The sequence below is a fragment of the Hyla sarda genome, chromosome 7 (assembly GCF_029499605.1).
Source record: "Hyla sarda isolate aHylSar1 chromosome 7, aHylSar1.hap1, whole genome shotgun sequence".
NCBI classification, from domain to species: Eukaryota; Metazoa; Chordata; class Amphibia; order Anura; family Hylidae; genus Hyla; species Hyla sarda.
The window spans coordinates 27,491,383-27,779,740 of NC_079195.1; the positions used below are offsets into that span (position 1 = coordinate 27,491,383).

At 43.3% G+C, this 288,358-nt stretch overlaps 1 protein-coding gene, 1 long non-coding RNA gene and 1 pseudogene across 11 annotated transcripts; 1 reads left to right on the top strand and 2 right to left on the bottom strand.

Annotated features, from left to right (window-relative positions):
- Window positions 1–39,339: 39,339 nt before the first annotated feature.
- LOC130282073 (alpha-2-macroglobulin-like protein 1) lies at window positions 39,340–176,548 on the bottom strand. 10 transcript variants are annotated; one of them, XM_056529944.1, is made up of 35 exons: window positions 176,358–176,548; window positions 158,070–158,247; window positions 149,134–149,293; window positions 149,005–149,057; window positions 147,709–147,729; window positions 147,382–147,541; window positions 145,216–145,300; window positions 144,727–144,826; window positions 143,470–143,584; window positions 138,817–138,926; window positions 133,183–133,347; window positions 129,506–129,724; window positions 109,345–109,408; window positions 102,603–102,748; window positions 100,087–100,236; window positions 97,896–98,030; window positions 97,006–97,102; window positions 95,264–95,351; window positions 93,614–93,839; window positions 91,547–91,673; window positions 89,978–90,099; window positions 89,772–89,823; window positions 87,268–87,357; window positions 85,386–85,562; window positions 84,737–84,818; window positions 73,784–73,940; window positions 69,839–69,913; window positions 57,494–57,656; window positions 51,602–51,798; window positions 51,315–51,530; window positions 50,989–51,104; window positions 49,896–49,986; window positions 48,526–48,594; window positions 43,569–43,671; window positions 39,340–39,552 (listed from the first exon to the last, which is right to left on the bottom strand). In XM_056529944.1, exons 4-35 carry the CDS (start codon window positions 149,020–149,022, stop codon window positions 39,515–39,517), a joined length of 3,774 nt encoding a protein of 1,257 aa, XP_056385919.1. In that variant the 5' UTR covers window positions 149,023–149,057; window positions 149,134–149,293; window positions 158,070–158,247; window positions 176,358–176,548; the 3' UTR covers window positions 39,340–39,514. The 10 variants fall into 10 exon arrangements, 7 of the variants coding, with proteins under 7 accessions (XP_056385919.1, XP_056385920.1, XP_056385921.1 ...); XM_056529945.1 differs by lacking the exon at window positions 176,358–176,548 and adding an exon at window positions 172,387–172,455; XM_056529946.1 differs by lacking the exon at window positions 176,358–176,548 and adding an exon at window positions 171,501–171,823 and having other exon boundaries at window positions 149,204–149,293.
- On the top strand, window positions 85,182–143,576 carry LOC130282075 (uncharacterized). The gene is made up of 4 exons (XR_008846237.1): window positions 85,182–85,395; window positions 100,074–100,268; window positions 141,841–142,036; window positions 143,454–143,576. It is a non-coding gene; the product is annotated as an uncharacterized LOC130282075 (long non-coding RNA).
- LOC130283577 (U2 spliceosomal RNA) lies at window positions 164,169–164,302 on the bottom strand (annotated as a pseudogene).
- Window positions 176,549–288,358: the final 111,810 nt, after the last annotated feature.

A 288,358-nucleotide genomic window follows, 5' to 3' on the forward strand; every position in this document is an offset into this window, starting at 1 on the left:
CTGAGCTGACCTGTTGACGAATTAGTGTAGTTTCTTGTATGGTAGAAGTGTGAGTAATTCTTTGCATGTTAGAAGGAGATGAAAACTGACCGTGCGGTTTACAGGTAGCAACACAGTTGGGTAGCGTAGTTGTGTAATGAGGAAGCCATGTCAACAGTTACTAAATATGCACAGGACATTTCTAACATGACAGTGTTCTTGTAAAACCAAAGTTCTGCAGCAGCTTTAGTACTAACGTGATGTGTGAGGTTCACACTAACGCTGCCCTGTTGTGCAGGGTTGGATTGGCCATCTCTACACATGGCTGATAAAGTGTAAACGCTCTTGCATGATGATAGATAATCTCTCTTGCAGCCAAGGTGTGTGGAGATTAGTTAATCACTCTCTCCTTGACAAAGGCCACATTGTGTACTCTCCCTAAGGCAGCATTCACCAAACATATTGCATGGGCATAACATTTCCACAATCATGTGCTCCCCAGCACACCATATGGCTACCCTCCAAAGGTCACCCAAAGACAAACAAACACAAAGCTCCATCGGCACACAGAATTGTAGGGAGTCAGACCAGATGATGCTGCTGGGGATGAGGTAGTGCGGGGACACCCACCCTATACTTACCTTGTCCATGTAGACCTGGATCCGAGCTATGAATATGGCTGCGGCGGATATGCATGAGTTCCTCTCCAGCCTTGGTTGGTCCCTTTCCTGCAATGCTTGCTGCCGTAATACAAAATGCATTGCTGCATTAGGACTCTGTATCTCCCAGAATTCCCAGACAGTCCTTGGCGTCTGGCCATGCCTGAGAGTAGCAGTTTTGCTACATCTGGAAGACCCGAATTTTTTAACCTGTGTGACCTTACAGATTATTAAAAGCTGCACCTCCAAACATGGCGAGAATGGACAGGCATGCTGTGATTTGTAATGTGTTAAAAACTTGCCCTTCAGATGTGGCCGAACAACTACTCACAGACTGCAAGGAGACCGTGTCGAAATGCTTTGAGTGTTAGGTTAGAAACATCTTCAAGTGCATATCGTTCTATCCACTAATGCAGTTTATGAAAAACTACAGTCCTCCAGATGTTGCTGACATCCATCTTCAAGCATGCTCAGACATTCTGGTAGTTTAAGGTTGTGAAACATCTTGCTCGAAAGATGTTGTCAAACTCCTACTTATAGCATGCTTGTAGTTGTACATTATAAACATCTGGCGGGCTTCTTTGTGGACAAAACTACACGGTGTGTTGCAAACTGCTCGTGTCCAGCGTGTGGCAAACTCATACTCCCATTCAGCCCTTCAGCTGTCTAGACATGCTGGGATTAGTTTTTTGTCCCAAACTAGAGTCACACTGGTTGGGGATCAATCTCATTTTCATTAATTAGTTTGTACGCATGTGACTCCAGCAATTGCTAAACTAGAACTCCCAGCATGCACTGTTAACTACCAGCAGGCATGGTCTAAAATGCTGTGAGTTTTAGTTTGTCAACTGCTTTAGGCTCTCTGGTAGAAAATCATTGAGTTAAGTTTATAACACTCATTTATTTGGCAAAAAGGGTTGCACTAGCATTTGCATCACTATAAGCCCCGGCATGCACGGACAACAAGAGGGAATACTTGTAAATGTTGATTTCCTACTGCTGGAGCTTTGCCCCCCCTCTCGTGAGTGTACATTCACATGGGGACGGGTTACGCCTGCCCGTGTGACTGGACCCTAAAAACTCAACCCTACACTTTACAAAAAATAAAAGCAAATAAAAAAAAAATACACATACCACGATGCTTCCTACCCACTACCCCCACTCCAATTAAAATGTTAAATGACTGTAATACCACTGTTTTTCAAAATTGAGCCTCCAGCTGATGCAAATCACCCAATACCAATATTGCAAGACAACCATTGACTGTCCAGGCATGCTTTGATATTTGTAATAGCTGGAAGCACCCTGTTTGGGATTGGTTTGTCGTAAAAAAAAAATTCAAAAATGTAATCATTGTTTTGTCTCCCTCTTAATTTGCACAAGAGATAATGGCTATGGACTCACTAGATGGCTGTTAACCCCGTATCTATTTCCTAGAAATGAAGCTCATCAAAAATTTTATTTGGCCCATAGGAGAACACGTAGTCTTATCGAAAGGGTATTCGGTCAATGGAAATCCCAATTTCGTTGTCTAGATGTTACCGGAGGAGCTATGCTATATAAGCCTTTACTGGTGGGAAAAATTATCCTTGCATGCGCGGTTCTGCATAATCTCGCCTTGCTCCACAAAATCCCTGTGGAGATTGCCTCAGATCTTCGCGAGCCGCTGGACTGTGCCAACGTTTGGGATTCTGAAACAAACCAACCAGGAAATACAAAATGTGATGAGATTGCACAGAATTTTTTTGGACATTAGTTAGTGTACCGTAGACTTTGCCATGTTCCCATTGCATCCTTTGACTAATCCTCTAGCCAAACTAACTTCATTCCTTTAATCTTCCTGCTTCATCTTTTTAATTAGTGGCCAAACTCAAAAATGTTCAAAAGGCTAGTTGCTTCCATGAAGATCCTCTCTGTTGTGATTGTGTATGTTGTGATATGGTTCCGGAACCATTTTCATTCAACTAATAAAAAAAAAGATGTTCAAACTGTTTTGTGTATTGTTTTTAATCACTAACCAAACATTACATGCAAGCATGGATAAACTGAAACATTTCATTTCATGCTTAATCAATGCATGGAATTTACTATTGTAAACCATCCAAATTATTTGATCACTAAAAAAATGTCCACAGCATTTCCCGCACTAAACCTGTTAGCCTGGCTTGTATTGCGGGTGCTGCTGTTTACAACGCTTCTTCTGACCAGACAAACGGTGCAGCATTTCCCAAAAAATCTTTATATTTATTTATCTGTTATTCTAAGGCTTTTGGCTCAGCTGCAGAGGCGAACATCCCACTGTGCCCCAAGTCTGCATTTTAATTAAATTTAAAGAAATAATCTTCGAAATTATGCACCATTTTCCAATAATTAAGAAGCACTTGTATCATCATCACCCACACTCCAAGCCTGAGTAACATGTTTAGTCCAGTTGATGTTGAGGACCGATTTTCTATAAGGGGAGATCACAAAAACCTATAAGCAGACATTGTAGTTCATGGCACATGAAATCCTTGTGCTTCACTATTAACCGTCAACTTTAACCAACTACATGAAATTAGTCCCATTTCAAGCCCCTGAAACCAGAAAACCAACAGGAATGAGAAACATTGAGAGATCCTTTCAATTTTCAAATCACCGGGAAAAGATTCGTAATTTTATTTCTTCAAATAAACTGGGGCCCGTAAGAATAATTTAATTTGGAATTTCTTCGATTGTAAAGGCTTTTTCATTCAAGTTATAGGCAGTGGCTAAATTATTCAAATTAAAATAAGTTAAATATTAATGTTAATTTATGGTTTGTGATAATGTTTCTTTGAAAGTTTAGGACTATATTGGGGAGAATTTGCAAAAGAAGAACATTTCACTGTAAGTGCCCATTTTTAAAAGGGATTAAGTTAGCTGGTTTGGACCTAAAAATATCCCATTCAAAAAAATATAAGTAACCAAACAAACTTGCATCAACAACTGTGTCATAGTTGTTGTCAAAGATTAGACCCAGAGTGCTTTGGAGAAGGAGTTGTTCCCAACTTGGTTTAGGAGAATAGCGATAATATTGGAGGCCAAAGGATATTACTTTTTTGTAAGGGTTTTGTTTTTGGAGAAAAGAATGTCCCCTCCTTTCTTGTTGGACTTTTTCACATTTGCACAGGGTGTGGAGGTTGTGGAACATTTAGTTGTCAAAGCAAGTTCCTGTGAGCGGCTGATTGTGGTTGGTCAGTAGTTTCCACTCTTATTTGTGGGTCTACTAATGTTTAGGGATTATGGTCCATTTTGGTGACTGTTAAATCTAGTGGACTGTGGGAAATTTGAATATCTTCATCATCATATGATGGTGATGAGGGAAAACTAGCACCTAAATGTGTAGGAGAGATTGTTCCAATACTACCCCTCAAAGGTGTTGTTGTCGTACTTGAACTGCTTTCTGTCGGCACTGTCTCCATATACTCTGTTGTTATGTTGGGTGGGATTTGAGGGTTCATTTGGGTGTTAGTTGTTAGGTTTCCACTCTGGGTCTCTATTATTTTTTCTAACAGAGTGGAAATTTTAGATAGCCCTTTTGACACAGTATTTGAGCCCTCAATAAATTTTTCCCCTTGTCTAAGCATCGCATTTTCAAGACCTAACAATCTTTGATCCACTTGAGCCATTCATTTTAGGTGTTCTTTGGTATGTTCGGTCAAAAAATTAGTTTGTGGAACGGTCAGTCGTAAATCTGATGGTAGAGTAAGTTCCCGGCTAGGCACTGTGTCTGTCAAACTTTCATTCCGAGTCACTTGGACTAACTCTGAAACATCATAGTCCGGGTGATCCAGGTTCTCTGGCTCATTATCCTTATTACTGTCTGGGCAGAGGTTGTCTTCCTCTGTGTTTTCTCTTTGACCTAAAGAAGATGATAGGCTCAGATTGGTAATAGTACTGATGATACGCAAGGTAAAGGTCACACTTTGTTGTTGGTCCCAAAGGTAACTTACTGATACAAGTTTGGCCTCATGTTCCACACACATACTTATAATATCTGTTGGCCAATTAGCATGCACATTATGGCTGGGACTCCAGCGCTCCTGCGCTGCGCATCTCAGCACTGAACTCGGCCCCAACACTTATTAATTCCTATTTCCACTGGCTGTGATTGGCTGAATGGTTTCATCCAATCCCAAGCCACACTCAGTGCGTGAAACATTAATTAATTGTCAAATCATCCATCTAAAGCAGTTCTGAGCCTCCAGCTGTTGCGAAACTACAACTGCAAGCATGCCCAAACAGTCTAAGGCTGTCTATGCATGCTGGGGTTGTAGCTTTGCAACAGCCCTGCCACTCCTCTTAGCTCTTCAACCTAGCCGCTCCTCAAAGCTTCTCACCCCTGCTTAACCCCTGCCGCTCCTCACTGCTCCTCACCCCCGCCGCTCATCACTGCCACTCCCCCCCTGTCTCTCCTCACTGCCACTCACCCACGCCGCTCCTCCCTGCTCCTCACTGCGGTCCGCTGTCTCGCCCCAGCACCTTCCGAGCCCCCCCAGCCTCCTTACCAGCAGCCCCCGGTGTTGTAAGAGCATTAATGGCTGGCCGGTTACTGGAGGGGGGTGGCTAGGCAGCGGCCCACAGTGAGGAACAGTGTGGAGCGGCGGTTGTGTTTTAAAACTACAAACCCCATCATGCTTTGGATAACTCATCATCCATCCTGTAAAGCAGTGCTGCGCCTCCTGCTGTTGCAAAACTCCCACTCACATCATGGCAGGACAACCTTCGGCTGTCAGGGCATGCTGGGTGTTGTAGTTTTACAACAGCTTTAAGCAAAGCAATGGTTGGGATGGATGATGTTACACTTACTTTTTTTGCACACAGTGAATGGGGCTTGGTTTTGTCTTAAACCATTCAGCCAATTCCAGTTTGCTTCAGGCAATGTGATTTATTACGTGACAGGCCAGAGTACAGTGCAGAGCTGTTGAGTGCTGGAGCACTCCGCATCTCATGGAAAAAGAATGATCGCAGCGGGTTTCACTCCTGACACCCGCTGGGATATGTCCCTAGCTACAGCCTACTACTACCCTCAACATGGCGCACACTCTGCTCCCTGATGGGAGCTGCAGCACCTGCATTAATAGATCGCAACAAGTGTCATATCTTACACCTGTTGTGATCTGTAAAAGTACTACCTCTCCCATCATGGAGCACAGTGTGCTCCATATTGGGAGTGGTTGTATCAATAATCACAGCTGATGTCACTCTAGACATCAGCTCCGATAATCCTATATAAAGTATACATGCAGCCGGCTGACCACTTTTCTAATATCCCTGCCGTATCTATCCTAATAATCTGATTTCCCATACAGTTGTGATTTTCTTGAACCCTCTTGGCAATCACATATTAGTGGGAAATATGAACATTACTAAATATATGGCAGTACAGGGGTACAGAGGATAGCGGCCAGCCTAGGGAGTATACTGGAGGATCGGCGTAGCAGACAAATGTGACAGCCGGGGCGATCTGACAGTGAGTGAAAGTGCTACTGCTCCTATCATAGAACAGCGTGTTCTATGATGGGAGTAGTAGGATTACCTTCCAAATATAATTCAAAATGTTAAAAAGTCCTAAATATACATATACCCTTTATTTAGCACATTATTACAAACATACATTTTTGGAACAACCTTTTTTTATGTACAATTTTTTAATGTTCCCCATTAAAGTGTATCTTAATAAACGCTACAGTTGACTTAAAATAAAATAAACAACAGTAAGCCAACAAGGCAATAAAAAACTCCATAAAAACGCCAAAACACAGTGAAAAAGTATTGCACTTTTTCTGGAGTTTTTTATGGTGTCTTAAGGCCACAAAAAAGGCTGGGCACAAACCTCCAGGGAGTTCTAGCCTTAGAAGATTGTCACTTCATCAATTTCATGAACTTACATGGATTACTTGCACTGAAGCATACGTCAACTGTCCCAAAACCTTCGATTTGTTCTTTGCTGCATGTTGCACCAACTTTTTCCTCTATTTCAGTGAGTTCCTCCTGACAGCTGGGGCCGCCGCCGGTTTGTCTTGCATATCGTGCTATGTTAACCATTTTGGCTTTAACTTTTTTTTTCAAGTCACTCAAGTCAATTTTTTTTTGAGCTCAGGAATGGTTCGCATCGAAACCCAGAGGAAATTTACTTTTTGCATAATGCAGGTCCAAGCAGCATTCCGGGTTATCATGGGTATTTTATCATTTTTCCTGGGAAATAGAATGCTATAATTTCCTATAACCTATAAAAGCAAATACCAAAAAAAGAAAACATAAAGGATTATTGGTTCTGATCAAATTTCATCACACTTTAACCCCTTAAGGACAATGGACGTACTCCTACGCCCCCGTTTCCGAGTCCTTAAGGACCGAGGACGTAGGAGTACGTCCTGTCCTTTCCCGGCCCCCTGCCGCTAGCCGGAGGGGAGCCGGTGCCCGATGCCTGCTGAAATCGTTCAGCAGGCATCGCGGCATATCGCCCAGGGGGGTCATTATGCCCCCCCATGTCGGCGATGGCCGCAGATCGCTGGACAATTCAGTCCAGCGATCTGCGGCGATTCCGGGTCAATCGGGTCTCCAGTGACCCGGTGACCCGGAATTACTGGCTGATCGGGGCCGTCAGAGACGGCCCCGAACAGCCAGAGCCTGCAGGGGTGAGGTGGCACTGGTGCCACCTCACGATCGCCCTGATTCGTCGGCCGGATTACCGGCCGACCAATCAGGGCGCCTGCTGCGGGTGTCACTCCCGCACCCGCTCCGCCCCTCTTCCGGAGAACGTGAGCGGGTGCGGGACGTGCACCCCTGGTGCTGGGGACCCCGATCCCCGGCGTTAATGTTGGGATCGGGGCCCCAGGAGCGACGACGGCGGCGGCAGCGGGACTGACCTGTGCGGCGATCAAGCAGCAGCAGGAGGTGAGTGACAGCCTCCTGCTGTTGCTTAGCAACAGCTCCCAGCATGCAAAAAGGGCATGCTGGGAGCTGTAGTTATGCAACAGGAGGAGGCAGACCACCACAACTCCCAGCATGCACTTATGGGCATGCTGGGACTTATGGTTTTGCAACAGCTGGAGGCACATTCTTTCTATGGAAAAATGTACCTTCAGCTGTTGTGTAACTACAACTCCCAGCTTGCACAAACAGCTTAAGTGCATGCTGGGAGTTGTAGTGGTGCATCTGGTGGTTGCATAACTACAACTCCCAGCATGCCCGTTGGCTGTCGGTGACTGCTGAGAGTTGTAGTTTTGCAACAGCTGAAGGCACACTGAGTTAAGTAGCAAACCAGTGTGTCTCCAGCTGTTGCATAACTACAATCCCCAGCATCCCCAGCCAAAGTAGTATGCCTCCCGCTGTTGCATAACTACAACACCCAGCATGCCCTTCCGCTGTCCGTACATGCTGGGGGTTGTAGCTTTTGCAACAGCTGAAGGCACACTGGTTGCAAAAGACTGAGTTTGTTGCCAAACTCGGTGTTTCACAACCTGTGTGTCTCCAGCTGTTGCAAAACTACAACTCCCAGCATGCACTGATAGACCGTACATGCTGGGAGTTGTAGTTTTGCAACAGCTGGATGTTCCCCCCCCCCCCCCCCCCCCCCAATGTGAATGTACAGGGTACACTCACATGGGCGGAGGATTACAGTAAGTATCCGGCTGCAAGTTTGAGCTGCAGCAAATTTTCTGCTGCAGCTCAAGCTGCCAGCGAGAAACTACTGTGAACCCCCCGCCCGTGCGACTGTACCCTAAAAACACTACACTAACACACAATAAAATAAAAAGTAAAAAAACACTACATATACACATACTCCTACAATAAAAATGAAAAACGTCTGGTACGCCACCGTTTCCAAAACGGAGCCTCCAGCTGTTGCAAAACTACAACTCCCAACATGCACTGATAGACCGTACATGCTGGGAGTTGTAGTTTTGCAACAGCTGGATGTTCCCCCCCCCCCCAATGTGAATGTACAGGGTACACTCACATGGGCGGAGGATTACAGTAAGTATCCGGCTGCAAGTTTGAGCTGAGGCAAATTTTCTGCCGCTGCTCAAACTGCCAGCGAGAAACTACTGTGAACCCCCCGCCCGTGCGACTGTACCCTAAAAACACTACACTACCACAAAAAATAAAATAAAAAGTAAAAAACACTACATATACACATACCCCTACACAGCCCCCCTCCCCTCCCCAATAAAAATGAAAAACGTCTGGTACGCCACTGTTTCCAAAACGGAGCCTCCAGCTGTTGCAAAACAACTACTCCCAGTATTGCCAGATAGCCACTGACTGTCCAGGCATGCTGGGACTTTTACAACAGCTGGAGGCACCCTATTTGGGAATCACTGGCGTAGAATACCCCTATGTCCACCCCTATGCAATCCCTAATTTAGGCCTCAAATGCGCATGGCGCTCTCACTTTGGAGCCCTGTCGTATTTCAAGGCAACAGTTTAGGGTCACATATGGGGTATCGCCGTACTCGGGAGAAATTGTGTTACAAATTATGGGGGGTATTTTCTGCTATTACCCTTTTTAAAAATCTAAAATTTTTGGGAAACCAACATTTTAGGTAAAAATTTTTTTTTTTTTTTTTACATATGCAAAAGTTGTGAATCACCTGTGGGGTATTAAGGTTCACATTACCCCTTGTTACGTTCCCCGAAGGGTCTAGTTTCCAAAATGGTATGCCATGTGTTTTTTTTTTTGCTGTCCTGGCACCATAGGGGCTTCCTAAATGCGGCATGCCCCCAGAGCAAAATTTGCTTTCAAAAAGCCAAATGTGACTCCTTCTCTTCTGAGACCTGTAGTGCGCCAGCAGAGCACTTCTCACCCCCATATGGGGTGTTTTCTGAAGCGGGAGAAATTGGGCTTCAAATTTTGGGGGGTATTTTCTGCTATTACCCTTTTTAAAAATGTAAAAATTTTGGGAAACCAAGCATTTTAGGTAAGAATTTTTTTTTTTTTTAACAGATGCAAAAGTCGTGAAACACCTGTAGGGTATTAAGGTTCACATTACCCCTTGTTACGTTCCCCGAGGGGTCTGGTTTCCAAAATGGTATGCCATGTGGGTTTTTTTTGCGGTTCTGGCACCATAGGGGCTTCCTAAATGCGGCATGCCCCCAGAGCAAAATTTGCTTTCAAAAAGCCAAATGTGACTCCTTCTCTTCTGAGACCTGTAGTGCGCCAGCAGAGCACTTTTCACCCCCATATGGGGTGTTTTCTGAATCGGGAGAAATTGGGCTTCAAATTTTGGGGGCTATTTTCTGCTATTATCCTTTTTAAAAATGTAACATTTTTGGGAAACCAAGCATTTTAGGTAAAACATTTTTTTTTATTTTTTACATATGCAAAAGTCGTGAATCACCTGTGGGGTATTAAGGTTCACTTTACCCCTTGTTATGTTCCCCGAGGGGTCTAGTTTCCAAAATGGTATGCCATGTGTTTTTTTTTTTGCTGTCCTGGCACCATAGGGGCTTCCTAAAGGTGACATGCCCCCCAAAAACCATTTGTCGCTCCTTCCCTTCTGAGCCCTCTACTGCGCCCGCTGAACAATTAACATAGACATATGAGGTATGTGCTTACTCGAGAGAAATTGGGCTACAAATACAAGTAAAAATTTTCTCCTTTTTACCCCTTGCAAAAATTCAAAAATTGGGTTTACAAGAACATGCGAGTGTAAAAAATGAAGATTGTGAATTTTCTCCTTCACTTTTCTGCTATTCCTGTGAAACACCTAAAGGGTTAATACACTTATTGAATGTCATTTTGAATACTTTGGGGGGTGTAGTTTTTATAATGGGGTAATTTATGGGGTATTTCTAATATGAAGACCCTTCAAATCCACTTCAAACCTGAACTGGTCCATGAAAAATAGGGAGTTTGAAAATTTTGTGAAAAATTTCCAAATTGCTGCTGAACTTTGAAGCCCTCTGGTGTCTTCCAAAAGTAAATACTCATAAATTTTATGATGCAAACATAAAGTAGACATATTGTATATGTGAACCCAAAAATGTTTTATTTTGAATATCCATTTTCTTTACAATCAGAGAGCTTCAAAGTTAGAAAAATGCAAAATTTTCATTTTTTTCATCAAATTTTGGGATTTTTCACCAAGAAAGGATGCAAGTTACCATAAAATTTTACCACTAAGTTAAAGTAGAATATGTCACGAAAAAACAATCTCGGAATCAGAATGATAACTAAAAGCATTCCAGAGTTATTAATGTTTAAAGTGACAGTGGTCAGAATTGCAAAAAACGCTCTGGTCCTTAAGGTGTAAAATGGCCTGGTCCTTAAGGGGTTAAACATTTCCTCTAAGGCTAACTAATTGGATGTGATGGTACCTTTGACTAAGGCTTTGATTTAAATTAATTATAATCTCCCCCGCCGCTCCTCACTGCCACTCACCCCCGCCGTTACTCATTGTCACTCTTCCCGCCGCTCCTCACTGATACTCACCCCCGCTGCTCATCACTGCCACTCACCCCCGCCATTACTCATTGCCACACTCCCCCGCCGCTCCTCACTGCCACTCACCCCCGCCGATCCTCACTGCCACTCACCCCCGCCATTACTCATTGCCACACTCCCCCGCTGCTCCTCACTGCCACTCAACCCCGCCGATCCTCACTGCCACTCACCCCTGCTGCTCCTCACTGCCACTCGCCCACGCTGCTCCTCAATGCTCCTCACTGTAGTCCGCTGACTCGCCCCAGCACACTCCAAGACCCCCCAGCCTCCTTACTGGCAGCCCCCGGCGGGGTGCGAGCAGTAACGGCTATCCGGCTACTGGAGGGTGCAGTGACTAGGGGGAGGGCCTCAGTGATTAGGAGGGCAGAGGGATGGGGGGGGGTTGGCAAACTTCAAGCCCCATCATGCTTTGAAGGTGACATCATCCATGAAAAGCAGTGCTGCGCCTCCAGCTGTTGCAAAACGACAACTCCCATACAACACCCCCCCCCCCCCCACCACACAAGACAAAAGAATGGCTTGAATCTACGGAGGAAGCCTGCAAGTGTGACCGAACAGGTAAGCTCCAGAAAGTTAGAATAGTGTGTGCTTGAGGGCTCTAGAATGCTAGGTGTGCGTGAATGTGTTCTACATTGTTGCCACTTCAAAGTGCCACCAGTTGGTAGGGAAAGTGCAACTCCCAGCATGGCGGGACTGCATTCTGCTATCCTGCCATGCTGTGATTTGTAGTTGTGCAAGAGCTGAAGACAACCTGGGTCGGTGAAAGTGCTCGAGCCTTTTTTCTCCATCAAGGTGCCTCCAGCTGTTGCTAAACTCAAAATCCCAGCATGGCCGCCAATCCTTTGGCAACCCGGGCATGCTTGTAATGCAAGTTTGCCAACAGCTAAAGAGCCCCTGGTTAGGGGAAGTTTCTTAAGAATTTTTTGACTGAAATGTGCCTACAGCTGTTTCCAAACTACTGAGCAACCAGAATGATGTCATGGTCTTTGGCTAGCTTGGGAAGCTGGCATCTTCAGTTTTGCACCAGCTTAGGAGCCCCAATGGTTGGGGAAAGTGCTCTCGAGATTTATATTAACAATCAAAGTGCCTACTGCTGTTGCATTACTTCTTCTCCCAGCATGCCCGGACAGCCTTGGCCTATCCTTTCCAGCATGGAGTTCTAGAATTGCCCCAGCTTAAGAGCCAAAGGGTAGAGGAAGGTGCTCTTGAGCATGCCATCCTAGACATAGTGCCACTAGCTGTTGCTAAACTCCAAAGCTCAACATGCCCGCGTTGCCTTTGGTTATTCAGGCCTGCTGGGATTTGTATTTTGAGTCCAGATGAATAGTCCCTTGGTTGGGATAAGTGCTCAAGTCCTAATTTCAACACCCATCACGCCAGGACAGCCTTGGTCTTTCCAGGCAAGCGTGGAGGTCTTTTTTTACACCATCAGAACAGCCGCATGGTAGGGTATGGTGATATATATTCTTGGGCAAGCAGGGAGGCTAGAGCTATTGCAAGCTTAAATTTCCCAGGGCGCTTGGTGTTCATTTGCCTATGCGGCCCTGCTGGGAGTTGTAATGTTGCAACAACTTAAGAACACAAGGTCATGGGGTATTGCTCTCGAGCATGGTTTCCCAATCCGCGTTCCTATAGCTGTTGCCAAACTCCAACTCCCAGCATGCCCGTCCAGCCTTTGATTCAATGGGCATGCTGGGAGATGAAGTTTGGCAACCAATGAAGAGCACCAGGGTAGGTTGTAGGGCTCTAGAGAATTGTTCCACAATCTGAGGGCCTCCATTGGTTGGCAAACTTAATGTACTAGCATGCTTGACCAGCCCTTGGATATGCATGCATGTTTGGAGGTGATTTTTTGCTCTAGCTTAATAGCAGCAGTGTAGGGGAAAGTGCTCTACAGTGTTTAGCAACCTGGGTGCCTCCAGCTGTGGCCAAACTACAACTCACAGCATGCTTTGTAAGGCTTTGTCGTTTTTGACATGCTAGGAGTCGTAGTTTAGCTACAGGTGTAGAGCCCCTGGGTTGGGGAAGGTGTGTTTTTTTTTTTTTGGCAAATTAAGGGTGCCTGCAGCTGTTTCAAATTGACAGCTCGCACCATGACCAGAGTGCCTTTGGCTATCCGGGCTTGCTTAAGTTTGTAGCTTGGCCCCACCTGATGAGCCCCAGGGTCATGTGAAGTGCTCTCGAGCATTGTTAACCAATCAGAGTGCCTCCTGCTGTTGCCAAACTACTACTCCCAGCATGCCATGACTGCCTGAGGCTATTCAGGCATGCTTGGAGGTGTACTTTAGCAATAGCTGAAGAGCCACAGGGTTGATTAAGTTGCTCTACAGCCAGTGGTCTCCTATCCCCTGGTCAGCACCCTAGGGGTATGCCGCAGAGTTAGAGGGGGTATGCCAGGGTGCTGACAAATACTGCCATGCATTGGGCAGTCTTTGTTAGAACACGGCCGCAGCAACAAACATGTGTAGAGTACCGCCGTGGTAGTGGCGCACCCTTGCTATACTATTGAGGACTTCCCTGTGTCACGAAATATGTTTTCGGGGCACAAGGATGTCCCATTACCTTACTGCGGCCCCGCATTTATTTATTTTTTTAAAAGCCGGGGCCGGCGGGAGCTTACGCTCGCGTAGGGACGTCACTGACGTTACGTGCGTGCGACAATCGCAAACAGGAGTGTCTCATCCAAGCAGGAAGACAGGAGGATGCGCGCTGCCTGCCAGGTAAGTGACCAGCGGCGCATCATCTTACCTGCTCCATTCCTCCGGGCACGGGACTGCTGCTGTGGTCCATGGGCAATAGCAGCAGATTGTGACCCCGGGCCGGATGATCAGTGCTTGGAAAATTGTGTGGGGGAGAACAGACATACAGCCTCCAGCCATACACTGTGTGTCTGTAGGGGCCACTGTCAGACTAATTGGGGGGGGGGGGGGGGGGGGGGGGGGGGCGCGTTTGTCTACTAGTGTGGGTGAACTAGACAGGCAGCTATTACGGGAGAACTATATTGCCAACTAAGGGGGCTGAACTATACTGCCTATTATTTTGTGGGAACTATACTGCCAACTATTGTGGGGGAAGTGTCCTGGCAAATATTGTATGTGAACCATAATGCGTAATATTTGCGTGGAACTATACTGCCAACTCTTTTGGGTGAACTATTTTGCAAACTATTGTGGGGGATCTTTTCTGCCAAGTAATGTGGGTGAACTATACTATAAAATATTGTGTGGGAAGTAGACTGTCTACTATTAAGTGTGAAATATACTGCCTACTATTGTGGGTGAAATATACTACCAACTGTTGTGGGTGAGCTTGACTGCCTACTATTTTTGGAGAGCTGTACTGACTACTATTGTGAGTGAAGCATACTGGCAACTATTGTGGGGTAACTATACTGGCAAGCATTGTGGGGGAATATACTGTCAATTATTGTGGGGGTAAATTCAGCCAAATATTGTGTGGTATTATACTGTCAAGTCTGGTTGGGGAATATACTGCCAACTATTGTGGGGGAGCCAGACTAATAACTATTGCAGGGGGATATACAGCAAACTATTGTAGGTGAAGAATCCTGCCAAATATTGTGTGGCAACTATACTGTCAACTATTTTTGGGTAAACTATACTACCCACTCTTGGTGGATGAACAAGAATAGCAACTATTGTGGGGGATCTAGACTAGCAACTATTGTATGTGAAAAAATACTACCAACTATTGAGGGGGAGCTATACTACCAACTATTGTGGGTAATTTTGGGGCCCAAATATTGTGGGTGAAAATGCTGCCAAATATTGGGGGTATAGTATACTATTAAGTAATGTAGGGCATCAAGACTACTAACTATTGTGGGGGAATATTCTGCAAACTATTGTGGGGGAACTATCCTGCCAACTATTGTGGGGGAACTATACTGCCAAGTATTGTAGGGGATCTACACTACCAACTATTGTGTGCGAAAATACTGCAAACTATTGTTGGGTAAGTATACTGCCAACTATTGTGGGTGTAGTATACAGGCATTTTTTTTTTTTTTTAATGAAGTTTACTTCCAACTCTTGTGGAGGAACTATACTGCTAACTATTGTGTGTGAACTATACTGCAAACTATGTTGGTGGAAAATACTGCCTAATATTGGGGGGGAACTATGCTGCCTAGTATTATGGGGGTCACTAGACTGCAAACTATTATGTGAGAACTATACTGATAACTCTTGTTGGGGAACTATCCTGGCAACTATAGTTGTTGAACTATACTGCCTACTAATGTGGGTGAACCTAATGCCAACTCTTGTTGGGGGAATTTCTCTAATAGGTAAGCACACATCATCATGAAATTCGTTATTTAGAGGGATTATTTGGTCCGCTGGTACTCTTTGCGTGCCAAAATTCACTCAAGGTGTACCTGCAGACATGCTCTCAACCTCAGGGACTACAGTTCTTCCAAATTTTGATAACCACTGCTGGAGAGCATTGTGTGCTAAACTGAGTGCCTCGAGCTGTTGGCAAACTGCAACGGCCAGCATGCCAGTCTAGCCTTTGGCTATCCATGCATGCTGGGAGTTGTAGTTGGGCAACAGTTCAAGAGTCCCAGGGTAGGGGGAAGGGCTCTTGAGCATAGATTTGCAATCAGAGTGCCTCCAGCTGTTGTTTACCTTCAACTCCCAGCCTGTCCGGACAGCCTTGGTCTATGCACGGCTAATGGGCGGTGTAGTTTTGCACCATCTGAAGAGCCGCAGGTTGAGGAAAGGTGCACTACATTTTTTCACAATCATGGTGCCTCTAGCTGTTGCAAAACTACAACGCCCAGCATGCCTTGTCCGTCATTGTCTATCCGGTCATGCTGGGAGTTGTAGTTTGCCATCAGCTGAAGAACACCCTGAGTAGGTGAATGTGGTCTACCTGATCTAAAAAATTTGGGTTCCTCCAGCTGTGGCAAAAATAAAGCTAGAAGCATGTCCGGAGTGCCTTTGGCTATCTGGGCATGCAAGAGTTTGTAGTTTGGTACCAGCTGAGGAGCAACAGGATAGAGTAAAGTGCTCAAGAGTATAGTTTCCCATTCCAAGTGCCTCTGGCTGTTGCAAAACGACTACTCCCAGCCTGCCCGAGCAGCATGAGGCTATCTAGGCATGCTTGGCGTTGTACTGTAGCAATAGCTGAAGAGCCACAGGGTAGAGAAAGGTGCTCAAGAGCATTGTTGGCCAATTAGAGTGCCTCCAGCTACTACAGTACTATAACTCCCAGCATGCCCTTACAGCGTTTGGCTATCCGGACAGGCTAGGAGTTGTAGTTTTGCAACAGCTGAAGAGCCTCTGGGTTGGAGAAAGTGCTCTACATTGTCTCCCAATCAGAGTGCCTCCTGCTGATGCCAAACTACTACTCCCAAAAAAATCACAAAAAAAAAAACTATGTAAGCAAACATTGATAAATGTCCATCAATATTTACAAATATTAAGTTACTAAGGGGTGACTAGGGGTTAATTAGGGAAGCGAACCCGACAGACCTAGGGACTTTGGGGACTAATAAACAAGGCACAGTATGAAATACGGTGTATGGACACCACACTAACGTCCCTAACTTAAACGAATTTCATGAAAAATTTGATTTGCAACGAATACGAATATCGCCGCGATTCTATCGCACGAATCGCTTCATTAAACTCCATTTTACAGCGTTCCAGGCTATTGGAGACCTAAGATGGCAGATCCACATGTGAGTACATGGGGCAGGGGATTATGGGAGGGGGAAAACAGCGGCGGGAATAAAGGTAGGCGGGCTGACCCTGAACCACATGTGAGATGCAGCCTATCAGTGTTCACTGACCCCTGTGATGTCACAGCCCCTATATAATCGGCGGCCATCTTGCCTCTCCATTTCATCTATGCAGTCAGATGGAGAGGACGGGACTGTGTGTGTGTGAATAGCTCATACCACAGCGTTACACTGCAACTGCTAGTCACATCAGCATTAGGGAAAGGCAGGAGTGCAGAGTGCTGTGCTGTTACACTGAGAAGGATCATTGATTGCTAAACCTCCTATTCACGTTATTGAGCATTGCAGCAGAGAGGGGCAGATAGCTGTCAGCTGCCTCATACAGATCTCCAAGCTGCCTGAACTTTCTGAAGCATCTTATCTCCTCATTTTTCAGCCCAATTGAGTTTATTTTTATTTTCTTCACAAATCTTCTGCTGCTCAGAATTGTGTGACAGAGTGCAATTTAGGGTTTAATCCCTGGATTTTTTTTTGTGTGGTGCTGCACTGTTGGGTCCTGCTGCTGTTCAGAAATAAGTCATATTAGTGTGGACTTTAGTGCCTTTTTACCATTTTTCACCTGTTACTCTGTCTCTGTGCTAAATTCAGTGTTATACCACACGTTATACATCTGCCGGTGTATTAAAGAAAAAAAAGCTTTTCCTGAGTACAAATACGCTTAACAGTGGCCTTATCATTGCAAAGGGCCTACATACAAGCAAATAGTGTACCATATACTACCTTTTTTTCTGTCTCTGTGCTAAATTCAGTGTTATACCACACAATAAACACCTGCTGGTGTATTAAAGAAAAAAAAGCTTTTCCTGAGTACAAATACGCTTAACAGTGGCCTTATCATTGCAAAGGGCCTAAATACAAGCAAATAGCGTACCATATACCACCTTTTTTTCTGTCTCTGTGCTAAATTCAGTGTTATACCACATGTTATACACCTGCCGGTGTATTAAAGAAAAAAAAAGTTTTTCCTGCGTACAAATTCGCTTAACAGTGCGCTCATCATTGCAAATTCCACACATTAGTATACACCGGCTGGTGTATACAACAAAAAAAAGTTTTTTTCTGCGTATTAATACGCTTAACAGTGCGCTCATCATTGCAAAGGGCATACATAAAACCAAGTAGTGTACTATTTACTACCTGTTATTCTGTCTCTGTGCTAAATTCAGTGCTATTCCACACATTAGTATACACCTGCTGGTGTATTTAAAAAAAAATGTGTTTTTTCTGCGTAGAAATACGCATACCAGTGCGCTCATCATTGCAAGGGGCATACATACAACAAAGGAGTGTACTATTTAGTAACTGTTATTCTGTCTAGGGCCTATAAACTTTGAAAGGACAGCCGTAAGTAATCACCTGCTGCTGTTCTATACCCTCATAAACGCACTAAGTATGTTAGGCAGGGAAGTGCCAGTACGTGCACAGAGAAGGGGCAGAGGCCTACATACGTCAGGCAGAGTTGGCAGCAGACTTGGGGCGAGTGGCAGCAGGAGTCGCAGCAATAGGCCTGTGCTCCCGTTAACACCCAGCGGTTGTGTCGTCGACCCATCTCTCCTCGTCAATTGGTTTGCACACTCATCCCCATCATCACAAGCGACATCTGACAACCCCAGTCAAGAGTCGGTGGGTTCCTCAGACACAACCCTCAGTTGGCATGGCCCGGGAGCAGTCCCCGTAATCCCATTGCCTTTGTCCTATGTTGTTCCCTCTCCCAAAGAAGTATCTCATGCTTTGGGTTCAGCTCCACTATTTAGTGAGGACGATGTAATAGAGGACAGTCAGCAGCTAATGGGCAGCCAAGAATGTGAGGAGACATGCGTCGCTTGCTCCGCAAGGCGGGCAAGTAGTGATGCGGAGAGTGACGTGGGAGGCGGTGTTTCAATTGTTCAGGGTCCTGAGGCAGACACTGTTGTGGAACACGAGGAGGACATCAGTGACGTGCACACATTTTTTGATGATGATGAAGCCGATCGCAATTGGGAGCTGGGTGCAGAAGCCGGGACGCCAATAGCAGTGAAATAGTGCGGACTGCGGTTGGGAAAATCAGCTACTCTGCGGTGTGGTTGTTCTTCATAAAGAATCCGGAGGACCTTAGCGTAGTCACATGCAAAATCTGTCGGCAGAAAGTGAAGCGTGGCCAGGCTCCCAATCTCGGCACCAGGGCCCTGCGTCAACACATGATTCGCTACCATAAAGCGGCCTGGGATAACCGTGGCTCCGATGTAGTGGTCCAGCCTGCCGCATCACCCAGTGGCCGTCCGCTCCCTCCGTCATCAAGCCAAGGCTCCACCACCTCAGCCGAAGGGAGCATTGTGTCAAACCCTCCTCCTTGCGCTCCTGCTTCTTCCGCTCGTAGTCAGCCATTCCGCCAACAATCGATCGGCGAAGCCATGTCCAAGAGACAACAGTATGCGCCCACTCATCCAACGGCGCAGAAGTTGAATGTGCTCCTGTCCAAGTTGCTGGTGTTGCAATCCCTCCCTTTCCAACTGGTGGACTCTGCAGCTTTCAGGGAATTGATGGCTTGTGCCGAGCCGAGGCGGAGAGTCCCAAGCCATCATTTCTTTGCGAAGAAGGCACTACCAGCCCTGCATAAGTTTGTACAAGAGAAGGTGGGCCAGTCCTGGAGCCTGTCGGTGTGTTCAAAAGTGCACGACAGCGCCGACGTGTGGAGCTGTAACTACGGGCAGGGACAATACATGTCTTTTACGGCCCACTGGGTAAATGTTGTTCCTGCACAGCCACAACAGCAACTTGGACAGGTCACACCGCTTCCTCCTCCACGCTCTCGCTCCCAGGCAGTTGGTCCTTTTACAGTGTTCGCCTCCTCCTCCTCCTCCCCCATGTCCTCGGCCTCCACTTCACATCCAAATCTCAGTGGCCCTTCATCGTACCACGTGTGTAGGGCACAGCGGTGTAAAGCCGTCCTTCACATGGTTTGCCTTGGCAAACAGAGTCACACAGGGGAGGAACTGCTGAAGTTCATTAGGGAAGAAATCCGAGTATGGCTTACTCCACGAAATCTGGAAATGGGAACCATGGTGAGCGACAATGGGAAGAACATTGTGGCCACACTGCGACAAGGAAGTGTGAACCATTCGCCCTGCATGGCACACGTGTTGAATCTGGTTGTCAAGAAGTTCATCAAGTCTTCACCCCATTTGCAAGACGTCATGACAATGGCAAGGAAACTGTACATGCACTTCAGCCACTCGTACACCGCCAAGCACACTTTGCTTGAGCTGCAGAGTCAGAATGGTATCCCACAACATAGTCTCATTTGTGACGTTGCCACACGTTGGAATTCCACCCTGCATATGTTGGACACACAATACGAACAAAGAAAAGCCATCACGGATTTTTTGATGATACAAGCAGATAGGAGTACTCCCCTGTGTAACTTCAATGTGAACGAGTGGCAGCTCATACGTGACACCTGCCGTTTGCTGAGGCCCTTTGAGGAAGCCACATTTTTTGTTCGTCGCTCGAATTACGCCATGAACGACGTAATTCCACTCCTACATTTACTCCAAAAAATGATTGAAAACATGGCTGGTCACGGCAATGGAGACGTTGCGCCTACATCAGAAGGCTACATGAGTCCTGTGGGGGATGAACTGGAGGAGGATGATGAGGGGCAGAGCGGAGCATAGTTTACGGTGGATGAGATGGTCGGTGTTTCTGGTCATTGGACAGGAGAGGAGGAGCAGGAGCAGCCAGAGGAGCTGGAGGGTTATTACGAGGGAGGCGAGACAGAGGACCCAGACACACCGTGGCAGTATGCAGTGGAGATGGAGGCAGGTAGTCCCAGCGAGTCACTGTCACAAATGGCACGATGCATGCTGAGTTACTTGCGTAGTGACCCCCAAATTGTCAAAATTCGTCAGTGCCATGACTTCTGGATCTCCACCTTATTAGACCCTCGCTACCTGCCCAGAATGGGGGCCTTTTTTACACCCACTGAGAGGGAAGACAAACTGACCTACTTCAGGGAGCTACTACGTATTCGGTTGGCCGATGCCTATCGGCCACATGGTCCATCCACTCACAGGTCTGACTCGGTGGCCCTCTGCGCTCACCTTCCACTGCCACGGCTGCTGGGGAGGGGAGGGGTGGCAGGAGCAGTACCGGCTCAATCAGCAGCAGCCTGAGTCTACAGTCGCTGATGAGTAGCTTCCTTCAGCCGCATAGTGAAGCTACTCATCAGCAGCAGGTGGACATGGAGCAGGACCTGAACCAGCAGGTGGTGGCTTACCTCGACATGACCCTGGCAACAACCGTTGAAGATCCGCTGGACTTCTGGGCAGCCAAACTCGATTTATGGCTGCAACTAGCGGAGTTTGCCCTGGAAAAGCTGTCCTGCCCGACCAGTAGTGAGCCATCAGAGCGGGTGTTTAGTGCGGCCGGGGCCATAGTCACCCCAAGGCGAACTCATCTGTCCACTAAAAATGTGGAGAGACTGACGTTTGTCAAGATGAATCAGGGATGGATCAGCCAGGATTTCCAGCCACCAATGACAGATGGGTCTGAGTAGATTGACCATGCTCCTACAACAAAATTTTCTCTATTGTGGTTGGTTATGAAACCCTCTGGGGCAGACCTGGGCATTTTATGGCCCGCTTGCCACATACGGCCCTTTGATTGGCTCTGACCGGCCCGTGCTGATTGGGGGACAACTATGCTCCTAATCTGGGGGACATCTATGCTGCCTAATCTGGGGGACAACTATGCTCCTTATCTGGGGGACAACTATGCTCCTAATCTGGGGGACAACTAAACTCCTAATCTGATGGACATCTATGCTGCCTAATCTGGGGGACAAGTTTGCTCCTAATCTGGTGGACATCTATGCTGCCTACTCTGGGGGACAAGTATGCTCCTAATGTGGAGGACATCTATGCTGCCTAATCTGGGTGACATCTATGCTGCCTAATCTGGGGGACATCTATGCTGCCTAATCTGGGGGACATCTATGCTGCCTAATCTGGGGGACATCTATGCTGCCTACTCTGGGGGACAAGTATGCTCCTAATCTGGGGGACATCTATGCTGCCTAATCCAGGGGACATCTATGCTGCCTAATCCGGGGGACATCTATGCTGTCTACTCTGGGGGACAACTATGCTCCTAATCTGGGGGACATCTATGCTGCTTGATCTGGGGGACAACTATGCTCCTAATCTGGGGGACAGCTATGCTCCTAATCTGGGGGACATCTATGCTGCCTACTCTGGGGGACAACTATGCTCCTAATCTGGGGGACATCTATGCTGCCTAATCTGGGGGCAACTATGCTCCTAATCTGGGGGACATCTATGCTGCCTAATCTGGGGGTCAACTATGCTCCTAATCTGCGGGACATCTATGCTGCCTAATCTGGGGGACAACTATGCTCCTAATCTGGGGGACATCTATGCTGCCTACTCTGGGGGACAACTATGCTCCTAATCTGGGGGACATCTATGCTGCCTAATCTGGGGGACAACTATGCTCTTAATCTGACTGACATCTATGCTGCCTAATCTGGGGGACATCTATGCTGCCTAATCTGGGGGACAACTATGCTCTTAATATGGTGAAAACTGATGGTTCTGGCCTTGAGCCTATAATCTTTTGAAGTTTAGCAGTAGCTAAATACATGCTTAATGCAAATGTCAACAATGATCATTAAATTCTCGGCGCTCTGCCAGGGCCTTCTCCTACCCCGCCTGGGCCGATCCGAGGACCTCACTAACCAACTCACTAACTAATCCAATCGCTTATAGCGATGGGCGGTCTGTACAAATGGCAGGGACTTAATCAACGCCAGTTTATGACCCTCACTTACTGGTAATTCCTCGTTTGAAGGTTAAATAATAGCAATCCCAGATCCCTATCACGAACTGGTTTCAGCATGCAACACGCACCTGTCCTTGAAAGATAGAGACACGCTAATTCATTCAGTGGAGCGCTAGTGCAGCCCAGGACATCTGAGGCCATAACACACCTGTTATTGCTCGATCTCGCAATTGATCGGGCAAGGTAAGGGGTTATTAAAGCCTCTTGGGTACTGCTGAGGCCTAGTCCTGACTGCTCCTGGTTCAATGTATGGGGTAATTAAACACTCTTGGGTAGTGTTATTGTTAAATTTACTGATAATTTTATCAGTAATAAAATAGAAATTTGCAGAATGTTAACCGTTACACAACGGAATGCTTGTTGCGTGTGATTTTTTAATGAAAAAAAAATATATGGAGAGGGATTAACTCTGCTTAATCATTTTTGGCGAATAGAATCCTTTTGGGATCTGATCTTTTGGAGACAGATGCGCTTACACACATGTAATAATTTTGTTAACCAAGTTTCAAACATCGTGTGGTTTATTATTTTTGCGAAGAATGTCTTTTGGTGGTCCACCGTCCTGCATTATAGAGTCTTCTGAACTGCTGTATATGTGCTTGTTTTTAAAAAAAAACAGGTATTTTGTCAGGCAATTTCAATAACATTTTGCATTTTTTTGCGGTGGATTGTGAAGCCCGGGTGTGTACTCGTGCATCAGCCAACTCCAGGTTGTGTCTTTCAGGCAATCTATGGGTTCCTGATGCCGCAGAGGTGGGGCCTGGGTCTGGGAATTTAAAATTTTTGGATTGCGGGTGCTACCAAAAAAGATTAACACACCCTAATCCTTTCCGTGGAGCGCGCCTGCGGCCCCGGACATCTGAGGGCATAACACACCTGTTATTGCTCGATCTCAGGAGAAGGGGGGTTCATCATCGGGAGAAGAGAGTTGCAGGTTGCCCTTGAGTCAGCAAGGCGGTAGCACAGTTGGCAGTCAGCGTGGTGTGGCAGTAGTGGAAATTTTGGAGCCAAACGTGCCCGGGGGAGACCACCTGCTTCGCGGCAGCTTACCTTTCCGGGAGTTAGCAGGTTACCAGCACCGGTCGATGAAAGATAGAAACACACTAATCCGTTCAGTGGAGCGCGCCTGCGGCCCCGGAAATCTGAGGGCATAACACACCCCGTATTGCTCGATCTCGCAATTGATCGTGCAAAGGTAGGGGGTTATTAAAGCCTCTTGGGTACTGCTGAGGCCTACTCCTGACTGCTCCTGGTGTAATGTATGGGGTAATTAAACACACTTGGGTAGTGTTTTTTATTTTTTTATTTACTGATAATTTTATCGTTAATAAAATTGAATTTTCCAGAATGCTAATCATTACACAACGGAACGCTTGTTGCGTGTGATTTTTTTATGATCTTTTGGAGACAGATGCGCTTACACACATATTGACTTAGTTTTTGTAAAAAAAATTCAAACATGGTGTGGTTTATTATTTTTTAGAAGAATGTCTTTGGGTGGTCCACCGTCCTGCATTATAGAGTCTTGTGAACTGTTGGATATGCGTTTGTTCTTACACAAAGGTATTTCTTTAAAACATTTCTAAAATGTTGTTGTTTTTTGGAGGGGATTGTGAAGCCCGGGTGTGTACTGGTGCATCAGCCAACTCCAGGCTGTGTCCTTCAGGCAATATTTGGGTTCCTGATGCCGCAGAGGTGGGGCCTGGGTCTGGAAATGTCTAATTTTTGGATAGCGGGTGCTACCTATGAGAAATCTTTGTGAAAAATTTCATATATTGTGTTGTTGTTGTTTTTTTTTTTGGGGGGGGGGGGGGGGGATTGTGAAGCCCTGGTGTGTAGTGTACTAGTGCATCAGCCAACTCCACGCTGCGCCATTCAGCCACTAAATGGTCTCCTCTTGCTGCCAACATGTCCACGCTGTGTCATTCAGCCACTTTATGGTGTCCTCATGCTGCCAACACCTCCACGCTGTGTCATTCAGCCACTATATGGTGTCCTCATGCTGCCAACACCTCCACGCTGTGCCATTCAGCCACTATATGGTGTCCGCATGCTGCCAACACCTCCACGCTGTGCCATTCAGCCACTATACGGTGTCCTCATGCTTCAGCCTCATCCAAGCTGTGTCATTCAGCCACTATTTGGTGTCCTCATGCTGCCAACACCTCCACGCTGTGCCATTCAGCCACTATATGGTGTCCTCATGCTGCCAACACCTCCACGCTATGTCATTCAGTCACTATATGGTCTCCTGACACTGATGCCACCACCAGGCTCTGTCATTGTGCTGCTGTGCGGCAGTGATTCTAAGAGCGATGCCGGTAATCTGCATGCTATTCTGAATAACAGTATTATTTCACTACCCCAGCACACTCCATATGCGTTTTAGGACACAGCAAAGTGTTCTATACTCCTATAGAGGCTGTATGTAGGCTAGAAATAGCCTTTTTTTAATATTGAATCGCCGCAAACAAATTTGGATCGAAACAAACTTTTCGGGAAAATTCAGCGAATCAGCCGAATAAAATTTTTGAAAAGTTCGCTCATCTCTAGCTCTGATGTGCTCTGTTTCCTCCAGGTCTCGCCAGGAGTTTGGGGGGTTTAGAGCTGAGGTATATTTGTGCCTCGGGAAGTGGTGACCCTGAGGTGCCTAAACTCACTGGATGGATTCCCCACTGAGTCAAAGCACTGCACCATTAACTCTTCACCTTTGGCACTCAGGTTGAAGCCATTTTTATAGAGCCAGCCGGATGACCGGGCAGTATATCTGCACTCATCCACTTATTTATTTTGTTTTGTTTGTCACTGTGCCACTTTTACGTGTTTGTTTGTACACCGAATTTGTCATGATGTGGTAGGCCTTCTGGGTGTCCCTCTTTGCGGTCTAGGGGAGGTGTGTGGGACCATTTGGTTCCTCACATCCCTGCAACCCCTGGGCATCTTGGTTTCGGTCGAGATGCCATCCATCAATATTTAGCTCCTTAACTGATGCCCTGGTTAACGCCTAGGTTGAAGCCAGGTGCATTTGTGGCCCCTTAGTAGCTTCAGCGAAAAAGGGGCATTGAACCTGGATCCCGGAGGTGAAGGGTAGGTTTGTTGGGGGGCCTTTCTCCTTTTGGAGAAGATCTTAGCGATAGACCACATCCTTTGTGCACATTTTTTAGTGTAACACCTTTGCACTTTTTCTTGCACTTTGGGTGGTAGAGAGCACTTGCCACGGCTCTTAAAAAACTGCTTGACCTAGCCCTCGCTTCTCGGCCTTTTGGCTAAGATTAAGTAGTCCCCTGGTAGGAATTAATGGCTACATGGAGGAGCAGGTGTACTGGGGCATTCCGGGGCAGGTGCCATGAAACCAGCTCAATGGCTGCCCTGATGTGACCTGTTCTCTCCGGGGCTCGACATGAGGCTGGGAGGGTCTAGAGCCGAGGTACTTTTGTGCCTCGGGGAGTGGTGACCCTGAGGTGCTGATACTCACTGAGTGAACGCACTGCACCACACACTCTTCACCTTTGGCACTCACCCATGGTATCCCGGCCTTCTGGCTAGGATCAGGGAATTTTTTATAGACCCGGCCAGATGACTGGGCATTATATCTGCACTCATCCACTTATTTATTTATTTTGTTTGTCACTGTGCCACTTTTACATGTTGTTTTTGTACACAGGATTCGTCAGGGTGTGGTAGCCCTTCTGGGTGTTCCTCCTGGTGGTCTAGGGGAGGTGTGTGTGGCCATCAGGTTCCTCACCTCCCTGCACCCCCCCAGGCATTTTGGCTTCAATCGAGATTCCACCGGTATACGGCTCCTTGGCCTATACCTTGGTTAAGGCCTAGGTTGAAGCCAGGGGCATTTGTGGCCCTTTAGTAGCTTTGGCGAAAAAGGACATCAAACCTGGATACTTGCAGGTGCCTTTTGGCTCGGAGTTGAAGGTTAGGTTTGTTGGGGGCCTCACTCTTGTTGGAGAAGGGTTTAGCGATATACCGCATCCTTTGTGCACCTTTTTTTTTATTGTAACACGTTTGCACTTTTTCTTGCACTTTGGGTGATAGAGAGCATTTGCCTCGGCTAAGAAAAAAAAAAAAAAAAAAGATTGCTCGACCTAGCCCCTGACTTTGGTACCATGGCAACAATGACCGCTGCACAGTACCACATCAATGTGAACAGATAGTAGAGTTCACCATGTGCTCCCAGTCTTAGGACTAGAAGACTGTCAGGAACAGACCCTTCTGCAGTCTCCTGGTGATAAATAGGCGTGGGCAGAATGGGTGGAGCAGAGTGTGTATCATATAAAACAAAATAAGTGATGGGGATGGAGAACACAATATGACATATGTAGAAAACAAATATGGACGATAGGGACCTGCTCTACCCAGGTGGCTGTGACGTGGCAAGCAGGCTTGTACATCAAAACGTACACTAGTTAGTTTTATAAATATGCTGAGAAGCAATGGATATGGGGTCTTGTTGTCTCTTTTTCTACATTTTGGTCAAAGTTTTGATTAGTATAACAAGCATCACCACAAGCGTTCTCTGTATAGGATATCTTGAAATCATGACCTGTTGGGGGGGGGGGGGGGGGGATCTGCACCATTAGCTAATATAAAACAATTAGGAATATTGTGCATCCTCCCTGACTGTATGTGTTGTGGAACCACAGAGGGGTATCCAGTTTACCCTGGTAGGAGGACACCTTCAGTTCTAAGGCAGGTGAAGAACCTATCGTCCTGGTAGGCGCCTACTTACATGTTTGGTTTGATATCACCCATCACCCTTGCAGACACATGGTTGGTTTGGTATCACCCATCACCCTTGCAGGCACCTAACTAATGTTGGGGGTTATGCTGCGGCCAGACATGCGAGCCGTGAGGGCACCCCTGTTCTGTCCCTCAGTGCTGGCCGTGTCGCTGTCCGCATGTTGGGATGCGGTCGCAGGTGTCCGTCGGGCCTTAACTTACCTCTCCATGCTCCTGCTCCCTTTGTCTGCTGGCGCGCGTGGCTGCTTCCTAGGGCGCGTGCGCCGGCTCTCTGGAATTTAAAGGGCCAAAGTGCCCTTAATTGGTTTATGCTGCTCAATGACCCTATAAGGGTCAGCACTTCCTCTTTTACCTTGCCATATCTTTGTGCTCCTTAGCCTGAGAGAAAGCGCTCCCTAGTGTTTAGTCTTGCAGTGTACCCTGACCTCTTGCTCTGTGACCTGACCTTGTTTCTGTGCTGCCTGCCCTCTGACCTGCTTGTTACGTTCTAGATCACGCTCCTGTGCCACCAGCCCTGACGTCTGCCTGTCCTGACAAGTTGTCTCATTCTTCCTGCGCCACATTACATCTCGGCAGCCTGTGTGGACGAGTCGTATCAGGGGCGCTTTTCAGCAGGCTCTGTTGAATACCAGCGACACCTTAGACTCTGCTCCCTGGAACAGCCCATGCCATCATCCACACAGGTCCAGCAGATCCACTTCTCCACCTGCAGTTGTTACACTTACATGGCTGGCTTGGTATCAACCATCACCCTTGCAGGCACCTACTTACATGGCTGGCTTGGTATCCTCAAGCCCATGAAAAAGTGTAAGGAAGGTGAGACCCAGAAGAAATCCGATGAGGCCGGGAGACTTTATGCTTTGGAACATCTTCATCTTCAGGATTTCTTTATTTCTCATGGTTCTTCTTTCTCTCACTCCTGTCCTCTCAGAAATCTGCTGGATCACAGTCAGTTTTTATGTAATTCTACAACGTGACCCAGAGCCAACATGTCATCTTCATATATAATTTGCATGTGATTATTAGATTCAAAAGGCCAAATGACTATCTCTTCCGGCTTTATTTCCATTGTTTTTTTTTTTTTTTTTTTTCATTTACTCATTTATTGTATTCATGATTATGTTGAATTCAGACTGTAACCTGTAGATCATATCCACAGACTTCTAGATGCCAAACTATTCCCTACTGATGTAACATATGCAAAATAGGATATACTTTAACACCTGAGCATACGTCACAAAATAGGTTACAAAAGTTAGAAAAAGAGGAAAAGGAAAAATGAATACAAATAAATAAGATGAAAAAGAAAATAAAAAAAATATAGGGAATGGGGAAAAAATGGCAAAAATATAAAAAAAGGTTAATGGGGATAAAAATAAGAAAACAAAAATAATATTGAGCCAGACTACAGAAAGAGTACGGCATATAAATGAATTAAAAACCAAAAGGAAGAAAGCAGAAAAAATGTCCTGATACAAAAATGGAAAAATCTTCTTTACAAAAAAACGCTGAGGTCTTGCCGGTCATTCAGACCTAGTCCTTCCAGAGCTCTTGTACGCATAGTCCATTTTTCTTCGGCTTAAAGAGTACCTATCATCAAAAAATGTTTTTGATATGTTAGAGCTGATTGTATATAGAACAACTTTGTAATTAGATTTAATTTAAAAAAATGCCTCCTTTTATGTGTTTTTTTAGTTTTGAAAATGTGGCAACTAGGGGTCTCCCTAGCCGCAAGCTTTTCATTGATTTTCGGCCTGGCAGTGAGTCCGAAATCGCAGTGCTGGCTGAGCACGTGACCAGCTCAGCGCAGCTCCCCGCCTGTCAATCAGACAGGCGGGAGCGCTGTGCTCACATGCAGGGCACTGAACACCGAGGATAAGCGGCGCTCTGAACACTAGGGACAAGCAGGCATCTGGGCAGTTAGGACAAGCGGCGCCCCGTACACTGAGGACAAGCGGCGCCCCGTACACTGAGGACAAGCAGCGCCCCGTACACTGAGGACAAGCGGCGCCCCGCACACTGAGGGCAAGCGGCGCCCCGTACACTGAGGACAAGCGGCGCTCCGTACACTGAGGACAAGCAGACATCTGGGCAGTGAGGAAAATCGGCGCTCCATTCACTTAGGACAAGCAGCGCTCCATTCACTGAGGACAAGCAGCGCTCCATTCACTGAGGACAAGCAGGCATCTGGGCAGTGAGGACAAGCAGCGCACCGTACACTGAGGACAAGCAGGTACTATTCCCATGCCCCCCCCAAGTAAGGGCAGAAGCAGTCCCCCCCCCCCCCAGCAGGCTTCAGTGATGCGGAGCCTGCTGGGGCACGCCCACATCCTCCTGCCGGGTGCTCACACTAAGTGAGCAAGAAGATAGGTAAGTTACAGAGCTTTTTAAAGCTCTTTAAAAAGTTTTTAAGGGCAGGGAAGGTGTTAGATGTAGTTAGGGAACATGGCTTAAGTTAGTGTAGAAAAGTTTATTTAGTGATAGGTACTCTTTAAAGTAGCGTCCTGTGTTTGTCGATGCGTGGTGAGTTTTCTTTAACTCTTTGTATTCCAAGGAATTGTAGGGTTTCTGCAATCCCACCATTTACTGATCTTATGTGTTCAGTTAAACACATACAGCCATGACCTGTATGAACTGAGCGGAGATGTTCCTGAAATCTTATCGAATAGTAGACCTGATGTAAAAGCGTTTACATGGGCAAATTACTGCGTAAACCACATATTCTGTTTGTCAGCTGATTAATTCTTTTACCCAGATTGCAGTAACTCCAAATGAGAAGGTTTTTGCCTGTAGAAAAAATCTACAATGGGAACAATGACCACATTTGAAGTTGCCAATCGGTGTGGAGGACGAAAGCCAGTCTTTATCTTTTTTATCCATAGGGAGAGTACTACGAACTAAAAAATTGCTTAATTTTTACTGCGTCTGAAAGATACAAGAGGTTTAGAAATTGCATTATCACGGAAAATGGGATCTTCTTCGATTATTAACCAGTTATTTTTGATGACTTGCCGGATAGTGTCGGCCATTATATTATAGTGAAAGGAAAATACAAATCGGAACATCTTTTTTTCTTTTTCTTTGATTTTTATATTTTTTTGTAACCAAATCAGACCTGGGGATTTTTTTTTAGCTTTTGCAAGAGCCTCGTTTAGTTAACTTTCTAGATTGCCACAAGAAAGGAAGTGATGGTATAATTCCTGAGCTTGAGTCTTGAAATCTATTTCTTTTTTTATAAATTTTTCTTAATCTTAAAAACTGACTATATGGGAACGCCAATTTTGTATGATGAGGATGAAAGCTATTGTGATTATTGGATGCTGTGGGTTTTCTGTAACCTTTGGTGAATAATTGATTATTTTCAATGACAAGCAGGAATTCTAGTTGGGTTGTGCTCACTTTGCTAGTGAATTTCATATTCATATTGTTATTGCTAATGTAATTGATGAATTGCTGAAAGTGTTCAGGGGTATTGTTCCAAATAATAAAATGTCGTGGACATAACAGAAATATTTTTTTATATAGGATGAAAATTGATTCTCCTCCCAGTGAATGTATCATTTTTTGAAAACGGCAAAAAAAAAATTATGGCGAATGAACAAGCTACTGGGGTCCCCATCGCCGTTCCGGTACACTGGGCAAACCATTTATTCTGAAAGGTGAAGCAATTGTTTTGCAAGATCAGTTGGAGAGCCTCACAAATAAAAGACACAAATATATCTTCTTTATCTATATCCTCTAGGAATTTGCGCACAGCCTGAACCCCCCATATCTTGTGGGATTCTGGTGTATAATCCTTCAGCATCGATTGATTCTGGTGTATAATCCTTCAGCATCGATTGATGTTAGTAAGTAGGAATTCTGCCATTGCAGAGATTCCAATGACAGGAGAAGATCGTCTGTGTCTTTGACATAAGACAGTATTGTGGGTAATAGAGGGTGTAGTAACCATTCTATGTATTGTGACAATGCTTCTGTGACAGCCCCGATACCCTCTAAGATGAGTTGGCCGGGGGGGCGCCTTGATGTTTTTATGGGTTTTAGGTAAGAAGTACCAGCGGGGATTGATAAGGTGTGGTATGAGTAGTTTTTCTGAATCTTTTTTCTTTAGAAATCCGTTTTCAGTATATTTTCTTAAGAAGGTTTTTATTTTGTTCGCAGTTTTTTAGAGTAGGATCAGCAGATAATGGAATGTATGTGGTGGTGTCTTGTAACTGCCTGTTTGCTTCTTTAATGTAATAATCCTTTGTCATGATTACTACATTTTGGCCTTTATCAGCCTTTTTTTTATTACCCAATCTTTTCGTTCTTGCAGGTTTTTCAGGGCTCTTTCTACATATTTTGTTAAGTTAGAGGTGGCTTTAGGGTAGATTAGGGCTTTTATTTGTTTTAAAACCTGTTTGGAAGAAATGTCTAGGCAGCTGCCATGTTGCAGGGGGGGGGGGGGGGGGGGGTTAAAGGTTGATCTAACCCGTCCACTAAAAAAGGAGGTATTTGATTTTTTTGTTCAAGTTTTTTTTTTTTTTACAAATTTGTCATCTTCATCCATTCATCTGTTAGGCTCATAAGGAGAGCAATTGTTTCCCAATCCATGTCTGGGGGATTTTTTTGCGCAATAGGTTTTCTATCTTCGTTTGGTTAAGATCTTTCTTCTTACTTGGTTTTATGTCCAAAGGTTAATTTTCCTTTTTTTTTTTTTTTTTTTTTTTTTAAATGAAAAAGATTCATTTTTCTTGTGATTTTATATAGGTCAATTTCAAAACCAATGGGGTCGAATTCTGTTGGAACACAAAAATTGAGGCCTTTACTTAGGACTTGTGTGGTTGCTGCATCGAGTAGTTCATCTGTAAGATTGATAACTGTAAATTCTTCTACTCTTGAGGATACCATTTGACTTGTTTTTGTTTCCTGCGATTTTTGATGTTTATTGGCTCTCCTTCCTCTCCCTCTTCTAAAGCGTCTTCTAAAGGGTCTTGTGTATTAGAAATAATGTTTGTTGTGGTTTCTCCAGTTTTTTCTTGTTGTTGATGTTTTGTATGAGTTGAAGTTTTTTTAGGATTTTTATTGCTTAGGTTGGTATGTTCGTCTGAATTAGTTGAGTCGGAATCGGTAGTCCAGTAGTCACGGTTTTTACAGTAGTCGGTAGTCAGTGCGTTTTTTACAGCTCTTTTTTTTTTTTTTATGTTTTTGTTCCAGGTGAAGATTTTCTTGTTTTCGTAATCTTGCTTGTCACTAATGAATTTATCTTTTTTCCATTCTTTTAATTCTGCTTGTATTGGTATCAGACTTTTTTTTAACTTTTTCATAAACATGGAAAACTGATTTTCTGTGAGCCTTGTTCTTATAGTAACTCTGTTTTAGCACGGCAAAGATCCATAGTAACTTGTTCATACTCCACTTCTTTTCTTTGTAAGGTGAGGGTTAATAGCAACAAAGAATGATCAAGGTTTGCTTGTTCCCACTCTCTAAGGAAGTTTGCATTGTGCTGTTTATGAAAAAGCTAGAAAAACGTTTTTCACATTCTATGGATTTATATTTGTTGTATGCTTGTACATAGGGGCAGTATTATAATAGTTAAATTCTTATACTTAGGAGCAGTATTATTGTAGTTATATTCTTGTATATAGGAGCAGTATTATAGTAGTTATATTCTTGTATATAGGAGGCAGTATTATAGTAGTTATATTCTTGTATATAGGAGCAGTATTATAGTAGTTATATTCTTGTATATAGGAGCAGTATTATAGTAGTTATATTCTTGTATATAGGAGCAGTATTATAGTAGTTATATTCTTGTACATAGGAGCAGTATTGTAGTAGTTATAGTCTTGTATATAGGAGTAGTATTATAGTAGTTATATTCTTGTATATAGGAGCAGTATTATAGTAGTTATATTCTTGTATATAGGAGCAGTATTATAGTAGTTATATTCTTGTATATAGGAGCAGTATTATAGTAGTTATATTCTTGTATATAGGAGCAGTATTATAGTAGTTATATTCTTGTACATAGGAGCAGTATTGTAGTAGTTATATTCTTGTATATAGGGGACAGTATTATAGTAGTTATATTCTTGTACATAGGAGACCTAATAACTATGTATAAATATATCAGGGGACAGTGCAGAGATCTTTCCCATGAACTATTTTTACCCAGGACTGTATCTATAACAAGGGGGCATCCTCTAAGTCTGGAGGAAAGAAGGTTTCTACACCAGCAGAGACGGGGGTTCTTTACTGTAAGAGCAGTGAGACTATGGAACTCTCTGTCTGAGAAGTTGGTCATGGTGAACTCTGTAAAAGAATTTAAAAGGAGTCTGGATGCATTTTTGGAGATTAATAATATTACAGGTTATAGATTCTAGATCGATATCAACTCAGTAGAGACTCAGAGTTATAGATTGAACTTGATTTTTTCAACCTTATGAACTATGTTACTATCATTACCTACCTTGCTACCTGTTTACCTATCTACCTACCTAGCTATATGGATACCTACCTAGCTACCTACCTACTTGCACACCTAGCTATTTGGCTTCCTACCAAGCAAGCTACCAACCTATATAATTAGCTACCTACCTACTTACTTATTGGGGGGGGTTACCTACCTGAGGGTGTACCTGCCTATGGGGAGACCACATAATAAGATCAATAACTTTTATTTTACATACCTACCTACTAGGGGAACTATCTGCATACTGGGGGGGGGGTTACTTATTGGGGGACCTACTAACCTGCCTACTTTTTACTGTGAGGGACACTAAGGTGGGACATGATTATGTTTTGTTGGGCCTAAAGATGGGACGATTGTGTAGAGGTAAGGAGAGCACTGGCAAAAAATGGCCAGTCTAACTTTTTTGTCCTGCAGATGCTAAAGAAATGACGTCTTCCAGCCAAAGCCTCATCATAGCAGTGTAAGACACATGGAGAAGAAAAAGAAAGAGGACGACGCAGATCAGAAAAAAATGTGACCTGTGAGTAATTTCATTTAAGGGTTCGTACGTTACTGTGTGCAAAATATACCAAACTTTCCCATGCGTGACCGATCTACGCCAGAACTGAATCATATACAACGAAAAAGGCATATAGATCAGATAAAAATTGCTTTATTGAAACATAAGTTCTCAAAAAGATATATATTTAAAAACATATAAAATTACATATAAAGATAGAGAGTACAGCTGGTGAAAAACTGAACTGAAATGGAGGCTAGCAATGGGATGTGACCACAATGTAAATAGCTATATCAAGGGTATATTGTTTTCCCAACAATCATCATCATTCTCAAGAAACTAAATAGCAGCAATAAGTGCAAAGTGCATGATACAATAATAACATAACAATGCTACAAAGCAAAGGGAACAGAAATTATCCAAGTAATAACATCAAAAGTGAGAACAATCATTACCAAGTGGACTACAGGGATAGACCAGCTTCCACCACCCGACGTTTCATTCCAAGGCTTCTTCCGCCCCATCGGGACACCCCAGCGGACATGGGGAGCAGCGGAGCAGGAGAGGTAAGGTAAAGAGAGGTTCTCTTTAATGTTGCACCTCTAGCAACCCCTCCAACATTGTGAGGAGGAGCCAGAGGGATCACTCACCTAAACACTGGAGGGTTTGCTGAAGAGCGCCTAGTTTATATGTGAACAGATCCTTACTTCTGTTACAAACTAGCAATAAAGTTTGGAATACAGATTTGTCCTTGGAGTCTTTTTATTAACAAGATATATTTTATTTGCATTTATATTTTTATATCTGTATGTGTAGTTTTTTGGGGGGGGGGGGGGGCAGGCCCATTCTTTGCACAGGGGCCCTCTACTGTCTGTGTCCGCCCCTGGGACTACTGTATACTGCACCTAATGTGGGGAAACTACTGTATACTGCACCTAATGTGGGGGACTACTGTATACTGCACCTAATGTGGGGGAACTACTGTATACTGCACCTAATGTGGGGGACTACTGTATACTGCACCTAATGCAGGGGAAAATTGTATACTGCCCCTAATGTGGGGAACTATACTGCGCCTTATTGGGGAGCTATACTGCACCTACTGTGGGGGACTACTGTATACTGCCCCTAATGTGGGGAACTATACTGCACCTAATGTGGGGAACTATACTGCACCTAATGTGGGGAACTATACTGCACCTAATGTGGGGGACTACTGTATACTGCACCTATTGGGGGGGGGCTATTCTATACTGCACCTAATGGGGGGGGGGACTACTGTATACTGCACCTAATGGGGGGGGGAACTACTGTATACTACACCTAATGTGGGGGAACTATACTGCACCAAATCTGGGGAACTATACTGCCAACCTAATGTGGGGAAACAATACTGCCAACCTAATGTGGGGGAACTACAACCTAATGTGGGGGACCTATACTGCCAACCTAATGTGGGGAGCTATACTACCAACCAAATGTGGGGGAGCTATACTGCCAACCTAATGTGGGGGAACTATACAAAAATAAAAAATTGTACTATTCTGATCCCTATAATTATTTTATTTTTTTGTATATGGGGATGTATGAGGTATCATTTTTTGCGCTGTGATCTGTAGTTTATATCGGTACTATTTTTGTTTTGATGGGACTTTTCAATTGCTTTTTAGATTTTTTTTTAATGGTATTTGAACTTTTCATTTTGCCTAGGGCCACACTAAGCCTAAAACCGGCCCTGGGTATAATATCCATGACAGTTGCGCTTTAAACTGTGCTCCACCACTTCACTAAGTTGATGTCTCTGTTTTGGTGCAAGATGTACTTGCTACACGTTTACAAAGGCACTGTGGCTGCAGTCCACATTCTACCCATTCTTATTCAGTGATGGTGGAGTTTATTAAAAACACTGACGCAATCACCCGTCCGACGTTTCACCACATCAGTGGCTTTGTCAAGGACTAGGGGAAAATGGCAGGCAGAGAAGTGCCAGGACGTGCACAGAGGAGTGGCAGAGGCCTAAATTTGATAGACGCAGGCAGAGGTCGCAGCAAACTAGGGGCGAGTGGCAGCAGGAATCGCAGTGAGAGGCCTTGGCTCCCGTTATCAGCCAGCGATCGTGTCTCGACCAACAACCCATCTGCCGTCATAGATTGGTTAACTCAGTCATCCACTTCATCACAAGTGACATCTGACACCCCCAGTCAACAGTTGGTGGGTTCCTCAGACACAACTCTCAGTTGGCATGGCCCGGAAGCAGTCTCTGTCCTCCCATTGCCTCGGTCCTATGCTGTTCCCTCCCCCAAAGAAGTATCATATACTGTGGGTTCAGCTCCACTATTTAGTGAGGACGATCTAGTAGAGGACAGTCAGTAGCTACTGCCCAGCCAAGAAGTGGAGGAGACATCTGCCGCTTCATCCTCATGAGGAGAGTGGCATGGGAGGTGGTGTTGCGAGCGTTCAGGCTCGTGAAGCAGACACTTTTGAGGAACCTGGGGAGGACATCAGTGACATGCAAACACAACTCGATGATGATGAAGCCGAACGCACTTGGGAGCCGGGTGCAGAAGGAGAAGAAGATTGCAGGTTGCCCGTGAGGCAGCAGCTGAGCCAGCAAGGTGGCTTGTCTGTCCACGAAAAATGCGGAGAGACTGACCTTTGTGAAGATGAATCAGGCATGGATCAGCCAGGATTTCCACCCACCAATACCTGATGCATCAGAGTAGATTGACCATGGTGCCACACCAACACTTCACAAATATGGATAGTGCAAAACATGTTTAAGGGGCTGCTCCCCAGTTACCGAAATTCCTCCGCATCAGACCACAAGTAAGTATTGAGGATATGCTTTAGCTAAAACTTAACTTTTCTTAGGATAAAATATATGTACCCCAATTTTTTATACCTAAGAAAAGGAAAGGTGTTCAAAAATCACCAGGTGCCACCTACACCACGAAGTATTGATGTGATGCAAAGACCTCTAAAAGGTGGAAAGGAACAACATATGAACAATTGTAACCAGTGGGGGTAAAAACTTTCCCTCTAAGGCCCTACCCTCGCACTATTAATTCACTTCTTGGCAAGTGTTAATCGCCCTAGAAAGGGCGGCCCCACACAGGAACCTCCCTATTTCCACCTAAAATCCCTGAGAAATGGCAGTGTTTGTAGGTGGAAATAGGGAGTTTCCTGTGTGGGGCCACCCTTTTAGGGCAATTAGCACTTGCCAAGAAGGGAATTAATAGTACGAGAGTAGGGCCTTACAGGGGAAGTTTTTACCCCCACCGGTTACATCGGACCATACGTTGTTCCCTTCCACCTTTTAGAGGTCTTTGCATCACATCAATACTTGGCGGTGTAGGTAGCACATGGTGTTTTTTGCACATCTTTCTTTTTGTTAAATAAAAAAATTGGGGGGTCCATATATTTTATCCTAAGAATATTATTAAAAGTTAAGTTTTACGTAATGCATATCCTCAATACTTATTTGTGCACAATAACACTTTTACAAAAGAGACCATTTTCTTCTGCCTACCTGCCTCAGCTTTTATTCTGATCCTGCCACCCGCCTGATGCCACACATCTGATGCCAAGTACTCCTTTTTCACCCACCTTCGTCACCGGGTACTGGTATTGCCACCCACCGCCGCACTCTGTCACCGGTCCCTTTCAGGACTTCTGATGCTGCTGATGGCAGATCTCATTCTGCCACCATATTTACTCCTCATGCTGATGCCACCTCCAGGCTGTCTCATTCTGCCACCATATGTTCTCTTCACGCTGATGCCACCCCCAGGCTTTCTCATACTGCCACCATATTTTCTCCTCATGCTGATGCCACCTCCAGGCTGTCTCATTCTGCAACCATATGTTCTCCTTATGCTGAGCCACCTCTAGGATGTCTCATTCTGCTAATGTATGTTCTCATGCTGATGCCAGCTCCAGGCTGTGTCATTCAGCCAATTTATGGTCTAGTCATGCTTCCACCACCTCCAGGCTGTGTCATTCAGCCACTATATGATCTTCTCATGCTGCCACTATATGGTCTCCTTTTGCTGCTGTCAACTCTGGGCAGTGCCATTCAGTCACTATGGTCTACTCTTGCTTCCGCCACCTCCAGGCTGTGTCATTCGGCCACTATATGGTCTCCTCTTTCTGCCGCCAACTCCAGGCTGTACCATTCTGCCTGATTATGGTCTCCTCATGCTGCTGCTACTGCCAGACTGTGTCACTGTGCCGCCATGTGGTCCCCTCATGCTGCAGGCACATTAAATAAAACTTTTTAGGTCCATCTATTTGAAATCTTCAATTGAAATGTTAAATATATATTTAATCTTTTAAATTGAGAATCCCTATGGCCTCATCAGGCTGTTGCCACCTCCAGGCTGGGTCATTCAGCCACTATATGGTCTCCTCATGCTGCTGCCACCCCCACGCTGTGTCATTCAGTCACTATATGGTCTTTTCATACTAATGCCACCTCTGGGCTCTGTCATTGTGCTGCTCTGCGGCAGTGATTGTAATAGCGACGCCTCTAATCTGCATGTCATACTGAATAACGGTATTATTTCACTAACCTAGCACACTCCATACAGTATGCATGTTATGGCAAGGCAAAGTGTTCTACACCCCTATTGAGGCTCTCTGTAGGCCAGAAATAGCCATTTTTAATATCGATTTGCCGCAAATAAATTCGGACAGAACCAATTTTTTTCGAAAAATTCTGCGAATTGGCCGATTCAAATTTTTCAAAAATTTTCCCATCTCTAGTAATAACTTAGCCCCCAGTAGGAAATTGCCCCCTATGTAGGCAAAAGTCTTATGTATATACTGGGAATACTCTTATAATAGCAACTGTGTCTGCTAAAGTTACCCATAGAGCTGTACAGAACAATTATTTAAAAAACAACACAAACATTTGCAGTTAAAATTCAGTTTTAATGTAATATTGTACCACAGTGACATCTATTCCACCCCTAATGTATGGTTAGTTACGGTGCAAATATTAATTCCATAGACCGGGGCTTGAATCACCACCACAGACCCAGTTTTTGTAATATGGTCCTGTACTGTCCATGGAGGGAAGAGCTGTAGATTGTCACTGGCAGCCACTGTACGTAGTTACTGTGTTCTCCTCTGTGGTAAAAAAAAAAAAAAAAAAAAAAAAGGAGAAAAAAAATTACCAATGCACAAATACTCAGAAATATAATTGCATTGGGATATAATTTATTGTATACATTATAATAGAGTTTAGAAAACAAATTTATATCTACCCAATTAAAAAATTCTGAGTTAATAGCTTAGTTACCAAACACTTTAACCTCTTAAGGACCCAGGATGTACGGGTATGTCCTGGGTACCGGTCCTGCGATAAAACGCGGGGTCACACGGTGACCCCGCATCATATCGCGGCGGGCCCGGCGTCATAGTGAAGCCGGGACCCGTCTCTAATAGTGCGCGGCACTGATCGCGGTGCCGCGCGCTATTAACCCTTTAGCCGTGTGCTCAAAGCAGAGCCGTGCGGCTAAAAACGAAAGTGAAAGTTGCCGGTTAGCTCAGGGATCGCCGCAGTATAATCGCGGCAACCCGAACAGCTGTACTACAGGAGGAGGTCTTCTTACCTTCTCCTGCGCCGTCCGATCGCCGAATGAATGCTTCAAGCCTGAGATCCAGGCTTGAGCATTGAATCGCCGAAAACACTGATTGATCCATCTCCATAGGAATGGATCAATCAGTGTAAAAGATCAGTTAATGCAATGTTATAGCCCCCCCTATAGGAGCTATAATATTGCATAAGAAAAGTGTAAAAAAAATCATTAACCCTTTCAATTATCCCTTCATCTAATAAAAGTTTTAATCACCCGGTATTTCCAAGAATAAAAAAAAACACAGTGTAAATAAAAATAAACATATGGGGTATCGCCGCGTGCGGAAATGTCTAAATTATAAAAATATACTGCTTTTTAACCCGCACGTTCAATGGCGTACGCGCAAAAAAATTCCATAGTTCAAAATAGTGCATTTTTGATCACTTTTTATACCACAAAAAAGGGAATAAAAAGTGATCAAAAAGTCTGATCAGAACAAACATGGTACAGCTAAAAACTTCAAATCACGCTGCAAAAAATGAGCCCTCATAGCACCCTAAACACAGAAAAATAAAAAAGTTATAGGGGTCAGAAGATGAATTTTCCTGCATGTATTCATGATTTTTTTCTGAAGTGATACAAAATCAAACCTATACCAGTAGGGTATCATTTTAACCGTATGGACCTACAGAATAAAGATAAGGTATCATTTTTCCGAAAAATGTACTGCGTAAAAACGGAAGCCCCCAAAACTTACAAAATAGTGTTTTTTCATCAATTTTGTCGCACATTGATTTTTTTTCCCCGTTTCACCATAGATTTTTGGGTAAAATGACTAATTTCATTATAAAGCAGAATTAGTGATGCAAAAAATAAGCCATTATATAGAATTTTAGGTGAAAATTTTAAAGAGTTATGATTTTTTAAAGTTAAGGAGGAAAAATTGAAAATGAAAAAACGGAAAAAGCCTGCGTCCTTAAGGGGTTAAATGCCAAAAATGGGAATCCATCCTCAGGAATACTTTTTTTTTAAAAAACACGTCCAATTTGTTTTTTTTTTCGGGTGGGGGTTACATAGCAGAGAGCATCTCTCTCTTTCTCTGAAGGGCTTGTATGGGCGTAGCTATATGGAGTGCGGAGGTAACAGTCGCACCGGGGAGGCACATCTGCCCCATAAGAGACCAGTTTTAAAATTTGGGGGCCCTGTTGCAGATTTAGTTTTTTTAGCAGGTTAGGCCCAACAAGAGAAAAAACACAGACACAGATGAGTGTGGTGCCCCAGTACAGCAGTTCCAACTGCTACCCATTGGAGAGTTGTCAAGTGGCTGAGATGCTAAAGGTGTAAGAACTCGAAGGATTAACCCTCCCTGAGGTTTGGCTTGGCCTGGTTGCTTGGCTGCATCTTAGCCAATCTTGGCTGTGAGCAGCTAACCAGGCTAAGCCTGCACCTGTGGAGTGAGCATTTAAGTCCAGCTCACTCTGTTTTTAGTTGCCAGTGATAGAACTTGTCTGTGAGTAACTAGCATTGTTTGTCTCTGTAATCTTGATATTGATCTCGGCTAGGCTTTGACCTTACCTCTGCTTTTGTGTATGGGTACCTCACTATCTCCAGTTGCTGATTTGACTAGTTTGACTCTGATTTGACTGTGTGTGTGTGTTTAGTTTTACTTTTGGTAGTTTTGTGTGCCTCCAGATGTTTACCGGCTCCATCTGTATTGTATTTTATTGTTTTGACGCTGTCTGACCCTGCACGTATAATAGGATAATCCTCATGTGTTGTGGACCCATTGTTTAGGACAGGTATGCAAGTAGGCAGGGTCAGAGGATGTGGGCAAGATTAGGGCTTCACTCTATCCCTGCCCAAAGTGACAAAAGGCTTGCTGGATCTGTATTATGAATTACATGTACTGGAGAATCTTGTATATGTATTTCCTGGCATTGCACCTAAAGATTATGCATACATTAAGATAAATAGACACTACAGAGAGTAACAAAAGCCGGTATGAATGGTCAAATTTACTAAAATGGAATATAAAATCCTCCAAAAAATAATACACCTGCCCAAAAATAGTATGTGCTAATATAAAGCACTCCCATGAACATACAATATTACAGAAACAAATGGAGTCATGTATAGAAAATACAATATATACTTTATTGATAACACATATAATAAATACAAATGGAGGACTTCCACCCAGATGGAGGAAAGAACAGCAAAAATAGGTGACCACTCAGGTACAATTAGGAGCTAATAAGACATAATATGCAATAGGTAGGACCCTAACAGAGTATATAGATAGAAAAATATAAGCATGTGTCCAAAAGGACTGCAAGGCAAAGCAGAGCTAATAATAAAACATACTTGTAAAAGGCTTTGATCCCGAAACGCAGCGATGGGGTGGTGTCCCCTCAGATTACCTTGGAGCATTTTTAGACTAAGTATGTTTTATTATTAGCACTGCTTTGCCTTGCAGTCCTTTTGGACACATGCTTATATTTTTCTATCTATATACTCTGTTAGGTCCTACCTATTGCATATTATGTCTTATTAGCTCCAATTTGTACCTGAGGGGTCACTTATTTTTGCTATTCTTTCCTCCATCTGGGTGGAAGTCCTTGATTTTTATGTATTACATGTGTTATCAATAAAGTATATATTGTAGTTTCTATAAATGACTCAATTTGTTTCCGTAATATTCTACTTTTAGCTAACCAGAGTGCTAAGGGTTAGTATTTCTCACATGCTTTGCCATGAATGTACAGCTGAACAGTCACTTTATTCAGATGTCAGCGTCTGACCAATAATTGGAGAAAAAAAGTCCTTGGTCCAACTTTGAAAGGACCTAAATCTGTTCTAGTTAGTCAGAGTCTGGCCCTGGGTTTAGCTAGAGCAATATGTGAGCCCACCAGCTCTGCCCTCACTGAGGAGACCAAGTTAAGTGGACCTAGGCTTGCTAAATCCAGGCATACCCTACACAAGGGTCACACGTGTCATGTCAACAGTCTAGTCTACAATCAAGGTGTTCCTGAACCTCGTTCCTGTCCACACGAGGATGCGAGGATAGGTTGTATTACATTTCAGCCACAAGAGCGAGAATTTCATCTTTCACGAGAAAACAAGCTATGCAAGGATCTATTTTTGGGTCAGAATACGCCTTACTCTGGCTGTGCCTTTCCGAACGTGAATTAAAGTAGAGTTCTATTTTGCACCTTGTACCACAGTAAACCCACTAGTAAAGATCCTTGTCCAGTAGTATTCTTGGACTGTGAACTGGAGAGATAGTAAACATTAACACCTGTAATGTGAATGTAGCCCTGCCCTGATGACACGCTTCAGTACATCAAAAGAGCCAGGAAAGTGCATAATCAGGGTAAGTAAATAGAGACAGCAGGACGAATCTGAGGTATGGCACTGGAGCAGGTGCGGTAAGTATACGGCAGCTTGCTATCTCTTGAGCCCAATAGGCTACAGTATGGTTGTAATATAAATCATTATAACACTTTAAGAGACTCTTCTAGCAAGTAGGGAATCTCATAATGGGAAGTAAGATGTCTTTCTTACCTGTCTGATAATAGTCGTACACCCTTATGTTTGCTGGTTTCAAGTCCTGGACCTGGTTGACTTGCAGTATTACAATGTCATATTCTTGTGGTGTATGATCAAGCTTAAGAAGGATAAAGATCCAAATGTAATAATCCATTCATAAAGAATGCAATTTTATATAAAGTAATTGACTAATAAATCAAAAAATTAAGTCACTATAAGAAGACATAGAGCCCTTAAAGGGGCATTCTAGTTTGGGAAAAAATGTATATAGTATTGGGGCTGTAGTAAAAAAAAAATATAAAAAAAAAGAGCTATACTTGCTTACCCCCAAACTTCCCACAGGTCCATTGTCTCTTTTGCCTGCTGACGAGACAAGAGCTCAGAGTAGGGCTTTCCTGTTTGGCCAATCACTAGCTATAGCAGTGTCTCATCTCTGCAAGTGGTAAAGTGAGCAGGTTCTGCTCCAAGACAGCGGAGGGGGACCAGAAGCAACTCAATTGGAACTGCAGCAGGACCTGCAGGGGACCAGGGGTAGGCAAGTATAGATTTTTTTTTCTTATTACTACTGTTCCAGCACTATTTATATTGATTTTATGCACACACTAGATTAAACCTACAAAATGAACCTGTATACTGTTTTTATATTTGGGCCCTTGGTGATTAATATCCACCCCTGAGGATCAGCATGTACTAGGTAATTATACAGATATAGGCCCAGATTAATCAAACTGTGTGAGAGAGAAAGTGGAGAGATCACTGCTCAGCTAACGAGCTCTGATAAAGTGAAAGCTGAGCTGTGATTGGTTGTTATGGGAAAATCTCTCCACTTTTTCTCTCACACAGTGTGATAAATCTGGGCCATAATTATTTAATAGAAATTATGGACATTTAAAGTTAGTACTGTGAGTGTAAGGAGCAAACCTAGGAAGAGGAAAAAGTCAGACAGTGTTAGATGTTGTAAGAAGAGCACCTCAAAATTTTGTTTTATTAAAGGGGTATTCCCGTCTCCTTACTCATGTGTCTATGTAGAGCATAGCAGCATAAACAAGTTTGCAATTGGTTTCATTTAGCAAACTTGCCTGTAGATACCGTATCTCTACTTATCTCTTTCTTTTGTTGACAACTGGTTGCCTTGGATCCCATCCACCAGCTCTGCTTTAGAAGCAGTGGTGATGTTACTCCCTAAGTGAAGTGGCCAGAGCTCCTGAGCGCACATCAGGCTCCCTGCTCAGGCTCATATCAGCCCATTTATCATGTCTGACATCTGCAGTCATAGTAATTTAGCTTGAGAGCTGTCAGACACGGAAGCAGATGACCTATCTCTAACCACAGTAATCCTGGAAGTGCAAACAGACAGCAGCAGCAGAGAGAGGTAATCAGCTAGATGGGAATACTGCTTTAAGTATGAGTAGAAAAACATTTTAAAGACATTGAAATCTTAATATGTGGCCTATCAGTCTGTGCCTAAAGGTTCCAGAGATGAAAATCAAGTACTGTAGGAATACCACAAAAGGGTAGCCCCCAACCATCTACTATGTTTGGTAGGTCAGTCTAGGTTTGGTCAGGACAGACAAGTAAACTACAATATAAAAACATAGGAAGAGAAGAAAAAAACATAATGCCAGCTTCTTCTATTGCTCCATGGTCTGATCCTCACATGCCCATTGTAGGCACTTTTGGAAGTAAACAGGGGTCAGCATGGACATTTTGACCAGACAATGGCTACACAGCCCTAGACAGGCTAACTTTTACTCCCCTAATACATCAAGGAGTCTTGGGCCCCTATGACCCTCATAGAAACTAACCACTACATACCAGAAACACCCCACTAGACTTGCTGTTGTGGAGATGCTCTGACATTTATCCAAAGGATAGAGGATAAGGAGCCTTGTGAGAGGGGGGGGGGGGGCGCAGGCACCCCCAGCAATCTCCAGCCCTGCACCTCAGCATTCTGTTCAGAATTCCGGCTGTGCTTGGCTTTGGGCAGCCGTGGTCACGTTCCCCCTCCATTAATGTCTATGGAAGGGAGCAAGATGGCCGTGGTCACCCATAATCCTGCACAAAGCTGAGTCCATTCCGTGCAGGTAATTACTTGGGTGCCAGGCCAGAGATTGCGGGGGTCCCAGCGACTGGACCCCCTGCAATCAGATATCTTATCCCCTGTCCTTTGGATAGGGGATACAATGCCTAGGGTTGGAGTACCAGTACCAGGTTTTTGGTGCCTTAAATAGCCAGTATTGACAGAATTAAGAGTAGAAACAAAAGTATAGAAAACAAGCAGGGGTTGGAAATGGAAACCAGAGTAGTAAGCACGAGTAAGACCCAGTATACAAGAGGTCATATATATAGAACTAGGAGTTACAGCAAGTCAGGGATTAGGGGGGGTCACCGAAGAAAACACTAATACATAACTTTTAATTAATAACTCTAACATTGGGGACAAAAAATACCACAAGACCATCAAAAATAAACAACAAAACACACACTATATAAAAAAAATATGAAGTGACAGATAGGGACTCGATACAGGCCCAAGTCAGTTCATACAAAGAATCTGATTAGAAAATGTAATTTGTTATAATCCCTATCAACAACCACAATCGGTCAGATGATGTAATGAATATACACAACTCCTAAATAAAAGAGGGGGTATAGGTGGGGGTAGAATGGGGGAGGACCTAGGGAGGTAATAGGCTGAAGATGGTGGTAGGCCGCTACCTTTCACTTGCCCTAATACCCCCTATTCTATACCTAACCCTAGGCGGAGTTGATGCCCTGATAAGGGCGGCCCCGCTTCGGAACCTAGTCTATTCTGTCACCTAATTGCCCTGATATAAGACAATTAGGGACATCCCCATTCAACTCCCTCTTCGGATAAGTACAAATTTATCTATATCCAGATCTATGAGTGACTCCTTATATGTTTGCATCTCTATCTAATATGTATTTTCGTTACATGTTCTACTCTGTGAATTGGTTGTAGTGAATAATTGTGACTTCACATTTACCCTCCAGAGGAATTGTTAGGATTCGGCAGGCTGGAGGTGGATCCTCTGTGTCAGAGAGGGATTGGCGTGGACCGTACCAGTGGACCGGTTCTAAGTCGCTACTGGTATTCAAGGGATGGTCTTGCTGCGGCGGTAGCAACCAGGTCTTATCCACCGGTAACAGCTCAACCTCTCTGACTGCTGAGACAGGCACGGTACAGAAGGACAAGGCAAGAGCAAGGTCGGACGTAGCAGAAGGTCAGGGCAGGCAGCAAGGGTCGTAGTCAGGGGCAACAGCAGAAGGTCTGGAAAACAGGCTTGGGACATACACAAAACGCTTTCTCTGGCACAAGGCAACAAGATCCGGCAAAGCAGTGAAGGGGAAGTAAGGTTATATGAGCAGGGAGCAGGTGGAGGCTAATTAGACTGATTGGGCCAGGCACCAATCATTGGTGCACTGGCCCTTTAAATCTTAGAGAGCTGGTGCGCGCGCGCCCTAGAGAGCGGAGCCGTGCACGCCAGAACGTGACAGCCGGGGACAGGGACAGTTAAGTGGCTTGGGATGCCATTCGCGAGCGGGCGCGTCCCGCTATGCGAATCGCATCCCCGTCGTGAGTGTCAGTGCAGCGCTCCCGGTCAGCGGGTCTGACCGGGGCGCTGCAGAGAGGAGAACGCCGCGAGCAATCCGGGGAGGAGCAGGGACCCGGAGCGCTCGGCGTAACAGGAATTACAACTGGTCTAATTGTGTTGCTATCTATCAGGCCCTGTGGGCCATTGTATATATAGTCCAATAAGTATATTGGTTACATATTTTGCTTTGACTTCATTTTGAATGACACTCTATATATGTGTGTGGCTACATGGACTGTGTAGGTCACATCAAAGCATAGAAATACAGCTGTATATATAAGAGACATAGACGAATGATGTTTCGGAGAGCAGTATTATTAATACAGCACTGAGTCAAACAGCGATCTGATAGAACCAGTCTATTTTTTCTTTTCACCCGAGGGTGAAGTCTCACACACATCATATCTGTATTATCTAAAGATAGTGGTATCCATCCCTGTCCATTTAGCTATACAGGGCTCCCCAGTGAGACAGTCAGTGTTTTTCCTAATTGTCTTATATCAGGGCAACTAGGTGACAGAATGGACTAGGTTCCGGAGCGGCGCCGCCCTTATCAGGGCGTCAACTCCCCCTAGGGTTAGGTATAGAATAGGGGGTATTAGGGCAAGTGAAAGGTAGCGGCCTACCACCATCTTCGGCCTATTACCTCCCTAGGTCCTCCCCCATTCTACCCCCACCTATACCCCCTCCTTTATTTAGGAGTTGTGTATATTGATTACATCATCTGACCGATTGTGGTTGTTGATAGGGATTATAACAAATTACATTTTCTAATCAGATTCTTTGTATGAACTGACCTGGGCCTCTATCGAGTCCCTATCTGTCACTTCATATTTTTTTGATATAGTGTGTGTTTTGTTGTTTATTTTTGATGGTCTTGGGGTATTTTTTGTCCCCAATTTTAGAGTTATTAATTAAAAGTTATGTATTAGTGTTTTCTTCGGTGACGCCCCTCTTTTGTACACTAATAAAAATTGGTATGCGGTGAGATTCAAGTCAGGGATTAAGCAGAACAGTCAAAGACAGTCTAAAGATCAGAAGTAAAAATCTAACAGAAATTGCAAAGGCAAAATAATATCTAACCAAGAAAAGTTTTCTAGTACATTTTTAAAGGCAGCTGCATATGACATGACTTTTTGTGTTGCAGCTGTATTAGCAACCCTGCAGCGCAAAGCTTAAGAGCCGGAGCCGAGTCTGGAGTATACAGACACATTCTGGGTGTTTTCTTAATATAGTCAATATAATTTACATAATTACCTATCGGTGCATTTAATGTAACGACTGATCGGTGTATTCTATTCTGGAACGCAATAAATGTTCAATACATTCTCAGAGAACATGAGATATTCACTGACCTCCTCCAGGTAAATGGTAATAAGATTCTGCTGGACATTAACTTTCTTGACCAGAGGTAACGTCTGGAGCTGCAACAATGAAGATTGAAAATAAATTAAAAGAGAAGGCCCATGTAGGACAATTTATTGTCTGATCGCAGGGGGTCCAACAGCTGGGACCTCGCCATCTCTTGTATGGTGCTTCAGCTGTCCTTCGTGCACAGGGCAGGGGTCGGCATGCACCATCCATTCATCTCTATGGGAAAGCCGGATATACCAACGCTCTACTGTGATCAGACACTTATCCGCTATCCTTGTGATAAGGGATACATTTTACTACACTGGACTTCTCCTTAGATTTTTTTTTTCATGGATTTTGGTTACATTTTCAAGACCGGGTGTCTCCAACCTATGGGTCTGTAGCTGCGATAAGGGCTTTCTGGAGGTTGTAGTTTGCAACAACTGTAGAGCCACAAGTTGGATATCACTGCCAGGAAATCCAAAAATCTTTGTTGGACAGATGAACAAATATAGAACAAATTCTAAAATTTACAAAATATAGTAAAAAAATCCTATTCAACATTGGATGGTCATTACTGGGGGATTTATATGGTGTGGGAGTGTAGCTCGATAGAGATGGGCAAATGTCAGTAAACGTCAGTCACAGACAGCGGCACAGGTCAAATACAGGGCTTTTCCTTCTTTTTATTGGCAAAACAAAATATACAGCCGTATTCACCTTGGCACAAAAGCAAAACAAAACCTGCTTGTCTGAGCACTAGCTGCACATGTTAACTTGCCCACTATACAAGTGGCTTACTTCCACCCACCCGACAAGACAGGCTTCAAATGTGTTACCTCACACAAATTATAATTGTCCTAGGAGAGGCTAGCAGACCTCATGACTTCAACTGACATTCCTTACAGCCTTTCAGTGCAGACATAGTTACACCATTTGTAAGCCCAGCATTAATTCGACCTCAGCACCTGTGCTGACTTGGGGGCCAATCTAAAAATCTGGACAGGAAGGTTATGAAAGAACCGCACTACCAAACCTGCCTTTCATCCCATAAATTCCAGGCCTGATGATAGGACTTACTAAATTCCCTAGGAAGCTTAGTTTTATCAGGGATTTTAACAATTTCATGGATTCCTAATACCCCTAAATGAGAAATGTACTTTCTAAAACCTGGTAACCATTTACGACAGGTACATTGGGAAAATATAGCAATCCCCGACCACCATTCCTAATACTGTCTCACAAGGATATAAGACAGTAACCAAAAATGATGATAAACTTGTCACCTGGAGAATCTCCAAAGAATGTGGCATCAAAGTTTACCAAGGGAGCGGGACTCTGCACAACCAATCCTACAATGCTACTGTCTAACCTGGTATTTTACTTCATCGACCAGCTGATATCCTGAGACCATTTCCACTTCAATAAGGACCATATTAGTAATACTTCTCTTTCCAGTGTATCTGTGACAAAAGAGATGGACCAGGGGTAAAAAAAAAAAAAAACTCAAAGCACAGACAGAAGTAATTTAGAAACCTAAAAGGTTAAAGGGGTGGGGAAAAAAATCTTTTCAAATCAACTGATGCCAGAAAGTTAAAGGGGTACTCTGCCCCTAGACATCTTATCCCCTACCCGCCGCTGGGGACCCCTACAATATAGCATGCAGCATCCACCTGAAACTGCGTCCAGAAACGCTGGAGGCTGTCACACCCCCTCCCATAGACTTATATTGAGGGTGCGGGGCATGACATCACATGGGGACGGAGTTGTGACGTCACGATCTTCCGTCCCCGTGGTCGGGAGCCAGAGCCTCCAGCATTTCCGGACGCAGTTTCAGGTGGGTGCTGCATGCTATATTGTGGGGGTCCCCAGCACCGGGACCCCCACGATCTGACATCTTATCCCCTATCCTTTGGATAGGGGAAAAGATGTCAAGGGGCGGAGTACCCCTTTAAACAGATTTGTAAATTACTTCTATATAAAATATTAATCCTTCCAGTACTTATCAGCTGCTGTATGTCCAGATGAAGTTGTGTAGTTCTTTCCCATCTGACCACAGTGCTCTCTGCTGACCACAGTGCTTTTTGCTGACACCTCTGTCCATGTCAGGAGCTGTCCAGAGCAGAAGAGGTTTGTTTTGGGGATTTGTTCCTACTCTGGACAGTTCTTGACATGGACAGAGTTGGCAGCATAGAGCACTGTGGTCGGACTGGAAAGAACTACACAACTTTCTCTGGAGCATACAGTAGCTGATGAGTACTGGAAGGATTAAGATTTTTAAATAGAAGTAATTTACAAATCCATTTACATTTTTGGCACCAGTTGTTTTGAAAACATTTGTTTTCCACCGGAGTACCCCTTTAATGTAAGAATAATCATTGTACAGATCATATATTCGAGAGGGGGAGAAGGGAGGAAGGATTGATTTAACAGTATAAATTGAAATGAATTTGTTCTTTTATTACGTGACTGTTATCCGAAGACGTAATATTGCCTTGCCATAGTCACAACCCTCCAAATTGACATTAATACTAAAGGCAGATGGTCCTGATACCGGCACAACATTGTATTTTAGGACGCTCTGTTAAACAAAAAAAGGGTTTGAGGTAAAACAATGAATCACAAACTGAAATAAAGAAGGAAAGACAACTAAATATAATAATCTTCCAAACACTCTGGATGTGACACGTACCATGAACTGTGATTGTCAGTATGGAGGGACACAAAGCTTGTTCTGCTCAACCATTCAAAGTTATATTAATATATCTATATAAACCCAATAGTAAGTCACCTGAATGAACACACAGCCAATCCCTTTAACAAGCAGGTTGTATTCCCCAGGAATGTCTGGTAGGGGCGCCGTCTGGAGGAGGAGACGATTGGTTTCATCCACCTTGAATTCCTTCAAAGTCTTGCTGTTCTTAGAAACCGTGATTGACAAGGTGCCTTTAGAATTGAACGTTAGCCTCGTGTACTTGGCAAGAGCTTGAATTGCCACCACTGTATCCTGTAATAGGCAGAGGTGTGTAAAGGAGTCCAACAAGATGCTACAGACATGAACAATGCCAGATGCTTTACCTGTGTAGAAGAAAAACCCCCGTAGGGATTCTGCTGTTTAGCCAACCAGGTGACAATCTGGGAGGCTTTTAGGATATCATTTTGTGATACTATTGGGGCAGTAGTCAACGCCAGGAGGACATATGAGGATAACTCTACGCTGGCCGATACTGATCCATCAGAAGACTGAAGAGTGTACGCCCAGTATAGGTCAGCACCTAAAAGAAAGAAATTCAACATAGATGTCAGGACCCCAGTGCACAAGGTCCTGCACCTAACATGTGCCATTGACATTACCAGTGTCTTATGTGGTAAAGGAGTCTTTGGGCTTCCTCACCCAGCAAAGACCAGGTACAACTGCCATCTTTGCATCATTTATATAATACTTGACAATATATAAATGGAAAAATCTGGACACCAAGTCTTATCCCTTGCATAGCTCCAAAAGACCTATCTTTGTATGGAGTTTACATAAACACTATACTTTTGGTGGTCCCACGAGACTGGCTAAACAAAATCAAGACTGTAAAGAATATTACAGATATGCTTCTAAAGGAAACTGGTGGGAAAAATCACAGCTAAATTCTGTAGAGACAGACAAATTTTTCTGTGTGCTTGTGCAGTAAAGGTATGACAATCAGCCACAGCATTACCACTATGTGGAAATATAGCTTGTGCCCTGCTTTTTTTTTTCTTCTAACACTTCTCTATCTTTAGAAAAAAGAAGAACCATCTTTGGGGTGGAATTTGCACAGTCATCGGGTTGGTGACCCTACAGTGCAATTCATGCTGCTCCTGCCATTGTACTCAGCTTGTCTTTATTTGATTGTAGCAGAGGGCCCACTGTTGACTGGTCTTTCTACTTAAATCTTATGGGAGAGGAAAAGAAACAATGATGCTCTTATCCTGACTTCATATCCAGTCCTCATATTCTGTCCTTATATCCCGCCCTCATATCCAACCCACATATCCCACCCACATATCTTGCCCTCATATCTCACCCTCATATTCTGTCCTCATATCCCACCCACATATCCCGCCCACATATCTTGCCCTCATATTTCACCATCATATCCTGTCTTCATATCCCATCCTCATATCCCACCCACATCTCCCGCCCACATATCCTGTCCTCAGATCCCAACCTCATATACAGGTGAAATTAAAAAAATTTGAATATCGTGCAAAGTTCATTTATTTCAGTAATGCAACTTAAAAGGTGAAATGAATATGAGACCCAATACATGCAAAGCAAGATAGTTCAAGCAATGATTTGTTATAATTGTGATGATTATGGCTTACAGCTCATGAAACCCCAAATCCCCCCAATTACTATGATTTGGGCAGCCATGTCATCTGCTGGTGTTTGTTCCCTGTGCTTCATTAAGTCCAGGGTCAACAAATCCGTCTACCATGAGATTTTGGAGCACTTCATGCTTCCTTTCCTTTTAAACTGCATTACTGAAATACAATGGACTTTTGCATGATATTCAAATGTTTTGAGTTTCACCTGTACGTCATATCCTACCCTCATATACTGTCCTAATATACTTTCCTCATAACCCGTCCTCATATCCCATCCTCATATCCCATCCTCTTATCTTGTCCTCATATCCCATCCTCTTATCTTGCCTTCATATCCCAACCTCATATCCCATCCTCTTATCTTGTTCTCAGCTTAGAAGATTGGGGGAGGTGTCTTACCTTCCTCTCTACCATCCGATCAGTGCTCCAGCCTTGCGTTTAGCTATGCTAGGCTGAAGCAATGGTGCACCGATAACATTGATCAATGCTCTCCTATGGAGAAGCATTGATAAGTGTATGCAATCTAATGATTGCATGTTATAGTCCCCTATAGGGTCTAAAAAAAAAGTGTAAAAAAATAAATAAAAAAAGTAAATAAATATGCATTAACCCCTGCCCTAATAAAAGTTTAAATCACCCTTCTTTTCCCATTTTTCAAATTAAAATGTTTAAAATATAAAACCTAAACATGTGTGGTATTCCCGCATGCGTAAATGTCTGAATTATTAAAATATAATGTTAATTAAACTGCACGGTCAAATCTGCAAACGTAAAAAAAAAATCCAGAAATGTGTATATTTGGTCACTTCATATACTAGAACAAAATATAAAACATGATCAAAAAGATGCCAGCAAAATCAAAATGGTCACAATAAAAACTACAGACCTTGGTGCAAAAAATTAGCCCTCATCCATCCCTATATACGGAAAAATTAAAAAGTTATAGGGATCAGAAATTGATCATTTTAAATATACTAATTTTGGTGCATGTAGTTATAATATTTTTTAAGTAGTAAAATAAAAATAAAACCTATATAAATTAGCTATCCTTGTAATCATATGGACCTACAGAACAATAATAAGGTGTCATTTGTACTGAAAAGTGCACAAAGAATCGGAAACCCCCAAAATTTTCAAAATGACATTTTTTGATTCAATTTTGCCCCACAAATACTTTTCTTCTGGTTTTGCTTTAGATTTTGTGGTGAAATTATTGATTTAATTACAAAGTAAAATTGGTGGTGCACAAAACAAGCCCTCATATGGGTCTGTAGGTGGAAAATTAAGTGTTACGATTTTTAGAAGGTTAGGAGGAAAAAACAAAAGTCCAAAAAGGAAAAATGGCCTGATAGAGAAGGGGTTAATTAAAATAATTTGTGGATGAAATGATGTCACTTTGACTGGTGAACAGATCTTTTCAAGTCTCCAGGGTGAGATTGTTTAGTTCTAGAATATGGATCACTCCTCCTTCTTTTGCAAAATATGGGGTGTGTTCTATGCATGTCAGTGCATTTATATGATGTATATACAGTAGCATAGTTGATGATCCTTCACAAGTTACTTGATATATGAAAAATATATCCACAAGGAAACTTAAGTATTCCTCCAAATTTAGTACTAAAGATCAAATATCTTGTATTATACCTAAACATTTATCTACTAGAGATGTGTGGTTAGTTAGAAGTGGGCAAGGTGTTTATTTAATACATCTATAGATTATGAGAAAGAGAAATGGAGGGGGTCCAGCTCCTGGGTTGAGGTATCCAATAAAACTTAACCTTTAATGGCAACTAATTAAAACATGGAAAATCGCCACAAGGTGGCGAGTGACATGTCACTAAAAACAAAGGGGGGGTGAAACGCCGACGCGTTTCGAGCAGTTGCTCTTAGTCATGGCGTTGGTACCTAGTCACACGGGGGTTTAAATACCCACTGGCATATGGTCGGGTCCCACCGTGGAAAAAACTCCCCGCCTCCATCAAACAGGATGTGACGTGGCATAAGGAAGGTAGTCAGAGAGAAAGGAAGGTGCGGCCAGGTAAGAACTAAGTGGAAAAAGATGGCTGATTAACCCATGAGTGACCTGTATGTCATATCAGTCTAGGCATGGTAACATCCAATGTATGCAAACAATGCAGTGTAATAGTACAGCGGCCGCTCGTGGGGTATACCCGGGTGGTTAGACTGTCATAACATAGTCAGCATTCGAAAAAACCCCGGGCACACTAAAAACAAAATATGATAATAAATAAATAAATAAATTAAAGTGCATATTGTGAATTCCAACCTATATGTCCAAACTCGCATATAAATATAATAATATACATGGGAGTTTAACCCATAGCAAAATATGATATTGTAATAAACATGTTTAACGATTGGGCGAGTTAGATGTTTAAATACGATGCGCACAAGATCACTAATAGAAAAAATATATATATAAATAAACCTATGTTGAGACTGTCTCGGAGACATGATAAATTCATAAATATTTTAGTATTCAGACACATGGGAACCTGTGGGTAAGCACATATTGCAATAGGGGACAGGAATCGCAACTTAAAATAAAACTCAAAGGGTAAGTAGGTTCTACCATAGCCACGGTTAAATGATATACAGAAAACACCATATAAGGCTGAATGAAAAAAATACTAATTTAGTAAAAATACATGAGGTCATTTCTATAGTTAAGACCCATAGGAGCACGTGTTTCCATCCTTAGGATCCAAAAAGCTTCTCTTGTGTGAAGGGCATGTAACCAATCACCCCCCCCCCCCCCCCCCCCCGTTTGGGGGGGGGGGGGGTACTTTTTCAATTCCCTGGATGGAAATGGTGTTACTTTTCCCTTCATGGTACTCCACTAAATGCCTGGTCAAACCAGACATTGATCGGGAGGAAAAATTAGGGCGAATGGCAAGTTGTTCATAAATCCTTCTTTTTAGTTTCCGCCCCGTGCACCCTATGTATTGCATTCTGCATGCAACACATGTTGCACAGTATACAACATATTCGCTGTCACAATTAATAAAGCTTTTTATAGTGTAGCTAATGCCTGTTGCTACTGACACAACCTGGTGGGAGGAGGGCATTAGAGTGCACATGTTACACCGGGACCTTCCACATTTGTGGCTCGCATTAGTGTGGAGCCATGTATTAGCGGGTTTGTCGACCGGTAGATCACTGGGTGACAAAATGGACCCCAGAGATCTAGCTTTCTTAGCTACACATCTAACCCCTCCAGACAGCAGTTTCGCCATGTCGTCGTTTTGTAACAGTACCGGGATATGCTTGGTGATTATATTTTTGATTTGATCAAAATTTTGGCTGAAAGGAGTGGTGAAAGTAGGAGTGAAACACCATTCCTTATTTTCTTCATGTGACGGAAGCAAATACTCATCCCCTACGTTTCAGGCGTCCAGTGATGCCAGCACTTGCTGACTGATAGAATGTGTCATTCGAGGATGCCCTTTTTGCCCTTATGTATTCTCCTATGGGGAGATTCTTCGTGGTATGTGCAGGATGTCCACTTTGGGCATGCAGAATGCTATTGCCCGCTGTGGTTTTGCGGAACATACTTGTATCAATTTTTAGAGTATGTTTGTTGCCCATCAGGGTGACATCAAGAAAATTGATCTCTTCTTTCTCTCTGACCATAGTGAAGCGTAGATTCAAATCATTGTCATTGAGGCCAGACAAAAAACCATCAAACTCATATTCCCCCAAACCTTGGCATATTAGGAGGAGATCGTCTATATACCTGCCGTACCAGTAGATGTTACTTTTCCACGGTGGGACCCGACCATATGCCAGTGGGTATTTAAACCCCCGTGTGACTAGGTACCAACGCCATGACTAAGAGCAACTGCTCGAAACGCGTCGGCGTTTCACCCCCCCTTTGTTTTTAGTGACATGTCACTCGCCACCTTGTGGCGATTTTCCATGTTTTAATTAGTTGCCATTAAAGGTTAAGTTTTATTGGATACCTCAACCCAGGAGCTGGACCCCCTCCATTTCTCTTTCTCAGTTCCACGGGGAGTGGCGGCTCCCTGTCTCCGTGCTCCGGGACTATTGCCTGATGCTTAACACATATGGACTTTGGTGAGCTGATCAACTCCTTTTGTTTTTCTACTACATTGCCATCTATAGATTATGCTTTCATCTATTGTGTATATATTTTGTTGTGATGTTCTTTTTCAGAGTAATACTATGTATATGATATTGAATTAGCCTTTGTAACTGATGTTTTGCTGTATGTCGTTACTTACATAAGCTTATAATGCCTCACTAATATTCTATATCAGTTTACATCTGATTCATTTATACTTATATATAATGTATTACTATTATTAATAAAAACAAATAAATCTATATTATTTTATGATATTGCAAAAAGTACCACCTAGCGCTTATCAATGAGTGTAATAATTCTGGGTTTATAGTCAGGCCCAAAAATAGGAACTGCATTGTTTATATTTTTTTGTTATTCATAAGGTCACATAAGGTGATAATGTTGTCATGACCTCCCACCACAGCTTGGGATACCACCTATAAATGCAATTAGGAGATGTATCAGAAGTCCCATAGAGAGAGAAACTCTTATTATATTACCTGAGGACACAGCAAGTGGTAGCAGTTTGTCCAGAAGTATCTTCTTGGTTGCAATGTCATTGGCAAGGGCAAAGGTATACCCCAATAGTGCCATAGTGTATGTGTTTGAAGATGTCGTCATTTTGTTTTTCAAACAGGAGAGAGCACGAACCAGCATAGGGTCCTGAAATATTTTATAAATATCATATTCTTACTGTTTATATCCTTCCCCATACTTTATACTGCAGCTTTGTAAATTCATAATAACCTAATAACACTCTTCCCTAGAAAAATAGTAACTGACAGGTCCCACCACCAAATCAATTATATATCCTACATGTGCTACGGTCACACGACTGTGACAGCTTCCGCCAATACTTCGTCACTTAGTCATCCGACTTCCGCCCGGGCACTTGGTGCTTGCACACTGGAACTTTTCCCATATATCTAAGCTCTATTGTAGTTCCCCATACGGCCACACGATGTCACCAAAGCTTCTCAATTCCATTCTTATAATTACATTGCATTAAAACAGGAATATCTTATTTTTTTTGCATAGTACTGGTGTTTAATTATGTAAGAAATTTTAAGAATGAATTGTGCACACTTATGTTGTTCATTTATGAATTACTATACTTACCCTTAAGATATACCTGTTTTAATGCAATGTAATTATAAGAATGGAATTGAGAAGCTTTGGTGACATCGTGTGTCCGTATGGAGAACTACAATAGATACTTGAAAAGAGGATATGTGCAGCTCACAGCAGTATTGTGCAAGGTTAACTGGGATATTCTCACACCCAGAGAGAAAAAAGAAGAAACAACATGGAAACAGAATTCTCAGTCCTCAGCACACCAACCACTAAAATGAATGTATGATGGCTTATTGGCTCACTCCAGGAAAAAAAAAATCCATATTTTCCAGACCAATTAACAATTTATTCTAAAATAAATCAAGCTAAAAATATATACAGTTGAGCAACAGCCGCAGGGCCCCACGGCTGTGCATGTGATGGATAAACACTGGTCCCTAATAGGGAGTGTATTAAAAATGAATACTAAAATAGCCATAATCCTACAGAAAAGAAATAAGTGGCCATAAAGGCTCTCATAAGAAGAGATATTCGTACAACATGAATTGCCATAATTTAGTAGAATTGTTCATACAACATCTATTACCACAATTTAGCAGAATTATGACATCTGTCCAGAACATAGACATAAATGTATGCACAATCTCATATGGTATGTAAGTTCCACCAAAACCTGTAAATAAGAGGGGGAGGAGAATTGTAGCAATATGATGAAAAAGAGATATGGCAAAATCCTGCTGCAATAATCAATAACAGCCCAAGTCCTGCAACATATAGATCTTGCAAGAGTGCAGCACAGTCTGGCTAGATATAAGAGCGTATCACCGGTATTTTCAGCAAATGTTCCCTGCGAACAGAAGATGCCGGCACAGCGTGCCATTCAGCCCTCCACGTTAGTCCGGTTGCCGATAGTTTCCTGCTCTAGCTGAAGGCAGTATGAGCGCACTTTGTGCGACCGCTCACTTTAGCGAGTTCCCGGTGGCGTATAATGTGGATAGTCAGCTGACTTCTGGTCAGCTGATCGGGTCGGCTTGAGCACGTGCTCAGCTGTGTCTTTTAAAGTTGATATTCCTTTAGTATGAATGGTTTTTAAAGTTCGCAGGTTTAACAATCTCTTTGGGTGGTTACTTCTGGCGATCACTTGCCAATAAAATATATCAACCAAACGCATTTCGGGGTGTGTAGATGAACATAAACCGTTCATTACCCCTTCCTCAGTGGCATATGTTATAGTAGAGCTAAACACATTCGTTATTTATATGATCTGGAAAAATCTGACACCTGTGATTTCATCACTACTCAAAATGTGGGATGGATCAATCTAAGATCCATCCTAAAACCCCGTTGATACCTATAGGGTTTTTGATGCTTGATACAAGGTATCTCTCAAACGTTCGGGGAACGGCAGATATATTGTACGTTGTAAATCATGTTACAAAACTATTTTATCGATGTGAACTTGTTTGTAAGATCCACTCAAATTTGCAATATGTATTTGCAGAAAAATGATTAAAATAAATAAAAAGTATAATAAAAATAGAATAATAAAAATAATAATTAAAAAAATTATAATAGTAAAAATAAAAGTAAAATGTATAAATATATAGGAGTCTACACGATACAGTAGAACATGTTATGGGATGGAGACTGTCCTGGGGGTCACCCCGAGCTCTCAGAAACAGGGCGAGCCCCAGAACAGAGTCCATCCCCTACAGGAATCCAAAGAGTTCCAGATTTGAATTCAGGGCTCTTGGTTCCAGACTATCAAATTCAAAGATTTTCTGACTTTCAGCCTTTGACATTCTTAATATAAAACTGCCTCTGTGCAAATCTTTCTTAATAGCTTGAATACCTGCAAAGAATAATCCAGAAGGGTCCTTATTGTGAAACTGAGAAAAAATTGTTAGATAAGGGATGTTTTGGACAACCTTTTTATATTATAAACTAGCTGAGTACCCGGCGTTGCCCGGTTTTTCCTTCCTCATCCTTGTTGGGGAGGAAAATCAACAAAGGAGGAAGCTTTTGACTTCATATCCAATCCCCATATATTGTTATCATATCCCAACCTCATATCCCGACCTCCTATGCCGTCCTCCTATCCCGTCCTCCTATCTAGACCTCCTATCCCATCCTCCTATCTCGACCTCCTATCCCGTCCTCCTATCCCGTCCTCCTATCTCGACCTCCTATCCCGTCCTCCTATCTCAACCCCCTATCCCGTCCTCCTATCTCCACCTCCTATGCCGACCTCCTATCCCGACCTCCCATCTGGACCTCCTATCTCCACCTCCTATCCTGTCCTCATATCCCGTCCTCATATCCCGACCTCCTATCCCGACCATCCTGTCCTCCTATCTTGACCTCCTATGTCGACCTCCTAACCCATCCTCCTATCTCGACCTCCTATCCCGTTCTTCTATCCCGTCCTCCTATCTCGACCTCCTATCCCGTCCTCCTATCCTGTCCTCCTATCTCAACCTCCTATCCCATCCTCCTATCTCAACCCCCTATGCCGTCCTCCTATCTCAATCCCCTATCCCGTCCTCCTATCTCCACCTCCTATCTCCACCTCCTATCCCATCCTCCTGTCCCGACCTCCTATCCCGTCCTCCTATCTCGACCTCCTATCTCGACCTCCTATCTCGACCTACTATCCCAACCTCCTATCCCGACCTCCTATCCTGTCCTCCTATCTCGACCTCCTATCCCGTCCTTCTATCTCGTCCTCCTATCTCAACCTCCTATCCTGTCCTCCTATCCTGACCTCCTATCTCCACCTCCTATGCCGACCTCCTATCCTGACCTCCTATCTCAACCTCCTATCCCATCCTCCTATCTCGACCTCTAATCCCAGCCTCCAATCCCGACCTCCTATCTCCACCTCCTATCCCGACCTCCTATCTCCACCTCCTATCCCGTCCTCATATCCCGTCCTCCTATCCCGTCCTCCTATCCCGACCATCCCGTCCTCCTATCTTGACCTCCTATCTCGACCTCATATCCCGACCTATAATATGTGTACCAGGTATTGAAATATCTCCAGCCGTACAAAAGTTATGTTAGAACATACATTACCCATTGATTTGCATGGGACTTTAAACAAAAACCCTGACCCTCACAAATGTGGGTAGTTAAGGGTTAAATTAACTATCCTATATTTTAAGTGGACATATGAGTAACATGTAACCAAGTATTATCGAAATATCTCCAGCCGTTTGGAAGTTATGCTGTAACATATATTTTCCATAGACTTGTATGGGACTTTAAACATAAACCCCGCCCCTGGCAAATGGGGGTGAGTAAGGGTTAAATCACCTATCCTATGTTTGTTGCTGACATATAAGTAACATGTGTGCCAAGTTTCATTTTAATATCTTTAGCCGTTTGGAAGTTTTTGTGGAACATACACACATACATACACACACACACACACACATACATACATACATACATACACATACACACAAACATACACACAAACATACACACATACATACACACATACACACACACACACACACACATTGGGGGACATGTATCATTATTTGTGTATGGTAGAAGCAGTTTACCCCTTTTCCCAAATTCTAAATTATGTGCAGAAGCACTAAATTTATCAATCAAGCGCAATGAGCTTCATAAATTGCGGGTAAATATAGTGATCTCCTCAATCCACTCTTTGGAAAATAAAATCGATGATTTAGAGAATCTTGCTATGTTAAGTCCAAGATGGCTTATATTTGGGAAAAAAAAACAGCTCTTGCGGCAAAATTTTTGGTGTAAAGGAAAAGTACGCAGTTAATAAATCCATGTGTACTATAGATGTCACTCCAAGGTACCCCATATCACCACATCTGGAGGACATGCTCTACCAAAATATGCGCAAAAAATGCGCAAAAAAAGGGCTTGCACAAAATTTTGCGCAAAAAAATACACACAAAGCAGGGGTAAATCTGTGATACATGTCCCCCATTGAGTTTTATATATATATATGTTTCCGGAAATTCTGACTTTTAGGGGCCGTTTTGTTCTTCCAATGTAATACTTGTTGCAGTCACACTGCAGAACATAAACGACACCTTTTGGGTTGCATGTTATAAGATGCGGAATTTTCCATTTGAATGTATTTACCGGTTGTACTTCTACAACCTTTCTATGTCCATTTGTTGTATTACAGTTGGAGCATGCCCCACAACGAAAAAAAGAAAAGCTTAGTTGTTAACCATGTTTGTGATGTGTTCTGTATGGCTGGTTGTTTTATTGAAGGGGCTAAGGTCATCCATAAATTGGGAGCCTTTTTGTACACAATCTGGGGTTTTGATGGCAGTATATTCAATACGTTTTGTCTTTCTGTGCTAGGTGCCAGTATTTATAAATTATTTGCACAACTTTTTTATATTCTTTGTTGAATGGGAGGATGATTTTCAGTTGCTGATCTGCTGTTCCTGACCCTTTATCTCGCTCCTCAAAATAGGTAACTTGATCCAATTTATTTACCTGGTCCAGTGACTTTTCTAAAACATAGAAACATAGAATGTGCCGGCAGATAAGAACCATTTGGCCCATCTAGTCTGCCCAATCTGAATCCTATCAATAGTCCCTGGCCCTATCTTATATGAAGGATAGCCTTATGCTTATCCCATGCATGTTTAAAATCCTTCACTGTATTTGCAGCGACCACTTCTGCAGGAAGGCTATTCCATGTATCGTCTACTCTCTGTGTAAAGGATACTGTTTGCCTAAAAATTGGGTCGTTTTTGGCCTATTCCTGAAAATATGTATCTGTTGTACAATTGCGTTTCAACCTTCTATACTGAGGCTTAGGAACATTAATCAACCACCCGGTAGGTGGCAACTGTTGAATGTTATAAAACTATTTTTAGCAGTAGGTTTTGTATAGGTTTTACAGTGAAGTTAAGTGGAAATTGGGAAAATCTCTAGATCTAAAAATTCTATTTTTATTTACAGATAGTGGAAGTGAATTTGAGGTTTTGAGTATTGGTGTTTAGATCATGGATGAATTTTTCAAGTTCACACTGGGCACCCCGCCAAATAAAAATAATATCAACAATGTAGAATCTCCAGATCACCAGGTTCGCACCAAGTATGGGGGTGTTGGTGTCTTCTTCCCATGATGCCATGAACAAATTGGCATAGCTCGGCGCGAACCTGGTGCCCATTGCTGTTCCAGTTTGCTGTAAATAATAATGCCCTTCAAAGTAAAAATAATAAGTAAGTATATATTCTATTGCTGCTGTGATATAGTTGACTTGCTCAGGTTTGATATTGCCCTTTTTCAAAAATCTGGTAACTGCTGAAATGCCCAATTTATGGTCCATAATGGTGTATAAAGAACTAACGTCTATCGTAGCCAAAATGTATTCCGGTGACCAAGTGAATTGTTCCAACAAACTTATGATATGTGTTGTATATTTTAAATAATAATCTGTTTGTTGTACAAATGGCTAAAGGAAACAATCGACATATTGTGATAAATTTGAGGATATAGAACCGATTCCGGAAATGATAGGTCTACCAGGAGGGTGAAAATAATTTTTATGAGTTTTTGGCAAACAATAAAAAACACGTAAACGTTCTGGGGTGCTCAGTATGAACCTGGACTCATTCTCATTAAAGGGGTATTCCAGGCAAAACCTTTTTATATATATATATATATATATATATATATATCAACTGGCTCTGGAAAGTTAAATAGATTTGTAAATTACTTCTATAAAAAAATCTTAATCCTTCCAATAGTTATTAGCTTCTGCAGTTTTCTGTCTAACTACTCAATGATGATGTCACGTCCCGGGAGCTGTGCATGATGGGAGAACATCCCCATAGGAGCTGCACAGCTCCCGGGACGTGAGTCATCAGAAAGCAGTTAGACAGAAAACAACAACTCAACTTCAGAAGCTAATAACTATTGGAAGGATTAAGATTTTTTTAATAGAAGTAATTTACAAATCTGTTTAACTTTCCGGAGCCAGTTGATATATAAAAAAAAGTTTTGGCCTGGAATACCCCTTTAATAATACCATCTTCCAAAGCATCTTTACCTAAATTGTGTAGTTCAGTGCTAAAACTGGTAGTGGGGTCTGTTTCTAATTTCTTATAAATCAGGGGGTCCTACAACTGTTGTAAACACATTGTAATCTTTAGTGTTCAGTGGCACAACTGCCCCTCCTTTGTTGGAGGGGGTATTGTGATATTGGCCAATGATTGTAATTCTTGTATCACCCTTCTTTCTTTCAGACTGGTGTTGTGGTTTTTAGTTTTCAGATATCCAAGTGATCTTAGATCACTTACAACTGATTTTTTGAAGAATGTCAAATCTGGACCCATTTCTGTTTTCGGATAGACCCATGATTTAAGTTTACATTCTGTATGTGTGTATTTTGATGCGGGCTTAAAGGGGTATTCCATGATTTTATTTTATTTGACTATGCTACAGGGGCTGTAAAGTTAGTGTAGTTCATAATATAGTGTCTGTACCTGTGTGTGATGTTTTTCCCACAATTCTTCTGTGATTTTCACCCCAATATTTATTTTTACCAGCATACAAAATGACTGTTTGCTCAGATTTTTCCCAGGTTGCAATGCGGCCGAGACCTGACATCACTAGTCAGCTGATGACAGGGAGCCTATCTGCTTCAATGGGTGGAGGGATCGCTTGGTGGGAGAGAGATCAATCTGCAACTAATGCAACAGCTGTAGGCACCCTGATTGAAAACTACAGGTCTTTTGAATGGATGTAGCTCATTTATGTTTCAATGCGTGGGGTGGCTGAAAACGGAATTATGGGATTTGTAGGCAAAAAAGAAAACTCAAACAGAAAATACCAGTTCACAAAAAGCTAGCCACAGTATTGTGGTGGACTCACGCCATTTAGCACCAAGACAAGCGCAGATCCTTCCTAAGCATGCCCATTACTGTCTGCCAGGTACGTACTAAAATGAATAATCTGGCGCAAATTTCAAGCCCTTATTTAGGAGATTCTTGCTCTACAGTGAGTTTATGATCACTTAAATTTATAATAGTATTTTTGGTGTACCCTAGTGTATCGTCCCTATTTTCTGTGGCAGTTTTATTCTGTTCTCTCTTTTGTCCTGTTTTCCTACGAATCCTCTTTTTTGGGGGGCTATGGGATATGAAGATTCCAAGTGCTGTGAATCCATATAACCTCTCGACTGTGTCAGCATCAGATGTGAAGTTTGGTTGTGGATCTGACTTTGGTGGGTGGAAACCTGTTGTTACGCCTAGCGCTCCGGGTCCCCGCTCCTCCCCGGAGCGCGTACGGCGTCTCTCTCTCCGCAGCGCCCCGGTCGGTCCCGCTGACCGGGAGCGCTGCACTGTCATGGCCGTCGGGGATGCGATTCGCACAGCGGGACTCGCCCGCTCGCGAATCGCATCCCAGGTCACTTACCCGTTCCCGTCCCCTGCTGTCATGTGCTGGCGCGCGCGGCTCCGCTCTCTAGGGCGCGCGCGCGCCAGCTCCCTGAGACTTAAAGGGCCAGTGCACCAATGATTGGTGCCTGGCCCAATTAGCTTAATTGGCTTCCACCTGGTCCCTGACTATATCTGACCTCCTCCCATGCACTCACTTGCCGGATCTTGTTGCCCTTGTGCCTAGTGAAAGCGTTTTGTGTGTCCAAAGCCTGTGTACCAGAACTTCTGCTATCCACCCTGACTACGAACCTTGCTGCCTGCCCCGACCTTCTGCTACGTCCGACCTTGCTTCTGTCTACTCCCTTGTACCGCGCCTATCTTCAGCAGCCAGAGAGGTTGAGCCGTTGCTAGTGGATACGACCTGGTCACTACCGCCGCAGCAAGACCATCCCGCTTTGCGGCGGGCTCTGGTGAAAACCAGTAGTGACTTAGAACCGGTCCACTAGCACGGTCCACGCCAATCCCTCTCTGGCACAGAGGATCCACCTCCTGCCAGCCGGCATCGTGACAGTAGATCCGGCCATGGATTCCGCTGAAGTTCCTCTGCCAGTTGTCGCCGACCTTCCCACACTGGTCGCCCAGCAAGCCCGACAGATCGCCCAGCAAGCCCGACAGATCGCCCAGCAAGCCCAACAGATTGCCCAACAAGACCACCAGCTGTCGTACTTGACCACCATGACTCAGCAACTCCAGTCGCAGCTACAGCAGATTCAGTCTCAGCTACAGCAGCAGCAACCATCTCCTCCGCCAGCTCCTGCACCTCTTCCGCAGCGAGTGGCCACTCCTAGCCTCCGCCTGTCCTTGCCGGACAAATTTAATGGGGACTCTAAGTTTTGCCGTGGCTTTCTTTCGCAATGTTCCCTGCACTTGGAGATGATGTCGGATCAGTTTCCTACTGAAAGGTCTAAGGTGGCTTTCGTAGTCAGCCTTCTGTCTGGAAAAGCCCTGTCATGGGCCACACCGCTCTGGGACCGCGATGACCCCGTCACTGCCTCTGTACACTCCTTCTTCTCGGAAATTCGAAGTGTCTTTGAGGAACCTGCCCGAGCCTCTTCTGCTGAGACTGCCCTGCTGAACCTGGTCCAGGGTAATTCTTCTGTTGGCGAGTACGCCATACAATTCCGTACTCTTGCTTCTGAACTTTCCTGGAATAATGAGGCCCTCTGCGCGACCTTTAAAAAAGGCCTATCCAGCAACATTAAAGATGTTCTGGCCGCACGAGATACTCCTGCTAACCTGCATGAACTCATTCATCTAGCCACTCGCATTGACATGCGTTTTTCTGAGAGGCATCAAGAGCTCCGCCAGGAAAAAGACTTAGATCTCTGGACACCTCTCCCACAGTCTCCATTGCAATCTGCGCCTAGGCCTCCCGCCGAGGAGGCCATGCAAGTGGACCGGTCTCGCCTGACCCTGGAAGAGAGGAATCGCCGTAAGGAAGAGAATCTTTGTCTGTACTGTGCCAGTACCGAACATTTTTTGGTGGATTGCCCCATCCGTCCTCCACGTCTGGGAAACGCACGCTCGCACCCAGCTCTCGTGGGTGTGGCGTCTCTTGATGCTAAGTCGGCTTCTCCACGTCTCACGGTGCCTGTACGGATTTCGCCTTCAGCCAGCTCTTCCCTCTCAGCCGTGGCCTGCCTGGACTCTGGTGCCTCTGGGAATTTTATTCGGGAGTCCTTGGTGAATAAATTCCGCATCCCGGTGACCCGTCTTGTCAAGCCACTCCACATTTCCGCGGTCAACGGAGCCAGGTTGGATTGCACCGTGCGTTTCCGCACGAAGCCCCTCCTAATGTGCATCGGACCTCATCATGAGAAAATTGAGTTTTTGGTCCTCTCCAATTGCACCTCTGAAATTCTCCTTGGACTACCCTGGCTTCAACACCATTCCCCAACCCTGGATTGGTCCACAGGGGAGATCAAGAGCTGGGGTGCCTCTTGCTTCAAGGACTGCCTTAAACCGGTTCCCAGTACTCCCTGCCGTGACCCTGTGGTTCCTCCTGTATCCGGTCTCCCTAAGGTCGTTATGGACTCTGCCCGCCTTAAGAAGTGCCTCTCCCCCCCTCCCAGTCCACTCAGGCAAGCCTCGGTGCCTCCTCATGGCCCTCGTCCTGGTGTCACACTGCCCCGTGCCAGGCCTCGCCCTCTGCCCTCCCTCCCCATTCCCACTCCTGCTGTACTGCCTGCCGTTGAGGAATCCCTCCATCCTTTCCCGGTGTCCTCATCCCAGGGGGGGCAGTTACCGGACAAAGAGAAGGGGAGACCTAAGGGGGGGGGTACTGTTACGCCTAGCGCTCCGGGTCCCCGCTCCTCCCCGGAGCGCGTACGGCGTCTCTCTCTCCGCAGCGCCCCGGTCGGTCCCGCTGACCGGGAGCGCTGCACTGTCATGGCCGTCGGGGATGCGATTCGCACAGCGGGACGCGCCCGCTCGCGAATCGCATCCCAGGTCACTTACCCGTTCCCGTCCCCTGCTGTCATGTGCTGGCGCGCGCAGCTCCGCTCTCTAGGGCGCGCGCGCGCCAGCTCCCTGAGACTTAAAGGGCCAGTGCACCAATGATTGGTGCCTGGCCCAATTAGCTTAATTGGCTTCCACCTGGTCCCTGACTATATCTGACCTCCTCCCATGCACTCACTTGCCGGATCTTGTTGCCCTTGTGCCTAGTGAAAGCGTTTTGTGTGTCCAAAGCCTGTGTACCAGAACTTCTGCTATCCACCCTGACTACGAACCTTGCTGCCTGCCCCGACCTTCTGCTACGTCCGACCTTGCTTCTGTCTACTCCCTTGTACCGCGCCTATCTTCAGCAGCCAGAGAGGTTGAGCCGTTGCTAGTGGATACGACCTGGTCACTACCGCCGCAGCAAGACCATCCCGCTTTGCGGCGGGCTCTGGTGAAAACCAGTAGTGACTTAGAACCGGTCCACTAGCACGGTCCACGCCAATCCCTCTCTGGCACAGAGGATCCACCTCCTGCCAGCCGGCATCGTGACACCTGTTCTCTTGGTAGGGTAGCCTGTGGAAGATTGTGACATTGGTATTGTGGGTGTGGTATTGGATTTTGGTTCTGATAATGTGTGCGAGGTGAAGACTGCTGTGTTAGGTGATAATATGGATTTCAATAATACATGTGATTCTGGTGATAATTTTGGTAATATCTGTGATTCTGCTGTGGTCTTCTCTTTATGTAATAGGGTGGTTCCCTTTTTTCCTTCGTGTTGATTGTGGTAATGGTTTGTATGTGGTGGGGTTCTGTGTTTTTGACCATCCCCAAAAAAATCCTCAGCTAAAGGAGTAAACCTTTTCTGGAGGGGAATTACACCATGGTTTTTGATTCTAGTTCATCTAATTTTGTACATATAATTTCCTGTTGCTTCTAAAACTCGTTATCTTTATCAAATGTATCAAGGTCTTTCTTGATTTCCCCTATTTCTATATCTAGCTCTTGGATGAGCTCCTGTCTCCTTTTCACCTTTTTTTTTTCCTGTAGTGAGCCAATAAGACATCATACATCAGTTTTAGTGGTCGGTGTGCTGAGGACTGAGAACTCTATTTCCATAGAACTACAATAGAGTTTAGATATATGGGAAATGTTTCGGTGCGCACGCATGGAGTGCCCGGGTGGAAGTCAGATGCCTAAGTGATGAAGTATGGGCGGAAGCGGTCACAGTCATGTGACCACCGAGGCCCAATGATGTGGCAGCGTCGAGACTTCTGTATCCGGTACGTGCGCAAATCGGATGAACTTGCATTGAAATACAGGGGCTCATGAGGGTAACAGCCCCTCCTGATGAAGTAGTTCTTACTACGAAATGGCGTTGAGGAGACGTGAGGGTCCCCATACGGTACACCACTATGTCCAACCCAGATATAAATATGGTTACTTTTTTATTTTTGCACTGTGAGCTTTATTGTATTAAACTGGTATTTGGACGTGGTCTACATTCACTATTATATTATTTGTGACCGTATGGCAGTTATCCTGGGCCATTGTTCTGGGGTATATGTTTTTTAAGGGTTAGGGATTTTGTTCATGTCTCTTATGTTTGATTTTGATATCTAATAAAGCTTTACGAATTTTTTGAATAAGATGGTTACTTTTGTTCAGGTAGCACATGTAGTATATATATATAGCTTTGTAAATTCAGGTTGGAAGCTGTATATAACACAAGACCATCAGAGTGTTGTCCATAACAGCCAAACATATACTATGTGTTCATGTACAGGAACAATATACTAAGTAATTCAATAAAATGTATCAAAATTAATTCAATCTACGTTCTCCAATCTTCACCAACCACAAGACATTGTCGGCTCTTTACTCACATTCCCTGGGGTGCCACTTTCCAGAAGGGCCGCTGTGATGTAAGCGCTGAGGGAGACGTCATCATTTACTCCACCCTGATAGACATAACTTGTTTATATTAATAAAGTCACAGATTATCTGATGCTCCCTCTGAGACAGCACTTTTTTATTGTTACTTATACTTCTATACATATTACATTCTTTTACATAGGGTGCAGTATTATAGTAGTTATATTCTTGTATATAGGAGCAGTATTATAGTAGTTATATTCTTGTATATAGGAGCAGTATTATAGTAGTTATATTCTTGTATATAGGAGCAGTATTATAGTAGTTATATTCTTGTATATAGGAGCAGTATTATAGTAGTTATATTCTTGTATATAGGAGCAGTATTATAGTAGTTATATTCTTGTATATAGGAGCAGTATTATAGTAGTTATATTCTTGTATATAGGAGCAGTATTATAGTAGTTATATTCCTGTATATAGGAGCAGTATTATAGTAGTTATATTCTTGTGTATAGGAGGCAGTATTATAGTAGGTATATTCTTGTATATAGGAGCAGTATTATAATGGTTATATTCTTGTACATGGGAGCATTATTATAGTAGTTATATTCTTGTATATAGGAGCAGTATTATAGTAGTTATATTCTTGTATATAGGAGCAGTATTATAGTAGAAATATTCTTGTACATAGGAGCATTATTATAGTAGTTATATTCTTGTATATAAGAGCAGTATTATAGTAGTTATATACTTGTATATAGGAGAGAGTATTTTAGTAGTTATATTCTTGTATATGGGAGCAGTATTATAGTAGTTATATTATTGTACATAGGAGCATTATTATAGTAGTTATATTCTTGTATATAAGAGCAGTATTATAGTAGTTATATTCTTGTATATAGGAGCATTATTATAGTAGCTATATTCTTGTATATAGGAGGCAGTATTATAGTTGTTATATTCTTGTATATAGGGGCAGTATTATAGTAGTTGTATTCTTGTACATAGAAGTAGTAATATAGTAGTTATATTCTTGTACATAGGAACAGTATTATAGTAGTTATATTCTTATACGTAGGGGGCAGTATTATAGTAGTTATATTCTTGTATATAGGAGCAGTATTATAGTAGTTATAATCTTGTACATAGGAGGCAGTATTATAGTGGTTATATTCTTGTGTATAGGGGGCAGTGTTATAGCAGTTATATTCTTGTATATAGGAGGAAGTATTATTGTAGTTATTTTCTTTTGTATAGGGGGCAGTATTATAGTAGTTATATTCTTGTAAATAGGAGCATTATTATAGTAGTTATATTCTTGTATATAAGAGCAGTATTATAGTGGTTATATTCTTGTGTATAGGAGGCAGTATTATAGTAGTTACATTCTTGTATATAGGAGGAAGTATTATTGTAGTTATTTTCTTTCGTATAGGGGGCAGTATTATAGTAGTTATATTCTTATACATAGGGTGCAGTATTATAGTAGTTATATTCTTGTACTTAGGAGCAGTATTATAGTAGTTATATTCTTGTATATAAGGAGCAGTATTATAGTAGTTATATTCTTGTATATAGGGAGCAGTATTATAGTAGTTATATTCTTGTATATAGGAGCAGTATTATAGTAGTTATATTCCTGTATATAGGAGGCAGTATTATAGTAGTTATATTCTTTTATATAGGAGCAGTATTATAGTAGTTATATTCTTGTATATAGGAGCAGTATTATAGTAGTTATATTCTTGTATATAGGAGCAGTATTATAGTAGTTGTATTCTTGTATATAGGAGCAGTATTATGGTTGTTATATTCTTGTATATAGGGGCAGTATTATAGTAGTTATATTCTTGTACATAGAAGTAGTAATATAGTAGTTATATTCTTGTACATAGGAGCAGTATTATAGTAGTTATATTCTTATACGTAGGGGGCAGTATTATAGTAGTTATATTCTTGTATATAGGAGCAGTATTATAGTAGTTATATTCCTGTATATAGGAGGCAGTATTATAGTAGGTATATTCTTTTATATAGGAGCAGTATTATAGTTGTTATATTCTTGTATATAGGAGGCAGTATTATAGTAGTTATATTCTTGTATATAGGAGCAGTATTATAGTAGTTATATTCTTGTATATAGGAGCAGTATTACAGTAGTTATATTCTTGTATATAGGAGCAGTATTATAGTAGTTATATTCTTGTATATAGGAGCAGTATTATAGTAGTTATATTCTTGTATATAGGAGCAGTATTATAGTAGTTATATTCTTGTATATAGGGGCAGTATTATAGTAGTTATATTCTTGTATATAGGAGCAGTATTATAGTAGTTATATTCCTGTATATAGGAGGCAGTATTATAGTAGGTATATTCTTTTATATAGGAGCAGTATTATAGTTGTTATATTCTTGTATATAGGAGGCAGTATTATAGTAGTTATATTCTTGTATATAGGAGCAGTATTATAGTAGTTATATTCTTGTATATAGGAGCAGTATTACAGTAGTTATATTCTTGTATATAGGAGCAGTATTATAGTAGTTATATTCTTGTATATAGGAGCAGTATTATAGTAGTTATATTCCTGTATATAGGGAGCAGTATTTTAGTAGCTATATTCTTGATCAGTATCATAGTAGTTATATTCTTGTACATAGAAAGCAGTATTATCAGTGCTCAAGTCTTTCAGGAACGCATGGAAATGGAGATCCTGCACTTTTTCCACAGCAGGAACACTGTTCCCATTAGGGCTAGGACTAGCTCTTGATTGGAAATCTTGGGTGAGGTCCCATATTTTTTCCAGCACTTCACCCCTAAGTTTTATAGCAGCTATATTATAATTGTTATATGTGTCAATAGAAGAAAAGTTAATTTTTATTTTAATTACAGCTATTATGAACTACTATTAAGATATTGTGGGAATTGAACATTAAGTTTTGTCTTGCTATACAGTACAGACCAAAAGTTTGGACACACCTTCTCATTCAGAGTTTTCTTTATTTTCATGACTATGAAAATTGTAGATTCACATTGAAGGCATCAAAACTATGAATTAACACATGTGGAATTATAGACATAAAAAAAAGGGTGAAACAACTGAAAATATATCATATTCTAGGTTCTTCAAAGTAGCCACCTTTTGCTTTGATTACTGCTTTGCACACTCTTCGCATTCTCTTGTTGAGATTCAAGAGGTAGTCACCTGAAATGGTTTTCACTTCACAGGTGTGCTGGTGTGGAGGAGGAGGTGTGCTGGTGTGGAGGAGGAGGTGTGATGGTGTGGGGGGCTTTGCTGGTGACACTGTTAGGGATTTATTCAAAATTGAAGGCATACTGAACCAGCATGTCTACCACAGCATCTTGCAGCGGCTGCTATTCCACCCGGTTTGCGTTTAGTTGGACAATCATTTATTTTTCAACAGGACAATGACCCCAAACACCTCCAGGCTGTGTAAGGGCTATTAGACCAAGAAGGAGAGTGATGGGGTGCTGCGCCAGATGACCTGGCCTCCACAGTCACCGGACCTGAACCCAATTGGGGTGAGCTGGACCGCAGAGTGAAGGCAAAAAGGGACAACAAATGCTGAGCATCTCTGGGAACTCCTTCAAGACTGTTGGAAGACCATTTCAGGTGACTACCTCTTGAAGCTCAACAAGAGAATGCCAAGAGGATGGAAAGCAGTAATCAAAGCAAAAGGTGTCTAGAACCTAGAATATGACAGATTTTCACACTTGTTTGTTATGTATATAATTCCACATTTGTTAATTCATATTTTTGATGCCTTCAATGTGAATCTACAATATTCATAGTCATGAAAATAAAGAAAACTCTGAATGAGAAGGTGTGTCCAAACTTTTGGTCTGTACTATACGTGTCTTGCTTTAAGAAGTTGGCAGGTTCTGTGCTACATGATGAGTAGCTCCTATCCTTATTATTCCAGCATTACCTTCATGGCTGATTGAAATAGTTTCCCTCGACTGATGAAGCAGCCATCAACTCCCTGCTGTAGACCAAGCCAAGTCACAGCCTGGCTCAGGACGTCATCATCAATAAATATGTAGTTTTTAGCCTGGGAGAAACACTTTATCACAAAAGCAGTGAGCCTGGGGACATAGAGATTATTATTAGTGACCAGTAGGATGTAAAGGATAAGGATGTCACAGGACAATGCAAAAATGAAATATAGGAAAATATGGAGGGTAACAGACATTCTTCAATATAGAAATGAATTACTACATTAAAAATAAAAGAAGGAAGGTATGTAGAAGAGAACAAAGAACTAGATGACTTCTGTTCAGTGTTTACAAAAGAAAATGAAGGGAAATGACCTCAGTTAGGAAGGAAGACTAATACATCTTTTGTTGCATGTGTCTTTAGAGAGAAAGAGGTTCTAAGTCAGCTGTTTAACCCCTTAAGGACACATGACGTACTGGAACGTCATGTGTCCACTCCCGATCTATAACGCGTGGCCACGGCGTGGCCCCGCGTTATAGCGGGTCGGGCCCGGCCTCTAACAATGGCCGGGACCCGTGGCTAATAGCGCGCGGCATTGATCGCTGTGCCGCGTGCTATTAACTCTTTAGACGTAAAGTGAAACCGAAAGCATGCCGGCTAGCTCAGTGGGCTGTTCGGGATAGCCGCGGCGAAATCGCGGCATCCCGAACAGCTTACAGGACAGCGGGAGGGCCCCTACCTGCTTCCTCGCTGTCCGATCGCCGAATGACTGCTCAGTGCCTGAGATCCAGGCATGAGCAGTCAAGCGGCAGAATCATCGATCACTGGTTTCTTATGAGAAACCAGTGATCAATGATAAAGATCAGTGTGTGCAGTGTTATAGGTCCTTATGGGATAACAATGATCAGTGTGTGCAGTGTTATAGGTCCCTATGGGACCTATAAAAGTGCAAAAAAAAAAAAAAAAGTGAACAAACATCATTTAACCCCTTCCCTATTAAAAGTTTGAATCACCCCCCTTTTCCCATTAAAAAAAAAAAAAAAACAGTGTAAATAAAAATAAAAATAAACATATATGGTATCGCCGCATGCGGAAATGTCCGAATTATAAAAATATATCATTAATTAAACCGCACGGTCAATGGTGTACGCGCAAAAAAAATCAAAAGTCCAAAATAGTGCATTTTTGGTCACTTTTTATATCATGAAGTCCTATCAATGCAAAAATGGTACCGCTAAAAACTTCAGATCACAGCGCAAAAAATGAACCCTCATACCGCCCCATACACGGAAAAATAAAAAAGTTATAGGGGTCAGAAGATGACAATTTTAAACGTATACATTTTCCTGCATGAAGTTATGATTTTTTCCAGAAGTACGACAAAATCAAACCTATACAAGTAGGGGATCATTTTAACCGTATGGACCTACAGAATAAATATCAGGTGTCATTTTTACCAAAAAATGTACTACGTAGAAACGGAAGCCCCCAAAAGTTACAAAATGGCGTTTCTTTTTTTCAATTTTGTCTCACAATGATTTTTTTTTCTGTTTCACCGTAGATTTTTGGGCACAATGACTGACGTCATTACAAATTAGAATTGGTGGCGCAAAAAATAAGCAACAATATGGATTTTTAGGTGCAAAATTTAAAGAGTTATGATTTTTTAAAGGCAAGGAGCAAAAAACGAAAATGCAAAAACGGAAAACCTCCCGGTCCTTAAGGGGTTAAAGGTAAGACAAATAAGTCACAAGGGCCTGATGGGATACATCTGAAGATATTAAAAGAGCTTAGTGGTGAACTAGCAAAACCACTAACAGATTTATTTAACCAATCACTGGTAACAGGATGTGTTCCAGAAGAACTGAAAATAAGCAAATCTTGTGCTCATTCCTAAGAAATGTAGTAGGGAGGAATCAGGCCACTATAGGCCAGTCAGTCTGACATCAATAGTGGGGAAATTAAAGGAGTACTCTGGGATAAAAAAAAAATGATCCCCTATCCTAAGGATAGGGGATACGTTTCAGATCGCGGGGGGGCCGACCACTGGGGCCCACACGCAATCTCCCATACAGGGCCCCAGCAGTAAGTGGCAAAGGGGCATGGCCGTTGCATTCTGCAGTCTCCGCCTCTGCCATAGAAAGGTATTTTAGGGGGCCTGTCGGCTGCTGCATCTTGCGGTGATCGAAATGCTCTATTTCGGCAAATAGCCGAGGCCCCGTATGGGAGATCACGGGGGACCCCAGTGGTCGGACCCCCAATGATCTGAAATTTATCCCCTATCCTTAAGATAGGGGATAAGTTTTCATATCCTGTAGTACTCCTTTAATGGAAACCATACTGAAGGCTAGGATTGTGGGATGCCTAAAATCCCATGGATTATCTGTCAAACTAATCTTTTTGATTTTTTTTCAATTGGGTGACTAAAATAATAGATGGCGGAGGGACAGTAGACATCGCACATTTAGATTTTAGTAAGGCTTTTGACACTGTCCCACATAGAAGACTTGTCAATAAACTGCAGTCATTGAGATGGACTCCCATATTGTTGAGTGGATTAGGCAGTGGCTGAGTAATAGACAACAGAGGGTTGTAGTCAATGGAGAATATTCAGAGCAACATCTTGTTACCAGTGGGGACCTCAGGGATCTGTACTGGGACCAATTTAGTTTAATATCTTTATCAGCAATATTGCAGAAGGTCTCAATGGTAAGGTATTGGTCTTTTTGCTTAGGGCACAGAGATTTGTAATAGGGTTGATGTTCCTGGAGGGATCCGCCAAATGGAAAAGGATTAAGGTAAACTAGAAGAATGGTCAGAACTCTGGCAACTGACATTTAATGTAGATAAGTGCAAGATAATGCACCTGGGGCGTAAAAACCCAAGGGAAGAATATAGAATCAATGATACATGTGTCTCAGTTTGTCTATGCAGTACGATGGGTTTGGCTTTGCATTTGGAGTCTGGAAGAGGTCCATGAGGTTGCATGGCATCCAGTGGGAAGGGAAACATATGGTTTGGCAGTGTTGACTGCTCTTTCTACTGCTTTAAGTCAATGTTATAGTGCAGCAGGGAATTCTAGCAGAATGCTTTGGTGTATATGTGTGAGGTATTAGCAGTAAAAAGAGGGAAGTGCTCATGGGTGTAAAGGGAGAGGTATTAGCAGTAGATAGGGAAGTGCTCTTGTGTGCATTGGGAGAGGTATTAGCAGTAGAGAGAAACATGCTCATGGATGTAAAGGGAAAGGTATTAGCAGTAGAAAGGGAAGTGTTCATGGGTGTATAGGGAGAGGTATTAGTAGTAGAGAGGAAAGTGTTCATGGGTGTATAGGGAGAGGTATTAGCAGTAGAGAGGGAAGTGCTCATGGGTATAAAGGGAGAGGTATTAGCAGTAGAGAGGGAAGTACTCATGGGTATAAAGGGAGAGGTATTAGCAGTAGACAGGGAAGTGCTCACGCTACTGTACAGAGGACTGGTGAGACCTCACTTGGAGTATTGTGCACAGTCCTGGAGGCCATATCTCAAGAAGGATATAGATATTTTGGAGAAAGTTCAAAGAAGATACTAAACTAGTACATGGATTACAAGGTAAAACTTACCAGGAAGGGACCTTAACATGTATAGAAGAAAGACGAGACAGAGAGATGTGATATACATAAAGGGCATTAACTCTGTAAATCAGGAGAAGAGATTTATATAGGAGAAACCTATCACAAGAGGACATAGTGTTAAATAGAGGGAGAAGGTTTCTGCAGTAATATAAGGAAGTATTTCTAAACCGAAAGTAGTGGATGCATGGAATTGCCTTCCTGCAGAAGTGGTAGCTGTACATACAGTGAAGGAATTTTAGCATGCATTGGACAGGCCTAAGACTATCCTTCATATAAAATAGGGATAGAAATAAGGTTATCCTTCATATAAGGATAGGGATAGACATAAGGCTATTCTTCATATAAGATAGGGATAGGCACAAGGCTATCCTTCATATAAGATAGGGATAGGCAAAAGGATATTGTTACGCCGAGCGCTCCGGGTCCCCGCTCCTCCCCGGAGCGCTCGCTTCTCTCTCGCTACCGCAGCGCTCCGGGCAGCTCCACTGACCCGGTGCGCTGCGATACCGTCTCCAGCCGGGATGCGATTCGCGATGCGGGTAGCGCCCGCTCGCGATGCGCATCCCGGCTCCCGTACCTGACTCGCTCTCCGTCTGTCCTGTCCCGGCGCGCGCGGCCCCGCTCCCTAGGGCGCGCGCGCGCCGGGTCTCTGCGATTTAAAGGGCCACTGCGCCGCTGATTGGCGCAGTGGTTCCAATTAGTGTGTTCACCTGTGCACTCCCTATTTATACCTCACTTCCCCTTCACTCCCTCGCCGGATCTTGTTGCCATTGTGCCAGTGAAAGCGTTTCCTTGTGTGTTCCTAGCCTGTGTTCCAGACCTCCTGCCGTTGCCCCCGACTACGATCCTTGCTGCCTGCCCCGACCTTCTGCTACGTCCGACCTTGCTTCTGTCTACTCCCTTGTACCGCGCCTATCTTCAGCAGTCAGAGAGGTTGAGCCGTTGCTAGTGGATACGACCTGGTCACTACCGCCGCAGCAAGACCATCCCGCTTTGCGGCGGGCTCTGGTGAAAACCAGTAGTGACTTAGAACCGATCCACTAGCACGGTCCACGCCAATCCCTCTCTGGCACAGAGGATCCACTACCTGCCAGCCGGCATCGTGACAGTAGATCCGGCCATGGATCCCGCTGAAGTTCCTCTGCCAGTTGTCGCCGACCTCACCACGGTGGTCGCCCAGCAGTCACAACAGATAGCGCAACAAGGCCAACAGCTGTCTCAACTGACCGTGATGCTACAGCAGCTACTACCACAGCTTCAGCAATCATCTCCTCCGCCAGCTCCTGCACCTCCTCCGCAGCGAGTGGCCGCTTCTGGTCTACGACTATCCTTGCCGGATAAATTTGATGGGGACTCTAAATTCTGCCGTGGCTTTCTTTCCCAATGTTCCCTGCACTTGGAGATGATGTCGGACCAGTTTCCTACTGAAAGGTCTAAGGTGGCTTTCGTAGTCAGCCTTCTGTCTGGAAAAGCTCTGTCATGGGCCACACCGCTCTGGGACCGCAATGACCCCGTCACTGCCTCTATACACTCCTTCTTCTCGGAAATTCGAAGTGTCTTTGAGGAACCTGCCCGAGCCTCTTCTGCTGAGACTGCCCTGTTGAACCTGGTCCAGGGTAATTCTTCCGTTGGCGAGTACGCCGTACAATTCCGTACTCTTGCTTCAGAATTATCCTGGAATAATGAGGCCCTCTGCGCGACCTTTAAAAAAGGCCTATCCAGCAACATTAAAGATGTTCTGGCCGCACGAGAAATCCCTGCTAACCTACATGAACTCATCCATCTTGCCACTCGCATTGACATGCGTTTTTCCGAAAGGCGTCAGGAGCTCCGCCAGGATATGGACTTTGTTCGCACAAGGCGTTTTTTCTCCCCGGCTCCTCTCTCCTCTGGTCCCCTGCAATCCGTTCCTGTGCCTCCCGCCGTGGAGGCTATGCAGGTCGACCGGTCTCGCCTGACACCTCAAGAGAGGACACGACGCCGCATGGAGAATTTCTGCCTGTACTGTGCCAGTACCGAACACTTCCTGAAGGATTGTCCTATCCGTCCTCCCCGCCTGGAAAGACGTACGCTGACTCCGCACAAAGGTGAGACAGTCCTTGATGTCTACTCTGCTTCTCCACGTCTTACTGTGCCTGTGCGGATATCTGCCTCTGCCTTCTCCTTCTCTACTATGGCCTTCTTGGATTCCGGATCTGCAGGAAATTTTATTTTGGCCTCTCTCGTCAACAAGTTCAACATCCCAGTGACCAGTCTCGCCAGACCCCTCTACATCAATTGTGTAAACAATGAAAGATTGGACTGTACCATACGTTTCCGCACGGAGCCCCTTCTAATGTGCATCGGACCTCATCACGAGAAGATTGAATTTTTGGTCCTCCCCAATTGCACTTCCGAAATCCTCCTTGGACTACCCTGGCTTCAACTCCATTCCCCAACCCTGGATTGGTCCACTGGGGAGATCAAGAGTTGGGGGCCCTCTTGTTTCAAGGACTGCCTAAAACCGGTTCCCAGTACCCCTTGCCGTGACTCTGTGGTTCCCCCTGTAACCGGTCTCCCTAAGGCCTATATGGACTTTGCGGATGTTTTTTGCAAAAAACAAGCTGAGACTCTACCTCCTCACAGGCCTTATGATTGTCCTATTGACCTCCTCCCGGGCACTACTCCACCCCGGGGCAGAATCTATCCTCTGTCCGCCCCAGAGACTCTTGCTATGTCGGAGTACATCCAGGAAAATTTAAAAAAAGGCTTTATCCGTAAATCCTCCTCTCCTGCCGGAGCCGGATTTTTCTTTGTGTCCAAAAAAGATGGCTCTCTACGTCCTTGCATTGACTACCGCGGTCTTAATAAAATCACGGTAAAGAACCGCTACCCCCTACCCCTCATCTCTGAACTCTTTGATCGCCTCCAAGGTGCCCACATCTTTACCAAACTGGACTTAAGAGGTGCTTATAATCTCATCCGCATCAGAGAGGGGGATGAATGGAAAACGGCATTTAACACTAGAGATGGACACTTTGAGTATCTGGTCATGCCCTTTGGCCTGTGCAACGCCCCTGCCGTCTTCCAAGACTTTGTTAATGAAATTTTTCGTGATCTCTTATACTCCTGTGTTGTTGTATATCTGGACGATATCCTGATTTTTTCTGCCAATCTAGAAGAACACCGCCAGCATGTCCGTATGGTTCTTCAGAGACTTCGTGACAATCAACTTTATGCCAAGATAGAGAAATGTCTGTTTGAATGCCAATCTCTTCCTTTCCTAGGATACTTGGTCTCTGGCCAGGGACTACAAATGGATCCAGACAAACTCTCTGCCGTCTTAGATTGGCCACGCCCCTCCGGACTCCGTGCTATCCAACGTTTTTTGGGGTTCGCCAATTATTACAGGCAATTTATTCCACATTTTTCTACCGTTGTGGCCCCTATCGTGGCTTTAACCAAAAAAAATGCCAATCCCAAGTCTTGGCCTCCTCAAGCGGAAGACGCCTTTAAACGGCTCAAGTCTGCCTTTTCTTCGGCTCCCGTGCTCTCCAGACCTGACCCATCTAAACCCTTCCTATTGGAGGTTGATGCCTCCTCTGTAGGAGCTGGAGCGGTCCTTCTACAAAAAAATTCTTCTGGGCATGCTGTTACTTGTGGTTTTTTTTCTAGGACCTTCTCTCCGGCGGAGAGGAACTACTCCATCGGGGATCGAGAGCTTCTAGCCATTAAATTAGCACTTGAGGAATGGAGGCATCTGCTGGAGGGATCAAGATTTCCAGTTATTATTTACACCGATCACAAGAACCTCTCCTATCTCCAGTCTGCCCAACGGCTGAATCCTCGCCAGGCCAGGTGGTCTCTGTTCTTTGCCCGATTTAATTTTGAAATTCACTTTCGGCCTGCCGATAAGAACATTAGGGCCGATGCTCTCTCTCGTTCCTCGGATGCCTCGGAAGTTGAACTCTCTCCGCAACACATCATTCCTCCTGACTGCCTGATTTCCACTTCTCCAGCCTCCATCAGGCTAACTCCTCCAGGAAAGACCTTCGTCTCTCCACGCCAACGCCTCGGAATCCTCAAATGGGGTCACTCCTCCCATCTCGCAGGTCATGCAGGCATCAAGAAATCTGTGCAACTCATCTCTCGCTTCTATTGGTGGCCGACTCTGGAGACGGATGTCGTGGACTTTGTGCGAGCCTGCACTGTCTGTGCCCGGGATAAGACTCCTCGCCAGAAGCCCGCTGGTTTTCTTCATCCTCTGCCTGTCCCCGAACAGCCTTGGTCTCTGATTGGTATGGATTTTATTACAGACCTACCCCCATCCCGTGGCAACACTGTTGTTTGGGTGGTCGTTGATCGATTCTCCAAGATGGCACATTTCATCCCTCTTCCTGGTCTTCCTTCAGCGCCTCAGTTGGCTAAACAATTTTTTGTACACATTTTTCGTCTTCACGGGTTGCCCACACAGTCTCGGATAGAGGCGTCCAATTCGTGTCAAAATTCTGGAGGGCTCTCTGTAAACAACTCAAGATTAAATTAAACTTTTCTTCTGCATATCATCCTCAATCCAATGGACAAGTAGAAAGAATTAACCAGGTCTTGGGTGATTATTTACGACATTTTGTTTCCTCCCGCCAGGATGATTGGGCAGATCTTCTACCATGGGCCGAATTCTCGTATAACTTTAGAGTCTCTGAATCTTCCTCCAAATCCCCATTTTTCGTGGTGTACGGCCGTCACCCTCTTCCCCCCCTCCCTACTCCCTTGCCCTCTGGTTTGCCCGCTGTAGATGAAGTGACTCGTGATCTTTCCACCATATGGAAAGAGACCCAAGATTCTCTTTTACAGGCTTCATCTCGCATGAAAAAGTTTGCCGATAAGAAAAGAAGAGCTCCCCCCATTTTTGCTCCCGGAGACAAGGTATGGCTCTCCGCTAAATATGTCCGCTTTCGTGTCCCCAGTTACAAACTGGGTCCACGCTATCTTGGTCCTTTCAAAGTCTTGTGCCAAATTAATCCTGTCTCTTACAAACTTCTTCTTCCTCCTTCTCTCCGTATTCCTAATGCCTTTCATGTCTCTCTTCTTAAACCACTCATCATCAACCGTTTCTCTCCCAAATTAGTTTCTCCCACTCCTGTCTCCGGTTCTTCTGACGTCTTCTCAGTGAAAGAGAAAAAGGTTCTTTTTGGTGGATTGGGAGGGCTGTGGACCTGAAGAGAGATCCTGGGAACCTGAGGACAACATCCTAGACAAAAGTCTGCTCCTCAGGTTCTCAGGCTCTAAGAAGAGGGGGAGACCCAAGGGGGGGGGTACTGTTACGCCGAGCGCTCCGGGTCCCCGCTCCTCCCCGGAGTGCTCGCTTCTCTCTCGCTACCGCAGCGCTCAGGGCAGCTCCACTGACCCGGTGCGCTGCGATACCGTCTCCAGCCGGGATGCGATTCGCGATGCGGGTAGCGCCCGCTCGCGATGCGCATCCCGGCTCCCGTACCTGACTCGCTCTCCGTCTGTCCTGTCCCGGCGCGCGCGGCCCCGCTCCCTAGGACGCGCGCGCGCCGGGTCTCTGCGATTTAAAGGGCCACTGCGCCGCTGATTGGCGCAGTGGTTCCAATTAGTGTGTTCACCTGTGCACTCCCTATTTATACCTCACTTCCCCTTCACTCCCTCGCCGGATCTTGTTGCCATTGTGCCAGTGAAAGCGTTTCCTTGTGTGTTCCTAGCCTGTGTTCCAGACCTCCTGCCGTTGCCCCCGACTACGATCCTTGCTGCCTGCCCCGACCTTCTGCTACGTCCGACCTTGCTTCTGTCTACTCCCTTGTACCGCGCCTATCTTCAGCAGTCAGAGAGGTTGAGCCGTTGCTAGTGGATACGACCTGGTCACTACCGCCGCAGCAAGACCATCCCGCTTTGCGGCGGGCTCTGGTGAAAACCAGTAGTGACTTAGAACCGATCCACTAGCACGGTCCACGCCAATCCCTCTCTGGCACAGAGGATCCACTACCTGCCAGCCGGCATCGTGACAGATATTCTTCATATAAGATAGGGATAGGAATAAGGCAATCCTTCATATAAGATATGGATAGGCATAAGGCTATCCTTCATATAAGATAGGGATAGGCAAAAGGATATTCTTCATATAAGATAGGGATCGGCATAAGGCGATCCTTCATATAAGATAGGGATAGGCATAAGGCTATCCTTCATATAAGATAGGGATCGGCATAAGGCGATTCTTCATATAAGATAGGGATCGGCATAAGGCGATTCTTCATATAAGATAGGGATAGACATAAGGCTATCCTTCATATAAGATAGGGATAGGTATAAGGTTATCCTTCATATAAGATAGGGATAGACATAAGGCTATCCTTCATATAAGATAGGGATAGGTATAAGGCTATCCTTCATATAAGATGGGGATAGACATAAGGCTATCCTTCATATAAGATAGGGATAGACATAAGGCTATCCTTCATATAAGATAGGGATAGGAATAAGGCAATCCTTCATATAAGATAGGGATAGGCATAAGGTGATTCTTCATATAAGATATGGACAGGTATAAGGCTATCCTTCATATAAGATAGGGATAGACATAAGGCTATCCTTCATATAAGATAGGGATAGACATAAGGCTATTCTTTATATAAGATAGGGATAGGCATAAGGCTATCCTTCATATAAGATAGGGATAGGTATAAGGCTATCCTTCATATAAGATAGGGATAGGTATAAGGCTACCTTTCATATGAGATAGTGATAGGCATAAGACTATCCTTCATATAAGATAGGCATAGGCATAAGGTTATCCTTCATATAAGATAGGCATAGGCATGAGGCTACTGTTCATAGAAGATAAAGATAGGCATATAGGGGGAGATTTATCAAAACCTGTGCAAAGGAAAAGTTACCCAGTTGCCCATAGCAACCAATCAGATGGCTTCTTTCATTTTGCAGAGGCCTTGTTAAAAATGAAGGAAGCAAGCTGATTGGTTGCTATGGGCAACTGGGCAACTTTTCTTCTGGACAGGTTTTGATAAATCTCCTCCATATATCCTTCATATAAGATAGGGACTATTAATAGTAATCAGAATATTGGGCAGACTAGATGGGCCGAATGGTTCTTATCTGCCGACACATTCTATGTTTCTATGTTTCTATAACTGACAAACATACAAATCTGTGTGTAGTTAGTCAGCTAGAAAATAGTATAAATTCTCAGAGCAAAATCCCCAAACAATCTGTGAAAATAGGAGATGGGGGTAGGAGGGGGATGCAGCTGCTATTCGCTTGTTAGATCCACAATATTTGGCTAGAAATCAATACATTTAATAAGAAGTGACTAATATTCACCAAGTGTTTCCTTCCTCATCTTTCACTCCGAATGCGCTATATGAGCCATCGTTGTGTTTAAAGGCGAGCTCTCCCTGATATCCTGGTGACAGGAGACATAATAATAGTAAACAACAATGGTGACATCTTTGAACCTGCTTAAAGGGGTACTCCGCTGATCAGCGTTTGGAACAAACTGTTCCGAACACTAGAGCCGCCGCCGGGAGCTTGTGACATCATAGCCTGGCCCATCATGACATCACGCCCCGCCCCTCAATGCAAGTCTATGGGAGGGGACGTGACAGTCATCACGCCCCCTCCCATAGACTTGCATTGAGGGGGCAGGATGTGACATCATGAGGGGCGGGCCTATGATGTCAGAAGCTCCCGGCACTGGTTCCAGCATTCAGAACAGTTTGTTCCAAACTCTAGGCAGCAGAGTACCCCTTTAATGTTCTGGCGGAATCCTCTCCACAGATATTGGCGTCTATGGGGACGGCAATATCCGCGTGGTCCTAGCACCAACTCTAGGCTAAAGTTGGTGCTGGCCGCACTCGGAACCTCCGGACGGAAAACTTCAGAGAGTTTGAACCAGCAAGTGAGAACCCGGCCGTACAACACAGAGATCCGCTCCAACACTACCATATATGTGTGAAAAGATATAACTCACCGCTTTGCAGGTAACCTATGCCTTTATCTTTCTGAGTAGTGTCCAGCTGTCCGGTGGCTTTGAGATAATCCAGCACATATATAGTGGGTCCCATGGTCAGCATGTTTTGTTCTCCGCAGCCATACGGCATTACGATGAGTCTATCGAGGTTCTGCAGCGCTGTCCCTAGAATGTCACCTGAGACAAAATGTTCACATGTAGCAAGTTGTCTTTTTCATAGTCCTCAAGCTTATTCAACTTACTTTAAACATTGTTATAGGGTAGGGTCACACGCAGCGCATGCGCAGAATAGTTGACGCTGAAGATGCACTGTCGGCAGTCAGAGCAGAGCGACCTCCCTGTAGATCTGTGTGTCTGCTCGGAGCAGAGAATTTCCCACCAGCTAGGAGCTGACATACAGAGCTACAGCAGCAGGGAGATTGCTCTGCAGTTGCTCTGTGATTGCCGGCAGCGCATCCGCAGCATCAAATACACTGCAGGTCTGCTGTGCATAACCCTACCCTTACAGATAAATCCCATCATGTCTTCTACTCCAGTCAGAGCTGCATTTGGAATTCTTTAGGGTCTAATATTCTGTTGTATGAGATCATATTTACCATTTACATGGCTCAGTGGTAGGGAGTGAAGAATCAGATATACATTGTCAAAACTATTTGATCCCCTGCTGATTTATTTGCTGAATAACAATAAAAAGATCCAGAATACTCAGACCCCGACCGATCAAAACTTTTGACAGGTCTCTAGGACTTGTTAAGTTTTTTTAAATGACAGGTACACAATAATGTGAACTGACCTTAACCAACTTATGTGTCTAATCAGTTTACCCAGGTGAACTCCAGCTCCAGCAGCCTAATAAATGACCAGGTGCAGTGATCAAACCCCACACCCACTCTCTCTGAAAAATATAGGCAGCATTAGAGGGGTACTCTGCTGATCAGCGTTTGGAACAAACTGTTCCGAATGCTGGAGCCAGCGACGGGAGCTCGTGATGTTATAGCCCCGCCCCCTGATGATATCACACCCCACCCCCTCAATGCAAGTCTATGGGAAGGGGCGTGATGGCTATCACGCCCCTTCCAATAGACTTGCATTGAGGGGGCAGGGTGTGATGTCATGAGGGGGCGGGGCTATGACATCATGAGCTCCCAGGGCCGGCTCAAGCATTCGGAACAGTTTGTTCCACACGCTGAGCAGCGGAGTACCCTTTTAAAGGAGTACTGCAGTTTTAGACAACTTATCCCCTATATACAGGACAGGGGATAAGTGTCTAATCACCGGTGGTCCGACCGCTGGGACCCCCACAATCTCCCATACGGGGACCCGGCATTGCAGCGGCTCTGCGCGGGTAATGCGCGTGCCGTCGATCTCACTAAGGTCGACAACAGGTCCCCTCCATACAGCTCTATGGGAGAGGCGGGGATGCGCGAAAGCTGGCTCTCACCCATAGAGATGCATGGAGGGGCGTGCCGGCTGTGGCGACATGCTGCGGCTGACACGCCTCCTGCACGGGAGAGCCGCGGCAGAGCTGGGGCCCCGTACAGGAGATTGTGAGGCTCCTAGCGTTTGGACCCCCCATCAGAAACTTATCCCCTATTCCCCATGTGTCTAGACTTCCCAATAAAACAATAGAAACATTAGTTCAATACATAATTTAAGAAATTGTTTCAGTGAAATAACATGAATAGTATAGTTGCAAACCCACACCTGCCACATCAGCTAAAATAGGTAAGCACAAAAGGCATACACAAGGCATTCTCTAAGAATTGCCTAGGCTATATAAACATTTCTGGAGTGCTGCTTTAATTAATTGTTCCCCTTCTGTATAGAAAATGTTCACAGTCATTTATCCTACCGATCTCTATTGGGATTTATTTTCTCTTACCTAACACAGAGACATATGCTTCCTGGGATTTCTCCACCCATGTACTTGGTAATGTAAGGGAGATGGATTTTTGTATGTTGTTAGCTGAGGCTATAAGAGATAAGTAAGAGATATGTTTATTAGACGCCATCTTCCAAACATTCCATAACCTTAAAAAAAATAAAAAAATCCTGGGGCACAGATGTATTAGGATTATACACCAATGAACCATAACTTTAAAACTTTAAAACCAGTAAATAACTTTGATCTTAAGATAATGTCACCACCCAAGTGACCGGTCAGTTCTTGAAGTTGATGCTGGCAGCAGGACAAATGGGCATTTGTTTCTAGATGACTGGGTCAGAGTATCTCCAGAATGGCGGGTGTAGTGGGGTATTCCCAGGATATAGGGGTTAATTCCTATCAAATATTCGTTGGGCACAAATATTTGCATTTTGAATTTTTTATCGCGAATATGGCAAATTCGCGAATATTGCCAATATATTCGCTATATATTCAAAATTGCAAATATTTTTTTTTCCGCATATGCGCATATTCCTTCTTTTCACTTGTGGGCCAATTAGAATGATGTAAATACACTTGTCAGAGGTTATCAACTACATTCCTAGCAACCAATAGTAAAGTTGCCCCCCCCCCCTCACTGTTTTCTTCCTCAAATGCGCGAATATGCAAATATTCACTTATGCGAATATTCGCATATGCGAATATAACGAATTCCCAAAATTCGCGACTATAGGACGAATATTCGTCTATATATTCACGAAATATCGCAAATTCGAATATGGCCAATGGCGCTCATCCCTGCCTATGATATCATATTATCGTATCTGTAGGGACCTACTTTGTGATATACCTTATTGTGGGTTTCTGCAAACAAAAATTGTCCCACTGATTGCGGGGGGAGTTGCCGCTAGGTCCCCCTGCGATCTCCGGGCATGGCACTGCAGCATTTTGAACACAGAAGCTCCGAGATTTTTGTGTTCGTGACACCATGCCACACCCCCTCTATTGATGTCTATGGGAGGGGCCATGATGGCTAGTACATAGCTGTCATGCCTTCTCCTTTAGACATGAATGGAGGGGGGTGGGACTGCTGTGGTCGCCTGACATCCGGCACGGAGCAAGGTTCGTTGAGCCCTTGATAAAGCTGGTTACGGATGGCGAAATGTCACTGGGGGGGGGATGTTAGTGTGGTGCATTTTTAATCAGCAGCATATCTGGATCAAAATATTCATGTTGGAAAATCAGTAAATCCCATGGAGGAAATCCTCAGCATCCCTGTAGGGAGCTATTAGGTTGACCAGCAAGGATATCATAGGAGCATGCACTCCATTAACAAATGATACAGAAGTTGTGATTTTAAACTACACATTTATATTTGGATTTCTGTTACACCTTTGCATTTTTTAAGATGAAATAGTAAAGAGAAGTTTTATATAAAACAATCTATGGGGTTCCCTAGTTAGGGATAATTAGTCCTGGAGGGATGAGAACCTTGATGGGAATTTGAAAATAGTTGATGATACAGGACACCGCAACTTGTTTATGCGAAGACTGGTCAGAGCACCCACGCTGACTCCTGTCCACCAATGAACGTGTCTACAATGGGCCCTTAATAACTGGAACTGACATTATGTGGCGTTAATGTGACACGTACCATCTACCAAAACATCCTATAGACAAAGTCCTCCCTTTCATGGCCCCAAAGCCTCTTTCAGAAAAATATTGCTCCGGCCACACTGCAGACATTGTTCAGGAATGAGGAACACGACAAAGATCAAGGATTCCGGATTCCCCAGACCTCAATCTGATGGATCATCTGTGGGATGTGCTGAAGAAACATGTCCGATCGATGGAGGCTGAAGCCTCATAACTTACAGTAGTGGTCTCAAACTGTGGCCCTCCAAAGGTTGCAAAACTGGCATGCTGGGAGTTGATGTTTTGCAATGTCTGGTGGGCCACAGTATGCAATGTCTGGTGGGCCACAGTATGAGACCACTGACTTACAGGATCTGATACCACAGGACATATCATAGGTCTATGGAGTCCGGGCCTTGATGGATCAGCATGAGCGTGATCACTATAATAATAGGTTTTAAAGGGGAACTCCGGTGGAATTATTATTTTTTTTAAATCAACTGGTGCCAGAAAGTTAAACAGATTTGTAAATTATTTCTATTTAAAAATCTTAATCCATCCAGTACTTATCAGCTGCTGTATACTCCACAGGAAGTTCTTTTCTTTTTGAATTTCCTTTCTGTCTGACCACAGTGCTCTCTGCTGACACCTTTGTGTATGTCAGGAACTGTCCATCTGACCACAGTGCTCTCTACTGACACTTCCGTCCATATGAGGAACTGTCCAGAGCAGTATATGTTTGCTATGGGCATTTACTCCTGCTCTGGACAGTTCCTCATATGGACGGAAGTGTCAGTAGAGAGCACTGTGGTCAGATGTACCCCACATCCCCCCAACAACCCCAGGATAATTTTTCCATGTGTTACCATTCAGACACAAGTACATATTTTCAGCCATCTCTTTCTTGATGCCTCCAGGCTAAATGAAACAAAAAGAATAAAAGACTATGTAAATACCGAGCAAATGCAGGTAACAGCAGATATAGAATATAAGATATCATTTACTTCATAAGACAATCCCATTGTATAATGCAAATGCTGGAAAATTTTTTACTAAAGATCTCTAAACTTACTTTAACAAAGAGTTGTTTTTTCACTATGTCTAGCCTTCCACCAATGGGCACATATGGTATCGCCCCATTACAGGTAATATTGCTGGTCACTGCTTCAGCTCTCACCATGAGGGCCAACAATCCTGGAAACGGGAAGAAGACAGAAGACACAAATAATTCAGGGTATATATGACAAAACACATCAAAACCTGTGCAGAGGAAAAGTTGAGCAGCTGCCCATTGCAACCAATCAGATCGCTTCTTTCATTTCTAACAAGGTCTCTGAAAAATGAAAGAAGCAATTTGATTGGTTACTAGGGGCAACTGATGAACTTTTCCTCTGCACAAAATTTATCCCCTATCCACAGTGGCCCGGCATTGCCGTGCTGTGCGCCGGCTAATGCGTGTAGCTCATTGAGCTCGATGGGCACGCCCCCTCCATACAGCTTTATGGAAGGGGCGGGGAGGCACAAACGTGGCAAAGCAGGGGCCCCGTGCTGGAGATCACGGGGGGTCCCAGCATTCGGACCCCCTGCAATCAGACACTTATCCCCTATCCTGTGCATAGGGGATACGTTTTATTCGCTGCAGATTTCCTTTAATCCTAGGGGGTTTCAGGACTGGAGCCCTGCATAAGGGGTTGGGATCCTGCAGGTTGTCCCGCAGGATCCAATCAAAACCATGTGGGACATGAGGTTGTTGCAGGCTGGAGTTGTCGGGCACAGAACACACAACAGGTCACTCAAAATCCAGCGCAGTCCCGCAAACCTATGAAATCCATAGGGGGTTGATGAAATTGCACAAGGAGGTGATAAAATGGCAGAAGGGGGTAAAAGCTGTGACAAAATATTTGTAGGAGCGAGCAGGATTGGACACATGGGTTGCAGAAGCGGGCGGTAATGGTCGGAAATCCAGTGCGGGCAGAAGCGGGATTAAGAAAACAGTCTCAGGCAGGGCTCTATTCAAGATCACCAGAAAGGCCACACAAAATGTATGTATTATATATTTATAAATATGGTATCAATAAAGACTGAAAAATATTGGTAGTAATACTGTAAAAAAAAAAAAAATTAATTAATTGATTAACCCTCAAATATTTGAGTCCATTGGCGGCTTCCAATAGAGTCAGCCTTCTAGACTCTCTTGACATCAGGTAATTTATAGTTTCACACCTTGACTGAATAGAGGATTTTGCAGGCACCTTGTTGGGCCTACATAACCGTAAATGCACAATAGGTCACTACAAATGTGCGTTGTGGAAAACCAACTACGATGCAATTTTTAAATCATGTTAGTATATATCACAGATTCTTGTACTCTTGGATTTGTAATGGATCTTCCCTGTTGACGTCACCCTACGGAATTTCCGCCCGAAATTCTGCTTAGGAATTTTGGTTGGAAATTAAGTGGAGTAGACTTTCATAGCTGGCAATGGGATTCCGTTGCATAGTGCACACTATGGAATTTCAGTTAGCAAAACAGGCTGAAAATATGTCCAGAAAAGACATTTGGGTAAATAATAACAATTTATTCTTCAACAACACAGCCAAGAGAATGTCCTGGAAGGTGCTGGAGCCCTGTGGGAATTACCTATGGTGTCGGCCGTGATATTCCAGCTGAAGGTCACTGTTTGACCGGCGCAGACACAACTAGACCTCATACAGTCCTTGCAATCCTTCACTGAGAAATCTGTAGAGTTGTGCAGGGTCACCCGGACCTAAACAAAGCACATGAGCTGCTGAAAACGGAATGTAACTTCAGATTAAAAGAAATCTATATCTTAGCAATAAATGGATAAACAAACTAAAATATAAAAGGCATTATAAGCATATAATTTCCCATTGGGACTATTCCTTTGGACATGCAATTTGTTTGACGGTGACCCCCAAAAAATGGCCATTGCCTAATAACCAGAGAGTTAAAAAGCAATAATGTTACCCATCATTAAATATCTGAAAACATATAAGGACAGTGCTAGAACAATGACAAGAATATTTAAATTATTTGGGAAAATACAACGTCCATGGTGTTATTAGGAGATCTCCCAATCCAACAAAAATTCTACATAGTGTAACCATTAAGAGCGTGAAAATACTGCAGATGCCCAAGCGCTGTCACTTGCTTCCCTTTAGATTTTAAACAGATTGCAGTGCGCAAACTCATCAACCTTCATGTAACATAGGGATAGGCCTAAGGCTATCCTTCCTATAAGAGAGGGATAGGCATAAGGCTACCCTTTATATAAGATATGGATGGGCATAAGGCTACCCTTTATATAAGATAGGGATAGACATAAGGCTACTCTTCATATAAGATAGGGATAGGCATAAGGCTACCTTTTATATAAGATATGGATGGGCATAAGGCTATCCTTCATATTAGAAAGGGATAGGCATAAGGCTATCCTTCATATTAGAAAGGGATAGGCATAAGGCTATCCTTTACATGAGATAGAGAAAGGCATAAGGCTATCCTTAAAGGGGTATTCCAGGCCAAAACTTTTTTTTATATATCAACTGGCTCAGGAAGGTTAAACAGATTTGTATATTACTTCTATTAAAAAATCTTAATCCTTCCAATAGTTATTAGCTTCTGAAGTTGAGTTGCTGTTTTCTGTCTAACTGCTTTCTGATGACTCACGTCCCGGGAGCTGTGCAGTTCCTATAGGGATATTCTCCCATCATGCACAGCTCCCGGGACGTGACATCATCATTGAGAAGTTAGACAGAAAACTTCAGAAGCTAATAACTATTGGAAGGATTAAGATTTTTTAATAGAAGTAATTTACAAATCTGTCCAACTTTCCGGAGCCAGTTGATATATGAAAAAAAGTTTTTGCCTGGAATACCCCTTTAATATGAGATAGGGACAGACATAAGGCTATCCTTCACATAAGATAGGGGTAGGCATAAGGCTATCCTTCATATAGGATAGGGCCAGGGACCAATAGTTCTTATCTGCCGACACATTCTATGTTTCTAACCTTTCCTTTCAAACAGGGGAAGTTGGTGGGGTTTAACAGCTGTCAGACACCTACTTATCAATCCCTTATCACCTAACTAGTGAAACATGATTTTTTAACAAAATATTACAATTTCGGAACACCAGTCTTCTGTCTTCTTCCTGCATTCAAGACAAAAACTCAGTGCTGGACCTGTCAGCTCAACCAATCATTGGCTGAGACAGGACACCACCGCGGCCAGTGACTGACTGAGAGGGCAGGTCCTGCACCGAGCACCTGTCCTAGATGCAGCAAGAATACATAAAATTGGAAGCCAGATGGAGCTGAACAGGAGCTGCGGGGCACCGGAGAGAGGTAAGTATGGCTTCTTTTCTTCTACTGCCCCAGCAGCATATTATTTTTTATTATTTAGACACTGAAATACATTGTGTTCATTAGGGGTACTCCATCCCCAGTCATCTTATCCCCTATCCAAAGGATAAGGGATAAGATGTTTGATAATAGGGGGTCCGATGTCTAGAGGACAAGATGTCTAGGGGCGGAGTACCCCTTTGAGTCTCCTGGACAAAGTTGTAGAAATTCTCTCAAGAGATTCCCTTATCTCTTATCGTACCTATCAATGCCTAACCAGAAGAAAGGGCAACGCCAATGAAGCTTCCTAAAGCCCCTTTACAGGCATCTTTTCTATCACTCACCATCAAACACTGTCTGAGATAATTGAAGACAACAGCTTGAAGAGACAGCGTCTCTCCTTGAATGATGGAATATGGCAGAACAAGATCTACGAAGAACGGTTTGAAGACAGTCAAAGAAATTTGTGGGGACAGGCCAAATCCCTGGTCTCCCATACAGAAGGCTCTGGCATTGAATTGCGTGATGGAGTCTGGTACTGTGACCTGGATGCTTGATCGACCAAGTTTACTATAAAATAAGAAAAATAATTAAATAAATCAACACATCTTTCTGTTATCTGTAGTTTTTAATGGTACTATACTGGGTTATATGGGACTTTTTGCTCTTATTTTATAAATTTTCTCATATGTGATGTGACCAAAAATCAGCAATTCTGACTTTTATTTATTATTATGCAATTCAGAACACAGAATCAATATTATAAAATTTTATTTTTTTTTTTTACTTTTTAAAGAAAATCTGTCATTAGTGTCACCTGCACTAACCTATCAGTTCTGTTCTCTGGTTTTCCCGCTATCTTCTATTGTTTTCATTCCAGGGCCAACTTGGAGCATTGGCGGAGCTTCCTGATGTCACCACTGCTGTTTGCTAGCAGTGGGACCCAGCGGAGAAGCATCAGCATGACGTCAGGAAGCTCCACCCATGCTCCATACAAAAACAACAGAGAAAGATACCGGGAGAACAGGAGCACGGGTCAGGATCAGGTAAGTTTGGCTGTCATCAGTGTCACCTGCACTACCTGTCTGTACCTAGAGATTAGTGCAGGTGACACCCATGACCGATTTCCCATGAGTCCCTATAAGGAACTTTTATAAGCAATGCTTGTATTGCTTATACTGGTTAATGCTATGCTATTGAATAGCATTGATCAAAGATCTGCTCTCTACTAGTAGAGATTGTCTGTTGCAAAATCTATGATAAGATTACCATGTGGTAAGGAAATATGTTGTAAAGGAGCCACTCGGGCACCCAACATGCACAACACCTGTCATTTAAACATATAAAATAGCGCATTTGCTCTTTATGGCCGCACTTAAGGTGTTAAATGACTGACATCAGTGTGATCGCTGATGACGGTCATTGACTGTGGTTCCCACTCTTGTGCTTGCTACATAGACTATGCATGATGTCTGATGTCGCCAAAGGGTTAAAGTCTATAGAAAGGTTGCCATCAGTGCACACATTATTAAAAAATTGGCCATAATTTCAAATAGGAATTATAGTAATCAACATGTTCATTACTTGTGTCTGTTAGTGAGAAATAATGGGTAGAATACCAAAATCCAACCTTTAAATGCCAGAAAATGGTAGTAAATATGTAAAACAACTTTTTTTTTTGAAAAACAGTTCCAACTTTTACGGCTACAAATAAGACAGAAAATACCTTATGTTAGGACATTATCTAAGCAAGTTATTTGCACATTTTTCTTTAATCTTATGTTTTTTGTTCTAATATTGGGGTGACAGTTTTCAATATAGTCTTAAGTTATCATTTTTCATAGTTCCTTAAGTTACAAAAATTTAAAGTTAAAATCATTATGAACGTTCTCCTTATCCACTACTGTGACGAAAACATGGAGGATGCTATTATAAAGAATGTCAGACATTTCCCATAATGATAGTGGTGAAATTCTTATTGTTAAGGTCATTACCCGATGGGCACAAGGTCCCAGAGCCAGGTGCCAGGGAAAAAAGCTCTAACCACACCAGGTGACGGAGACGGCTGCGGTGGCACATTAGCTGTGGAAAGAGATTTAATGAAGAACTTTAGTGCCAGTTTCTAATTATGAAAATCTCAAAATGTTTCTAAATTAAAAAATAAATAAATAAATGTATTCAAGTATTTAGCTATTTTTCAGATAGACAGCAGTTTAGCTCCATTCCCTGTAAACTTATTTAGATTAAGCTTTTGTCTAATCTAAAAAAACGATATTTTCCAAGCTGCATTCCTAATTCTATTGGTTGATTTAGAAAACAGTCTTGCCCATAGCCTCAACTATAAAGGGGTACTCCGCTGCTAAGCGTTTGGAACAAACAGTTTTGAACGCTGGAGCCGGGAGCCTGTGAAGTCATAGCCCCGCCCCCTCATGATGTCACACCCCGCCCCCTCAATGGGACTATGACGTCACAAGCTCCCGGCGCCGGCTCCAGTGTTCGGAACAGTTTATTCCAGATGCTGAGCAGCGAGGTACCCCTTAACACCTTAGCAAAGGCCTTTTTTACATGGGCTGACAGAGGCACCAGAAAAAGTTCTGATCTCAATGATAATGGTAGTCACTAGATCGTTTGTGTGGCCCTTTATGAGTGATGATCATCGAGATCGTCACTTCTTCTTATTCCCTCTTTGCCCCTTCGGAAAAAAGCCTTAAAGGGTTACTCCACCCCTAGACATCTTATCCTCTATCCAGCACTGGGACCCCCATGATCTTCAGCACTATATATATATCTGTTCCTAACCACTTTCACACCCCCTCCAATAGACATGATTGGAGGGGTGTGATGTGACGTGACAAACACAGAAGCTCAATGCCGACGTTCTGAACATGTTCAGAACACCGGGGTGCTGGCCCGGAGATCACAGGGGGGTCCGAGTGGCTTTTAGATAGTGGATAAGATGTTTAGGGGTAGAATAACCCTTTAACTTCATCATTTTGGGCCTCACATTACCTATTTACAAAGGGCGATGTGCGGCTAAAAAAAAACTATTTTAATGGTCGCAAAAAAGAGACGACCAGCTGACAAATGAGCACTTTATCAGGAAAGGGCATTCCTACAAACGATCATTCGCCCAATGAATGGCCGGTGTGAACTTTAATAAATCAGAGGGTTTGTTTATTTTTCATTACATATGACTACACTTCCAAGAATGCAAATGATCACGTTAGCCTCTGTGCAGGCAATGAACAAGCAGGGAATGCCGAGCAACCTAAACTGTAAAGAATGACATTGGTGAAGGCAGCTTATATGTAATATAGTATGTTACACAGGATCAGTACAATATCATACATCCAAATTGTCCTGACTTTGGCATAAAACCCCCACAAACAAGACCACAAAAGTGCCAGACCTTATGTAATCCCCATGTACAATTGGTCATTTTGGGGTATTTCTAAGCTTCAAGTAGCTGTTCAAAGGGGTCTTAATTTTGCCTAGATAAATCTATGATTTTTTTCCTATATGATTTCATCAATGGCAACCAAATCCAATGACCGGCTTCTTAGTTATAACCTTTGGTCAAAAGTAATAAAATAACATTTAGCATTTGATGTTGTATCACATTTTATAATGGTTTCTAAACATTCTTGTAACCAACTGCAAATGGTATACGCAAAATCGTAATGAAGTGAACTTATCCGAATGTCTTATGGAAGTGCACATTCATACAGTTTCTTACCGGCATAGAGGTTTGTGTCTGAAGGCTGATCGCAGGTTACGGGGGGAACCGGTGGCTGCAGTATGTGAGTGTTTGTTAGTATCTTCATACCGATTTCCTACATACCGAGAGAGGAACAAAGGAAAAACTTTTATCAAAAAGTCTATCTCATGTGTACGTACTGTGAGGGCATGTAATCTGTTTTGTATCGGCCATTGTAGACTGGAAAAAGGATGACTGTCAGTGAGAGAAAGTCCAGAAAAATCCCTGCCCCCATAACAATTGCTTAATTTACTGTATCCGCAATCGGAATATTAACTGCACAAGCATACAAGGTAATGACATCGGTGTAATATAATGCTGCATTTTGAACTGAAAGGTGCGTTAGGATAGCAGAAGATCAACTGGTGCAAAAGTCAAGGGGGGATATTTATCAAAGTTGTCTATGTCCCGCATCAATATAGACCAATCTACAGAGTCTTTGGCTGGTCTAGTGTGCGCCTAATTTATCAAATGGTGTACGGCTCTTGATAAATTCTGTGCACAGACTTCATGATCTATGCTTCAGTCTATATTTAAACCTGCTCCAACATGATCTAACATTTTGGCGCACTTTCAGCCAATGCGACTTGTCGCTGAAAAGTCGCTTTTGATAAATTCAGCACCAATGCATTTTTCAATGCATTTCAGTCTAAAATAAACTAGAATGCATCGTGTTCTATAAATTCTCTAGAGCAAAAGTCGCAGAAAAGTCGCACATATTTAGACTGCGACTTTCTGTGCGACAAATTTAGACAGGAAAAACCAGTCTAAATCCTTTGATAAGTATCCCCCAATGAGTCAATGGAGAAGACAGAAAATAGGACAAGGTAAGCGCAAGACAGTATTTGTAGACGCTATTTAGGACATACTTTGAATAAACTGAACACGTCCACCGAATAACCATCCCATCCAAAATATGAAGGCCACCAGCAACGTAGAAATGGTCTCTCCTGTACTGTGCTCGGATATCCACCTCTTATTAAGTCATTAAACATATTAGAAACCTAGAAAGATGACATGAAAAAAAAAACACTTGTTTTCCTAGACTCAAAGGGGTACTCCGGCCCTAAGACATCTTATTTCCTATCCAAAGGATAGGGGGAAAGATGCCTGATTGCAGGGGTACTGCTGCTGGGGACCCCCGCAATCTTTCATATAGCACCCCGCTATCATCAGCCTCCGGAGCGAACATTGCTCCGGGTCTGATGAATCACGATTGACGGGGCCGGAGTATCGTGACATCACGACTCCGCCCTGTGTGACGTCACACTCCTGATGATAGTGGGGTGCTGCATGAAAGCTTGCGGGGGTCCCCAGCGGCTGACCCCCCCCCGTGATCAGGCATCTTATCCCAAATCTTTTAAATGGGTACTGTCATTGCCAAACATTTTTGACAATGTCAAAAGTGTTGATCGGTGGGGGTCTGGGTGGGAAATCGCTAGAATGAGCAGGGAGACATAGTAACATAGTTTGTTAGGTCGAAAAAAAGACAAGAGTCCATCGAGTTCAACCTAAAACCCTATTGTGTTGATCCAGAAGAAGGAAAAAAAATAAACTATGAGGATGATGCCAATTGCCCCATGACTGAGGAAAAATTCCTTCCCGACTCCAATATGGCATCAGAATAAATCCCTGGATCAACATTCTAATGTCAGGGAAGGTAGAAAAAAGATCCTTTCTCGGCGCAGTTGCAGAGTCATAAGCAGGTAGCAGTAGTCATCAGTATATCATAATAAAATTTATTCGGCACACAGTGGCAACGCGTTTCTTGCCCATATCGGGCCCTTCCTCAGGCAGATCAACATTCTATCCACATAAATCTAGTATCCATAACTTGTGATATTATATTTAAAAAATAATAGACCCCCCCTTGAACTTGTTTGTTGAGTCAGACATCACAACATCATGCGACAGAAAGTTCCATAGTCTCACTGCTCTCACAGTAAAGAATCCTCGTCTGTGATGATAGTGAAACCTTCTTTCCTCTAGACGTAGAGGATGCCCCCTTGTCATGGTTATCAGCCTATGTATAAAAAGATCACTAGAAAGATCCCTGTACTGTCCATTTATATATTAGTACATTGTGATCAGATTGTCCCTAAGACGTCTTTTCTCTAAACTAAATAACTCCAAGCTTAATAACCTGTCATGGTCCTGTAATCCTCCCATACCATTATTATCTTTGTCGCCCTCCTCTGCCCCCTCTCCAGTTCAGCCAGGTCCTTCTTATATACAGTTGCCCAAAATTGGACACAATACTTCATATGTGGTCTGACGCATGCACACGAAGCTCCTTCTTTCCCAGCTGTGAAAGAAGGACTCCTATAGAGAGTCTATGGGCCTGTCTTCTGTCTCGAGCACAGATTGGGGAAAGGCGGCACTAAGTCACATGCCTCCTCTTAATCACTGGCGATCAGTGGGGGTCTGTACACCCAGACCCCCATGGATCAAAACTTTTGACATGCCTCTATGACTGGTTCTAAACCCAGTCCTCAAGGCCCAACAACAACATTTTGTTTTTTTAGATACTCCATTGGAATTGAACCGGAAAAAAATTAAAATCTTATACAGTTGGTGGCCTTGAGCACTGTGGCCTTTCAGGCATTGCAAAACTTCAACTCTCAGCATACCCGGACAGCCGTTGGCTGTCCGGGCATGCTGGGAATTGAAGTTTTGCAACATCTAGAGGGCCACAGTTTGAGACCTCTGGCTTTGAGGACTGGGTTTGGGACTTCTGCTCTATGACATGTCCCACAGGAGAGCATAAATTACTATATAACTAGACAGCCGAAAATTTGAAAGAGACAATGCTGTAGTGTCTTGACCTGTCACTACTCATAGTGCAGCCACTGAAAAGACAAGCAGAAGTAAATATCGAAGAGGCTACAGCCCTTTGACATAGTGGATTGGAGTCGGACCCCCTAATCTAATATTGAGGCCATCAACTTTTAAAGCCCATGTGACCTCTGTAAGGTAGGCCATATAGTAGGACAGTAATTTTTTTTATAGACGTCTTCTAAACTCCTTTCTTCTTATTTCGATTTCAGATTTTGCCCTTACTGTATCCGCAGTCAACTCCTTGTCTTCATTGTTAATCTGAACGCTTTTATCCACAGCTCGGATCGAGCACCAAGATCTGGCTGAGGCTCCGATGTGGAGACTGAGCTCAGCTTTTGGGCTGGCTTCTGTCCGGGCAAACTTCAACCAGGCCTGCCAGAGAAGAAGACAACAGGCATGAAGGGGTAAGAAGAAAACTTAGTCTCTTTATGTAATAATGTGTAGGTTTATATTTTGAAGTGTAGCTGTCCTTCACAAAAACTTTTAATATAATGTAGATAATAGCAGTATATGTATATTTGTAATATGAAGAAAGAGGGAAGATGCAGGGATCTTCCAGAGAAAATGGTGCTTGCGGAGCGGCACTCACCTCCTGTCAGCCGGCAGATTAATAAACCGTCAGGATACAGGCTTGTTCATAAAACCATAGAAGATTTTATTTGCAATTATAAAACAGGAACAACGCGTTTCGAGGGGCGGAGACCCCCTCTTCATCAGGTCCTCTTGAGAACCTGACGAAGAGGGGGTCTCCGCCCCTCGAAACGCGTTGTTCCTGTTTTACAATTGCAAATAAAATCTTCTATGGTTTTATGAACAAGCCTGTATCCTGACGGTTTATTAAGCTGCCGGCTGACAGGAGGTGAGTGCCGCTCCCTAAGCACAATTTTCTCTGGAAGATCCCTGCATCTTCCCTCTTTCTTCATTGTCCGGACCTGGCAGCACTCCTCCACACATCTTCCCCGAAAGAGTGGGAAACAAGCGACAATGGGTGTTGTGCTCTCAGCGCAACACAGCAAGGTGAGCAAAACCTTCTCCTGAGTTTTTCTCATCTTTTTCTTATATAAAAAAGATAATCGTGCTTAGATGCGCACAGGTCCTTTTCTGTTTTTGTCTCTACATTTATTATATTTGTAATATACATTAATTAAAAAATGTGTATATTTTTGGGTGAAAAAATGCTGTACCTGCAGCTGTTGCCTGTGTGTCTCTCTGAGGAGACCAAATACAGGAAGTGAGGGCAGGACAAGCAGGGCTCTGTGCAAATTCCTGGCTTGTCAATCACCCTGATGTGTGAGTCGGGAGAGTGTCACAGAGTCTCACTGCACAGAACCCCGCTTGCAGTGCACAGAGCCTTGCTTGTCCTCAGTGCACAGAGCCCTGCTTGTCCTCAGTCCGTGTACAGAGCCCTGCATGTCCTCAGTGTACATAGCCCTGCTTGTCCTCAGTGTACAGAGCCCTGCTTGTCCTCAGTGTACAGAACCCTGTTTGTCCTCAGTATACAGAGTCCTGCTTGTCCTCAGTGTACAGAGCCCTGCTTGTCCTCGGTGTACAGAGCCCTGCTTGTCCTCGGTGTACAGAGCCCTGCTTGTCCTCAGTGTACAGAGCCCTGCTTGTCCTCAGTGTACAGAGCCCTGCTTGTCCTTAGTGTACAGAGCCCTGCTTGTCTTCAGTGCACAGAGCCCTGCTTGTCCTCAGTGCACATAGCTCTGCTTGTCCTCAGTGTACAGAGCCCTGCTTGTCCTCATTGCACAGAGCCCTGCTTGTCCTCAGTGTACAGAGCCCTGCTTGTCCTCAGTGTACAGAGCCCTGTTTTTCCTCAGTGTACAGAGCCCTGCTTGTCTTCAGTGTACAGAGCCCTGCTTGTCTTCAGTGTACAGAGCCCTGCTTGTCCTCAGTGTACAGAGCCCTGCTTGTCTTCAGTGTACAGATCACTGCTTGTCCTTAGTGTACAGAGCCCCGCTTGTCCTCAGTGTACAGAGCCCCGCTTGTCCTCAGTGTACAGAGCCTTGCTTGTCCTCAGTGTACAGAGCCCTGCTTGTCCTCAGTGTACAGAGCCCTGCTTGTCCTCAGTGTATATTACAAAAATACATATAATGGTATAATTTACATTATATAAAAAGTTTTTGTTAACGCCAGGTATACTTTAAATAAATGGATTGAAAACTAGGTAAGCTTCAACAAAAATTGAAGAAAAATGATTCCACCTGGAATTTCAAATCCCAATAAATTAAAGGAAATCTGTCATCAGTGTCACCTGCACTAATCTGTCGGTTCAGACAGGTAGTGCAGGGGACATTGATGACCACCATACTTACCTGGCGCCGTTCTGTGCTGTCGTTCTCCAGCAATCTTCCACCGCATCTTCCATTCGGGGGCCGACTTGGAGCATGGGCCGAGCTTAGTGACACAAAGCTCTGCCCATGCTCCAATTCGGCCCTGGAACGTTAGGGAAAGTGGAAGATTGTGGGAGAACCTGAGTACGGAACGAGACCAGGTAAGTCATTGTCATCAGTGTCACCTGCACTATCGATCTGTACCGACAGGTTAGTGCAGGTGATATTGATGACAGATTTCCTTTAAATTGAATGTATTATTTAGTTTAGGTTTTTAGTATCAATTTTTAGTATCAAATTTTAGTATCTATTTTTTTTTTACATGCCTCTGTAAATCTCAAAGTACCAAAGAAAATATAAATACCCTATAGAGTAAACTAAATGCAGTTATGGCCGAGGTCTCACCTGGTTCGGAAAACACTTCTCCACATTGAAGAGCAGTCTGTCGGCAGTCACAGACCCATTTTTTAGCAACAGGAACCCCAACATTTTGGGAGCTGGTCCAAACTTTGATGTGAAAGTGATTGAAACTGATAACCATCCATGAAGTGCTAGGAAAAGGGTGAAGGAGGCAAAGTTATATATGTCATTTAATCAGGGCTCAAGTCCTGCAGGAACTCATGGAAACGGAGTTCCTGCACTTTTTCCACAGCAGGAACGCAGTTCCCATTAGCAGGAGTCCTGCAGGACCATCCCTTAAAGGGGTATTCGCCCCTAGACATCTTAAAGGGTGATGCTGCCTTAGATAAGATGTCTGATTGCGGGGTCCCGCCGCTGAGGACCCCCGCAATCTCGGCTGCAGCACCCCAGACATCCGGTGCACGGAGTGAACTTCGCTCCGTGCCGAATGACTGGTGAAGGGGGGCAGAAGATCGTGACACGGCCATGCCCCCTCAATGCAAATCTATGGGAGGGGGCGTGACGTGACGAGCCTCCGGCGCTGCACCCAACACTCTAACCAAATTCCAGGTGCAGCAGGGAGAACGCGGGGTCCCCAGCGGTGGGACCCCTGTGATCAGACATCTTATCCCCTATCCTTTGGATAGGGGATAAGATGTCTAGGTGTGGAGTACCCCTTTAAAGGATTACTCCGCTCCCCAGCGTCCGGAACATTGAGTTCCGAATGCAGTGTGCGGACTTCCGTGTTCACGCTTGCCCCCTCAATTAAAGTCTATGGAAAGGGGACGTGACAGCCATCATGCCCCGTCCCATACACTTGCATTGAGGGGCGGGACGTGATGTCACATGACGGGGCATGATTTCACGAGGGGGCGGGTGTGAACACGGATGCCCGCACATAGCGTTCGGAACACAATGTTCCGGATGCTGGGGAGCGGAGTCACCCTTTAAGTGGAAATCTTGGTTGAGTTCCTACACTTTTTTTCTCCAGAACTTGACCCCTGCATTTATTCCAATTGTTGGTCAGAATGTAACTAGCAATTTAAAGGGGATACTCCGGTGGAAAACATTTTTATTTTTAATCAACTGGTGCCAGAAAGTTAAACAGCTTTGTAAATTACTTCAATTTAAAAATCTTGATCCTTCCAGTACTTATCAGCTGCTGTATGCTCCAGAGTAAGTTGTGTAGTTCTTTTCTGTCTGACCACAGTGCTCTCTGCTGACACCTCTGTCCATTTCAGGAACTGTCCAGAGCAGGAGAGGTTTGCTATGGGGATTTGCTCCTACTGTGGACAATTCCTTACATGGACAGAGGTGTCAGCAGAGAGCACTGTGGTCAGACAGAAAATACATTCAAAACAAATGAAAACTTCCTGTGGAGCATACAGCAGCTGATAAGTACTGGAAGGGTTAATATTTTTAAATAGAAGTAATTTACAAATCTGTTTAACTTTCGGGTGCCAGTTGATTTAAAAAAAATATATAGTTTTCCACTTGAGTACCCCTTAAATTTTTGCCAATGCTAGGTATGCTGTATATCATTCAAAGGGACAGGAATTAAGGTTCTTTATCTGAATTTACATTTTTGGAGAGTCCTTTTCATTAACAAAAAACTTTGGACATGTCACAGAAAAATGCCAAAAGTTTTGATCTGTTGGGGGTCACAGTGCTGGGACCCACACGATCAGTAGAACCAGTGAGAATAAGTGCATGCTTAAAGGGGTACTCTGGTTGAAAACTATTTTTTTTTCTAATCAACTGGTGCCAGTAAGTTAAACAGATTTGTAAATTACTTCTATATAAAAATATTAATCCTTCCAGTACTTATCAGCTGCTATATGCTCCAGAGAAAGTTGTGTAGTTCTTTCCAGTCTGACCACAGTGCTCTCTGCTGACACCTCTGTCCAAGTCAGGAACTGTCCAGAGCAGGAGAGGTTTGCTATGGGGATTTGTTCCTATTCTGGACAGTTCCTGACATGGACAGAGGTGTCAGCAGAGAGCACTGTGGTCAGACTGGAAATAACTACACAACTTCCATTGAAACATACAGCAGCTGATAAGTACTGGAAGGATTTTATTTTTAAATATAAGTAATTTACAAATCTGTTTAATTTTCTAGCAACATTCTAGCAAAAAAAAATTCAATGAGTGCCCCTATTAAGCACTTCATGCTCCAGCCTGCAGTGATCTCCATCCAGCTTCACTATACAGCCCCATTTTAAAGGGTGGCCCATTTATATGGATACACCTTAATAACATTGGAATGGTTGGTGATATTAACTTCCTATTTGTGGCACATTAGTATACATGAGGGGGGAAACTTTTCAAGATGGGTGGTGACCATGGCGGCTATTTTGAAGTTGGCCATTTTTAATCCAAGTTTTGTTTTTTCAATAGGAAGAGGGTCATGTGACACATCAAACCTATTGGGAATTTCACAAGAAAAACACTGGTGTTTTATTCTTTCATGAGTTATTTACAAGTTTCTCTTTGTTTACAGCCATTGACATGTCGTCGAGGTCAACACATGAGGAGTGGATAGAAATTGTGCTGATGTCTGGTGAACGCAATAACCAGGTCATTGCAGCACATTTCAATGCAAGACACCCTACGAGACCACCCATCTCCCATGCTACAGTTAGCAAACTGCTTGCTAAGTTTCGTGAAACTGGTTCAGTGTTGGATTTGCCAAAATATGGACGCATGAAATCTGTCACTAATGAAGAAACATCAGTGTCTGTCCTAGCTTCATTCAGCAAGAGCCCACAGCGTAGCACTCGCCGCATGTCACTGGAGAGGGTCATTAGTCGAACATCCCTTTGGCGGATATTAGCTGCTCACAAATGGCACCAAACTCCAGCTACTGCAGCATCTCAACGAGGGTGACCCAGATCGGTGCACTGAATTTGCAGAATGGGCAAAACAAAAATTGGAACAGGACCCTCAGTTTACGCAGAAGATTTTGTTCAGTGATGAGGAAACTTTTATGTGAATGGTGAAGTTAACAAACAAAACCACCGCTATTGGTCTGACACTAACCCACATTGGATAGATTCCTCGAAGACTGTTGGAACACAAAAATTGATAGTATGGTGTGGTATATGGGGTACAAAGATAGTGGGGCCATTCTTCATCAATGGAAACCTCAAGGCCACTGGATATGCGAAATTGCTACATGATGATTTGTTTCCCTCTTTATGCACTGAATCTGGCACGTTCCCTGAGTTTTTCCAGCAAGATGGTGGTCAGGTCCGAACATACCTAGATGAACAGTTTCCTGGAAAGTGGATTGGTCGTCGTGGGTTAGTTGAATGGCCCCCAAGGTCTCCCGATCTGACCCCCTTAGACTTAAACTACGGATACTGGAAGCCTGTGCTAGCATTTCTCCTGCGATGTATATAGTAGTATATAGCAGTGTATACGGATACTGGAAGCCTGTGCTAGCGTTTTTCCTGCGGTGTATATAGTAGTATATAGCAGTGTATACGGATACTGGAAGCCTGTGCTAGCATTTCTCCTGCGGTGTATATAGGAGTATATAGCAGTGTATACGGATACTGGAAGCCTGTGCTAGCATTTCTCCTGCGGTGTATATAGTAGTATATAGCAGTGTATACGGATACTGGAAGCCTGTGCTAGCATTTCTCCTGCGGTGTATATAGTAGTATATAGTAGTATATAGAGAAGAGGGTTGCATTGACAATCCAACACAATAGGCAGCACATTGAACACATTTTATAAGTGGTCAGAAACTTGTAAATAACTCATGAAAGAATAAAGTTACGTTAAAACCAAGCACATTATTGTTTTTCTTGTGAAATTCCCAATAAGTTTGATGTGTCACATGACCCTCTTCCTATTGAAAAAAAAAGTGGGATTCAAAATGTCTGACTTCAAAATGGCCGCCATGGTCACCACCCCTCTTGAAAAAGTTTCCCCCCTCACGTATACTAATGTGCCACAAACAGGAAGTTAATATCACCAACCATTCCCATTTTATTAAGGTGTATCCATATAAATGGCCCACCCTGTACATCTATGAGACTACTGGACACTGGTTATCAATGCAATCAAGGTGGTGAAGTGCTTAAAGGGGTACTCCAGTGGCAAACTTTATTTTTTTAAATCAACTGGTGCCAGAAAGTTAAACAGATATGTAAATTACTTCTATTAAAAATTCTTAATCCTTCCAGTACTTATTAGCTGCTGTATACTACAGAGGAAATTTTTTTCTTTTGGGATTTCTTTTCTGTCACAACCACAAGTGCTCTCTTCTGACACCTCTGTCCATTTTAGGAACTGACCAAAGCAGCATATATTTGCTATGGGGATTTTCTCCTCCTCCGGACAGTTCCTGATATGGACAGAGGTGTCAGCAGAGAGCACTGTGCTCGTGACAGAAAAGAAATGCCAAAAGAAAATAATTTTCTCTTTAGTATACAGCTGCTAATAAGTACTAGAAGGATAAAGACTTTCTAATAGAAGTAATTTACAAATCTGCTTAAATTTCTGGCATCAGTTGATTTAAAGGGGTTCTCCCTTGTTTATACAGTTTTTTGTTATTATGTTTGTGTGTTATGTGTGTATAAGTATGTGTTTTTTTATGTGTGTTGTGATTATGTATATATGTATTTTCTTACCTTTTGTGAAGATCCGGAAGCTGGCCCCTTTTTCTTCCAGCGGCTTGCTGTGTAACCTCGGCCTCCGCCATGTTGTGTTCGGTAAGTGGGATGTCGGGGGGTGTGTTCTTGCGTCTGTCCTTCCTATCTTCTGACGTCCGAGGCAAATCTTTTCTTCCTGTTTCTTCCGTGGCTCAGCGACGAATCTGCGGCCTCTTCCGGCGCATGTGCAGGTAGTTTTTTTTTTTTACCAATAAAGTTTTTTTTGTCTAATTGACAAACTGTCTGCGCTTGCGCGAAGCTACGCTATTAGTGTAGACCTAACGTACGCTATGCTGTTAGCGTAGCACTTGCGTACTCGCGCATGCGCAGACAGTTTGTCAATTAGACCAAAAAATATTTATTGGTAAAAAAAAAAAACTACCTGCGCAGGCGCCGGAAGAGGCCGCATATTCGTCGCTGAGCCACGGAAGAAACAGGAAGAAAAGATTCGCCTCGGACTTCAGAAGATAGGAAGGACAGAAGCAAGAACATGGCGGAGGCCGAGGTTACACAGCAAGCCGCTGGAAGAAAAAGGGGCCAGCTTCCAGATCTTCACAAAAGGTAAGAAAATACATATATACATAATCACAACACACATAAAAAAACACATACTTATACACACATAACACACAAACATAATAACAAAAAACTGTATAAACAAGGGAGAACCCCTTTAAGTAGGCACTTTTCCCAGCTTGCTCTCCTGATCGGTTCAACCTCAAGCAGTCATTACTACTGTACTGACATGTCTCTGTCATGACAAGAGTTTTTTTTTAATGAGTTTTTACTACAACTCCCATTGGTTTGAACACCATTGCTTTAGATTCTATGTTTTTTTGGGGGAAAACTTCAACTGCAGTTTTTCATACAATGTTTTAAAGTAAAAGTATAAGTCCTTCCTTTATATTGTCCATTCATATTGATTTCATCAATTCATCATAGCTTTGGCTCACAAAAAAATAATGAAATAAAAAAAAAAAAAAAAAAAAAAACAACAATGTGGGAGAGATTTATGATACCTATTCCGAAATAGAGTAGTGCAGTTGCCCATAGCAACCAATCAGATCGCTTCCCTTATGTTTCACAGGCCTTTTTTTTTTTTTTTTATGAAAGAAGCGATCTGATTGGTTGCTTTGGGAAACTGCACCATTCTTCCTCTACACAGGTTTAGATGAATCCACACTTGGAGGTGTTATGGTGCAGATTATATCTACAAGTAAATATGTCCATGGAATTATGCTGTATGAGTTGTTAAAGGGGTACTCCGCTGCTCAGTGTCTGGAACAAACTGTTAAGAACGCTGGATCCGGCGCCAGGAGCTCGTGACGTGATAGCCCTGCGCCCTCATGACATCATGCTCCGCCCCCTCCATGCAAGTCTATGGTAGGGGGCATGACGGCTGTCACGCCCCCTCCCGTAGACTTGCATTGAGAGGGCGGGGCGTGACGTCACGAGCTCCCGGCGCCGGCTCCAGCGTTCGGAACAGTTTGTTCCAAACGCTGAGCAGCGGAGTACCCCTTTAACACACAGGTAACTTCAGATTTTCATGTAAAGACTGGGAGAGCATCACAGGCATCCGACTAAAAGGCCATAGAAACAGGATCATGGGTTCAAAGATAAATGTCTTATTTGTATTCGGTAGAATTGTCATAGAATGTATAAACTTAAAGGGGTTATCCAGGAAAAAATTTATTTTTATATATCAACTGTGTAATTTGTAAATTACTTCTATTAAAAAATCTGAATCCTTCTAATAATTATCAGCTGCTGAAGTTGAGTTGTTCTTTTCTGTCTGACAACAGTGCTCTCTGCTGACATCTCTGCTCGTCTCGGGAACTGCACAGAGTAGGAGAGGTTTGCTATGGGGATTTGCTTCTACTCTGGACCGTTCCCGAGACAGGTGTCATCAGAGAGCACTTAGACAGAAAAGAACAACTCAACTTCAGCAGCTCATAAGTACTGAAAGGATTAAGATTTTTAAATAGAAGTAATTAACAAATCTGTTTCATTTTCTAGAGCCAGCTGATATATAAAAAAAAATTTTCCCCTGGATAACCCCTTTAAGTTCATCTATTGTCTGCACTTACAGGCCTCTGTGTCCAATACAATAGTTTCTTGTCCATGGAGCATGATCCCATCTTTACCTATAACCTGTAAGACAAAAACATTATTAGATTAGATGCGTTTATTCTAACATAAATGACTGTAATAGCTTCCTGTTTTGTGTCTTTCCTGGGAGCAGCCTTATCAGGGGCATACATATGGCTTCCTGTATAGTCTGTATAGACAGTGCAGCAGAGTGTGTTTTCTTTATGGCAGCTGAAATTTAGTAGCAAACTGATTGGTCGCTATGGGCATCTGCACCACTCTTTCTCTACACAGGTTTGATAAATATCCCCTGATGTCCCCAGTAAAGATGAGCAGACTTTTCAAAAATTCGATTCGGCCGATTTGCCGAATTTTCCCGAAAAGTTTGTTTCGATCCGAATTTGTTTGCGGCGAATCGATATTAAAAAAGGCTATTTCTAGCCTACATACAGCCTCTATAGGGGTATAGAACACTTTGCTGTGTCCTAAAATGCATATGGAGTGTGTTGGGGTAGTGAAATAATACTGTTATTCAGAATAACATGCAGATAATCGGCATCGCTCTTACAATCACTGCCGCGCAGCAGCACAATGACAGAGCCTGGTAGTGGCATCAGTGTTAGGAGACCATATAGTGACTGAATGACACAGCGTGGAGGTGTTGGCAGCATGAGGAGACCATATAGTGGCTGAATGACACAGCTTGGAGGTGTTGGCAGCATGAGGAGACCATATAGTGGATGAATGGCACAGCGTGGAGGTGTTGGCAGCATGAGGACACCATATAGTGACTGAATGGCATAGCGTGGAGGTGTTGGCAGCATGAGGACACCATACAGTGACTGAATGACATAGCGTGGAAGTGTTGGCAGCATGAGGACACCATACAGTGACTGAATGACATAGCGTGGAGGTGTTAGCAGCATGAGGACACCATACAGTGACTGAATGGCATAGCGTGGAGGTGTTGGCAGCATGAGGACACCATATAGTGGCAGAATGGCACAGCGTGGAGGTGTTGGCAGCATGAGGAGACCATATAGTGGCGGAATGGCACAGCGTGGAGGTGTTGGCAGCATGAGGAGACCATATAGTGGCGGAATGGCACAGCGTGGAGGTGTTGGCAGCATGAGGACACCATATAGTGGCTGAATGGCATAGCGTGGAGGTGTTGGCAGCTAGTGTTGCTCACGAATATTCGCAATTCGAATATTATTAGCGAATATCGCATATTCGCGAATTTCGCGAATATAGCGCTATATATTTGTAATTACGAATATTCGTTTTTTTTTTTTTTCACAGTACACATCACAGTGATCACCCCTCTCTGCTTCCAGCTTGTGTGGTGTAAAGAAGGCTCTAATACTACTGTGCGAGACTGGCGTGCGAAAATTCGCATATGCGAAAATTAGCATATGCTAATTTTCGCACATGCGAATTTTCGCACATGCTAATTTTGTATATGCTAATATTCACATATGTTAATTTTCATATACGCGCATTTTCGCATATATGCGAAAATAAAACGAGACTATGACGAATATGCGAATATTCGCGAATATATGACGAATATTCGTCCATATATTCGCGAATATTCGCGAATTCGAATATGGCCTATGCCGCTCAACACTATTGGCAGCATGAGGACACCATATAGTGGCTGACTGACACAGCATGGACATGTTGGCAGCAAGAGGAGACCATATAGTGTCTGAATGGCACAGCGTGGAGTTGGCTGATGCAATAGTACACTACACACCAGGGCTTCACAATCCCCACCCAAAAAACAACACAATATGAGAAGTCTTTGACAAAGATTTCTCATAGGTAGCACCTGCTTTACAAAAAAATTGAAATTCACAGACCCAGGCCCCACCACAGCGGCATCAGTAACCCATTTATTGCCTGAAGGACACAGCCTGGAGTTGGCTGATGCACCAGTACACACAGGGATTCACTATCCGCCCCCAAAATCCTTTCCCTTATCCCCTTACACCTTCCCTTCAATTCCCTGGTTGGACTTGATGGACGTATGTCTTTTTTCAACCATACTAACTATGTAACTATGTAAAATCAACAAAATTGTATAATTTTTTTTTTTTTAAATGTATACCTTTGTGTAAGCACAAGCGCATATCCAACATTTAGAAAGAGTCTATAAGGCAGGATGGTGGACCACCCAAAGACTTTCTTTTCAAAAATAATGAACGACACAATTTTAGAAATTTTTTTTTTTAATTGAAATTCCTAGACCCAGGCCCCACCTCAACTGCATCAGTAACCCATATATTGCCTAATGGACACAGACTGGAGTTGACTGATGCACGAGTACACACCCGGGCTTCACAATCCACCCCAAAAAACAACACAATGGGGGGCATTTACTAAGGGGTTTAGTCATTTTTTTCTGACTATTTTTGGCGCAAAATTGTCGCAATTGCGCCTACCCTATAAATTGTGCGACTTTCCCTAGCAAGAGCTAGAAAGTAAAAAAAAAAATTCCCGCTTAATTTACGCAAGTTTTCAGTTTTGACTTGCAGTGGTCAGGAATTTATTAACTGAGACAGTCGCAGTTGCGCAATAAACTGTCGCAACGGCCATAAAAATTGACTAAATTTACTCCAGCTCCAACATGGAGCAGGAAAAGCTACTGCCGCCCGGGCTCCGACATACTTTCTCCCCGCTACCCTAACTGCGCTACCGGGACACTGCAGTGATTTACAACCCCCCCTCTCACCTGCCAGCGCCACACAACTCCCATCTGTCTGCTGTTGCAAGACTACAAGTCCCAGCATGGCCTTACAGTGAGGACACGCTGGGAGTTGTAGTCTTGTAGCAGCGGGAGCTGAGCGGCGCGGGCGGGAGACAAGGGGGGTAGCGGGGAGACCGTATGAGGAGCCCGGGCGGGAGACAAGGGGGGGGGGGGGGTAGCGGGGAGACCGTATGAGGAGCCCGGGCGGCTGCACTGTAATGTCAGCCCGGGCTCCTGCCCTGAGAGCCATAGGCTTTGGCTGTCAGGGCATGCTGGGTGTTGTAGTTTTGCAACAGCTGGAGGGCCACAGTTTGCAGACCACTGGTGTGTGGTCTGTAAACTGTAGTCCTCCAGCTGTTGCAAAACTAAACAGCTGAAGGGGACCGGCGAAGAAGTTCACTTACCCTTCCTAGGCTCCAGCGACGATCGCTGACGGAGATCGTCGCGCGGCACTGTCGCGCGGCAGTGTCGCGCGGCAGTGTCGTGCAGCGCTGGATCCTACGGAAGCCGGTAAATTGCGCAAGCTTCCCAACCAGGGTGCCTCCAAATGTTGCAAGACTACAACTCCCAGCATGCCTGGACAGCCATTGGCTGTCCGGGCATGCTGGGAGTTGTAGTTTTGCAACAGCTGGAGGCACCCTTGTTGGGAAACACTAGCCTAAAACAGTGTTTCCCAACCAGGGTGCCTCCAGATGTTGCAAGACTACAACTCCCAGCATGCCTGGACAGCCATTGGCTGTCCAGGCATGCTGGGAGTTGTAGTTTTGCAACAGCTGGAGGGCCACAGTTTGCAGACCCCTGGTTTGTGGTCTGTAAACTGTAGTCCTCCAGCTGTTGCAAAACTAAACAGCTGAAGGGGACCGGCGAAGAGGTTCACTTACCCTTCCGAGGCTCCAGCGACGATCGCTGTCGGAGATCGTCGCGCGGCAGTGTCGTGCAGCGCTGGATCCTACGGAAGCCGGTAAGTTGCGCAGGCTTCCCAACCAGGGTGCCTCCAGTTGTTGCAAGACTACAACTCCCAGCATGCCTGGACAGCCTTTGACTGTCCAGGCATGCTGGGGCTTGTAGTTTTGCAACATCTGGAGGCACCCTGGTTGGGAAACACTGTTTTAGGCCAGTGTTTCCCAGCCAGGTTGCCTCCAGATGTTGCAAAACTACAACTCCCAGCATGCCTAGACAGCCTTTGACTGTCCAGGCATGCTGGGACTTGTAGTTTTGCAACATCTGGAGGCACCCTGGTTGGGAAACACTGTTTTAGGCCAGTGTTTCCCAGCCAGGTTGCCTCCAGATGTTGCAAAACTACAACTCCCAGCATGCCTAGACAGCCTTTGACTGTCCAGGCATGCTGGGGCTTGTAGTTTTGCAACATCTGGAGGCACCCTGGTTGGGAAACACTGTTTTAGGCCAGTGTTTCCCAGCCAGGTTGCCTCCAGATGTTGCAAAACTACAACTCCCAGCATGCCTAGACAGCCTTTGACTGTCCAGGCATGCTGGGGCTTGTAGTTTTGCAACATCTGGAGGCACCCTGGTTGGGAAACACTGGCCTAAAACAGTATTTCCCAACCAGGGTGCCTCCAGATGTTGCAAAACTACAAGTCCCAGGTTGGGAAACACTGTGCCCGGCCTCCGCCCCACCTTACTGTAAGGGCATGCTGGGAGTTGTAGTCCTGCAGCTGGGGGCAGGGGACAAGCTTGTCACATTTATTATCACCTGCTCACACATCTCCTGCACCACACAACTACAACTCCCAGCATGTCCTTACTGTAAGGGCATGCTGGCAGTTGTAGTCGTGCGGGGCGGGAGATGTGTGAGCAGGTGATAATAAATGTACTAACCCATTTTTTTGTTTTCTTCTCATTTCAGATCCGTTTATCCTGTGGACTCCTTCGGATTCGGTGGACTACTTCGATGACCAGCGTTTTTCTTTGTTTGATTTTAATAAAATGGTTAACGAGGGCTTGTGGGGGAGTGTTTTTTGTAATAAAAATTTTTTAAAACCTGTTGTGTTTTTTTCTTACTTTACTAGACAGGCTTAGTAGTGGAAGCTGTCTTATAGACAGAGTCCATTACTAACCTGGGCTTAGCGCTAGCCACAAAAACAGCTAGTGCTAACCCCCTATTATTACCCCGGTACCCAACGCCACAGGGGTGCCGGGAAGAGCCGGTACCAACAGGCCTGGAGCGTCAAAAATGGCGCTCCTGGGCCTAGGCGGTAACAGGCTGGCGTTATTTAGGCTGGGGAGGGCCAGTAACAATGGTCCTCGCCCACCCTGGGAACGTCAGGCTGTTACTGTTTGGTTGGTATTTGGCTGAGAATGAAAATAGGGGGGACCCTATGCGTTTTTTTTTTTAAATAAATAATTAAATATATTAAAAAAACGCATAGGGTCCCCCTATTTTTATTCTCAACCAAATACCAACCAAACAGTAACAGCCTGACGTTACCAGGGTGGGCGAGGACCATTGTTACTGGCCCTCCCCAACCTAAATAACGCCAGCCTGTTACCGCCTAGGCCCAGGAGCGCCATTTTTGACGCTCCGGGCCTGTTGGTACCGGCTCTTCCCGGCACCCCTGTGGTGTTGGGTACCGGGGTAATAATTGGGGGTTAGCGCTAGCTGTTTTTGTGGCTAACGCTAAGCCCGGCTTAGTAATGGACTCAGTCTATAAGACAGCTTCCACTACTAAGCCTGTCTAGTAAAGTAAAATAAAAATAAAACACAACAGGTTTTAAAAAAAATTTATTACAAAAAACACTCCCCCACAAGCCCTCGTTAACCATTTTATTAACATCAAGCAAAGAAAAACGCTGGTCATCGAAGTAGTCCACCGAATCCGAAGGAGTCCACAGGATACACAGATCTGTAGAAGAAGTAACCAAAAAAAAAAAAAGTGTAAGTACATTTAGGGAGAAAAAAAACTGTGTTAAAAAAATGTAATAAACACACACACACACACACACACTAAACGCCGTTTACCACTTCTGAGCCATGACTACAATTTACAGTGATCCCTCAACTTACAATGGCCTCAACATACAATAGTTTCAACATACAATGGTCTTTTCTGGACCATCGTAAGTTGAAACCAGACTCAACATACAATGCTACAGACAGTCCAGATCTGTAAAACGTGTCAATGGCTGGAAGAACCAACCAATCAAAATGGGCATTCACTGGTAAAACCCCTGTATTACTGAAGTGTATGCACTGACTGGTATTACATGTTCTGTACACTTTACCTGTATCAGGGTTAGCTGCTCTTTTGGACACCAGGTGAGGGCAACTCCATTACTTGTTTTGGACATTGCCTGTACTGTACAGGACCCCTGAAGAAGCTCCTGTCCTCTACATAGACCAGTGTTTGCCAAGCAGGGTGGCCCCATTTTTTGCAAAACTACAACTCCCAGCATGCCCGGACAGCCTTTGGCTGTCCAGGCATGCTGGGAGTTATAGTTTTGCAACAGCTGGAGGCTCCCTGCTTGGGAAACACTGGCATAGACAGTGATTTACAGCTCCCAGCAGATCTTTATTACTTTTATATGTAAGGATTTGCTTTATCTATATCAGTTATCTACTTATTTTTCTTTGTCACTTTTTCCTATTTTTGGATGACATTTTGGTGCCTTTAGAACCAATTACCCTGTTTCCATAGAGTTATGGTCTCAACATACAATGGTTTCAACTTACAATGGTTTTCCTGGAACCAATTAATATTGTAACTTGAGGGACCACTGTAGTTATTGAATTATTTAGATGTGGTGAAAAAGCTAAAAAAAAACTCAAAAACAAAAGATCCAGAAGGAAACCAGCAGCCAAACCTATTCAGACAGCAGGAAAAAGGAACAGACTATTTTTTCTACTACATGAAGTAAATTTCCCACTTTTGCCTATGTGTGCCAAATTTATTAATGCCGTGCAGCAATTTAGTAAATTTGTCGCACATAGTCAAAAATGAAGTAGAAAAAAACAGGGTAAAAACCAGACTACATAGTAAAAGATTAGTAAATGCCCCCCAATATGAGACATTTTGAGTGTGTATATCTTTCACTGACAGGTGCGGGAAATTCAGCAGCCAAATGTGCCCGGGGGAGACCACCTGCTTCGCGGCAGCCTAGCTTTCCGGGGCTGCCTACCGCTAGGGCCCCCCGCGATCAAATACTTATCCCCTATCCTGTGGATAGGGGATAAGTGTAAAACGCATAATTTGTCCTTAAACGTAGCCACATGAATGATATGTCAGCAGAAGGTGAAGCGTGGCCAGGGTCCCAATGTGGGCACCACGGCCCTGTGTCAACACATGCTTCGCCACCATAAAGCGGCCGGGGAGAACCGTGGCTCCGATGTAGTGGTCCAGTCTGCTGCATCACCCAGTGGCCATCCGCTCGCTCCTTCATCCAGGCAAGGCTCCACCATATCAGCCAAATGGAGCTGTGTGTCAAACCCTCCTTCTGTCGCTCCTGATTCTCCTGCTTTTCTTATTTGAAATTTTGAAAAAAATTATAGTGTTTTCGAGAATTTTCGATATGCACTTGTTCTTAAACAAAGGTAACAAAACTAGAAATGGGCGGTCAGGGCTATGAAAAACATTTTGTATAGCGGGTGCTACCTTTGAGAGAATTTGAAATTACAAGACCCAGGCCCCACCTCTGCTGCATCAGTAACCCATAGATTGCCTGAAAGACACAGCCTGGAATTGGTTGATGCACGATTACACACCAGGGCTTCACAGTCCCCCCCAGAAAACAGCAATTTTATCAAAATTGTTAAAAAAGAATTTGTACCCTTGTGTAACAAGCACATATCGAAAATTTGTCAAGACTCTATAATGCAGGTCTTCCCTGCATACTCCCAAAGCCGACCTGTAATAAATTGGACTTTACTACCTCTTAACAGCGGGATCTATGTTATCATATTGTAACCTGGTCTTTTTAATATGTAATGACTCTGTGTATTATTGAATGTACTTTGATTTTTTTATTGTTACATTTATTTTTAATCTAATATATATATTTTTTTAAAGGTTTTGATAAAATACCCAGAAAAACATAATTTTCACCAAAAATGATGCTGAAGCAGTGTTACGCCCTCAGATGTCCTGGCCGCACTAGCGCTCCACTGAACGTATTGGCGTGTCTCTATCTTTCAAGGACAGCGTGTAACTCACTGAAACCAATTAGTGATAGGGATCTTGGATTGCAATTATTTGCCATCAACGATTAATTCCCAGTAAGTGCGGGTCACACCGTTCACACCGCCCGTCGCTACTACCGATTGGACGGTTTAGTGATGTCCTCAGATCGGCACCGGAGGGGTAGGAGAAGGCCCTGGCAGAGCACCGAGAATTCGACAGTCATTTTTTAAATTTGCAATAGGCATGTATTTAGCGACTGCTAAACATCCAAAAAATGAAGGCCCAAGGCCTGAGGCATCAGGGAGGCAAGTAGACCCTGAAAGACACAGAATGAGTCAGGAGTAGTCATTCGCAGTACCCAAGAGGGTTTCATAACCCCTTACATTTAAAGATCAATGTTGACATTTGCATTAAGCATGTATTTAGCTACTGCTAAACTTCAAAAAATTATAGGCCCAAGGCCAGAAGCATCAGTTTTCCCCATATTAGGAGCATAGTTGTCCCCCAGATTAGGCTGCATACATGTCACCCAGATTAGGCAGCATAGATGTCCCCCAGATTAGGAGCATAGTTGTCCCCCAGATAAGGAGCATAGTTGTCCCCCAGATTAGGCAGCATAGATGTCACCCAGATTAGGCAGCATACATGTCCCCCAGATTAGGATTTTAGTTGTCCCCCAGATTAGGCAGCATATATGTCCCCCAGATTAGGCAGCATAGATGTCACCCAGATTAGGCAGCATTGATGTCCCCCAGATTAGACAGCATAGATGTCCCCCAGATTAGGAGTTTAGTTGTCCCCCAGATTCGGCAGCATAGATGTCCCCCAGATTAGGATCTTAATTGTCCCCCAGATTAGGAGCATAGTTGTCCCCCAGATTAGGCAGCATAGATGTCCCCCAGATTAGGAGCATAGTTGTCCCCCAGATTAGGAGCATAGTAGTCCCCCAGATTAGGCAGCATAGTTGTCCCCCAATGAGCGCGGGCCGGTCAGAGGCAATCAAAAGGCCGTATGTGGCAAGCGCCCAGGTCTGCCCAGAGGGTTTCATAACCAACCATAATAGAGAAAATTTTGTTGTAGGAGCATGGTCAATCTGCTCAGACCCATCTGTCATTGGTGGCTTGAAATCCTGGCTGATCCATCCCTGATTCATCTTGACAAACGTCAGTCTCTTCACATTTTTATTGGACAGACGAGTTCGCCTTGGGGTGACTATGGCCCCGGCTGCACTAAACACCCGCTCTGATTGCACACTACTGGCTGGGCAGGACAGCTTTTCCAGGGCAAACTCCGCTAGTTGCAGCCATAAATCGAGTTTGGCTGCCCAGAAGTCCAGCGGATCTTCAACGGTTGTTGGCAGGGTCATGTCGAGGTAAGCCACCACCTGCTGGTTCAGTTCCTGCTCCATGTCCACCTGCTGCTGATGAGTAGCTTCACTATGTGGCTGAAGGAAGCTACTCATCAGCGACTGTAGACTCAGGCTGCTGCTGATTGAGCCGGTACAGCTCCTGCCTCCCCTCCCCAGCAGCCGTGGCAGTGGAAGGTGAGCGCAGAGGGCCCCCCGAGTCAGACCTGCGAGTGGATGGACCATGTGGCCGATAGGCATCGGCCAATCAACTACGTAGAAGCTCCCTGTAGTAGGTCAGTTTGTCCTCCCTCTCAGTGGGTGTAAAAAAGGCCCCCATTCTGGGCCGGTAGCGAGGGTCTAATAAAGTGGAGATCCAGAAGTCATCACGGTGACGAATTTTGACAATTCGGGGGTCACTACGCAAGCAACTCAGCATGCATCGTGCCATTTGTGACAGTGACTCGCTGGGACTACCTGCCTCCATCTCCACTGCATACTGCCACGGTGTCTGGGTCCTCTGTCTCGCCTCCCTCGTAATAACCTGCGAGCTCCTTTGGCTGCTCCTGCTCCTCCTCTCCTGTCCAATGACCAGAAACACCGGCCATCTCATCCACCGTAAACTGTGCTCCGCTCTGCCCCTCTTCATCCTCCTCCAGTTCATCCCCCACAGGACTCATGTAGCCTTCTGATGTAGGTGCAACGTCTCCATTTCCGCGACCAGCCATGTTTTCAATATTTTTTGGAGTAAATGTAGGAGTGGAATTACGTCGTTCATGGCGTAATTCGAGCGACTAACAAAAAATGTGGCTTCCTCAAAGGGCCTCAGCAAACAGCAGGTGTCACGTATGAGCTGCCACTCGTTCACATTGAAGTTACACAGGGGAGTACTCCTATCTGCTTGGATCATCAAAAAATCGGTGATGGCTTTTCTTTGTTCGTATAGTCTGTCCAACATATGGAGGCTGGAATTCCAACGTGTGGCAACGTCACAAATGAGACTTCCGTTCTGGGATACCGTTCTGACGCTGCAGCTCAAAGAAAGTGTGCTTGGCGGTGTACGAGTGGCTGAAGTGCATGCACAGTTTCCTTGCCATTGTCAGGACATCTTGCAAATGGGGTGAAGACTTGATGAACTTCTTGACAACCAGATTAAACATGTGTGCCATGCAGGGCGAATGGTTCACACTTCCTTGTCGCAGCGCGGCCACAATGTTATTCCCATTGTCGGTCACCATGGTTCCCATTTCCAGATTTCGTGGAGTAAGCCATACTCGGATTTCTTCCCTAATGAACTTTAGCAGTTCCTCCCCTGTGTGACTCCGTTCGCCAAGGCAAACCATGTGAAGGATGGCTTGACACCGCTGTGCCCTACACACGTGGTACAAAGAAGGGCCACCGAGATTTGGACGTGCAGTGGAGGCCGAGGACACGGGGGAGGAGGAGGAGGCGCACACTGTAAAAGGATTAACTGCCTGGGAGCGAGAGCGTGGAGGAGGAAGCAGTGTGACCTGTCCAAGAAGCAGGAGCGCAAGAAGGAGGGTTTGACACAATGCTCCCTTCGGCTGAGGTGGTAGAGCCTTGGCTGGATAACGGAGGGAGCGAATGGCCACGTGGTGATGCGGCAGGCTGGACCACTACATCGGAGCCACGGTTATCTCAGGCCGCTTTATGGTGGCGAATCATGTGTTGACGCAGGGCCGTGGTTCCGAGATTGGGACCCTGACCACGCTTCACTTTCTGCCCACAGGTTTTGCATGTGACTACGCTAAGGTCCTCCGGATTCTTTATGAAGAACAACCACACCGCAGAGTAGCTCATTTTCCCACCCGCAGTCCGCACTATTTGACTGCTATTGGCGCCGTCTCCAGGAACCCCTGTTCCACTGCCTCCCAGAATGGTAGCTTACCGCGAAGCAGGTGGTCTCCCCCTGGCACGTTTGGCTCCTGAATTTCCACTACTGCCACCTCCACGCTGATTGCCAACCGTGCTACCGCCTTGCTGCCTCATAGACAAAGAGCAAATCTCTTCTCCTGATGATGATGATGATGAAGCCCCGGCTTCTGCACCCGGCTCCCAATTGCAATCGGCTTCATCATCATCAAAAGATGTGTGCACGTCACTGATGTCCTCCTCGTGTTCCACAACAGTGTCTGCCTCAGGACCCTGAACAATTGAAACACCGCCTCCCAAGTCACTCTCCGCATCAATACTTGGCCGCCTTGCGGAGCAAGCGACGCATGTCTCCTCACATTCTTGGCTGCCCATTAGCTGCTGACTGTCTTCTATTACATCGTCCTCACTAAATAGTGGAGCTGAACCCAAAGCATGAGATACTTCTTTGGGAGAGGGAACAGCATAGGACAAAGGCAATGGGATTACGGGGACTGCTCCCGGGCCATGCCAACTGAGGGTTGTGTCTGAGGAACCCACCGACTCTTGACTGGGGTTGTCAGATGTCACTTGTGATGATGGGGATGAGTGTGCAAACCAATTGACGAGGAGAGATGGGTCGACGACAAGACCGCTGGGTGTTAACGGGAGCTCAGGCCTATTGCTGCGACTCCTGCTGCCACTCGCCCCAAGTCTGCTGCCAACTCTGCCTGACGTATGTAGGCCTCTGCCCCTTCTCTGTGCACGTCCTGGCACTTCTCTGCCTGACATACTTAGTGCGTTTATGTGTATTACAATGCGCCACACTACTCTTTAAACGGTATTTGTCTAGAACAGCAGCAGGCGAATACTTACGGCTGTCCTTTCACAGTATATAGGCCCTAGACAGAATAACAGTTACTAAATAGTACACTCCTTTGTTGTATGTATGCCCTTTGCAATGATGAGAGTACTGGTATGCGTATTTCTACGCAGGAAAAACTTTTTTTTTTTTCTTTAATACACCGGCAGGTGTATAACGTGTGGTAAAACACAGAATTTAGCACAGAGACAGAAAAAAAGGTAGTATATGGTACACTATTTGCTTGTATGTAGGCCCTTTGCAATGATGAGCGCACTGTTAAGCGTATTTGTACGCAGGAAAAACTTTTTTTTTCTTTCATACACCGGCAGGTGTATAACGTGTGGTATAACACTGAATTTAGCACAGAGACAGAGTACCAAGTGAAAAATGGTAAAAAGGCACTAAAGTCCACACTAATATGACTTATTTCTGAACAGCAGCAGGACCCAACTGGGCAGCACCACAGAAAAAACTCAATTGGGCTGAAAAAAGAGGAGATTAGATGCTCCATAAAGGTAAAACAGCTGTGAGATCTATGACGCAGGTGACTGCTGTGCAGCACCTCTATGCCTGCTATATTGAGTAACGAGAATACGAGGTTTTGCTAGAATCGTTCTCGGTCAGAACTGCAGCAACACTGTGCCCTGTGTCTTTCCCTAATGCTGATGTCACCGCTATTTGTAGCGGTCGGATGCTGTATAACGCCGTTGTATGCGATCAGCACACAGACGTGCAGTCACTTCCTTTCCCTATCTCGTGCATAGAAGAAATGACCAGAGGGAAGATGGCCGCCGATTATATAGGGGCTGTGACATCACAGGGGTCAGTGAACACTGATAGGCTGCATCGCACATGCGATTCAGGGTCAGCCCGCCTACCTTCATTCCTGCCGCTGTTTCCTGCCCTCCCATAATCCCCTGCCCCATGTACTCACCATCTTAGGTCTCCAATAGCCTGGAACGCTGTAAAATGGAGTTTAATGAAGCGATTCGCGCGATAGAATCACAGCGATATTCGTATTCGTTGCAAATCAAATTTTTCATGAAATTCGTAACGAATTCGGGTTCGTCAACTTCGATTCACTCATCTCTAGTCCCCAGAGACCAAGAACTTACATTACTATATCATAGCTTCTATGCACAAGAATAAAACTAAAATTATACTGCCTCCTATGAACAGGAATATAACTACTATTACACTGCTCTATGTACAAGAATGTAGCTACTATCCTACTGCCTCCTATGTACAAGAATATATCTACTATAATACTGCTCCCTGTGTACAAGAATATAACAATTATAATACTTCTCCCTATATACAAGAATATAACTACTATATTACTGCCTCCCATGTACTAGAATATAACTACTATAATACTGCTCCTATAAATAAGAATATAACTACTATAATACTGCTCCTATATACAAGAATATAACTACTATAATACTGCTCCTATGTACAAGAATATAACTACTATAATACTGCTCCTATATACAAGAATATAACTACTATAATACTGCTCCTATGTACAAGAAAATAACTACTATAATACTGCTCCTATATACAAGAATATAACTACTATAATACTGCTCCTATATACAAGAATATAAATACTATAATACTGCTCGTTTGTGCAAGAATATAACTACTATAATACTGCTCCTATGTACAAAAATATAACTACTATAATACTGCTCCTATATACATGAATGTAACAACTATAATACTGCTCCTATATACAAGAATATAACTACTATAATACTGCTCCTATATACAAGAATATAACTACTATAATACTGCTCCCTGTGTACAAGAATATAACTACTATAATACTGCTCCCTATGTACAAGAATATAACTACTATAATACTGTCCCCTATATACAAGAATATAATTACTATAATACTGCCTCCTATGTACAAAAATATATCTACTATGATACTGCTCCTATATACAAGAATATTACTACTATAATACTGCTCCTGTATACAAGAATATTACTACTCTAATAATGCTCCTGTTACGCCGAGCGCCCCGGGTCCCCGCTCCTCCCCGGAGCGCTCGCTTCACTCCCTCCGCTGCAGCGCTCCGGTCACGTCCTCTGACCCGGGGCGCTGCGATCCTGCTGCCAGCCGGGATGCGATTCGCGATGCGGGTAGCGCCCGCTCGCGATGCGCACCCCGGCTCCCCTACCTGACTCGCTCCCCGTCTGTTCTGTCCCGGCGCGCGCGGCCCCGCTCCCTAGGGCGCGCGCGCGCCGGGTCTCTGCGATTTAAAGGGCCACTGCGCCGCTGATTGGCGCAGTGGTTCCAATTAGGGTTTTCACCTGTGCACTTCCCTATATTACCTCACTTCCCTTGCACTCCCTTGCCGGATCTTGTTGCCTTAGTGCCAGTGAAAGCGTTCCTTGTGTGTTCCTTGCCTGTGTTTCCAGACCTTCTGCCGTTGCCCCTGACTACGATCCTTGCTGCCTGCCCCGACCTTCTGCTACGTCCGACCTTGCTTCTGCCTACTCCCTTGTACCGCGCCTATCTTCAGCAGCCAGAGAGGTGAGCCGTTGCTAGTGGATACGACCTGGTCACTACCGCCGCAGCAAGACCATCCCGCTTTGCGGCGGGCTCTGGTGAAAACCAGTAGTGGCTTAGAACCGGTCCACTAGCACGGTCCACGCCAATCCCTCTCTGGCACAGAGGGTCCACTACCTGCCAGCCGGCATCGTGACAGTAGATCCGGCCATGGATCCCGCTGAAGTTCCTCTGCCAGTTGTCGCTGACCTCACCACGGTGGTCGCCCAGCAGTCACAACAGATAGCGCAACAAGGCCAACAGCTGTCTCAACTGACCGTTATGCTACAACAGTTGCTACCACAGCTTCAGCAGTCATCTCCTCCGCCAGCTCCTGCACCTCCTCCGCAGCGAGTGGCCGCTCCTGGGATACGCTTATCCTTGCCAGATAAATTTGATGGGGACTCTAAGTTTTGCCGTGGCTTTCTTTCCCAATGTTCCCTGCATCTGGAGATGATGTCGGACCTGTTTCCCACTGAAAGGTCTAAGGTGGCTTTCGTAGTCAGTCTTCTGTCCGGAAAAGCCCTGTCATGGGCCACACCGCTCTGGGACCGCAATGACCCCGTCACTGCCTCTGTACACTCCTTCTTCTCGGAAATCCGAAGTGTCTTTGAGGAACCTGCCCGAGCCTCTTCTGCTGAGACTGCCCTGTTGAACCTGGTCCAGGGTAATTCTTCCGTTGGCGAGTATGCCGTACAATTCCGTACACTTGCTTCAGAATTGTCCTGGAATAATGAGGCCCTCTGCGCGACCTTCAAAAAAGGCCTATCCAGCAACATTAAAGATGTTCTGGCCGCACGAGAAATTCCTGCTAATCTACATGAACTTATTCACCTAGCCACTCGCATTGACATGCGTTTTTCTGAAAGGCGTCAGGAACTCCGCCAAGATATGGACTCTGTTCGCACGAGGCGTTTCGTCTCCTCGGCTCCTCTCTCCTCTGGTCCCCTGCAATCTGTTCCTGTGCCTCCCGCCGTGGAGGCTATGCAGGTCGACCGGTCTCGCCTGACACCTCAAGAGAGGACACAACGCCGTATGGAGAACCTCTGCCTGTACTGTGCTAGTACCGAACACTTCCTGAGGGATTGTCCTATCCGTCCTCCCCGCCTGGAAAGACGTACGCTGACTCCGCACAAAGGTGAGACAGTCCTTGATGTCTACTCTGCTTCTCCACGTCTTACTGTGCCTGTGCGGATGTCTGCCTCTGCCTTCTCCTTCTCTACAGTGGCCTTCTTGGACTCTGGATCTGCAGGAAATTTTATTTTGGCCTCTCTCGTCAACAGGTTCAACATCCCAGTGACCAGTCTCGCCAGACCCCTCTACATCAATTGTGTAAATAATGAAAGATTGGACTGTACCATACGTTTCCGCACGGAGCCCCTTCTTATGAGCATCGGATCTCATCATGAGAGGATTGAACTTTTGGTCCTCCCCAATTGCACCTCGGAGATTCTCCTTGGACTTCCCTGGCTTCAACTTCATTCCCCAACCCTGGATTGGTCCACTGGGGAGATCAAGAGTTGGGGGTCCTCTTGTTCCAAGAACTGTCTAAAACCGGTTCCCAGTAACCCTTGCCGTAACTCTGTGGTTCCTCCAGTAACCGGTCTCCCTAAGGCCTATATGGACTTCGCGGATGTTTTCTGCAAAAAACAAGCTGAGACTCTACCTCCTCACAGGCCTTATGATTGCCCTATCGACCTCCTCCCGGGTACTACTCCACCCCGGGGCAGAATTTATCCTCTCTCTGCCCCAGAGACTCTTGCCATGTCCGAATACGTCCAGGAGAATCTAAAAAAGGGCTTTATCCGTAAATCCTCCTCTCCTGCCGGAGCCGGATTTTTCTTTGTGTCCAAAAAAGATGGCTCCCTACGTCCTTGCATTGACTACCGCGGTCTTAATAAAATCACGGTTAAGAACCGCTACCCCTTACCCCTCATCTCTGAACTCTTTGATCGCCTCCAAGGTGCCCACATCTTCACTAAATTGGACTTAAGAGGCGCCTATAACCTCATCCGCATCAGAGAGGGGGACGAGTGGAAAACGGCATTTAACACCAGAGATGGACACTTTGAGTATCTGGTCATGCCCTTTGGACTGTGCAATGCCCCTGCCGTCTTCCAAGACTTTGTCAATGAAATTTTTCGTGATCTGTTATACTCCTGTGTTGTGGTATATCTGGACGATATCCTAATTTTTTCTGCCAATCTAGAAGAACACCGCCAGCATGTCCGTATGGTTCTTCAGAGACTTCGTGACAACCAACTCTATGCCAAAATTGAGAAATGTCTGTTTGAATGCCAATCTCTTCCTTTTCTAGGATATTTGGTCTCTGGCCAGGGACTACAGATGGATCCAGACAAACTCTCTGCCGTCTTAAATTGGCCACGCCCCTCCGGACTCCGTGCTATCCAACGCTTTTTGGGGTTCGCCAATTATTACAGGCAATTTATTCCACATTTTTCTACCATTGTGGCTCCTATCGTGGCTTTAACCAAGAAAAATGCTGATCCCAAGTCCTGGCCTCCTCAAGCAGAAGACTCCTTTAAACGACTCAAGTCTGCCTTTTCTTCGGCTCCCGTGCTCTCCAGACCTGACCCTTCCAAACCCTTCCTATTGGAGGTTGATGCCTCCTCAGTAGGAGCTGGAGCTGTTCTTCTACAAAAAAATCCTTCCGGGCATGCTGTCACTTGTGGTTTTTTCTCTAGGACCTTCTCTCCAGCGGAGAGGAACTACTCCATCGGGGATCGAGAGCTTCTAGCCATTAAATTAGCACTTGAGGAATGGAGGCATCTGCTGGAGGGATCAAGATTTCCTGTTATTATCTACACCGACCACAAGAACCTCTCCTACCTCCAGTCGGCCCAACGGCTGAATCCTCGCCAGGCCCGGTGGTCTCTGTTCTTTGCCCGATTTAATTTTGAGATTCACTTTCGTCCTGCCGATAAGAACATTAGGGCCGATGCTCTCTCTCGTTCCTCGGATGCCTCAGAAGTTGATCTCCCTCCGCAACACATCATTCCACCTGACTGCCTGATCTCCACTTCTCCTGCCTCCATCAGGCAGACTCCTCCAGGAAAGACCTTTGTTTCTCCACGCCAACGCCTCGGAATCCTCAAATGGGGTCACTCCTCCCATCTCGCAGGTCATGCGGGCATCAAGAAATCTGTGCAACTCATCTCCCGCTTCTATTGGTGGCCGACTCTGGAGACGGATGTTGGGGACTTTGTGCGAGCCTGCACTATCTGTGCCCGGGATAAGACTCCTCGCCAGAAGCCCGCGGGTTTTCTTCATCCTCTGCCTGTCCCCGAACAGCCTTGGTCTCTGATTGGTATGGATTTTATTACTGATTTACCCCCTTCCCGTGGCAACACCGTTATTTGGGTGGTCGTTGATCGATTCTCCAAAATGGCACATTTCATCCCTCTTCCTGGTCTTCCTTCTGCGCCTCAGTTGGCTAAACAATTTTTTGTACACATTTTTCGTCTTCACGGGTTGCCTACGCAGATTGTCTCGGATAGAGGGGTCCAATTCGTGTCTAAATTCTGGAGGGCTCTCTGTAAACAACTCAAGATTAAATTAAATTTTTCCTCTGCATATCATCCCCAGTCCAATGGACAAGTAGAAAGAATTAACCAGATCCTGGGTGATTATTTGCGACATTTTGTTTCCTCCCGCCAGGATGACTGGGCAGATCTCCTTCCATGGGCCGAATTCTCGTATAACTTCAGGGTCTCTGAATCTTCCTCCAAATCCCCATTTTTCGTGGTGTACGGCCGTCACCCTCTTCCCCCCCTCCCTACCCCCTTGCCCTCTGGTCTGCCCGCTGTGGATGAAATTTCTCGTGACCTTTCCATTATATGGAGAGAGACCCAAAATTCTCTCTTACAGGCTTCTTCACGCATGAAGAGGTTCGCGGATAAGAAAAGAAGAGCTCCCCCCGTTTTTTCCCCTGGAGACAAGGTATGGCTCTCCGCTAAATATGTCCGCTTCCGTGTCCCTAGCTACAAGTTGGGACCACGCTATCTTGGTCCTTTCAAAATTTTGTGTCAAATTAATCCTGTCTCTTATAAACTTCTTCTTCCTCCTTCTCTTCGTATCCCTAATGCCTTTCACGTCTCTCTTCTCAAACCACTCATCCTCAACCGTTTTTCTCCCAAATCTGTTCCTCCCACTCCTGTTTCCGGCTCCTCGGACGTCTTCTCGGTCAAGGAAATTTTGGCTGCCAAAAAGGTCAGAGGGAAAAATTTTTTTTTAGTAGACTGGGAGGGTTGTGGTCCTGAAGAGAGATCCTGGGAACCTGAGGACAACATCCTTGACAAAAGTCTGCTCCTCAGGTTCTCAGGCTCCAAGAAGAGGGGGAGACCCAAGGGGGGGGGTACTGTTACGCCGAGCGCTCCGGGTCCCCGCTCCTCCCCGGAGCGCTCGCTTCACTCCCTCCGCTGCAGCGCTCCGGTCACGTCCTCTGACCCGGGGCGCTGCGATCCTGCTGCCAGCCGGGATGCGATTCGCGATGCGGGTAGCGCCCGCTCGCGATGCGCACCCCGGCTCCCCTACCTGACTCGCTCCCCGTCTGTTCTGTCCCGGCGCGCGCGGCCCCGCTCCCTAGGGCGCGCGCGCGCCGGGTCTCTGCGATTTAAAGGGCCACTGCGCCGCTGATTGGCGCAGTGGTTCCAATTAGGGTTTTCACCTGTGCACTTCCCTATATTACCTCACTTCCCTTGCACTCCCTTGCCGGATCTTGTTGCCTTAGTGCCAGTGAAAGCGTTCCTTGTGTGTTCCTTGCCTGTGTTTCCAGACCTTCTGCCGTTGCCCCTGACTACGATCCTTGCTGCCTGCCCCGACCTTCTGCTACGTCCGACCTTGCTTCTGCCTACTCCCTTGTACCGCGCCTATCTTCAGCAGCCAGAGAGGTGAGCCGTTGCTAGTGGATACGACCTGGTCACTACCGCCGCAGCAAGACCATCCCGCTTTGCGGCGGGCTCTGGTGAAAACCAGTAGTGGCTTAGAACCGGTCCACTAGCACGGTCCACGCCAATCCCTCTCTGGCACAGAGGGTCCACTACCTGCCAGCCGGCATCGTGACAGCTCCTATGTACAAGAATATTAATACTATAATACTGCTTCTATGTACAGGAATATAACCACTATAATACTGCTCCTATGTACAAGAATATAACTACTATAATACTGCCTCCTATGTACAAGAATATAACTATCATAACACTGCTTGTATATACTAGAATTTATCTACTATAATACTGCTCCTGTATACAAGAATATATCTACTATTATACTGCCCCTATATACTAGAATGTATCTACTATAATACTGCCCCATGACAAAACTATGGGTTTGCACCATTTGGAGAATCTTCTAATATGACTAAAATTGTTCTTTAGTTTGAGCATATAGCTTTCACGTATGGGCAGGGAAAGAGTGCACACTATTCTCGCCCACTCCCCTATACCTGTCTGCTTATGTACCTGCCCTAGGCGACAGATCTGTAACCACGGTGATGGTCACCTAACCAAAGCAACAAGACCAAACAAAAGCTCTCAGTGCAAGTTAACCCTTTGGTTCCTTACAATAGTACTGTACAATAAAGTATGTTTAAATAATGTATTTTCTTACCACATAATAGAATTTAACGCTTGCCCAGTCTTTCATTAGGTCACTTGGGCTTAGGTTATATTCCACTCGTATGTTGACTGTATGTCCACATGGGATGGTTCCAAAGATGGGCTTCAGTCGTAACATGCTCTTAGCTTCACTGTAATAGGGGCGCACAGACTGAAATGCGTCAGGAACGACTTCTTTGATTGGTCCAGCAGGTGTGGAGCTCATGTATCCCTGTGGGTGGTAGATGAGAGTAGTCATATTAACTGAACCTCTAAAGGTGACAATAAAGACAAAATGCCCTGTAGTCATAAACACCAAAAGCACATGACATCACCGAACTGAAGGGGTGTAAATCTGTACTAATAGACTTAGTTACATTTCCCCTCACCATCTTCCAATGTTCCGTTTTTATATGTAGTAATTCACAAAGCATTATAGCTTTGCAATTGTATTAATGAACCAGGAATATCAGGATGAACAGTTGACCCCATTGGTAGAAGTCTCCCACTGTAAATGTAATTATTGGAAATATGGTAAAAATCCGAAATTATTTTTGAAATTATATATTTTTTAAATTTAGAGTGGCAACTGGAATAAATGTCCTGTTAATGTATTATGTATTTGGATTTTTTATATATTTTTTTTTAGATACAGGAGGAGCTTGCCTTAAACAGCAACACATTGAGAAGACGATCCCTACTCTGAATAGGTGCAGGGTTGTCACAGGTCATAACAACAAACTACAGTAATACAGTTAAGTCAGGGAGAAACAGTCAGAACACAATGGGTTAAGAAGATGTCTGATGGCAGGGGTCCCGCTGCTGGGACCCCTCGTGATCTCTTAAGCGACACCCCAGTCATCTGGATCACGGAGCAAAATCCGCCCCATGTTGGATGATGGGCGACCACAGCTGTCACGCACCCTCCATTCATGTCTGACATTACGTGACATCACGAACATGGAAGCTCCAAGCTTTCATGTTCTGAACATTGCGGTGCCGGCCCAGAGATCGTGGGGGGGGGGGGGGGGTCCCAGCAGCTGTACACTCCACCCCCCTGCTGCAATCAGACATGTCCTTTGGATAGGGGATAAGATGTCTAGGGGCGGAGTATCCCTTTAAATAGCCAAGCTGCAGGGTGTGGACTCAAACAGACCACAGCATTGGCCAGAGAAGAGCCAGGCAGGATAGGCCAGGGTGTCCCCACAGCAACCACAAGCTTTGCCAGAGACTAGAAAGGTTTAACCCTTTAGGCAAAACTAGGTCAAGTCATTACACAGTCTACTCCATCCTTTCAGGCTGAGGGGGTGTTTTAGCTAAGTTCAGCCTCCCCTTAGGTGACAGAGCCCTAAAACATCCCCTCAAGCCCCCCCTGGCTCCTCTGAAGAATTCATTCTCATTCTGATAAACCTGCCTAGTCCCCTCCTGAGAGAGACAAAGGGAGTCTATGGGAAGGAGGTGTGCATGCACCCCATAGCTTCAGTCTGGGACCTTTGAGGGCTTCAAGTTGGGCCTAGAAATCAAGTGGCTACTCAAGCTATGTTTCCACAGAGAACCTGCACCCCACACTGGGCATTGCAGCTCAAGAGTGAATAAAAACTGTTCAACAGAAATTTTAATGGGAGCTAACCTATTTCATAGCATACCACAGGAATGAGTATCTTGGGACCAGATAAATCAGTAAAGATGGTACTGTCTTTCATCACATTCTTGCTTGACTTACTACCTGCACCTCATCATAACATGAGCCCCACATACTATTGGGCCAAACACCCCTATTCAAAATTGATGTGAGAGGTGCCCCTCCTATTTTGGTATTATAGTTCAGTAGACCCATTGCAGTCCCAGATCTTTGCTATGATATGGCTCAGTCACATTCTGCACAATATTTTACTACACAGCAATGATCTGCAAAATCACACAGGAAGAAAGCTTTATGGGAGATCCCCTTAAAGGGGTGCTCCAGCGTTCTAAACATTTTTTTCAGAACGCTCGGAGCCGGAAGCCGTGATGGTGATGTCACGGTAACACCACCCTCGTGTCACACCACGTCCCCTCCATTCATGCCTATGGGAGAGGGTGTGTCAGAAAACACGCTCTCTCCCATAGACATGAATGGAGGTGTTATGGCATGCCATCAGACATCTTATGCCCTATCTTTTGGATAGGGGATAACATGACTAGCAGCAGAGTACCTCTTTAACCCCTTGGGGACAGAGACCATTATGACCCTAAGGGCGGGAGCATTTTTTTCAAATCTGACCACTGTCACTTTATGAATTAATAACTCTCGGATGCTTTTACTTATAAATTTGATTCCGAGATTGTTTTTTCGTGACATATTTTACTTTATGTTATTGGTAAATTTTCTTCGATACTTGCATCATTTCTTGGTGCTAAATTCCAAAATTTCAGGAAAAATTTGAAAATGTAGCATTTTTCTAACTTTGAAGCTCTCTGCTTGTAAGGAAAAGGGACATGTCAAATAAATTACACATTGATTCATCTATATACAATATGTTAACTTTATGTTGGCATCATAAAGTTGACATGTTTTTACTTTTTGAAGACCTCGCTCCTATCCTTTAGGATGGTCCGATCATTCTTATTTTCCTGGGTGATCGGGTCACCAGTGACCAGTCCGATCATCCCCTTGCGAGCGGTGGTGATCAGAAATATGGAGGGCGTACAGGTACGCCCTCCATCCTTAAGTACCAGGGGCAAGGGCGTACCTGTACGCCCTCCTTCCCCAATAAATTAAGAAAAGGGAAAAAAAGGAACACAGAATTCTACACTCTTAATATATCTGTATTGTCCCAGTACAGGACATGGTCCTGTACTACCCTTAGGCCCTGTCAGGTTGAGACCCTCAGTGACCAGGGTGCTCCCCTGCAAGGTCTGCCCCTGTTGTTTCCAGAATGTTGTGTATATCACTTTAATTCCTACACAGTATCTTTATGTATAGGTAGTACAAAGGACCTGCGGGAGGTCTCAAGGACCTGTATAAGACTGTCACATGTTATGTTAGGCAGTCACATGATTTTTTGTCACATGTTCTCCCAGAGAGCACCAGCTTAACCTATGACCCACAACTTGACCAATGGGCTTTAGTCCAGCCCCCCACTATATAAAGGGGTGGCCATTACAATTCCCTCTCTTACCATCTGCTACTGAGCACAGAAACCACCATAGATCTCAGTACCAGTGTTCAGCATCTGGAAGACCCCAAAAGCTACAGTCATTCCAGTAAGTCTCAAGTCCTATGTCTGCTGTCACTAAAACTAATCAAGTCCAATCTCAAGTCAAGTTAATTACAAGTATATTGGTCCAGCAAGCTGCGAGGTCCTTCTAGGTCCTGGCCACCTCTCTGGGAAATCTGGCCTTAACTGTGAAGATAATTCCATCTGTCTTATAATAAGTAAAGCCTCCGTTTGACCATAACTGGTTGTGGACTCTCATTTCTCTTCTAGCAACTGGGATAGCGGAGAAACCGGGCATGTGGTGTGGCATGCGGAACCCTAAAACCACACTGGCGTCACGAACACTCAGGGTTAACAACATCTTGCCCCCGAGGTTAATACCATCTGATCCCACCACGCACACCGCTACGCCAGTGGTCCCGCCATACACCCATGGTCCACCACATATCTAAAAGTAAGAGTTGACAAAACAAGACATCAGAGTCCTCACCCGGATTGTGACTTGCCCGCTCCATTGTGATGTGTCCAGGCTGAAGCGGGCACGCCCCGTTTTATCTGTTCGTCCATTTACAGTATTTGTTTCATTTTCATAGATGACTTCCAGAGAAGCATTGTTAAATTGGAGCGGGGCACCGTCCCGACCCTGCGCAAACAGCTACAATAGAAAAAAGATTTCTTAGTAGTGATTTCTTAAATAGGCACTGTCAGATCCAAAAACTTTTTATATGTTGTTACTGATGAAAATTAAATACCTTTTGTAGAAAATCCCACCACTAGAGGTCCCTATACAACCTAGGACACTAACCAATCCTGCAGCACCATCTGCTTGTCAATGGGTCATGGACAAGAGATGACTCATGGACAAGGCTGCATGAGCAGACCAAGCACCTCCCACCAACACAAGGGAGGGACACGCCCCCTCCCATCACACACCAATCACCTCCCACCAACACAAGGGAGGGACATGCTGTGGTGTCCAAGCACTAAAGGCTGTCCTGTGGCTTTGAACTTCCTCGGGCAGACATGCAGCATAGGTGTTGGGCCCACTCAAGGACTGGCTATCACTGTTATCATGTTGAAGCACTTTATCAAATGGTTAATATATTTTGTTCATAAGTATTAAGTTATCTGTTATTTATATGTGTACTTAAATATATGTTATACCTTTAAGAGTGGAGCAGTGCAAGCTCATGTGACCCTGTATGCCCAATGGGAACCCCTAAATTCTTGGCCATATAGTGTAGTGGGGGAAGGAGTTACCCCAGACTAATCTGAGCACCAGTGTGGTAAAGGTGTGTGGTGTGTGGAGAAGCTCTAAGGGAAGGCCCAGATCAAATCTATCTCTTCAAGTCTTATCCTTCGGCAAGGATCCCCCGCACATAGGAAATTCAAGCCTGGTGGAAAAAGCTACAGGACCTTGACAGAACCCTAGCGACCTGGATCAATCTTCTGTCCTATCTCAAGTCAGTGTCAATCTAGTGGGTGAAAGCACCATAAGTCCTAACAAGGCAACAGGGTTCCCAAGGGGTTACCACCTTAGAGTCCCCAAATCACTTAGATGCAAAGACATCCCATGAGTAGAGTGCATAGGGTCTTCTCACATGGAGTATGTTTACAGTGATCTGACCAAACATTTTAGAGGACATGTACTGAGGCAAAAAGGTTCCAATGAATGGTGATGGGCTATTCAATATTAACAGGGCTGGGATTACATACATTTTGGGTTGGCTTGTGGAGGGTTCTACAACGTAAATATAAAAAATAACAAAAGAGATATTATATATATATATATATATATATATATATATACAGAAAAGATTTTTGTGGTACTGACCACTGCGTAAGTTAGGTCTCCCAAATTTAATTAGAAAGAATAATCGTAAAGGGAACCTTTAAAATATTAATTTTAATTTATCCTTAAAAAACGTACAAAAAAACAAAATAATAAATGGTAAATTTTTCTTGACCGCCACCAGTGTATATAATATACTTTTTGTTCAAACAATGTTCATAATTCCGTAATGATTCTGAAAGTTCAAACAATGTTCATAAGTTCCTGTGTGTTAAAGGTCTATTGATCAATCTCAGTATCGGTGCCTATTCACATAGGTAGCCGCTGTGCCTGCGTTATTCTCCTTTTCTTATTTCAGTATGTAATAGACGCATCCACATTGGAATACCAGTACAATACAACAACAATTCCGTAATATATTGCTCATAGTGCTGTGTTTAATTGCAATTAATCCCATATTGCTATATGCTTGTTCACATCCATGCCGGTTGCGATATATTTGTTATACTCCACATGGGTTTGTTCATTAGTACATAGGGTTAGTCGCCATCCCGGGCGTATATCCAACACCCTATATGTGCGCTTGTTCACACTCCTGCTAGTAGATCGTCAACCTGGGTGTATGTGCAAACCCCTCTGTATGTGCTTATTCACACTGCTGCCGGTTGATTGCCCTTCTGGGCGTATATTCAACACCTTATGTAGGTGCTCATTCACACTCCTACTGGTTGTGATATTTGAATAGTTTTCAGATTGAGGTTCTTAAATAAATCGTTTTTTCACCGGCTAAGGCGTATATCCTCCACTGTATAACACTCTCCGATTGGGATTAATTTAAATCACATATAAACATATACGGTCCTAGTTATTCGTCCTCGTATTTATTTTATTTTTGTAGTTCTAATATCCACTCTGCGTTATTAAGTTTTAGCTTTATGTTCACATTGGTGTATTCATGTCTCAGCCTTTTTTAACCCTCTCCATGAGACATTCACAGTCACCACAGCACCTCATTCATACAGTGTTATCTGTTAATTATTATTATACTGAGGTGTATATATTCACTGCACTGAAGAGCTCTATATAGTGAATATTCAGGGTGTAATTCATACACCTCGATTCTTCACTATTACTTATAGTGAGTATATTACTATGTATGTGAGCCCATCAATCATCACAATACCAATAAATCACCACATGCATATTTCACACAATTTGTAGTCTTTTTGTTACTCATGTACAAATAGATTCAGGTGTGATTGGACGATTGCATATAAACCTCTGAGTACGTAAAGACTCTGTTCACATTGTATTGCGGTCACACATATTGTTCAGCGTATATGGAGCCAAATGCAGATGTAGGGATATTATCCAATTTAGTATTTTATGAGATTCAGGCATTAGTAATCATTGATTGTAGTTGTATTTAGTATGCACAGTCTATAATGCGATTGTCAGCAACTTATGACCTTTATCATATTGGTATATTTAAATATGCACTTATTTCTTTTTTGTTATCCATTTGCATACTTGATATATTTGATACAAGTGTTCCGTGATTGTTATTCACTTAGTATCATTTTTCCTTTCTCACAGGAATCCATTTACACTTTGCATGCATGCATTGCCTTATATATCTTTTTTAAGAGAGGTCAATAGAAAAAAGTGCAAATGGAAAGAAAAACCTGGTGTAGATCAAGGATGCAGTTCACATTGTCTAGGTTCGACGCGTTTCTTTTGCCAGGTCTTCAGGAACCATATTAGGCCATTTTCTTTCATCAGAAGTATAGAGCCAGGTTGTTTGATGTCCGACACTGATGGCGGTCAGCACTGCCATCAGTGTCGGACATCAAACAACCTGGCTCTATACTTCTGATGAAAGAAAATGGCCTAATATGGTTCCTGAAGACCTGGCAAAAGAAACGCGTCGAACCTAGACAATGTGAACTGCATCCTTGATCTACACCAGGTTTTTCTTTCCATTTGCACTTTTTTCTATTGACCTCTCTTAAAAAAGATATATAAGGCAATGCATGCATGCAAAGTGTAAATGGATTCCTGTGAGAAAGGAAAAATGATACTAAGTGAATAACAATCACGGAACACTTGTATCAAATATATCAAGTATGCAAATGGATAACAAAAAAGAAATAAGTGCATATTTAAATATACCAATATGATAAAGGTCATAAGTTGCTGACAATCGCATTATAGACTGTGCATACTAAATACAACTACAATCAATGATTACTAATGCCTGAATCTCATAAAATACTAAATTGGATAATATCCCTACATCTGCATTTGGCTCCATATACGCTGAACAATATGTGTGACCGCAATACAATGTGAACAGAGTCTTTACGTACTCAGAGGTTTATATGCAATCGTCCAATCACACCTGAATCTATTTGTACATGAGTAACAAAAAGACTACAAATTGTGTGAAATATGCATGTGGTGATTTATTGGTATTGTGATGATTGATGGGCTCACATACATAGTAATATACTCACTATAAGTAATAGTGAAGAATCGAGGTGTATGAATTACACCCTGAATATTCACTATATAGAGCTCTTCAGTGCAGTGAATATATACACCTCAGTATAATAATAATTAACAGATAACACTGTATGAATGAGGTGCTGTGGTGACTGTGAATGTCTCATGGAGAGGGTTAAAAAAGGCTGAGACATGAATACACCAATGTGAACATAAAGCTAAAACTTAATAACGCAGAGTGGATATTAGAACTACAAAAATAAAATAAATACGAGGACGAATAACTAGGACCGTATATGTTTATATGTGATTTAAATTAATCCCAATCGGAGAGTGTTATACAGTGGAGGATATACGCCTTAGCCGGTGAAAAAACGATTTATTTAAGAACCTCAATCTGAAAACTATTCAAATATCACAACCAGTAGGAGTGTGAATGAGCACCTACATAAGGTGTTGAATATACGCCCAGAAGGGCAATCAACCGGCAGCAGTGTGAATAAGCACATACAGAGGGGTTTGCACATACACCCAGGTTGACGATCTACTAGCAGGAGTGTGAACAAGCGCACATATAGGGTGTTGGATATACGCCCGGGATGGCGACTAACCCTATGTACTAATGAACAAACCCATGTGGAGTATAACAAATATATCGCAACCGGCATGGATGTGAACAAGCATATAGCAATATGGGATTAATTGCAATTAAACACAGCACTATGAGCAATATATTACGGAATTGTTGTTGTATTGTACTGGTATTCCAATGTGGATGCGTCTATTACATACTGAAATAAGAAAAGGAGAATAACGCAGGCACAGCGGCTACCTATGTGAATAGGCACCGATACTGAGATTGATCAATAGACCTTTAACACACAGGAACTTATGAACATTGTTTGAACTTTCAGAATCATTACGGAATTATGAACATTGTTTGAACAAAAAGTATATTATATACACTGGTGGCGGTCAAGAAAAATTTACCATTTATTATTTAGTTTTTTTGTACGTTTTTTAAGGATAAATTAAAATTAATATTTTAAAGGTTCCCTTTACGATTATTCTTTATATATATATATATATATATATATATATATATATATATATATATATATATATATGAGGGAAGGAAGCTTTATAAAGGGGTAATACCACCTCACCTATGTTTGTTTCTAGTGATTATAGCCAGATATATTTAAATGTTCCTTTTTCTAATCAGATTCCATTTATTAAATTTAGTTTTTTTAAATTTCATTTTTTAGTACATTATTATGGGGGCAGCCATCTTGGTTGAGCTGTTTTTTACAATTATTAGAGATATGCTTTACGGCAAGCCCCTGGACATAGACACAATAGACTGGAGGCGGTTCTATTTACTTCTATGGGAGAGTGTTGCGGGCATGGTCTGTGACCAGTGTTTCATGATTAGCCTTTATACTTGTGCCACCTTTCACTATAATCCTCCTGTCTATGATAATAGTGAAGAGCCCGCTGAAAAGATTTCTTTACAGAACATTTGACAGAAGTATAAGCTTGTTATTAGGCTTAGTGGTCTGATTGAAAATGGCAAGATTTCGGGATTATTTCAAAAAATTATCTTAAAAATAAGTTTTAAATAAAAACTTGATTAAAACAATAAATTCCTTTCAGACGACACATTTGGAATTATTAAAGGATTTGTTTTATTTGCTTGTCTCTTTCTTTCATTCTTATAGACTTTAATAGATGGGGCCTCTTCATTGGGGACCTGCAGCCATCAGAAGTGTTGGAAATATCAAGTGTAATTGGAATAAATAAATTAGATATTCTACCATTCCTCACCGTTATACCGTACGTGAGTCCACCTTTGTAAAAAGAGTCCATGTCTTCAAATGTCAGAAATACGGCTATAAAAAAAACTGGAACGGATCGGGTGGCGGAAGCCTTTACCCCTATAAATAGAGCAAATTGTTGATCAGTGATGGAAAGTGAAAGGGGTCGAGAAAAAACACGAAGGATAGAGAGAAGTAAAGGCCACGAGGTGGTTATGACAGTGAATGGATTATTATAGTAGTTATAGTCTTGTATATAGGAGCAGTATTATAGTAGTTATATTCTTGTATATAGGAGCAGTAATATAGTAGTTATATTCTTGTATATAGGAGCAGTATTATAGTAGTTATATTCTTGTATATAGGAGGCAGTATTATAGTAGTTATATTCTTGTATATAGGAGCAGTATTATAGTGGTTATATTATTGTATATAGGAGCAGTATTATAGTAGTTATATTCTTGTATATAGGAGGCAGTATTATAGTGGTTATATTATTGTATATAGGAGCAGTATTATAGTAGTTATATTCTTGTATATAGGAGCAGTATTATAGTAGTTATATTCTTGTATATAGGAGCAGTATTATAGTAGTTATATTCTTGTATATAGGAGCAGTAATATATTAGTTATATTCTTGTATATAGTAGCAGTATTATAGTAGTTATATTCTTGTACATAGGGGAAGTATTATAGTAGTTATATTCTTGTATATAGGAGCAGTATTATAGTAGTTATAGTCTTGTATATAGGAGCAGCATTATAGTAGTTATATTCTTGTATATAGGAGCAGTATTATATTAGTTATATTCTTGTATATAGGGAGCAGTATTATGCTAGTTATATTCTTGTCTATAGGAGGCAGTATTATATTAGTTATATTCTTGTATATAGGGGCAGTATTATAGTAGTTATATTCTTGTATATAGAAGCAGTATTATACTAGTTATATTCTTGTATATAGGAGCAGTATTATAGTAGTTATATTCTTGTATATAGTAGCAGTATTATAGTAGTTATATTCTTGTATATAGGAGCAGTATTATAGTAGTTATATTCTTGTATATAGGAGCAGTATTATAGTAGTTATAGTCTTGTATATAGGAGCAATATTATAGTAGTTATATTCTTGTATATAGGGGCAGTATTATATTAGTTATATTCTTGTATATAGGGAGCAGTATTATGCTAGTTATATTCTTGTCTATAGGAGGCACGATTATATTAGTTATATTCTTGTATATAGGGGCAGTATTATAGTAGTTATATTCTTGTATATAGGAGCAGTATTATACTAGTTATATTCTTGTATATAGGAACAGTATTATAGTAGTTATATTCTTGTATATAGTAGCAGTATTATAGTAGTTATATTCTTGTATATAGCAGCAGTATTATAGTAGTTATATTCTTGTACATAGGAGCAGTATTATAGTAGTTATATTCTTGTATATAGGAGCAGTATTATAGTAGTGATATTCTTGTATATAGGAGCAGTATTATAGTAGTTATATTCTTGTATATAGAGGCAGTATTATAGTAGTTATATTCTTGTATATAGGAGCAGTATTATAGTAGTTATATTCTTGTATATAGGAGCAGTATTATAGTAATTATATTCTTGTATGTAGGAGCAGTATTCTAGTAGTTATATTCTTGTATATAGGAGCAGTATTATAGTAGTTATATTCTTGTATATAGGGATCAGTCTTATAGTAGTTATATTCTTGTACATAGGAGGCAGTGTTATATTGGTTATATTCTTGTACACAGGAGCAATATTATAGTAGTTATATTCTTGTATATAGAAGCAGTATTATAGTAGTTATATTATTGTACATAGGAGCAGTATTAAAGTAGATATATTCTTGTACATAGGAGACAGTATTAAGGTAGTTATATTATTGTATATAGGAGCAGTATTATAGTAGTTATATTCTTGTGTATAGGAGGCCCTATTATAGTAGTTATTCTTGTACATAGGAGCAGTATTATAGTAGTTATATTCTTGTATATTGGAGCAGTATTATAGTAGTTATATTCTTGTATATTGGAGCAGTATTATAGTAGTTATATTCTTGTAGATAGGAGGCAGTATTATAGTAGTTATATTATTGTATATAGGAGGCAGTATTATAGTAGTTATATTCTTGTATATAGGAGCAGTATTATAGTAGTTATATACTTGTACATAGGAGCAGTATTATAGTAGTTATATTGTTGTATATAGGAGCAGTATTATAGTAGTCATATTCTTGTATATAAGAGCAGTATTATAGTAGTTAAATTCTTCATATAAGAGCAGTATTATAGTAGTTATATTCTTGTACATAGGAGGCAGCATTATAGCAGTTATTAAATACAATCCAAGAGAGATACACCAGGCACAGCTTGCTGCTTAACAGGTGACTCCTATACAAATACTCAGGAAGAGCTAGATTCAGCTGGTTTTGTTCCAACATGTAACTTCTTCCGGCCTCCTCTCAGGAGGAGGCCAAAAGAAGTTCCACGCCTCCTCCGGACATTACCTCGTGAACCCTGCCTCCCATCTGTTATTCCCCCACCTGTCTGCACCATTCATGTCTTTAATGGTACACTCACTCCCCTCTGGATCAGACGGGTGAGGTCTCCCATATTTTTAGCAGCCGCGGTCCGTCCGCATCTCTATCTTCACATGCCACCGGAACACAGAGAACAGCTCTCTGTCTTTCTAACCTGCCCCGCTTCCCATTTGGATAGCCGGGCCAACTATCCTATTATGCCCTGGCATCCACAATATAGGATTTGAGGATTAGATGGATTATAAGATTTTGTGCACTTTAAGTTTTTTTCCCCGCCAGGTGTCCGCAAGCTACGGTGACACTGCATGTATATTATGTTTGTATGAAAACAAAACATTTTTTTATTCCACCCGGTAACTTGTGTTGAGTTTCGCAGGCTTTTTGTGTATAAATGAGTCATCATTGGATCTGACGAAGAGGGGGTCCCACCCCTCGAAATGCGTTATACTGATTTTCTCTAATAAAATTCACAGTGATTAACCAACCGCATCGAGCCTGGCTATTTCTTCACATGACCATGATCGGAACCTCCAACAGTGAGCGGACACAGAGGAGAGAGCGCTTCAGTACACCGTTTTTTTCTCCCTGAGAACTAGTGTCTCGGGAACCTTTACCATCTCTGTGATGTATTAAGGAATAAAGAAATCATCTTTTGTTACGGTTTACCTGGTGAGTAACCCGTCCTTTCTATTCTATTAGAATTATTATAGTAGTTACTGTATATTCTTTTATATAGAGGGCTGTATTATAGCAGTTATATTCTTGTACATAGGGGCAGTATTATAGTAGTAATTATTATTATTATTTTTTTTAACTACTCATTTAAGGGCAACTGTAATGTCCGTTTTTGTGTTTTTCTGTCTTGGGGTCTGTTCAGACTCTAGTTTTTGTCTGAGCAGTTTGCTATTCTCCCTGGCTGGGGAATAGTTAATTCTCTGAGCCAATTGCAACTTGGTGGTGGCTATTTATACCCAAGCTCTCCTGCACTCTGGTTGCTGGTGATTGGTGCAATGCCGACTATGTCTTCTTTGTCATGCACCTTGTATTTATGTTGTAATATTTCTGAATTTTTAACCATTGTTATTAGTCTTCTTTATTATAGATTTTAGTCTGTGTTACATTTGTCGGTTTTTAGGAATATTGTATGCCCATTCTGCTTTTGCCTTGTATCTTAGTCTGTGTTCAGACTGTCAGTATCCTGAACTGTGGATTTTGATTTTGTGGAGTCTGTTCAGATTCATCCGTTTCCCAGTCTAGTGTTCAGTGTTTTTTATTTCTGCTTCCTTCTAGGCCAAAATCTGATCACACGGGGGAGTGTGCCCGCTGGCTAGAAGTCTATCTAGAGTTAGTTTTTATGTCCATCCATGATGGAGTGGGGAGTCTAGTTTGTTCTCTGTATGTGTCCAGAGTTGTTTGCTGATCTTTAGAGTTTATAGTACATGCATTGATCATAAAGTTCATGATTACTGCTCTAGTGTTTCCTCTGTGCTTTATCATTGGTTTATAGTGCCCTCTGTGCTGATCTGTGTCCTCTGAACTTATTCTGTTTATGTTAATTATCTTGGTCCAGTGTGAACAGTGTCCTATGTTCCTGATCAGTTTGGTATTTAACATTCAGTTCTTCTGTTCATCCCCTGCATTTCCTGGTCTCTGCTGTTTACTCATTCCATACCTTGTCTTGTTTATTTATTCATATCTGCCATTTATCTGGATTCCAGTTTCTGAACTGTTTGTTAGTACACTATGTTCGGGCCCTGTTTGTGCATTTATATTATGTCTGGTTTTGGTAGTTATCCCGTTATGTTTGATATCTGTCTTAGGCTTTGTTTTTTGTTATTTGTTTTACGCCCATTGCACTTTAGCGCAGGTAGGGATCGGCGCCGTGGTTGTCGATCCGTTGTTTAGGGCAGAGGGGCAAGTAGGTAGGGAGAGTGTTATTAGGGACAGCTTAGGGCTCACTCTCCCTATCCTCTAAGTCAGTCATGACAGCAATAATAAATACAAGTGTCTCACCTGGATTAAAAAAATATCAATTGTATAATTTAGAAATGATGACCATACTTTGTTGTTTATTCTCTATCTCTAGAGCTGGTATTGCCTACCTGTGGCCTCTGACACAGACGCACTTATCTCAACACTGTAAGAAATATAACTAGGATTTCTGAGTTGCAACTCATTCCCATCTACCATAGTCTGGAAGCAGCCGGTGACATCTGTCTATAAAAGTAAAGAGATCACGTAAGAAGGAGAAAGTAACAATTCCTGAAATACTATAACCATTCAATAGAGATAAGGGAGTTAACTGGTGTCTTTAATTATTAATATGGAAGCTCAACACCCAAGGGACAGAGACAATTTTCATTTTAGTGTTTTTGCTTTTTCTTCCTCGCCTTTTTAGAGACAAAACTCTTATTTTCCATCCACAGACCCATATGAGGCTTGTTTTAGTATGGCCAATTGTACTTTGTAATTACACTTTTTAGTTCACCATAAAATGTACCACAAAGCCCAAAAAAAGTATTATTTTTAGGGGGAGATATAAAATTAAACTGTACTTTTGTACCTTTGGGAGGGGGGTTTGTTGTTACATTGTGCATGTCATGGTAAAAATGACAGGTTCTCTTTCTTCCGTAGATCAATTTTATATAGTCAATTATATAGTTTTTCTATTACTGTGCAATTTAAAAAAATATTTAACTGTAAGAAAATGCATTTGCCTAAAACCATCCTCTTCTGACCCTTATATCACTTTTTATTTTTCCATATTCGGAAATGTATGAAGGTTCATTTTTTTTACACATCAATCTGTTGTTTTAGTTGGTACTGTTTTTGTTTTAACAGGACTGTTTGATCATTTTTTATTCATTTATTTCTGATATATGGTGTGACCAAAAATCAGCATTTTTTTAGTGTTTCGCTTTTTTTTTTACGTGTATGCCATTTACTGAGCAGGATCATTAACTTATGTTTATTTTTATCATTAACCAAATATGTTTATTTTTTAAATGTATTTATTTATTTGTAAAATCGGAAAAATAAGGGTGATTTTATTTTTTATTAGGGGAGGACCTCTTGTATGATTTTAGAAACATTTTAAATGTTTTATTAAATAACATTTTTTTACATGCAATTATTAGATTGCATTTACAGGAGGTGGTAGTGGGGTTAGAGTCAGGAGTCCCCCACACACATTAGATGGTTGGCTGGTCCTGCTGTAAAGGGCCTTAGGTCAAGATTCAAACCGATGTACCCCCCCCCCCCCCCCAGCAGCCATGTTTAACATTGGCCAAAACAACCATGCCCATCATTCAAAAACAATTTCACATTCTTATCATGTAATTTTTAAAGTGTGAGCTCACCTGTCCATTGACCTCAGTACAGATCCCATTTGGTACCCCATAAGGCTTACGGCAAAGTTCGGCATATATTCTTCCTTGCACCCCTTTCCCATATGTGTATCTACAACAAAATGATTAAGATAAAATTATGTTTAATAATCTCTATAATGGTTTAAACCAATATAAGGGTGGCGCCATGAGGCTTGGAGTCATGAAGCTTCATTTCTCTATTTATAAAATCAGATACCTAATATCTACCACATGAGAGATGATATTCAGCAAAGTAAGATCTGTAAAGATACTGAACAAAGAAGGGGTGCTGACAGATCTGAGCTCTGAAAGTGCCGAATAGTTAAGTGCTGCGTTCACAGAGCATGCATTGTATGTGCCGCAAAAAAGCTCCCAATCCATACACCAAACACATTCCCAACAAATCCATGTTTTTCAAGTCCTGTACAACCCTTTAAAATGTATTGGCTTGTCTACTAAAAAGGAGTGTGGTCAACTTACTTTCCACAAATTTTCAGTGGGAATGTAGGATCCTCGGCAAAAATTGCAGATGGATTTTGGATGGTGACTTCAAAACGGGGAAGCACTGAAACATGAAAAAGACAATCTAAGTATGAGGAAAAGTCATGGCTGTTCTTGACCCTTGTATGATGTAGGAAAAATGGTGGACAATTAAAAAGATTCCCATTGGGAGTATTAGATTCCTATGACCCTTTTTGCTGAGTCTGAGTGCCTGCTGTACCCATATAATACAGTTTAGGCCACAAACCAATAAATGAGTCCAGAGAACTAACCACATAGATATCAGAGGAAATTCTGCCAACATCTGGACCATTCATTCGACTCTAATTAACCAAAAACAGGAAGGCTCCTTTTACTGGCTTTGCATATTGGAATGGCCCACCAGCTAAGAAAGCCTGAAGGTCCCATCCATTTCTCACGCTGATGATGGGGGTGGCACCTGTGATCTATTGGCCGCTCCCGTCTGAAAATTGTATCCAAATATTGTTCCAAACCACTGAGGGTTAATTCAGGCGCAAGCAATGGAACTAGGTATATGCAGCAATGCTGGTGAGTGGCTTATAGGAAAGTAGGGTCAATGTGAATAACCAAAGGTCATTTATTTCAGAACAACGCGTTTCAACGCCAGAGCAGGCATCTTCCTCAGGTTCCTGAACCTAAGGAAGACGCCTGCTCTGGCGTTGAAACGCGTTGTTCTGAAATAAATGACCTTTGGTTATTCACATTGACCCTACTTTCCTATAAGCCACTCACCAGCATTGCTGCATATACCTAGTTCCATTGCTTGCGCCTGAATTAACCCTCAGTGGTTTGGAGGATTTATTGGATTACAGAACACCACGAGGTGGTGGAGAGGGACCGGCTGCACTTTGGACACATTTCTATACACGATCACCAGAGTTGTGCCTGCTTGCCAGCACAACCCCTTGGGTAAGCGCAATTTATTATTATATGCGGTTCCTACCCATCATTTATTGCACTACGGAGCGCTCTCTGTGTTTTTTTGTTTTTTTGTATATCCAAATATTGTTGAAATGGTCGAGACTTTGGACTGAATTAGCTTGGGCATATCAGGGGAAATAATTCTAGGAGCATAGCCTACAGTTATGAAAGAAAGTGTATTGATATCCATCTTTAAACTATGGCTACCTATGTCCTATCAAAAGGTTGTTGGCCTGTGTAATGCCCCAAGGGGTGTGCAGCCACTGTGCCACCCAACAGTTTGACTTGGGACCAAACTTGGGAGTGGAATCTAAGTATTTCCATGGTTTTCACCCTCTATCCTGCTCAGAGATGTGGAAGCTCGACTTCTGCTGCAGAGAAAATACCAGGTTGATACCTTAAGAGTGGTCCAGATTAGGTGGCAGCTGGTAAGGCAAGCCAGAACACCCTTGTGCTAAGCACCAGGGACACGGGGTGGATGGGGTATGTAGTAGCGCAGCACAGCTAAGTATAAAGTAGCAGAGCTGAAAGGGTGTTATAGTAGCGCATAGTCTGAAGCATAGCAGAGCCAAGAAGATCAGATGCAGCTAGGTAGTGCAGGCTTGATAAGAGCAGGAATAGTCAACAGTCCAGATCATACACATGAGAATCAGCAAGGTACCGAGGAATAAGACAGAGGCAGCATCAGGAAAACAGACACAGGTAAGGACCACAATATATCTGGATAGAATTCAGACACATTTTCAAGTAGTAAACCACACAAATGCTCAGGCAACAGAAGATGGTGAAGGAACCTTCTATATGTGGTACCTGACAGGGATTAGTGAAGGAAACTTTGGAGAAACACATACTGGCCTATTAAATTAAAGCCAGTGCTCACGTGCGGCCCCTAGAGTCCATAGGAGGAAGCCCGGAGCCTACAGTGGAGATGTGGAGCAGAGAATGCTGCTGGGCATTGGTGAATGCCAGAATACACAGTACGCTGGTGGATGCCAACCTCCAGCGTTGCAGACTGGTCAACTAAAGAATCAAATACCACAACAGCAAGTTATGAACTTCATAGTCAACCTCTGATTAGCTTGCCTTTGTACCTTATTGGCCCTGTTATGATGTCAAACCCTAAACCCACCAGAAGACCTTCAAATCCCTGGTGGACCAGTTTGATCATGAATATTTACTTGCACCTACTGAAAACCTACTTACCAGCCTCTTCCACAAGAAAGGTCATCAGTGCCAGTCCATTCTCTACACTGAGGGTATAGTTACCCAGAATAGGATCTAACATCAAGTTGAAGCTCAAGTCTGCAATGCACATTTTGGTCTTCACGTCCAACCACTGAAAGATGCGGTTACTGTATGGATCCTTATAGGCAAGCATAAAAGAGATAAAAGGCTTAAGAAGTACCTGCTAAATTAGCAAACACCATCTTTACATAAGTCACTGGATATACTGGGAAGTGTAGTTTGCCAATAGCTCAAGAGGCAGCATTTAGAGACCACTACTGTATATTCAGTATCACCATAACTCACCTTTAGGTCCACAACATCGTACTGTAAGAGATAAAGAAAGAAAAATAATACACTACATATACTATACTGTATATAATACTATATACTTGCTTTGTATTGAATACAGTAGTAAGGATCCATCAGTTATTCTAATATATAGGAAGTGGTACTGTGCAGTAACCTACCAATACAGGATATGTCATACTGAGGACATCTTTTCCGTGACCAAAACCAAGTCAAGCACCAATCTCTTGTGTTGGAAAAGCTTTATAGTCATCAAAAGTTGGAGCCACCAACACAAAGATATATCAACCTTTAGAAGAAAACGTTTGAATAGTTTTCTTCTAAAGCGGACCTGCAAGCAGGTTTAGGGGTATACAATACAGGCATGGCCTGAATCCAAACATATCTTTTATAAGTTTATTGACTCCTCCAGCGCTAAGATATCAGAATTTAAAAAGTTATGCAAAATTAGACTGTTAAGCCCACTGGGCGTTCCCCTCTGTGGATATATTACAGGTGAGAGTCGGGGACTACAGTGCTGCCTAGTGGGTGCCAGTCAGGGGTAGGGGGGTGGGTAGAGGAAATGACAGCAGTGTGGTCAGTGAGTGTCGCCATACAGCAGTGTGGTCAGTGAGTGCAGCCATACAGCAGTGTGGTCAGTCATTGTCGCCATACAGCAGTGTGGTCAGTGAGTGCAGCCATACAGCAGTGTGGTCAGTCATTGTCGCCATACAGCAGTGTGGTCAACAAGCACCGCCATACAGAAGTGCAGTCAGTAAGTTCCGCCATACAGCAGTGTGGTCAGTGAGTGTCACCATATAGCAGTTTGGTCAGTGAATGTCACCATACAGCAATGCTGTCAGTGAGTGTCGCCATACAGCAGTGTGGTCAGTGAGTGTCGCCATACAGCAATGCTGTCAGTGAGTGCCGCCATACAGCAGTGCAGTCAGGGAGTAGCCCCACACATCAGTGCTGTTAGTGAGTGCAGCCATACAGCAGTGTGGTCAGTGAGTGCCGCCATACAGCAGTGTTGTCATATAGCAGTGCAAAAGATTTACCTTGACATGCCCAACAGTTGAGATATAAATACCCCACTTAAAAGCCCCAAGAAGTGAAGCCTAGCTCTACCATGACCAAGGCAGAATTACTTTTTGGCTCTTCCCTTCCCACCCCCCATCTGCTTAGGACCTCCCCTGAGCTTCACCCCTGAGCAGTGAATGCCTCATTTTTAAGCAAAGTTCCTCCAGATTCTCTTCAATATAACAGATGGACACCACTTTACTCATATCATGTAATTTCACAATCTCCTTGTACCTTCAGCTTAGTGCACATAAAGTCCTTATTCAACGTCACAATACGGAATTTCACTGTAAAAATAAGAAATAAGGAGTAAGATATTCGTATTTGTGCAGCTCTTGCTCCAGAGCCCAGATCCTACATTACCAGTGTCACTTGGCTGGTAACTTGGTTTATCCGTCTGCACCACGATCCCCGGTGATATTTTTTGGATTACCAATTGTTTTGTCTCCTCAAATGTGACGTCTCCTTCTGCGACAATTCTTACAGTTCCAACCTCAGAGGAGCCACCACTAGGGGCAGGAACCTAGAGAGGAGCACAAGATATATGTCTAAAGGCAGTGTGGGATCAGTACAGGAAAACTGATGTAATGTATGTTCACAGTGACCTCACCAGCAGAATAGTGAGTACAGCTCTGGAGTATAATACAGGATATAACTCAGGATCAGTACAGGATAAGTAATGTAATGTATGTTCACAGTGACCTCACCAGCAGAATAGTGAGTACAACTCTGGGGTATAATACAGGATATAACTCAGGATCAGTACAGGATAAGTAATGTAATGTATGTACACAGTGACCTCACCAGCAGAATAGTGAGTACAGCTCTGGAGTATAATACAGGATATAACTCAGGATCAGTACAGGATAAGTAATGTAATGTATGTACACAGTGACCTCACCAGCAGAATAGTGAGTACAACTCTGGGGTATAATACAGGATATAACTCAGGATCAGTACAGGATAAGTAATGTAATGTATGTACACAGTGACCCCACCAGCAGAATAGTGAGTACAACTCTGGGGTATAATACAGGATATAACTCAGGATCAGTACAGGATAAGTAATGTAATGTATGTACACAGTGACCTCACCAGCAGAATAGTGAGTACTGCTCTGGAGTATAATACAGGATATAACTCAGGATCAGTACAGGATAAGGATAAGTAATGTAATGTATGTACACAGTGACCTCACCAGCAGAATACTGAGTACAGCTCTGGAGTGGGAGCCAATCAGTTGTGGGTGTGGTTCTGCTTCAGTTCAGCTGTGTGGTGGTGTCTGCTGTGCCTCCTGAGCTCCAGGGAATTACCACCTGTTCCACCTGGGACCTGCTTTCTCCTCCCCAGGGAGGGAGTGGGTTTCCAGGGATGAGTGAGGGAGGCGAGGCCCAGGCTTCTGCCTCCCGGAGTAGGCCGCAGGGAGGCAGGAGAGGCCAGCAAGCGGCCTGTACATCAGAAGATCTGGGGGTTAGGCGATCCACCCGGAGTCGCAGCAATGTCACTCCAACACCCCCCACAGAGGCAAGAGGCCGAAAGGTTTCTGGAAACGAGGATCCCAATTTGGGAAAGCTGGGTGCTGCCAGCAGAAAGCCAAGGTCATCTGGAGGAAGGCAGAGTACTCACGGAGGTGAAGCCGACCTCAGTGAGGAAGGCTGGGGAGTGCTGAGGACCCGGGAGTCTATTTCCACCTATACTACCCGGGTCGTAAGTCACCTCCGTGAGTATGAAGACGCCAGGAAAGCTGTGAGGAGGCTTCAGGAGGAACTTCGCCATGTCCGTTCTAGGCTGGAGGTTACCCCAAAGAAGAAGAAGCCTGAAGTCCAGGCACAGATAAAAGGTCTGATGGCTGAAATAAATGCTTTGGAGAAAAGAAAGGAGGAATTGCTGGAGATGAGTGGTCCATTTAAAGAAAAGCTGAAAAATCAAGAGCGTTTCAGAGATATGGATGAAAAGAAACAGAGAAGGTTGATGGGGCTGCAACCTGAGAGCCAGGTGGATGATGAGGAGGAGATAGAGGGAGAACAACAGCCAGATCCACCTGGTGGCCTGTCGCAACAGCAGCAGGCCCCGTACAGTGGGCCCCCTGCACAGCAGCCAGCAGTATCACCTGCCGACTCAGGGGAAGACAGTGACAACAGCTACCAGGGAGGGGCGCTAATGGCCCAGATACGTATGCTGGAATCCCCAGTGTGTCCTCAGAATCTGGTGTTCGGAGATGAGTTCCCAAATGAGGCACCTGGGGGTAAGAAGAAAAAGAAGACCAAGCCAAAGCGGCAAGAAGTGGTGAGTTACATCTACACCCCCCTCCCTGTAAACCCTGAGTCGGCCGCAGGGTCAGCTCATTGTGCAAGCCCCGTTACCCAGCCCAGCCCGTGTTCTGTGGTGGACTCGGTGCAAAGGAGCGGGGAGAGTACAGGTACTAAAAGGGCGCAAAACTCCATGCCTGTTTGCAGTAGCAGGGATGGAGCAGAGAAGGCACTGGCTGCAAGGCCGGACAGTGAGGGCGGCCCAGCGGTGGGCAGAGAGGCAGACTCCGGTGCTGTAGTTCGCTCCCCTGTGGGAGGGGGGGGTGACTCAGTGCCGGAGGTAGTCGCGGTGACTACAGATGTAGCAGATGCTCCCAAAAGAAAAGAACAAATCTTATTTTGTATTGGCGCCGCTGATCCCATTGATCAGCGGCGCCCTGATAAGACTGCAGAAATTGCTGATGAGGCGGAGGGCACTAATAAGAACAGGGCTGGGGCCTCCTCTAGACTGGGTAAGCATGCTGCCCGGTCCCTTAAAGGGCCAGCGGAGGTTGTCCCAGCTCTAGTGCCCCGTGATGCCGAGGCACAACGGACTGAAAATGTATCTTCATCAACATCACCATCATCATCATCATTTGCCGGTTTACCTGTTGCTGGTCCAGCCAGTGTGAGTGATGGGGTAAATGGGGTTGGGGGATGTATGACTGGGGAGAGGATGGAGATTGATGTTACTGGGGAAGGTGTTTTTGGGGGAGGTGGTGACCATGTTATTGGAGTTGGTGCTAATGTTGTCATTGGGGGTGGTGGGGATGTTGTCATCGGCAGTGGTGTAGGTGCAGGGTCTGGTCCGGTTGCCCCCCCAGTGGTGACAGACCATAGGAGTTATGCCAATGTCACTGCTGGGGGAAGTAGAATACTTTCCTCGTCTCCTGACTCTAGGGACGGTTTATTGCAGCGACGTCTCCTGGAAGCTCTGAAAAAGGGGGAAAGGTCGATTAATGTAGAGGGTAGAGCAGTTGATCTGTCCTTCTGGATAGAGAAACACGGTCTCTCTGCCTTCCGAGAGGAAAGAGGGGGCGATACTGTGTGGTCCCTCCCAACAGCCGGGGCAGGTAGTAACCGTAGGAATGTAGTCCGTCTTCGGTGGCAGGGCGAAGATATGTGTCCTTCAAGGACGAAAGTGGTTGAGCTCTTGCTAAAGATGGGCTTCAAGGCAGTTGATATCTTCGCCTTGATACATCCCTACGGTACTCCTGAATTCGATATCAGTTTTGTTCGGCCAGAGGGGCTTGAGCTTTTCTGGTCGAATTATGAATTGGTAAAGAATGAGCCCGGCTGGCGAGACTTTGCCATACAGGCATTGTCTCGCCAAAACGAAATCAAGAGAGTGACCGTTTTGACCCGTAACGAATCACTCTCTTGTGTTGACATCATCACCTGGTTAGGACGGTATGGCGAGGTAATGGGGGTCCCGCAGAAGAACAGGGACGAGTTTGGCATCTGGTCAGGAGCCTGGACGTTTTTGGTAAAACTTAAACGTTCAGGAAATACAGTTACCCATATTCCATCCTCTGCCTTTCTCGGTAGGGATCGTATCCAGATTTTCTACCGGGGTCAGCCGAAGCTCTGTCACAGATGTGGTGACCCCACACACTTCAGTGCAAACTGTACGGTGCAGAAATGTGCCTTGTGTGGGGGTGTAGGCCATCTTGCCGCATCTTGTGCAGAGATTAGGTGTCACCTGTGTGGTGACTTAGGTCACCCATTCAGTCGTTGTCCTCGTTCTTTCGCTAATGCAGTCTTGTCCCCAGCGGGTGAAGATCACGAGCCGGAATCTGCTGGGGAGGGGACTAGCAGGGGTGGAGGAACTGAGGGGTCAGTGAGGAACAGCAAGAAAAAGACACCAGCCCAACTAAGACGTCTTGATAAACGCCAAAGGGATAGGGTGATGGGGAAAGCCCGGGTTACTGGGACGACCTCTCATTCTGTCCCAGAGGCCAACCTTGCTGCTGAGACCCTGAGGGATGGCGAGCTGAATGAGGAGGTCAGGAGGATCCAGAATGAGGAAGGTGCCATCTCCTCAGATAGCGTGGAGGAGGATGATGTGGGATGGCAGAAGGAGACACGAAAGCGGGGTACAAGTAAAAAAAAAAAGGGAGATTTGAGATCTTCTCCCACCCTGGTCCAGGTGCCACAGGAAGGCAAAACTGACTCCCCTCTGGTTGGCCTTTCCAATCGATTCCGACCCCTCAGGGACGTCTCCTCCTCTTCTTCGGAGGGGGAGGATGAGGGGGAGGTGGCAGAGGGGCTTCCAGGGGGCGCCGAGTCCTCTTCCCCTGGGGAGGTTATGTCCTCGGGGGAAGGGACTGGCCTTGAATCCGGAGACGAGGAAAGTAAAACGACGTCTGGTGAGATGGACACTTCAATTTCTCTAAAGAGGGTGAAGAGTTCTTCTGATGTGGAGGGTGAGAAGGGGAGTGGGAAAAAGAAAGCTGTTTAACTCAATCACCCTTGATGGCGGCACCCTCTCCGTTGACGCTGGCGTCCATTAATGTCGCCAGCATTAAGTCAGATACGGCTCGATTTGCTGCCTATGATTTTTTTGCCCATATTAATGCTGATATTTTATTTTTGCAGGAGACCAGGCTAACAGACATGTCATCTATCTACAAGGCTAAAAGAGAGTGGAGGAATGGGCCCTCCTACTGGTCTCTTGGGGCCGAGCCGTATAGCGGAGTGGCGGTCCTTTTTACCGCAGCGGTAGAATGCCGACGGGTTATCGAGTTAGAAATGGGGAGGTGCCTGATCTTAGATGTCCTCATGAGGGGACAAGAACTTCGCCTTATTAACATCTACGGCCCACAGTCTAAGTGGGACCGGAAGTGCCTCTTTATGAGGATCAAGCCCTATCTTTTTACAAGTCGGCAGGTGGTCTTTGGAGGGGACTTTAATGCTGTCACGAGGCCCCAAGACAGGGGAGGTGCCAGAGACAAGCTGACTTATGATAGCGTCGCCCTTAATAGCATAGCGAGTGAGGCTCGCCTGGTGGATGTCCACATCCGGCACACCCCAGGCCACGCGGGATTCACCTATCATAGGGGTAGTTGTAGGTCTAGGATAGACAGGTTTTATTTAAAGGAGGAAGCCGTCTCTTCAGCAGTGTCTGTTGTTGAGGTGGAGTTCTCCGATCACTGTTTAATTTTGTTTTCTCTGAATGTCACAGAGACCCCCCGGATGGGCAGAGGCTATTGGAAGCTGAATTCGTCTCTCTTGGAAGAAGCGGAGATAAGACAGTCCTTTGAGGATTTTCTTCAGAGCCAGGTACCATTGCTGGGCCTTTGTAGCAGTAAGTCAGAGTGGTGGGAGATCTTCAAGGAAAGGGTTGCGAGATTCTTCCGCCAGCTCTCGGGCCTCAGAAGCCTAAACAGGTACCGCTTGTACCAGGGCCTGAGGAAGAAACTTGAGAACCTTGTCTCGACTGGAGGTAGTCGTGATGATATCTCCAGAGTGAAGTCCTTGCTGATGAAGTGCCAGTACGATAGGTACGCATCTTTGGTTTTTGAGAGGGATTACGGGAAGTACCGCTCGCCCGACCCTTACAGAAACTGCAAGATGTCAGTGAATAGTAAAGTAGTCTCAGGACTGATTGATAGTACGGGATCCTTGAAAAGGTCCAGATCAGGGATCCTGGAGGTCATCAGATCCTTCTACTCGCACCTCTTGGGAAGGAAGGATCTAGATCGAGATAAGGTATCAGCTTTCTTGGCTGAAACCGTCCCTGAACCAGGAGTAGACCCCTCTCTTGACGTTTTGACAGAGATGATCCGGGAAGAGGAAGTCAGGATGGCTATTGATGGGCTTGCCCTCAAGAAGTCACCCGGTCCGGATGGCTTAACATCTGAGTTCTATAAGACCTTTAAGGACACTTTGGTTCCCCTCTTGACCGCGGTTTTTAATGAGTGTCTATCCTCGGGCACTCTGCCAAAGTCAATGAGGAGGTCAGCGCTGATCATCCTGTCAAAGGGTAAAGACCCGTCCCACATTGAGAATTGGCGTCCCATAGCACTTCTCAATGCGGACAGAAAGATTCTGGCAAAAGTGCTGTTTAACCGGCTGGTGGAATTTGCACCCCGGCTCCTTTCGGGGGCTCAGCATTGCTCTGTTCCGGGCCGCAGTACATTCAGTGCTGTGCTCAGTGTCCGAGAGGCTGTGGAGCAGGGTAGGGCTGGCCACTGGAAGGGGTACTTGCTTTCCTTGGATCAGGCAAAAGCGTTTGATCGGGTTAACCATGAGTACCTCTGGTCTGTCCTTCTGAGATATGGCCTGCCAGGGGGGTTTGTTGATTGGCTTAAGACCTTGTATGTAGGGGCAGAGAGTTTCCCGCTTGTGAATGGTTGGATTGGCCGCTCTTTTGAGGTTGGGTCTGGTGTCCGTCAGGGTTGTCCTTTGAGCCCTTTGCTGTACGTGTTTGCAGTCGATCCTTTCCTTAGAGGGATTGATTGTGGACCGTTGGCGGGGGTGAGAATGGACCTGGCGGTGCCGGATTCGGCTCTGAGGGCGGTAGCGTACGCTGATGATGTCACCGTGTTTGTCTCCTCACAAGAGGAGGGCAGATGGGTGATGTCAGAGGTGGACCGCTACTCGGAGGCATCCGGGTCCAAGATCAATCAGGATAAGTGTGAGAGTCTCTGGCTGGGAGGGGGAGATCCTGATTTTGATCTCCCGGACGCCCTTCCAGAGCCCCAGGAATCCGCAAAAGTCCTCGGCATCGAATTTGGCCAAGGGGATTACCCCAAACAAAACTGGGACAGCAGGCTTAAGATCGCCGCTCAGAAGGTAGATCAGTGGAAGGGTTGGTCTTTGACCCTCCGGGAAAGGGTTAACCTGATGAAAACTTTCCTGCTCCCTTTGCTGATATATCTGGGCAGTGTATGCATGTTGCCAGAACCTCTTTGGACCCGGGTCTACAGTGTGTTCTTCCAAATGTTATGGGGGAATAGACTGAACCTAGTGAAGAGGGAGGTTACTTACCGTACGAGGAGACTAGGGGGGTTGTGTATGGTCAACCCTGTGGTGTTCCTAGTGAATACCTTTCTTAAGACCAATATAGCAAACCTCTGGTCAGAGAGGGCTCCTCCGTGGGTATCCTCCTGTAGGGGATGGTTTCGGCCTTTCTTCCAGGAATGGGAGACAGGAGGGCAAGTGAAGGATCTTCGCACACCACACGGGCATCTCCCGGCTTATGCTACCCCGGTTCTGAAGGTTATTCGTAGGTGGGGTCTGGGGATGTGGGAGATTAGGACTCTGTCGAGGAAATTCCTTGACAAGAGGGTCCTGTCTTCTCATTTCCAGAGGCCATTGGCACTCAAGGACTGCCCAAGTCGGGATCTGGAGGTGGGTTTAGAGCTTTTGAATTCTATCAGGATCCCCTTGAAGTTTTGGGACTTGACTTGGCGCTGCTTCCATGGGAAACTGTGTGTGAGGGACAATCTGAAGTGCAGGAGCTCTGATGACCGGGGATGTCCCCGCGAAGAGTGTGGAGGCATGCTGGAAAGCATGGAGCATTTTCTGCTTCATTGTCCCTTTAACACAGAGGTTTACACCAGGGTGGGCGCTTCCATTGGTTGGCCTCGGCTTGCCAGTCTCTCCTATGCGGAATGGGCCTATGGGGCATTCAGAAACCTTGGAGGCTGGGACCGGTGCACTTTATTCCTAGTCAGCTCAGTGGTCAGGTATTACACGTGGAACGCACGGTGTTTAGTGTCGACGCAGCGTAAAATCCTCCCTGTGGGTGAGGTGGTTAGGAACATTCTTGGTGACCTGGTGAAGGTGCGTTCTCTGGAGTACGAGAGGCTGGGTGCTGGCAGGGCCTCTCGTCTGTGGAGGGGCTCTGCCTTTAAAGTGCCTTAGCCTGTTGTCTCCCCCTGGTGGTGGGCTGATGCTGGCACATTAGTTTTTTTTGTTTTGTGCTGTAGATATATGGTGATATAGGGCTTGCAGGCACTGAACTTGAGCTTTAGGGGTTTGTGTGATTGAAAAGCCTTATTGATGTTTGTTGTTTGGTTTGTATTATTTTGTATATATTTGTTTTGTTTGTACATTTATGTATATGTGTATATATGTATATATATTGTATTTTTTTCTAGGGGTTGTGCTGTGTTGGGGTTTAGTGCTAGGTTGGGTGGTGGGTAGATGGGGGGAGGGGGGATTCTGTGTGGGACTTTTTGTTTAAAAAAAAAAAAAAAAAAAAAAATCCTGGACTGGTTCATGGACGTCTGTTATCATGTACTGGGGGCATGGGATGCGGGACCAGCTCAGGGACAAAATAAAAAAAAAAAAAAAAAAAATAATAATAATATATTAAAAATATAAAAAAAAACATTGTATATTGGGTTTTTCTGTTTGCGGTGTTTGTTGGTGGTTTGACACATATTTATTATTTTGGGTGGGGAAATGCAACCGGACCAGTTTTTAGTTATTATTGTTATTATTATTACTGTAAGTATTATTATTATTGTAGAGTGTTTAGTAGTGGTTGTTATTATAGCGGTGTGTTTGGTGAGAATGAGGCTGGACCAGAAGATACTTGGTTGGACATTTTTGGACTAATATGGACTCATTTTTGTATATATTATACAGGTGTATGTTGTTTGTATTATTGTTATGGTGATGTTTATTCTTTTTGTAATGTTTTATATTTTTTAGTAAAAGATCTACAGGATATAACTCAGGATTAGTACAGGATAAGTAATGTAATGTATGTACACAGTGACATCACCAGCAGAATAGTGAGTACAGCTCTGGAGTATAATACAGGATATAACTCAGGATCAGTACAGGATAAGTAATGTAATGTATGTACACAGTGACCCCACCAGCAGAATAGTGAGTGCAGCTCTGGAATTATAATACAGGATATAACTCAGGATAAGTAATGTAATGTATGTACACAGTGACCCCACCAGCAGAATAGTGAGTGCAGCTCTGGAATTATAATACAGGATATAACTCAGGATAAGTAATGTAATGTATGTATACAATAACTCTCACCTTAAAGTCACAGCAGTAAAATCCTGTCTTAGGTCGTCCTTTGAACAATGTGATGTTCTGCTCTTGAACTTATAAGGTTGCAGTCACAGTGAAGAATCCTTTCCGAATGTCCAGCAGCAGGCAGGCTCTCTCTGTAGATGGATAGTGCAGCTCAGCTGGGATTAGTAGCATATAGTTTCTACAATAGAGAAGTGAATATATATTAATACTTCACTGGAATAAATCTATGGACAATGGAATCACTAAAGTAGTAATGATCATTTTCTGTAATATTCTTAGAAGTTTTCCTCGCTATTCCTAAGATAGATTTGTTCTCTTGTGACCCCCATCGCTCCTGCAGACTCCGACTTACATGGCTGGTTTAATGTTGTCTTGTCCATGAACAAAAGGACATAATAAGAAGAAACCCAGAAGGAACACCATGAGGCTGGGATAGTCTGTACTCTGCAGCATCCTAATCTTCACAGACATCCCGGTATTCCTCACCCATCCTCTGTCTTCCATCTTCCACTCTTCAACGTGGCCCAACTCCCCACATACAATGTGCTTCCATATATTATATTCAGGACAGGTGGCCAAGTCATTCTCCCATCATGCTTCAGTTCCATTGTGTTTACTTTATTTATTCATTCATTGTTCGCCTGATGGAGCTGTGTTCAGACTGTGATCTGTAGACCATGTCCAGGGACAAGTATTTAATACTATTATACGTGTTCATGCATGTTATTATACTATACTTTTATTATAATTCTGTATTTTCTTTTATTCTAGCAGTTATATTCTTGTACATAGGAGCAGTATTATAGTAGTTATATTCTTGTATATAGGAGCAGTATTATAGTAATTATATTCTTGTATATAGGAGCAGTATTATAGTAGTTATATTCTTGTATATAGGAGCAGTATTATAGTAGTTATATTCTTGTATATAGGAGGCAGTATTATAGTAGTTATATTCTTGTATATAGGAGCAGTATTATAGTAGTTATATTCTTGTACATAGGGGCATTATTATAGTAGTTATATTCTTGTACATAGGGGCATTATTATAGTAGTTATATTCTTGTATATAGGAGCAGTATTATAGTAGTTATATTCTTGTATATAGGAGCAGTATTATAGTAGTTATATTCTTGTATATAGGGGCGGTATTATAGTAGTTATATTCTTGTACATAGGTGGCAGTATTATAGTAGTTATGAATACGGGTAGAAAAGCAGACATGGTGCACATCTACAATCTTGTATAATGATCTGATTGCTTCTCAGCACAATATCAAAAACTAACAGGTTGTTAGTATACATTTTTGATCAAAAAGTACAAGCCCACTCGCCACGTCAAGGCCACCTATCCAGAGTGGGTCCCTAACGTCCCTAGCATAAAATGGCGCAGCACCGGGCGGCGACCACCACCGCCGCGACGCCAATGCCCACAGGGGGGAACGACCCACCGGCAGAGCAGCCCCAATGCCACTCAAACCAGTCTATGAGCCGCACCCCCCCGCAGACACGGCGCCACGGCAGCAACGGACACCGCACAGCACCACACCAGTGTGAACAGGGATGTAATAGCTCACTTACCATACACTCCCAGTCAGACTGGGAGGCAGCTAGGAAAGAAATGGCCCATGTGCAGCTAACTACTGCTTATATAGGGTTGGGCTGAGGGGGTGGGGAAGAGTGCAGCACATGTTAAAACAAAGAAAAACATGTGCTGCACTCTTCCCCACCCCCTCAGCCCAACCCTATATAAGCAGTAGTTAGCTGCACATGGGCCATTTCTTTCCTAGCTGCCTCCCAGTCTGACTGGGAGAGTATGGTAAGTGAGCTTTTACATCCCTGTTCACACTGGTGTGGTGCTGTGCGGTGTCCGTTGCTGCCGTGGCGCCTTGTCTGCGGGGGGGGGGGGGTGCGGCTCACAGACTGGTTTGAGTGGCATTGGGGCTGCTCTGCCAGTGGGTCGTTTCCCCCCATGTGGGCATTGGCGTTGCGGCGGTGGTGGTCGCCGCCCGGTGCTGCGCCATTTTATGCTAGGGACGTTAGGGACCCACTCTGGATAGGTGGCCTTGACGTGGCGAGTGGGCTTGTACTTTTTGATCAAAATGTATACTAACAACCTGTTAGTTTTTGATATTATGCTGAGAAGCAATCAGATCATTATACAAGATTGTAGATGTGCACCATGACAGCTCTTCTACCCGAATTCTCATTATAGTAGTTATATTCTTGTACATAGGAGCAGTATTATAGTAGTTATGTTCTTGTTTTTAAGAGCAGTATTATAGTAGTTATATTCTTGTATATAGGAGCAGTATTATAGTATTTATATTCATGTATATAGGAGCAGTATTATAGTAGTTATATTCATGTATATAGGAGGCAGTAATATAGTAGTTATATTCTTGTATATAGGAGCAGTATTATAGTAGTTATATTCTTGTATATAGGAGGCAGTATTATAGTAGTTATATTCTTGTATATCGGAGCAGTATTATAGTAGTTATATTCTTGTACATAGGAGCAGTATTATAGTAGTTATATTCTTGTATATAGGGGCAGTATTATAGTAGTTATATTCTTGTATATAGGAGCAGTATTATAGTAGTTATATTCTTGTATATAGGGGCAGTATTATAGTATTTATATTCTTGTATATAGGGGCAGTATTATAGTAGTTATATTCTTGTATATAGGAGGCAGTATTATAGTAGTTATATTCTTGTATATAGGAACAGTATTATAGTAGTTATATTCTTGTATATAGGAGGCAGTATTATAGTATTTATATTCTTGCATATAAGAGCAGTATTATAGTAGTTATATTCTTGTATATAGGAGCAGTATTATAGTAGTTAAATTCTTGTATATAGGAGGCAGTATTATAGTAGTTATATTCTTGTATATAGGAATAGTATTATAGTAGTTATATTTTTGTATATAGGAGCAGTATTATAGTAGTTATATTCTTGTATATAGGAGCAGTATTATAGTAGTTATATTCTTGTACATAGGAACAGTATTATAGTAGTTATACTCCTCAGAGGTGGGACCCCCACGATCAGACATCCTATCCTATGGAGAAGAGATGTCAGTTGATTAGGGAAGGCGGGGTCTGTGCATGAGATGTCTTATAGGAGAGAGCGGCATGTAAGAGAGGAGCTGTTTGTCTGAGTAGCGGAGGCACAAGTGACCACTGCCAGAGCACCGAAGGTAGGAGAGGGAAGAAGGCTGCCAATTCTATATCTAGGTGCGGCGGAAGGGGAAAAAAAAAAGAAACTTATGATTGTTAGCACTGACGCTGCTTTAAGCTCCGCACTCATGTGAATCAACGAAAACCCATTAGCCCCTAAAAGATTCTTGAAACAGTTTCAATTTCTTTTTATTTTTTTTACTGGTATTTGAATTTTAGATTTAAGGGGCTGAGTTTTAGGGTCTGGGGACTAAGTAATGGAATTTGGTCTTAGGTCTGAATTTTAGGGTCTGGTCTGGTGTCTGAATGATAGAGTCTGGTCTGGGGTCTGAAAATTGCAGTCAGGTCTGGGGTCTCAAGTACAGGGTCTGGTCTGGAGTCTGAATATTGCAGTCTGGGATCTGAATTATAGGGCCTTGTTTGGGGTTTGAATTATAGATTCTGATTGGGGGTCTGAATATTGCAGTCAGTTCTGGGGTCTGAATTATAGGGTTTTGTCTGAGATCTGTATATTGCGGTCAGGTCTTTGGTCTGAAGTATAGGGTCTAGAGTCTGAATATTGCAGTCTGGGTTCTGAAATATAGGGTCTGGTCTGAGGTCTGAATATAGCGGTCAGGTCTGGAGTCTGAATTATAGGTTATGGTCTGAGGTATGAAAATTGGGGTCTGGAATAATGTTGGGATCCCTGAGTAACCTTTACAGGGCATGGTTTGGGGTCTGAATTACTAAATGCAGTTTGGGTTCTAAATATTGGAATTTGGTCTGGGATTAGAAAAATTTCGGGGGACCAGATTTAGTAGGTTATTCAAACTTAAAAATAAATAAATAAAAAATAGTTCTAACAGAGAATTGCATCTGATATGACTTTTGCAGTGCAATTCCCTGGTTCACATAAAATGGGTTATTCAGGCTTTATAAGAACTAACAGTGAACTAGGATAACTGTTCGGGCAGTCCTCTCCATCTTCACTGCAAGGTCCTTAGTGAGGATAAAATTCGGGGAAATTATGTATATTCTGGAGACAGCCCCACTGGATGGAGAGTCACGCTAAAAAAAGACACCCCCAATAACTAACCGCACCCCAATAAAAGGCTGCCCCGACAAAGCCAAAGTGAATTTTACATGTTGGTAATGATGCCAATGGTATGTTCAGCAGCCAAATTATAACTCTCTCTCTTTAATATAAATTATATTATCATCATGTTTTTATTCCATAATATTAGCACAATTTTTTAAAAAAAATTTTAAGAGCCGGGGCAAGTGCTCTCTATCACCCAAAAGTGTAATAAAAAGTGCAAACGTGTCACACTAAAAAAACGTGCACAAAGGATGCGGTCTATCGCTAAGCCCTTCTCCAACAGGAGAGAGGCCCCCCAACAAACACACCCTTAAAGGGGTATTCCAGGCAAAAACTTTTTTATATATATCAACTGGCTCCAGAAAGTTAAACAGACTTGTAAATTACTTCTATTAACATTTTTTAATCCTTTCAGTACTTAAGAGCTTCTGAAGTTAAGGTGGTTCTTTTGTGATGACACCTGTCTCGGGAAATTCCCAGTTTAGAAGCAAATCCCCATAGCAAACCTCTTCTAAACTGGGCGTTTCCTGAGACAGGTGTCATCAGAGAGCACTTAGACAGAAAAGAACAACCTTAACTTCAGAAGCTCATAAGTTCTGAAAGGATTTAGATTTTTTAATAGAAGTAATTTACAAATCTGTTTAACTTTCTGGAGCCAGTTGATATATATAAAAAAGTTTTTGCCTGGAATACCCCTTTAAGGGTGTGTTTGTTGGGGGGCCTCTCTCCTGTTGGAGAAGGGCTTATGAGCTTCTGAAGTTAAGGTTGTTCTTTTCTGTCTAAGTGCTCTCTGATGACACCTGTCTCAGGAAACGCCCAGTTTAGAAGAGGTTTGCAATGGGGATTTGCTTCTAAACTGGGCATTTCCCGAGACAGGTGTCATCAGAAAAGAACCACCTTAACTTCAGAAGCTCTTAAGTACTGAAAGGATTAAAAAATGTTAATAGAAGTAATTTACAAATCTGTTTAACTTTCTGGAGCCAGTTGATATATATAAAAAAGTTTTTGCCTGGAATACCCCTTTAACCTCCTGGTAAGTTTAAGGGGCTGAGTTTTAGGGTCTGGGGATTAAGTATTGGGATTTGGTCTTAGGTCTGAATTATAGGGTCTGAATTATAGGGTCTGAATTATAGGGTCTGGCCTGGGGTCTGAATTATGAGGTCTGGTCTTGGGTCTGAAAATTGCAGTCAGGTCTGTGGTCTGAAGTATAGGGTCTGGTCTGGAGTAATAGGTAATAAAACAATAGTAATAAAACAACTACTATATAGTCCTGGCCAAAAGGCGCCTGCAAGGATCCAGGTTCGATGCCCCTTTTCGCCAAAGCTACTAAGGGGCCACAAATGCACTAGCTTCAACCTAGGCGTTAACCAAGGTATCAGCCAAGGAGCCGTATACTGATGGCATCTTGACCGAAGCCAAAATGCCCAGGGGTTGCAGGGTGGTGAGGAACCAAATGGCCACACACACCTCCCCTAGACCGCCAGGAGGGACTCCCAGAAGGGCTACCACATTCTGACAAGTACAAACACGCAAAGTGGCACAGTGACATACAAAAATAATAAATAAGTGGATGAGTGCAGATATATACTGCCCGGTCATCCGGACGGATCTATGAAAATTTCCCTGTTCCTAGCCAGAAGTCCGGGATACCAAGGGTGAGTGCCAAAGGTGAAGAGTTTATGGTGCAGTGCTTCCACTCAGTGAAGAATCCATCCAATGAGTTTAGGCACCTCAGGGTCACCATTCCCCGTGGCACAAATGTACCTCAGCTCTACACCCCCCAACCTCATGGCGACACCTGGAGGAAACGGAGCACATCAGAGCAGCCATTGAGCTGGTCCTGTGGCACCAGCTCCGGAACGCCCTGGTACCCCTGCTCCTCCATGCAGCCATCCATTCCTACCAGTGGATTACCTGATAAGAACAGATACTACACTTCATCTTAGCCAAAAGGCAGAGAAGCCATTATATTAGCTAATCTCTGAGGAATGTCTAATGTGTGGCCTGCTGATGCTGCTAATGACCAGCAGGGGGAGCTGTTGCCTAAGGCAGGAGCAGTGAGTGTCACATGACTAAGGGCGCGCGCCTCCTTTTTCCATAGTTTGTGATCAGCAGTAGATGGGAATAGATTAGATAAATGAGGAGGGGGATGGGGGGTCCGCAGCCGCTGCAATTATAAGAATTAGCAGCAGGTGGGATATGAGATGCATAATTATAAAAGATATGGAGATAAAATGTAAATGAAGGAGGGCGCACCAACGTGTAAGAGGGAGCAAACAGCATTCCTTCCCTTACGTAAAAGACTGTAATGGACAATCCATTATATAAATGTGTGTGTACTGTGTGTACTGTGCGTCCCATACCCTGCCTGAGCACCTTGTGTACTGAATAGAGTGGGATTTTGGATTGAGGTAGGTTGCGGCACTGACATATCCTGGCAGAGTGACTGGGCTGCTGGGATGGTAATTTTCCTGGCTGCCAGCTTGTAGGCGGAGGTGTCAGTGTCAGCATAGGCGCAGGAACAGTCTGGCGCTGACGTACGTGTAAGCTTTGTGGTGCTGAATTTTTGCGTTGCAACACTGGTAGGAAGTAGGGTTGCCACCTACCCGGTATTTTTATATTAATTCCGGTATTTTTATATTACATGCAATAGCCGGTATTTATCCAACTTGTGAATTGTTGCACTATATGCTATACCAGTGTTTCCCAACCAGAGCGCCTACAGCTGTTGCAAAACTACAACTCCCAGTATGTTGGACTATATAGTAGTGTATATATATAGTATAGATCAGTGTTTCCCAACCAGGGGTGCCTCCAGCTGTTTCAAAACTACAACTCCTAGCATGCCCGGACAGCCAACGGCTGTCCGGGCATGCTGGGAGTTGTAGTTTTGCAACAGCTGGAGATGCTCTGGTTGGGAAACACTGACTAGAGATGAGCGAACTTACAGTAAATTCGATTCGTCATGAACTTCTCGGCTCGGCGGTTGATGACTTTTCCTGCATAAATTAGTTCAGCTTTCAGGTGCTCCCGTGGGCTGGAAAAGGTGGATACAGTCCTAGGAGACTCTTTCCTAGGACTGTATCCACCTTTTCCAGCCCACGGGAGCACCTGAAAGCTGAACTACTTTACGCAGGATAAGTCATTAACTGCCGAGCCGAGAAGTTCGTGACGAATCAAATTTACTGTTAGTTCGCTCATCTCTAACACTGACCTATACTTTATATACTACTATATAAATATATACAAAAGACTGTGGCAGACACAGAAATAATGCAAACATGACAGATTTTATTCATTAAAACCACACATATATGTAAAATAGACATGTGCAATTCGTTTCGGCACGAATGTCTAATTTACCGAATTTTACCGTTTTCGGCCATTCGGACCGATCCGAATGCACGAAAACATATTTTGAACATTCCCGAATAGCCACGGTAATATGAATAGCAAAATAACGAATGCATTCGTTATCCGTACACAAACTAATAAAAATAAAATAATAAAAAAAGATACAGTGGTGATGGAAAAAATTGTATCTAACGAAATGTATCTTTTTTTTATTATGAAATGTTTATTAATATTTAAACAGGGATCAATTTACTCCATACTCCATGCTGGGAGCTGTAGTACCTGCATTTATAGACAGATCACATCATGTGTCAGAAGTTACACTCGCTGCGATATGTCTATTATGTACTACAGATCCCAGCATGGAGCAGAGTGTATTCCATGTTGGGAGTAGTAGTACTTGTAGTAAAGGAAAGATCACAGCAGATATCACTCCTGACAGCCGCTGTGATGCTCCTGTATAATGTATGGATGCGGCAGCCGCTCTCCTATGGTCCCCTGCACGGCCGTATATATACACATATTCCTATTTCTCACAGAGAGCTGTGATTGGCTGGAACCATCTGACCAATCACAGCTCTGCGGGATATGTGTATATATACGTGAGTGCAGGGGACCATAGAAGAGCGGCCGCCGCATCTGTACATTATACAAGAGGATCGCAAGGGACCCCGGCGATCTGTCAATTAGTACAGGTAACTACTACTCCCATCAAGAAACAGTGTGTTCCATGCTGGGAGTAGTAGTACTACCTAAAAAAAAAATAAAAAAATTTAAAACACGCACACACTACATTTTTATTATTGTCGGCTACATTTTTAGTGCTTTACCCGCTCACATAAATTGATCCCTGTTTAAAAATTAATAAACATTTCATAATAAAAAAGATACATTTCGTTAGATACAATTTTTTCCATCACTACTGTATCTTTTCTATTATGATTTTTTTTATGGTACCCTACGAAATTTTTATAAAAAAGGTATCTCCATAATTTTTTTTAGGATCGCTAAAGTCCAAAAAAGAATAAAAAGATTTACCCGAATGTACCCGAATATCAAATGTATCCGAAAGAAAAGAAAAACCCGAATACCGAATGTATCCGAAAAATCAAACCGAACACCCGAATACCGAATGTATCCGAAAAATAAAACCAAAAATATTACCGAACCGAAAATTTTATCCAAAACGAAAAAACGAAGCGAAACGAAAAAAAAATTTGTGCACAAGTCTAATATAAAACAGGAATGGCGTCTGACAAAAAGAGGATATCTCCTGAGCCGCAATGTTAACACAAATATATACAATCATTAGACAGACCCACTAGTGTGGGTTGATAGAATGTCTATGGCAACAAAGTGCACATAAGGTGCGGAATCAATAATAAAGTACTTAAAGGGGTACTCCAGTGGAAAACTTTTTTAATTAAATCAACTGGTGGCAGAAAGTTAAAAGGATTTGTAAATTACTTCTATCAAAAAAATCTTAATCATTCCAGTACTTATTAGCTGCTGAATACTACAGTGGAAATTTTCTTTTCTTTTTGGAACACAGTGCTCTCTGCTGACATCACGAGCACAATGCTCTCTGCTGACATCTCTGTCCATTTTAGGAACTGTCCAGAGCAGCATATGTTTTCTATGAGGATTTTGTCCTAATCTGGGCAGTTCTTAAAATGGACAGAGGTGTCAGCAGAGAGCACTGTGCTCGTGATGTCAGCAGAGAGCACTGTGGTCATGATGTCAGCAGAGAGCTCTGTGTTCCAAAAAGAAAATCATTTCCTCTGTAGTATTCCGCAGCTAATAAGTACTGGAAGGATTAAAAATTTTTTAATAGAAGTAATTTACAAATCTGTTTAACTTTCTGGCACCAGTTGATAAAAAAAAAAAAAGTTTTCCACCGGAGTACCCCTTTAAATCACATTTACAAAAGGCAAAAAAGTGCAGATAGTAGCATAGCAGTAAAGCAGCATATAGGTAATTCACTACAAGATCACCGCAGTGATCCACTAATTCCCTAATTTCCCATATATTAAAACATGTAACTTTATTAATTTATAGTAATCCACACAAAATGAAAGATTAAAAATTCAGAGTGTCTCTCTTCCCATGTATACTGATGTTAAATGAGTACTGCTGTACCGCAATTAATTATAATTCTGTATGCACCTGCAGTGTGACATACAGATGGGGAAGGACGCCACAAGATTTAAAATCAGTTTACAGCCCCCCTCGACATGTTTCGCCGTTGGACGCGGCTTTGTCAAGAGGTTGTAGGGCTATGAACAAAAAACGCCACTACAGGGGTTTTTATAACCTCCTATCATGACCTCATCATAGGACCGTTTCAGACCTGTGTCCTTCTCACTCTCGGAAGAAGGACGCAGGTCTGAAACGGTCGTAGGGGTGGACGTCTCCCAGCTGCGCTTTACACTATACAAGTGGGTACCTATATGCTGCTTCACTGCTATGCTACTATCTGCACTTATTTGCCTTCTGTAAATGTGATTTAAACACCTTATTATTGATTCCGCACCTTATGTGCACTATGTTGCCATAGACATTCTATCAACCCACACTAGTGGGTCTGTCTAATGATTGTATATATTTGTGTTAACATTGCGGCTCAGGAGATATCTTCTTTTTGTTAGACGCCATTCCTGTTTTATATGTGTGGTTTTAATCAATAAAACTTGTCATGTTTGCATTATTTCTGTGTCTGCCACAGTCTTTTGTATAGGTTTAGTGGTTTAATGCTGTATGGGCCACTACTATTGTCATAGGAGCACTTTAGGGAGTTGTATATAGGCTCCCATCTAATACTTAGGAGATATATTGTGTCATTGGTATATTTACGGTATATACTTCTATATAGTCCAAAATTGCTGGGAGTTGTAGTTTTGCAACAGCTGGAGATGCTCTGGTTGGGAAACACTGACCTATACTATATACCACTATATAGTCCAACATGCTGGGAGTTGTAGTTTTCGTTTGGGGCAGTTGCTGACCTACAGGCTGTATCTGGGCATGCTGTAGTTAGTAACTAACTGCAACTCCCGTATTTGCTAAAAAATAAATAAATTAAATTTAAAAAAAAGTCACATCCAAACAAAAATGGTACTGTTAAAAACAACAGATCGGAGCAGGAGAAATCACAAAACAATTATATGGGTCAGAATAGGACAAAATTTCCCCCGCAAATGTGTATCCTGTGATGTCACGCAAATATAATTAATTATGCAAATTAAGATGGCCGGTATTTTTTTGCAAGAAAGATGGCAACCCTAGTGGGAAGGGGCAAGCGGGAGGTTATATGGTTCGGTATTTTAACACCAAAAGGGAAGTGTGTGCGGTGCAGCTGTATGAAGAGAACCTGCTATAGTCTGTGAAGGAGAGAAGACCTGGTCCACCATAGCTATATGGAGGTCCCCTCAGAGCTCATCAGAAGCCATATGTTTAGGAGGCGTCACAGGGGTGCAGAAAGGCCAACTTAATGTCACAAACTAATAGGAGGAGGTGTAGCTGGTCCTGAATTCCTCTGAAAGACACTGTGTAGACTGTGTAAGTCCTTCATCTGTGTGGGATTGTGGATGATGACAGCCTATGGGGCCTACTTATTGGCCTGAGAGGACTAAATACAAGTTGGAATGAGTGGTTGAGGGTAGTTAAGGGTAACGACTTTGTGATCACAAGGCTGTCCAGAGTTTGCCAACTAAAACGCAGCAGCAGGGCCCACGTCTTCTCTCCTCCACAGTGCAGGCGCCGATGAGTGACGTCACCGAGACCTGTACTGCGTGCTGCGTGGGGGCGGAGGTCACGTCTCCTCTGTGTAGCTGCAGATGCGGCTCAGACAGAGGGGATGCCTTCTCCTGTATGTACGTGTATCGCGCATACAGGAGAAGGCACCGCTGTTTGCTGGGGATCTGGGACGAGTGTCCCAGATCCTCAGTAGCGGCGGCGGGCCCTTAACCCAGCTGGGCCCTCGGACGATGTCCGATCAGACCGGCCGGACAGTACGCCCCTGGCCACCGCCACTGGACTCTGGAGCAGAGGAAACGTGTTCTGTGAAGGGACGGATCCCCTTCTCATGGACCAGTCTGGGTTTAGTGAATGCCAGGAGAATGTAACCTGCCTGACCGCGTTGTGCCAGCTGTAGAGTTTGGTGAAGGATGGATATTTCTATTGGGATGTTTTTTAGGGGGCCAGTTAAAGGAAATCTTAAAGGAAATCTGTCATCAGTTTCACCGGCACTAACCTGTTGGTACAGGTGTGTAGCGCGGATGACACTTATGATAACAATACTTACCTATTCTCTATCCGTCGACCCATTCACCCATGATCTTCCTCGTTCGGGCAGCAGGCTTGGTGCACAGACAGAGCTCCAGGACCATGCTGACGTCACCGCTGCTGCTTCCCCAAGCCTGCTTGCAGCCGCACGGAGTGACTTCAGCATGCTCCTGGAGCTACTCCCCAGCACCAAGCATGTCGCCAGAATGAGGAGAATAATAGGCAAACAGGACCACGGATCCAGGGGTAGATAAGTATTGTTATCATCAGTGTTACCCGTACTACACACCTGTACCAACAGGTTACTGCAGGTGACACTGATGACCGTTTCCCTTTAATTCTTCAGCACCAAGACATTGTGGACAATTGTTGCTTACTACAGTAAAGGAAACAGTTTGGGCTCGGCCCTTTTCTGTTCCGGCTTTATTGCGCCCTAGTGCCCACTAGGGTTGCCACCTTTCTTGCCCAAAAATACCTGCCATTCTTATCTGCATAATTAAAGGGGTACTCCGGGGGAAATTTTTTTTTAAATCAACTGGTACCAGAAAGTTAAACAGATTTGTAAATGGCTTCTATTAAAAAATCTTTACCCTTCCAGTACTTATTAGCAGCTGTATGCTATAGAGGAAATTCTATTATTTTTGAATTTCTTTTTTGTCTTGTCCACTGTGCTCTCTGCTGACACCTGATGCCCGTATCAGGAACTTTCCAGAGCAGGAGAAAATCCCCATAGCAAACCTATGCTGCTCTGGACAGTTCCTGACATTCTGACATTCCGGACAAAGGTGTTAGCAGAAAGCACTGTGGACAAGACAAAAAAGAAATTAAAAAAAGAAAAGAATTGCCCCTGTAACATACAGCTGCTAATAAGTACTGGAAGGACAAATATTTTTTTATAGAATTAATTTACCAATCTGTTTAACTAACCAGTTGATTGAAAAAAAAAAAGTTTTTCACCGGAGTACCCCTTTAATGATATATGTGCGACATCACATTAATCCCCCCCCCGATCCCCCCGTGCCATAATCATTCCAGTTGATTCCCCCCGTGCCATACTCTTTTACTTATTTCAATTGATCCCCCCTCTGAACCCCATATCATAACCATTCCAATTGATTTATCCCCCCTCCCACCGATCCCCCTGTGCCATAACCATTTAACCATTTCGTGCCATACTCTTTTGCAGGGCCAGGGCAGCGGAGCTAAGGGTGCATCACTTGATTCTGTCCACAGTGGCCGGAGGCTTTTCCCTAAAAAAATACCGGCAGAGGTGTTAAACCCTAGTGGCAACCCTAGTGTCCACAGCAAGGTCCATAATGACATGGAGGGGGAGCCTGGGGTGGAAGAACCATGAGCCAGGCCTCAACCCCCCCAACACCTTTGGGATGAACTAGAATGGAGATCGCGGGCCTGCAACATCAGCGTCTGACCTCACAAAGGCTATTTTCGATGAATGGTCAAAATGACCCACAGTCGCCTCCAAAATTTCATAGAAAGTCTCTCCTGAAGAGTGGAAACTGGTATACCTGCGAAGGGGTTAACAACTCCATATTAATGTCTATGGATTTAGACTTGGATGTCCTAAAAAGCTCCTGTAGGTTGAACGGGATGGTGTCCCAATACTTTCTGTAACAAACCTCCTCCCCATGCTATTGGCTGGCTAACTTTTTTGCGGCAGGCAGTGCTGCGCCCCTTCATCAAGAGGGCGCTCTAGGCGGCTTCCTATTTTGCCTATAGGCAGAGCCGGCCCTGTAGGGGTGTAACTCTAAAAGTAATAGTCACACCCAGGAACCTGGTAGGCCCAATTGGGGAGATATATCAAAACCTGTCCAGAGTAAAAGTTACTGAGTTGCCCATAGCAACCAATCAGATTGCTGCTTTCATTTTTAACAAGGCCTCTGCAAAATGAAAGAAGCGATCTGATTGGTTGCTATGGGCAACTCAGCAACTTTTCCTCTGGACAGGTTTTGATAAATCTCCCCCTATGTATTTTAAATGGCACATGTTGGACTTGTTATATATTTTGGGGCCCATGATCAAGTTATGCCTGTGTCTTGCATAATGCCAGCAAATAGGAATTTATGGCCGTGTTTTCCAAACAGTGTGCCTCCAGCTGTTGCAAAACTACAACTCCTAGCATGCCTGGACAGCCAAAGGCTGTCCAGGCATGCTGGGAGTTGTAGTTTTGCAACAGCTGGAGGCACACTGTCTGGAAAACACAGATCTATGGACTACAGCTAGTTCTGACTGAAGCTGAAGACTCATTCCCTTTAATATTTAAATATTTTTTTTATATTCAGGACACACAGTCCTTCTACCCGCCACTCCAAAATGAACAGCTGAAGGTTCTCTTTCTGCTTTAATGCCACAATCTAAGTGCTAAGTCTTCTGTTTTCTTCTATACTTTCCCACCAGGGATCTCTTTCCTTTGTTTTCCCATATCACAAGTGACATTTCTAGAGGAAGGAGGCCGGCTCTGAGACATTCCTTCTAGAACAGATATTCCACAGAGCTAAGAACAGGAATACCGCTAATCTGTATCTGACCACCAGGGGGTGCTCTGTGTGACCATTGTATCACATGTCAGCAGATACAATGCAAATGGTAAACATTCGAAAATTGTGTAAGTTTAGGAGAAAGTGAGGTCCTCGCTGTACAAGACTATACTATAATACTGCACCTATATACAAGAATATAACTACTATAATACTGCTCCTATATACAAGAATATAACTACTATAATACTGCCTCCTATATACAAGAATATAACTACTATAATACTGCCCCTATGTACAAGAATATAACTACTATAATACTGCTCCTATATACAAGAATATAACTACTATAATACTGCTCCTATATACAAGAATATAACTACTATAATACTGCTCCTATATACAAGAATATAACTACTATAATACTGCTCCTATATACAAGAATATAACTACTATAATACTGCTCCTATATACAAGAATATAACTACTATAATACTGCTCCTATATACAAGAATATAACGACTATAATACTGCTCCTATATACAAGAATATAACAACTATAATACTGCTCCTATATACAAGAATATAACTACTATAATACTGCCTCCTATATACAAGAATATAACTACTATAATACTGCTCCTATATACAAGAATATAACTACTATAATACTGCTCCTATATACAAGAATATAACTACTATAATACTGCTCCTATATACAAGAATATAACTACTATAATACTGCTCCTATATACAAGAATATAACTACTATAATACTGCTCCTATATACAAGAATATAACTACTATAATACTGCTCCTATATACAAGAATATAACTACTATAATACTGCCTCCTATATACAAGAATATAACTACTATAATACTGCTCCTATATACAAGAATATAACTACTATAATACTGCTCCTATATACAAGAATATAACTACTATAATACTGCTCCTATATACAAGAATATAACTACTATAATACTGCTCCTATATACAATAATATAACTACTATAATACTGCTCCTATATACAGGAATATAACTACTATAATACTGCTCCTATATACAAGAATATATCTACTATAATACTGCTCCTATATACAAGAATATAACTACTATAATACTGCTCCTATATACAAGAATATAACTACTATAATACTGCTCCTATATACAAGAATATAACTACTATAATACTGCTTGTATGTAACTTTTTTTTTGTAATAGACTAGTACTTGATGGGATGATAAAAAGGACACAAATCTTGTAAAAGTAAAGTTATAAAAAAATATGTATATATAAATATAAAATTAAAATAATTGCTTTGAAAAACAACAACAACAAAACCAAGATGTAGAGCGTGGGCCGGCTGCCAGTCTGGCCTTTGGGAGATACCGCAGTTATTTTGTATATCTCTCATTCCTGAGGAATAGTTTGTGACACATGATGTGATATGAGCTTTTGTGACCACAGACCAAATAACCGCATAGTTGATATAATATTAAGTCTGATTTCATTGTCTGGTTTAAAAGAAAATATTCAAGAATCTTAAAGGGGTCCTCTTCTGCTAGACATCTTATCCCCTATCCAAAGGATAGGGGATAAGATGTCTGATCGTGGGGGTCCCGCTACTGGGGGCCACCCGCGATCTCCCGCAGCACTCAGCGTTCAAAACCAATGCCGGGTTCCTTCGGCAGTGGTTGTGACATCATAGCCATGCCCCTCTAGCTGTCATGTCACACCCCCTACATTCATGTCTATGGGAGGGGGCGTGTCGTCCGAAACGCCCCCTCCCATAGACATGAATAGAGGAGACGTGGCGTGACTTCACGAGGAGCGTGGCAAAATGTTCCGAACGCCAGAGCACCGGAGTACCCCTTTAAGTCTGGAAAGAGATTTATAGCATCATCGTACACACCACATGCATCCCTGCTGCTCTTCTGGTGGCCAAATATTAAAAAAAAAAGCTCCTAAAATGTAAAGGTTTGACCACTTCTGTTCCAGCCACATTCTTAAAGGGGTACTCCGCTGCTCAGCGTTTGGAACAAACTGTTCCGAACGCTGGAGCCAGGGTCAGGAGCTTGTGATGTCATAGCCCCGCCCCTCACGACGTCACGCTGTGACGGCGGATGTCCCGCCCCTTCCATAGACTTGCATTGAGGGGGTGGAGTGTGATGTCATGGGGGGGTGGGGCATTGACGTCACGAGGGATATTCATTAGGGATCGACCGATATCGTTTTTTTAGGGCCGATACCGATAATCGGTGGAGGTTAGGGCCGATAGCCGATAACTTATACCAATATTCCGGTATAAGTTATCGGCTATTTATCCCCCCTCAACACCGCTGCAGAGCATTCATTTAAAGCGGGCTCTTTAAATCAATGCACTGCAGTGGCTTTTGCGGTGCCATAGGCCGCCGCCTCCACCACTCGCTTCTCTCCCCCTACCTGTCAGGGTGGTCCGGGCCATCCATCCTTCCTGTAGTGTCCGGCGGCATTCCGGGTGGAGGGTGAACCGGTCCGGGCTGTCCTTCTTCTCCGGGGGTCATCTTCTCCACTCCGGGCAGGCTCCGGCCTAGTACGCTGCATAGACGCCGCTGCGAAGTGACGCCCCCGTGCGCAGCGACGCACCTGACGTCACAGCGTAGCGGCGTCTATGCAGCGTACTAGGCCGGAGCCTGCCCAGAGTGGAGAAGATGACCCCCGGAGAAGCACAGCCCGGACCGGTTCACCCTCCACCCGGAATGCCGCCGGACACTACAGGAAGGATGGATGGCCCGGACCACCCCCATTACGGGTAAGTTTCATTTTTTTTATTGACTCGGAGGGTGGGGGAGGGGCCCGACCGGTATAGCGGTATGGACAAAAATCCATACCGGTATACCGCCCAGCACTATGGGGAGGCGGTCGCGTTGCGGCGGTCGCGGTGCAGGTGGTGCGGGGGCCGGGGCATTATCGGCTTATCGGCAAGGTAATTGCCTATATCGATAATGCCGAAAATTATGATTATCGGCCGATAATATCGGCCATACTGATAATCGGTCGATCCCTAATATTCATTTAAAGGGGTATTCTGGTATAAAAAAAATTATGTTTAAAAAAAAATTGAAAAAATTTCCCCTCAACATATAATAGGGAGATTGATCATTTTTGTCTTTAGGAATTGAGTTTTAAAGTCATTTATATTTGCTTTACTTTTTTGCTTATATGCAACATATTTATCACACTATCACAGGGGGGGGTTGATAAATTTGGCGCATGTAGACAAAAAAACAATGAATCACTTCAGTTACGAACGCTAGAAGCAGCGGCAGTGGTTGGGATGTTACGGCCACACCCCTCGTGCTGTCATGTTAAGTCCCCTCAATGCAAGTCTATGGGAGTGGACCACCATGCCCCCCCCCCCCATAGACTTGCATTGAGGGGGATGTGGAGTGACGTCACGACCCCCACCGCCTGCACCCAGCCTTCTAAATGAATGCCGGGTGCTGCACAGAGATTGCGGGGGTACCAGCAGCGGGACGCCAACAATCAGACTTCTTATCTCCTATAACATGTCTAGGGGCGGAGTACCCCTTTAAAGGAACCCTGGTTGGGAAATACTGGGCAAATCCATGGGAGAAACCACCGGCCAAACTGTACCAAAAACATGAGTTTCAGCCTTAGACTTTGCTGAGGTCTATGTGAACAAGGACATAATGCCACGTTCATCCAGTGCAGCTCCAGTCCACAAACTTTTGACATTATGTATAAGGGCCCATAAACTTTTTTAATTATTTCTATTTTATTTATACAGTATAAAAGATAACATCCTGAACCAAGACCCGTGACCTGAAGAAACAGAAACAATGGTGAGAACCAAAACACAATCTCACATCTGGCCGTACCTCGTTGCTCGTAGAGTATATGTATACTAAGCACACTCAGTTATATAGTATGATGAGTAGATCTTTAAAGGCTTATAGGTCATTCATGCTCCACTAGGAATTCTGGGAAGAAGGATATTCAAAGCAGCTCTCTGCTGCCACCTTTTGAAGGTAGCTTTCTAGTGACTCCTATAAGAAGCCTTAAAACATGACTGGACATGTAAGCCAAGCCAGACAACTCTCCAGAAGGAGAGTATACTAATCTGTAGACAGCTGTTCAGGGATATTCAGGGTTATTGGTGGAGATTTATCAAAACCTGTGTAGAGGAAGAGCGTAGCAGTTGCCCATAGGAGCCAATCAGATTGCTTCTTATTTAGCCTCTGAAAGATAAAATAAGCAATCTGATTGGTTGGACAACTGGTAAACTTTTCCTATGCACATGTTTTGATAAATCTCCACCTATATATGGGAACTGTGGTTGGCAATTATGGGGGTATTAGTGGCTTCAAATTGTAAGGGGGGGGGGGGGGCGAGATAAAATATGGAAACGGTGACTTGTAATTGACATTTTTCATTTATAACATCTTTAGACATCTTTGATGATCTTTGTGACTAATGTTTGTGTGGTGGTCACTGGGATGATGATGTCGCAGGTCAGCTAAGAGTAGTAGTACTAAGGTTCTTGTTATGTCACATGGCAGGACGGTGTAGCTAACCTCACAATCCCTGTTAAATGTTACAGCAACTTTAGTCAGATGAATAGATATTTGGTCACTGTCTCTTTAAATTGTGATGTTCACAAGTGAATATGTTCTCAGGCCAATTTACTGAAACTGCTAATGAGGATCTTCGCAGGTTGGTTTACTGTGGTACAACAGTAAACTTCTGTTGATTTGTGACACAATACCAATAGGGACATGGTGAGGAAAAATCTCAAACGTGGCAGTCACCCAGCACTAAATCCAATTGAAGGCCACTAAAAAGATAAGTGTATTGCAGAGAGACCCTTGTAAAGCCTTATTCTCTCTGACCAAGATGAAAAACTAATTTTAAATTAAGAACATGAGCACATGGGGGGGGGGGTTGGGAGAGTTATCAAAACCAGTCCAAAGAAAAAGTTGCTGAGTTGCCCATAGCAATCAATCAGATTGATTCTTTCATTTTTGAAAAGGCCTCTGAAAAATGAAAGAAGCGATCTGAGTGGTTGCTATGGGCAACTCAGCAACTTTTCTCTGGATAGGCTTTGATAAATCTTTCCCTTTGTCCATACAGCATAGACAGGAAAAGGAACAGGGATTTTATTGTATAACAGGATTGCACCTAAAGAAGATCCTTTTTGCCTAGTTGTATGTGCACCGAGCAAATACAAAGCAAAATGTGCACACTTTGATAATCTGAGCCAGACTACTCTATAGTAGCAGATTCGGGGCCACCCCTTCCCCTTGGAAGAGGAGGCTGGACTAGGAACTTCTCACACAACCATTGGTTGGGAATCTCACGTGACCAAGGCATCATTTATCTGATACATTGGAATAAATGTTTACCCTTTAAATTCCTTAGTGTATGCAATGAATATGGTGCAATACAAATAAACTTCCTAAACCCTTACACATTTATCCAAACCTCTCTCTATCAGCCACACAACAACTTAGACTGTACGTAGACTGTAGCTAGATCATTGGTCCATCGTGGACTGGGACACTACATTTGATGAATAACTCTGATTAAGAAGTTTACCATTGAATCCACTACAGGATTAAAGGGGTTATCCAACTTTAGTACTTACCTGCCAGACAGCAGAAGGGCAGGGATTGTCCAGCGCAGACTTTTGTGCAAAACATATCCTTTATTTGAAGTAAAAAGCCATAACAGGAGTAAATTACTCCTGTTATGGCTTTTAAAGGGGTAGTCCAGTGGTGAAAAACTTATCCCCTATCCTAAGGATAGGGGATAAGTTTGAGATCGCGGGGGGTCCGACCGCTGGGGCCCCCTGCGATCTCTCTGTACGGGGCCCCGGCTCTCCGCCGAGATAGCGGGTGTCGACCCCCGCACGAGGCGGCGGCCGACACGCCCCCTCAATACATCTCTATGGCAGAGCCGGAGATTGCCGAAGGCAGCGCTTCGGCTCTGCCATAGAGTTGTATTGAGGGGGCGTGTCGGCCGCCGCCTCGTGCGGAGGTCGACACGCCCCCTTCCCGCCGGCTGTCGGGGCTCCATACAAGAGATCTCGGGGGGCCCCAGCGGTCGGACCCCCCGCGATCTGCAACTTATCCCCTATCCTTAGGATAGGGGATAAGTTGCTCACCACTGAATCACCACTGGACTACTCCTTTAACTTCAAATAAAGGATATCTTTTGCACGAAAGTCTGCGCTGGACAATCCCTGCCCTTCTGCTGTCCAAGTTGTGTTGCCTTGCACAGTCCGTTCGCTATCAGGCCGTTGGGGGTGAGCTGAAAGCTCTATCCATTGCTCTGTTACCTGCCAGACAGTAATGAACATGCTTAGCAAGGATCCATGCTTCTTTTGGGGCTAAATGGCTGTTTTGTGAGTCCACCATAACACTGCTGCTTTCTTTTTGTAAAATTGCTATTTCCTGTTGGAGTTCCCTTCCTCCAACTACAAGTCCCAGGATCCCTTGTTTGTAAGTGTGAGGCCACTTTTCTCCCTCCCACACATCTGTCACCCCACCAATTGCAGCACTATTGAGCTCCCTTCCATGCTGTGCTATGATTGAAACTACAGTTCCCTGTAGCCCTGTGGAGAATGATCTCCCTCCTACCCAGCGGTCGCTCCACCCATCAAAGCACAGACAAGCTCCCTTTCAACACCTGACTAGTGATGTAATGTCTCGGGCTGCACTGCAACCTGGGAAAACCTGAGAAGACACTTATTTTGTATGCTGTTCAAAATAAACATCAGGACAAAAATAACATACAAAATGCGAGACCATCATCACACACAGGTACAGACACTATATTATGAACTACATTAACTTCACAGCCCCCGTAGCATAGTCAAATAAAAATAAGTCCTGGAATACCCCTTTAAGTTGCTTTCCATTAGGACTCATAGGAGTAGCAACACAAACAGGGATCTGTGGACAGAGGTCATCTTGAAGTAATAAATAGGTTGGCGACAGCACACAAAAAAATTTAAAAAATAATGTGAACATCGCACTGGAATAAAAGATTTTTTTTTTTTTTGTGGATTTGCCAACCTATTCATTGGACTATTGACTGCAGTGTGGCTGAGGTGACCCATGCCCACTATACCACATGCAACATCCCGGAACACCTGGTTGACAGTGCACTAGATGGTGCTACTCAAACACCATGGAGGAAAGTAGGTTGAATAGTCCCAGATTATTATTTGTAGTCTACTGCACTTTATGTGATTTTTTTTATTTATTCTTCAAACCTGGAATCATTCATAGCAGATACTGAAATGTGAGTTATCCTTACAAATAACATATTGATGCTAATGCTTGGCTATGTGCATGGTAAGTATAGCCTTGTGTGGTGGCATTCAGACATAGAAGCCTTAGACCGGTGTTTCCGAACCATTGTGCCTCCAGTTGTTGCAAAACTACAACTCCCAGCATGCCCAGACTCCCAAAGACTGTCTGGCCATGCTGGGAGTTGTAGTTTTGCAACATCTGGAGGCACACTTGTTGTGAAACACTGTCTTAGGGTACGTTCAGACGAGCGGATTTACAGCTTGTTTTGCGCTGCAGATCCGCTGCTGAAGGACCTCTGTATGGTGCCTTTACATGTGCCTACTCGGAGCGGCAATACACGTGCGGACACGCTGAAGCGATGTGCGAGTCGCCGCGCATGCGCGGTGTACTTGCACACGTCGCGGCAGCTCCCCCTGCCTAATGAGCTAGACATTAGGGGCTGCCGCGATGTGCGAGTATACTGCGCATGCGTGCCGCGACTTGCACAGCACTGCGATCCTGTGAGACGGCCGAGTCTCCAGCAGCACTCGCTCCTACAAAGAGAGGCGGCACAGAGCATTAAGACCAGCATTACGGGAAGGTACATTTTCCTCACCTATATCCAACATCCTAGGATTGGTGAGCAACATTGCAATTGAACGTACTGCATGCATTGCATATAACCTCTGAGGATACTAACAGGGTACTATCCTCAAGTCTGCTTGTTAACCATACCAGACGAGCATTTTTTGCACTAAGAGACAGTAATAGAACTTGCTATTTGGAATACTTGGACTAGTTCTATTAAGTGCATAGTCACATGTTATATCAGTTTATTATGCTTTTTTTAATTTTTACATTTCCAATGATCTAAATAGTATTTTATAGATTAAGAGGTGACCCAGACGACTCACAAGGGTCCTGTGAGTCGCAGGTCACATTATATAATTGTGTATAATAAACAGTTTATTGGTTAATTTACAAACCTTTTTATTCTCTGGCACCAGTTGATTTGAAAACATTTTTTTTTATATATATCGGAGTACCCCTTTAACTTATGCTGTCCTTGTGGGAACCTATTTTTAGCCAACAGAACGCCATCTGTCCTTACGTAATAAACTCTTTGCAAGTAGCGCAGTACATTTCCTTCAAAGCCTGAAATCCGTCTGTAGAGGAGCAATCTTTCCAGTGAAGTCCCAGAGGAGGCGCTTTGTGGTAGGAGAGGACTGAATCATGAGTAGTTCTTGCCTCGTATATTCTGGCTCCCGGCCATCACACCTGAGCCCTATGGGAAGATCTGCCCGGGAGACCACCTGTCCCAGAGGGCAGCATAGACTATTCCTTCTTTCTGCTCTTTACAGACATTTTTGCAGTCCTTGTAAGGCTGAATGTACTGACAGTTTTTGCTGCATTTCAGTTGTGCAAAAGAAAAAAAAGAAAACAGGAGCAAAATGGGTGAAACCCGTTGGTGCCCGGGGGCTTATGTAAATAGGGGATAGGCTCACTTGGAATGGTTGTGCAGATGGCACAACAACCACAGCAAACATATCAAACAAAGAGAGAAAGACAGTTTCAGGGGTCAAAGATCCTCTCGGTTAGGGTCATGATGCATCAGGGTAGCAGATCTGCCCTCAAATAACTACATGGAGAACCCAAGCACAGACCTAGCCAGGCAGTGTAATAGTCTCCAGAATCACAATGATGGTGTCAAGTCTGGGATGAGGTGGCCCTTAACTGAGTGATGGTCCCTATGCTGAACTAAGTGCTGGGGCATCAAGAAGAATATAACAATATTACCAAATAATAAAAGAAAGAATTAACAGGAGCAAACCAGGAAGGTCAGAACCAAGAGGGCAGCAAAGTACAAAATCAGAGTCAAAACAGGCAGGACAGGCAAGGGTTAAATCTAGGGAGCGACAAAGTACTAAGTCAGCAGGCAGAAGCATAGTCAGGGATCAGTCAAAAAGTCAGGTTACAGGAAGTCAAACAGTATAGGAATGCAGGAAACAGGAACGCAAATGATGTAACAAACCAAAATCACAGGCAAAGGGCTGGGATGCAGATCAGTACAAATCTAACGCAGCTGATGGGCCCTGCGCTTCCATCTCCTGATAAGTCGGACAGCACTTTACTCACTGACGAACATCTCTGCAACGTGCAGGGCCATTGTCAAGACAATGAGTAAAGAGGATGAAAGGGGCTCTGGAGCCTGGCAAGGTACGTATGTAATAAATCAAAATATTCCTCAAGGACACCGTAGGTAGTTCCTAAGCAGTTATCTAGAATTCACCCACTGTGTCACAGTCACGTTCTTAACCTATTGGGATCATCAACAGGTACGTCCTAGCTATCTGGGCTTTAACGCACCAGGGTGTACCTGTACGCCCTGAATCATTAAAGGGGTACTCCGCCCCTAGATATCTTATCCCTTATTCAAAGGATAGGGGATAAGATGTCTGATCGCGGGGGTCCCGCTGCTAGATCTCCCTGCTGCACCTGGTGTTCGTTTAGAGCGTCGGGTGCAGCGCCAGAGGCTCGTGACATCACGCCCCGCTATGCAAATCTATGGGAGGGGCCGTGATGTAATGAGCTGGACGTGGCCGTGACATCATGAGTCTCTGCCCCGCATTGCCAGTCATCTGGCATGGAGTGAAGTTTGCTCCGTGCACCAGATGTCTGGGGTGCCACAGCAGAGATTGCGGGGTCCCCAGCGGTGGGACCCCCACGATCAGACATCTCATCCCCTATCCTTTGGATAGGGGATAAAATGTCTAGGGGCGGAGTACCCCTTTAAGTATTTTTGAAGCAAGTGCATGAGCTGCGCTCACTTCAGAGCAGTGAGTGTCGGCTTCTATCAATAACCAGACACTTACAGCTGTGACCCCGCCATTGCCCATCATTAACCATTTAGATGCCGTGATCAATGCCAATCATGGTGTCTACAGTGAAAGTAAAACTCGCCAGCAGCTCAGTCATGCTCTCCATACCCCCGTGTCGTGAAAGCAGAGTTTGGTTAAGCTAAAATTGGCGAGGAGAGTTCTCTCACCTGCTTCATGGCGTCGATTGCTGAGTCATTGATGCAGCCTGAATGCAATTTAATGATTGCATATAAAAGTTCCCTATGCGGACTTAAAAAGTGTAAAGTAAAAAATTAAAAATGTCTCTAAAATATATAAAACCCCCTCCTCTAATAAAAAATATAAATGTAAAAACACCCTACTTTTTTCCATTTTACTATTTTTTTTTTTTTAAATGAACATATTTGGAATCGCCGCATGCGTAATTGTCCAAACTTTTAAAATATAATGTTTTACTTTTATTTATTTTATTCTTTTTCTCTTCCAGTGCTGGGTAGGAGGGGCTGGGAGGGTTTGGGATGAAGTATTATAAAATATGTAATTCTGTACAATGTGGTGATTCAATGTATGAATTGCTGTACGTGTTATATGTGTATAAATAAAAAACATAAATAATATAAAAAAATATATATATATATATATATATATATATAATGTTTATAATCCTGTACGGAAACGGCATTAATGTTAAAAAAATAAAAAAAATAAAAAAAAAATAAACACTAAAATTACTTATTTTAAATCAGATCATATATCAGGGGGAAAAAAAGCATAAAAAGCAATCAAAAGGTCCCATAAAAAAACATGGTACTGATACAAACTCCCTGTATACGGAAAAATAAAAAAAAGTTATAGAAGTCAGAAAAGGACAATGTTTTGCATACTAATTTTGTTTAAAAAAGTTAGCATTTTTTAAAAGCAGTACATTAATAAAAAACTAAATAAATGTGTTTTAATCGCATTGACCTACAGAATAAAGATAGTGTATCATTTTTACCATAAAGTGCACTACTTCAAACCAAACCCCCCAAAAGTTGCAAAATTGCCATTTTCTACTAAAATTCTGCCTACAAATAGTACATTTTATGTTAAAATAAAAAGTGCCATTACAATGTACAATTGGTTGCGCAAAAACAAGCCTCAAATGGGTCTGTAGGTGGAAAAATAAAAGAATAATAAAATCAAGGGTAGTGCAGCTCAATCAATAAATAGCCTGAGGTTAACTGGTAAGGTCTGATTACCCCAAGACCAAGAAATATGTAAATGAATATAATGAAGAAATGATATGACCAGTCCTCAAGGATATTGAAAAGAGTGGGAAAAAAAAAGAAAAAATAGAAAGGAAGAAGCAAAAAGATGGAGATAAAAGATGTGGACAAATTGACAGATAATAGATCACAAATAAAAATATGGAAATTAAACTGATGCTGACTACAGTGATCCTATCTTGATTACAGTGATAATAAAAATACCTGCAAAAGAAAACTTAAACAATCATGTACATTTATTAAGTGAAAATAATAATAAAATAATATTAAAACACCTGGGCAGGGCCCTTGCCCAGGTATTAGAGATATGCTTAAAAAATTAACTTGTAAAATTTCTTGTAAATGATAGATTGCCAACCTTCTTATAAAATGAATCGCTTATAAAATATTGTATATAAGATGGCAGCCAATGGCCAAAGTCAGTGTGATAGTTCTAGTCTATTTTAGCGGCCACAGTAGTTGGAATTGTTCATCTCATGAAGCCAATGTACTGTATTGGTAACAAAATGGATACAAAGTGTCCGTTAAATATAGCAGATGAGATGAGCGATACAGTTATGCCTCCCACTTTACTTCAAAGAACGATCACAGTATAGGACATTCAGAGCGGTACCTTATTTGTAGTCTTCACCGTGTTGTACGGCAGCTGTAGCGGCAGACTCCTGGAGACTGGGATGACTGGGTTGATTAGCCTCAATCTTTAAGTATTGCCACAACCATCTCTTGTTTATATCAGCCACCAAGTCAGCCAATACCGCCTTGCCAGCGCTGCAGTACCCAGACCCGTGGCCCACTACTGAATAGCGCGCTATTCACACCACGAGGACGCCGGCTCACAGCCGATCGCTACTCCTTAGGCCGACGGGCGAGTAGTGCCCAGCATAACTCCATTCACCTACCGCCTCATATTGGATGCCGGCTCTATACATCACAGAGAACAACAGCGCATCATTTGGGACCAACGTACCTCCACATACGCTTTCCCGTAGGAACCCCTGCACCTATGCCAGGTTGGTGGTTGCCCTCGTTTTAGTCCGTGCGGGCGCTGATTCATCCCAGTCTCCAGGAGTCTGCCGCTACAGCTGCCGTACAACACGGTGAAGACTACAAATAAGGTACCGCTCTGAATGTCCTATACTGTGATCGTTCTTTGAAGTAAAGTGGGAGGCATAACTGTATCGCTCATCTCATCTGCTATATTTAACGGACACTTTGTATCCATTTTGTTACCAATACAGTACATTGGCTTCATGAGATGAACAATTCCAACTACTGTGGCCGCTAAAATAGACTAGAACTATCACACTGACTTTGGCCATTGGCTGCTATCTTATATACAATATTTTATAAGCAATTCATTTTATAAGAAGGTTGGCAATCTATCATTTACAAGAAATTTTACAAGTTAATTTTTTAAGCATATCTCTAATACCTGGGCAAGGGCCCTGCACAGGTGTTTTAATATTATTTTATTATTATTTTCACTTAATAAATGTACATGATTGTTTAAGTTTTATTTTGCAGGTATTTTTATTATCACTGTAATCAAGATAGGATCACTGTAGTCAGCATTAGTTTAATTTCCATATTTTTATTTGTGATCTATTATCTGTCAATTTGTCCACATCTTTTATCTCCATCTTTTTGCTTCTTCCTTTCTATTTTTTCTTTTTTTTTTCCCACTCTTTTCAATATCCTTGAGGACTGGTCATATCATTTCTTCATTATATTCATTTACATATTTCTTGGTCTTGGGGTAATCAGACCTTACCAGTTAACCTCAGGCTATTTATTGATTGAGCTGCACTACCCTTGATTTTATTATTCTTTTATTTTTCCACCTACAGACCCATTTGAGGCTTGTTTTTGCGCAACCAAGTGTACATTGTAATGGCACTTTTTATTTTAACATAAAATGTACTATTTGTAGGCGGAATTTTAGTAGAAAATTGCAATTTTGCAACTTTTGGGGGGTTTGGTTTGAAGTAGTGCACTTTATGGTAAAAATGATACACTATCTTTATTCTGTAGGTCAATGCGATTAAAACACATTTATTTTGTTTTTTTATTAATGTACTGCTTTTAAAAAATGCTAACTTTTTTAAACAAAATTAGTATGCAAAACATTGTCCTTTTCTGACTTCTATACCTTTTTTTTATTTTTCCGTATACCGGGAGTTTGTATCAGTACCATGTTTTTTTATGGGACCTTTTGATTGCTTTTTATGCTTTTTTTTTTCCTGATATATGATCTGATTTAAAATAAGTAATTTTAGTGTTTATTTTTATTTTTTATTTTTATTTTTTTATTTATTTTTATTGTTTCTTCATTATATTCATTTACGGAAAAATAAAAGAGCTATGGCTTTTAGAAGGCGAGGAGGAAACAACAAAACTGCACAAATGAAAAATAAAGTAACTTCTGCTTTAAAAAAATTTATTTCTACTTTACCTACTTTTATTGTTTGTAATAAGTATTATATTAGTTATATTCTTGTACATAGGAGGCAGTATCAGCCATCCATCATTCAAGTACTACACCTGCAAGCTGTGCCACCATTTTGTCTTCTTTGCAATTTATAGTACTTATATTCTTGTATATAGGAGGCAGTATTATAGTAGTTATATTCTTGTATATAGGGGGCAGTATTATAGTAGTTATATTCTTGTATATAGGGGCAGTATTATAGTAGGTATATTCTTGAATATAGGAGGCAGTATTATAGTAGTTATATTCTTGTATATAGGGGCAGTATTATAGTAGTCATATTCTTGTATATAGGAGGCAGTATTATAGTAGTTATATTCTTGTACACAGGAGGCAGTATTATAGTAGTTATATTCTTGTGCATAGGAGCAGTATTATAGTAGTTATATTCTTGTATATAGGAGCAGTATTATAGTAGTTATATTCTTGTATATAGGAGGCAATTTTTATTAGTAAAAAAAAAAACAGAAATATTACAGTACATTCGACCACAAAAACTAAATGAAAACAATAATCACGTATTATATATCATACACTTGCATTAAAGAGAAAATAAATAAATAACAACACAAAAACATCATGAAGGTGAATATTATTCTATATGTACGTTCCTCCATAATGAACGATTTTTCCCATCCTTCCTGACCTCCAAACATTTGATCCACCTCAGTTCTGACATGATCAGGTCCACTGCTCTCCTATCATGGAAGGGTTCACTGTACATAGACACGCGGGTTCTGGTGTGCCAGTGATAGTATTTTATGACGGTGATGATCAGATATAACGTCTCCCGGTCAATGTCCCTCACACTAGATGTTACACCATATATAATTTCAGGGTATTTTAGGGTCTGTAGTCTCAGGATCTTAAGCTTCCTGGATATCGCCTGCCATATGTGTCGCCCTCCCCAACACTCCAATATAAAATGTGTCATGGTCTCCTCCTCCTGACACCCCAAGGGACACTTGCGATCTGACAGACTCAGATATCTTAAATTCCCCCTGACAAATAGTTTGCCGTGTAAGGACAGCCAGGCGATGTCATGAAATTTTTTCGGGAGCCTAACACTATTCAGGAGTCTCAGACTGTCCTGTAAGATGGCGGATGTACAGTCCTTCAGAGCTGGCTGTAAATAGAAGAACGTCCTACACACCATGACATACAGGTCCTTACGGGTCTTACACTCTATATAGGACTTCTCAATGCGCCATCTCTTCAGACATCTGAGCCCGTATTCCAGGTACGGGGGGGAGGTAGTCACGCGTCCATCTCCCCCTCTTGAGACTGCCGCCTCGCACCCAAGACTCTGCAAAAGGCAATATCCAGTCCCTGATACTATTCGCCCACAGGGAGCTGTTGTTTGAGTCCATGCAACCAAAATTAACTTTTAGAAACATGGAGTCAAAGAACACCCTTGGATTCAGCATATCCAACCCACCCTCTCTCCTCTGTAGGTAGGTGATCCCTCTTTTTATTGGGTTCAACCTGTTCCCCCAAAACATCTGGAAGAACAGGCTAAAGAGCCGAGCGGAGAAACATTCTGGCAAAGGAAAAACGACAGAGACATACAAGAAGACGGGGACCAGGTAAGTCTTCAACATTGTAACCCTTTCTCTATAGGTCAGCCTCCAGTTCTTCCATCGCTGAACCTTTGCATTTCCGGCTTCCAACTTCTCTTCCCAATTTAGTTTGGCATTATCGTCCCTCCCAAATTTGACCCCTAGGATTTTAATATAGGAGGAGGCTCTCACAAATTGGGGCAGATCAAAGTCTGGATCAGAATCAGATATCCAGAGAGCTTGACTCTTCTCAAGGTTGACCAGAGACCCTGAGGCCTCCGAGTAACTTCTGATGGCCATAGACAACATCTCCACCTCACGAGGCTCAGATATCACTACAGTCACATCATCCGCATAGGCAACAACACTCAGGGGCAGGGAGTGGGGGACCGGCACCCCCTGAAAACCACACTCCTGCAGTGACCTCAGAAACGGATCTAAGGCAAATACATACAGCAGCGGACTCAGTGGGCAACCTTGTCTCACCCCCGCCTCAACCCTGAAGGTGTCACCCTGCCAACCATTGATCAGAGGAAAGCTCTCGGCCTCACAATACAAAGTCTTCAGCCAATCGATGAATTGTCCCGGAATACCGTACTTTGACAAAGTGGCCCATAGATACTCGTGATCTACTCTGTCAAAGGCTTTAGCCTGGTCAAGACTGACAACATATCTCCCACACCTCAGGGCTTTACATCTCTCAAACATCTCCCTTATGGAGATCACTGCCCCAGAGATGTTCCGCCCTTTTACTGTGCCATACTGACAGCCTGCCAACAGTGCCGGGGACAGACAAACTAACCTAGAAAACAGGATTTTTGCCAGAATCTTCCTGTCGACATTCAAGAGGGCAATTGGCCTCCAGTTCTTGATGTCACTCGGCTCTTTACCTTTAGACAGCAGAATCAGCGAGGACACTCTCATGGATGGAGGCATCAGGTGACTTTCTAGACAATTTGTGTAAACATCCACGAGGATTGGGGCCAAGAGGTCTCTGAATGTCTTATAGAATTCTGCTGTTATCCCATCCGGACCTGGTGCCTTCTTCAGATGTAACTTATCAATGGCCTCTTTGACCTCTGCCACCGTCAATTCTGCTGTCAAAGGAGAAAAGTCCAAATCATTAGTATCAGGGAGCGGAGTTGTCTCCAAGAATTGGGTCATCTTGTCTCTATCCAAAACCTTCCTCTGAAACAAGTCAGCATAGTACGATCTCACCACCCCCAGGATACCCTCCCGAGATTCCTGCAAAACACCCTGGGAGTCAGTGAGACCGGTGACAGATTTATTTGCCACCCGCTCCCGGCAATTCTCAAAGGGATCAGGAGACCCTAAGGACCCATAATCCCTTTCAAGAACCAGGGAGGTATACCTGCTGTACTGATACTGCCTTATCTCATATTTCAGCTGGTCTATCCTTTGTTGGTCCCCACCCGCCGAATATAGTGACTCCAATTCTTTGCGCAGCTTGAGATACTGGCCATACTTACTCCTCCCCTTTTTAAAGGACAGTCTCTTTAAGAGGGTTCTGATCTCATCCTTGACATCCTCCCACCAGGCGGCCATATCATCATAGAAGTCCACCCGCTCTAGCTGACTCTGCATGAAGGAATGAACACATGTCTGAACATAGTCATCCTCCAACATACTAGAGTTGAGCTTCCATAGCCCCCTACCAATATCTGGGCGCTTAGTGGCTCCTAAACAGAAAACCAAGGCCATATGATCTGAATATGGGACAACTTTCTCACACATCTCACTAACCATTTCTGCAGGACTCACAAACGCCATGTCAATCCTACTGCTCCTGTCAGAACATGTGTATGTAAATTTTGGCTTTCTACCGCCCCGTGTAAAGACATCACTTAACCCGGACTGCAAGATCATGTTATTAAGGACTTTTGAGTCCCTGGCCACCGCTCTACCTGAGGACCTGTCACCTGAAGTCCTAGTGACATTGAAATCCCCGGCCATTATAACAGGGACAGCTGTAAACAGATATGGCTTGACATCATTAAACAACTGGACCCTTTCTGTCACTGTCTGCGGGCCATAGATATTTATGAGCCGGAGCCTTCTACCATGTATAGTGACCTCAAGGATCAGACACCTTCCCATGATGACCTCTGTCATCCTATGTATTGTCACATCCCTGGTGGTAAACAATATGGCCACCCCGGCATAAGGCTCCACAGCCAGTGACCAGAAAGAGGGACCAGACGTCCATTCCCTCTCAGCCTCACGTAGGTGCCCCAGTGTAGTCAGGCGTGTCTCCTGTAAGAAGATGACATCTCTGTCCAGATATCTAAGATGGTCATAAACTATGTGCCGTGTCCTCTTCACTTTAATACTGTTCACATTACTTGAAGCAAGTTTTAAAGTAAACCCAGCCATGATAAGATAGTACAAGAAGAGCAGAGACCTGACGCCCATCATCACAAGTCAGAATCTGAGTCCCGCTGTCCACCACCTGTCTCCATGTCTGACTCTGCATTAGCTTTTACAGTCTGGGGTTTTCTTTTTATTGGGGGTTGGTCCCTTGTGTCATCATCACATTCGTCCTCTATTCTTTTTAACTCTGTGTCTAAATCACCGTCAAACTCTGACAGAACCTCGTATCTGTTGGACACGACCATTACTCCTGCCCCATTGTTGACCTTTTTCTGACTGGTGGTATACTCTCTCTCTGGCCTGCGGGATGAGGTGTCTTTTTTCCTTCTTTTAATTTTCTGGGCCTTACTTTCCTCAGATGCAGATGGGGATACAGAAGAGGATACCCCCGGTTGCTGCTGGTCCTGTGGGACAACCTCCATTCCACCTTGTGTGTTTTCTAACTGCTGAGGTGTTGGTGCAGTGTTATTCACATCTGTCTGGACCTCCTGTCTTGTTAATATAGACCCAGATATCAAAATCTCCTCCTCTACAGCCTCTGCCCCCGCCACAAGGTCCTCATCAGGAAGCTCCCGGCAGATGTTGTGCCAGGCATTGGGACAGTCCCGGTGAGGGTGACCGATCTCACCACAGAGATTGCACCTGATGTTCTGGCAGTCAGCACTTAGGTGACCAGTTTCCCCACATAGATTACATTTTACCACTGTACATGTATTTGCCAGATGGCCAGGTTTACCACATTTAAAGCACTTTCTGGGCTGACCAGGGTAGAAACAAACGCCCTTTTCCCTCCCAATGAAGAAGGAGTTGGGCAGATGTTGTGTGATGTTCCCATGTTGGCGCAGCTTCACCAGGACCTTCCACCCTCCAGTCCAGATACCGTCATCATCTCTGTTCTTGGTGAGATCAGACACCAGGTCACAATGTCTGCGGAGCCACACCACAATGTCCTGGGGAGGAACAGCTTCATTCCAGAAGATGATGTTTATGATGACGGTATCTGGCTTGGATATGGGAATAAAACTGAATTTACTCCATCCATCCTTGTCTCTGAATCTGGGGAAGTTGGACCAGAACCTATCCAGATTAGACATGAGCTTAAAGCTGACATCATAGCCCTGTCTATCTGGAAGGTTTATTACTGCCAAGATGTCCGCTGGCACAAACCCCATCTGGTGGCACAGGAGCTCCCTCACCACAAACCTCCTATCCGGAAGGTCCTCCTTGGCACCTCTGTGCCGGAATCGCACAACATTCCTCCTTTTAAATGCCTGGCCAGTGTAATTGGCGCTGGAGGTGAAGGATGGAGCACCACGGCTCCAGGCATTTCTAGGAGGAACCTGGCGGGTACCTGCGTCCTGTCTTACAGGGTTGGGGTCTACTCTAGGGGGCCCTGCCACATTTGCTGTGCTTGTGGGTAAAGGGGGGAAATCCTGCACAGTATTTTGTACAATAACACCTGTCCCATCCACCTCTATATCATCATCAGACACAACACCCCACACAGATTGTGCACCCCCTCCAGCCACCGACCCCTCAGGAACATCACAGTCCGCACCCCCAGTCCGTGCCCCAACATTATCACAATCCACACCCCCAGTCCGTGCCCCAACATTAGTGCTCTGCTCCATCACCCCATCACCTTCATACACTGGTAAAAGTCCAATGTCCTGCTGATGTACTGGGACTTCTGGGACTTGTGGTGCCTCTGTTGGTCTCTGCTCCTGCTCAGGCCCAGCTGCAGGTTCCTGTGGCTGTTGTTCCTCGCCATACTTGCATATGTCCCCATCCTGGAAAGAGAACCGTGCCGGCTGTATGAGGGGTCTTGTCCCTTGCTGGGGCTCCTCCGGGGTGATGTCCGGTTCTATATCAGGTTTGGAGTCTGCTTCAAAGTTCAGCCTGTAGTTGGAGAATCGTTCCTGGTTCTTATACGTCTCTGCCAGTGGCCCCATCTTTACCAGTATACAGTCCATCTCCTTTACAATATCTGCGAGCTCAATGCTGAGTGTGTACAGTCTCTTATCATGTAGAGTCTTATACTGGGGATTTGCAGCCTTTAGCATATACACTGAGTCAATCTGCATGTGCAGCATACCCTTCAGGTGCTTGAGCTCCTCCATCCTCCTCACCAGAGCAGGGATCTCCTCCGCCAGCTGTAGCTCTGGTGCCCGGGCGGTCTCTTTGCCCTGCTGGTGGGGTTTGGGCAGTCTCTGAGGCTCCTTGAATGTATCAGACCCATGAGCAGCTGTATCAAGGTCTCTGGCCTGGGATCTGGTGCGGCCTGAGCGGGTCATGCTGGAGACCACATCTTGTTTCTGAAGGTTCTCTTGCAGTGTTTGTCTCTCCAGTGATGTCCTCCTGTGTCTCTGTGCTGGAGAGTGGAGCTGCACACCTGCTGCATATGATCCACTCTGCCCCAGCTCCTGTGCACCATCATGGCCTGGAATAGCAGACTCTGGGTCTCTTACAGAGGTTTCTTTCTTGGAGTCTCTTGGTTGTTCACCAAGCTGAGAGCCTTGGCCGGCCGACTGTATAATATCACACTCACATACACTTGCTGCTTCTTTCTTTACTTTACTCACATCCATGTCTTTACTTTCTTTCTTTGCACTTGCAGTGCTTCCATGCTGAGGACTTCTTTGTGGAAAATCCACTTTAGGATTTACCTCCATATCAGAAAGAGCATTGGAGTTTTCATCCAGTGTAGGCCGAGAAGCCTGGGCCTTGCTTGGGGAGCTTCCCCGCCCAGGGTGGCCCCGCCCTGGGCTTGCTCCAGACATGAGGAGAACCACAGACACACAACCTCACAGCTAGGAGGCAGTATTATAGTAGTTATATTCTTGTATATAGGAGCAGTATTATAGTAGTTATATTATTGTATATAGGAGCAGTAATATAGTAGTTATATTCTTGTATATAGGAGCAGTATTGTAGTAGTTATATTCTTGTATATAGGAGCAGTATTATAGTAGTTATATTCTTGTATATAGGAGCAGTATTATAGTAGTTATATTCTTGTACATATGAGGCAGTATCAGCCATCCATCATTCAAGTACTACACCTGCAAGCTGTGCCACCATTTTGTCTTCTTTGCAATTTATAGTAGTTATATTCTTGTATATAGGTGGCAGTATTATAGTAGTTATATTCTTGTATATAGGGGGCAGTATTATAGTAGTTATATTCTTGTATATAGGGGCAGTATTATAGTAGGTATATTCTTGTATATAGGAGGCAGTATTATTGTAGTTATATTCTTGTATATAGGGGCAGTATTATAGTAGTTATATTCTTGTATATAGGGGCAGTATTATAGTAGTTATATTCTTGTACACAGGAGGCAGTATTATAGTAGTTATATTCTTGTGCATAGGAGCAGTATTATAGTAGTTATATTCTTGTATATAGGAGCAGTATTATAGTAGTTAAATTCTTGTATATAGGAGGCAGTATTATAGTAGTTATATTCTTGTATATAGGAGCAGTATTATAGTAGTTATATTCTTGTATATAGGAGCAGTATTATAGTAGTTATATTCTTGTATATAGGAGCAGTATTATAGTAGTTATATTCTTGTACATATGAGGCAGTATCAGCCATCCATCATTCAAGTACTACACCTGCAAGCTGTGCCACCATTTTGTCTTCTTTGCAATTTATAGTAGTTATATTCTTGTATATAGGAGACAGTATTATAGTAGTTATATTCTTGTACACAGGAGGCAGTAATATAGTAGTTATATTCGTGTATATAGGAGCAGTATTATAGTAGTTATATTCTTGTATATAGGAGCAGTGTTATAGTAGTTATATTCTTGTATATAGAAGCAGTATTATAGAAGTTATATTCTTGTATATAGTAGCAGTATTATAGTAGTTATATTCTTGTATATAGGAGCAGTATTATAGTAGTTATATTCTTGTATATAGGAGCAGTATTGTAGTAGTTATATTCTTGTATATAGGAGCAGTATTATAGTAGTTATATTCTTGTACATAGGAGGCAGTATCAGCCATCCATCATTCAAGTACTACACCTGCAAGCTGTGCCACCATTTTGTCTTCTTTACAATTTATAGTACTTATATTCTTGTATATAGGAGGCAGTATTATAGTAGTTATATTCTTGTATATAGGGGGCAGTATTATAGTAGTTATATTCTTGTATATAGGGGCAGTATTATAGTAGGTATATTCTTGAATGTAGGAGGCAGTATTATAGTAGTTATATTCTTGTATATAGGGGCAGTATTATAGTAGTCATATTCTTGTATATAGGAGGCAGTATTATAGTAGTTATATTATTGTACACAGGAGGCAGTATTATAGTAGTTATATTCTTGTGCATAGGAGCAGTATTATAGTAGTTATATTCTTGTATATAGGAGCAGTATTATAGTAGTTATATTCTTGTATATAGGAGGCAGTATTATAGTAGTTATATTCTTGTATATAGGAGCAGTATTATAGTAGTTATATTCTTGTATATAGGAGCAGTAATATAGTAGTTATATTCTTGTATATAGGAGCAGTATTGTAGTAGTTATATTCTTGCATATAGGAGCAGTATTATAGTAGTTATATTCTTGTATATAGGAGCAGTATTATAGTAGTTATATTCTTGTACATATGAGGCAGTATCAGCCATCCATCATTCAAGTACTACACCTGCAAGCTGTGCCACCATTTTGTCTTCTTTGCAATTTATAGTAGTTATATTCTTGTATATAGGTGGCAGTATTATAGTAGTTATATTCTTGTATATAGGGGGCAGTATTATAGTAGTTATATTCTTGTATATAGGGGCAGTATTATAGTAGGTATATTCTTGTATATAGGAGGCAGTATTATAGTAGTTATATTCTTGTATATAGGGGCAGTATTATAGTAGTTATATTCTTGTATATAGGGGCAGTATTATAGTAGTTATATTCTTGTACACGGGAGGCAGTATTATAGTAGTTATATTCTTGTGCATAGGAGCAGTATTATAGTAGTTATATTCTTGTATATAGGAGCAGTATTATAGTAGTTAAATTCTTGTATATAGGAGGCAGTATTATAGTAGTTATATTCTTGTATATAGGAGCAGTATTATAGTAGTTATATTCTTGTATATAGGAGCAGTATTATAGTAGTTATATTCTTGTATATAGGAGCAGTATTATAGTAGTTAAATTCTTGTACATATGAGGCAGTATCAGCCATCCATCATTCAAGTACTACACCTGCAAGCTGTGCCACCATTTTGTCTTCTTTGCAATTTATAGTAGTTATATTCTTGTATATAGGAGACAGTATTATAGTAGTTATATTCTTGTACACAGGAGGCAGTAATATAGTAGTTATATTCGTGTATATAGGAGCAGTATTATAGTAGTTATATTCTTGTATATAGGAGCAGTGTTATAGTAGTTATATTCTTGTATATAGGAGCAGTATTATAGAAGTTATATTCTTGTATATAGTAGCAGTATTATAGTAGTTATATTCTTGTATATAGGAGCAGTATTATAGTAGTTATATTCTTGTATATAGGAGCAGTATTATAGTAGTTATATTCTTGCATATAGGAGCAGTATTATAGTAGTTATATTCTTGTGTATAGGAGCAGTATTATAATAGTTACATTCTTGTACATAGGGAGCAGTATTATAGTAGTTATATTCTTGTGTATAGGAGCAGTATTATAGTAGTTATATTCTTATATATAGGAGGCAGTATTATAATAGTTATATTCTTGTATATAGGAGCAGTATTATAGTAGTTATATTCTTGTATATAGGAGCAGTATTATAGTAGTTATATTCTTGTATATAGGGGGCAGTATTATAGTAATTATATTCTTATGTATAGGAGCAGTATTATAGTAGCTATATTCTTGTATATAGGAGCAGTATTATAGTAGTTATATTCTTGTATATAGGAGCAGTATTATAGTAGTTATATTCTTGTATATAGGAGCAGTATTATAGTAGTTATATTCTTATATATAGGAGCAGTATTATAGTAGCTACATTCTTGTATATAGGAGCAGTATTATAGTAGTTATATTCTTGTACATGGGAACAGTATTATAGTAGTTATATAAATTTGGGTAGCAAACAGACATGGTGCACATCTACAATCTTGTATAATAATGATCTGATTGCTTCTCAGCATAATATCAAAAACTAACAGGTTGTTAGTATACATTTTTGATCAAAAAGTACAAGCCCACTCGCCACGTCAAGGCCACCTATTTAGAGTGGGTCCCTATTGTCCCTAGCATAAAATGGCGCAGCACCGGGCGGCGACCACCACCGCCGCGACACCAAACCAGTCTATGGGTCGCACCCCCCCCCCCCCCCAAAGACACGGCACCACGGCAGCAACGGATGCCGCACAGCACCACACCAGTGTGAACAAGGTGTAATAGCTCACTTACCATGCTCTCCCAGTCAGACTGGGAGGCAGCTAGGAAAGAAATGGCCCTTGTGTAGCTAACTACTACTTATAAAGGGTTGGGCTGAGGGGGAAGAGTGCAGCACATGTTCAAACAAAAAAAAAAGGAGGGGATAGAAAACACAGTGTGAATTCGGGTAGAAAACAGACATGGTCGCACATCTACAATCTTGTATAATGATCTGATTGCTTCTCAGCATAATATCAAAAACTAACAGGTTGTTAGTATACATTATTGATCAAAAAGTACCAGCCCACTCGCCACGTCAAGGCCACCTATCTAGAGTGGGTCCCTAACGTCCCTAGCATAAAATGACTGGGAGAACATGGTAAGTGAGCTGTTACACTTTGTTCACACTGGTGTGGTGCTGTGCGGCGTCCGTTGCTGCCGTGGCGCCGTGTCTGCGGGGAGGTGCGGCCCATAGACTGGTTTGAGTGGCATTGGGGCCGCTCTACCAGTGGGTCGTTTCCCCCCCCCCCCCCCCTGTGGGCACTGGTGTCGCGGCGGTGGTGGTCGCCGCTCAGTACTACGCCATTTTATGCTAGGGACGTTAGGGACCCACTCTAAATAGGTGGCCTTGACGTGGCGAGTGGGCTTGTACTTTTTTGATCAAAAATGTATAATAACAACCTGTTAGTTTTTGATATTATGCTTAGAAGCAATCAGATCATTGTGCAAGATTGAAGATGTGCGACCATGCCTGTTTTCTTCTAACCGAATTATAGTAGTTATATTCTTGTATATAGGGAGCAGTATTATAGGTAGTTATATTCTTATACATAGGAGGCAGTATTATAGTAGTTATATTCTTGCATATAGAAGCAGTATGATAGTAGTTATATTCTTGTATATAGGAGCAGTATTATAGTAGTTATATTCTTGTATATAGGAGCAGTATTATAGTAGTTATATTCTTGTATATAGGAGCAGTATTATAGTAGTTATATTCTTGTTCATATGGGGTAGTATTATAGTAGTTATATTCTTGTATATAGGAGCTGTTACGCCTAGCGCTCCGGGTCCCCGCTCCTCCCCGGAGCGCTTACGGCGTCTCTCTCTCCGCAGCGCCCCGGTCGGTCCCGCTGACCGGGAGCGCTGCACTGTCATGGCCGTCGGGGATGCGATTCGCACAGCGGGACGCGCCCGCTCGCGAATCGCATCCCAGGTCACTTACCCGTCCCGGTCCCCTGCTGTCATGTGCTGGCGCGCGCGGCTCCGCTCTCTAGGGCGCGCGCGCGCCAGCTCCCTGAGACTTAAAGGGCCAGTGCACCAGTGATTGGTGCCTGGCCCAATTAGCTTGATTGGCTCCACCTGCTCCCAGACTATATCTGTTCTCTGTCCCTGCACTTCCCTGCCGGATCTTGTTGCCTTAGAGCCTAGTGAAAGCGTTACTGTGTTGTCCTTACTGTGAACTTGACCTCCTGCTATTACCTTACTGACTACGATCCTTGCTGCCTGCCCCGACCTTCTGCTACGTCCGACCTTGCTTCTGGCTACTCCCTTGTACCGCGCCTATCTTCAGCAGTCAGAGAGGTTGAGCCGTTGCTAGTGGATACGACCTGGTCACTACCGCCGCAGCAAGACCATCCCGCTTTGCGGCGGGCTCTGGTGAAAACCAGTAGTGACTTAGAACCGGTCCACTAGCACGGTCCACGCCAATCCCTCTCTGGCACAGAGGATCCACTTCCTGCCAGCCGGCATCGTGACAGTAGATCCGGCCATGGATCCCGCTGAGGTTCCCCTGCCTTCTATCTCTGATCTCCCCACGGTGGTCGCCCAGCAAGCCCGACAGATCGTCCATCTAACCCACCAGCTGTCGGAAATGTCCACCATGGTGCAGCAACATCACTCGCAACTTCTGCCTCTGCTACAACAGCAACCATCTCCTCCGCCAGCTTCTGCACCCCTTCCGCAGCGAGTGGCCACTCCTAGCCTCCGCTTGTCCCTGCCGGACAAATTTGATGGGGACTCTAAGTTTTGCCGTGGCTTTCTTTCGCAATGTTCCCTGCACTTGGAGATGATGTCGGACCAGTTTCCTACTGAAAGGTCTAAGGTGGCTTTCGTAGTCAGCCTTCTGTCTGGAAAAGCCCTGTCATGGGCCACACCGCTCTGGGACCGCGATGACCCCGTCACTGCCTCTGTACACTCCTTCTTCTCGTAAATTCGAAGTGTCTTTGAGGAACCTGCCCGAGCCTCTTCTGCTGAGACTGCCCTGCTGAACCTGGTCCAGGGTAATTCTTCCGTTGGCGAGTACGCCATACAATTCCGTACTCTTGCTTCTGAACTATCCTGGAATAATGAGGCCCTCTGCGCGACCTTTAAAAAAGGCCTATCCAGCAACATTAAAGATGTTCTGGCCGCACGAGAAATTCCTGCTAACCTGCATGAACTCATTCATCTAGCCACTCGCATTGACATGCGTTTTTCTGAGAGACATCAAGAGCTCCGCCAGGAAAAAGACTTTGATCTCTGGGCACCTCTCCCACAGTCTCCGTTGCAATCTACGCCTAGGCCTCCCGCCGAGGAGGCCATGCAAGTGGATCGGTCTCGCCTGACCCAGGAGGAGAGGAATCGCCGTAGGGAAGCAAATCTTTGTCTGTACTGTGCCAGTACCGAACATTTCTTGGTGGATTGCCCTATCCGTCCTCCACGTCTGGGAAACGTACGCTCGCACCCAGCTCTCGTGGGTGTGGCGTCTCTTGAGTCTAAGTCGGCTTCTCCACGTCTCACGGTGCCCGTGCGGATTTTCCCTTCAGCCAACTCCTCCCTCTCTGCCGTGGCCTGCCTGGACTCTGGTGCCTCTGGGAATTTTATTCGTGAGTCCTTGGTGAATAAATTCCGCATCCCGGTGACCCGTCTCGTCAAGCCTCTCTACATTTCCGCGGTCAACGGAGTCAGGTTGGATTGCACCGTGCGTTACCGCACGGAGCCCCTCCTAATGTGCATCGGACCTCATCACGAAAGGATTGAGTTTTTGGTCCTCTCCAATTGCACTTCCGAAATTCTCCTTGGACTACCCTGGCTTCAACACCATTCCCCAACCCTGGATTGGTCCACAGGGGAGATCAAGAGCTGGGGTTCCTCTTGTTTCAAGGACTGCCTTAAACCGGTTCCCAGTACTCCCTGCCGTGACCCTGTGGTTCCCCCTGTAACCGGTCTGCCGTCCTGCCATAAGAAGTGCCTCTCCCCCCCTCCCAGTCCAGTCAGGCAAGCCTCGGTGCCTCCCCATGGCCCCCGTCCTGGTGTCACACTACCCCGTGCCAGGCCTCGCCCTCTGCCCTCCCTCCCCATTCCCACTCCTGCTGTACTGCCTGCCGTTGAGGAAACCCTCCATTCTTTCCCGGTCTCCTCATCCCAGGGGAGGCAGTTACCGGACAAAGAGAAGGGGAGACCTAAGGGGGGGGGGTACTGTTACGCCTAGCGCTCCGGGTCCCCGCTCCTCCCCGGAGCGCTTACGGCGTCTCTCTCTCCGCAGCGCCCCGGTCGGTCCCGCTGACCGGGAGCGCTGCACTGTCATGGCCGTCGGGGATGCGATTCGCACAGCGGGACGCGCCCGCTCGCGAATCGCATCCCAGGTCACTTACCCGTCCCGGTCCCCTGCTGTCATGTGCTGGCGCGCGCGGCTCCGCTCTCTAGGGCACGCGCGCGCCAGCTCCCTGAGACTTAAAGGGCCAGTGCACCAGTGATTGGTGCCTGGCCCAATTAGCTTGATTGGCTCCACCTGCTCCCAGACTATATCTGTTCTCTTTCCCTGCACTTCCCTGCCGGATCTTGTTGCCTTAGAGCCTAGTGAAAGCGTTACTGTGTTGTCCATACTGTGAACTTGACCTCCTGCTATTACCTTACTGACTACGATCCTTGCTGCCTGCCCCGACCTTCTGCTACGTCCGACCTTGCTTCTGGCTACTCCCTTGTACCGCGCCTATCTTCAGCAGTCAGAGAGGTTGAGCCGTTGCTAGTGGATACGACCTGGTCACTACCGCCGCAGCAAGACCATCCCGCTTTGCGGCGGGCTCTGGTGAAAACCAGTAGTGACTTAGAACCGGTCCACTAGCACGGTCCATGCCAATCCCTCTCTGGCACAGAGGATCCACTTCCTGCCAGCCGGCATCGTGACAGGAGCAGTATTATAGTAGTTATATTCTTGTTCATATGGGGCAGTATTATAGTAGTTATATTCTTGTACATAGGAGACAGTAATAAGGTAGCACTATATTTTCTATACATAGAAAGCAGTATTATGAGAGTTATATTTTGGTACATGCGAAGCAGTATTAAAGGGGTACTCCGGTGGAAAACTTTTTTTTAGTGAACTGGTGCCAGAAATTTAAACAGATTTGAAAATTACTTCTATTAAAAAATCTTAATCCTTTCAGTACTTTTAAGCAGCTGTATGCTACAGAGGAAAATCTTTATTTTTTAAATTTCTTTTTTGTCTTGCCCACAGTGCTCTCTGCTGACACCTGATGCCCGTATCAGGAACTGTCCAGAGCAGGAGAAAATCCCCATAGCAAACCTATCCTGCTCTGGACAGTTCCTGACATGGACAGAGGTGTCAGCAGAGAGAAACATAGAAACATAGAATGTGTCGGCAGATAAGAACCATTTGGCCCATCTAGTCTGCCCAATAATCTGAATCCTATGAATAGTCCCTATCTTATATGAAGAATAGCCTTATGCTTATCCCTATCTTATATGAAGAATAGCCTTATACCTATCCCTATCTTATATGAAGGATAACCTAATACCTATCTCTATCTTATATGAAGGATAGCCTTATGCTTATCCCTATCTTATATGAAGGATAGCCTTATGCTTATCCCATGCATGTTTAAACTCCTTCACCTTATTTGCAGTGACCACTTCTGCAGGAAGGCTATTCCATGCATCCACTACTCTCTCAGTAAAGTAATACTTTCTGTTATTACTGCAGAAACCTTTGCCCCTCTAATTTAAAACTATGTCCTCTTGTAGTTTTTCTTTTAAATCTCCTCTCCCCCTTTACTGTGTTGATTCCCTTTATGTATATAAAAGTCTCTATCATATCCCCTCTGTCTCTTCTTTCTTCTATACATGTTAAGGTCCTTTAACCTTTCCTGGTAAGTTGTATCCTGCAATCCATGTACTAGTTTAGTATCTTGTCTGAACTCTCTCTAGAGCATCTATATCCTTCTGGAGATACGGCCTCCAGTACTGCGCACAATACTCCAATTGAGGTCTCACCAGTGTTCTGTACAGCGGCATGAGCACTTCTCTCTTTCTACTGCTTATACCTCTCCCTATACATCCATGAGCACTTCTCTCTTTCTACTGCTTATACCTCTCCCTATACATCCATGAGCACTTCTCTCTTTCTACTGCTTATACCTCTCCCTATACATCCATGAGCACTTCTCTCTTTCTACTGCTTATACCTCTCCCTATACATCCATGAGCACTTCCCTCTTTCTACTGCTTATACCTCTCCCTATACATCCATGAGCACTTCTCTCTTTCTACTGCTTATACCTCTCCCTATACATCCATGAGCACTTCTCTCTTTCTACTGCTTATACCTCTCCCTATACATCCATGAGCACTTCTCTCTTTCTACTGCTTATACCTCTCCCTATACATCCATGAGCACTTCTCTCTTTCTACTGCTTATACCTCTCCCTATACATCCATGAGCACTTCTCTCTTTCTACTGCTTATACCTCTCCCTATACATCCATGAGCACTTCTCTCTTTCTACTGCTTATACCTCTCCCTATACATCCAAGCATTCTGCTAGCGTTTCGTTTTGCTGCTCTATTACATTGTCTTCCTACCAGAGAGCACTGTGGACAACACAAAAAAGAAATTAAAGAAATCAAGAATTTCCTCTGTAGCATACAGCTGTTAAAAAGTACTAAAAGGATTAAGATTTTTTTATACAAGTAATTTACAAATCTGTTTAACTTTCTGGCATCAGTTCATAAAAAAAAAAAAAAAAGTTTTCCACTGGAGTACCCCTTTAATATCTAGAATTGCTCTTTCAATTCATTTATATCCATTGTTGATTAGAATATAGTCTCTAAGAGATATCCTCAGTTCACTATTCAGCTAATAATATATAACTGGTATAACTGCAGGTAACTAAACAGGTAGAGTGTTTACTTATACACACGTCTACGCTCACTAGTGTCATGGAAATAACAGCTTGTGCTCAAATAGTTAGCAATAACAGTATTAACCCATTAGGCTTTCCAGGGGTTATCAAACTACTACAAATCCCATAATGACCTGATAGCCAATAAACCCCTGCCCTAAGGCGTCTCCTTTAAGATGATCCCAAGAACCCGGCCAAACATTAAGGTTCCTTGGTAAGTCAGTGAGTGACGGTTCATGTTTGGTGCTGGTCACTGAGGCGTTTGTCTGAAAGGAGATTAACTTTGATCCTATTAGTCCTGAGGAGATTACTATGCAGAGATAACCGGGCGGCAGCTGAATATCACTTCCGATGATTTTTTGTGTGTCTAGATCTCTGTGGTGTGATCCTAACAGTCCGCGTCCACAGGATGATTTCTGCGTATTTAAGAAGATAACGAATTGACCCTGAAATAGAAGTTTCAGAAAGTTTTCTTAAAGGGGTACTCCGCTGCTAGGCATCTTATCCCCTATGCAAAGGATAGGTGATAAGATGTCTGATCATGGGGGTCCCACTGCAGGTTCCTGCGGCAGTGGTCGTGATGTCACCGCCATGCCCCTTGTGACATCACACCACGCCCCCTCCATTCATGTCTATGGGAGGGGGCGTGTCAGATGACACGCCCCCCCCCCCATAGACATGAATGAAGGGGGTGTGGTGTGACGTCATGAGGGGGCGTGGCCGTGATGTCACGATCACAGCCTCCAGCTCCGAGCGTTCTGAACAAAATGTTCAGAACGCTGGAGCACCAGAGTACCCCTTTAAACAGGCACCAGAGTACCCCTTTAATTTTGAGAGGATTTTTCCCCTTTTACTAGAGTACCCCTTTAAATGACCACCAGAGTACCTCTTTAATTTTGAGAGGATTTTCCCCCTTTTACTAGAGTACCCCTTTAAATGACCACCAGAGTACCTCTTTAATTTTGAGAGGATTTTTCCCCTTTTACTAGAGTACCCCTTTAAATGACCACCAGAGTACCTCTTTAATTTTAAGAGGATTTTTCCCCTTTTACTAGAGTACCCCTTTAAATGAGCACCAGAATACCCCTTTAATTTTGAGAGTGATTTTTCCCCTTTTACCAGAGTACCCCTTTAAATGAGCACCAGAGTACCCCTTTAATTTTGAAAGGAGAAAAATCCTCTCAAAAAAATCCTCTATAAAAATTCAATAACTGGGTCTACAAGAACATGCGAGTGTAAAAAATGAAGATTTTGAATTTTCTCCTTCACTTTGCTGCTATTCCTATGAAACACCTAAAGGGTTAACACACTTACTGAATGTCATTTTGAATACTTTGAGGGGTGCAGTTATTTATAATGGGGTCATTTGTGGGGTATTTCTAATATGACGACCTTTCAAAATTTTGTGAAAAATCGGAAAATTGCTGCTGAACTTTGAAGCCCTCTGATGTCTTCCAAAAATAAAAACTCATCAATTTTATGATGCAAACATAAAGTAGACATATTGTATATGTGAATCAAAATATAATTGATTTGGAATATCCATTTTCCTTACAAGCAGAGAGCTTCAAAGTGCAACATTTTCAATTTTTTCATCAAATTTTGGAATTTTTCACCAAGAAATGATGCAAGTATCGACAAAATGTTACCACTAAGATAAAGTAGAATATGTCATGAAAAAGTAATCTCAGAATCAGAATGAAAGGTAAAAGCATCCCAGAGTTATTAATGCTTAAAGTGACAGTGGTCAGATGTGCAAAAAACGCTCTGGTCCTACAGTGAAAATTGGCCTGGTCCTTAAGGGGTTAAATGGAGCCCCCGACCAAAGGAAATTGATAGATATTTTGTTTATTTGTGAATAATTGCACCAACTATTGTAAACTTGACATCACGACTCTGCTCCCGAGTGACATCACGCCCTGCCTCTCAATGCAAGTCTATGGGAGAGGGCGTGACAGCCGTCACGCCCCCTCCCATAGACTTGCATTGAGGGGGCGGGGCTTCACACAGGGGCGGAGTCGTGACGTCACCGTGGTCGTGAGGCGTTAGAATGAGAGCCTCCAGCGCTGCCGGAAGCCGCAACAGGTGGGTGCTGCAGCTGAGATCCCGGGGGTCCCCAGCAGCGAGCCCCCTGCGATCTGACATCTTATCCCCTATCCTTTCCATAGGGGATAAGATGTCTAGGGGCGGAGTACCCCTTTAACCTCTTAATTCCTATAGAAGTAGTAAGAGTGTACTTCATTCTTGCCCAAACTGCTTCTGTATTTTGGCCTAGTTGTTGATATATAAATAATGACATGGTGTAATCTGATGTACTGTATGTTGTTGCAGTTATCTAATTATTCTATCCTGTGTGGGAGATTTGCTTCCTAGAACCAGTCAAGTAGAAGAAAAATATCAGTCATAGACAGGGACACAGAAGCAAAGTTAGAACGGGGCTCGTCCTGTTTTTATTTTCAGTAACAAAATAAATACAGCCTTTACACTCAGACACAACATGAAAAAAATCCTGCTTGTTCAGCACTAACTACATATACAAAACTTCCCTGCCTATACAAGTGGCTTACTACCAGCCACCCAACACAACTGTAAACAAATGTAAAACTTACACGGGTTATAATTCCCCATTTTTGAGGCTGCAACTCTCCAAATTAAAACTCTCATTAGTGGTGCAGGTTCCTCACAGCTTCCCTTGCAGACTGATTGTCACCTAGGTTTGAAACCCAATGACAAGATGTCTTCAGCACTTGTGCTGATCTGGTCTGAACAGCTGAAGTGGCCCAGTAGGGGAAAGATGCCACTACCAAACCTTCCTTCCGTTCCATAAAAAATCCAGGCCTGATAAGAGGACAAACATCTCTAGCAAGCTATGTCTTGCCAGGGATTTTAACTCTATCTGGTTTTCCCTGCAAAAGACAAGTGCTTCGTGAAACCTGATATCCACATATACCAGGTAGCTTGGGGACATATTGCCAGCCCTGATGACCATTCCTGTCACTGTCTTACACCAAATATGTAAAACCATTGAATTCAAAGATGGTGGACCTTTGTTTTCTCATGATTTTATATATATATATATATATATATATATATATATATATATATATATATATAAATAATTATGCAGTATATAGTATACAGTTAACACACAATAAAAGCTGTCTTCAGCACCTGTGTTGATCTGGTCTGAAAACCTGTCGTGCCCTAGGAAGGAGATAAAAGACCCCACTACCAAACCTTCCCTCCATTCCATAAAAATCCAGGCTTGGTAAGAGGACCAACATCTCTAGCAAGGTAAGTCTCACCAGGGATTTTAAAGGGGTATTCCAGGCCAAAACTTTTTTTTATGTATCAACTGGCTCCAGAAAGTTAAAGGGGACCTCTCATCAAATAAACTTTTGATATATTTTAGATTAATGAATGTTGAATAACTTTCCAATAGCATGTTAATGAAAAATATGCTTCTTTCTATTGTATTTTTCCCGATCAGTCCTGGCAGCAAGCATTTCTGACTCATGCTGGAGTCCTAAACACTCAGAGCTGCCAGCCTGCTTTGTTCACAGCCAAACAGGCTGTGAACAAAGCAGGCTGGCAGCTCTGAGTGTTCTCCTTTGTGAACAAAGCAGACTGGCAGCTCGTAGTGTTTAGGACTCCAGCATGAGTCTGAAATGCTTGCTGCCAGGACTGGTAGGGAGACCCCTAGTGGTCATTTCTTCAAAGTGGAAAATTAAATAGAAAGAAGCATATTTTTTAATAACATGCAATTGTAAAGTTATTTTGCACACATTAATCTATAATATATCAAAAGTTTTTTTGATGAGAGGTACCCTTTAAACAGATTTGTAAATTACTTTGATTAAAAAATCTTAATCCTTGCAATAGTTATTAGCTTCTGAAGTTGAGTTGTTTTTTCCTGTCTAACTGCTTTCTGATGACTCACGTCCCGGGAGCTGTGCAGTTCCTATGGATATTCTCCCATCATGCACAGCTCCTGGGAAGTGACATCATCATTGAGCAGTTAGACAGAAAACTTCAGAAGCTAATAACTATTGAAAGGATTAAGATTTTTTAATAGAAGTAATTTACAAATCTGTTTAACTTTCCGGAGCCAGCTGATATATAAAAAAAAAAGTTTTTGCCTGGAATACCCCTTTAACTCTTTCTGGATATGTCCACCTCTCACACAAACATGTACTTGCTGAACCCAGGTATCCACATATGCTTTTGCTGCAAAGTAATAAACCTGGGTGACCATCCTCTACGTCAGTGTTTCCCAACCAGTGTGCCTCCAGCTGTTGCAAAACTACAACTCCCAGCATGCCCGGACAGATTGGGAGTTGTAGTTTTGCAGCAGCTGGAGGCACCCTGGTTGGAAAACACTGCTTTAAGTGTTGGGTTTTGAGCTTTTTGCTTAGAGATTCTGGGGTCCACCACATTTCTGCTCCCCGTCAGAAGGTCCCTGACTGACCTTCATTCCCGCTTCTTTATCGTAACAAATTATGTTTTTCAAAACAAATCTCATGACCTTCACTCAAAGAGAAAAAAATGTATGTAACCCGTCCCCTAGTTGTCTCATCCAGAGGATACATGACCCTTAGCTTCTATTCACACAGATGTTTAACCATAAGCTTCCACCAATTCTAGCAGCACGAAGGACAGCAGTTTTTCTTTCAGTATGACCCATGAGGCATGATAAGGAAGTAGATGCAGTGTCTGTCACGTCTGAAAAGCAAGCACAGCAGAATGCCATGTCCGTATGTGACCCCATGTTACCATATGGCACGGTTTTGTTATGGATATTATATCTTGCTTTCCTACATGGTCTATCAAGTCCTATTTAAATATAGTTAAAAGGAGAACTTCAGACTCTCTCCTTATAAAGACTTAACCCCTTAAGGACCAGGCCCATTTTAACCTTAAGGACCCGGCCATTTTTTGCACATCTGACCACTGTCACTTTAAGCATTAATAACTCTGGGATGCTTTTACTTTTCATTCTGATTCCAAGATTGGTTTTTTTTTCATGACATATTCTACTTTAAGTGGTAAAATTTTGTCCATACTTGCATCCTTTCTTGGTGAAAAATTCCAAAATGTGATGAAAAAATTTAAAATGTTGCATTCTTTTAACTTTGAAGCTCTCTGCTTATAAGGAAAATGAATATTCCAAATAAATTATACATTGATTCACAAATACAATATGTCTACTTTATGTTTCCATCATAAAGTTGACATGTTTTTACTTTTGGAAGACACCAGAGGGCTTCAAAGTATAGCAGCAATTTTCCAAATTTTCACAAAATTTTCCAAATCGAAATATTTCAGGGACCGGTTCAGTTTTGAAGTGGATTTGAAGGGCCTTCATATTAGAAATGCCCCATAAATTACCCCATTATAAAAACTGCACCCCCCAAAGTATTCAAAATGACATTCAAAAAGTTTGTTAACCCTTTAGGTGTTTCACAGGAATAGCAGAAAAGTGAAAGAGAAAATTCAAAATCTTCATTTTTTACACTCGCATGTTCTTGTAGACCCTTGAATTTTTACAAGGGGTAAAAGGAGAGAAATCTTCCTAAAATTTGTAACCCAATTTCTCTCGAGTAAGGAAATACCTCATATGTGGATGTAAAGTGCTCTGTGGGTGCACTAGAGGGCTCAGAAGAGAAGGAGCGACAGTGGGATTTTGGAGAGTGAGTTTTTCTGAAATGGTTTTTGGGGGAATGGCACATTTAAGAAGCCCCTATGGTGCCAGAACAGCAAAAAAAAAAAAACATATCATAAACAAAAAAAAAAACATACCATTTTGGAAGCTACACCCCTCAAGGAATGTAACAAGGGGTACAGTGAGCCTTAACACCCCACAGGTGTTTGACGACTTTTCATTAAAGGACAACTGCAGTAAACATTTATATATGCCCGTGCCCGGGCCTCAAAAACAAACAAAATAAATGTATACATACCTTCCTACGAGCCCCCGTTGGTCCGGCACAGGCCTCACGGTCCGGCAGTGGTGACGTAATTTCACTTCCTGGGGACGGGGACGCTGCAAAGCCGTCGGCGTATCACCGGCCGTAGCGATGTCCCGCCCCGGCTGGTGATAGGCTGAGTCGACTGTCATGTAAGGAGCTCTGGCCGGCTACTTACATGACAGTGGGCTCAGCCTATCACCGACAGGGGCGGGACATCGCTAAGGCCGGTGATACGCCGACGGCTCTGCGGCGTCCCCGTCCCCAGGAAGAGGAATGACGTCAGCACTGCCGGACCATGAGGCCTGTGCCGGACCAACGGGGGCTCGTAGGAAGGTATGTACAAGTTTATTTTGTTTGTTTTTGAGGCCTGGGCACGGGCATATATAAATGTTTACCACTGCAGTTGTCCTTTTAAGTTGGATGTGTAAATTATTATTTTTTTCACTAAAATGCTGGTTTTCCCCCAAATGTAAAATTTTTACAAATAAAATAGGAGAAAATGCCCCCAAAAATTTGTAACCCCATCTCTTCTGAGTATGGAAATGCCCCATATGTGGACGTCAAGTGCACTGCAGGCGCACTACAATGCTCAGAAGGGAAGGAGTCACATTTAGCTTTTGGGAAGCAAACTTTGCTGAAATGGTTTGGGGGGGAGGGGGGGGGGCATATTGCATTTAGGAAGCCCCTATGGTGCCAGAACAGCCAAAAAAAAAAAAATACCCACATGGCATACTATTTTGGAAACTACACCCCTCAAGGAACATAACAAGGGGTACAGTGAGCCTTAACCCCTTAAGGACCGAGCCCTTTTTCACCTTAAGGACCGGAGCGTTTTTTGCAATTCTGACCACTGTCACTTTAAACATTAATAACTCTGGAATGCTTTTAGTTATCATTCTGATTCCGAGATTGTTTTTTCGTGACATATTCTACTTTAACTTAGTGGTAAAATTTTATGGTAACTTGCATCCTTTCTTGGTGAAAAATCACCAAATTTGATGAAAAAAAATGAAAATTTAGCATTTTTCTAATTTTGAAGCTCTCTGCTTGTAAGGAAAATGGATATTCAAAATATATTTTTTTTGGGTTCACATATACAATATGTCTACTTTATGTTTGCATCATAAAATTTATGAGTTTTTACTTTTGGAAGACACCAGAGGGCTTCAAAGTTCAGCAGCAATTTTGAAATTTTTCACAAAATTTTCAAACTCGCTATTTTTCATGGACCAGTTCACGTTTGAAGTGGATTTGAAGGGCCTTCATATTAGAAATGCCCCATAAAAGACCCCATTATAAAAACTACACCCCCCAAAGTATTCAAAATGACATTCAGTAAGTGTATTAACCCTTTAGGTGTTTCACAGGAATAGCAGCAAAGTGAAGGAGAAAATTCAAAATCTTCATTTTTTACACTCGCATTTTCTTGTAGACCCAATTTTTGAATTTTTGAAAGGGGTAAAAAGGAGAAAATTTTTACTTGTATTTGAAACCCAATTTCTCTCGAGTAAGCACATACCTCATATGTCTATGTTAATTGTTTAGCGGGCGCAGTAGAGGGCTCAGAAGGGAAGGAGCGTCAAATGGTTTTTGGGGGGCATGTCACCTTTAGGAATCCCCTATGGTGCCAGAACAGCAAAAAAACACACATGGCATACCATTTTGGAAACTAGACTCCTTAGGGAACGTAACAAGGGGTAAAGTGAACCTTAATACCCCACAGGTGTTTCACGACTTTAGCATATGTAAAAAAAATTATATATTTTTTACCTAAAATGCTTGGTTCCCAAAAATTTTACATTTTTAAAAAGTGTAATAGCAGAAAATACCCCCCAAAATTTGAAACCCAATTTCTCCCGATTCAGAAAACACCCCATATGGGGGTGAAAATTGCTCTGCTGGCGCACTACAGGTCTCAGAAGAGAAGGAGTCACATTTGGCTTTTTGAAGCAAATTTTGCTCTGGGGGCATGTTGCATTTAGGAAGCCCCTATGGTGCCAGAACAGCAAAAAAAAACACATGGCATACCATTTTGGAAACTAGACCCCTCGGGGAACGTAACAAGGGGTAATGTGAACCTTAATACCCTACAGGTGTTTCACGACTTTTGCATATGTGAAATTTTTTTATTTTTTTTTACCTAAAATGCTTGGTTTCCCAAAATTTTTACATTTTTAAAAAGGGTAATAGCAGAAAACACCCCCCAAAATTTGAAGCCCAATTTCTCCCGATTCAGAAAACACCCCATATGGGGGTGAAAAGTGCTCTGCTGGCGCACTACAGGTCTCAGAAGAGAAGGAGTCACATTTGACTTTTTGAAAGCAAATTTTGCTCTGGGGGCATGCCGCATTTAGGAAGCCCCTATGGTGCCAGAACAGCAAAAAAAAAACACATGGCATACCATTTTGGAAACTAGACCCCTCGGGGAACGTAACAAGGGGTAATGTGAACCTTAATACCCTACAGGTGTTTCACGACTTTTGCATATGTGAAAATTTTTTATTTTTTTTTACCTAAAATGCTTGGTTTCCCAAAATTTTTACATTTTTAAAAAGGGTAATAGCAGAAAACACCCCCCAAAATTTGAAGCCCAATTTCTCCCAATTCAGAAAACACCCCATATGGGGGTGAAAAGTGCTCTGCTGGCGCACTACAGGTCTCAGAAGAGAAGGAGTCACGTTTGGCTTTTTGAAAGCAAATTTTGCTCTGGGGGCATGCCGCATTTAGGAAGCCCCTATGGTGCCAGAACAGCAAAAAAAAAACACATGGCATACCATTTTGGAAACTAGACCCCTCGGGGAACGTAACAAGGGGTAATGTGAACCTTAATACCCTACAGGTGTTTCACGACTTTTGCATATGTGAAATTTTTTTATTTTTTTTTACCTAAAATGCTTGGTTTCCCAAAATTTTTACATTTTTAAAAAGGGTAATAGCAGAAAAGACCCCCCAAAATTTGAAGCCCAATTTCTCCCGATTCAGAAAACACCCCATATGGGGGTGAAAAGTGCTCTGCTGGCGCACTACAGGTCTCAGAAGAGAAGGAGTCACATTTGGCTTTTTGAAAGCAAATTTTGCTCTGGGGGCATGCCGCATTTAGGAAGCCCCTATGGTGCCAGAACAGCAAAAAAAAACACATGGCATACCATTTTGGAAACTAGACCCCTCGGGGAACGTAACAAGGGGTAATGTGAACCTTAATACCCTACAGGTGTTTCACGACTTTTGCATATGTGAAAATTTTTTATTTTTTTTTACCTAAAATGCTTGGTTTCCCAAAATTTTTACATTTTTAAAAAGGGTAATAGCAGAAAACACCCCACAAAATTTGAAGCCCAATTTCTCCCAATTCAGAAAACACCCCATATGGGGGTGAAAAGTGCTCTGCTGGCGCACTACAGGTCTCAGAAGAGAAGGAGTCACGTTTGGCTTTTTGAAAGCAAATTTTGCTCTGGGGGCATGCCGCATTTAGGAAGCCCCTATGGTGCCAGGACAGCAAAAAAAAAAAACACATGGCATACCATTTTGGAAACTAGACCCCTCGGGGAACGTAACAAGGGGTTAAGTGAACCTTTATACCCCACAGGTGTTTTATGACTTTTGTATACGTAAAAAAAAAAATTTTTTTTTTTACCTAAAATGCTTGTTTTCCCAAAAATTTTACATTTTTAAAAAGGGTAATAGCAAAAAATACCCCAGAAAATTTGAAGCCCAATTTCTCCCGAGTACGGCGATACCCCATATGTGGCCCTAAACTGTTGCCTGGAAATACGACAGGGCTCCAAAGTGAGAGTGCCATGCGCATTTGAGGCCTAAATTAGGGATTGCATAGGGGTGGACATAGGGGTATTCTACGCCAGTGATTCCCAAACAGGGGGCCTCCAGCTGTTGTAAAACTCCCAGCATGCCTGGACAGTCAGTGGCTATCTGGCAATACTGGGAGTAGTTGTTTTGCAACAGCTGGAGGCTCCGTTCTGGAAACAGTGGCGTACCAGACGTTTTTCATTTTTATTGGGGAGGGGAGGGGGGCTGTGTAGGGGTATGTGTATATGTAGTATTTTTTACTTTTTATTTTATTTTGTGGTAGTGTAGTGTAGTGTTTTTAGGGTACAGTCACACGAGCGGGGGTTCACAGTAGTTTCTCGCTGGCAGTTTGAGCTGCGGCAGAAAATTTAACGCAGCTCAAACTTGCAGCCGGATACTTACTGTAATCCTCCGCCCATGTGAGTGTACCCTGTACGTTCACATTGGAGGGGGGAACATCCAGCTGTTGCAAAACTACAACTCCCAGCATGGACGGTCTATCAGTGCATGCTGGGAGTTGTAGTTTTGCAACCGCTGGAGGCTCCGTTTTGGAAACAGTGACGTACCAGACGTTTTTCATTTTTATTGGGGAGGGGAGGGGGGCTGTGTAGGGGTATGTGTATATGTAGTGTTTTTTACTTTTTATTTTATTGTGTGGTAGTGTAGTGTAGTGTTTTTAGGGTACAGTCGCACGGGCGGGGGGTTCACAGTAGTTTCTCGCTGGCAGTTTGAGCTGCGACAGAAAATTTGCCGCAGCTCAAACTTGCAGCCGGATACTTACTGTAATCCTCCGCCCATGTGAGTGTACCCTGTACATTCACATTGGGGGGGGGGGGGGGGGGGGAACATCCAGCTGTTGCAAAACTACAACTCCCAGCATGTACGGTCTATCAGTGCATGCTGGGAGTTGTAGTTTTGCAACAGCTGGAGACACACAGGTTGTGAAACACCGAGTTTGGTAACAAACTCAGTGTTTTGCAACCAGTGTGCCTTCAGCTGTTGCAAAAGCTACAACCCCCAGCATGTACGGACAGCGGAAGGGCATGCTGGGTCTTGTAGTTATGCAACAGCCGGAGGCATACTACATTGGCTGGGGATTGTAGTTATGCAACAGCTGGAGACACACTGGTTTACTACTTAACTCAGTGTGCCTTCAGCTGTTGCAAAACTACAACTCTCAGCAGTCACCGACAGCCAACGGGCATGCTGGGAGTTGTAGTTATGCAACCACCAGATGCACCACTACAACTCCCAGCATGCACTTTAGCTGATTGTGCAAGCTGGGAGTTGTAGTTACACAACAGCTGAAGGTACACTTTTACATAGAAAGAATGTGCCTTCAGCTGTTGCAAAACTATAAGTCCCAGCATGCCCATAAGGGCATGCTGGGAGTTGTGGTGGTCTGCCTCCTGCTGTTGCATAACTACAGCTCCCAGCATGCCCTTGTTGCATGCTGGGAGCTGTTGCTAAGCAACAGCAGGAGGCTGTCACTCACCTCCAACGATCCAGCAGCACAGGTCAGTCCCTCGTCGTCTCCGCCGCCGCCGCTGCTCCTGGGGCCCCGATCCCAACAGGGACGCCGGGGATCGGGGTCCCCAGCACCGGGGGTCGTTTTCCCGCACCCGCTCACGTCCTCCGAAAGAGGGGCGGAGCGGGTTGCAGGAGTGACACCCGCAGCAGGCGCCCTGATTGGTCGGCCGGTAATCCGGCCGACGAATCAGGGCGATCGTGAGGTGGCACCAGTGCCACCTCACCCCTGCTGCCTCTGGCTGTTCGGGGCCGTCTCTGACGGCCCCGATCAGCCAGTAATTCCGGGTCATCGGGTCACTGGAGACCCGATTGACCCGGAATCTGCCGCAGATCGCTGGACTGAATTGTCCAGCGATCTGCGGCAATCGCCGACATGGGGGGACATAATGACCCCCCTGGGCGATATGCCGGGATGCCTGCTGAACGATTTCAGCAGGCATCCGGCTCCGGCTCCCCTCCGGCTAGCGGTGGGGGCCGGAAATGCTCAGGGCGTATCCATACGCCCTCGGTCCTTAAGGACTTGGAAACGGGGGCGTATGGATACGCCCTATGTCCTTAAGGGGTTAACAACTCACAGGTGTTTGACGACTTTGGATGTGTAAATAATTTTTTTTTTTTTTACTAAAATGCTTTTACTAAAATGCATTTTTTCCCCTCAAATTTTACATTATTACAAGGGGAAATAGGAGTAAATGCCCCCCAAAATGTGTAACCCCATCTCTTCTGAGTATGGAAATACCCCATGTGTGGACATCAAGTGACCTGCGGGCGCACTACAATGCTCAGAAGAGATGGAGTCCCATTTATAAATTTTGCTGAAATGGGAGGGGGGGGGGCATGTTGCATTTAGGAAGCCCCTATGGTGCCAGAACAGCAAAAGAAAAACTAAAAATAAACACATGGCATACTATTTTGGACACTAAACCCCTCAAGGCACATAACAAGGGGTACAGTGAGCCTTAACACCCCACAGGTGTTTGATAAATGTTCATTAAAGTGGGATGCGAAAAGGAAAAATGTTATTTTTTACACTAAAATGCTGGGGTTATCCCAAATTTTTCATTTTCACAAGTGGTATTAGGAGAAAATGTCACTGTAAATTTGTAAATACATTTCTTTGGAGTAAGGACATACCTCATATCTGGGCGTAAACAGCTCCTCATCTACCGAGAGCTCCCTGAGCGGTACGTTGGCCTCCAAAAATTTTGCCCCAAAGTGATCTTTGACCGGCCTCACTTTGTAAAGTCGGTCATAGACGGGATCACTTAAGGCAAAATGCAGCACCCTGAACCCCTAATAGGGCCCGGGTCATGCTGAAAAATCTGCGGCGGACCCTTGAGGACCTTTTAGGGGGTTGGGGGGGGGATTTCTTTTAAACTTTTTTTTAACCACCTACATGTCCCTTTACTGTAAACTCATCCTGCACTACAGACTGTTCTACTGTCTGCTCCTCTGCCAGCTTCTATTGGTCAGATGACCAATAGCAGCGCTCTTGGGGGGGTGACGAAATCGCCACCTCCCCATAGATACAGGAGGTGATTGGGGGGTTCTGCACCCCCGACCACCATGTATCTCCGGGTCATCGGGTCATCGGGTCACACATGACCCGTATGACCGCAATCACCGCAATCGGCGATCGTCTACATGGGGTGGGGGGGTCTCAGGACCCCACCGGGCATTTGTATGGGTTGCCTGCTGAATGATTTCAGCAGGCATCCCGATCCACCCGGCGTGCGGCGGGGACCGGAATTCCTGGGGGCGTACAGGTCCTTAGGTACCAGGGAGCCGGGGCGTACCCATACACCCTAGGTCCTTAAGGGGTTAAAGGGGTACTCCGGTGGAAAACATTTTTTTTTTTTTTATCAACTGGTGCCAGAAAGTTAAACTGATTTGTTAATCACTTCTATTTAAAAAAAAATCTTAATCTTTCCAGTACTTATCAGCTGCTGTATGCTCCAGAGGAAGTGGAGTTGTTCTTTTCTGTCTGACCTCAGTGCTCTTGTTCATGTCAGGAACTGTCCAGAGCAGCATAAGTTTGCTATGAGGATTTGTTCCTGCTCTGGACAGTTCCTGACATGAAAAGAGGTGTCAGCAGAGAGCACCGCGGACAGACAGAAAAGAAATTCAAAAAGAAAAGAACTTCCTCTGTATTATACAGCAGCTGATAAGTACAGGAAGAGTTAAGATTTTTTTAATAGAAGTAACTTACAAATTTGTTTAACTTTCTGGCACCAGGTGATTTAAAAAAACAATGTTGTCCACAGGAGTACTCCTCTAAAGGGGTACTCCAGTGGAAAACAATTTTTTTTTAAATTCAACTGGTGCCAGAAAGTTAAAGAGATTTGTAAATTACTTCTATTTAAAAATCTTAATCCTGCCGGTACTTATCAGATGATGTATGCTTCACAAGAAGTTCTTTGCTTTTTAAATTTCCTTTCTGTCTGACCACAGTGCTCTCTGCTGACACCTCTGTCCATTTTAGGAACTGTCCAGAGCAGAAGAAAATCCCCATAGCAAACCTCTCCTGCTCTGGACAGTTCCTGACATGGACAGAGGTGTCAGCAGAGAGCACTGTGGTAATAACTTTCTGTGGAGCATATAGCAGCTGATAAGTGTTGGAAGGATTAAGATTTTTAAATAGAAGTAATTTACAAATCTGTTTAACTTTCCGGCACCAGTTGACCAGCCCACCCAGCCGAGATAAGGACATGGCTGCGGCCATTGATCGGCAGGTCTTGCACCAAGCTTTTATCTCGGAAGCAGGAGGAAGATCGGGGCACAGGACAGAGCAGAACAGGAGCTGCAGGGGACCAGGGCTAGGTAAGTATGTTTTCATTATGGAGCCCAGTGACATGTTAATTTTTACCATAGCCCCAGAATTCTCCCTTTAATCCTTTAGATTTGGAGCCCTTGTGGTCTATAGGTTTTGTGTTGTATTAAACCTGGTTCCAGTTACTTTAATAGAACTGAGCTGCAATATCACACACAACCCGAGGACAGTTGTGGCGCTGTTTTTTTCCTTTTTTTTTTTTAAGGAATTAGCCCTTTTTTCCCATCCAAGATAACTCTTATAAAGTGTATCTGTCATATCACAGAAAAATTGAATGCTTCTATATGTTCCTCACTAGTTCATGCAGATGTGTCTAGCTTCTGTATTTTGCTCACAAATCTCTCTGTTCTGCTGCTCACTCCTTCTGACATCCACTGCTCAGGAAGGGGAATGTCCAAGGCAAGCACTGAGCCTTCCCTCAGTCACCATGCATTCATTTCCTCCCTGAGTCTGCTGTGCTGTGATGGGTCTCTTCATCCAATCACTGCAGGCTGCTCTGTAACCCCCTCCTCTCTGTTTTCTATAGGACATGAGTGAGCACAGAGGAATGCTAGTCCCGCCCTCACTTTCTGTGCTTCAACTGGGACAAAGCTGATGGTGCAGCTGAATAGGATTATGTTCTGGATGGTATGGGGACCCCTAGTGGTCTTTTTATTTTTTTATTTTTTATAAGCCACTATTTCTATATAAAGAAGATACATTTTTATGGTATTTAAAAAAAAAAGGTAGATATTTTACCAAAAATGTACAACACATAAACAGTGCCCATTTAATTTTTATTTTCAGGTTTCTTGTTTGTCCTTACTGTGAAGGAAATTAGTATCTGGTGAGCTTGTGTTTATTCTGGTGCCATATTTGGAGTCGGAAAGGAATTTTTCCTCTGGTGTGGGGCGATTGGCATCAATCTCATATGGGTACAGTAGGGACTCATTAGGGATATAGGTTGAACTTGATGGACTCTGGTCTTTTTTCAACCTTATGAACTATTACTTATAGAATGGAGAGTCTGTCTGGAAGCTATTTAGCTGAGGTTATTGAGTTTGTTTGTTTGTTTGGTAAGAGGTATATATAGAAGTAGGAGAGAGAGTGATATCTGCTGTAATTGGAGAATGAAGAAGGCCCATGTCCTTAAAAGAATGTTGAACTCCAATATCTGCTTAAGCCTTCACACTTTCTTCAGTTGTGTAACAGAGAACGAATTTGTCCAAATAAGAAAAATCAATGCAGCAACTCACCATTTGGTCGTTCTTAGTCTTTATTTCTTAAAGGGGTACTCTGCCCTTAGACATCTTAACCCCTATCCAAAGTGTGTCCCGCTGCTGAGGAAACCCCCCCAACCCCCCCCCCCCCCCCGCGCGATCTTGGCTGTGGCACCCCAGACATCCGGTGCCTGATGACTGGTGATGCGGGGTGGAGGATTGTAACGTCACTGTCACGCCCCCCTCATGATGTCACGGCCATGCTCCATCAATGCGAGTCTATGGGAGGGGGCGTGACGGTCGTCACGCCCCCTCCTATAGACTTGCATTGATGGAGCATGGCCGTGAGGTCCATCAATAGACTTGCATTGATGGAGCATGGCCGTGAGGTCCATTAATAGACTTGCATTGATGGAGCATGGCCGTGAGGTCCATCAATAGACTTGCATTGATGGAGCATGGCCGTGAGGTCCATCAATAGACTTGCATTGAAGGAGCATGGCCGTGAGGTCCATCAATAGACTTGCATTGAAGGAGCATGGCCGTGAGGTCCATCAATAGACTTGCATTGATGGAGCATGGCCGTGAGGTCCATCAATAGACTTGCATTGATGGAGCATGGCCTTGAGGTCCATCAATAGACTTGCATTGATGGAGCATGGCCGTGAGGTCCATCAATAGACTTGCATTGATGGAGCATGGCCGTGAGGTCCATCAATAGACTTGCTTTGATGGAGCATGGCCGTGAGGTCCATCAATAGACTTGCATTGATGGAGCATGGCCGTGAGGTCCATCAATAGACTTGCATTGATGGAGCATGGCCGTGAGGTCCATCAATAGACTTGCATTGATGGAGCATGGCCTTGAGGTCCATCAATAGACTTGCATTGATGGAGCATGGCTGTGAGGTCCATCAATAGACTTGCATTGAAGGAGCATGGCCGTGAGGTCCATCAATAGACTTGCATTGATGGAGCATGGCCGTGAGGTCCATCAATAGACTTGAATTGATGGAGCATGGCCCTGAGGTCCATCAATAGACTTGCATTGAAGGAGCATGGCCATGAGGTCCATCAATAGACTTGCATTGATGGAGCATGGCCGTGAGGTCCATCAATAGACTTGCATTGAAGGAGCATGGCCGTGAGGTCCATCAATAGACTTGCATTGATGGAGCATGGCCGTGATGTCACGAGCCTCTGGCGCTGCACCTGACGCTCTAAACGAATGCCAGGTGCAGCAGGGAGATCGTGGGGGTCCCTAGCGGCGGGACTCCCGCGATCAGACATCTTATCCCCTATCCTTTGGCTGATCGCTGCCAGGGACCCGCCCGTAATGGCGGACATCCCGCGGATGTCCGCTATTAACCCCTCAGATGCAGAGATCAATATAGATCATAGCATCTGCAGCATCCTGGTTACTGAAATGGATGATCGGATCAATCGCAGCGCTGCGGCGGCGATCCGATCATCCAGCACGACAGACGGAGGTCCCCTCACCTGGCTCCGCTGCCTTCCTGGCGTCTTCTGCTCTGATCTGCCTTCCCGCAGACCAGAGCAGAAGATGACCGATAACCCTGATCAGTGCTGTGTCCTATACATAGCACTGAACAGTATTAGCAATCGAGTGATTGCTATAAATAATCCCCTATGGGGACTAGTAAAGTGTAAAAATAAAAGTAAAAAAAGTAAAAAATAAAGTAAAAAAAAAATATGAAAAACCCCCTCCCCCAATAAAAACGTAAATTGTCCCATTTTCCTTTTTTCACCCCCAAAAAGTGTTAAAAAAAATATTTTATATACATATTTGGTATCCCCGCGTGCGTAAATATCTGAACTATTAAAATAAAATGTTAATGATACTGTACGGTGAACGGCGTCAACGTAAAAATAAAAAAAAGTCCAAAATAGATGCTTTTGTTATAACATTTTATTCCCCAAAAAATTTATAAAAAATGGATTAAAAGTTTTATATAAGCAAATATGGTATCACTAAAAAGTAAAGATCACAGAGCAAAAAATGAGCCCTCACACCGCCGCTTATACGGAAAAATGAAAAAGTTATAGGCCTTTAAAATAGGAGGATTTTAAACGTACTAAATTGGTTAAAAAGTTAGCGATTTTTTCTTTAAGCGCAACAGTAATAGAAAAGTAGGTTATCACGGGTATCATTTTAATCGTATTGACCCAAAGAATAAAGAACACATGTCATTTTTACTGTAAATTGTACGGACAGTTGTGGCGCTGTTTTTTTCCTTTTTTTTTTTTTAAATGAATTAGCCCTTTTTTCCCATCCAAGATAACTCTTATAAAGTATATCTGTCATATCACAGAAAAATTTAATGCTTCTATATGTTCCCCACTAGTTCATGCAGATGTGTCTAGCTTATGTATTTGGCTCACAAATCTCTCTGCTCTGCTGCTCACTCATTCTGACATCCACTGCTCAGGAAGGGGAATGTCCAAGGCAAGCACTGAGCCTTCCCTCAGTCACCATGCATTCATTTCCTCCCTGAGTCTGCTGTGCTGTGATGGGTCTCTTCATCCAATCACTGCAGGCTGCTCTGTAACCCCCTCCTCTCTGTTTTCTATAGGACATGAGTGAGCACAGAGGAATGCTAGTCCCGCCCCCGCTTTCTGTGCTTCAACTGGGACAAAGCTGATGGTGCAGCTGAATAGGATTATGTTCTGGATGGTATGGGGTTTGTGTTTATTCTGGTGCCATATTTGGAGTCGGAAAGGAATATTTCCTCTGGTGTGGGGCGATTGGCATTAATCTCATAAGGGTACAGTAGGGACACAATAGGGATACAGGTTGAACTTGATGGACTCTGGTCTTTTTTCAACCTTATGAACTATTACTTATAGAATGGAGAGTCTGTCTGGAGGCCATTTAGCTGAGGTTATTGAGTTTGTTTGTTTGGTAAGAGGTATATATAGAAGTAGGAAATAGAGAGAGAGAGTGATATCTGCTGTAATTGGAGAATGAAGAAGGCCCATCTCCTTAAAAGAATGTTGAAGTCCAATATCTGCTTAAAGGGGACCTCTCATCAAATAAACTTTTGATATATTTTAGATTAATGAATGTTGAATAACTTTCCAATAGCATGTTAATGAAAAATATGCTTCTTTCTATTGTATTTTTCCCGATCAGTCCTGTCAGCAAGCATTTCTGACTCATGCTGGAGTCCTAAACACTCAGAGCTGCCAGCCTGCTTTGTTCACAGCCAAACAGGCTGTGAACAAAGCAGGCTGGCAGCTCTGAGTGTTCTCCTTTGTGAACAAAGCAGACTGGCAGCTCGTAGTGTTTAGGACTCCAGCATGAGTCTGAAATGCTTGCTGCCAGGACTGGTAGGGAGACCCCTAGTGGTCATTTCTTCAAAGTGGAAAATTAAATAGAAAGAAGCATATTTTTTAATAACATGCAATTGTAAAGTTATTCTGCATACATTAATCTATAATATATCAAAAGATGAGAGGTACCCTTTAAGCCTTCACACTTTCTTCAGTTGTGTAACAGAGAACGAATTTGTCCAAATAAGAAAAATCAATGCAGCAACTCACCATTTGGTCGTTCTTAGTCTTTATTCCTCAAAGGTGTCCCGCTGCTGAGGACCCCCCCGCGATCTTGGCTGTGGCACCCCAGACATCCGGTGCCTGTTGACTGGCGATGCGGGGCAGAGGCTTGTAACGTCACTGTCACAAGCCTCTGGCGCTGCACCCGACGCTCTAAACGAATGCCAGGTGCAGCAGGGAGATCGCGGGGGTCCCTAGCGGCGGGACTCCCGCGATCAGACATCTTATCCCCTATCCTTTGGCCCGGATCAGACATCTTATCCCCTATCCTTTGGCTGGTCGCAACCAGGGACCCGCCCGTAATGGCGGACATCCCGCGGATGTCCGCCATTAACCCTTCAGATGCCGAGATCAATACAGATCATGGCATCTGCAGCATCCCGGTTACTGAAATGGATGATCGGATCACTCGCAGCGCTGCCGTGGCGATCCGATCATCCAGCACGGCAGACGGAGGTCCCCTCACCTGGCTCCACTGCCTTCCTGGTGTCTTCTGCTCTGATCTGCCTTCCCGCAGACCAGAGCAGAAGATGACCGATAATGCTGATCAGTGCTGTGTCCTATACATAGCACTGAACAGTATTAGCAATCGAGTGATTGCTATAAATAGTCCCCTATGGGGACTAGCAAAGTGTAAAAATAAAAGTAAAAAAAAGTAAAAAATAAAGTAAAAAAAAAAAAGTGAAAAACCCCCTCCCCTAATAAAAACGTAAATTGTCCCATTTTCCTTTTTTCACCCCCAAAAAGTGTTAAAAAAATATTTTATATACATATTTGGTATCCCCGCGTGCGTAAATATCTGAACTATTAAAATAAAATGTTAATGATACCGTACGGTGAACGGCGTCAACGTAAAAATAAAAAAAGTCCAAAATAGATGCTTTTGTTATAACATTTTATTCTCCAAAAAATTTATAAAAAAGGGATTAAAAGTTTTATATAAGCAAATATGGTATCACTAAAAAGTAAAGATCATGGAGCAAAAAAAGAGCCCTCATACTGCCGCTTATACGGAAAATTGAAAAAGTTATAGGCCTTCAAAATAGGGGGATTTTAAATGTACTAATTTGGTAAAAAAGTTTGCGATTTTTTTTTAAGCGCAACAGTAAAAGAAACGTATGTAATAATGGGTATCCTTTTAATTGTATTGACCCAGAGAATAAAGAAAACATGTTATTTTTACCGTAAATTGTATGGCGTGAAAACAAAACCTTCCAAAATTAGCAAAATTGCGGTTTTCTTTTAAATTTCACCACACAAATAGTATTTTTTTGGTTGTGCCGTACATTTTATGGTAAAGTGAGTGATGGCATTACAACGGAAAACTGGTCGCGCAAAAAACAATCCCTCATACTAGTCTGTGGATGAAAATATAAAAGAGCTATGATTTTTTGAAGGCGAGGAGGAAAAAACGAAAACGTAAAAATTAAATTGTCTGTGTCCTTAAGGCCCAAATGGGCTGCGTCCTTAAGGGGTTAAAGGAGTACTGCAGTGTTATACACTTATCCCCTATCTGCTGAATAGGGGATAAGTGTCTGATCACGGGCAGTCCGACCGATGGGACCCCCCGTGATCTCACGTACGAGGACCCAATATTGCTGCGGCTCTGTGTGGCTAATGAGCACGTCGTCGACCTCACTGAGGCATGACTCCTATTCGGGAGGACCGCGGCAGAGCCGGGCCCCGTACAGGAGATCGCGAGGTCCCAACGTTTGGACCCCCCGCGATCAGACACATCCCCTATCCGCAGGATAAGTGTCTTGCACTGCAGATCTCCTGTAAAAAGTGTTTACAGGGAATCAAACACAGACTTTCTCCCACATGGATGTGGAATTTCCAATCTTTAGAATTCCACTGACCTACATATCTGCTGAGATTTATTGATCTATTCCGGATGAGATGGATGGACTGGGGGCCAGTGAAGAGGAATAAGCAGTTTAGTTAAGGTTATTGGGTTTGTTTATGAAGGGGTAAAAAGTAGAAGGAAGCCGGAGAAGCCATATCTGTTGTAATTGGAGAATGAAGACGTCCATGTTCTCTCTTCAGTATCTCGACACTTACACCAGGTGCCCATACGGACATTACAGCCTCAGCACATCTTATATGTGTTTTCCTGAACATGGATGCATCTGAAGAGACCATAGGGGAGAGTTATCAAAACCTCTGCAGAGGAAAAGAAGCGATCTGATTGGTTGCTATGGGCAACTGGTCAACTTTTCCTCTGCACAGGTTTTGATAAATATCCCCCCCCCATGGGAATGGGATAGAATACCTTTTGTAACTTAAGCTCAAAGAGTAATATCCTGATAAGTCTGTGGTGGTGGCGGAATGTGTGGTGCAGGGCAGATGTTGTTACCCTAGGGGTAGATGGTATTAACCCCTTGTGTTCGTGATTTAGCCTTAACCACCCGAAGGTATACCGCTGGATCCTGGGCTAGGCATGGGGCAATGAAGACACCGACACCAAGTTACGGACAATGGTAGCTTTACTGAGGGTAGACAGTTGTTACAGTCTATGCAGTACAGCCAGGGCCCAAGGAGGTGACCAATGACACAGCGACCTCCCAGGTTTGCTGGGACTTGTAGACAGGAGAATTCAGTGCAGGCCACGTTGAGTAGACAGAAGACTTGACTTGACTGACAGGACAGTGACTTCAGCTTACTTGCACTTGACTTGTGGCTGCAGGACTGGACTTGAGGCCTCCACTGCTCTAGACACACACTATAGGCACGACTTGACTGGACCTTAGCACAAAAAGAGAGCAGAGCTCAAAGAGCGAGGCTAGCTCCCCCCAGGGCAATATAGGGGGGGGGGGACTAGCAGGGAGCCCATAGGTCACCTTTGAGGTCAGCTGGTCACTAGTACCTCTTGGGTAACAATTACATGGTACAGTTATTAAAGGTATAATACACAATATAATACATAACCTATTTATATGGGGGAAACAACTGCAGGGGACACTGTGGGACACTGCCTGACAGGGAAGGTACAGGGAAATACCATCCCGTACTGGGCCACCAAAAGTCTTTTTCCCAAGGAAGAAAATATGCAGGTTTAGTTTGTATGGGAAGGTGACAAAAGTTAATGATATAACTTGAAAAGGTGTTAAAAGGGTACTCTGCTGTGGTGTCCCAGTACCGTATTTCATACTGTACCTTGGTTGGAGGTCCCCAAAGTCAGAGTTCCTAGGAGCTGTGGGGGTCCGCTTCCCTAGTCATCCCCTAGTCACCCCTCATATAGTTAATATTTTACTAAATTACATGTAAATGCTGTATATAATATATATGCTTACCTTCATAGCGTCGCAGGACCTTAGGTCATGTGACTCGGGTTAGTACTCTATGATAGGTAAAAGGACCTTTGGAGGTTCATGGGTCATGTGATTACCCATAACACTTTGTAAAGCTGATTGACAGATGGTGTGGACCAATCCTAAAATGGCCAGCCCCTGCCCATATAAGGGAGCTGTAGCCAATAGTTGCTGACACTTCATGAGGACAGACCTCCGCAACTTTCAACGACAACTACTGGGCCAAATCCTGCCGGCCTTGTCCTGAAGCTAAACAGTGAGTTCTTACAACTTCCCTGCTTATGCTAGCGAGACCCCTGGACCTAAACATACCCCTAAATTCAGCGGATCTATGCTTACAAAATCCTACTAATCTAAAGAACTTACAAAAGTCCCAACCATACGTCAATCTCAGCTGCGCTGTACATAGACTCTGTTATATGGACTGTTCCTGTTATCCCTGTTGCAGAAAATACTCAGTAAAGTTTCCGACAGTTTTCATCAAAGCTCTGGTTGTGGACATTGCATTTATTCTTCAACTCCCTATCGCTTTTGGGAAGGGTGGCGATAGGCCAAGCATCACAGTATTAACCCTCACCCAGGCGTCACGACTGACAAGAGTTAATTACACCCTTAATATACCGCATAGCAACACCCCAACTGCCATACACCCCCCCCCCCCCCCCAAGGCACCACACTGCCAATAGACATCTTATCCCCTATCCAAAGGATAGTGGATAAGATGTCTGATCGTGGGGATCCTAAAGCCTGTGAGAGCTGTGCCCCGCCATGCCCCGCACGCACTTCCTGAGTTTGGTCTCCTGCCAGGCCGGGAGGAGGCCAAACCAACTGTTTGACTTGCGGCAGGGAACAGAACTGAGCCACCCAGTGGCCGTTATTTTAATCACATTAAAAACATATAATGGTTGAAAATTTTTACAGCAAGTAAATAGCAAAGTGTCTTATAATTACATAAGAATTAAAAGTTTGGTGAAATTCAATTCCCTCTTTAAAGCAGAGTGTTGGGTTAGTATATGAGATACAGCACTCCAATGCTGGTGTTTAGCCTCCCCCCCTTTAGGTTCCTTGTATTTGGTGGCCAGGATTCAAAGTGGGTCTCTCATCTGCAGAAAGGGGTTTGTAGGAAGCTGCGTCCCCCTCTGGCTGTTCGGATGCGTAGAAGTATTTCCCCCATTTCTGGAGCACTGTCTCCTAATGCTGGCAATCTGCCATTGCTGCCCAACTCACCCCCCAGTGTATGGTTGGAGTTGTTCTGTGAGCGCCAACATTCAGAAGGGCCAGGAGGGTCACCACTGTCCGGGGAGCCTCGAGAACTAAGAAAGCCACTGATACTGTCTCGGTACATTACAGCTGCGATAGATACGGCCATAAAGGGAAAGAAATCTGTAAATACTTGCAGGCTTTTCTTTTTACCTTTACTGCTTCTTGAACACATCTTAGTCCAGCCTGGGAGCTCAGCCTCAATATACAGACGTGGACAAAATAGTTGGTAACCTTCTGTTAAAGGGGTACGCTGCTGCTAGACATTTTATCCCCTATCCAGCCCCCCCCCCCCCCCCACCCCCACAGCACCCCGCGTTCTAAACAAATGCCAGGTTCCTGCGGCAGTGGTGCCGGGGCGAAAATGTCACACTGCCGCTCAGCCTATCACCGACCAAGGCGGGACTTTGCTGCGGCCGGTGATTGGCTGAGTGCAGTATGACTCGCCGACCACCAGCAACCAGGAAGAGGATCGGGACGGAGGCCGGAGCGGGTTACTGGAGGAGCGACGGAAGGTATGTACCTCTTTATTTTTTTTTTAATGCTGGCAGTATGACAGCAATTTTCCCATCCCGGGGTACTCCTTTAACGAAATTAGCATCAGTTGCCAGATTAACACCAATAACTTGCAGGTGTCTGAAAGCGTTCTCTAATTTTGATCAGTGTTCTTTTTCAATCATCTCATTTACATAGTTATTCTGTGCTTTAGAATAAATACAATTTATGAAATAAGCTTAAAATACTGCTATTTACTCATGTTAGGATATATTCACTTAGGACTACATTATGACCTTGACATTTAGGAAATTGTGTGTTGTTCTCTATTTTTGATCTCCAGGGTATTGTTGCACAACCTTTTGGGGGCAGTCACTGTAATCCAGCGATTTGTGTAACTCTCGTCTGCACTTGTTTCCAGGTATGTTGACCCACTCCTCATAGCTGAGCATGGGAATAAAAGGGTGCAAGATAGGTGGTGAGAGGCTGAAGGTGATGATGGGGGAGGGGGGCTTTGGGGTTCTTGTAGTTTTGGGGGATTTTTTTTTTTTTTAGCCGGGTTTGAACAGAATTCTCCAGTAGTCCGGCAGTCTACTTAAATATAAACAGAAGAGCCTCCGCCATGCTCAGTCTAGTAGTCTGGTGTTTTTTTTTATATTTATATAAGGAGAATATTCTCAGATTCTTTTCATACAAGCATCCTGGTCTCCTTAGATTTGTTTTCATTTAATTTTTTTTATGATACTTATAATAGCCCTTTAAGAGGTTGATGCTATGGAGGGAAGCCAGGACCTCTTTAGTAAGATGTACAAGAGACACATTTGGACAGAAAGTACTGCTTTAGTTTAAAGAATAAAAAAAAATTCCTCCATAATATTGGCGCCAGTGATTCATAAAAAATTTAAAAATTTAAAAAAAGGCATAGCACTAGCTTTTTGTGATCCCCTTATACTTTATATACAAGCGTACCTGTCACAAAAAAAAAAAATTCTCCAGGCTTACTGTCTTTACCTGGTGCGGATCCTGTCTGTGTGCTTAAAGCCTGGTTTTCATCCTTATGGCTCCTAATTTATGTTGCTCACACTGTATGCAGTTCACCGAGGAGGAGGGGGCATTCCCTTGCTTGCCCTCAACTCATTTGGGAACTTCTTCCCTCACACCTCAGGCCTAATAACTCACTTCTATGTGCACTGAGGCTCTGTGACATGCTCCCGGCTCACACAGCAGGATGATTGCCTGCACAGAGCCCTGCTTTTCCTGTACACATTTCCTGTATTTTTGTCTCTATACAAAGACACACAGACAAATGCTGAAGGGACAAGATAGTGGTCTGGATATTTGAGGGAACCCCCTGGTGGTGAAAAAGTATAGAGTATTTTTTCACCCAAAAATATATATTACAAATGCACATATAATGCCCTCCCATTGACGGTTGCTTGATTGACGGTTGGCTGGAAGCCGAGCCCTGTCTCCAAATCTCACACCTGTGCACAATTTGTATGCACAGCACAGGAACAAGATTTGGAAACAGAGCTCAGCTTCCAGCTGACTGTTAGTAAAGCAGGAACAGGGATGGGAGGGGGAGTGATTAGGCATTTCAGCACTCAGCAATTCAGGGTCTTAGGAATGTCTCTTTGCACTAAAGAAACACAGACACATATATGAAAGGCACCATGTGTCTCTGTGTCATAACAACCAACTAACAATATTCCTGGAGCTACATGCTGGAGCCGTATGCGGTTTCCTGACCGGACCTAAAACCGTAGTATACTACGGTTTTAGGTCCGGTCCAAAACCGCATACGGGTCAAATCTGAGCCGACAGGAGTCACCGTTTGACTCCGGTCGGGTCATTAAAGTAAATGGAGTCACGGGCTGATCCGGCCGGGGTATGGGAGCGTCTGGTTTGCCCCTCCCCCCCGCCTTAGCCTGCATTGCTAATCTGAAAATGGACAGCTCTTCGCAATGGAGGCAGGACCCAGCATACCCAGCATCCCTCCCCTATCCTCCAATATGCCCACCCAGCTTATGAATATTCATGGAACCCCTTCTATGTGAGCATATGGCTGGCCAGGAACTGCCTCATCTACAACAGGGAGGACATGTCCGTCCAGGACTTCCGCAGGCTGGTCCACAGCCGGCTTAGAGACTATTCCATCTTGGACTGTCCGGACGTCGATGAAGAAGAGGATGAACACCCCTCTGCTTCCCCTCCCTCCCCATATGTTTGCCCAGTAGCTTTACCCTGTGATCCACTCTCCCCCTACCCCCATTGATCCCACGCCCCTCCCTGATCACAGACTGTAATGTGTTGTTGTTTTTCAACTGTGTTTCTCCGATATCGAGTGATGGAGCGGAGTGTTAGCGTAGCATGTGGTACGGTGTATAGCTTAGGGAACCTGTGCTGTATATTGTACCGTCATGCTTTGTGTGATTGTAATTTATTGTAATGCCGACTGAATGGCGAATAAAGCTTCTATGTGAGCATGAGGTAGGTGTGCATATCAGTGCAGAGGGGCAAAGGAAAGGATGCTGGGGATGCCGGGTCCTGCCTCCATTGAGCAAAGCCGGACATTTTCCACTAAGCAATACCGTGTAAGTGATAGCCCACTGTAATCCGGTTTACCCGCACTATAACCTTTTGTATTGGATTGAGTGCAGGTCAAGTTGCTGTCAGTTTCCGTTTACCCTACATCATTGTTGGCTGCAAATATTCCTTGTTTCAGCCTAATCAGTGCCTATATCAGTGTTCCCCAACCAGGGTGCCTCCAGCTGTTGCAAAACTACAACTTCCAGCATGCACGGACAGCCGAAGGCTGTCCGGGCATGCTGGAAGTTGTAGTTTTGCAACAGCTGGAGACACCCCGGTTGGGAAACAATGCCCTATATAATGGATTCCAGGCCAAATAATATAGATATATCAAAAAATTATCACATAATGGTTTCTGTGAAAACATTTCCAGGGTCTCATTATACCAATACTAAGGCCCCTTTCACACTACAGGTATCATCCTGTAAAAAAAACCTCCGTTATTACTCCCGGCAAAAAGTCCTGAAAACGGCCATCAAAAAAATCCCATACATGTCAATGCGATTTTTTTGAACATCCTTTTGCATCAGGCATGTCCGTTTTTATTAATGTCCGTTATTTTTGCCGCCACAAAAGACGGCGCATGCACAAATTTTTGGTCCGGAATAAAAAAAAATTGTGAAAAAATGGACGTTAAAATTGAAGTCTATGGGAACATTGAAGTCAATGGGAACCGGATGTTAAAAAAAAAAAACATCCGTTATCATCAGTTATTGTCAGGTTTTTTAACATCCGTTTATTGTACTGAGCATGCTCAATACAGCTTTACAAAAAAAAAGGGTTAAAAACCTGATTAAAAAAATGGATGTAACTGGTAATAACAGATGATAATGGATGAACAACATCAGGTTTTTAAAGAAAAAACCCATTAAAAGGAGATATCCGGTGCTGAAAAAGTTATCCTCTATCCTAAGGATAGGGGATAAGTTTCAGATCGCGGGGGGTCCATCTCCTGTATGGGGCCCCGGCTGCCCGCAGGAAGGGGGCGTGTTGACGAAGCGGTGGCTGACACGCCCCCTCAATACAACTCTTTGGCAGAGGCGGAGCGCTGCCTTTGGCAATCTCCGGCTCTGCCATAGCGATGTATTGAGGGGGCGTGTCGGCCGACGCTTCGTGCAGGAGATCGCGGGGGGCCCCAGCAGTCGGACCCCCCCCCCCCATGATCTGAAACTTATACCCTATCCTTAGGATAGGGGATAACTTTTTCAGCACTGGACTACCCCTTTAAAAATAACGGATGATGGTCATCAATTATCATCCGTTATTACCAGTTTTTGCATCCGTGTTTTTTTTTTTTTTCATCCTTTATTGTAAAATAACGGCAGTAAAAAAGTAGGATGATACCTGTAGTGTGAAAGGGGCCACGTAAAACGCCCAAAATACTCATCAGCAGGGGTGTTCCACATACATGGCCTGGCATAAGAGGAATTGTGTTTGGCAGCAATAAATTGCGCTGCATAAAGGTTGGTTTGTTCTAACACAGTATAAACAAACTTCTCAGAGGAGTAAAAAAAAATCCCTAAAATCCAATGATGTCCAAATGAACACCGACACGGCAGAGGCCCACAGGAGAGGTGGTGGGGGTTGTCTACTGACGGATCACTACAAGAGGAAGACGAGAATTCAAGATGAACTTTATTTCTACTATCAGGGTTGCGATGTGACCACAAAGTTACATAATGAATAAAAAAAACTACCAATGACGAATGTTTAGAGACTGGTTTTATGTGTCACAGGCAGCAGACATGACAAATGGTAGAAATCTTCACTGATAATGGCCAATAAAGCGGAAGAACGTAGGACACTGGAGACAGGTATGGAAAATATTTATTGGTCGTGAATACTTTTTTTTTTTTGCCTGAGGTGCACAACGGTAGACAATGACTAGGAGAGCTGGTAAAACCAGCCTACCATGACATGATTGGTCCATCCGTACATACAGATCTACACAGCAATCGGCGGCTGGTACCACGCCCAATTTGTCCCTTGGTCAATTGGTAGCTAGCAGGAGAACCTGCCGGTAAGTGGAGATTTTTTTCCTTTGGTCCAATCAGCAGCACAATAATGGAGTAATTCTGCCCCTGTGTACTGGTGGGACATAATATTTATTAAAGGGGTACTCCGCTGCTAGAGATCTTATCCCCTATCAAAGGTTAAGGGATAAGATGTCTGATCGTGGGAGTCCCTGGGGCTACCCACAATCTCCCACAGCACCCGTCGTTCTAAACAAACGCAGGGTTTCTGTGGCAGTAGTTGTGTAGTCATGGCCACACCCATCGTGATGTCATGCCATGCCCCCTCGATTCATGTATATGGGACAGGACGTGTCGGCCAAATGGAGGGGGCGTGGTGTGACGTCACAAGGGGGCGCGGCCATGACCTCAAAATCACGGCCTCCAGCTCCGAGTTTTCCGAACAAAATGTTCAGAACACTAGAGCACTGGAGTACCCCATTAAAGGGGTACTCCACTACCCCAGTGTCCGGAACATTTAGTTCCGTACGCTGGGTGCAGGCTGCAGGGGTCGTGAAGTCACGGCCACTCCCATAGACTTGCATTGAGGGGGCGTGGCATGTTGTCAGAAAGGGGATTGGTCATTACGTCACAATCCTCGCAGCCTGCACCCAGCGTTCTGAACTAAATGTTCCGGATGCTCAGGCAGTGGAGTACCCCTTTAAATAGCCCCTCCACCTTGTGTTCATTTTAAAGTAATCGAACTAGGGCGGGAAGCTTGTCCTGCTGATGGGATGGGAAAACAGATTAACACTCGACTAAATCTACTCTTCCCTTGCATTTATTAGCAGCACAATAATGGGGATTTAGCAACCCTATAGGGGGCCCTCTTGACTAGCAGAACTTAAAATCCACCATTCAACAGCCATCTCTTCTAAGAACCTTCATTTTAACCTTGAATGATTGATAAGACTAATGCGAGCTAAAATATACATGGTAAATGGAATCCATAAGGATCAGTGGTTATTCACTGCAAGAGGTGGACACTGCTCTAGAAGAGTGGGCTCTAACAAATTAAAACAAATTACATTTTTGACCAGCGTAAGCCAAGGGAAGAATAAGAGAGGCAACTCTTAAATGGGCACTCTTATTAAAACTAATTTTTTTCTATTGCACTCCTTATGGTAAATGAAAAATATTTCTAATATACTTTGTTTAGAAAAAAATGAAGTTTTCTATGTTTTATTTGTGCTTAAAAAAGCTCAAGAGCACATTTTCCCCCAACTCATACACAGACTTTGGACCAAAGTCCAAACACAGGAAGTGCAGCCTGGAGTGCTGAGGGGGGGGGGGGATCCAACCAACAGCATATGGCAGTTATGAGTGAGAGGAGCTATGATTGGATGAGGCTGGACCCCCCCCCCCCCCTCAGCACTCCAGGCGGCACTTCCTGTGTTTGGACTTTGGTCCAAAGTCTGTGTATGAGTTGGGGGAAAATGTGCTCTTGAGCTTTTTTATATAACATAGAAAACTTCATTTTTTCAAAACAAAGTATATTAGAAATATTTTTCATTTACCATAAGGAGTGCAATAGCAAAAATTAGTTTTAATGAGAGTGACCCTTTAAAGGTTACCCGTCATGATCCTGATAAATGTTATAATCCTCCCAGTTCACTGCCCCATTATACTAAACCACCCCCTGCCTTTATTTGTTAGTTATCTACCTTGATGATGCTCTTTATTTCCTGCTCAGATTCACAGACTGGGAAGAGGCGTTCCCCAGTAGGCGTGACATCATCTGAAGCCATACAGAGGAGAACTTCCTCCCTCACTCTGCTACACACAGCCCAGAGAAGTTAAGTGTGTGAGATGAGCTATGATTGGATAAGGCTGCCGCCCACCCCAGTGCAAGTCTATGGGAGGGGGCGTGACGGCCTTCACGCCCCCTCCCATAGACTTGCATTGAGGGGGCGGGCCGTGACATCTTGAGGGGGCTATGACATCACAAGCTCCCGGCCCCGGCTCCAGCGTTCGGAACAATTTGTTCCAAATGCTGAGCAGCGGAGTACCCCTTTAATGACTCAGGCCTTTACAATCCACCATGCTGGGATGCTAGGATGGTGCCAGTCCACAGGATTGAACTACCCACTCCTTGAGTGAACCACCAGCTAAAAAGATTTGTACAACACTTGCATGTGTTTTGAAAGGATTCAGATCTGGACTGTAATGAAGCCTTGATGACTGTAATGCCAACTAGATTCTGCCAGGGGGGTGGAAAACCTTTAGGATGTGAGGTGGATTATATGAGGTCTCAGCAGTGTTGAGTGCCTGGACACACAAAGTTCTGCATGGGTATCACTTCAGCAGGAGTTGAGAAAAAAACTGACTTCTTGAATCAGAATTGCATGATGGCTATTACTGTGGCCTGGTCTTCCCTTCGCATCAATACCCTGGGCACATGCTTAAAGGGACACTCCAGTCAAACATTTTTTTTTTTTTTTTTTTAAATCAACTGGTGCCAGAAAGTTAAACAGATTTGTAAATGATTTCTAATAAAAAAAATCTTAATTCTTCCAGTACTTATTAGCTGTTGTATACTGCACAGGAAGTTCTTTTCTTTCTGAATTTCCTTTCTGTCTGACCACAGTGCTCTCTGCTGACACCTTTGTCAATGTCAGGAACTGTCCAGAGCAGGTGTAATTCCCCATAGCAAACCTCTCCTGCTCTGGACAGTTCCTCATATGGACGGAGGTGTCAGCAGAGAGCATTGTGGTCAGACTGGAAAGAACTACACAACTTCCTCTGTAGTATACAGCAGCTGATAAGTACTGGAAGGATTAAGATTTTTAAGTAATTTACAAATTCGTTTAACTTTCTGGCACCAGTTGATTTAAAAAAATATATATATATATATGGATATATAGTTTTCCACCGGAACACCCCTTTAATGTTTGGGGAAATTATTTTATTTTTGGAACACAGAGCTCTCTGCTGACATCACAAGCACAGTGCTCTCTGCTGACATCTCTGTCCATTTTAGGAACTGTCCAGAGCAGCATATGTTTCCTATGGGGATTTTCTCCTACTCTGGACAGTTCTTGAAATGGACAGAGATGTCAGCAGAGAGAACTGTGGTCATGATGTCAGTAGAGAGCGCTGTTTTCCAAAAAGAAAATAATTTCCTCTGTAGTATTGAGCAGCTAATAAGTACAGGAAGGATTAAATATTTTTAGTAGAAGCAATTTACAAATCTGTTTAACTTTCTGGCACCAGTTGATTAAAAAAAAAAGTTTTCCACCGGAGTACCCCTTTAGGGTGCATTCCCACAGGGCGTATATGCAGCGTATTTGACGCTGCGCAAAATTTATGGCAACAGCGGGAAATACGCTGCATATTCCTCGCTCTCTATACACACAGGGCTTTCCGGCGGCAGCTCTATGCGCGTAGTGAGTTTTGGAGGCACCCATAGGGCTGCCGCCGGAAAGCCCTGTGTGTATAGAGAGCGAGGAATATGCAGCGTATTTCCCGCTGCTGCCATAAATTTTGCGCAGCGTCAAATACACTGCGTATATGCCCTGTGGGAACGCACCCTCAAAGTTCTTTAAAGAAGTCTTCAGAGATCATTCTTCAAGAATTTTTACACCCATATTCTAATAGTTCATCCATAACTTATATGGTGCCTTGGATCTGCATATCGAACAAATGTGTAGGTTCAGCTTAGTCAGGAGACACCCTGCTATTTCAACACTAATGATCTGTTGTCCAAGCAGCATACATTGCCTTCTAAACCCTGGATCTGTGGCGGAAAAGAGCATATGGCTCTGGTTCCTTTAGAATTAAAGGGAACGTGTCATCATGTATATATACAATGTGTGGCAATGCGTTATATATATATGGTAAAATCTTCTTCTCCACCAACCCCCAGGGGACGTTCCTGCCCGTAGGTGAGGATATGAAGTTAGAAAATTTCCCCTGCCGGCCCCGTAAGTAGTCCCCTGGGAGGAGAGCTATACTTACCTAGTCCCTTCTGCAGTGCTGTAATCACACTCCCTCTGCCTGATTGAGTCTAGGCATGGCCCGCGTCATTGGCGCAGAGCTTAAGGAGCAGAGCGGTGATGAGGGCTGCCAATCACACCGAGGGGGCGTGTAATTACAGCCGAAGCAGCAGGACTAGGTGAGTTTGGGGCACAGGAGACTTCTTAAGGGGCTGGCGGGGGACACTTTCTAGCTCTATATCCTCACACATCCCTGCGTCAGGAACATCTCTCGGGGATGGTGAGAAAGAAGATTTTACCATACATATTTGGGGGAATTTATCAAAACCTGTCCAGAGGAAAAGTTGCCGAGTTGCCCATAGCAACCAATCAGATCCCTTCTTTCATTTTTGAAAAGGCCTCTGAGAAATGAAGCGATCTGATTGGTTGCTATGGGCAACTCAGCAACTTTTCCTCTGGACTGGTTTTGATAAATTTCCCCCACTGTGTTGCCACATGTTATATATGGTAAAATCTTATGTCAGGCTCCCTTTAAAGGGGTACTCCGGCCCTAAGACATCTTATCCCTTATCCAAAGGATAGAGGATAAGATGTCTGACCGCGGGGGTCCCGCCGCTGGAGACCCTGCAATCTTGTGGGGGTCGTCACCCCCCGCTATGCACGGCCGTCACACCCCCCTCCCATAGACTTGCATACAGTGGCGATCAAAAGTTTGGTCACCCCTGGTAAAAATTTGTATTAATGTGTATAAAGAAGCCAAGGAAAGATGGAAAAATCTCCAAAAGGCATCAAATTACAGATTAGACATTCTTAGATTTTATTTCCATCATTTACACTTTCAAAATAACAGAAAACAAAAAAATGGCATCTGCAAAAGTTTGGTCACCCTGCAGAGTTAATATCTTGTACTGCCCCCTTTGGCAAGTATCACAGCTTGTAAACGCTTTTTGTAGCCAGAGTCTTTCCATTCTTGTTTGAGTTATCTTTGCCCATTCTTCTTTACAAAAGTCTTTCAGTTCTTTGAGATTTCTGGGCTGTCTGTCACGCACTGCTCTTTTAAGGTCTATCCATAGATTTTCAATTATGTTGAGGTCAGGAGATTGTGAAGGCCATGGCAAAACCTTCAGTTTACGCCTCTTGATGTAATCCCCCGTGGATTTCGAGGTGTGTTTAGGATCATTATCCATTTGTAGAAGCCATCCTCTCTTTAACTTCAGCTTTTTCACAGATTGCATCAAGTTAACATCCAAAATTTGCTGAGATTTTATTGAATCCATTTTTCCTTCTACTCATGAGATGTTCCCTTTGCCACTGGCTGCAATACAACCCCAAAGCATGATTGATCCCCCCCCATGCTTAACAGTTGGACAGAGGTTCTTTTCATTAAATTCTGTTCTGTTCTCCAAACGTACCTTTGCTCATTCCGGCCAAAAAGTTCAATTTTAACCTCATCGGTCCACAGAACTTGTTTCCAAATTGCATCAGGCTTATCTATTTGTTCATTTGCAAAATTCAAACGCTGATTTTTGTGGTGAGGATGTAGAAGAGGTTTTCTTCTGATGACTCTTCCATGAAGACCATATTTGTACAAGTATCTTTTTATAGTGGAATAGTGTACCACAACTCCAGTGTCTGCCAGATCTTTCTGGAGGGATTGTGCAGTCAAACGTGGGTTTTGAATTGTTTTTCTCACAATCCTGCGAGCTGTTCTGTCTGATATTTTTCTTGGTCTTCCAGATCTTGCTTTAACTTCCACTGTTCCTGATGACTGCCATTTCTTAATTATATTCCGAACAGAGGATATCGACATCTGAAAACATTTTGCTATCTTCTTATAGCCTTCTCCAGCTTTGTGAGCGTCAACTATTTTCAGTTTCAGATTTCTAGACAACTGCTTAGAAGAACCCATGGTGCTGATTGTTGGGGCAAGGTCAGATGAGTCTGGGCATTTAAAACCTTTGAGATTGACATCACCTGGTCTTCCCAGATGATGATTGAGAACAATCCATGACACTGGCAGGTCTCAGCTTTGCAAAGGGGGCAGTGCATGCTATAAATTCTGCAGGGTGCCCAAACTTTTGCAGATGCCATTTTTTTGTTTCTGTTATTTTGAAAGTGTAAATGATGGAAATAAAATCTAACTTTTGTTGACATATTATAAGAATGTCTAATCTGTAATTTGATGCCTTTTGGAGATTTTTCCATCTTTCCTTGGCTTCTTTATGCACATTAATACAAATTTTTACCGGGGGTGCCCAAACTTTTGATCCCCACTGTAGCAGGGGCGGGGGGTGACGTCACACCAAGCGGAAGGAAGAGAATAATTCCCAGGAATTTATAGCAGCCTGAGTCTAACTCTGTTCTTCATAATGTTACAACTATTTTATTATCTAACAATATTGGTGCAACTGGACAAAGAGTTCAAGATGGTGCTTCTTCAGGCCACACCATAATATATATTGTACATAAATATAAGCATAATATATATAGAACATAAATGTAGAGGTTGGGTTCACACCAATGATTTTCTGAGTACCAAATGGGAATAGATTCTGTCGTATGTATCTGAGTTGGTTGCTGGTTCCTGGATGGAATATGGACGGATCTTCTGCACAGATTTCCATCTGTAATTCCAAACAGAAAGACCAAAATTCTAAATGGAAATCAACAACCAACTCGCCGCCAAAAATATACGACTGAATCAATTCTGAGTTCATACTCGGAAAATTGGTGGTGTAAACCCAGCCAAAAGCTTGAGCATATAGTCATAAGCAGAAAACTAAGGGCACTCCAGCCCCAACCTGCAGAACGCCCCTTGGGACACTAAAGTGGGTCGCCTAGAGGGAAGAAAGGTTAAATGCATTAGTGCAAATAACAGGATAAAGCACATAATAGACTGCAAGCAGAAGCTTCAGATTGAGAGACCAGCAAAGGGTTAACTACTCCCTTGTACGCCCCTCCAGCATAATCTGAGAAGTCTAACATGATAAACTAAAATAAGAGAAACAATAAGCAAACAAGCAGCAAACCATCTGTCCGAGTTCACACAGGACCGAAAAATACACAAGGGGGAGGGGGGTAGACGTCCTTTATAGGCGGGGGCTCTACTTAATTAGTGTTATTTCATTAACATTCCATCTGTCCTACTAGTTCACAGGGGCTGAATTACCCCATTATTGTACGGCTGAGGGGCACCAGGGAACACCAGATTAGGATGAATGGTCACCAGACGATGCCGACAGTTTAACGGAATCACATACACTCACTGGCCACTTTATTAGGTACACCTTGTTAGTACAAGTCAGATCCCTTTTTGTCTTCATTCTTGGTGGCCTTCTACAAGGTGCTGGACACATTCTCCTTAGGCTAGGTTCACACTGCACAATCTCCGGGCAGAAAATTTCCACCCGGAGATTCCGAGTGCGGCCAGCGCCGACTGATTCAGTCGGCGCTAGGACCGTGCGGACACTGCGGTCTCCGATAGACTGCAATGAGTTCCGCGTGTATTTCCGCCTGAAGAATGAGCAACGTCATTCATCAGGCATACATTTCCAAGCGGATTTTCCGTTCACAAATTCCGCTTCACAAATTCTGAAATGTGAATTTGTGAACGGAAACCCATTCACTATACTAGACATTTAGCAAGTGGAATTCCTGCCTGCAATTTCAAAGCGGAATTGGAGGCGGAAATTCCGTAGTGTGAACCTGGCCTTAGAGATTTTGCTCCATACAGACATGATGACATCACACAGTTCCTCCATATGGACACGATGACATCACACAGTTCCTCCCTATGGACATGATGACATCACACAGTTCCTCCATATGGACATGATGACATCACACAGTTCCTCCCTATGGACATGATGACATCACACAGTTCCTCCATATGGACATGATGACATCACACAGTTCCTCCCTATGGACATGATGACATCACACAGTTCCTCCATATGGACATGATGACATCACACAGTTACTCCATATGGACATGATGACATCACACAGTTCCTCCCTATGGACATGATGACATCACACAGTTCTTCCATATGGACATGATGACATCACACAGTTCTTCCATATGGACATGATGACATCACACAGTTCCTCCCTATGGACATGATGACATCACACAGTTCCACAACTTCTGACCCTGAATCTGAATGTCACAGCTGGAATGGAGACTCATCAGACCAGACAACGTTCTTCCATCTTCCATTGTCCAGTTCTGGTGACCTGTGTGAATCGTAGCCTCAGTTCTTCGCTGACAGGATTGGCCCCCGAAGTGGTCTTCAGCTGTTGTAACCCATCTGCTTCATAATTGGACATTTTGTTCAGTCAGAGATGCTATTCTACCTTGGTTGTAACCAGTGGTGATTTGAGTTACTTTTACCTGTCATCTCGAACCAGTATGCACATTCTCTTCTGACAACAATGTTTGTCAACACAACTACTGCACAACAGATATTTTCTTTTTTTTTTAGACTATTCTCTGTAAACCCTAGAGATGGTTGTGCGTGAACATCCCAGTCGATCAGCAGTTTCTGAAATACTCAGATCCGCCCCTCTAACTATGTCACATTTAAATTCACTTAAATCCCCTTTCTTCCCCATTCTGATGCTCAGTTCGGACTTCAGCAAGTTGTCTTTCCCCCGACTACCTTCCTAAATTCATTGAGTGGACAATGGCTGGCTGATTTGCTATTTGTGTTAACAAATGACTGAACAGGTGTACCTAATAAAGTGGCCATGTGAGTGTACATGTATGTTGGGACATGCAAGGAATTATGTAGATATATGTGACTTTGTCATGTTATTCGGCACTGGTAAAATAGCAAAAATAAATAAATAACTAAAATCTAACTAAGATTACTCATTAATATCAGACACAAATACAAATATATTTTCAGACAAGTGCTCCCAAAAGAGAAGAATTTTCCATTCCCTCCTTCTCCTCCGCCAGCTGGACGACCTATATGGAATGTAGAAAAAACAGGACTATAAAAACAACGTATAAAAAAAAAAGGCACAGACCCTAAGTATTTTTTGTGTATATTTTAAGTTTAAAAATAGTCCACTAGAAAATGCTATAGAATTCAGAGTTCTGGCCGCTGTTCGGGGTTTTAAAGGGGTACTCCGATGGAAAACATTTTTTTTTTAAATCAACTGGAGCCAGAAAGTTAAACAGATTTGTAAATTACTTCTATTTAACCTGTTAAGGACGGTGGGCATATCCATACGCCCCCTGTTTTAAAGTCCTTAAGGACTGAGGGCGTATGGATACGCCCGTGGGAATTCCGGTCCCCGCCGCTAGCCGGTTGGGGACTGGATCGGGATGCCTGCTGAAATCATTCAGCAGGCAACCCGGCACATCGCCCAGGGGGGTCCTGAGTCCCCGCAATGTCGGCGATCAGAGAAAATCGCATGTCAATTCAGACATCTGATTTTCTCCAATTCTGGGCTGATCAGGTCTCTGGTGACCCGATCACCCGGAAAATAGGGATGATCGGAGATGTCAGTGACAGCCCAGATCATCCTAAGGGATAGGAGTGAGGTCGCAGTGCTGCGATCTCCTCCTATCCCCTGCCATTAGTCAGAACTGAGTTCTGACCAATGGCAGCGCAGGACAGGGGGTTGCCATGGAAACCCCCGTTCTGCCCACCCCTGGATGTTGGGCAGAACGGGGGGGGGGGGGGAGAAGATGGAGGCCTTTACCTGAGGACCAGATGCGTGGGGCCCGGCGATCATCGCAGACATCCAGCGGAGATCACGGCTCAGGTAGGGAATCGACGGTGGGGGGGGGGGGGGGGGGGAGAAATGAAAGTGAGAGTAATGTGATCTTTACTGTGGCAACCACTAGGAAGGTCGGACTGCAACTCCCAGCATGCCCAGACAGCCAAAGGCTGTCTGGGCATGCTGGGAGTTGTAGTTTTGCAAGATCTGGAGGGTCACAGTTTGGTGACCACTGTTACAGTGGTGCCCAAACGGTAACCCTCCAGATGTTGCCAAACTACAACTCTCAGCATGCCTAGACTGCCCAGGCATGCTGGGAGTTGTAGTTCTGTAACATCTGGCCCTTCAGACTTTGCAATTTTCATGACATTTTTGAAAATTGCTGCTCTACTTTGAAGCCCTCTAATTAAAAAAAAAAAAGGAAAAATATGTCCATTTCATGATGCCAACATAAAGTGGACATATTGTATTTGTGAATCAATATAACATTTATTTGGAATATCCATTTTCCTTACAAGCAGAGAGCTTCAAAGTTAGAAAAATGCTAAATTTTCTAAATTTTCATGAAATTTGGAGATTTTTCACCAAGAAAGGATGCAAGTAACGCCGAAAATTTACCACTAAAATAAAGTAGAATATGTCACGAAAAAACTATCTCAGAATCAGAATATTCGGTAAAAGCGTTTTAGAGATATTAACGCTTAAAGTGACGTGGTCAGAATTGCGTAAAAGGGCTCAGTCCTTAAGGTGAAAAAGGGCTCAGTCCTTAAGGGGTTAAAAATCTTAATCCTTCCAGTACTTATCAGCTGTTGTATGCTCCAAAGGAAGTTATTTCCTTTTTGAATTTATTTTCTGTCTTACCACAGTGCTCTCTGCCGCCACCTCTGTCCAGAGCAGGAATAATTCCCCAGAGCACCCACATGCCCCCCCACCCCCCCACCCCCCCACACACCTTCAACCACTGCAGCAATTTTAGCAGCAATCATAAGTCTATTTCCCAAGGAGAGCCTCTGGATATGATGCTGAGCACGTGCACTCAACTTCTTTGGTTTACCATTGTAAGGCTTGTTCTGAGTGGAAATCTGTCCTGTGTACGTACTTTATGGACTTGCCCAGCGTGCTGAAGCTCAGTTTTAGGGTCTTGGCGATCTTCTTATAGCGTTAGCCATCTTTAAAGTTTTGAAAACAAGAATTGTTACTCTGTAAAGAGTTCTTTGCCATGAAGTGCCATGTGGAATTTCCAGTGACCAGAATTAGAGAGTGTGAGAGCGATAACACGAAAATTTTGAACACCTGCTCCCTATTTACACTTGAGACCTTTTAACACTAACGAATCACATGACACCGGGGAGTGGAAATGGCTGTTTGGGGTGTACTCACTTTCGTTGCCACGGTTTAGACATTATTGGCTGTGTGTTGGGTTATTTTGAGGGGACACAACATTATACAGTTATACAGGCCGTGCACTCACTACTTTACATTGTGGCAGAGGGTCATTTCTTCAGTGTTGTCATATGAAAGCAAGAAAATATTGACAGAATTGGGAGGTGTGGAGTCACTTATGGGAGATACTGTATATATAATGTGAGGGGTGGACTCACTTATGGGATATACTGTATATATAATGTGAGGGGTGGACTCTCTTATGGGAGATACTGTATATATAATGTGAGGGGTGGACTCACTTATGGGAGATACTGTATATATAATGTGAGGGGTGGACTCACTTATGGGATATACTGTATATATATAATGTGAGGGGTGGACTCACTTATGGGATATACTGTATATATAATGTGAGGGGTGGAGTCACTTATGGGAGATACTGTATATATAATGTGAGGGGTGGACTCACTTATGGGATATACTGTATATAATGTGAGGGGTGGACTCACTTATGGGAGATACTGTATATATAATGTGAGGGGTGGACTCACTTATGGGAGATACTGTATATATAATGTGAGGGGTGGACTCACTTATGGGAGAGACTGTATATATAATGTGAGGGGTGGACTCACTTATGGGAGATACTGTATATATAATGTGAGGGGGTGGAGTCACTTATGGGATATACTGTATATATAATGTGAGGGGTGGAGTCACTTATGGGATATACTGTATATATAATGTGCGGGGTGGAGTCACTTATGGGATATACTGTATATATAATGTGAGGGGTGGACTCTCTTATGGGAGATACTGTATATATAATGTGAGGGGGTGGAGTCACTTATGGGATATACTGTATATATAATGTGCGGGGTGGAGTCACTTATGGGATATACTGTATATATAATGTGAGGGGTGGACTCTCTTATGGGAGATACTGTATATATAATGTGAGGGGTGGACTCACTTATGGGAGATACTGTATATATAATGTGAGGGGGTGGAGTCACTTATGGGATATACTGTATATATAATGTGCGGGGTGGAGTCACTTATGGGATATACTGTATATATAATGTGAGGGGTGGACTCTCTTATGGGAGATACTGTATATATAATGTGAGGGGTGGACTCACTTATGGGAGATACTGTATATATAATGTGAGGGGTGGACTCACTTATGGGATATACTGTATATATAATGTGAGGGGTGGACTCACTTATGGGATATACTGTATATACTGTGAGGGGTGGAGTCACTTATGGGAGATACTGTATATAATGTGAGGGGTGGACTCACTTATGGGAGATACTGTATATATATATAATGTGAGGGGTGGAGTCACTTATGGGATATACTGTATATAATGTGAGGGGTGGAGTCATTTATGGGATATACTGTATATATAATGTGAGGGGTGGACTCACTTATGGGATATACTGTATATATAATGTGAGGGGCGGACTCACTTATGGGAGATACTGTATATATAATGTGAGGGGTGGACTCACTTATGGGAGATACTGTATATATAATGTGAGGGGTGGACTCACTTATGGGAGAGACTGTATATATAATGTGAGGGGTGGACTCACTTATGGGAGATACTGTATATATAATGTGAGGGGGTGGAGTCACTTATGGGATATACTGTATATATAATGTGAGGGGGTGGAGTCACTTATGGGAGATACTGTATATAATGTGAGGGGTGGACTCACTTATGGGAGATACTGTATATATAATGTGAGGGGTGGACTCACTTATGGGAGATACTGTATATATAATGTGAGGGGTGGAGTCACTTATGGGATATACTGTATATATAATGTGAGGGGTGGACTCTCTTATGGGAGATACTGTATATATAATGTGAGGGGTGGAGTCACTTATGGGAGATACTGTATATAATGTGAGGGGTGGACTCACTTATGGGAGATACTGTATATAATGTGAGGGGTGGAATCACTTATGGGATATACTGTATATATAATGTGAGGGGTGGACTCACTTATGGGATATACTGTATATATAATGTGAGGGGTGGACTCACTTATGGGATATACTGTATATATAATGTGAGGGGTGGACTCACTTATGGGATATACTGTATATATAATGTGAGGGGTGGAATCACTTATGGGAGATACTGTATATATAATGTGAGGGGTGGAGTCACTTATGGGAGATACTGTATATATAATGTGAGGGGTGGAATCACTTATGGGATATACTGTATATATAATGTGGGGGGTGGAGTCACTTATGGGAGATACTGTATATATAATGTGAGGGGTGGAGTCACTTATGGGATATACTGTATATATAATGTGAGGGGTGGAGTCACTTATGGGAGATACTGTATATATAATGTGAGGGGTGGAGTCACTTATGGGATACTGTATATAAAATGTGAGGGGTGGAGTCACTTATGGGATATACTGTATATATAATGTGAGGGGTGGAGTCACTTATGGGAGATACTGTATATAATGTGAGGGGTGGACTCACTTATGGGAAATACTGTATATATATAATGTGAGGGGTGGAGTCACTTATGGGATATACTGTATATATAATGTGAGGGGTGGACTCACTTATGGGAGATACTGTATATAATGTGAGGGGTGGACTCACTTATGGGAGATACTGTATATATAATGTGAGGGGTGGACTCACTTATGGGAGATACTGTATATAATGTGAGGGGTGGAGTCACTTATGGGATATACTGTATATATAATGTGAGGGGTGGACTCACTTATGGGATATACTGTATATAATGTAAGGGGTGGACTCACTTATGGGATATACTGTATATATAATGTGAGGGGTGGACTCACTTATGGGAGATACTGTATATAATGTGAGGGGTGGACTCACTTATGGAATATACTGTATATATAATGTGAGGGGTGGAGTCACTTATGGAATATACTGTATATATAATGTGAGGGGTGGAGTCACTTATGGGAGATACTGTATATATAATGTGAGGGGTGGACTCACTTATGGGAGATACTGTATATAATGTGAGGGGTGGACTCACTTATGGAATATACTGTATATATAATGTGAGGGGTGGAGTCACTTATGGGATATACTGTATATAATGTGAGGGGTGGAGTCACTTATGGGATATACTGTATAAATATTGTGAGGGGTGGACTCACTTATGGGATATACTGTATATATAATGTGAGGGGTGGACTCACTTATGGGATATACAATATATAATGTGAGGGGTGGAGTCACTTATGGGATATACTGTATATATATAATGTGAGGGGTGGAGTCACTTATGGGATATACTGTATATATAATGTGAGGGGTGGACTCACTTATGGGAGATACTGTATATAATGTGAGGGGTGGACTCACTTATGGGATATACTGTATATATATAATGTGAGGGGTGGAGTCACTTATGGGATATACTGTATATATAATGTGAGGGGTGGACTCACTTATGGGAGATACTGTATATAATGTGAGGGGTGGACTCACTTATGGAATATACTGTATATATAATGTGAGGGGTGGAGTCACTTATGGGATATACTGTATATAATGTGAGGGGTGGAGTCACTTATGGGATATACTGTATATAATGTGAGGGGTGGAATCACTTATGGGAGATACTATATATATAATGTGAGGGGTGGACTCACTTATGGGAGATACTGTATATATAATGTGAGGGGTGGAATCACTTATGGGAGATACTGTATATAATGTGAGGGGTGGAATCACTTATGGGATATACTGTATATATATTGTGAGGGGTGGAGTCACTTATGGGATATACTGTATATATAATGTGAGGGGTGGACTCACTTATGGGAGATACTGTATATATAATGTGAGGGGTGGACTCACTTATGGGAGATACTGTATATATAATGTGAGGGGTGGAGTCACTTATGGGAGATACTGTATATATAATGTGAGGGGTGGACTCACTTATGGGATATACTGTATATATAATGTGAGGGGTGGACTCACTTATGGGAGATACTGTATATATAATGTGAGGGGTGGAGTCACTTATGGGATATACTGTATATATAATGTGAGGGGTGGACTCTCTTATGGGAGATACTGTATATATAATGTGAGGGGTGGACTCACTTATGGGATATACTGTATATATAAAATGTGAGGGGTGGAGTCACTTATGGGATATACTGTATATATAATGTGAGGGGTGGAGTCACTTATGGGAGATACTGTATATAATGTGAGGGGTGGACTCACTTATGGGAGATACTGTATATAATGTGAGGGGTGGAATCACTTATGGGATATGCTGTATATATAATGTGAGGGGTGGACTCACTTATGGGAGATACTGTATATATAATGTGAGGGGTGGAGTCACTTATGGGAGATACTGTATATATAATGTGAGGGGTGGACTCACTTATGGGAGATACTGTATATATAATGTGAGGGGTGGACTCACTTATGGGAGATACTGTATATATAATGTGAGGGGTGGACTCACTTATGGGAGATACTGTATATATAATGTGAGGGGTGGAGTCACTTATGGGAGATACTGTATATATAATGTGAGGGGTGGACTCACTTATGGGAGATACTGTATATATAATGTGAGGGGTGGACTCTCTTATGGGATATACTGTATATATAATGTGAGGGGTGGACTCTCTTATGGTAGATACTGTATATATAATGTGAGGGGTGGTGTCACTTATGGGATATACTGTATATATAATGTGAGGGGTGGACTCACTTATGGGAGATACTGTATATATAATGTGAGGGGTGGACTCACTTATGGGAGATACTGTATATAATGTGAGGGGTGGAGTCACTTATGGGATATACTGTATATATAATGTGAGGGGTGGAGTCACTTATGGGAGATACTGTATATAATGTGAGGGGTGGACTCACTTATGGGAGATACTGTATATATAATGTGAGGGGTGGAGTCACTTATGGGATATACTGTATATATAATGTGAGGGGTGGACTCTCTTATGGGAGATACTGTATATATAATGTGAGGGGTGGACTCACTTATGGGATATACTGTATATATAAAATGTGAGGGGTGGAGTCACTTATGGGATATACTGTATATATAATGTGAGGGGTGGAGTCACTTATGGGAGATACTGTATATAATGTGAGGGGTGGACTCACTTATGGGAGATACTGTATATAATGTGAGGGGTGGAATCACTTATGGGATATGCTGTATATATAATGTGAGGGGTGGACTCACTTATGGGAGATACTGTATATATAATGTGAGGGGTGGAGTCACTTATGGGAGATACTGTATATATAATGTGAGGGGTGGACTCACTTATGGGAGATACTGTATATATAATGTGAGGGGTGGACTCACTTATGGGAGATACTGTATATATAATGTGAGGGGTGGACTCACTTATGGGAGATACTGTATATATAATGTGAGGGGTGGAGTCACTTATGGGAGATACTGTATATATAATGTGAGGGGTGGACTCACTTATGGGAGATACTGTATATATAATGTGAGGGGTGGACTCTCTTATGGGATATACTGTATATATAATGTGAGGGGTGGACTCTCTTATGGTAGATACTGTATATATAATGTGAGGGGTGGTGTCACTTATGGGATATACTGTATATATAATGTGAGGGGTGGACTCACTTATGGGAGATACTGTATATATAATGTGAGGGGTGGACTCACTTATGGGAGATACTGTATATAATGTGAGGGGTGGAGTCACTTATGGGATATACTGTATATATAATGTGAGGGGTGGAGTCACTTATGGGAGATACTGTATATAATGTGAGGGGTGGACTCACTTATGGGAGATACTGTATATAATGTGAGGGGTGGACTCACTTATGGGAGATACTGTATATATAATGTGAGGGGTGGACTCACTTATGGAATATACTGTATATAATGTGAGGGGTGGAGTCACTTATGGGATATACTGTATATATATTGTGAGGGGTGGACTCACTTATGGGATATACTGTATATATAATGTGAGGGGTGGACTCACTTATGGGATATACAATATATAATGTGAGGGGTGGACTCCCTTATGGGATATACTGTATATATAATGTGAGGGGTGGACTCACTTATGGGAGATACTGTATATAATGTGAGGGGTGGACTCACTTATGGGATATACTGTATATATATAATGTGAGGGGTGGAGTCACTTATGGGATATACTGTATATATAATGTGAGGGGTGGACTCACTTATGGGAGATACTGTATATAATGTGAGGGGTGGACTCACTTATGGAATATACTGTATATATAATGTGAGGGGTGGAGTCACTTATGGGATATACTGTATATAATGTGAGGGGTGGAGTCACTTATGGGATATACTGTATATATATTGTGAGGGGTGGACTCCCTTATGGGATATACTGTATATATAATGTGAGGGGTGGAGTCACTTATGGGATATACTGTATATATAATGTGAGGGGTGGACTCACTTATGGGATATACTGTATATATAATGTGAGGGGTGGAGTCACTTATGGGATATACTGTATATATAATGTGAGGGGTGGACTCACTTATGGGAGATACTGTATATAATGTGAGGGGTGGACTCACTTATGGGAGATACTGTATATATAATGTGAGGGGTGGAGTCACTTATGGGATATACTGTATATATAATGTGAGGGGTGGACTCACTTATGGGAGATACTGTATATATAATGTGAGAGGTGGACTCACTTATGGGAGATACTGTATATATAATGTGAGGGGTGGACTCACTTATGGGATATAATGTATATATAATGTGAGGGGTGGACTCACTTATGGGAGATACTGTATATATAATGTGAGGGGTTGACTCACTTATGGGATATACTGTATATAATGTGAGGGGTGGAGTCACTTATGGGAGATACTGTATATATAATGTGAGGGGTGGAGTCACTTATGGGAGATACTGTATATATAATGTGAGGGGTGGACTCACTTATGGGATATACTGTATATAATGTGAGGGGTGGAGTCACTTATGGGATATACTGTATATATAATGTGAGGGGTGGACTCACTTATGGGAGATACTGTATATATAATGTGAGGGGTGGACTCACTTATGGGAGATACTGTATATATAATGTGAGGGGTGGACTCACTTATGGGATATACTGTATATATAATGTGAGGGGTGGAGTCACTTATGGGAGATACTGTATATATAATGTGAGGGGTGGAGTCACTTATGGGATATACTGTATATATAATGTGAGGGGTGGAGTCACTTATGGGATATACTGTATATATAATGTGAGGGGTGGTGTCACTTATGGGATATACTGTATATATAATGTGAGGGGTGGACTCACTTATGGGAGATACTGTATATATAATGTGAGGGGTGGACTCACTTATGGGAGATACTGTATATAATGTGAGGGGTGGAGTCACTTATGGGATATACTGTATATATAATGTGAGGGGTGGACTCACTTATGGGAGATACTGTATATATAATGTGAGGGGTGGAGTCACGTATGGGATATACTGTATATATAATGTGAGGGGTGGACTCTCTTATGGGAGATACTGTATATATAATGTGAGGGGTGGACTCACTTATGGGATATACTGTATATATATAATGTGAGGGGTGGAGTCACTTATGGGATATACTGTATATATAATGTGAGGGGTGGAGTCACTTATGGGAGATACTGTATATAATGTGAGGGGTGGACTCACTTATGGGAGATACTGTATATATAATGTGAGGGGTGGACTCACTTATGGGAGATACTGTATATATAATGTGAGGGGTGGACTCACTTATGGGAGATACTGTATATATAATGTGAGGGGTGGAGTCACTTATGGGAGATACTGTATATATAATGTGAGGGGTGGACTCACTTATGGGAGATACTGTATATATAATGTGAGGGGTGGACTCTCTTATGGGATATACTGTATATATAATGTGAGGGGTGGACTCTCTTATGGTAGATACTGTATATATAATGTGAGGGGTGGTGTCACTTATGGGATATACTGTATATATAATGTGAGGGGTGGACTCACTTATGGGAGATACTGTATATATAATGTGAGGGGTGGACTCACTTATGGGAGATACTGTATATAATGTGAGGGGTGGAGTCACTTATGGGATATACTGTATATATAATGTGAGGGGTGGAGTCACTTATGGGAGATACTGTATATAATGTGAGGGGTGGACTCACTTATGGGAGATACTGTATATAATGTGAGGGGTGGACTCACTTATGGGAGATACTGTATATATAATGTGAGGGGTGGACTCACTTATGGAATATACTGTATATAATGTGAGGGGTGGAGTCACTTATGGGATATACTGTATATATATTGTGAGGGGTGGACTCACTTATGGGATATACTGTATATATAATGTGAGGGGTGGACTCACTTATGGGATATACAATATATAATGTGAGGGGTGGACTCCCTTATGGGATATACTGTATATATAATGTGAGGGGTGGACTCACTTATGGGAGATACTGTATATAATGTGAGGGGTGGACTCACTTATGGGATATACTGTATATATATAATGTGAGGGGTGGAGTCACTTATGGGATATACTGTATATATAATGTGAGGGGTGGACTCACTTATGGGAGATACTGTATATAATGTGAGGGGTGGACTCACTTATGGAATATACTGTATATATAATGTGAGGGGTGGAGTCACTTATGGGATATACTGTATATAATGTGAGGGGTGGAGTCACTTATGGGATATACTGTATATATATTGTGAGGGGTGGACTCCCTTATGGGATATACTGTATATATAATGTGAGGGGTGGAGTCACTTATGGGATATACTGTATATATAATATGAGGGGTGGACTCACTTATGGGAGATACTGTATATATAATGTGAGGGGTGGAGTCACTTATGGGATATACTGTATATATAATGTGAGGGGTGGACTCACTTATGGGATATACTGTATATATAATGTGAGGGGTGGAGTCACTTATGGGATATACTGTATATATAATGTGAGGGGTGGACTCACTTATGGGAGATACTGTATATAATGTGAGGGGTGGACTCACCTATGGGATATACTGTATATATAATGTGAGGGGTGGAGTCACTTATGGGATATACTGTATATATAATGTGAGGGGTGGACTCACTTATGGGAGATACTGTATATATAATGTGAGAGGTGGACTCACTTATGGGAGATACTGTATATATAATGTGAGGGGTGGACTCACTTATGGGATATAATGTATATATAATGTGAGGGGTGGACTCACTTATGGGAGATACTGTATATATAATGTGAGGGGTGGACTCACTTATGGGATATACTGTATATAATGTGAGGGGTGGAGTCACTTATGGGAGATACTGTATATATAATGTGAGGGGTGGAGTCACTTATGGGAGATACTGTATATATAATGTGAGGGGTGGACTCACTTATGGGATATACTGTATATAATGTGAGGGGTGGAGTCACTTATGGGATATACTGTATATATAATGTGAGGGGTGGACTCACTTATGGGAGATACTGTATATATAATGTGAGGGGTGGACTCACTTATGGGATATACTGTATATATAATGTGAGGGGTGGAGTCACTTATGGGAGATACTGTATATATAATGTGAGGGGTGGAGTCACTTATGGGATATACTGTATATATAATGTGAGGGGTGGAGTCACTTATGGGATATACTGTATATATAATGTGAGGGGTGGAATCACTTATGGGATATACTGTATATATAATGTGAGGGGTGGAGTCACTTATGGGATATACTGTATATAATGTGAGGGGTGGAGTCACTTATGGGAGATACTGTATATATAATGTGAGGGGTGGACTCACATATGGGATATACTGTATATATAATGTGAGGGGTGGACTCACTTATGGGATATACTGTATATATAATGTGAGGGGTGGACTCACTTATGGGAGATACTGTATATATAATGTGAGGGGTGGAGTCACTTATGGGATATACTGTATATATAATGTGAGGGGTGGAGTCACTTATGGGATATACTGTATATAATGTGAGGGGTGGACTCACTTATGGGATATACTGTATATATAATGTGAGGGGTGGAGTCACTTATGGGATATACTGTATATATAATGTGAGGGGTGGACTCTCTTATGGGAGATACTGTATATAATGTGAGGGGTGGACTCACTTATGGGATATACTGTATATATAATGTGAGGGGTGGAGTCACTTATGGGATATACTGTATATATAATGTGAGGGGTGGACTCTCTTATGGGAGATACTGTATATAATGTGAGGGGTGGACTCACTTATGGGATATACTGTATATATAATGTGAGGGGTGGAGTCACTTATGGGATATACTGTATATAATGTGAGGGGTGGACTCACTTATGGGATATACTGTATATATAATGTGAGGGGTGGACTCACTTATGGGAGATACTGTATATATAATGTGAGGGGTGGAGTCACTTATGGGATATACTGTATATATAATGTGAGGGGTGGAGTCACTTATGGGATATACTGTATATAATGTGAGGGGTGGAGTCACTTATGGGATATACTGTATATATAATGTGAGGGGTGGACTCTCTTATGGGAGATACTGTATATAATGTGAGGGGTGGACTCACTTATGGGATATACTGTATATATAATGTGAGGGGTGGAGTCACTTATGGGAGATACTATATATAATGTGAGGGGTGGAGTCACTTATGGGATATACTGTATATATAATGTGAGGGGTGGACTCACTTATGGGAGATACTATATATAATGTGAGGGGTGGACTCACTTATGGGATATACTGTATATATAATGTGAGGGGTGGAGTCACTTATGGGATATACTGTATATATAATGTGAGGGGTGGACTCACTTATGGGAGATACTGTATATATAATGTGAGGGGTGGACTCACTTATGGGAGATACAATATATAATGTGAGGGGTGGAGTCACTTATGGGAGATACTGTATATATAATGTGAGGGGTGGAGTCACTTATGGGAGATACTATATATATATATATAATGTGAGGGGTGGAGTCACTTATGGGATATACTGTATATATAATGTGAGGGGTGGACTCACTTATGGGAGATACTATATATATATATAATGTGAGGGGTGGAGTCACTTATGGGATATACTGTATATATAATGTGAGGGGTGGAGTCACTTATGGGATATACTGTATATAATGTGAGGGGTGGACTCACTTATGGGATATACTGTATATATAATGTGAGGGGTGGACTCTCTTATGGGATATACTGTATATATAATGTGAGGGGTGGACTCTCTTATGGGAGATACTGTATATATAATGTGAGGGGTGGAGTCACTTATGGGAGATACTGTATATATAATGTGAGGGGTGGAGTCACTTATGGGATATACTGTATATAATGTGAGGGGTGGACTCACTTATGGGATATACTGTATATATAATGTGAGGGGTGGACTCTCTTATGGGATATACTGTATATATAATGTGAGGGGTGGACTCTCTTATGGGAGATACTGTATATATAATGTGAGGGGTGGAGTCACTTATGGGAGATACTGTATATATAATGTGAGGGGTGGACTCTCTTATGGGAGATACTGTATATATAATGTGAGGGGTGGACTCTCTTATGGGATATACTGTATATATAATGTGAGGGGTGGAGTCACTTATGGGAGATACTGTATATATAATGTGAGGGGTGGAATCAGTTATGGGATATAATGTATATAATGTGAGGGGTGGAGTCACTTATGGGATATACTGTATATATAATGTGAGGGGTGGAATCACTTATGGGATCTACTGTATATATAATGTGAGGGGTGGAGTCACTTATGGGATATACTGTATATATAAGGTGAGGGGTGGACTCACTTATGGGATATACTGTATATATAATGTGAGGGGTGGACTCCCTTATGGGATATACTGTATATATAATGTGAGGGGTGGACTCACTTATGGGATATACTGTATATAATGTGAGGGGTGGAGTCACTTATGGGAGATACTGTATATATAATGTGAGGGGTGGACTCACTTATGGGATATACTGTATATAATGTGAGGGGTGGAGTCATTTATGGGAGATACTGTATATATAATGTGAGGGGTGGACTCACTTATGGGAGATACTATATATAATGTGAGGGGTGGACTCTCTTATGGGAGATACTGTATATATAATGTGAGGGGTGGACTCACTTATGGGATATACTGTATATATAATGTGAGGGGTGGACTCACTTATGGGATATACTGTATATATAATGTGAGGGGTGGACTCACTTATGGGAGATACTGTATATATAATGTGAGGGGTGGACTCACTTATGGGAGATACTGTATATATAATGTGAGGGGTGGAGTCACTTATGGGATATACTGTATATATAATGTGAGGGGTGGAGTCACTTATGGGATATACTGTATATAATGTGAGGGGTGGACTCACTTATGGGATATACTGTATATATAATGTGAGGGGTGGACTCTCTTATGGGAGATACTGTATATATAATGTGAGGGGTGGAGTCACTTATGGGATATACTGTATATATAATGTGAGGGGTGGAGTCACTTATGGGATATACTGTATATAATGTGAGGGGTGGAGTCACTTATGGGATATACTGTATATATAATGTGAGGGGTGGACTCTCTTATGGGAGATACTGTATATAATGTGAGGGGTGGACTCACTTATGGGATATACTGTATATATAATGTGAGGGGTGGAGTCACTTATGGGATATACTGTATATATAATGTGAGGGGTGGAGTCACTTATGGGATATACTGTATATAATGTGAGGGGTGGAGTCACTTATGGGATATACTGTATATATAATGTGAGGGGTGGACTCTCTTATGGGAGATACTGTATATAATGTGAGGGGTGGACTCACATATGGGATATACTGTATATATAATGTGAGGGGTGGAGTCACTTATGGGATATACTGTATATAATGTGAGGGGTGGACTCACTTATGGGATATACTGTATATATAATGTGAGGGGTGGACTCACTTATGGGAGATACTGTATATATAATGTGAGGGGTGGAGTCACTTATGGGATATACTGTATATATAATGTGAGGGGTGGAGTCACTTATGGGATATACTGTATATAATGTGAGGGGTGGAGTCACTTATGGGATATACTGTATATATAATGTGAGGGGTGGAGTCACTTATGGGAGATACTGTATATAATGTGAGGGGTGGACTCTCTTATGGGAGATACTGTATATAATGTGAGGGGTGGACTCACTTATGGGATATACTGTATATATAATGTGAGGGGTGGAGTCACTTATGGGAGATACTATATATAATGTGAGGGGTGGAGTCACTTATGGGATATACTGTATATATAATGTGAGGGGTGGAGTCACTTATGGGATATACTGTATATAATGTGAGGGGTGGACTCACTTATGGGATATACTGTATATATAATGTGAGGGGTGGACTCTCTTATGGGAGATACTGTATATATAATGTGAGGGGTGGAGTCACTTATGGGATATACTGTATATATAATGTGAGGGGTGGATTCACTTATGGGAGATACTGTATATATAATGTGAGGGGTGGACTCACTTATGGGATATACTGTATATATAATGTGAGGGGTGGACTCTCTTATGGGAGATACTGTATATGTAATGTGAGGGGTGGAGTCACTTATGGGATATACTGTATATATAATGTGAGGGGTGGAGTCACTTATGGGATATACTGTATATAATGTGAGGGGTGGAGTCACTTATGGGAGATACTGTATATATAATGTGAGGGGTGGACTCACTTATGGGAGATACTGTATATATAATGTGAGGGGTGGAGTCACTTATGGGATATACTGTATATATAATGTGAGAGGTGGACTCACTTATGGTATATACTGTATATATAATGTGAGGGGTGGACTCACTTATGGGAGATACTGTATATAATGTGAGGGGTGGACTCACTTATGGGAGATACTGTATATAATGTGAGGGGTGGACTCACTTATGGGAGATACTGTATATATAATGTGAGGGGTGGACTCACTTATGGGATATACTGTATATATAATGTGAGGGGTGGAGTCACTTATGGGATATACTGTATATATAATGTGAGGGGTGGAGTCACTTATGGGAGATACTGTATATAATGTGAGGGGTGGACTCACTTATGGGAGATACTGTATATAATGTGAGGGGTGGACTCACTTATGGGAGATACTGTATATATAATGTGAGGGGTGGACTCACTCATGGGATATACTGTATATATAATGTGAGGGGTGGAGTCACTTATGGGAGATACTGTATATATAATGTGAGGGGTGGACTCACTTATGGGAGATACTGTATATATAATGTGAGGGGTGGAGTCACTTATGGGATATACTGTATATATAATGTGAGAGGTGGACTCACTTATGGTATATACTGTATATATAATGTGAGGGGTGGACTCACTTATGGGAGATACTGTATATAATGTGAGGGGTGGACTCACTTATGGGAGATACTGTATATAATGTGAGGGGTGGACTCACTTATGGGAGATACTGTATATATAATGTGAGGGGTGGACTCACTTATGGGATATACTGTATATATAATGTGAGGGGTGGAGTCACTTATGGGATATACTGTATATATAATGTGAGGGGTGGAGTCACTTATGGGAGATACTGTATATAATGTGAGGGGTGGACTCACTTATGGGAGATACTGTATATAATGTGAGGGGTGGACTCACTTATGGGAGATACTGTATATATAATGTGAGGGGTGGACTCACTCATGGGATATACTGTATATATAATGTGAGGGGTGGAGTCACTTATGGGAGATACTGTATATATAATGTGAGGGGTGGACTCACTTATGGGAGATACTGTATATAATGTGAGGGGTGGACTCACTTATGGGAGATACTGTATATATAATGTGAGGGGTGGACTCACTTATGGGAGATACTGTATATATAATGTGAGGGGTGGAGTCACTTATGGGATATACTGTATATATAATGTGAGGGGTGGAGTCACTTATGGGATATACTGTATATAATGTGAGGGGTGGACTCACTTATGGGATATACTGTATATATAATGTGAGGGGTGGAGTCACTTATGGGATATACTGTATATATAATGTGAGGGGTGGACTCTCTTATGGGAGATACTGTATATAATGTGAGGGGTGGACTCACTTATGGGATATACTGTATATATAATGTGAGGGGTGGAGTCACTTATGGGATATACTGTATATATAATGTGAGGGGTGGACTCTCTTATGGGAGATACTGTATATAATGTGAGGGGTGGACTCACTTATGGGATATACTGTATATATAATGTGAGGGGTGGAGTCACTTATGGGATATACTGTATATAATGTGAGGGGTGGACTCACTTATGGGATATACTGTATATATAATGTGAGGGGTGGACTCACTTATGGGAGATACTGTATATATAATGTGAGGGGTGGAGTCACTTATGGGATATACTGTATATATAATGTGAGGGGTGGAGTCACTTATGGGATATACTGTATATAATGTGAGGGGTGGAGTCACTTATGGGATATACTGTATATATAATGTGAGGGGTGGACTCTCTTATGGGAGATACTGTATATAATGTGAGGGGTGGACTCACTTATGGGATATACTGTATATATAATGTGAGGGGTGGAGTCACTTATGGGAGATACTATATATAATGTGAGGGGTGGAGTCACTTATGGGATATACTGTATATATAATGTGAGGGGTGGACTCACTTATGGGAGATACTATATATAATGTGAGGGGTGGACTCACTTATGGGATATACTGTATATATAATGTGAGGGGTGGAGTCACTTATGGGATATACTGTATATATAATGTGAGGGGTGGACTCACTTATGGGAGATACTGTATATATAATGTGAGGGGTGGACTCACTTATGGGAGATACAATATATAATGTGAGGGGTGGAGTCACTTATGGGAGATACTGTATATATAATGTGAGGGGTGGAGTCACTTATGGGAGATACTATATATATATATAATGTGAGGGGTGGAGTCACTTATGGGATATACTGTATATATAATGTGAGGGGTGGACTCACTTATGGGAGATACTATATATATATATAATGTGAGGGGTGGAGTCACTTATGGGATATACTGTATATATAATGTGAGGGGTGGAGTCACTTATGGGATATACTGTATATAATGTGAGGGGTGGACTCACTTATGGGATATACTGTATATATAATGTGAGGGGTGGACTCTCTTATGGGATATACTGTATATATAATGTGAGGGGTGGACTCTCTTATGGGAGATACTGTATATATAATGTGAGGGGTGGAGTCACTTATGGGATATACTGTATATAATGTGAGGGGTGGACTCACTTATGGGATATACTGTATATATAATGTGAGGGGTGGACTCACTTATGGGAGATACTGTATATATAATGTGAGGGGTGGAGTCACTTATGGGATATACTGTATATATAATGTGAGGGGTGGAGTCACTTATGGGATATACTGTATATAATGTGAGGGGTGGAGTCACTTATGGGATATACTGTATATATAATGTGAGGGGTGGAGTCACTTATGGGAGATACTGTATATAATGTGAGGGGTGGACTCTCTTATGGGAGATACTGTATATATAATGTGAGGGGTGGACTCACTTATGGGAGATACTGTATATATAATGTGAGGGGGTGGAGTCACTTATGGGATATACTGTATATATAATGTGCGGGGTGGAGTCACTTATGGGATATACTGTATATATAATGTGAGGGGTGGACTCTCTTATGGGAGATACTGTATATATAATGTGAGGGGTGGACTCACTTATGGGAGATACTGTATATATAATGTGAGGGGTGGACTCACTTATGGGATATACTGTATATATAATGTGAGGGGTGGACTCACTTATGGGATATACTGTATATACTGTGAGGGGTGGAGTCACTTATGGGAGATACTGTATATAATGTGAGGGGTGGACTCACTTATGGGAGATACTGTATATATATATAATGTGAGGGGTGGAGTCACTTATGGGATATACTGTATATAATGTGAGGGGTGGAGTCATTTATGGGATATACTGTATATATAATGTGAGGGGTGGACTCACTTATGGGATATACTGTATATATAATGTGAGGGGCGGACTCACTTATGGGAGATACTGTATATATAATGTGAGGGGTGGACTCACTTATGGGAGATACTGTATATATAATGTGAGGGGTGGACTCACTTATGGGAGAGACTGTATATATAATGTGAGGGGTGGACTCACTTATGGGAGATACTGTATATATAATGTGAGGGGGTGGAGTCACTTATGGGATATACTGTATATATAATGTGAGGGGGTGGAGTCACTTATGGGAGATACTGTATATAATGTGAGGGGTGGACTCACTTATGGGAGATACTGTATATATAATGTGAGGGGTGGACTCACTTATGGGAGATACTGTATATATAATGTGAGGGGTGGAGTCACTTATGGGATATACTGTATATATAATGTGAGGGGTGGACTCTCTTATGGGAGATACTGTATATATAATGTGAGGGGTGGAGTCACTTATGGGAGATACTGTATATAATGTGAGGGGTGGACTCACTTATGGGAGATACTGTATATAATGTGAGGGGTGGAATCACTTATGGGATATACTGTATATATAATGTGAGGGGTGGACTCACTTATGGGATATACTGTATATATAATGTGAGGGGTGGACTCACTTATGGGATATACTGTATATATAATGTGAGGGGTGGACTCACTTATGGGATATACTGTATATATAATGTGAGGGGTGGAATCACTTATGGGAGATACTGTATATATAATGTGAGGGGTGGAGTCACTTATGGGAGATACTGTATATATAATGTGAGGGGTGGAATCACTTATGGGATATACTGTATATATAATGTGGGGGGTGGAGTCACTTATGGGAGATACTGTATATATAATGTGAGGGGTGGAGTCACTTATGGGATATACTGTATATATAATGTGAGGGGTGGAGTCACTTATGGGAGATACTGTATATATAATGTGAGGGGTGGAGTCACTTATGGGATACTGTATATAAAATGTGAGGGGTGGAGTCACTTATGGGAGATACTGTATATATAATGTGAGGGGTGGAGTCACTTATGGGATACTGTATATAAAATGTGAGGGGTGGAGTCACTTATGGGATATACTGTATATATAATGTGAGGGGTGGAGTCACTTATGGGAGATACTGTATATAATGTGAGGGGTGGACTCACTTATGGGAAATACTGTATATATATAATGTGAGGGGTGGAGTCACTTATGGGATATACTGTATATATAATGTGAGGGGTGGACTCACTTATGGGAGATACTGTATATAATGTGAGGGGTGGACTCACTTATGGGAGATACTGTATATATAATGTGAGGGGTGGACTCACTTATGGGAGATACTGTATATAATGTGAGGGGTGGAGTCACTTATGGGATATACTGTATATATAATGTGAGGGGTGGACTCACTTATGGGATATACTGTATATAATGTAAGGGGTGGACTCACTTATGGGATATACTGTATATATAATGTGAGGGGTGGACTCACTTATGGGAGATACTGTATATAATGTGAGGGGTGGACTCACTTATGGAATATACTGTATATATAATGTGAGGGGTTGAGTCACTTATGGAATATACTGTATATATAATGTGAGGGGTGGAGTCACTTATGGGAGATACTGTATATATAATGTGAGGGGTGGACTCACTTATGGGAGATACTGTATATAATGTGAGGGGTGGACTCACTTATGGAATATACTGTATATATAATGTGAGGGGTGGAGTCACTTATGGGATATACTGTATATAATGTGAGGGGTGGAGTCACTTATGGGATATACTGTATAAATATTGTGAGGGGTGGACTCACTTATGGGATATACTGTATATATAATGTGAGGGGTGGACTCACTTATGGGATATACAATATATAATGTGAGGGGTGGAGTCACTTATGGGATATACTGTATATATATAATGTGAGGGGTGGAGTCACTTATGGGATATACTGTATATATAATGTGAGGGGTGGACTCACTTATGGGAGATACTGTATATAATGTGAGGGGTGGACTCACTTATGGGATATACTGTATATATATAATGTGAGGGGTGGAGTCACTTATGGGATATACTGTATATATAATGTGAGGGGTGGACTCACTTATGGGAGATACTGTATATAATGTGAGGGGTGGACTCACTTATGGAATATACTGTATATATAATGTGAGGGGTGGAGTCACTTATGGGATATACTGTATATAATGTGAGGGATGGAGTCACTTATGGGATATACTGTATATAATGTGAGGGGTGGAATCACTTATGGGAGATACTATATATATAATGTGAGGGGTGGACTCACTTATGGGAGATACTGTATATATAATGTGAGGGGTGGAATCACTTATGGGAGATACTGTATATAATGTGAGGGGTGGAATCACTTATGGGATATACTGTATATATATTGTGAGGGGTGGACTCCCTTATGGGATATACTGTATATATAATGTGAGGGGTGGAGTCACTTATGGGATATACTGTATATATAATGTGAGGGGTGGACTCACTTATGGGAGATACTGTATATATAATGTGAGGGGTGGACTCACTTATGGGAGATACTGTATATATAATGTGAGGGGTGGAGTCACTTATGGGAGATACTGTATATATAATGTGAGGGGTGGACTCACTTATGGGATATACTGTATATATAATGTGAGGGGTGGACTCACTTATGGGAGATACTGTATATATAATGTGAGGGGTGGAGTCACTTATGGGATATACTGTATATATAATGTGAGGGGTGGACTCTCTTATGGGAGATACTGTATATATAATGTGAGGGGTGGACTCACTTATGGGATATACTGTATATATAAAATGTGAGGGGTGGAGTCACTTATGGGATATACTGTATATATAATGTGAGGGGTGGAGTCACTTATGGGAGATACTGTATATAATGTGAGGGGTGGACTCACTTATGGGAGATACTGTATATAATGTGAGGGGTGGAATCACTTATGGGATATGCTGTATATATAATGTGAGGGGTGGACTCACTTATGGGAGATACTGTATATATAATGTGAGGGGTGGAGTCACTTATGGGAGATACTGTATATATAATGTGAGGGGTGGACTCACTTATGGGAGATACTGTATATATAATGTGAGGGGTGGACTCACTTATGGGAGATACTGTATATATAATGTGAGGGGTGGACTCACTTATGGGAGATACTGTATATATAATGTGAGGGGTGGAGTCACTTATGGGAGATACTGTATATATAATGTGAGGGGTGGACTCACTTATGGGAGATACTGTATATATAATGTGAGGGGTGGACTCTCTTATGGGATATACTGTATATATAATGTGAGGGGTGGACTCACTTATGGGAGATACTGTATATATAATGTGAGGGGTGGAGTCACTTATGGGAGATACTGTATATATAATGTGAGGGGTGGAGTCACTTATGGGAGATACTGTATATATAATGTGAGGGGTGGACTCACTTATGGGAGATACTGTATATATAATGTGAGGGGTGGACTCTCTTATGGTAGATACTGTATATATAATGTGAGGGGTGGTGTCACTTATGGGATATACTGTATATATAATGTGAGGGGTGGACTCACTTATGGGAGATACTGTATATATAATGTGAGGGGTGGACTCACTTATGGGAGATACTGTATATAATGTGAGGGGTGGAGTCACTTATGGGATATACTGTATATATAATGTGAGGGGTGGAGTCACTTATGGGAGATACTGTATATAATGTGAGGGGTGGACTCACTTATGGGAGATACTGTATATAATGTGAGGGGTGGACTCACTTATGGGAGATACTGTATATATAATGTGAGGGGTGGACTCACTTATGGAATATACTGTATATAATGTGAGGGGTGGAGTCACTTATGGGATATACTGTATATATATTGTGAGGGGTGGACTCACTTATGGGATATACTGTATATATAATGTGAGGGGTGGACTCACTTATGGGATATACAATATATAATGTGAGGGGTGGACTCCCTTATGGGATATACTGTATATATAATGTGAGGGGTGGACTCACTTATGGGAGATACTGTATATAATGTGAGGGGTGGACTCACTTATGGGATATACTGTATATATATAATGTGAGGGGTGGAGTCACTTATGGGATATACTGTATATATAATGTGAGGGGTGGACTCACTTATGGAATATACTGTATATATAATGTGAGGGGTGGAGTCACTTATGGGATATACTGTATATAATGTGAGGGGTGGAGTCACTTATGGGATATACTGTATATATATTGTGAGGGGTGGACTCCCTTATGGGATATACTGTATATATAATGTGAGGGGTGGAGTCACTTATGGGATATACTGTATATATAATATGAGGGGTGGACTCACTTATGGGAGATACTGTATATATAATGTGAGGGGTGGAGTCACTTATGGGATATACTGTATATATAATGTGAGGGGTGGACTCACTTATGGGATATACTGTATATATAATGTGAGGGGTGGAGTCACTTATGGGATATACTGTATATATAATGTGAGGGGTGGACTCACTTATGGGAGATACTGTATATAATGTGAGGGGTGGACTCACTTATGGGAGATACTGTATATATAATGTGAGGGGTGGAGTCACTTATGGGATATACTGTATATATAATGTGAGGGGTGGACTCACTTATGGGAGATACTGTATATATAATGTGAGAGGTGGACTCACTTATGGGAGATACTGTATATATAATGTGAGGGGTGGACTCACTTATGGGATATAATGTATATATAATGTGAGGGGTGGACTCACTTATGGGAGATACTGTATATATAATGTGAGGGGTGGACTCACTTATGGGATATACTGTATATAATGTGAGGGGTGGAGTCACTTATGGGAGATACTGTATATATAATGTGAGGGGTGGAGTCACTTATGGGAGATACTGTATATATAATGTGAGGGGTGGACTCACTTATGGGATATACTGTATATAATGTGAGGGGTGGAGTCACTTATGGGATATACTGTATATATAATGTGAGGGGTGGACTCACTTATGGGAGATACTGTATATATAATGTGAGGGGTGGACTCACTTATGGGAGATACTGTATATATAATGTGAGGGGTGGACTCACTTATGGGATATACTGTATATATAATGTGAGGGGTGGAGTCACTTATGGGAGATACTGTATATATAATGTGAGGGGTGGAGTCACTTATGGGATATACTGTATATATAATGTGAGGGGTGGAGTCACTTATGGGATATACTGTATATATAATGTGAGGGGTGGTGTCACTTATGGGATATACTGTATATATAATGTGAGGGGTGGACTCACTTATGGGAGATACTGTATATATAATGTGAGGGGTGGACTCACTTATGGGAGATACTGTATATAATGTGAGGGGTGGAGTCACTTATGGGATATACTGTATATATAATGTGAGGGGTGGACTCACTTATGGGAGATACTGTATATATAATGTGAGGGGTGGAGTCACTTATGGGATATACTGTATATATAATGTGAGGGGTGGACTCTCTTATGGGAGATACTGTATATATAATGTGAGGGGTGGACTCACTTATGGGATATACTGTATATATATAATGTGAGGGGTGGAGTCACTTATGGGATATACTGTATATATAATGTGAGGGGTGGAGTCACTTATGGGAGATACTGTATATAATGTGAGGGGTGGACTCACTTATGGGAGATACTGTATATAATGTGAGGGGTGGAATCACTTATGGGATATGCTGTATATATAATGTGAGGGGTGGACTCACTTATGGGAGATACTGTATATATAATGTGAGGGGTGGACTCACTTATGGGAGATACTGTATATATAATGTGAGGGGTGGAGTCACTTATGGGAGATACTGTATATATAATGTGAGGGGTGGACTTACTTATGGGAGATACTGTATATATAATGTGAGGGGTGGACTCTCTTATGGGATATACTGTATATATAATGTGAGGGGTGGACTCTCTTATGGTAGATACTGTATATATAATGTGAGGGGTGGTGTCACTTATGGGATATACTGTATATATAATGTGAGGGGTGGACTCACTTATGGGAGATACTGTATATATAATGTGAGGGGTGGACTCACTTATGGGAGATACTGTATATAATGTGAGGGGTGGAGTCACTTATGGGATATACTGTATATATAATGTGAGGGGTGGAGTCACTTATGGGAGATACTGTATATAATGTGAGGGGTGGACTCACTTATGGGAGATACTGTATATAATGTGAGGGGTGGACTCACTTATGGGAGATACTGTATATATAATGTGAGGGGTGGACTCACTTATGGAATATACTGTATATAATGTGAGGGGTGGAGTCACTTATGGGATATACTGTATATATATTGTGAGGGGTGGACTCACTTATGGGATATACTGTATATATAATGTGAGGGGTGGACTCACTTATGGGATATACAATATATAATGTGAGGGGTGGACTCCCTTATGGGATATACTGTATATATAATGTGAGGGGTGGACTCACTTATGGGAGATACTGTATATAATGTGAGGGGTGGACTCACTTATGGGATATACTGTATATATATAATGTGAGGGGTGGAGTCACTTATGGGATATACTGTATATATAATGTGAGGGGTGGACTCACTTATGGGAGATACTGTATATAATGTGAGGGGTGGACTCACTTATGGAATATACTGTATATATAATGTGAGGGGTGGAGTCACTTATGGGATATACTGTATATAATGTGAGGGGTGGAGTCACTTATGGGATATACTGTATATATATTGTGAGGGGTGGACTCCCTTATGGGATATACTGTATATATAATGTGAGGGGTGGAGTCACTTATGGGATATACTGTATATATAATATGAGGGGTGGACTCACTTATGGGAGATACTGTATATATAATGTGAGGGGTGGAGTCACTTATGGGATATACTGTATATATAATGTGAGGGGTGGACTCACTTATGGGATATACTGTATATATAATGTGAGGGGTGGAGTCACTTATGGGATATACTGTATATATAATGTGAGGGGTGGACTCACTTATGGGAGATACTGTATATAATGTGAGGGGTGGACTCACCTATGGGATATACTGTATATATAATGTGAGGGGTGGAGTCACTTATGGGATATACTGTATATATAATGTGAGGGGTGGACTCACTTATGGGAGATACTGTATATATAATGTGAGAGGTGGACTCACTTATGGGAGATACTGTATATATAATGTGAGGGGTGGACTCACTTATGGGATATAATGTATATATAATGTGAGGGGTGGACTCACTTATGGGAGATACTGTATATATAATGTGAGGGGTGGACTCACTTATGGGATATACTGTATATAATGTGAGGGGTGGAGTCACTTATGGGAGATACTGTATATATAATGTGAGGGGTGGAGTCACTTATGGGAGATACTGTATATATAATGTGAGGGGTGGACTCACTTATGGGATATACTGTATATAATGTGAGGGGTGGAGTCACTTATGGGATATACTGTATATATAATGTGAGGGGTGGACTCACTTATGGGAGATACTGTATATATAATGTGAGGGGTGGACTCACTTATGGGAGATACTGTATATATAATGTGAGGGGTGGACTCACTTATGGGATATACTGTATATATAATGTGAGGGGTGGAGTCACTTATGGGAGATACTGTATATATAATGTGAGGGGTGGAGTCACTTATGGGATATACTGTATATATAATGTGAGGGGTGGAGTCACTTATGGGATATACTGTATATATAATGTGAGGGGTGGAGTCACTTATGGGATATACTGTATATATAATGTGAGGGGTGGAGTCACTTATGGGATATACTGTATATAATGTGAGGGGTGGAGTCACTTATGGGAGATACTGTATATATAATGTGAGGGGTGGACTCACATATGGGATATACTGTATATATAATGTGAGGGGTGGACTCACTTATGGGATATACTGTATATATAATGTGAGGGGTGGACTCACTTATGGGAGATACTGTATATATAATGTGAGGGGTGGAGTCACTTATGGGATATACTGTATATATAATGTGAGGGGTGGAGTCACTTATGGGATATACTGTATATAATGTGAGGGGTGGACTCACTTATGGGATATACTGTATATATAATGTGAGGGGTGGAGTCACTTATGGGATATACTGTATATATAATGTGAGGGGTGGACTCTCTTATGGGAGATACTGTATATAATGTGAGGGGTGGACTCACTTATGGGATATACTGTATATATAATGTGAGGGGTGGAGTCACTTATGGGATATACTGTATATATAATGTGAGGGGTGGACTCTCTTATGGGAGATACTGTATATAATGTGAGGGGTGGACTCACTTATGGGATATACTGTATATATAATGTGAGGGGTGGAGTCACTTATGGGATATACTGTATATAATGTGAGGGGTGGACTCACTTATGGGATATACTGTATATATAATGTGAGGGGTGGACTCACTTATGGGAGATACTGTATATATAATGTGAGGGGTGGAGTCACTTATGGGATATACTGTATATATAATGTGAGGGGTGGAGTCACTTATGGGATATACTGTATATAATGTGAGGGGTGGAGTCACTTATGGGATATACTGTATATATAATGTGAGGGGTGGACTCTCTTATGGGAGATACTGTATATAATGTGAGGGGTGGACTCACTTATGGGATATACTGTATATATAATGTGAGGGGTGGAGTCACTTATGGGAGATACTATATATAATGTGAGGGGTGGAGTCACTTATGGGATATACTGTATATATAATGTGAGGGGTGGACTCACTTATGGGAGATTCTATATATAATGTGAGGGGTGGACTCACTTATGGGATATACTGTATATATAATGTGAGGGGTGGAGTCACTTATGGGATATACTGTATATATAATGTGAGGGGTGGACTCACTTATGGGAGATACTGTATATATAATGTGAGGGGTGGACTCACTTATGGGAGATACAATATATAATGTGAGGGGTGGAGTCACTTATGGGAGATACTGTATATATAATGTGAGGGGTGGAGTCACTTATGGGAGATACTATATATATATATATATAATGTGAGGGGTGGAGTCACTTATGGGATATACTGTATATATAATGTGAGGGGTGGACTCACTTATGGGAGATACTATATATATATAATGTGAGGGGTGGAGTCACTTATGGGATATACTGTATATATAATGTGAGGGGTGGAGTCACTTATGGGATATACTGTATATATAATGTGAGGGGTGGAGTCACTTATGGGAGATACTGTATATATAATGTGAGGGGTGGAGTCACTTATGGGAGATACTATATATATATATATATATAATGTGAGGGGTGGAGTCACTTATGGGATATACTGTATATATAATGTGAGGGGTGGACTCACTTATGGGAGATACTATATATATATATAATGTGAGGGGTGGAGTCACTTATGGGATATACTGTATATATAATGTGAGGGGTGGACTCACTTATGGGAGATACTATATATATATATAATGTGAGGGGTGGAGTCACTTATGGGATATACTGTATATATAATGTGAGGGGTGGACTCTCTTATGGGATATACTGTATATATAATGTGAGGGGTGGACTCTCTTATGGGAGATACTGTATATATAATGTGAGGGGTGGAGTCACTTATGGGAGATACTGTATATATAATGTGAGGGGTGGAGTCACTTATGGGATATACTGTATATAATGTGAGGGGTGGACTCACTTATGGGATATACTGTATATATAATGTGAGGGGTGGACTCTCTTATGGGATATACTGTATATATAATGTGAGGGGTGGACTCTCTTATGGGAGATACTGTATATATAATGTGAGGGGTGGAGTCACTTATGGGAGATACTGTATATATAATGTGAGGGGTGGACTCTCTTATGGGAGATACTGTATATATAATGTGAGGGGTGGACTCTCTTATGGGATATACTGTATATATAATGTGAGGGGTGGAGTCACTTATGGGAGATACTGTATATATAATGTGAGGGGTGGAATCAGTTATGGGATATAATGTATATAATGTGAGGGGTGGAGTCACTTATGGGATATACTGTATATATAATGTGAGGGGTGGAATCACTTATGGGATCTACTGTATATATAATGTGAGGGGTGGAGTCACTTATGGGATATACTGTATATATAAGGTGAGGGGTGGACTCACTTATGGGATATACTGTATATATAATGTGAGGGGTGGACTCCCTTATGGGATATACTGTATATATAATGTGAGGGGTGGACTCACTTATGGGATATACTGTATATAATGTGAGGGGTGGAGTCACTTATGGGAGATACTGTATATATAATGTGAGGGGTGGACTCACTTATGGGATATACTGTATATATAATGTGAGGGGTGGACTCACTTATGGGAGATACTATATATAATGTGAGGGGTGGACTCACTTATGGGATATACTGTATATAATGTGAGGGGTGGAGTCACTTATGGGAGATACTATATATAATGTGAGGGGTGGACTCTCTTATGGGAGATACTGTATATATAATGTGAGGGGTGGACTCACTTATGGGATATACTGTATATATAATGTGAGGGGTGGACTCACTTATGGGATATACTGTATATATAATGTGAGGGGTGGACTCACTTATGGGAGATACTGTATATATAATGTGAGGGGTGGACTCACTTATGGGAGATACTGTATATATAATGTGAGGGGTGGAGTCACTTATGGGATATACTGTATATATAATGTGAGGGGTGGAGTCACTTATGGGATATACTGTATATAATGTGAGGGGTGGACTCACTTATGGGATATACTGTATATATAATGTGAGGGGTGGACTCTCTTATGGGAGATACTGTATATATAATGTGAGGGGTGGAGTCACTTATGGGATATACTGTATATATAATGTGAGGGGTGGAGTCACTTATGGGATATACTGTATATAATGTGAGGGGTGGAGTCACTTATGGGATATACTGTATATATAATGTGAGGGGTGGACTCTCTTATGGGAGATACTGTATATAATGTGAGGGGTGGACTCACTTATGGGATATACTGTATATATAATGTGAGGGGTGGAGTCACTTATGGGATATACTGTATATATAATGTGAGGGGTGGAGTCACTTATGGGATATACTGTATATAATGTGAGGGGTGGAGTCACTTATGGGATATACTGTATATATAATGTGAGGGGTGGACTCTCTTATGGGAGATACTGTATATAATGTGAGGGGTGGACTCACATATGGGATATACTGTATATATAATGTGAGGGGTGGAGTCACTTATGGGATATACTGTATATAATGTGAGGGGTGGACTCACTTATGGGATATACTGTATATATAATGTGAGGGGTGGACTCACTTATGGGAGATACTGTATATATAATGTGAGGGGTGGAGTCACTTATGGGATATACTGTATATATAATGTGAGGGGTGGAGTCACTTATGGGATATACTGTATATAATGTGAGGGGTGGAGTCACTTATGGGATATACTGTATATATAATGTGAGGGGTGGAGTCACTTATGGGAGATACTGTATATAATGTGAGGGGTGGACTCTCTTATGGGAGATACTGTATATAATGTGAGGGGTGGACTCACTTATGGGATATACTGTATATATAATGTGAGGGGTGGAGTCACTTATGGGAGATACTATATATAATGTGAGGGGTGGAGTCACTTATGGGATATACTGTATATATAATGTGAGGGGTGGAGTCACTTATGGGATATACTGTATATAATGTGAGGGGTGGACTCACTTATGGGATATACTGTATATATAATGTGAGGGGTGGACTCTCTTATGGGAGATACTGTATATATAATGTGAGGGGTGGAGTCACTTATGGGATATACTGTATATATAATGTGAGGGGTGGATTCACTTATGGGAGATACTGTATATATAATGTGAGGGGTGGACTCACTTATGGGATATACTGTATATATAATGTGAGGGGTGGACTCTCTTATGGGAGATACTGTATATGTAATGTGAGGGGTGGAGTCACTTATGGGATATACTGTATATATAATGTGAGGGGTGGAGTCACTTATGGGATATACTGTATATAATGTGAGGGGTGGAGTCACTTATGGGAGATACTGTATATATAATGTGAGGGGTGGACTCACTTATGGGAGATACTGTATATATAATGTGAGGGGTGGACTCACTTATGGTATATACTGTATATATAATGTGAGGGGTGGACTCACTTATGGGAGATACTGTATATAATGTGAGGGGTGGACTCACTTATGGGAGATACTGTATATAATGTGAGGGGTGGACTCACTTATGGGAGATACTGTATATATAATGTGAGGGGTGGACTCACTTATGGGATATACTGTATATATAATGTGAGGGGTGGAGTCACTTATGGGATATACTGTATATATAATGTGAGGGGTGGAGTCACTTATGGGAGATACTGTATATAATGTGAGGGGTGGACTCACTTATGGGAGATACTGTATATAATGTGAGGGGTGGACTCACTTATGGGAGATACTGTATATATAATGTGAGGGGTGGACTCACTCATGGGATATACTGTATATATAATGTGAGGGGTGGAGTCACTTATGGGAGATACTGTATATATAATGTGAGGGGTGGAGTCACTTATGGGATATACTGTATATATAATGTGAGGGGTGGACTCACTTATGGGAGATACTGTATATAATGTGAGGGGTGGACTCACTTATGGGAGATACTGTATATATAATGTGAGGGGTGGACTCACTTATGGGAGATACTGTATATATAATGTGAGGGGTGGAGTCACTTATGGGATATACTGTATATATAATGTGAGGGGTGGAGTCACTTATGGGATATACTGTATATAATGTGAGGGGTGGACTCACTTATGGGATATACTGTATATATAATGTGAGGGGTGGAGTCACTTATGGGATATACTGTATATATAATGTGAGGGGTGGACTCTCTTATGGGAGATACTGTATATAATGTGAGGGGTGGACTCACTTATGGGATATACTGTATATATAATGTGAGGGGTGGAGTCACTTATGGGATATACTGTATATATAATGTGAGGGGTGGACTCTCTTATGGGAGATACTGTATATAATGTGAGGGGTGGACTCACTTATGGGATATACTGTATATATAATGTGAGGGGTGGAGTCACTTATGGGATATACTGTATATAATGTGAGGGGTGGACTCACTTATGGGATATACTGTATATATAATGTGAGGGGTGGACTCACTTATGGGAGATACTGTATATATAATGTGAGGGGTGGAGTCACTTATGGGATATACTGTATATATAATGTGAGGGGTGGAGTCACTTATGGGATATACTGTATATAATGTGAGGGGTGGAGTCACTTATGGGATATACTGTATATATAATGTGAGGGGTGGACTCTCTTATGGGAGATACTGTATATAATGTGAGGGGTGGACTCACTTATGGGATATACTGTATATATAATGTGAGGGGTGGAGTCACTTATGGGAGATACTATATATAATGTGAGGGGTGGAGTCACTTATGGGATATACTGTATATATAATGTGAGGGGTGGACTCACTTATGGGAGATACTATATATAATGTGAGGGGTGGACTCACTTATGGGATATACTGTATATATAATGTGAGGGGTGGAGTCACTTATGGGATATACTGTATATATAATGTGAGGGGTGGACTCACTTATGGGAGATACAATATATAATGTGAGGGGTGGAGTCACTTATGGGAGATACTGTATATATAATGTGAGGGGTGGAGTCACTTATGGGAGATACTATATATATATATAATGTGAGGGGTGGAGTCACTTATGGGATATACTGTATATATAATGTGAGGGGTGGACTCACTTATGGGAGATACTATATATATATATAATGTGAGGGGTGGAGTCACTTATGGGATATACTGTATATATAATGTGAGGGGTGGAGTCACTTATGGGATATACTGTATATAATGTGAGGGGTGGACTCACTTATGGGATATACTGTATATATAATGTGAGGGGTGGACTCTCTTATGGGATATACTGTATATATAATGTGAGGGGTGGACTCTCTTATGGGAGATACTGTATATATAATGTGAGGGGTGGAGTCACTTATGGGATATACTGTATATAATGTGAGGGGTGGACTCACTTATGGGATATACTGTATATATAATGTGAGGGGTGGACTCACTTATGGGAGATACTGTATATATAATGTGAGGGGTGGAGTCACTTATGGGATATACTGTATATATAATGTGAGGGGTGGAGTCACTTATGGGATATACTGTATATAATGTGAGGGGTGGAGTCACTTATGGGATATACTGTATATATAATGTGAGGGGTGGAGTCACTTATGGGAGATACTGTATATAATGTGAGGGGTGGACTCTCTTATGGGAGATACTGTATATAATGTGAGGGGTGGACTCACTTATGGGATATACTGTATATATAATGTGAGGGGTGGAGTCACTTATGGGAGATACTATATATAATGTGAGGGGTGGAGTCACTTATGGGATATACTGTATATATAATGTGAGGGGTGGAGTCACTTATGGGATATACTGTATATAATGTGAGGGGTGGACTCACTTATGGGATATACTGTATATATAATGTGAGGGGTGGACTCTCTTATGGGAGATACTGTATATATAATGTGAGGGGTGGAGTCACTTATGGGATATACTGTATATATAATGTGAGGGGTGGATTCACTTATGGGAGATACTGTATATATAATGTGAGGGGTGGACTCACTTATGGGATATACTGTATATATAATGTGAGGGGTGGACTCTCTTATGGGAGATACTGTATATATAATGTGAGGGGTGGAGTCACTTATGGGATATACTGTATATATAATGTGAGGGGTGGAGTCACTTATGGGATATACTGTATATAATGTGAGGGGTGGAGTCACTTATGGGAGATACTGTATATATAATGTGAGGGGTGGACTCACTTATGGGAGATACTGTATATATAATGTGAGGGGTGGACTCACTTATGGTATATACTGTATATATAATGTGAGGGGTGGACTCACTTATGGGAGATACTGTATATAATGTGAGGGGTGGACTCACTTATGGGAGATACTGTATATAATGTGAGGGGTGGACTCACTTATGGGAGATACTGTATATATAATGTGAGGGGTGGACTCACTTATGGGATATACTGTATATATAATGTGAGGGGTGGAGTCACTTATGGGATATACTGTATATATAATGTGAGGGGTGGAGTCACTTATGGGAGATACTGTATATAATGTGAGGGGTGGACTCACTTATGGGAGATACTGTATATAATGTGAGGGGTGGACTCACTTATGGGAGATACTGTATATATAATGTGAGGGGTGGAGTCACTTATGGGATATACTGTATATATAATGTGAGGGGTGGAGTCACTTATGGGAGATACTGTATATATAATGTGAGGGGTGGACTCACTTATGGGAGATACTGTATATAATGTGAGGGGTGGAGTCACTTATGGGAGATACTGTATATATAATGTGAGGGGTGGAGTCACTTATGGGATATACTGTATATATAATGTGAGGGGTGGAGTCACTTATGGGATATACTGTATATAATGTGAGGGGTGGACTCACTTATGGGATATACTGTATATATAATGTGAGGGGTGGACTCTCTTATGGGATATACTGTATATATAATGTGAGGGGTGGACTCTCTTATGGGAGATACTGTATATATAATGTGAGGGGTGGAGTCACTTATGGGAGATACTGTATATATAATGTGAGGGGTGGACTCTCTTATGGGAGATACTGTATATATAATGTGAGGGGTGGACTCTCTTATGGGATATACTGTATATATAATGTGAGGGGTGGAGTCACTTATGGGAGATACTGTATATATAATGTGAGGGGTGGAATCAGTTATGGGATATAATGTATATAATGTGAGGGGTGGAGTCACTTATGGGATATACTGTATATATAATGTGAGGGGTGGAATCACTTATGGGATCTACTGTATATATAATGTGAGGGGTGGAGTCACTTATGGGATATACTGTATATATAAGGTGAGGGGTGGACTCACTTATGGGATATACTGTATATATAATGTGAGGGGTGGAGTCACTTATGGGAGATACTGCATATATAATGTGAGGGGTGGACTCACTTATGGGAGATACTGTATATATAATGTGAGGGATGGACTCACTTATGGGAGATACTGTATATAATGTGAGGGGTGGACTCCCTTATGGGATATACTGTATATATAATGTGAGGGGTGGACTCACTTATGGGATATACTGTATATAATGTGAGGGGTGGAGTCACTTATGGGAGATACTGTATATATAATGTGAGGGGTGGACTCACTTATGGGATATACTGTATATAATGTGAGGGGTGGAGTCATTTATGGGAGATACTGTATATATAATGTGAGGGGTGGACTCACTTATGGGAGATACTATATATAATGTGAGGGGTGGACTCTCTTATGGGAGATACTGTATATATAATGTGAGGGGTGGACTCACTTATGGGATATACTGTATATATAATGTGAGGGGTGGACTCACTTATGGGAGATACTGTATATATAATGTGAGGGGTGGAGTCACTTATGGGATATACTGTATATATAATGTGAGGGGTGGAGTCACTTATGGGATATACTGTATATAATGTGAGGGGTGGACTCACTTATGGGATATACTGTATATATAATGTGAGGGGTGGACTCTCTTATGGGAGATACTGTATATATAATGTGAGGGGTGGAGTCACTTATGGGATATACTGTATATATAATGTGAGGGGTGGAGTCACTTATGGGATATACTGTATATAATGTGAGGGGTGGAGTCACTTATGGGATATACTGTATATATAATGTGAGGGGTGGACTCTCTTATGGGAGATACTGTATATAATGTGAGGGGTGGACTCACTTATGGGATATACTGTATATATAATGTGAGGGGTGGAGTCACTTATGGGATATACTGTATATATAATGTGAGGGGTGGAGTCACTTATGGGATATACTGTATATAATGTGAGGGGTGGAGTCACTTATGGGATATACTGTATATATAATGTGAGGGGTGGACTCTCTTATGGGAGATACTGTATATAATGTGAGGGGTGGACTCACATATGGGATATACTGTATATATAATGTGAGGGGTGGAGTCACTTATGGGATATACTGTATATAATGTGAGGGGTGGACTCACTTATGGGATATACTGTATATATAATGTGAGGGGTGGACTCACTTATGGGAGATACTGTATATATAATGTGAGGGGTGGAGTCACTTATGGGATATACTGTATATATAATGTGAGGGGTGGAGTCACTTATGGGATATACTGTATATAATGTGAGGGGTGGAGTCACTTATGGGATATACTGTATATATAATGTGAGGGGTGGAGTCACTTATGGGAGATACTGTATATAATGTGAGGGGTGGACTCACTTATGGGATATACTGTATATATAATGTGAGGGGTGGAGTCACTTATGGGAGATACTATATATAATGTGAGGGGTGGAGTCACTTATTGGATATACTGTATATATAATGTGAGGGGTGGAGTCACTTATGGGATATACTGTATATAATGTGAGGGGTGGACTCACTTATGGGATATACTGTATATATAATGTGAGGGGTGGACTCTCTTATGGGAGATACTGTATATATAATGTGAGGGGTGGAGTCACTTATGGGATATACTGTATATATAATGTGAGGGGTGGATTCACTTATGGGAGATACTGTATATATAATGTGAGGGGTGGACTCACTTATGGGATATACTGTATATATAATGTGAGGGGTGGACTCTCTTATGGGAGATACTGTATATATAATGTGAGGGGTGGAGTCACTTATGGGATATACTGTATATATAATGTGAGGGGTGGAGTCACTTATGGGATATACTGTATATAATGTGAGGGGTGGAGTCACTTATGGGAGATACTGTATATATAATGTGAGGGGTGGACTCACTTATGGGAGATACTGTATATATAATGTGAGGGGTGGACTCACTTATGGTATATACTGTATATATAATGTGAGGGGTGGACTCACTTATGGGAGATACTGTATATAATGTGAGGGGTGGACTCACTTATGGGAGATACTGTATATAATGTGAGGGGTGGACTCACTTATGGGAGATACTGTATATATAATGTGAGGGGTGGACTCACTTATGGGATATACTGTATATATAATGTGAGGGGTGGAGTCACTTATGGGATATACTGTATATATAATGTGAGGGGTGGAGTCACTTATGGGAGATACTGTATATAATGTGAGGGGTGGACTCACTTATGGGAGATACTGTATATAATGTGAGGGGTGGACTCACTTATGGGAGATACTGTATATATAATGTGAGGGGTGGACTCACTCATGGGATATACTGTATATATAATGTGAGGGGTGGAGTCACTTATGGGAGATACTGTATATATAATGTGAGGGGTGGACTCACTTATGGGAGATACTGTATATAATGTGAGGGGTGGACTCACTTATGGGAGATACTGTATATAATGTGAGGGGTGGACTCACTTATGGGAGATACTGTATATATAATGTGAGGGGTGGACTCACTTATGGGATATACTGTATATATAATGTGAGGGGTGGAGTCACTTATGGGATATACTGTATATATAATGTGAGGGGTGGAGTCACTTATGGGAGATACTGTATATAATGTGAGGGGTGGACTCACTTATGGGAGATACTGTATATAATGTGAGGGGTGGACTCACTTATGGGAGATACTGTATATATAATGTGAGGGGTGGACTCACTCATGGGATATACTGTATATATAATGTGAGGGGTGGAGTCACTTATGGGAGATACTGTATATATAATGTGAGGGGTGGACTCACTTATGGGAGATACTGTATATAATGTGAGGAGTGGACTCACTTATGGGATATACTGTATATATAATGTGAGGGGTGGACTCACTTATGGGATATACTGTATATATAATGTGAGGGGTGGACTCACTCATGGGATATACTGTATATATAATGTGAGGGGTGGACTCACTTATGGGAGATACTGTATATATAATGTGAGGGGTGGACTCACTTATGGGAGATACTGTATATATAATGTGAGGGGTGGAGTCACTTATGGGAGAGACTGTATATATCAGTGATTCCCAACCGCGGTGCCGCGGCACATGTGTGTGCCGTTTAGCACTGCCCGTGGTGCCGCAGGATTTTTTTTATTTTTTACTATTATTTTTTTTAAATGTCCCGCCCCGGCCTGACGGCGCAGGGGGGAAGGGAAGTCTGCGTGCGCACTGCGCACACAGCATCCCCCCTGCGTCTCCTGTGTTCCCCTCCGTCCCCTGCGTCTGCCGCGTGACCCGTGTTCCCCTCCTTCCCCCTCTGTTCCCTGTGTCCCCCGCGTCCCCCTCCCCCTTGTGGTGCCATGGGGCGGAACAAGCTGCACCTGCGCCGGACTCCAGTGCCTCCTGTGGAACTACAAGCTGCGCGGGCCGGCTTGCTTAAGGTACCGTACCCTTTCCACCCCTCTGTTCACCTTTCAACCCTGTCTAAATTTCCCCACCGTCACCCAGGTCCACCCTCTACCCCCCCCCCCCCGACCTCGTCACTCATGTCCACCCCCCGTCAGCCATGTCTGCCTTGTCTACCTCCCTGTCCATCTCTATCGCCCATGTCCACCCCCCCGTCACCCATGTAATCCCTCCCGTCACCCATGTCCACCCCCCCCCCGTCACCCATGTCCACCTGGTCCACCTCCCTGTCCATCTCTATCACCCATGTCCACCCCCCTGTCACCCATGTCCACCCCCCCCAGTCACCCATGTCCACCCCCCCCAGTCACCCATGTCCACCCCCCCCCAGTCACCCATGTCCACCCTTCCCTGTCACCCATGTCCACCCTTCCCTGTCACCCATGTTCACCTTCCTGTCACTCATGTCCACCCGCACTCACACATGTCCCCCCACCTATCATCCCCGTCACCCATGTCCACCCTCCTGTCATCCATGTCTGCCTTGTCCACTCCCCTGTCCATCCCTGTCACTCATGTTTACCCCCGTAGTCTACTCTGTCACCCATGTCCACCCTCCTGTTCACCCATCTGTCCCTTTGTTACCCCAGTCCACCCCTCTCTGTCACTCCTGTCCCTCTTTTACCCCCTTGTCCACCCCTCCGACCCCCTGTCCACCCTCCTGTCACCCATGTCCACCCCCTGTCACCCCTATGCCCCCGTCACCCATGTTCACTCTTCTACACCCATCTATCACCCTTGTACACCTCTCTACACCCCTCTGTACACTCCTCTGTCACCCATGTACACTTCTCTACAACCCTCTGTCACCCATGTACACTCCTCTGTACCTCTCTGTCACCCATGTACACTCCTCTACACCCCTCTGTCACCCATGTACACTCCTCTACACCCCTGTCACCCATGTACACTCCTCTATACCCCTCTGTCACCCATGTACACTCCTCTATACCCCTCTGCCACCCATGTACACTCCTCTATACCCCTCTGTCACCCATGTACACTCCTCTATACCCCTCTGCCACCCATGTACACTCCTCTACACCCCTCTGCCACCCATGTACACTCCTCTATACCCCTCTGTCACCCATGTACACTCCTCTACACCCCTGTCACCCATGTACACTCCTCTATACCCCTCTGTCACCCATGTACACTCCTCTATACCCCCTCTGTCACGCATGTACACTCCTCTATACCCCCTCTGTCACCCATGTACACTCCTCTATACCCCTCTGTCACCCATGTACACTCCTCTATACCCCTCTGTCACCCATGTACACTCCTCTATACCCCTCTGTCACCCATGTACACTCCTCTATACCCCTCTGCCACCCATGTACACTCCTCTACACCCCTCTGTCACCCATGTACACTCCTCTACACCCCTGTCACCCATGTACACTCCTCTATACCCCTCTGTCACCCATGTACACTCCTCTATACCCCTCTGTCACGCATGTACACTCCTCTATACCCCCTCTGTCACCCATGTACACTCCTCTATACCCCTCTGTCACCCATGTACACTCCTCTATACCCCTCTGTCACCCATGTACACTCCTCTACACCCCTCTGTCAGCCATGTACACCCCTCTGTCACCCATGTACACTCCTCTATACCCCTCTGTCACCCATGTACACTCCTCTATACCCGTCACCCATGTACACTCCTCTACACCCCTCTGTCACCCATGTACACTCCTCTATACCCCTCTGTCACCCATGTACACTCCTCTATACCCCTCTGTTACCCATGTACACTCCTCTATACCCCTGTCACCCATGTACACTCCTCTACACCCCTCTGTCACCCATGTACACTCCTCTATACCCCTCTGTCACCCATGTACACTCCTCTACACCCCTGTCACCCATATACACTCCTCTACACCCCTGTCACCCATGTACACTCCTCTACACCCCTCTGTCACCCATGTACACTCCTCTATACCCCTCTGTCACCCATGTACACTCCTCTATACCCCTGTCACCCATGTACACTCCTCTACACCCCTCTGTCACCCATGTACACTCCTCTATACCCCTCTGTCACCCATGTACACTCCTCTATACCCCTCTGTCACCCATGTACACTCCTCTATACCCCTGTCACCCATGTACACTCCTCTACACCCCTCTGTCACCCATGTACACTCCTCTATACCCCTCTGTCACCCATGTACACTCCTCTACACCCCTGTCACCCATATACACTCCTCTACACCCCTCTGTCACCCATGTACACTCCTCTACACCCCTCTGTCACCCATGTGCACTCCTCTACACCCCTCTGTCACCCATGTACACCCCTCTACACCCCTCTGTCACCCATGTACACTCCTCTGTACCCCTCTGCCACCCATGTACACTCCTCTACACCCCTCTGTCACCCATGTACACTCCTCTACACCCCTCTGTCACCCATGTACACCCCTCTGTCACCCATGTACACTCCTCTATACCCCTGTCACCCATGTACACTCCTCTACACCCCTCTTTCACCCATGTACACTCCTCTATACCCCTCTGTCACCCATGTACACTCCTCTACACCCCTGTCACCCATATACACTCCTCTACACCCCTGTCACCCATGTACACTCCTCTACACCCCTCTGTCACCCATGTACACTCCTCTACACCCATCTGTCACCCATGTACACCCCTCTACACCCCTCTGTACCCCTCTGCCACCCATGTACACTCCTCTGTCACCCATGTACACTCCTCTACACCCCTCTGTCACCCATGTACACTCCTCTACACCCCTCTGTCACCCATGTACACCCCTCTGTCACCCATGTACACTCCTCTACACCCCTCTGTCACCCATGTACACTTCTCTACACCCCTTTGTCACCCATGTACACTCCTCTCTACCCCTCTGTCACCCATGTACACTCCTCTACACCCCTCTGTCACCCATGTACACCCATCTATCACCCATGTACACTTCTCTACACCCCTTTGTCACCCATGTACACTCCTCTACACCCGTCACCCATGTACGCTCCTATACACCCCTTTGTACATTCCTCTACACCCCTTTCACCCATGTATGCTCCTCTACACCCCTGTCACCCATGTACGCTCCTCTACACCCCCCTGTCACCCATGTGCGCTCCTCTACATCCCCCCTGTCACCCATGTACACTCCTCTACACCACTGTCACCCATGTACGCTTCTCTACACCCCTCTGTACACTCCTCTACACCCCTCTAAACCCTTCTGTCAACCATGTCCACCCCTCTACACCCCTCTGTCACCCATGTAAAAAAAAAAGGAAAAAAAGCTTGGCGCCTAATAGGTTTGTTTTGCAGGTTTAACGGTGAAGAATTGTGTGTGGAAGAAATCGTGATGATGGCCCAGACCAGATGGAGAAGAGAAGGCAACGATGCAAATTAGAGAAGACGTCATTGGTGAGTTGCTGTATAAATCAGCACTTTAAACTACATACCACTGATAAATAGATATAGCGCATTGCGTTTTTTACCGTTTTTTCCTTGCTCGTCAACCTCGGTAGCGGTGCCCCGTGGAAAAAAAAAATTTCCGAGGTGTGCCCCGACCCAAAAAAGGTTGGGAAACAATGGTATATATAATGTGAGGGGTGGACTCACTTATGGTATATACTGTATATATAATGTGAGGGGTGGACTCACTTATGGGAGATACTGTATATATAATGTGAGGGGTGGACTCACTTATGTGAGATACTGTATATATAATGTGAGGGGTGGACTCACTTATGGGAGATACTGTATATATAATGTGAGGGGTGGGGTCAATTATGGGAGATACTGTATATATAATGTGAGGGGTGGACTCACTTATGGGATATACTGTATATATAATGTGAGGGGTGGACTCACTTATGGGAGATACTGTATATATAATGTGAGGGGTGGACTCACTTATGGGATATACTGTATATATAATGTGAGGGGTGGACTCACAGGGCAGCATACAAAGTGGGAATTTTGGTGATAATTTATAAGTAGTTTTACACCTCTTCTACTAGCTCTATCTGTATACTGCTGCTCTCTATGGGATCAGAATATATAGTAGTTTTACACCTCCCTTGAGGACGTGCTCACACATTGCATTTAGACAGAGATTTTTCCAAAACTGCAGCCAGAACGATGCTACTTACCGCAATTACGTAAATTGTTGTAAAAACGTGTCATTTTGACAGCAGTTTTGGAAAATCACAAAAACACTGCCAAAAAAACGCAGTAAGGGTACGTTCAAACAAGCGGATTTTTTTCCGGGTTTCCCGCTGCGTATTTGAAAGTGGGCGGTCTCTTCTTGGCTGTCCACAGATTTTCCGCAGTGGAATTTACGCTGTGGAAAATCTGCTGCAAACCTCATTGAAGTCAGTAGGGACTGCGGCGGATTTTCTGCAGCGGAAAATCTTCTGCGGACAGCCAAGAAGAGCCCGCCCACTTTCAAATACGCAGTTAAATAACGCACTTAAATTGTTTTGATTTTTTTTTTTTTAAATAAATATTTCCATAATGTGAACTGACACCAGCCAACTTAGAAGTCTCACCTGTTTAGGCTTCTGGTTGCTGGAGTCCAGCCGGGTTATTATTTTGGTCTCATTAGGTGAACTGCAGTGATAAGACTCCACACTCCACACTCCACTCTCTCTCTCTCTCTCTCTCTCTCTACAAAAGGCAGAAGATTCATGGCAAATGTAGGTAGCATTAGAAAAAAAAACAAAAAAAAAACTTTCAGCTGGGAAATATAAATCAATCTCACGCCTGCCACATCAGCCAAAACAGGTAAGCACAAGACATACACAAGAACCTCTAAGTTCTTTAATAATAGCCTATGCTGCACTATATTAGGCAAAAATAAACACATCTTGGGCTTCTGCCTCTTTCTTTGATCAGCATACAGGTTATAACACTATTAATAAGGTTGAACCATCAAAAATAAAAACTGAAAAACTTTTTTTTAATACTTTTAACGTGTTTATTTTGTAGGTACATGTGTTTAAACAGACATTTTTCTCAGCCATTAAATCCTATTGAATATTAACAAATATTAATTTTTTCTTCATTTGTGGGTACAATCAATAACAATCCATGAGTCGTCACACTCGAAAAGTTATATATTAAGCTCGCACTTACCCTACAGAAGTGTTTCCCAACTAGGGCGCCTCCAGCTGTTGCAAAACTACAACTCCCAGCAATAGCTGGAGGCGCCCTAGTTGGGAAACACTGCACTAAGATATTTTTACTTTATTTTTCACTCCATTTGACTAGTGTACATTGTTTATCACAATAAAATTATTTTTAAAAAATTTTATAAATTTTTATTTTTATTTTTTTTGGGAGGGGGAATTTTTATGATTTTAATTTTTATTTTTTTTAATAAAAAACAAATTCTGCTCACATAACCGCTTGCTCTAGGTTTGCCATGGCAGCTTACCAAAATGAAACTGGCAAAGCGACGTAACAATTGTTACAGGGTTGGTGTGGTTGTGTGTAAATAAAGCTTCATCTTTCGATCCTTCACCGTTTTCGGGATCCCTGTTTACATTGCGGACGATCAGCGCATGCGGTGCGATGCAAAGACACAGTACTTCCCCCTAAACACAAGTGAACCTCCATTTGTTCATATTGTGGTAAATGATAAGTAACTCCCCAAACCAAGGACATGGGAACATTTATCTCACTAAAGCAGTGTTTCCCAACCAGGGTGCCTCCAGCTGTTGCAAAACTACAACTCCCAGCATGCCCGGACAGCCTTCGGCTGTCCGGGCATGCTGGGAGTTGTAGTTTTGCAACAGCTGGAAACACTGCGCTAAAGGAAAACTTTGCATCTATGTCTGGTAAGAGTCACTTTTAGATACTTGATTGACTTTGCCTCATAATGTGTGCAGGAATGTTAGTGTAGCATGTGGTGTGATGTACAGTAGAGATGAGCGAACTTACAGTAAATTCGATTCGTCACGGACTTCTCGGCTCTTCAGTTGATGACTTTTCCTGCATAAATTAGTTCAGCTTTCAGGTGCTCCGGTGGGCTGGAAAAGGTGGATACAGTCCTAGGAGACTCTTTCCTAGGACTGTATCCACCTTTTCCAGCCCACCGGAGCACCTGAAAGCTGAACTAATTTATGCAGGAAAAGTCATCAACTGCCGAGCCGAGAAGTTCGTGACAAATCGAATTTACTGTAAGTTCGCTCATCTCTAATGTACAGTTAAGGGACACCTGCTGCTGTATCTTGTATTATTGCACTATGTATGGTTAATGTATTTATTTGTTGATTACATGCTGCTTTCTAGCCTGGGCTGTGTCGCACTACAACTCCCAGCATGCTCGGCCAGCCAAAGGCTGTTCGTGCATGCAGGGAGTTGTAGTTTTGCAACAGCCGGAGGCACCCTGGTTGGGAAACCCTGCACTAATGGAAGACTTTGCATCTATGTCTGGTTGGACAATCACTGTTAGATACTTGTTTGACTTTGCTTTAGGTTGCTGGAATGTTAGTGTAGCATGTGGTATGATGTATAGCAAAGGGACATCTGGTGCTGTATCTTGTATTATTGCACTATGTATGGTTAATGTATTTATTTATTGATTACATGCTGCTTTCTAGCCTGGGCTGTGTCGCACTACAACTCCCAGCATGCTCGGCCAGCCAAAGGCTGTTCGTGCATGCAGGGAGTTGTAGTTTTGCAACAGCCGGAGGCACCCTGGTTGGGAAACCCTGCACTAATGGAAGACTTTGCATCTATGTCTGGTTGGACAATCACTGTTAGATACTTGTTTGACTTTGCTTTAGGTTGCTGGAATGTTAGTGTAGCATGTGGTATGATGTATAGCAAAGGGACATCTGGTGCTGTATCTTGTATTATTGCACTATGTATGGTTAATGTATTTATTTATTGATTACATGCTGCTTTCTAGCCTGGGCTGTGTCGCACTACAACTCCCAGCATGCTCGGCCAGCCAAAGGCTGTTCGTGCATGCAGGGAGTTGTAGTTTTGCAACAGCCGGATGCACCCTGGTTGGGAAACACTGCACTAATGGAAGACTTTGCATCTATGTCTGGTTGGACAATCACTGTTAGATACTTGTTTGCTATACAACATACCACATGCTACACTAACATTCCAGCATTGTAAAGCAAAGGGACATCTGGTGCTGTATCTTGTACTATTGCACTATGTATGTTTATTGTATTTATTTATTGTATGTTGCTTTCCAGCCTGAGCTGTGTCCCACTACAACTCCCAGCATGCTTGGACAGCCAAAGGCTTCCCGGGCATGCTGGGTGTTGTAGTTTTGGAACAGCCTGAGGGACCCTGGTTGGGAAACACTGCACTCTGCATCTATGTCTAGTGGGACAGTCACTTTTAGATATATGTTTGACTTTGCTTTACAATGCGTGCAGGAATGTTAGTGTAGCACGTGGTATAATGTATAGCATACAGACAGCTGTGCTGTATTGTTGTGCTGCTGCACTATGTACAGTAATTGTATTCATTTATTTTATGCTGCGTTCTAGCCTGTACTGTGGTGCACTACAACTCCCAGCAGGCTCAGACAGCCAAAGGGAAAACCTTACATCTATGGTGGGACAGTCACTTTTACATACTTGTTTGACTTTGCTTTATAATGTGTGAGTGCAGGAATGTTGGTGTAGCATGTGGTGTGATGTATAGCAAAGGAACACCTGGTGCTGTATCTTGTACTGTTGCGCTATGAATGGTTACTGTATTTATTTATTCTTTGCTGCTTTCTAGCCTGTGCTGTCTCACACTCAAACTCCCATTATGTTTGGACAGCCAAAGACTCTCCTTGCATGCTGGGGGTTGTAGTTTCGCAACAGCTAGATGCACCCTGGTTAGGAAACACTGGTCCATGGCAAGCCCAGAGCAGGCATCTGTATTACCATTACTGAAGTAGATAGATCAATGGGACAGAACACAAAAAAGGGTTACGTCAATTTCAAGTTTACAGAGTTACATATTCAGAAAATAAAACAAAAAAAAAACTTTAATTACATCCTGATGTCTTAAAACATCAGCTCACATGTGGCTGTCCCGGCTATCTAGGTAAACCTCTTGTGCAAATAAATGCTATTATTTAATTGACAATTTATTAAAATGTTTACATGCAACATGTTAAGACAGTGTTTCCCAAGCAGGGTGCCTCCAGCTGTTGCAAAACTACAACTCCCAGCATGCCCGGACAGCCTTTGGCTGTCTGGGCATGCTGGAAGTTGTAGTTTTGCAACAGCTGGAGGCACCCTGCTTGGGAAACACTGTCTTAACCTGTTGCATGTAACAATGACAATTATGAATAGTGTTGAGCGAACTATAGTAAATGCTTCCGCACCCCGAACTTGAAGGTTCGGCCATTGATTGCTTTAGTCTGCCTAAATTAAAGCCGCATTCAAAGGGCTCCAAAAGAAGGGACACAGATCTAAGATTGTCACCCTGGACTTTTGAAGGCATCTGGAGGACTTTAGGGGTAACATTCACATGTAACCGTGGCAGGTATGCAGATTTTCTTCAGACCTATTGAAGTCAATGGTATCAAAACCTACAGCGGAGTCGTTGTGTGTGAATCTACCCTTAAAGCGCTATTTTATGCAGATTTAAAGGGGTACTCCACTAGAAAACTTTTTATTTTTTAAATCAACTAGTGCCAGAAAGAACAGAAAAACTGATTTGTAAATTACTTCTATATAAAAAAAAAAATATATATTAATCCTTCCAGTACTTAAAAAATTA

What these genes read in the sequence shown, in the direction of transcription:
- LOC130282073 (XM_056529944.1), bottom strand. An exon ending in AGGAGTTGACTGCGGATACA is followed by an intron (nt 98,031 to 100,086) that starts GTAAGGGCAAAA and finishes TCATCTTTCTAG; the next exon opens with GTTTCTAATATGTTTAATGA. An exon ending in TATGTACTTGTGTCTGAATG is followed by an intron (nt 87,358 to 89,771) that starts GTAACACATGGA and finishes TATCTCTTATAG; the next exon opens with CCTCAGCTAACAACATACAA.